The following is a 288,358-nucleotide window of genomic DNA, read 5'->3' on the forward strand; positions in this document are numbered from 1 at the left end:
CTACATGAGTTGGACTGCAATATTTCAAGAAGAAAGATCATCAAAACCACCACCTGGACAGTGAGGGATGGAAAACAAATGGCAGTGTCTTGCCAGTGACACATGTATCACTGTTTTTAAATAAGCAGGGAAACATCTATTGTCATAACTCCATCTAATAATTGTGAATTGCTGATTTGTTTAAAGTATATATTTTATTCAAGTGTATTACGCTGAATATTTCTATATGATAACCTGGCCTGAAGAGATAAATTGACAATGCTGATTGAACAATAAATATTTTTAAAATTAAGCTTTAATGATTAAAAACATGTACTGGCATACATACAATTTCTGTTCCTTGGTTTCATGTAATACAGTAACATTCAGCAATCTGGGGCATTAAACTTGCATTTCCTTAGAATATAAAGCAACATTAAAATACCAGAAGTTGTTTCTGATTTGCTTACAAAATATTTTTTCACAAACATTAGCAAATTCTGAAGATAACATTTATCTTAAGCTTTAAAATACTACATAGGGAAATGTTTGCCTCCCTTTTACTATTGTCTTCAAAAGGAAATTGAGGAATGAAAATGTATCACACTGTGAAGCATCAATACTGTATTTACAACTTAATACCAATAAACATGAGGCCACCAGAACATTTTAGAATTTGAAAACAATACACTCTAAGGTACTTGCTTCATAAATAAGCTTTTGTGTATTCACTTTAAAAAAAATTATTGTTCTAAAATGTAACACATGATATCTCTAACATTACTCCTGGAGAGTTTTTTGGTTAATTAAATAGGCACCAACTTTCCCAGTTGACTGCTAGTAAATAAGGCTCAAATAACATGATTTTGTTTTCAATTGATGTATGCCAAACATACCCATTGCTTTGTTTAAAACAAAATTTCAACCACGGTTTTGGCACTTTGGGCACTTATTTGGTTTTGACGCATAATTAGTAACTACAGAAGGTACACCTACTAACATTGTAAAGTAATGGCAGAAATATTTGAGCCTTGCATCATATCGTGTTAACTGACTCTTGTGTGTTTTAATCACTTGCTCACTACTTCGACATTCTGACCAAATTTCTTCCCTCTTCTCCCAAGGAGTTGGTTTCATGGTTCCATTGTGATAATCATCCTCTGAAACCTCACCCAAGGGATCATTTGTGAATTTCAATAGTAAATGCTGGCTACAGTTGTGTGGGGATGAAGGGCTGAAGGTGGAGGTGTAAATCATCACAACTATGATCCTGTCTCCATTTAACCAACACAGTAATGACATTTAACAGCAAAATTTATATTTGATCACTTTCCTTCAAGTGTTGCTGAGGCCACTCATAGTAAACCCATTGTTTCAGAAAAGATCAAAACACATTCAGTAAACTTACACCATAGTGCTAAATGTAGTGCTGGACAGTCAGCATTTTAGATCAGAATAAACATTTTAGATCAGAAGGAGATTTTGTCGAATAAACTGAGGCCCTTCAGGTGAATATGAAAGATCCTTTAGCACCATTTTGAAGGAGATTTTGTCGGATGTCCGGAACAACATATTAGCATATTAACAAGTTAACACTGCCAAAGTTAAGTTATTTGTTTATGTATCACTCTACTGTTTGTCAGACCTTGTCTTGTAAAATTGGTTGTTGCTTTTCTCTACCATACAACAATGACTTCTAAATTATTTCACTGGGTTTGTAAATTGTTTTGGAGTGTCCTAAGGTATTATACAAATGCAAATTGTTTTTAAAAGATTGGGTATGAAATAAAAATCAAAGCTTGGATTTTGCAGGCTGTATGCCTCAGATTCATGACAAGACCGTCAAACAGGGACAATTCTGATTACCGTATGCTAAAGACTCAATCAAATGGTCTTTAAAATATTAAAAAGACACACATTATGTAACAACTGAAAATAATGTAGTTGCCTTCTGAACTGATTTGAAATTTTCAAGCATTAGTTATTTCATTATCATTTGGTCGAAGATGCAATCTTGTTGCACTCAACATTTCAGAACATCTGCTAAGTGTCTGAAATTACATCTCATTATTGTATTGTGTATGACAGATTTCCAAGAGTTCCTATTAGTGCTTCAAACTATTTTGTTCGGAATTGAATTTTTACTTCCTAATTGTTAATTTAGGATTATACCATCTCTAATCCAAATTACACTTTATTTTAATATAACTACATCATATACTAGTTTTCTTTCAGAAACTGCTACAAATTTTTGCACTTTCAAGAAAGACTTTGAATTTAAAGCCCCTCTGTTTATAAATATAGCTCCATTGAATAATTTAAAAATTTGTCTAAAGGCTTGTATTTGCCGTCTCTGATTTGGGTACGGCAGGCTCAGACACAGTATCTGGTTGTCCATCTCTGCAGAAGAGCACAGCTGGGTTTCTACATGCCCACATTGCAACATCTCCATTTGCAGGGCTAGAGGAAGACATCCTGCTGCCAGACCCTTGTCGACTGACATACTGATCCCTAATTCTGTCCACCCTACTCCTGGCCTCGTGGCTCTGACTGGACAGGTATGCAGCTATGTTTCTAGTCCTGTAGCCATCTTCTCTATTTCTGCCCAAGAGAATGGAGATATTGGGGTTTCTGGTAGCGTAGATGAGTGGATTGAGAGCTCCATTGGCCCATGCTAGCAAAATGGCTATAGTGTCCATGATGGGGGTAAAATGGAAATTGCCTGTGGCAGTGATGATGCCCATGATACAATAGGGGCCCCAGCAACAGATGATGAAAACAATCATGATCAATACAGTTGTAGCTGTCCTCATCTCACTGTAGAAGCGCAGTAGGTGGGCATAAGTGGTGACTGGGCGGACCCGGATCTCTGACAACCTGACTGTCTTACAGATGTTGTAGTGGCAGAAACACATCAGAGAGAAGGGCAGAAGATAGCAGATGACAATGAGGGTGATGCTGTAACTGGTGCCCATCCGGGAGTTGCCAGAGTGGAAGATGTACATGCAGTGGTAGAACCCCTTCTTGTGGACAACCAGTGGACCATTGGCTTGTGTCATGAGATACCAGGGGAAAGAGAAAAGGACTGCAATCAACCAGACGGCAACTAGTAACTGGGTGGCCCTACGTCGCCCAATCTTCTCCTGGGGTTGCCTGACAATGGCATAGTAACGATCGAAGGAGATGAGCGTCATGGTGAGGGTAGAGATTATCCCAAAGCAGGAGTTGAAGAAGCCATTAGCAACGCAGAACCGGTCACCGAAGATCCAGACCCCTTCCTGGGTGAACAGCATGATGAAGGAGAAGGGTACGCAGAGCAGGGCAGTGAGGAGGTCAGACAGGGATAGAGACATGATAAAGGCATTGGTCACTGTCCTGAGCTGCCGGTGTTTGACGATCATCACTATTACAGCTGAATTGCCCAGACAGGAGAGCAGGAAGATGAGCAGGAGGATGAGAGCTTTGCAAGCCAAGGCCATGCCATGGAGCAGGGAGTTGGTGTCAGCCTGGACTCTGGCCCAATCTTGCGGAGTGGCCCTGGTTTGGTTGGCGATGGTGGTCACAGTGTTGGAAGTGTCTGTGCTGTTAGTCTCTGCGAGACTGTTGAACCGGGGAAGCTTGGTTGAAAGATCCATTGGGCAGAACGACACATCCGGGAAATGGACGCTTCATCACTGGCCCTGTCCTAACCGTGATACACAAAGGTCAATAGCAGAGCCGATGGCAGATGGACCGATGTAATTCGTACATCTGGTTCTAGCTCAGCTTGAAGAGACTCGAGCAGTGAAACCTTCTCGCCAATATCCATATCATGTGCAGAATTTCTGTGCATACCTTCCCACTAGTGTGTCAATACATCATTAAACAGTAGCTGTATACCTCTGGTACGAGAAAGAGTAATGCAATTTCATTAAGCACTATATGGTATTGGGGATAATACAAACAGCATTGGTTCAATTCCTGTTCTGACATAAGGTAGACTTGGGATCTATCTCCTCACCCAGCCTAAGTGGAAGCCAATGGAAAACCACCAGTGACAGAAACTGCCAAGAAAACAGTTCAGGATGAAGCATCAGCAGATCACGAGCCAAGGACCTGTCTTTGGGTAGAGCACACGTGAATGAATGAAGCATGATACAAAATAACAAAGCAACTTACATAAGTAGCTGGAGCTCCACGAACCTGCAATCTAATCCCCTGCCCAGAGACCAAAAACAAAGAGGAGTCACATGATGGAAGAATCACATGACCATGACCATGGCCATGACGCAGATAGCACCCACCTACAATGAAACTGCAAACTGCACCAGGATGCATTTGATGATACTTTGCTTTTCCTTCCCCCTCTGTCATGGATTTTGTGGTAACTGGGGAGACCTCGCTGTCGCCGTTAAGGCACTGAAATGTTTGACCATTGCGCACTTTGTACTGGGGAAAGAAGGCTGGTGTGAGTGTAAAGGTTTGATCCGTCTCCCCACGTACAGAGCAAGAGGGGGAGGGCTGCAGGCTGCACAGCTGGAATCACAGAAACACAGCCTTTGTATCAAACATCAAGCATGGATCCACGTTTTCCAGCTATAGGCAAGGCTGACTAGAAATGGCTCAGTAACAGTGTAAGCACCGAAACCCACTATTACATGGGTTGCTAACAATCTGCGATTCCTTCCCAGTGCTGTACTGCTTCTGATGTGACAGTTGCCAATGTACAGTCAACAGCCCGACTCTCTCCCGTCTGCTATCACTTACGTGTGCTCATAGCAAAAGACCTGGCCCCTTAGTTCATGAATGTGATGACCGTTATGGGAGAATTCAATGGCCTTCATGATGTAGAGTAACATTTGCTGATTCTCGGGTAAACTCTGAGCCAGTGTCTTAAAAAGAAAACAATGGTCGAGGTTCCTGCAAGGTAAGGGCGGGTTTCGATTTTACATATTAGTGGCCAAATAAAGTCCGGAAACGTTAATGATGAAAGGATGTGTCTCTTTGTTTAGTGAGACTGAGAGGAACACGTAAATTCCACAGTAGACGCACCTCAGTAGTTTAAAATCTCGTCCAAATGACAACAGACCTAAGTAACGGTTAGAGGAAATATAATAAACCTGTTCAAGGTTGTGGATTCCAAAACGAGTTACAACCTTCGAATTCTTCAGTAATACATTTTTATGGATGAAATACTGTATATTGGCCTTGTTTGTAATTAACCATTTACATTGTCATGAGGGGAAAGGGGGAGTGTGATCACAGATGTAATTTAGTGCTTGTAATAACTACATACAAGTGTTGATTATACGAACGAGGAGCTGGTGTGGATCATAACAGGGGGATCCTACTCCACCATTCAATAAAGTCATGTACTCTGCTACCACTTCACTGTCCCACCTCCTCCCATATTCCTTCATTAACTGAGAGGCTAAACATCTTTTTATTTCGGTCCTCAATATATTCAACTATGAAGCACTTACAACTTTCCAAACATTTGGTACATGTGGGGAATTTTTTTCTTAGTCCTGTATTTAGCATTTGAAGCTTATGGAGTACAGATCCAGAAAGGAGAAAATAATACAATCTTGGTATGAGAAATATAGGTATTTTCAGAAACAAATTCAAGAAGGCAAGAGAGTTGCAGTGATTGAATTCAATAGCTGGCACAGGTATGACGAGCTGACTACCCTTTTCTATGTGATACTTGGGTAGGTGTGCTAATGCTTGAGTCCCACTACTCTTGGAATCATCAAAAATGTGAATGATTTTATCAAATTAGTCAAATCCTCTAATACCTCTGTCTGATTAACTCAAGTGAATCTCAAGTTTCTGTAAATAACAAGAAATGACTATTTATTGCAAAGAAATCAGTGCTAACCACAGGCAAACAAAAGTACAAATTGTCAGCATATAACTTTACCAACTGAAACTCTAAGTTTAACCCCTACACTAACAAATATGACATTCATAGTCAACGAAAATAATCAGAAAACACAGTTCAGTAGCACCAGTCCATAGGATGCGATGAGAAGTCTCTTTTACTTCCCAAGCCCTTCAGATCTCCAAGTTTATTCTTCACATTCTTTCAGTTCATTACTGCAGACAAAGTGTAACTAACACACTAATTTTCAGTCAATGATTAGAGGCAACAGCTCACAGCAGCTAGTGGGGAAAAACATAGGTAGCAATCCTTCAGGTTTTGGTTACTTCACTGTAGTGGGAGAGACAGAGACCTGTCTGAGATGCACCCTGGAAGTTTCTCCACCAGTAACATTCTCTTATGACTCCTGGCCCCTACAACCAGTCCCATTTTGGACAATTAGCAATCTGTCTGTCTGAGTGAAGTTTACTCTGTATTCACCCACAAAGGCATCTTGGACATCTTCCACACTACTAGAACAAAGCAATAGTGGAACCGCAATTCATTATGTCAGTTCTTACAGCAACTGCTTCCATAGACCTTACAGCAAAATCCTTTTCCCAATTTATGCCACAATGCAAATAAAAGAAAATAAAAATACAATATTTACTATGAAGGAAAAGTCTGTTCTGATCTTCATTTTTGACATCTTGCACAGTCTTAGTTAACATACTGTCCTGATGTTTTGGTATGCTTGACTTTTCAATGTTTATTTGTATGTTGCCCTGCAATTATAAGAAGCAAATTAGTGAGTAACCTGTACAGGGATTTTTCAGGTTGTTGGGCAGCCCCAGAACTTAGACGGTCCATTGACTCTATCCTGGCTTTATATTAAAGTGTCATCTTCAATTTTGTCTGAAATATATTAATTTAGGTTTATGTATTTAATTTCAATGAAAAGTGAAATGTTTTACATAGATTGAGTTGGGTGAGAAAGAAAAATTAAATACAATTGTTAATCACAGATTTGTTTTCAGCATGGATGTACTGTTCTTAGTACCTGAATTGGTTCTTTGAATGAGCAACTCACATAGTGACACTTGGCTGCCTTCACCCTGTAATCCTGCTCATTCTTCCTTCTCTGTTAACTGTCTAATTCACTTTTGAAGCCTAAATTTAAATTATATCCACCACACACTGTGTATTCCAGACCAGAACCACTTGTTAGGTGAAAGATTTTCCTTGTATCACTTTTTCTTATTTTAATAATTACTTTAAGTCTTTATTTCTAATGGTGTTAGTCCTTTTTAATAAATTGTTCAATTAGGTTTTTAGTTTTAGAATAATGTAATTGTAATTACTGGCAACAAGTGGTTTATCAAAGGTGTGGAAACCATAAATGTTCTGTACTGTCCCAACAGAAGCAGGAAATCATAGTATTCCCTCTTGGTTGATTACAGTAATTTGCTTGCTAGATTTTAGGTAGGGCTTCTTAATTTCCTAAAATGGTGACTATCACAGAGCAAACATTACAGGTGAATATTATCTTTGTTTTAATTTCAGTAGTAGTGCAATGCTACTATTATTGACAATATTCTGAACAGTGGGCGAGGTGTGGATGGCAAGGTAGCAGAAGTAGATATTACTATTTTGAAAACAATCACAAATTCATGATATTGGGCACATGCTGATATTCTAAATAAGGATAGAAGGAGAAACTCAGCAGGTCTGGCAACATCTGTGTGAAGAGACAAACAGGACAGACATTTTGAATCCAATATGACCAACCTTCAGAACTGAGGTGCTAAAGTAGTGGTCTGTCAGTCTGTGCTCTGATACAATGTGCATTGTATCTCCTTTAAAGGAGCAAGTAATTCCTGAAATCAATGAGAATTTCTGCTTTTTTCCTCCCATGTCACTGATAGAAACCCAGTAATAAGTTATGACCTATTCAATAGTTTGTGATAGGATGTGAAGAGTAGAATTTGATAAACAACAGAATTTGTCTGATTTGTTTTGTAATGGTGGAGGGATGCTAAGTGATGATTAGATTTAAAAAAAAGTTTAAGTTGAGAAAAAGAAGTCGAAGCATTTTAATGTCTACCTCATCCGATGTGTATGTTTGAAATTTTAGTTTGTTTTCACTTTTTTCTTTTTAAATGAAACAATTTCATTTTGTTGCCGGGCTGAGTATTTGAGAAAGTCCCTTTAATGTCATTTGCTGCTTGGACTGTCTAATGATATTGCTCCATTCTGGAAATATCCCAGTGAAGGTCACTGTGATCTGCATGGTGATAAGGCTGAAATTCTAACCAAAGAAATTGTTTGATCTCTGTGACATTTTACTTCAAAGCCAAAAGTAAATGCTGTTGCTTTGCTGATGACTACCGATTCCAGGCAATGTATCTTAAGTTACTTCTGTAGGTGGCAGTGTAATGAGAATTTTCAATGCTGAACACATTTTTTGAAGTGACAAGAAAATGTTTGCAAATTCTGACTGTCATCACTTAATAATTGTTCAAGAAGCTTTTTACATCCATTTCTAAATTGCACACAAAATATTTCTTAAACTAATTAAATCTCAAAAAATTACTAAATCTATCAACTGTATTAGCCTTTCAGTGTTTAAACCAAGATTTGGAGTTAATATTTTTTCCGAAAGCTGTGACTTTAGACTTTGGAAAATGAACATTAAAGTGGAATACGATAGCGGAAGAATCAAGGGGGCAGAGGTAAACAAATCACAAAAAGTAGCAATGACAGTAATTAACAAGAATATCAAAGATTGGAGTTCAGTTCTACAGGATAGAATTGAGAAACAGAAGTTATGGTTAGACCACATTTGGTAGCACTGCAAGCAGTCTTGGTCTCCATATTGATACAAAAGGATTTAGAGATGCTGCAGAATGTGCAAAAAGGATTATCTCCAATGACGCCAAAACTGAGAGGTTATAACTATCAAAAAAAGCTGCTAATCATTTCTCTACAAAAGAGTAGCTTGAGGTTTTGCTGATAAAGAATATGGAAGGGTTTGGTGAAGAGAAAACATAGATAAAATATTTCCATTTATGGGGTAGAACAGAACTAGGAACTAGAAAAGTATACATAGTACACTAATGTACTAGTGAACCAGTAATGCTTTGTTGTTGTAATAGCTACACTGAACAAATCCTTTCTTAAAGTTACTTTGAAAGGTAAAAGGACGTTTTATTGAATGTTTTGCAAAATGTTACAATACAGAGACAAACAGTGGAACCAAATAGGCCTTTCAACCTCTGTATTCACAACATAGTAAAATTAAAACCTTCAAAGACTCTTAAAATTGGTCCCAATGACTCCTAAACAGACGTTCTGAATAACCAACCCTACACTCCACAAACAATCAATTAGAGACACCAAGTTTGTAGCTTAAACAAAAGATTTAGCAATTTATTAGCAATACAATTACTTTAGCAAAGCAAAATTAAACAAAAAAGTAATTTAATTGACGTCTATGATTTGACCTTTGTTGTCAGCCCCACTCTCATAAATGACAGATAAACACAATGAAGGGATAAGCAAAACAAAATAACAAAACTGGCCAAATTATTTAAGCAGTTTTATTTGCATTGTTCCATAGACATATATGATTTTCTCAAGCCATCGATTAGTACTGCTTCTAGTTCATATGATGTAGTCAGTGATATTATAACTTATTTTTTATTCCTTGAACTATCAGTGGAAGGTTAGGTAGGGAGCTTTCAACTCATCATGCTGTAATATCAATAGCCAAAAATCTCTTAGAAAACCTAATCTAAATGAAAAAAACCCAGATCAAAATTTCTGGCCTCTCCCTGTCAGACTAACTGTCTCACCATGAGTCCCAGTTACCATTCAATATCTGCCCTCTGTTTGACCATAAGGTCACTTCCAAACTTGCCGGAACCAATTCCCAGGTGCTGGCCTCTTTTGTGGACAAACACCTGTTTGTCTACACATAATGATCTGCGCCAGTGACAGTCTGTAAAACCTTTTGATTGAGAACTAACCTGTAATTAACTTCCAGGTCTGGGCTCACAAACAGTGTTTGCGCTTTCTCATTTTTTAAAATGCAATTTGCTGTCCACAGCCCAAAGGTTATTTTCAGCTCACAGTTCTTAGTTCATAGTTTGAAACCAAAATTGATAAAAGAATGAAATAAAAATAATGAAAAATCAGTGAGGGTGCTAACAAATATGATGTGACTCTGTGTGAAGTGAAGAACAATACTCTTTATTTAAAATTTTGTAAAGAGCAACAGCTGACAAAACCAGAGTCAATGTTAATAGAAGTTTGGCTGAAAAAAAATGAATTTCAATGCTGAATAATTTTCTATACCATTAATTGCCTAATGAAAACATTTATTGTTCATTTTGTTTTATGTATTTAAGGGATGAAGATGTCACTGACTAGACTAGCATTCATTGCTCACCCCTAACTTCCCAAAGGGCAATAAAGAATTCTGTGTTATCTTCTATTCTTGTTGCAAATGTGCAAAAGAAATGGAAATTGCAGTGACCAAAGCTAGGTAAGTAATTGTTTTCTGTATAAGCACTACATTAGTAGTGTAAGACCTTTCAACGGGCAGTTACATTAATCAGGTTGAAGACACCTCTAATCATAGTACTTTGCATGTGAAATGCATGCGGTATCCTGTGTGCATACAAATCCTGACAACAAGTCATGTTGACCACGTCATTTGGTCATTTCTGATTGATTCTATTAATTTCTTTAAAATAGAATCATTCATAGGTGACCTTAAAGATCTTTCCTCTAAGAAACAATTCGTATAGACAATCCTAGACTTCTTGACTGCACGTGGACATGGAACTGATTTCCTCTCTCCTTGAACTTTGTGTATTTTCCATGTGCTTTTATGTGCTATACCTCTTCACTTAGGTGATATTAGGTGTGGGGACAAGTTTTCAGTAATTCTGTATGTATGTATGCACTACTGTCTCACAGCACCAGGGACCTGGGTTTGATTCCAGCCTTGGGAGACTGTGTGGAGTTTGCACCTTCTGCGCGTGTCTGTGTGGGCTTCCTCCGGGTGCACTGATTTATGTATGTGGCATAATTTGTGTTTCAAATATTGTAATGAGGCCCCTGTGTCAAAGGTTCATGGACAAGCAATCCATGGCCTTCATTGTCAGAGTCCTCCATATATCCGTATATTGAGAACTTTTCTAAACCATTATCAACTTGAGATGAGAATGCTGATTGCTCACATTACTAAGAATCTGATCCCCAACAGGTTTATTGGAACTGTGGCCAATGGATCCAGCTATGGTCACTGTGGCCATGGTGCAACAAACGTACATAGAAATGGAGGAAAACCAAGTGTGCCAGCAAACTCAGGGTGAGCAGCAATCTGTCTGCTCAGGGTGGCTCAGAGGTTAGCACTACTGTCTCACAGCACCAGGGACCTGGGTTTGATTCCAGCCTTGGGAGACTGTGTGGAGTTTGCACCTTCTGCGCGTGTCTGTGTGGGCTTCCTCCGGGTGCACTGATTTCCACCCACAGTCCAAATATGTGCAGGCCATGGCTAAATTGCCCATGGTGTTCAAGGATGTGTCGGTTTAGTGCATTAATCAGGGGAAATGTAGAGTATAGGGTCAGGGAATGGATCTGGATGGGTTACTCTGGAGGGTCAGTGTAGACTTGTTGGGCCAAATGGCCTGTTTCCACATTGTAGGGATTCTATGACTATAACAATCACTGGTGGCTATGAACAGACTCCATTTGAAGAGGTTACAGCTGAAGGTCCTTTAGGGTGTGGAAGAGGGTACAGGAGACCCAGAGTCTTTTATCCTCTATGCCATTTCTTCATGTGTGAGCATGTCCCAGGACACTATCACCTAACTGTGTCATCTGCTGGAGTGATCTGAAGGAGTGGTTGTCATTCTATTCTAAACATCATCAAGCTGACAGCTGCATTAAGTTTTTCATCAAAGGGTTTTCCAACAAAGCTGACTTCTCCCATGTACTGAGGGCTCTAGACTGAATTGAGAGTACCATATCACAAGGTAGACTTCATTAAAGGGGTTCCATCCCATAATATACAAGTCGTTTGTGGAAGCCGCCATGATGCCTATATCCTTCAGAACTCATTCCTGCTTTGTTTCCAGGGCTGTATACCTTACAAGTATGGTTATTAGGAGATGAGGACTATCCTCTGCAAATGTGGCTGATGACTCCATTACATAACCCCTGACTGATGCTGAATGTAGGTACAATTCAACCCATTCTTCCAATAGGGCCCTTGTAGAGCATACAATAGGATTCCCAAAGATGAGGTTCCGATGCTTGGATCAGTCAAGGGGGGAGGGCCTTTTAGTACATCCTCGACAGAGAGTGCTGCAATAATCTCAGCCTGTGAGATAGAAAAGGGAGAAGGACAACCAAATATTGAATCACAAAACGGTTTGGATCTAATAAGTGTACGTCTATGGTCCCCTGAAACCATGTGCCAAAGGAGTAGGCAAAGAGGGAATTTCATGGATGCTGAACAGCTGGGAGAATAGCATCTATCTTCCAAAATGAAGACATTGAGCAGGAGGAACATTACCTTCAGTGAGATATAGCGCTACAGCACTAGGCACAAGAAGCCAGACAGGACTTAATTGACATTTAGCTCTAATGGATATGAGCTCGGTGCAGTGGTCACTCACTGACAGTAAATTTGAGATTGCGGAAAAGGCAATCCATCCTTGTTGGTTCTCAGAAGCAGATGCAACTTTGTTTTCTCTTTGCTTCTTCTGTTCAAGAAAAGTCAGGAGTTTAAACTGTTTTAAGTCTTTCCAGCATGTAATGCTCCTGTGTTGAACAATGACAAGATGTGACGTTCCACTGGGTAACACTCCTTTCAACATGGTTCTAAGTTGGTATAGAAGTATGGGTGTAATGTGTGGAGAGTGATTCTTGTGGCTGCAGTCACTATGATTGTCACTTAGACAGGTGATGATATAAAAGAGCAATACATTTATTAATGTGTATTTGTGAAATGTCATGCCTCCACCTAAATGCTGTTAAAAGCTCCTTTTTAAAATTATTTTCCTTGCACTCTGTACTGTGGAGGGAAGTTCCTAGGTGGAAGCATTTGACCTGGTGCACAACTGGGCTTTAAGTATGGAATTGATAGGTCCTAGCAATGATGAATACTTCCACTGCAGAGCTGCGGTGCATACATTAATAGGGTGAGCAGTGTAAAATTGCATGAGAAAATACGAGAGCTCATCCTCCATTAAACTCACCAAACATGATGCTTAGCCAAATTTGTAGTATCATTAATGAGCTCAATGTGTAGCAGTTACATTTACTGTATCCTTTGCCTCACAAACAATAGCATGCAATGTAGTGACCTCATATTCAGAGTTTGCACATCTAACTGCACATGAGAAAGAATTACATGGAGGCTAGCTTCCTTCAGCAGAAAGGGCTACAGACCTACTCCTATTAGACTCCAAACACTTGAGTGATTTGACTTTTGGTTGCCCATCTCTCCAAAGGTAGTCACCTTTTGCTACGTCATCAAGTAGCCATATTTTCTTGTGAACTAGTAAACTACCAAGCTGCAGTGGCCATTAGAGCTGAAACTGAACTCATCTTCACTCTGTTTAATGTACAGGTACACTCCTGTATGAACTGGTGTGCAGTTATTAGCAACTATAGCTTGCACTTAGATAGCAGTTTTAACATTGATAATGCCTTAGATATTTTACAGAAAAAAAAATGACATCTTGCCACATAAGGAGATATTTAGGAAAGGTAATGAAAAGCACGTTTAAACAAGTAGGTTTTCTTTTATGATGGAAGATACAGAATGTTGAAAGAAATTCCACAGCTTAGGGCCCAGGCTGCTCAAAACATGACTAATGATGGTCTCACGGTCAAAAGGAAGGTTGTGAAAAAGACCAGTATGCTTGCACTTTATTTAACAAAGATACTATAAAAAACGAATTAATTTCGTATGAAACGTGTAATCTTACTGGTCTATGCAGCACCGAGTTGACAATTTTACCTATAAATCACTTGATATTTGAACATTTAAGTATCAGAAGATTTATCCCATGTGAAATTGTGTTCAATTTGCATTGTTGTACCTTTGAATTCTAATGTTAATGGTTTCCTTGTTTATAGATATTCTACTAGCCCCCAATGGGACGTTAATAAAGCCACTCAATGTCCAACAAAGACATTTTGCAGGTTTCTATTGAGCAACTTTATGATTGAGCTTTTGATTTATTAAAAGCCTTTGAATAACATTACAACCGCTTTGACCATTTACTCCATTGAAATATATTTTCCTACTTGTCTCAGCATTTCAATCTTAAAATGAAGCTGAAGCTCAATACCCTGGACAATACAGGACAAGTTATATGGTTAATTTAATCTGGCTTTGTATTGTCCAGGCAGTTTCTGGGTTATGAATGGTTCTGTTCTTAAGTCCGTTCACAAATTAATTTGTATTCAAGTCTGAATACAACGTAGGACAATATAAAGTTGCTGCTTGTAAGTACAGGCAATGTTTATATGTTGGACGTTTATAAATTTGGGACCCTTATACAGCCAAATATTATAGCAACTTGTGGGCGGCGTGGTGGCTCAATGGTTAGCACTGCTGCCTCACAGCACCAGCGACCCGGGTTCAATTCCCGCCTCAGGTGACTGTGTGTGGAGTTTGCACATTTTCCCAGTGTCTGCGTGGGTTTCATCCGGGTGCTCTGGTTTCCTCCCACAATCCAAAAACGTGTAGGTTAGGTGAATTGGTCATGCTAAATTGCCCGTAGTGTTAGGTGAAGGGGTAAATGTAGGGAAATGGGTCTGGGTGGGTTGCGCTTCAGAGGGTCGGTGTGGACTTGTTGGGCGAAGGGCCTGTTTCCACACTGTAAGTAATCTAATCTAATCTGACCTTATTGCAAAGTAAAACCAAGTGCATCACAGTTGGACAATGTACTTTATTGTTCTCCAACATTTCTTAATTAAATAAAACTAAATTAAACATTATAAATAATTTTGGCAGATTTGTCAGTCTTAGACTTATCAAATTAAAATCATACAAAATGGAAATCTAATTTATCTAGTAGTAAAATATAATTATGCATACTGGGTTAACAATTATTAAATGTTAGTGATTTAATTGAAATGTCAGGTTATAGCAGTTAAATGTTTGTGATGATACTAGAAGGCAGTGATTTACAGCTCTATGTTTTCAATACATATTCTGAGGTTCAGATTAATAACTTCAATAGCAGCATGAGTATATTGTGATTTTAAGCCATTAGAGATATTTTGCAGACCAGCATGCTTGTCTGCTTACACTGTATAGTCTCAATTAACATTGCATAGAGTTTCATTGCATGATGCACTTAAATACAATTAATAGAATAAGCACCTTGTTCAGACTGAAATATCACTTTAGATTTACTCAGCATGAAATATTTCTAGTGTGAAATACATAATTAGTTCTAAACTCATTGTACATTTAACTCATGATTAACCAGTTACTAAACACATGACAAACTTAATTATACCAAAATAATTCAATGCCCTTGAGATATTAAGATTCAGATTAACAATGCTGAATTGCATTTGGGAAGAGCGGAGAGTTAAGAATTAACATTATCAAAATACCCCTTTGTTTTTCTTAGCGGAGCAGAAACCCATCTTTCAGATCGTCATCATCTTCCATGTAAAAACTTGCTGTTCCTGTATAATATGCTTGTCCTGCTACTTCCACTATAACAGCTTTGAAATCACCACATTTAGTTTCCTGTAGAGGGAAAAAAGACTTTTTATCAGTCTTTTTTATAATATTGCACATGGTTGGCACATAATATACAGAAGCTACCAAATAAATATAACTGGACAAATGTTGCTGAAGTCTGTGTTATATACAAAGCTTTTAATATCATGCAGACACTAATACAAAACTATCAAAAAAATCTTTGGTTTTGACCAGTTTTTAAATATTTCTTAATAGTTACTTGTCCTTATTAATTCAAAATTTTTTAAAAAGATTTTTTTAAAAGTGGTAGCTTTCTGTTTCTGAACTGAATATGCTGGTTATAATTCTTTAGATTTTTAAAATATATAATTTAAGTCCCCTGGACCTGATGGCATTTATCCTAGGATTCTCTGGGAAGCAAGGGAGGAGATTGCAGAGCCATTGGCCTTGATCTGTATGTCCTCGTTGTCTACAGGAATAGTGCCAGAAGACTGGAGGATAGCAAATGTGGTTCCCTTGTTCAAGAAGGGGAGTAGGGATAACCCTAGTAACTATAGGCCAGTGAGTCTCACTTCTGTTGTGGGCAAAGTCTTAGAGAGAATTGTAAGGGATAGAATTTATGAACATCTGGATAGGAATAATGTGATCAAGGATAGTCAGCATGGTTTTGTGAAGGGCAGGTCGTGCCTCACAAACCTTATTGAATTCTTTGAGAAGGTGACTAAGGAGGTGGATGAGGGTAAAGCGGTAGATGTGGTGTATATGGATTTTAGTAAGGCGTTTGATAAGGTTCCCCATGGTAGACTACTGCAAAAAATATGGAGGTATGGCATTGAGGGTGAGTTGGAGGTTTGGATTAGGAATTGGCTGGCTGGAAGAAGACAGAGGGTAGTAGTTGATGGTAAAGGTTCACTTTGGAGTGCAGTTACTAGCGGTGTTCCGCAAGGATCTGTTTTGGGACCATTGCTGTTTGTCATTTTTATAAATGACCTGGAGGAGGGGCTAGAAGGTTGGGTGAGCAAGTTTGCGGATGATACGAAAGTCGGTTGAGTTGTTGACAGTGAGGAAGGATGTGTCAGGTTACAGCAGGATATAGATAAGCTGCAGAGCTGGGCAGAAAGGTGGCAAATGGAGATCAATGTGAGTAAGTGTGAGGCGATTCACTTTGGTATGAGTAACAAAAAGATGGGGTACTGGGCTAATGGTCGGATACTTGGTAGTGTGGATGAGCAGAGGGATCTTGGTGTCCATGTACACAGATTTCTGAAAGTTGCCACCCAGGTATATAGTGTGGTAAAGAAGGCATATAGCATATTGGCTTTTATTGGTAGAGGAATTGAGTTCCGGAGTCCTGAGGTCATGTTGCAGTTGTATAAGACTCTGGTGCGGCCTAATCTGGAGTATTGTGTGCAGTTTTGGTCGCCATACTATAGGAAGGATGTGGAGGCACTGGAACGCGTGCGGTGGAGGTTTACCAGGATGTTGCCTGGTATGGGAGGAAGATCGTATGAGGAAAGGCTGAGGCACTTGGGGCTGTTTTCATTGGAGAAAAGAAGGTTTAGGGGTGACTTGATAGAGGTGTACAAGATGATTAGGGGTTTACATAGGGTTGACCATGAGAACCTTTTTCCACGTATGGAGTCAGCTATTAAGAGGGGGCATAGCTTTAAATTAAGGGGTGGTAGGTATAGGACAGATGTTAGGGGTAGATTCTTTACTCAGCGAGTCACGAGTTCATGGAATAACCTGCCAGTAGCAGTGGTGGACTCTCCCTCTTTATGGGCATTGGATAGGCATATGGAGGATAGTGGGCTAGTGTAGGTTAGGTGGGCTTGGATCGGTGCAACATTGAGGGCTGAAGGGCCTGTACTGCGCTGTATTTTTTCTATGTTTCAATATTCACAGGAGGTGGACTAAGAGAGAAAACAACATCTGATCCATTGTTCTACCATCCATCTCCAAACCCCTTTCCCCAGGACTTTTTTTTTTCTATTCATAAATGCTTTCTCTCAGTACTTTTTTTTATTTCCCCCATCACCTGTGTTACTTTTCAGCTTTATCCACCACAACTAAATGCCTTTATTTTCCAGTTAAATTACCACGTTAATGTGGAAAGTCCATAAAGGTCTGTGCAATAAACTAAAAGTGAGGGAAGGGAGAGAGGGGCAAAATCAAAAAGGAGTGTAAACACATTAAACCAATTTCAATGAAAGGGGGATATGGAAACAGTCAAATTTTGCTGCACCCCGAATTCAGTTCCCTGATCAATAAGAATCCACCTGCGAATCTGAGAATTAAGATTGACAGTTAAACTGGTTTCTGCATCTCCATGTCAATTATGGCACAAACAATCTCCAGCCTCTCTCGTGCCATATAAAACGTGTCTCTTAATTCTAATCTGTTTCTTGTAACCTAGTTCTGATAAGTGTAAGACAGAAAGCTTCAGGAAATGAACTTTCTAGCTTGTTCTAAGTCTTTTCTCTGTTATTTTAATGATGCAGACAGAACATTAGTGAAGTACACCATACACAACAAATTGATAAGGAAAGATAATTGCTTATTTTTAATCCAGATGCATTTCTGGGCTCTCTAGTAGTTATTAACTTAGACAGATACTCACCTTTAAGTGGAGGAGTAGACAGACCCAAGTTTTTAAAGTGCAGCTAAGTATAATGGTGACTAAATGCTGATTAAATTTGAAAGTTAGTTTTAAAAAAAACGGTTGAATTGTCTCTCAACTAATATTACATAACTTAATACTGATAACAATTCTTGGTAGTGAAATGGAAAACTTTTAACCTGTTTGCACACTGTACAGTGGAAATGGAACAATACTATCTTTGGGTGCCACATTGATGGAAACTGCATTCTGTTTGCTACTTAAGCTGGATCATTCTGTAATATTTGTAAACTTACTTTACTGTTGATATTCGGTACTATAAACTTTAAGGAATATTTAAAATAATTTCAAAAATCAGAAGGATTAATTGGAAGAAAAACTCGAGCAATTAAAAATGGAATTTCCAATAAACATTAATTTCTGAAGCCAAAGTTAATTTCTACAACTTGTGGTGAATACCATATTTCTGTAATTTCCATACATAGTAGGTATAGATTATTGGCTGTTGATATTGACAGAAAAGATAAATGCAGCTAAGCATTATGACTTGGGCCAAAATAACTAATTGGGTTTCAAAAAGCAACAATATTGATAATATGACAATTACCTCTACAGCCTTTGCTGTGAACAGCGAACTCGTTGGACCACTCTGAAATGTCCTCATTTGATTCAGGGGAATCAATCCTTTGTGGTACTGCAGTGCAATACGAGCAGTCACACCTGAGCCACATGGACTTCTGTCAACCTATAAGTTACACAAAAAATGTTTAAACTGTTCTTTATGCATGAATTGTATTTGACTGGGAATTGGTTAGCTCAGTTGATTGGACAGCTGGTTTAAAACAGTGATGCCAACAGCATGTGTTCAATTCCTGCACTGGCTGAGGTTACCATGAAGAATTCTTCTTCTCAATCTCTCCCCTTACCTGAGGTTTGGTGACTCTTGGGTTAAACCATCATTCTAATGAGAGCGCAGCCTTATGGTCCAGTAGAACTATGGCAACTTTTTATTTGATTTCAGCCATTAAACCGATTGATATTTCTCAGCCGAAACAATGAACAGGTTATTTTGAGTTTGTAAGTCTAAAAAGTATTCAATGTTGAGAGAAAGCATTGCAAAGATGGAGGTGGAAATTTCAATTATTGTCTAATTAGTACGCAGCTCTATTTTAATCATAGCTCTGTGTTTTCAAGAGTTGCTCCAGTGCACGTGAAAATGTTCCCTATAACGGATTCTCCTGGAGCTGTTCTTAGTGTGGTAAAGTCTGACATTTTCAAAATTATCAAATTTCAACTGAGCTTATCAATTCTATTTATACATAAAAATGAGAATATTTTGAAGAAGCTTAGACAGATACTTTCTTTTCCCTTTATTGCATGAAGAATGTCATGTTCAATTTGATTAATGAACTTGAATTGTAAATTGATATTCCTAAAAAGAAACAAGTTTGAGAATTTCAAAACTGAAATTCAAAGATTTTATACCACTTTATATTTTGCAATTGGGTTAAATGAAATGACTAGAGATCATAATGTTTATTTTGATAAATTTTACTCAGTTATTTTACCTACCTGAGCATCTGCAAAAACACAGATATTTGCTGTTGGCTCTTCAGAAAATGCATCTTTTCCATCAGTTAATATAGTCCCATATAGAAAAGCAAGGTCTTCACTGTCAGGGTGGTGGAACTTAACCTGTTACAAAAATAAAGCAGGATTTGATATTAACCTTTTGGAACAATTGTAAAACTTGTTTTGTGGTAGATACCAGCTGAAAGTCTATTTTAATAGTTAAGTATTTTCAAACGAAATTACTTCTCAGAATCTCAATTTGAACAGACAACCGTTAATCAAACTCCTATTTGGTATGAAAATAGTTAAACACTCAACGTGACAGTAGGAAATTGGATATTCTTCACAGAGGACAAGAGTGAATTCTGACCAAACCATTTGGTGGGTAATGCCCACAGTATAAAACTCTTTTACACGTTAGCTTACTAGATCAGAAGTAAACTAATCAAAGTCAAATACATGCCCTCTCTAATATTTTTAATAATAAAAAAAATCATAAGCTAGGTAACTTATTTTCCTAATTTTGAATTCTCCTCCACACACCCTGGAGACTGAGTAAGAATACAGCTCTTGAAAGGTGGAGAGACTTTTCCCCCCAGAACTGACCTGCCAAAGATATAATCTGTTAATAGTATTGCGTGGTGTATAAGGAGTGTTTCATTTGGTGGACTACTACATGCTATTGATGGACATATGTTCCAGTCAGTTGTGAAATGGAATGAACTTGTATAAAACTGCTGAATTTTGAAATTAATACATATCAGCAATAGACTCCACCTTCAATTTACAGGGTTTTGTTTGGAATTTTGTTTTGCTTGACTCTCAAAACCACCAAATATGTTCTAACTTGTGATTTGATACAGCACTTCCAGAGTTCTAGAGATGCTCACAGCAACATTCTAAACCTAACTGGAAATTAACCTATTTTTGGCAGGAAACAGAAGTGATGTTTGAACAACAGCTTGTAATGGCAACCAGTACCTAGTTCACACTTATTAGCCACAAAATGTATGTGATTATAAATGAAAGAGTACATCGGTCATAGAGTTAACTTGGATGCCAAATTGGAAGGGTGAAGGCTTGTCATAATTAACTTCCAGATGGTTTCCTTCATTAACATGAAAGACATCAATATTGATGCAGGAGCATCATAGAGAACTATACCTTTAGAGATAGCACAGGTTTGTCAGATAATAGCAAATTAATTTGCATGCAAACTCCTGACCATTAGTGCAATGGAACACAGACTAGTCAACTGACTAGGCCGAAATGGAGATCAGTGCAGAGAAGTATAGTTTCGGAAAAACTATTGTGGACTGATACTGACCTTGAGTTAATAATATCAACTTTATTTTTATATCTACCATAGCTTCAACCTTTATTAATTAATGAGACTGAAAAAATTAATCCTGATGCAAATAGCGTAACTCACTTCAAAATACGTAAGTACTGTCTTTAAGGCTTTATGGGATATTCAGGAAATATTTTAACCAAATCCTAGATTCAAAATCTGAGGTTATTATCCCAGGTTTGCAAGGTTGCCAGCTTGGGAAGTTATGCCAATTCCAAACCACGTGATGGATCTGCAACTGTCAGATCTTCTTGTTGAGCTTCCATCAACTTTCTGATCTGGGAAGGCTGAATATAAACAGCAGGTTTCAAACAAGGTTAGATCACATGGATTACAGGGAGAACTAGCCATATGGATACACAACTGGCTTGAAGGAAAAGACAGGGTTGTGGTGGAGGGTTACTTTTCAGACTGGAGGCCTGTCTGGTGTGGTGTGCCACAAGGATCGGTGCTGGATCCACTGCTTTTCATCATTATGTAAAATGATTTGGATGCGAACATAAGAGGTATAGTTAGTAAGTTTGCAGATGACACTAAAATTGGAGGTGTAGTTCTCAGTAAAGTTCTCAACTCTCTGTTGTATCAGAATACAATAGGATTTTAATCAGATGGGCCAATGTGCCAAGATGTGGCAGACAGAGTTTAATTTAAATAAATGTGAGGTGGTGTTTTGGAAAAGCAAATCTGAGCAGGACCTATACACTAAATGGTAAGGTCCTGGGAAGTGTTGCTAAACAGAGAGCACATGGAGTGCAGGTTCACAGTTCCTTGATAGTGGAGTCTCGGCTAGATAGGACAGTGAAGAAGGTACTTAGCATGACTTTCCTTTATTGGTCAGAGCATCAAGTATAGGAGTTGGAGGTCATGTTGTGGCTGTACAGGGCATTAGAGCCCCCATTTTTGAAAAGTTGTGTGCAATTCTGGTCTCCCTTCTATCAGAAGGATGTTGTGAAACTTGAAAGGGTTAGAAAAGATTTACAAAGATGTCACCATTGTTGAAAGATTTGAGCTATAGGGAGAGGCTGAACAGGTTGGGGTTGTTTTCCCTGGAAGCGTCAGAGGCTGAGGAGTGACCTTATAGAGATTTAGAAAATCATGAGAGGCATGGATAGGGTAAATAGACAAGGTCATTTCCCTGGGGTATGGGAGTCCAGAACTAGAGGGCATAAGTTTAGGCTGACAGTGGAAAGATTTTAAAGGGACCTAGCGGCAACTTTTTCATGCAAAGGTGTTGAGTGTATGGATTGAGCTGCCGGAGGAAGTGGTGGAGCTGGTACAATTACAACATTTAAAAGGTATCTGGATGAGTACATGAATGGGAAGGGTTTAAGAGGGATACGAGCCAAGTGCTGGAAAATGGGACTGGATTAATTTAGTATATTTGGTCGGCAAGGACGGGTTGGACTGAAGGGTCTGTTTCTGTGCTGTACATCTTTATGACTATGTTCATTAATATCAAAAGTTTTGGAGCTCAGTTAGGTTTGTAAGGTCTAATTTCAGTACAGTTATTGTCAGGAGTGCATAATGTTATGGTTTAATTTGTTCCACACAACTAGTTGACATAGGAGGGATCTGCACTTCCATATGGGGTGTTTACAACTTAAATTTGCAGAGTTTCTTAGCCACTGCAGAAAATAAGGGCACAGAAAGCATTTACAGTCAGAGTACAGAAAGGTGCAATACTGATTAGACAAAACAATATTTGGCTCCTTTACATACATGTGTTTTCACAGTATTAGTGACAGATACTGCTGCATTTACAAGATCCTGGGTCTTGGAGGTACAAACATCTAAACCAAAACGATCTGCGCTCACAAATGCATAAAAAGCACCTCCGTATGCAATATCCACTGCAATCTTCCCAAATCCTTGTACATCAACAGTAACATCTGAAAGAGAGGAGAGTAAACTGGTACTGTATGTTGTTTGTATGTGTAGGTACAATAGCTCCGAATTGTGCCATCCGTAAATGCAAGTAGTATAGCTAATGGCTTGGAGATATACAAAGAAAAAGGCCTTTTGTGTTGGTCAAGATGCAGCACCAAACGATTCTAATCCCGTTTTCTTGGCTCGTGGCAATGTCTAATGGCAAGTGCGCATCTAAAGACTTAAATGTTACGATGCGTTGAATATATTTCCAGGCACCTGCTGCTAAAAGCGCCAACTGGATGAACTTATCAAAATGTTGCACCTGTGGAGGGAGTGACCGTGTTTAAGGTGTTCTGTTCTGACAGTCATTGACCTGAAAGATTAAAACCTGTTCTTTCTCCAGCAGTTCTGCCGGATCAGCCCAGTGTGTTGTCTTTTTATTGACAGTCCAGAGTTCCACTGGTGCGTTTTGTTTAAACGTGAATCAATTCACTTTGATCTCGGTCAATGCAAACCCTGGTGCCTTGTGTAGCCACAGGCGATGGTGCTGAACCTCCAGCCCCGGCTCCTGTCTATCTCTCTCTCACCTGTAGCGAATACGAACGCGGGGACACTGTGGAAGCGGACCCTCCCGCTCTTGCCCTTGTCGTATTGCACGAAAGCCCGGACTAGGCCGCAAGGGCAGTGGATGTTGACCTGGGTTTCGGGGGAGCTGGGCTCTTTGATCAGGCCGTAGTCCAGGGCGAAGCGGCCGAGGGCCAGCACGGCGTGCCCGCACATGGTGCTGTAGCCCTGGTTGTGCATGAAGAGGACGCCGAGGTGAGCGTCCGGCCGCTCGGAGCCCACCAGCAGCGCGCCGTACATGTCCCTGTGGCCGCGGGGCTCGAACATCAGCCTCCGCCGCAGGCCGTCCAGCCGCTCCCGCACGTAGCGCCGCTTGCTGAGGATGTCGCCCGCCGGCACCGGGGGGAAGCCGCCGGTGATGATCCGGAGCGGCTCACCGCCCGTGTGCATATCCAGCACCGAGAGCACGGAGCCCGACCCCGGCGGCTGTCCCACTGGATCCATCCCAACCCGGGGAGGACAGGACAGGACAGGACAGGGGGGCGGGGTCACAGCTAGCCCCACCCCAACAGGAAGTCAGCTGTCGGTTAACCCCCAGCCGGAAGTGGACGGGTCACGGAGGCGGAAGTGTCGTCACATTGGGATGGAAGTGGCTGCTGTTGGAAATAAATATGGGTAAGGGACGTAGTCCTCCTCAATATTGTGTTTGTGTGGGGGTAAGGGACCTTGTTCTCCTCAGGTGTGTGTGTATATGTATGTATGTATGTGTGTATGTATATGTATGTATATATGTGTGTATATATATATGTGTGTGTGTGTGTGTGTGTGTGTGTGTGTGTGTTGGGTGGTTGGTGATAAGGGGTTTAGGTCCTCCACAATATTGCTCTTGGACCCTTCAGCAATGTATCAGAAAACACTAGGCTGTTTTGTCGCTCAATGTAAACCAGACTATTCTCTTTCCCCCCCCCCCCCAACACATTTTCTTTTACTCAAGGGCGTGACTGATAACCACCTAATCACTAAGAGCTTATAAAAATATTAATGTTACCCACTGGCTACTGGTCATACAAGGCCTTTAATGCATCTTTACCATGTATTTAGATATAGATACATCAATAAGTTGCTTTCTTTAAATCTTTAAACACGCCAAAGTAATTCTGTATCGTGTTGGTCTTAAAGTTAAGCTATTTCTGTGCCGTTGGGAGCAACAACAAATCACTGTATATCTCCTCCATGACTCAGTTTTCAAAACTCTGTTGGAACCTTGTCATAACTTTTGATTGTATGATTGCATGTGACTTTCTGTTAGCCTTGTTTAAAAGTCCTTAGTGGAATAATGACTTTTAAACAAAAAACATTCTATTTTCCTGTTATTTTTGCTTTTATTTAGATACTAGTGATTCTATGACAGTTGTGAACTGAAGATAACTGCATTTATATGAATTTCTCCCAAACATTGCTCACAAATAATTAGATTAGATTACTTACAGTGTGGAAACAGGCCCTTTGGCCCAACAAGTCCACACCGACCTGAAGCGCAACCCACCCAGACCCATTCCCCTACATTTACCTGACACTAAGAGCAATCTAGCATAGCCATTCACCTAACCTGCACATTTTTGGACTGTGGGAGGAAACTAGAGCACCCGGAGGAAACCCACGCAGAATGGGGAGAACATGCAAACTCCACAGTCAGTCATCTGAGGCGGGAATTGAACTTTGTGGATGTTCTGATTGGAAGCAAAGTGATTTAATTTATTAAGGCTGTTATATGAGTTCAAATTGTTGTAAACAGATTAACTGATTCAGGAGATAAATGATCAGCTAATACATGAGTAAATGATTTATGATGCCTTCTATTGTAATATTGGCTGTAAGAACTGGCAGTATTTCGGCGATTACTCAAAAGTCATCAAAATTAAATGTAGCTTGTTGAAAAAGGCTTTAGACTTTAAATAGAATTCCAACTGCTGTCACATTAAATCTAATTAGCCTATATCGATAATGGTTATTGAATAATTCTCCTTTGTAAGGACAACATAACAGAACAGGCTACTATTTTGTAATACTCATCAATGCATCACTGTCTGCTATTCTCATGTATACATTCATTTAAATTGTTTAAGTTAATAAAGTTAATGTTTCACTTTTGCCACCTCTATCAATCTGGCTTGGTATGTTTGAACAATGGCTCTTGTCCTCCTGAAACAGAGTTTGCAAAGTGGGAAGTACCACAGTGAGTTTGGGTGGATACATTGCGTTATGTACATTTTAGGCAGACATGCAATAATTGGTGATGAAAGGGATTATATTAGGCCATGTAGCAGAAATGTTAATCAGTCTAATTACTTTATCCTAGAATGATCTTGAAGCTTTCACAAATTGATCTTAACCTCTCTATGATTGGTAATACTTACTTGATATTCAGAATTGAATAGGCAGAATTGCGTCCAATCAAATGTTAGGAAGGGAGTAGTTATTACCTGAAGGTCTCATAATGTACACAGTTTTTGACACCTTGGATTTTGAAGTTGAACCAGACAGCTGGCATCCTTGCTATCCCTGAGCTGAGCATCCACATCCTCACTGCAAACATCACTGACTAGTCTTTCTTCGTAACATACCATGTCTTTGACCCTGCATCACTGCAACTACTACTGAAACTCTCATCCATCACTTTTTAACTTCTGCATTCACAATGCAAATATCTTATGGCTAGTCTCCTACCTTGCATTCTTGTTAAATTTGCCTTCTTTTCCTAACTACCAAGTTCTGTACACAAGTTACCGCACTCCTTACTCATTGGCTTCTGATCCTACAGCATCTGTTGTAAATCTCAACCATTTTCAAATCTTCGTTGTTCTTACTCTCTAAACCTCTGTAACCTTCTGCACCCCTTCAATCCTCTGCGGTCTGTTCTGACTTGTATCCCATTCTTAATTTTCTTCTGTTGCCTAGGGTCCAAGCATTGGCATTTTGGTGTAGCAGAGCATTGTGTGTGTATGTACACCAAATAGATTGCAGTAGTTCACAAACTTAACTTGCTACAGTTTTCTCAAGGGTAACTGGGAATGGGCAAAACGTCTGGCCTATCTAGCAGCTCTCAGTTTCTGAATGAATAAAATATTGTCTAAGTGAACTTTTTCACTGCTTTCCCTCACTTTAAGATGCTAATTAAATCTTACCTTTTTGATCACTTCTCTTAAATTCTCATTAGATAAATTAATCAGGAGGCATAGGCTACTTGGTCCCTTCTGTGCCTTTAATTAAGATCATGAATTATCTCATTGTGGCCTTAACACCACTTTTTTGCCGACCTCCCATAACCCTTGAATCCCTTTGATACAATTTCATTGCAACTCAGCCTTGAATGTATTCAGTATTGAGTCTCCAAAATAATTCCAAAGGCTAAAACTGAGAGGAGAAATGCATCCTCATTTTGTTTTAAACTAGAGACCCCTGATTTTTAAACTATGCTCCAAGTTTTAGATTTCCCACAGATAAAACATCCTCTCAGTATCTACTCTAACAATCACAAAAACAAACTTACAAATTTCAGTAAAATCACTCTGTCTTCTAAACTTCAACCTTTTCTTATAAGACACTCACTCCACCCCAGGATTCAGTATATTGAACCTTCTCTGAACTGCTAATTACAGTCATGAGCCTGTAAAACTTCCCGTATGTCTCAATTTAACAACTTGTTTGATCATCTTCCTTTGTAGCACTTTACCATTAAACGTGCGACATACATACAAGTTATTGCAGGTCTATCCATCTGAATAAGTGGCTAGAATTCAATCGCACACTTGACTTCATTCTTCTAAATGGAGATGATAATTTAATGGTTTTGGAGTGAGTCATTCATTTTGACTTGCCCAGACCAAACATAACCAGACATGTTGAAATCTTGAGTAAACCATTCTTTTGGGGACAAGGAAAAGACATCAGGCAAAGATGATGGGGAATGTAAATTCTCAGAATATAAATTCAGTGATTGGAAAACTCTGTGTAGATTGTAACCCATTCCAGTCGGATCATGGAATGTCACACCGGAGGGCTGTCAAGCAACTTCAGCTAAGGATAGAAGGGTTGTTGGACTCAATGCTACCTGTTTTCTCTCCACAGATTTTGCCAGACTTGCTAAGTTTCCCTAGCAATTTCTGGTTTGTTTGTTTAAGGGATTCCTGTGTTAAATTAACCTTAGTTTGACCAACTGAAGTGTGGAGGATAGGGTTTGAATCATTCAGGATTATAATGAATTGGCAGTCTCACCTGGAATCATAATGAATTTGGGAACCTTGCTTGTGGATTAGTGGTAACAATTATTAATATTGCTGCTCCTGTTCAACTTCTGATCAATGATGATCTATGTTAGAAGTCTCAATAAAGGTCAAGGAAAGGTGCTTGAGTACTTTGAAATGGCTATTGCCTGCAAAATGTTAGCTATCATTTCCAAGTCCAAGCCTGAATTTTCAGTAGGTCCTAAAGCAGACTGGCATGGGATGCTTCAAGAATTTAATTAAATTCAAAGTTTGGGAGAAGATTTGTAGCTCGGGTGCTCGTTGTTGTGGTTCTGTTTGCTGAGCTGGGAATTTGTGTTGCAGACGTTTTGTCCCCTGTCTTGGTGACATCCTCAGTGCTTGGGAGCCTCCTGTGAAGTGCTTCTGTGATCTTTCCTCCGGCATTTGTAGTGGTTTGAATCTGCCGCTTCTGGTTGTCAGTTCCAGCTGTTCACTGCAGTGGTCAGTATATTGGGTCCAGGTCGATGTGCTTATTGATTGAATCTGTGGATGAGTGCCATGCCTCTAGGAATTCCCTGGCTGTTCTCTGTTTGGCTTGTCCTATAATAGTAGTGTTGTCGCAGTCGAATTCATGTTGCTTGTCATCTGCGTGTGTGGCTACTAAGGATAGCTGGTCGTGTCGTTTCGTGGCTAGTTGGTGTTCATGGATGCGGATCATGGATGCTCTTGAGCAAAACCAATGTAGTGTACAAAATCCCATGCAAGGACTGCACAAAACACTACATAGGACAAACAGGAAGACAGCTAACGATCCGCATCCATGAACACCAGCTAGCCACGAAACGACACGACCAGCTATCCTTAGTAGCCACACATGCAGATGACAAGCAAAATGAATTCGACTGGGACAACACTACTATTATAGGACAAGCCAAACAGAGAACAGCCAGGAAATTCCTAGAGGCATGTCACTCATCCACAGATTCAATCAATAAGCACATCGACCTGGACCCAATATACTGACCACTGCAGCGAACAGCTGGAACTGACAACCGGAAGTAGCAGATTCAAATCACTACAAATGCAGGAGGAAAGATCACAGAAGCACTGAGGATGTCACCTAGACAGGGGACGAAACGTCTGCAACACAAATTCCCAGCTCGGCGAACAGAACCACAACAATTTAATTAAATATTCTGGAAACCTCAGCAAACAATTCCAATCCTGATCTTTGATGAAGTAATTGTAGTTGCTTGGGCCGCAAACACTTCCATTACAAATTTTTGGCAAGATTATCATGACTGTGATGAAAGTTCTCTGACTCACAACTACCTTTTATTGTACCTGATGTGAATTTACCATTGGAATTATTTTCCACTTGGTTTTGTTAGGGTTCCATATTCTTCAATGCTTTGATATCTAGTTAGTTTTAAATGGTTTATAGTAATTATCATTCAAATATTTACATTATAATTGCATTAAAATTAGTTTAATGCTTGGGAAACTTGTTAAGAATGTTATTAATTTCAGATGTTAATTTAATGTGCCCTGGATTATACTGTGGAAGGTCAACAATAGAAAACAGAAATGACAGCCATCCACAGTTTGGAGAATGTGGGGTAAGTGGTTTTGTACGTTTTTCATTTCTTGTGTAGAATAAAACTGACAATGATTAAAGGTGCAATTAGCTCTTGGAGATCACAGGTTTACGCAAGTGGTTAGATGATAGCTGTTATTCAAGCAATTTTTTAAAAATCCAGTATTTGTATATTCATTAATATTGAACAACTTTTGTGATTATGTTTAGTATGTGAAACATATACAGAGGAACCTTGATTATCTAAAGGATACAGGGAGTATTTCGTTTGGTTAATTGAATGCCAGATAAGTTTAGCCAAGTGTTGGGACCTTGCAATCTTGCCGGACAATCTGATATTTGGATAATCCACTGCCAGATAATCGCGGTTCCTCTGTATTGATCATACAGTCAGGTCTGTATTTAATTCTAAATGTGTCTGGGTCTTCTATTTACAAATTTGCTCATAGGACTCTAGAATGATGTGGCGATGCCAGTGTTGGACTGGGGTGGACAAGGATATAAGTCACATGATACTAGATTATAGTCCAATAGATTTATTTGAAATCACAAGCTTTCGGAGCACTGCTCTTTTGTCGGGTGAAGTCTATGAAGCAGCACGCTCCGAAAAGCTTGTCATTTCAAATAAACCTGCTGGAATATAACATGGTGTTGTGTGACCTCTGACTAGCTCTCTGGAGACAATGTTTTCTTAATTTTGCAATTAGCATTTGCAAGTTGGATTTATCAAAGTATAGAGCTAATGACTGCTATCTGTAAACTAAATTCAATATATGGTGCAGTGGCATTTGTTTTAATTATAGATAAAAAGACTGAATAATTATTCATTTATTCACTGTTTAATCTTGTGTACTTGAAGAGTTTATTTATATGTTCAAAGCAGACTTGTTGACTCCATAATTTGAATGAAAAATGATCATCCTGATGAGAGTCACTGAATAAACTGTCTTTGATTTGCTTCTGGATTCAAACTACAAGCATTAAGATGCTGTGATTTTAGTTGAAATAAATTTGTAGTTTGAATTCATAAAGAAATACAGGTTGTTTTTAGACATGCCACTCTCTTGATCTTATTTCCCAAATTGTTTTTTTTTTCTCCTTCAAATCATCTAGCAAGTCCTTCTTTTCTTGCATTTCAATGAAAACTAACTTAAATAGACTTCTTTGAATGTAATCTTGTGCAGAACTATTTTATACCTTCAGGTAGTCTACACTGGGTAAAAGCAGCTGTTGGGTTCGTATGATGTTGAATGTGTTTTGGACTTCTATTGGCCAAATTGTAAAAAAGCAAACTTCTGAAATTGACAAAACTCTCAAAAAGCTGGACCGTGACATGAGAACTAAAAGATAAGCACTTTAGAAGAATCTAGGAATGACGTAATTGGTAGAGCGAAGTCAAAATAGCTGAGTACCAAAGCTTTCTTTGTTTTGGCCAGGAACTGCTATTGAAATGTTTCCAAGCTGACTAGAGAGTTTCACAAAGGTAATTAGAAATCTTGACGATCTGACCTGACTAATGGGCTGAATGGTAAATAATATCTTTTGTAATTGGACAGTTCACATAATAGGTATTGCATTAAATTGGACAGTTCACATAATTGCATTAAATCAGTTCTTTTTGATATGTAAAGAAAAATTCCTTGAGTACAGATTATTGTGGTGTTGCATTGACTGGCAATAGAATACTTGAGGCATGCTCAGGAGTACTAATAATTCTGTTGCGCTTTGATATGATTACTTAGACGTTAGCACCATGCGTGAAATCTTACTTGTATTAAAGAAAATATATCATCAAATTATTTCAGAAATTGATTTTGAAGGGGTTAATGACTCAGAGTCACAGGGTTGTACAGCACGGAAACAGACTCTTTGGTCCAACTCATCCGTGCTGACCAAATATCCTAACCTAATCTAGTCCCATTTGCCAGCACTTGGCCCATATTCCTCTAAGCCCTTCCTATTCATATACCCATGCAGATGCCTTTTAAATGTTGTAATTGTACCAGTCTCCACCACTTCCTCTGGCAGCTCATTCCATGCATGCACCACCCTCTGTGTGAAAAAGTTGTCCCTTAGGTCCTTTTTTTTATATATCTTTCCCCTCTCACCCTAAACCTATGCCCTCTAGTTCTGGACTCCCCCACCCCAGGGAAAAAGACCTTGTCTATTTATCCTATCCATGCCCCTCATGATTTTCTAAACCTCTATAATTTCATCCCGCAGCCTCTGGTGCTCCAGGGAAAACAGTCCCAGCTTATTCAGCCTCTTCCTATAACTTAAATTCTCCAACCTTGGTAACATCCTTGTAAATCTTTTCTGAACCCTTTCAAGTTTCACAACATCCTTCCGATAGGAAGGAGATCAGAATTGCATGCAATATTCCAACAGTGGCCTAACCAATGTCCTGTACAGCTGCACCATGATCTCCCAACTCCTGTACTCAACACTGACTGGCACAGTGGCTCAGTGGTTAGCACTGCTGACTCACAGCACCAGGGTACCAGGTTCAATTCCAGCCTCAGGTGACTGTCTGTGTGGAGTTTGCATGTTCTCCCTGTGTCTGCATGGGTTTCCTCCGGGTGCTCCGGTTTCCTCCCACAGTCCAAAGATGTGCAGATCAGGTGAATTGGCCAAGCTAAATTGCCTCATAGTGTTAGGTCAGTTAGTCAAAGAGAAGTGGATCTGGGTGGGTTACTCTTCGGAGGGTCGGTGTGGACTAGTTGGGCCAAAGGGCCTGTATCCACACTGTAGGGAATCTAGTCTAATATCAAACACAGCCTTCACTATCTTATCTACCTGCAACTCTACTTTCAAGGAACTATGAACCTGCACTCCAAGGTCTCTTTGTTCAGCAACACTCCCCAGGACCTTACCAAAGTATAAGTCCTGCTCTGATATGCTTTTCCAAAATGTTTTTCCTTGCATTTATCTAAACTAAACTCCACCTACCACTCCTCAGCACATTGGCTCATCTGATCAAGATCTCATTGTACTCTGACGTAACTTTCTTCGCTGTCCATTACACCTCCAATTTGGGTGACACCTGCAAACTTACTAACTATACCCACTATGTTCACATCCAAATTATTTATATAAATGACGAAAAGCAGTGGACCCAGCACTGATCATTGTGGCCCATTACAGGACACAGGCCTCCAGTCTGAAAAGCAACCCTCCAACACCACCTTTGAGCCAGTTCTGTATCCAAATGGCTATTTCTCCCTGAATCCATGCGCTCTAACCTTGCTAACCAGTTTCCCACGAGAAACCTTGTCGAACACCTTACTGATCATGTCTGTTGCTCTCCCCTCATCAATCGTCTTTGTTACTTCAAAAGCTTCAATGAGGTTCACGAGACATGATTTCCCATGCACAAGGCATGCTGACTATTCCTAATCAGTCATGCCTTTCCAAATAAATGTAAATCCTGTCCCTTAGGATTCCTTCCAACAACACTGATGTCAGGTTCACTGGTCTATAGTTCTTTGGTTTTTCCTTACCACCTTTCTGAAATAGTGACACCACGTTAGCCAACCTCCAGTCTTCCGGTACCTCACCTGTGACTATCAATGTTACAAATATCTCATTAAGAGGCCCAGCAATACTCCAAATTCGAACAGTTAGGAGCTAGTTTTAATAGAAATGGTTTTGCAAATATATTTCCATGAGTTTATTCTGGAAAAATGCGACACACAAACATTTAATGTAACTTGGTAATGAGAAGATTCTTTTTCATTTATCTTAAAACAACTGCTCTGTAGGTATGCCCAAGAGGGGAAAGAACAGATGAACTGAGGATTTGTCGAAAATGTGAGGATTCACCGGAACTCTACGACTGGTTGTACTTAGGCTTCATGGCAATGCTGCCTCTGATTTTGCATTGGTTCTTTATCGAATGGTATTCAGGGAAGAAAAGGTTAGTGTTATTTCAGAACAATAAGTGTAAATGGTGGTGTTACTTGGTATTAACTTTTACATGTGGAAATGTCACAGTAGGTTAAATGTTGAGTTTTCTCTGGTAGGAAATGAATTAGTAGAAACTGAGGATGTGAAAGTCATCTTTGGTTGCTGCAAGAAGTCCACGTGAAATGCAACTGAATAATCTTAGTTCTGTTTATAGTTGAGAAAATACACATTTTCTTGAAGTCCTTCATCTTGCACACACCAGGATAATTTGCAAGAAACACCAATGTAAAGGGTAAACAACATTTTATACTCTGAGCATGCTAATCGATTAACAAGTGGATTTTAATGAGTAGAGGCATTGCCGTGCAGAATTATGTTACAAGATGACTGATAGTTAACTTTCAAGCTTTGTTTAAGTTTTAAATCATGCAGGTTAACTCTGGTTTAGGTCTTGCTCCGAGAAATGAACCACTTGTTTTTGTTGCAGCAGCAGCCATATGTGTACCCGTTCTTTCTGTCTACAAAGAACAAGGTCCTGTGTATTAAGATATGCATTTTCCAAAATGCACAAATGCACCCCATTACAAGCTGACTAACAATGTTAAATTAGTTGTCATCTTAGCATATTCATCAAATGCTGTCCAAATGTTGATTCATATATCACATTGGAGACTGTGATTTGAGTTCCTCAGTCACTGGCAGCTTTTAAAAAGAAAACTGATGGTATATGGATGTTGATGGCTGGCCAGCATTTATTGCCTGTCCCTACTTGCCCTTGAGAAGGTGGAGGTGAACTGTTTTTTTTCGAATTGCCGCAGTCCAGGTGCTGTAGGTTGACCCATAGTGCCCTTAAGGCCCATTGAGTCTGTTCTGCCATTCAATCGTGGTTAATCATGCAGTTCTCCTGTCTTCTCCCTGTAACCCTTGATTCCGCTACTAATCAAGAACCTATCCATCTCGATCTTAAATGCACTCAATTACTTGGCACTACTTCCTTCTGTGGCGAGGAGTTCCACAAAGTAACCACCCATTGGCTATAGAAATTCTTCTTCATCTCAGTTCTAAAGGGTTGTCCCTTTACTCTGAGACTGTGCTCTCGGGTCCTAGTCTTTTCAAGTAGAAACATATTCTTGACATCCACTCTATCCACGCTTCAGTGTTTTGTAAGATTCAATGAGATCCTCCCTCCTCCTTCTAAGCACCATTGAGTACAGACCCAAAGTACTCAACCTGTCCTCCTATGACAAGCCCTTCATGCCCATATTCATTTTTGTAAATGGGCGGCACAGTGGTTAGCACTGCTGCCTCACAGCGCCAGAGACCTGGGTTCAATTCCCATCTGTTCCTCTGTGTGGAGTTTGCACATTCTCCCTATGTCTGCGTGGGTTTCCTCCGGGCGCTCTGGTTTCCTCCCACAATCCAAAAATGTGCAGGTTAGGTGAATTGGCCATGCTAAATTGCCCGTAGTGTTCGGTGAAGGGGTAAATGTAAGGGAATGGGTCTAGGTGGGTTGTGCTTCGGCGGGTCGGTGTGGACTTGTTGGGCCGAAGGGCCTGTTTCTACACTGTAAGTAATCTAATCTAATCTAATCTAATCTGTAAGTAATCTAATCTAAACCTCCTCTGGACTTCCTCCAATGATGGCACATCTTCCTTAGATTGAGGGCCCAAAATTGCTCACAATCTCACCACCTGTTCTTCTGTCAATATTTCTGTCTCTGACTTGCTTCACTGCTCCAATGAAACTTTCTTTTCCCAGCCCTCCCTCTTTCTGGGCACAGACTCCAATTATTCCTCTGCACCTGGTTTTCAGCATAAGTACTACCACTTTCCAGTTCATTTAGTTCTAACGACAGGTCACTGGACTCAAAACATTAACTCCTTTTCTTTCCTGTCCACAGATGCTGCCTGACCTGCTAAGTTTCTCTTTGTTTCTTTAAGTTTCTGCTTTGTTTTTGTTTGTCAGTGGTTGATTGTTGGAATGGAAGTAGATTTACAGTAGAATTCTCAGATCAGTATTAGAACCCTTGCTGTTCATAGAGGTTGACAAAACAGAAAAAGGCCTTTTGGTTCATTTTAGGTGCTTGTCAAAAACAAACCACCTAACTATTTTAATCATGTTTTCCAGCAATAGCTGTCATATATAAATTACTTAGAACTTTGTGTACAGGGCACAATTTCAAAAGTTGGAAATATGAACTATAAAAAGGATAGAGTAATATTTGAGATGTATGTAAACAGATTGGTGGTACGGGCATTTGTCTCATTTTCCCTCTGATCCTTCTCTTGTTTTATGTTGGGTTGCTCCTATTGCATCTATTATTCCAAGATCTAGAACCACCTCAGTCACTGAAAATAGCTAATTTCTAATTGCTCATTTGCATTCCTTCATAAGTTTAAGTTTCTTCGGATTTTCCTGAATCTAATCAGAGCAGCCTCTAGTTTTGTTTTTTATTTGCATTTCGTTACACCTTGAAATAAAATCTGTTGTCATTATTTTAAAGATACAAAGTTCACCTTAATGAATCAGATTTTCTTTTTCCCTATAGTTCCAGCACACTTTTTCAGCATGTGACAGCATTATTGGAATGTACTGTTGCAGCTATTGTTACGTTATTGGTGAATGATCCAATTGGGCGACTGAAAATCCGATCCTGCCGAGTGAAGATGCTGTCAGACTGGTATACAATGCTTTATAATCCGAGTCCAGATTACATCAATACATTGCACTGTACACAGGAAGCTGTATTCCCTTTGTAAGTATATGATTTTTAATAAAGAGTAAAATTCATTTACTCACTTAATAGTTATGTTAATTTACAAATTGCCATACGTTTCAGACAAGTTAGAGCTCCATCTGTATCGATTTTAAAAACCATAGTGGACTGATAATCCATAAATTGTGTTGAATTGTATCCAGATAGTCGGCATGAACTGGGACTTCACTTGACCACTGACCTGTGAGAGCTGTTATGTCACAGTGTTAGTGTCCTATCTTTGAGCCAGGAGGGCTGGGTTCAAACCCATCTGTTCCAGATGTGTGTAGTGCTATTTCTGAACAAGTTGATTTAAAAATTTAATACTTTTGAGTACCCACCATGTAATCGTGCCATAACATAACCATACAGGTTGATTAAACAATGGCTCAGCTGGGAGTTGTGGGTCCCAGTGGAATTTTGATCGTAGTAGACTCTGAAAGAATTGCCCAGAAAATTGAAGATTCCACTTGCGATTTCATTTTGTTTTGTACTCAGCATAAGTATCCATTTTATTGGGAGGGATCTGATTAAATTAGTTAAGTAGTTATTCAGGCAAAATTGATGATTAAATAGATGGTGAAACTCCTGAGGAATTATTCAACTGACTTCATGTGTAGCTTGCATACCCCCAAATACAAATCTCCCAGATCACTTATGTCCTCCAGACTGTGCCCTGACATCCTATTACCCTCTCATCACTTCAGATCTGACACCACTCTTTGGATCCACACGCAACTTCCCCTCGCTCCAGACCCACCACCCTACTCCCGTAGACTGGGTAAGTGTCCCTTCCTACTCTTTAACCCAACTGGCCTCCCCTCAAACACAGTTCCTCTTGACCTGACAATCTCTGTGCCCTGCATCCCTGCTGGATTTGATTTCTCCCATCTATCCTGACCTTTCCTAAATACACCATCACTTGCCTTGCACAGGTGCACTACACATCCTACCATCAGGCAACCTGTCTTCCCCAGTGCCCTAACTTCACACTTAACATATGTATTTATGTATAATAGCAGTTGTCAAAATGGGTCTCTGTGATTCTGAATCTTTTAAGTTTCAGAATCCTGCAACTGTCTGCTAAGAAAGGGGCCATTGATTGTCTTCTCCCTAAAGTTCACTACAAGAAAACTGTCTGAATGGAAGTCCAGTTCTGCACTTCTGAAGGAGTCTTGATTGAAATTTCTTCTGTCAGAACTGTGGAGTTCTAATTTTGTTTTTTTTTACAAAAAGGGTACAGTGGCAATCTGTGCAAGATTGCTAAATCTCAGAAAATCCTGCCCTGTTTTTATATGTAAAAAGGGACATTAAGATTTTGTAGAAGATGGTAGTGCCTGTGTGTCAGAAAGTCCAGATTCAAGTCCTACCCCAGGATTGATGGATAATACTGGAATGCTGTCATAATACACTCAGGTTGACTGAAAAATAAACTATAAAACTAAATCACTTAGTAAAGTGGTTACCTGTTAAGCGAGCGACTGAGTTTCAGTACAGGTTGATCTTTGAACAGGTTGATGAAAAAACTATCCAGATGTAAAACATTCTGGCACTTAAATCACTGTGTCTTGTTCCCAGTTGAGAAGGAGCTATTTCACCAGACAATACGTTTGGTTTCCACACCTCCCTTGGTAGTTCTTTTTCACATTAAATAAAAAGGCATTCACAGTGATTGTGTCCCTACCTCTAGACAAGGCGCCTATGTTCAAGTCCTACCTGTTCCAGAGGTGTGTAATAATCTCTCTGAACAAGTTGATTAGAAAATATTTATGAAGAGATATTCTCCTTTAATGGGTAGCTCATTACTTGAAAAGTTAATTAATTCATTGTTTCAAAATATATTAAAATACTACTTATTAAATCTCTAGGGTGGCTGAGTTAGGAACTTGTAGTGTGAGCTCTATAAATAAATAAATGAGAATAAAAATAGTTTCTGTACTATGCTTCACCAACTAATTTCCTGAAATGGAACAGTAAGTAATGTTTTTTCCACTTCTTTTAACAAAGAAAAATGTACTGCTTATTTTTTGAGCATGTTATGTTTTTCACAAGCTGATCATTAAAAGTAGCGAGGGAGCACACTCCTTAAAATTGGAAACCAGTGTTTTGAAAAATGGGAATCTCAATTCACTTTTGTTCTCTTCTAATGTTTGTTTTTAATGGTCAGTCTTTTTTTTTTGTTTTGTTTTCAGATATACTATTATCTTCATATACTATGCCTTTTGTCTGGTTTTTATGATGTTGCTTCGTCCACTCCTGGTTAAAAAGATTGCCTGTGGTCTTGGAAAATCTGATCGATTTAAAAGCATTTATGCAGCCCTCTACTTTTTTCCAATTCTGACAGTACTTCAGGCAGTTGGTGGAGGCCTGCTTTGTAAGTACATTTTCGTGTCTAGATGTTACTTTCAGATTTAGCTACTTCTCTCACAAGGTTTTGCCACAACCTATTTGACCCCAGCAATTGTCCAAACCAGCATAATTTAATTTTTAAAACTTTTTAAGATATGTTTTGAGATTTACAGTATATAATTATCAGCATTAACATGTAAAGATTTGTTTGCTGTAATTAATTTTACTTTCTTTCATTACCAATTTCATATCACAAAAGACATTCTACATGTCTATAACCAGAGTGTATTATTCCTTCTCACCTTTGACTGTTGCTTGGTCTTCATTGTAAATAATTGTGCCATGATTTTCCTATGTTTGTTTTTCATATTATGTGACACCATGCCCTGGTTATACTTTATTTCCTATTTATCTAACTGCAACTAGCATTTGTCAAACATGGATCTAACCCTGGTGTCTTTATTTTTAGTGTCTATCTCTTGATTACATCATCTTTAATATGGGAATCAATGTCCAATTGTATGCTCGTTTGCTCACGTTTTCAGCACCTCATGTGATCCCTTGATTGTGTTGGTGCTGTCAATTATCTTGTCCATCTAAAGGTCCAGCTTCTCCAAACTCAACATCAGAAAGATTGAAGTCATTGTCAATAATCATTGAGATATCCAGTACGGTAACAGACCCTTCAGTCCAACTAGATATCCTATATAAATCTAGTTCCATTTGCCAGTGTTTGACTCACATCTCTTTAAACTCTTACTTTTCATATGCTCATCCCGGATCCTTTTCATGTGATCATACCAGCCTTCACCATTTCCTCCAACAACACTTTCATACATGCTACACTCTGTGTGAAACAGTTTCGCCTTAGGTTCCTTCTAAATCCTTCCCCTCTCACCCTAAACCTATGCCATCTAGTTTTAGACTCCTTCACCCCAGCAAAAGGTCCTTGCCCATTTACCCTATCCATGCCTCTCATGGTTTTATAAACCTCTATAAGATCACTCCACAGTCTCCAACGCTACAGGGAAAATAGCCCCAGTCTGTTCAGCCTTCTTATAGCTCAAACCCTCCAACCCTGGCAACATCCTTGTAATTTTTTTCTGAACCCTTTCAAGTTTCACAACTTCTTATGAGCGAGTTTTGAGAAGATTTGTAGCTCAGGTTGAGGTTCTGGACGTAAGTTTGTTGCTGAGCTGGAAGGTTCGGTTTCAGACGTTTCATCACCATACCAGGTAACACCATCAGTGAGCTTCCACACAAAGCACTGGTGGTATGGCCTACTTTTTATTTGTGTGTTTAGGTTCCCTTGGGGTGGTGATGCCATTCCCTGTTCTTTTAACACATTGAGTTGGATTCCACCCCCCCCCAAAGAAAATGAACAGGAAATGACATCACAAAATGGCATCGCCATAGGAAATGGCATCACCAACCCAGGGAAACCTAAACGCATATATAAAAAATGAGCCATACCACCAGTGCTTCATCCGGAGGTTCACTGATGATGTTACTTAGAATGGTGACAAAATGTCTGAAACTGAACCTTCCAGCTCAGAAAGCAAATCGACATCTACAACTTGCTATAGCAGGGTGACCAGAATTGCATGCAATACTCCAAATGTGGCCTAACCAATGTCCTGTACAGCTGCAGTATGACCTCCCAACTCCTATACTCAATGCATTGACCAATAAAGGCAAGTATACCAAATGCCGCCTTCACTATCCTAAATACATGTGCCTCGACTGTCAAGGAGCTATGAACCTGCACTCCAAGTTTCTTTGTTCAGCAACACTCCCTGGGACCTTACCATTAGGTATATAAGTCCTACTCTGATTTGCCTTTCCAAAATACAGCACCTCACGTTTCTCCAAATTAAACTCCATCTCCACTCCTCTGCCCTTTGGCGATCTGATCCAAATCCCGTTGTACTCTGAAGTAACTTTCTTCACTGTCCATTACATCTCCAATTTTAGTGTCATCTGCAAACTTAGTAACCATGCCTCCTATGTTCACATCCAATGTAAATGAAAAAAGGTGCTCTTTTGCCACTGATTCAATTATCTCTCCTTTGCCACTGACCAAACTGTTCAATATTGGCTTTGAGAATTTCCATTTCTGTTCCTATAGTACCTCTAGTGTGCAATTGCATGTGTTGGTGCACTCTGCAAAAGTCTCTTGAACTGAGCTAGAGGTCGAGACATCGAAGAATGCTTTAGGACTTAACTGGATAGTTACCGGGAAATATTAAGATAGGAAATTACCTCGTCTAATTCCTGGGTAATGAATAGTTGCTTAGTAGTACAGAACTGAAACATTTATAAAAAACTTTTGTCTTGCATTCATCAGAACTGGGATGCAAGAAAGCAAACTTAAAACTGAAACATTATTTATACAGTATGAGAAGAGGGCGCTGCTCGGTTGGAACATTGTTGGTATGGAGATGAAGTAGGGACTGTCATTCTTAGTTTCCTGAGACTTGGACTCTGTTTGGTCAAGATGTTGCCATAGGCCTAAAACAGGGATCAGGAGTCTCCATAACCCTTTCATCCAAGAAAAAGTTGCAATTCCGAGATCAGTGTCCTGTGAGAGAATATATGTAGTTTCTGGTATACATGAATGAACCATGCTGCGTACCTGACTGATGATCTTAAGTTGATTATTACTGTACTTCTTGGCACAGTCAGAATTATTAAGTAATTTTGTCCACAGAAAATTACATTTAATATTGGACATTTCCAAGCATGGCTGGTTGAGTAGTTGGCACACTGCTTCTGTGGTTGGTCAAAGAGACATGTAATTTGATATGTCATTGAGCCACTTGGCCTACACACCTTGAATCACGTACAGGATTAATTTATTGGTAATCTGAATAGGACACTAGCCATTTGCTCACCGTATAAATTTGATGTTACAATCGGACGTGCCAAAACTGTTCTGCGTGATAATGGATATTGTGATCAAATCATCACTCTCTGCATATTGCACAAACTTTTTAAAATACCTGATTGTCATTTGTCCCATGGTGGGATTTGAACACAAGTTCACAACATTATCCTGGGATTTTGAATTATTAGCTAATGACAGTATTTGAATACTATCTCCCTGTGAATTGAGCAACAGGTGAAGTAACCCATATTATATTTGCTCCCTGTAAACACAAGTAACGCTGTTGATTAACAGGATGCAGCCCTCAAGACAATAAGACGTTTTGCATGCCATCAGACATCAGTGATATGGCGTATGAGTTTCAGTGATGGTATGTTGCCAGATATTTTCCATAGCAAGACCATGATTAATCAGTGGCTACCTGCAGATCTGAAGTTTTTCAGCTAATAACAAGAACTATAGATTGTCAATCACTGTATCTCTATGTTATCCTCCTTCTCATGCTGTATAAATTAGTGTTCCACTTTCTAAATTTGGTTTCTTTTATGTAAATTGAGTGTCAACTTTGTGTCTCAATTTAGCAATGTTTCAGTCCTGGGTAACTCTAACCCACATCAAGTCTCCTACCTGCTTCCAAACCCACCTAACACACCCACACTTTAAACTTAAACTGTGGCACCCAGTACTGTAGAAAGATGGTGTGACCTGTTCACTCCCAATTCACAACCGCTGCAATGAGCTCTTCGATTAAAGACAAGAAATTGTGGAGTAATTGTTGGATGGGTATAAGTTCAAATGGAACATCCAATGTGATATTACTCCACGGAAGCTCCAAACTATTCTATTCTTTATCTTTCTCATAACTATATTTCTATAAGCTTTGTTCTTCAATTTGATTTTGTTTCTACCCTCTTCATTCACGTAACCCATAAAATTACATTTGTATCTCCTTATATTTGCTATGCACATTTATGATTTCTGGAATTTAGGTGAGACAATGATGACTTTTTCTACTTTCTTCATCTAGGCAGCTCTTGACCAAAGCTCCCAAAATAACTGCCCATCTCTCATTCTAGCTCCTCCAAACTAACCTCAGTGAAAGGAGCCATTTGCTGTAGCCATTTCTTGCTATAAGACAGATTTAATAGTGAGGAGATGGTGCTTACCTTATCCTGCCCCAATTCTCTTACATTCACAGAGTGCGTTGTGGACACTACCAATTTATATATAAAATCAGGTTACTCAGAGGTAGGTGTGCAGATATCACCCTGCCTTGGCACTTTCATCAGTCTGAATTACAATGTGTAAACACCTCAAGTTTCCATCATTTGGAAGAGCCAGTGTTGGACCGGGGTGAACAAAGTTAAAAATCACACAACACCAGATTATAGTCCAACAGGTTTACCGGGAATCACTAGCTTTCGAAGCACTGCTCCTTCATCAGATGGTTGTGGAATATAAGATTGTAAAACACAGAATTTATAGCAAAAGATTACATTGTGATGTAACTGAAAGCATATATTGAAAAAGACCTGGATTATTTGTTAAGTCTCTCATCTTTCAGAATGACCATGTTGGTTTCAGTTCTTTCGTATGTAAATCGCAAAACCTTTTTCAAAGTTACATTCTCAAGTGAACCTTAACAATTGGTGTCATGTCGGCCCAGAAAGTGCATTGAAGGTGTAAACTGCCCTGTGTGAGACTGTCTGGTGCAATATTCTGATTGATTCTAATCTAAAAAAAAGGGTTTACAGGATCTTACATGGATTCATGCAGTTTTTGAGCAAAGTAAAATGTAATTTTGCAAGTACAAATTCACCCCACAAACTTATATGTGTATGTGTGCATTTGTGTGTACGTGTGTAAAGGAGTATCAGTTTGTGAGAGGGTGAGTGTAGGGGTGTCTCGGGTGTAGCAGTCACCTGTAGTGTGAAATGAACTGAAGGTCCCAGCTGAGGCCATCCCCATGGGTACTGAACTTGGCTTTCAGCCTCCGCTTGGCCACTTTTCATTGTTGCCTGTTCCGAAGTCCACCTTGGAGGACGGTCACCTGAAGGTCAGAGGTCGAATATCCCGGACCGCTGAAGTGTTCTCCGATTTGGGAGGGAACACTCCTATCTGTTAATTGTTGTGCAGTGTCCATTCATCCGTTGCCGTAGCCTCTGCTTGATCTCGCCAATGTACTGTGCCTCAGTGCATCCTTGCCTGGGGCCTATGAGATAGACATTCGACCTTGGACCTTGAGTGTCCTCTTAAGGCGGACTTTGGGACAGGCAACACCAAAAAGTGGCCGAGCAGAGGCTGATAGCCAAGTTCGGTACCCATGGGGATGGCCTCAACTGGGACCTTGGGTTCACGTCACACTACAGGTGACCGCATTGCACTACATGCGTGTGCACTCCTGCAGACCCTCTCTCATACACTCCCACACTCACGCTCTCACAGACTGATACCCCTTTACACTCACACACATACACACACTCTATCTCAGACACTCTTAACACCCCCCCCCCCCCCCCCCCCCGTGCACATATACACATAAGTTTGGGTGGTGAATTTGTACTTGCAGAATTACATTTTATTTTGCTCAAAAACTGCATGAATCCATGTAAGATTCTGCAAATCCGTTTTTTAGTTTAGAATCAATCAGAACATTGCACCAGACAGACAGTCTCATACAGGGCAGTGCACACCTCCAATGCATTATCTGGGCCGACATGACACTTGAGAATGTAACTTTTAAAAACATTTTGCGATTTACATCTGAAAGGACTGAAACCAACATGGTCATTCTAAAAGATGAGAGACTTGACAAACAATCCAGGTCTTTTTCAACATATAATTTCAGTTACATCACAATGTAATCTTTTGCTATAAATTCTGTGTCTTACAATCTTATACCCCACAACCACCTGATGAAGGAGCAGCGCTCCGAAAGCTAATGATTCCAAATAAGCCTTTTGGTCTATAACCTGGTGTTGTGTGATTTTTTAACTCGAGTTTCCCAGAGATTTTGTAATAATCACATACCCACTATTCTTCACTGCTTATGCATAAATTGTGCTCTGCATATGCAGTTTATTATTGAAGGTGAGTTCATTCTGAGTATTTTATCCCAAAATAAATTTGACCATTTAATGCAGTTTGCTTGTTTTGCTCAAAAAATAGTTAAAAGGACAATACAATGCATAAGATTGACAAATGGTATTTCTTAATTTTTTAAAATTATAATTCATTCTAGTAGTGACACTGCTTGTAATTGGTTATAGTCCAGGTTGCAGATAATTCTGTAGTCATTATTACCTTCTAACTGGTTTGGGGAACAGTTCTGATTAAACATGAGAAAGAGATACCTCTGAAGGTCAGTTGATGTTTCTTCCTGCATTTAAATGATCTCATATGCTTCTAGAATTTATTTAATGAGTTGCCATTTACTCTCACAGGTGTACATTTAAAAAAAAAGTCAGTCTTTTAATTTATTCTGTTTATATTTGCAAAATAAATTTAATCAGCATTTTTATGTTAAGATATTGTGCTCAGAAACAATTAACTAATTTTTGGTCATTTGTTTTAGATTATGCTTTTCCATACATAATTCTTGTCTTGTCATTGGTAACTTTGGCAGTATACATGTCTGCCTCAGAAATACAGGTAAGTCAGAATACTCAAATAACAAAACTATGACAGAAACTTTATTAGAAATTCTGGAATACTGTAGATTTAAAGTTGTATAAACTGTCAATTTAGCATTTAAATATTTTTAACTAAGATATAAAAGAGACCTATGGGGCAACTTTTTCACGCAGAAGCTGCTGTGTGTGTGGAATGAGCTGTCAGAAGAAGTGGTGGCAGCTAGTACAATTGCAACATTTAAGAGGCATTTGGGTGGGTATATGAACAGGAAGAGTTTGGAGGCATATGGGCCGGGTGCTGGCAGGTGGGACTAGATTGGGTTGGCATGGATGGGTTGGATCGAAGTGTCTGTTTCCATGGTGTAAATCTTTATAACTGTGACTCTATGTGTAGTAGAAAACGGTACTGTGAATTAAAACTGAATATATGCTGCAAAAGTTTTATTGCAACGATTATTCAATTTGTGACAACTCAGTTTTAGGGAATTAGGTGAATGATAAATATGATCAGTTCCCTACTCTTGCTGAAATTCTGAATCGCGGTGGGCGCGTATGATGAAGGACTGTTCAAAGTATGGCACATTAAGTGTAATGTTGTTTTGTAACAGCAACAGGGGATAAATAAAAGTTTTAAAATAACAAAAAATGTATTTTTCATTTGCAGACACACAAGGATCTGATCACCAAAAAGAAGAGACTGGTTGTTCTGTTTAGTCATTGGATGTTGCATGCCTATGGAATAATCTCAATTTCAAGATTAGATAAACTGGATCAAGATCTACCTCTGCTGGCTTTAGTACCAACTCCAGCACTTTTCTATCTGTTAACTGCTAAATATACAGAACCTTCAAGGATATTGTCAGAAGGTGGCAATGGACATTGAAAAGGGGCACATGCTATAGAACAAGGGATGTTTGAAACAGATTCTAGCTGTTTGTGTAGGAATCAGTATGATTACAGTATAATTACTATTGCTTGTTCAGCTGTGATGTGCTGTCTGCTTTATTTATATTTTATGTACACAATCGATTCACATGCTTTGACAAAATAGTATTAAAATGCAGATAAGAAATTTTATTTCAATAAATTGGATCCGTCTCACATAACTGCAGTGGATTTCATAAAATGTAAATTTCAGTTTCTTTGTCATCCTGTGGGGCAGAATGTAAATGGTAAATCTTTTGCAATGATACAACTGTCCAAACCTCATCAACATTAATTTTCATTACTGTGTTTCTGAACTTTGGTTAATGCCAGTTTATTGGAAGACTTTATTTGATCTCCTTGAACAAAGTGCGATGGTGGGTCAATTGAAAGGGCCAGCCTAAATCACCAAATAATTGGTTCTTTCAGAAGCTGCCCATGTTTTTTTTTGAATATTAAAGGTTAGATTTAAGTTGCCACAATAATTATCAGTCTACATTTTTTTTCCCACTGTAACTTTCACCCATCCATTTTCTAATGGAGTTCCTCTATCTATACAGAGGAACCTCGGTTATCCGAAGGACACGGGTGGGGAGTATTTCATTCAGTTAATCGAATGCTGGATAACGTAGTTTAGACAAGCATTGGGACCTTGTGTTCTTGCCGGATACTCCAAAGTTCTGATAATCAAGGTTCTTCTGTATGTAGTTAGCTTTCTATCATGAAAGGTTTGGTATTAATATTTTCTTGAGGCAATTTTTCTTAAGTATAATTTGAAACATTGAGATTTTAAATACAAAAGCAGGAAGTATATCTTTCAGAAATCTCAATGATAAATGTTTTAAAACATAAAGATTTGGAGGGAATTACGAACAGAGACCTCTGAGACTGCCAGTTAAAAGTGACTAAGTATTTTTCATGAATTTCAAATTAAATGTTATTAACATGACTTAATGATATTTTCTTACCTATATAATGTTGTCATTGAGGTGATGTGATTTGTTTCATCATGCATCTTTCCTTTTCTTCTGTAATTCAAAGATAAAGTAAAATTTAAAATACGTTTAATCCAACTAAGAAAGTAATTTTAATCAAATATGGCCTACCAGTAGGAGGTGTGGCTCCCACAAAGGATTGCAGTTTACTTAAGTACTGTTTTAGCTGATCACTAACGTAGCCAACCGTTCGTATTCTGCTGTAGATTTTCTGCATCAGTTCCTTTATTGTGTCTAGTACACACTGTTCACATTCTTCAGATTCCTGCAAAAGTGGCATTTGTGAATTCTGTGATAAATACATGCATAAATACCAGTAAAAATCTTTGTTACTCACTACCTTTTGAACCCTAGAATCCAATGACCAGCTATTCAGAAGATTATCTAAAAACAAAGAAAAATAGTATTACTTTGGTAGCATGTGTAATTAAGGTACATTACTCCGAGTAGAACTAAGTATAGGTAGTCTTTCAAATAGGGACAGGATAGTGCATGCATACTGTTTGCACTTTGTGTCAACAATAATGATCAAATTATAGATGTATTTTGCTTGAAATTTGTCATTTTTTCCTCATATTTACATACAAAGTTTAAACATTTAAATTCTAGAACACTTATATGATTTATGAATGCAAATTGAAATTTTTCTGGAGACTCAAATCATTTTTCCCACTATAATAGAATTGTTTGCATCCAAGGTATCTGAGATGAGCCTAAGTTTGTACATATAGTAATTAATTTGTTGGTAGAAATATTTAGGAATAAAAACTGACTATAAAGTGTCACAATTAAGAGGCTTGATGTCAAATACTGGAACAGTAAACTTTGTGACACTCTGTTAACTTCTTTTCACAAAACATTTTTTCAGTTGATGCACCGTAGATAATTTGTAGTTCAATATCCTGTTGGTTCTTTGCTGCGATTTGCTTTTCTCTTCCTTCTTTGAGTGAGGCAGTGACTCTCACCAGTTGGAAGTTGCACTGTCAATGAAAGATAGGAAAGATTAATTGGAATATATCGTTATTAATATGCAGCTTCTTCATTGTAATCAGAGGTGTCTCTCATCCTGCAGATTTTTACAGCAAACTCGCTGAAAGTGATTAAGAATGGAAATCCAGACCTTATTGCTAAACTTTCTCAGCTAAAGGCACAGATAGTAATGCCTAACCACAACAGCAGTTTTTGCTGCCGCTGTTGGTTAAGGAAGAGCATGTGCAAATGTGAATATGCTTTATTTTACTGTTTCATGCAGGAATATTTCTTCCTTGAAGAAATTCTGCCATACAGATGCATGTAAAGTGTAAATACATACAACTAGTTTTAATAAAAAACACTGCATTGCTAAATAATACTTTACTCACCAGTTTCAGTTTGCAGTTTTCTATCTCAAGATGTTCAAGTCTTCTGTTTGTTTCATATATATCTGCCTCCATGAATTTTAGTCGCTCAGCAGTATTTTTAACTTGGTTATAGAGGCTGTTTCGCATTGCAGCTAACAAAGACTTCAGTTGTGGCTGATGAAAGAAACAAATGCAATAAATGTATTCTGCTATTGATATATTTGCTGTTCATTTTTTTTTCCAAAATCCACTTCACAAAATGTGAAGGTCCAAAAATTGCTTGATGTGTGAGTTGATCATGGAATGGTGCGGTTGGGACTTCCTGAGCATCAAATTCAACACTTACTTAAATTTAACTAATTATAGAAATAATCACCAGTGAAGAATGAAAATGGAATTAGGATGAGACAAAGAGAAATAAAGGAAAAGAAAAAGCCAGCAAACGTCTAGACATAATCTACAATGTGCAGGAGTGTACCTATTTAAATGTTGCTTTTCTTGGCCTCCAACATTGATTGGCATAGGCTACTCAAATCACAGGTGAAACTGGGCAGTGCAACATGAAATATATGGAAGGAGCTGAATTTGTCTGAACTGCATAAATCAAGTAATTTCATAAAACAGAAGTCTCATGGTATGATTTTTCTTTAGTTTTGATAAGGCTAGAGTACTGAACTGGAACAGATAGCATAGTCCCTGTTTATCATAAATTACTGTTTTGCTTTACATACTAATGATAGCTGGCACAAGAAACTTGCCATTATTTCTGAGCAAATTGTTGTTATAGCCTTTTTACTGAACTCACTATAATGAATAAATGATTGGCCATTAATTGTGAATTTTAAATAATATTCAATACCCATTCTGGTTGCTGTTCATTGCATGCTTCATATATTTTAAATTAGTTTCTTTTAGCTAGTTTTTAATATTCTTTTCTGTTATGTAACTTGCTCAGAGTTCTTTAACCTACTTATTTTGTAGTGAAAATTAAGACAAAAAACACTGTCAATGTACAGATTTGATGTTGCACAGTTTGTCCAATATTATTTAAAATGTGTACTGTTTAATATTAGGTGTTAGGATTTTCATGTGGGTTATTTGAGCTGCTCCTATAATTTTGGAAAATTATACTGCTTTTCTGACAATTCTACTAAAATTGCACTGAAGGTAGGTACAATTAACTAAACACCCTTAAGTTCTTACCCATTGAGATCTGTAAATTGTCTGCTAAATTACCAACCTTCATACCATCTAAAGGTCTTTGCATCTAACTGGAAGTTACATGAAGTAGAATACCCTTTGACAAACTTTCACTTTTACAACTATAACCCTTCTGAAAGCATGCAGCTTTTTCTTTGTGAGATTTCTCAGCCTCTGGTTTTCATGATTCGGAGATGCCGGTGTTGGACTGGGGGTGTACAAAGTTAAAAATCATACAACACCAGGTTATAGTCCAACAGGTTTCATTGGAAGCACTAGCTTTCGGAGCGACGCTCCTTCATCAGGTGATTGTGGACAGGGACAATCACCTGATGAAGGAGCGTCACTCCAAAAGCTAGTGTGCTTCCAATTACACCTGTTGGACTATAACCTGGTGTTGTGTGATTTTTAACTCTGGTTTTCATGGTAGCAACATTTATGCTTTCTCATCACTTTTTCTGGCAGCTAAAGTATTACAAAGTCTGCCAATGACATGGTAAATTCTTTGGTGCTGGTCATAAATCTGGGTGTGTGATGCACTATTGCCTGTTTTTCCAAGCAAACAGGAGATTAATCAAATGGAATATGCCAAAAGCATACACAGCTCAGTAGCCTGCAAATCCCTATTTGGGTACTTGTAACAAAATTGGGAGTGCTGCCCCATAGACTGGTCAAATAACAATTTGACACTGATGCAGAAGTATTTCTATCAGTCAATCAAAGAAAGTTGACATGCAAGAGAAATGAGCACTTGGGAAGATAAATGGCATATTAGCTTTTATTATCAAGAGATTGGCATTTAAAGATGGAGAAATGTGAGTTATTCCAATTAAATAGGATATTTATCAGGATATAGCTGGAGTATTGTGCGGTTTTCATTATTTTCTGTAGAAAGAATACAATGACTGCTCTCGAGTGGTTCCTGGGATGAAGGGAATAATCATGAGCTGAGATGGAGTAGATGTGACCTGTGTTGACTGGGAAGATACTGAGAAAATGTTTCTTCTGGCTGGGAGATCGTGCTCGGAATATGGATTGGCTGTTCAGCACTACAAGAAAAAATTCTTCAGTCAATAATTAGAGATGGTAGCTTGCTATTGCTACTGGGGAGGGTTTAATCGAGTGTGGCTGTGAGAATGGTATTCTAGGTGTTGGCACAGGAAAATCCAAAAAAAAGCTACCTGCAAGTTCAAGAACTCAGAGGAAAGAATTCAGACATCAAAGGAGTTGCTTGGTAATGAGTAGTATTTCTTCAGTGCAAGGAGCTTGGTGAATAGGGTAGATGAACTGAAGGCACCGACAGAATTGCAAGCACGTTATACCTGTTACTGACTTGTCACTTAAAGAAGGGTGGGAGGGAAGGCTTGTTTCTAGCTATGGGTTTTGTTTTGGACAGGATAGGAAGGCTGGTGTTTCCATTTGGAAAAGGGGTTTTGAAATATTGGTTAAATATTGCAGATCATGCATTAACTGTACAGAGGAACATGGCTCAATGGTTAGCACTGCTGCCTCAGGTTTCCCAGGTTTGATTCCAGCGTCGGGAGACTGTGTAGAGCTTGAACATTCTTCTTGTCAGTGTGGGTTTTCTCTGGGTGCTCTGGTTTCCTCCCACAGCTCAACGATGTGCATGTAAGATGCTTTGGCCATTCTAAATTGCCCATAGTGTCCAGGGATGTGCAGGCTAAGTGATTAGCTGAGGGAAATGCAGGGTTTCAGGGATGGGGGTGGGATGCTCTTCAAGAGATTGGCCTGGACTTGATGGCTTCCGCACTTTAGGGATTCTATGAAAAGTGGTCATCATTCCTGCTGGGTGTATACAGATGTCCAAACGTTCAAAGAAAAAAAATAAATGAACAGTATATACACAGGAATTCTTAAAATATATCAAGGAAAGCTCTTTTAGCTCGTACATAGCAAGACCAATGAAGCAAACAGCACGTGGTCTTTTTTTTAAGGGAATGACTGGATAGGTTGAAGGGATACCAGTGAGAAGGCATTTTAGTGTTAGTGACAATTAAGTTCGTTTTAGACTAGTTATGGAAAAGACTAAGATCAGGAATAAAAATTTTAAATTTGGGAAAGGACAATTTCATTAAGCTGAGGTGTGAATAGGCATAAATAGGCTTGAAAGAACTACTTGAAGGTAAACCGGCAGTCAAGCAATGAAGTTCAGTTAAGGAGGAGTTAAAGAGGATTCACAACAAGTGTTCTCAGTGTAAAATGGCCTCATAGGGAAATGATGGAACGTTCCATTGATGATGCTATGAAGTGGCATTTGCTCATCAATTGGCTGCTCACTATTTCTCAGTATGAGTTTCAGCAAATTTGCTTGGTGTCAAATACCATTACAGCGCTAATCCAAATATGGGCAGAAGAGATAAATTACAGATGTGAGATTACCATTGACAACAAGGAGATCTGTCACGTTGAAGCCAATAGGATTGGTAAGAAAACTTTACTGACTTCAGTCTAGCTAGCTCAAAAGATGATTAATATATTTCTCAAAGTCTGAGCATTTTAACCCCAGAATATCAATGTAGATATCTCGGGAGTGCCCTGGGTTCAACTATCCTCAGTTGCTTCATTTATAACCCTTCCTCCCACATACCTAGATACGATTGATGTTGATGCAACAGCTGTATTCACTTTCATTAGCAATGCTTCAAATAATTAACAGTAATGAAACTTAGTTTACTGTGACTTTATAATTCTCAGACTGCTGAATGATTTCATACAAAAGACTCTTATTTTAAATGATTATACAAGAAGGCATCCAACTAATATTGCAAAAACCTAAAGGTTTAAATTAACTGCACATTTTCAATGTTACTCATCTTGTATTTACAGTTGTAATATAAAAGTTACCTTAGATGAAAGAAGTTTTTTGGTTTCTGTCTTTAACTGAGCAATTGTACTATCAAGTTCATATTTCTCATTTTTTTGAGCTGTAAAAAGAAGTAGTCTGTGTTTAGTTGTAATATTTAATGGTTTGAATCAAATCCTTAATACGAGTACTGGTCAGATACCCACATTTAGTTTATGCTTTAACTTGACAAAAATACTATTTTCCATATTATATTTTCTCTACACAGAATGTATATATTACAATTGTTGGCATATGGATTTATGGAAGTACAAAATTATTTATGTATTGTGCTCTGGCTCTTGCAGTTTCTGAATGCTTCATATTTCTATGATGTTGAAGAAGAAGTTTTCATTGAAATAATTTGTTCACTTGGTGATTCCTCAAGAGGCTGTTATATTATAATCAGGTAATATGCACAAACAATATTTCAAAAGAAAATTAAAGAAAATAAAATCCTTTTCCAAATTCTGTACAAAGCATTATAGAAACTCTTTCTGCAGGATCTCCAACAAGTTCTTAACAAGCAATTCATTTTGTGAAACAACCCAATAACAGTGTGAACACAAGCCCTTTTAAGTTTATGTGTGACACGGTGGCTCAGTGGTTAGCACTGCTGCCTCACAGTGCCAGGGACCCAGGTACAATTACAGAATTGGATGACTGCATGGAGTCGTCACATTCTCTGTGTCCGCCTGGGTTTCTGCCCTCAGTGCAAAGAGATACAGGTGGATTGGCCATGCTAATTTATCAATAGTGCAGGTTAGGTGGATTGGCCATGGTAAATGCAGGATTACGGGGATTGGGTATGGAAATAATTGTGATGCTATTGGCCTCTTCCACACTGTAGGGATTCTGTGAAAGATCTTCGAGGTTTCCCTTCTCCACAAATTTTCTTTCAATACATCTGGGTAAGTCCATTATCATCCTTCATTCATATATTTGTGGAGCATATTTTATCCTATAAAGAACAATTTCAGGAGGAACAACTATCTATTCAACATTCAATGTGCAAACTATCTCCATTATACTATTAAATAGAAAATCCCATAAAATAGAATCTCATATCCACTTTTTCCACAAGAACCAGTCTTTCCACAGCTTGAATTCTTTTAACAACCCGTTTTAATTTCTTAGGTTCGCAGGTCCTATTATCACTTATGAAAGACATTCCGAAACCAGTTGCACTCAAATATCCATCTGAAAAATGAATTATGACACACTACTAAAAATGAGTTAACATTCTTTGGGACACTCAAGGATAGAAACATAAGTATGCATTTATGCACATCCAACTTTTTAAATGTTTTATTTGCTTTTAAAATGTCTTCAACTTCAGTGTGTTTTATCACAATTCATCTAAACTAGCATCTGATTTCGCCTGAGTGCATTACCAATTCAACTGACCAATCATGCTTTGTAACTGCTGGGTCTGTTCTTTAGACAACACATCTTCATTCTGCCATGACAACCCACAATTAACCCACATGCGAATAATACTCTCTAAATAAGATTGATGATCTATAATTGTTTCAGACCCAGTGTGCTTAATATCTAAATCAATATAGTTTAGAGGCCAGAAGTCAGACTTCACTTCTGAAGAAGTTATGCCAGACTTGAAATGTTAACTTTATTTCACTCTCCACAGATACTGCCAGGCTGTTGCTGAATTTCTCCAGTATTGTGTTTGTTTCTGATTTCCAGCATCTATGGTATTTTGCATTTATATTAGCTTGACTTCCAAACTGAAATTCCTTTTTCAATCTTATTAATATTATATTTCTCAAATTCTGTACCACTACCTCATAAGAAATCATCAATATGTCATCTTGATGATATCTTAATGTTTCCTCAGGTTCAAATTGAATACAGTCTATTTTCAGAAAAATAAACATCACACAATCACAAAGCGTTATTCAGACCACAGACATTTATTTATTCCCCATTGTTTCCCTTCTGCCTCTTTGTCATCTTAAAGACACTTTCTTTTGAAAGTTATAAAATATACAGAAACATTACTTTTATGATAAATGATGCACACTTCCAGGAATATATGTCCAAAAGAACTAAAAAGAGGTTTAGAAATTTGTCCATGATGGAGGGTTTGGTTTACTTTTAAGTTCTGTATCATCTAGTCACTCTGAGCCCTGAGAAACTTGCCTCACTTTAGCATTATTAGTGCTGTCATGACTTTTCCAGTATAAATAATCTAAGCGACAAAGTAGTCTGAACACAATCTGGATAAAATAAGTTCCAGATTCCTTCCAACCATCAGTTGCCTTTTGATTTGCTTCTCGTATTAATTTCATTGTCGAATTTGTTGGAAGCCAGTAAAGCTTCATGAGAACTTCTGACTCTAGTCCTAATCTTGAGACTGTCACTTTATGAAATAAGGTGAAGGATAAGGTTAAGATCCCACAAGTACATTGAGAGCAACTAGAGAGAGTAGGGCCCCTTAGAGTTCAAGAAGTTGCCCGTGTTGAACCTCAGGAGAAGGAAGAGATATTAAATTAATATTTTGTGTCAGCTTTTACTGTGGAGAAAGAAATAGAGGCTAGAGAATTCAGTGGGAATAAATACAGATGTTTTGCAAACAGTTCACATGACAGAAGAGGAAGTCCTGGAGGTCCTAGAAAATATAAAGGTGGATAAATCTCCAGAACCTGATCTAATGTATCCAAGGACTTTGCGAGAAGTTAAGGAGGATATTGCAGTACTCCTTGCAGAAATATTTGTATCACCTATAACTACAGGACAGGTGCCAGATGACTGAGTGGCTAATATTGTATCTTTGTTTAAGAAGGGATGTAAGGATAAGTCTGGAAACTATAGATCTGTAAATCTGACTTTGGTGGTGGGTAGGTTGTCGAAAGATAGGAAGTATGGGCATTTGGAGAGGCAAGGAATGACTACGGATAGTCAACATGGTTTTGTGTGAGGAAAAGCATGTTTCACAAACTTGATTAATCTTTCTGAGGAAGTAACCAAGAAGGTTGACGAGGGCAGAATGGTAGACATTGTTTATTTAAACTTTAGTAAAATCTTTGACAAGATTCCACATGGTAGACTAATTAGTAAAGTTAGCCTACATGGGATTCAGGGTGAGCTTGCCAAATGGATACTAAATTGGTTTAATGATGTTGGAGGATTGTTTTTCAGACTGGAGACCTGCGACTAGCGGTGTTCTACAAGGATCGGTGCTGGGTCCACTTTTGCTTGTCATTTATGAAACTGATTTACATGAGAATATGGAAGGCATGATGAGTAAGTTTGCAGATAACACCAAGATTGGTGGTATCGTGGACAATGAAGAAGGTTATCTGATATTACAAAGAGATCTTGATCAATTGGGTCAATGGGCTGAAGAGCGGCAAATGGAGTTTGATTTGGATAAATGTGAGGTATTACGTTTTGGTAAAATGAATAAAGGCAAGACTTAAAGAATTAAAAGTAGGGCCTTGATAAGTGTTGTAGAACAGAGAGATCTAAGGCCTCAGCTACATAATTCTTTGAAGTTTGCATCACATATAGATGAGGTGATTTAGAAGGCATTTAGCATGCTTGCCTTCATTGCACAGGCCTTTGAGTATAGGAATTGGGACATTATGTTGAGGTTGTACAGGATGTTGATGAGGCCTCCTCTGGAATACTGTGTCCAGTTCTGGTCTCCCTGTTATAGGAAAAATATTATCAAGTTGGAGAGGGTTCAGAAGAGATTTACTAGGCTGTTGCCAGGAATGGAGAGTTTGTGTTATAAGGCGAGACTGGATTGGCTGGAATTTTATTCACTGGAGCATTGGAGGTCGAGGGAGGTGACCATATGGAGGTGTTTAAAATAATGAGGGAGATAGAGAGGACTGCAGATGCTTGAGATTTAAAGCGTGGTGCTGGAAAAAGCATAGCAGGTCAGGCAGCATCTGAGGAGCAGAAGAGTTGATGTTTTAGGCATGTGGAGGGGGAAGGAGACTGAGAGATAATTAATGGGGTGTGGAGTTGGGACTGGGGCTGGGGGGGGAATGTAGGTGGAATGGCAATAGGTAGGAGGTGATTGTGATAGGTCAGAGAGGAGTGTGGAGTGGATAGGTGGGAAGGAAGATGGACAGGTAGGACACGTCAAGAGGGTGGTGCTGGTTTGGAGGGCTAGATCTGGTATGAGCTGGAGGGTGCGGAGATTTGGAAACTGGTGTAGTCAATGTTAACGCCGTGTGGTTGTAGGGCCCCGAGGTGGAAGATGAGGTGTTCTTACTTCAGTTGGCGGGTGGCTTTGATTTGGGAGTGGAGGAGGCTCAGGATTTGCATGTCCCTGGGGGAGTGGGAGGGGGAGTTGAAGTAGTTGGTCACAAGGCGGTGGGGTTGGTTGGCGCATGCAGACACAGATACTCTCTTAACTGCTCTGTGAGTTGGTGCTCGGTCTCCCTGATGTTCAAAGGTATACATAAGGTGAATGGCATGTGTCTTTTCCCTGGGGTGGGAGATTTCAAGGCATATTTTTAAGATGAAGGAAGAAAAGTTTAAAAAGACAAGGGGCAATTTTTTTTAACAGTGTTTCGCGTGTGGAAAGAACTTCCAGAGGGCATGGTGGAAGTGGGTACAGTTACATTTAAAAGACATTTAGGTATGTACATGAATAAGAAATGGTAAAGGAATCGTCCAGAGTTAGCCTTTACTTAGAATAGATTTATTCAGAGAGTGAAACATTATAGATAAACTTTTCCTGACTCCACTAAACTCATCTAGATTAGAGTGGTGCTGGAAAAGCAGAGCAGGTCAGGCAGCAACTGAGGAGCAGGAAAATTGACGTTTCAGCCAAAAGCCCTTCATCAGGAATAGAGGCAGGGTGCCTGCAGAGTAGAGAGATAAATGAGAGGGGGGTGGGGGTGGGGAGAAAGTAGCATAGAGTACAAAAGGTGAACTGGGGGTGGGGATTGGGGTGATAGGTCAGAGAGGAGGGTGGGGGAAGGCAGCAAAGAGTACAATGGCTGAATGGGGTTGGGGATGAAGATGATAGGTCAGAGAGGAGGGTGGAGTGGATAGGTGGAACGGAAGATAGGCAGGTAGGACAGGTCATGAGGGTGGTGCTGAGGTGGAAGGTTGGAGGTGGGGGAAGGGGAAATGAGGAAACTGGTGAAATCCACAATGATGCCATGGGGTTGAAGTGTTCCGAGGCAGAAGATGAGGCGCTTTTCCTCCATGCATCGGGTGGTGAGGGAGCGGCGGTGGAGGGATACCAGGGAGACCAGAACTGAACTCAGTATTCCAAAAGTGGCATGATCAATGTCCTGTACAGTTGCAACATGACATTCCCACTCGTATACTCAATGCACTGACCAGGCAAGCATGCCAAACACCTTCCTCACTACCCTGTCTACCTGTGACTCCAATTTCAGGGAACTATGAACCTTCATCCTAATGTATCTTTGTTTGGCAATACCCCCAGGACCTTACCATTAAGTGTATAAGACCTTTCCTGATTTGCCTTTCCAAAATGCAGCATCTCACATTTATCTAAATTAAACTCAATCAACCATGCTTTGGCCCGATCTGGTCAAGATCCCTTGTTCTCTTAGATAACCTTGTTCACTGTCCAATACATCACCGATTTCAGTGTCATATGTAAACTTACTAACCATACCACCGATGTTCACATCCAAATAATTTATATAAATTATATAAATGACCCAGCACCAATCCATGTGGCACACTGCTGGTCACAGGTCTCCAGTCTGAAAAACAATACTCCACCACACCCTCTGTCTCTTATGTTCAAACCAATTTTGAATCCAAATGGATTCCATGTGATTTAACCCCTTGTTAATCAGTTTACCATGAGGAACCTTGTCGACCACCTGCTGAAGTTCCACATAGACAACGTACACTGCTGCCTTCATCAATCCTCTTCATAATTTCTTCAGAAAATTAAATCCAGTTAGTGAGACACGATTTCTCATGCTGAAAGCCATGTTGGATTTCTCTAATCAGTCCTTGTCTTTCCAAATACTTGTTAATCCTGTCCCTCAGGATTCACTCAACAACTTGCCCACCATTTATGCTTACCGGTCTACAGTTCCCTGGCTTTTCCTTACCAACTTTCATAATGATATGGAGGTCCCGGTGTTGGACTGGGATGGACAAAGTTGAAAGTCACACAATACCAGGTTATAGTCCAGCTACATGATGAAGGAGCAGCACTCCAAAAGCTAGTACTTTCAAGTAAACCCTGTTTGACTATAACATAGTGTTGTGTGATCTTCAGCTTTCTTAAGTAATGGCACTACAACCTCTGCTCTTTTCACACCTTATCCATGGCTATTGATGGCACATATATCTCAGCAAGGGGCCCAGTTTCCCACAAAGTTCTGGTGTACACCAGACCAGGTCCCTTGTATTTATCCACATTCATGCATTTTAAGACATCCAGCACCACCACCTTCTCTAATATGGACACTTCTCAAGGAATCACTATTTATTTCTCCAAGTTCTCGAGCTTCCATATCCTACTTAATAATAAAAAACTGACTCAGAATTTTTGTTTACTATCTCACCCAGCTTCTGTAGTTCCACACGTAGACAGCCTAGTTGATCTTTAAGGAGCCCTGTTCTCTCCTTAGTTACTTTTGTCCTCAATATATCTATAGAATCTCTTTGGATTCTCCTTAAACCGATTTGTCTTGTTATTATATCACCATCCTTTCACTGCTGTTTGGTCAAACACCTGGAACTCCCTATCTAACGGCACTGTAGGTGTACCTAGATTAGATGGACAGTAGAGATTCAAGAAGTCAGCTCACCATTGCCTTTTCAGGGGTAAATAAGGATGTGCAACTAATGCTGCTCTTGCCAAGAATGCTCAGTCCCATGAAAGAATAAAAATAAACTATTAATGATAATAACAAATGCCATAAATACTTTACCTTCACATTCTTTATGTAGTTCATCACAAGCTGCTGTCTCATCAGCAAGCATGGATTCTAGCATCTGTTGGGTGGATATTTTTTCCTGAAGTTGCTCTTTCATCTCCTTTATGGTCCCATTCAAAATTTCAATTTCATTCTGTTGAAGTTAAATAGAAGTTTAAGGAACACTTGTTATGTTTGTGCTTAATACACATGTGAGTACACAAACAGATAAGTAGGAACATATTTAACTTAAATTTCAATTGATAATATTGATATTTTCAAATAAATTACCAACTGAATTTTTAAAACCACTTTGATTCAAATGTTCAACATGACACATTTATAGTGGGTGTATTTGGGTTCCAAATTACTGATCCTTTCAGTTTTCAAATGTATATAGTTACTTAAATCCTTATGATGATTTCTATAAGTAAATAGTTACCAGATAATTATTCTATAATAATAATCCCTTCTATTTGTTCAGAGAATTAGAGAAACTTATTTTAAAAATCAGATGGTAGTTATTTTCTGTCTGCCATGTCTTCCCTTGCGTTTTTCTCTGAATAGACATTCATATGTAGGGGTATGATTCCATAACTATATTGTTTTAATCAGATTAAGCAGATAAAATTAGAAGTAAAATATACAAGCTTAAACGTTAACATGATTTCATACGGGTTATCGCAAAAGCACCTGAGGATACAAAATTAAGCATCGTTAAGACAACATTTAAAGTTTACATCAACAAATAAAAAATGTTACTTTAATTTGAATTTAAGGCCATTTTATCTCTAAAATGTTACATTTTCCTAGAAGTAACAATTGCATTTCTATTAATAAGCTTTCATAAATGTGTTATGTATATATGATACCTGAATTTACTTACAAAGAAACTTTGGACAAGCATAAAAATATACTTACGTTATTTTTGTCACTGCAGAGTAGCATCCTAGTCTAATTCTGCAATTCTTCAGCATAAATTGCTTAGCAAGGCTATCTCACATGAACTTGACACTTATCTTTTATCAATTGCAGACAAACAGATTTTAAAAATTGTTCAAGTAATTTGTTACACACCTCTAGCTTAGCAAATGAAGTTACATTTATTTCACGTTTTCAAACATGCATACTTGAGTATCCTATGTACACTTCCAAAACATCTAAAAATTGCTAGCTATGTGAATGTATGTAAGCATAGACTGCAATTATCATTTAGAATATGTGGAATAATATTTCAGATATTTTGCAAGCAGCAGCCATCCATAAACAGAGCCTGAGAGATAGTAAGGAAAATATATTTTACCTGCAGTTGTTTGATTTCTGCTAACAAATGTTCTTCCTTGCTGCTGTACGCAGCTTTTTCTTCTGACAGTTGTCGTTTAAGAGCCACAATCATCTCAGCATGTTTATTAATCTCCTGTTGTAGTCTCTTAATCTGATGTTAAGAATAAAACACAGGTTTAAAAAAAATCTACTGGTTCCACAGTGGTCTTGCAAAGAAAAATACATGTTTATAAAGCACTATTGACCAGAAGCTGACCTGGAACAGCCATATCCTGTAAATACTGTGGCAAAAGTTTGGGATTCTATGGTGAGTAACTTACTACCTGGCTCCTCAAAACCTGTCCACGTCTAAAAGGCAAAAGTCATCAGTGTAGTGGAATTTTCTCCACTTGTCTGGCTGAACATAACTCCAAGAATACCCAAGGAACTCAGTACCATTGAGGATATGGAATTTGTTTAATTGACACATTCAATACCTGTAACATGCAGCTATTCACCACTGCTGCACCGTGGCAATAGTTTCTACCATTTACAAGATGTACTGGAGCAATTTAAGCTCCTCTGATAGCATCTTCTGGCCATGTGACTGCAAACTCCTGGAAGGACAAGGGCAGTAGATATATAGGAACATCACCAGCAAGTTCTCCTCCAAGTTACATACCATCCTGACTTCTTACCATTCCTTTACTGTCATTGGATCAAAATCCTGGAACTCTCTTCTACATCACATGGACTGCAGTGGTTCAAGAATACAGATCAGCACTATCTTCTCAAAGGCAATTAGAAATGGATATCAAATGCTTGTCTAGTCTGCAACTCCTAAACCACTCTATCCACTGCTTATTCTAGAGCAAAAGTTAATTTTTTATTTCTAAGATTTCTAAACAACATATTGAAACATTGTTGTTTAGGGTTACCGAGCATATATTGAGACCAAATATCAGGCCTAAGAGTCTTCAAACCAACAGAAATTTATAAAGACTCATTATATTTGTTGAATGCCTCTTGTTGTTTTCTTAATCCCCATTTCTCCTACTTTGCATCCAAAGGCCCGATGTTGAATTTGAAGGATAGTGGGAATACCCAAATGCTGTTCTTTAAAAGTCAACGGAAAGACACATTAGAACGTCTTTAAAAACAAGGCATTTCTCAGAAATCACATGGTTCTAGTCATGCTGGTCTGAACTCAGTTCAGGGAAATAAAAACATAACTGTTTTATGATTAAGTTTTAATAGCTGCTATGTTTGAACAATGTTTGCAGGCTTAGAGTTTTTGGTGTGTAGTATGAGTTGAGGAAAGAAGGTGTTCAGTTCAAGTTGCGACAAGATTAGGGTGAAAAGATTAGGGTGAAAACTGATTTCTTTCTACAAAAGAATTTCTTAAAACGCCCAACAGCGCATGATTACTGACATGACTACAAATGCTAGAACATCAGATTGATGGACTTTGGAACATACTTTTTTTTTATCATCAAGAATAACTATCTTGGCCAGAAATGTGTTTTTCCCTTTTTCCTAAAAGGTTTGTGGATCTTTTGGGGTATTTGGAGGCATAAACATTTATACTTCCATACTGAAAACTGTGTGTTAACCAAATGTGCATTTTTGTTTCAAGTAAGTGTATGGAATGAGCTGCCAGAGGAAGTGGTGGAGACTGGTACAATTGGGTATATGAATAGGAAGGGTTTGGAGGGATATAGGCCAGGTGCTGGCAGGTGGGACTAGATTGGGTTGGGATATCTCGTCAGCATGGACAGGTTGGACCGAAGGGTCTGTTTCCATGCTGTGCATCTCTATGACTCTAAATAGATATTTTTCTGTTTATCAATGAAACCTGGTTGATGGAACTTTTCATTCTAACAAAGAAAGTACAAAGACTTCAGTACAATATGTATATTGTATGTTGCAACTTGTGGTGCAGTGGGAATACAGTGACAATGCAGTTCCCAATTCAGTTACAACACTAACTAACCATTTCAATATGACTATACACTGACATATCCTTGACAAAGTGAAAAAGTGACTATGGTCTTTCTATAAAACGCAGAACAGATGCAATTTTGCTAATTACTGCCCCATCAATCTATATTTATGCAAGGTGTTATTGATGGTGTTATCATCAATAACTGCTCTCTTATCAATAACTGATATGCTTGTGTTCTACTAAGTCCACACAGCTCCAAAGCTCATTATAGCTTTGGTCCCAAAATTTTCTGAAGAATATTGCAAGTGACCACCTGGTAAAATTCAAGTCAATGGGGATAAAGGAATGAGAAATTTCCACTGGCTTTTGTCAAAGTACCTCGTATAAAGAAAGGCCAGTGACCTGAAAAATTAACACTGTTTCTCTCCACTGGTGCTGTCCAACTTGCTGAGTATTTCCAGCATTTTCAACTTAAATGTTGACTTTCAGCAAATGCAGTACTTTGTTCTTGATAAGAAAATTGGTTGTAGTTATTGGACGCATGCCGCTCCATGTCAGAATGCTAGAACTCAATACTAAACAGCATTATGGGAGTACTTTCACTGTATGAACTACAGCAGTTCAACTCAACTCCACCTTCTCAAACTGCAACAAATACCAGTAGTTTCAATATCTCATGAAAAAATAAAAGAAAAATAGCGACCCATACTTCTGGAAGCAATTCTTCACGTTTTTTCTTCAAGGTTTTCATACGCATACTCAAATGGGTTAGGTTATTCAATCTCAAGATATTGCTGTATGATCCTCAACGCATTATCCTGGGTTCAATAATCCTTAGCTGCCAACAACAACCATTCCTTCACATAAGGTTAGGAATGGGGATGCTCATCAGTTATGAATCCACGGTATTCAGTTCAGTTTAATTCACAGTTCTTCAGGTAATGGAGTGGTCCTTTCATGCATGCAACAAAATCTAAATAATATTCAAGTCAAATAAGTGGTAATAATATTGCACCACAAATGCCAGACAATGATTCATCTCCAATAAGAAAGTGCCAAAACTCTTTTTCTTGACATTAAACATCATCACCATCATCCAAATTCTAATGTAACAGCATTAGGGTTATTACTCATTAGAAACATAACTGTAATAGCTTCATGAATGTTGACGCTGGGATTGAGTATTCTGCAGCAGTTGACTCCTCTATGGACTCCTCAAAATCTTTTCATCACCCTCAATAAGACCAGGTCAGGTGGACAATGGAATTTCCTCCACTTGTCTGGCTGAGAGTAGCTCCACCATTACTTGCAATCTGTATCATGTACAAGATATATTGCAATAACTCACTAAAGCTTCTTCTAAACCTCCTAAAGCAATTATCTCTACTACATAGAAGTATAAAGATAGCAGACACTCCCATGCCCATTTCCAAGTGCCACACTTCATAAGTCAGAAATATATCACCATTCTGCATTGTTGTTCATTAGATTAGATACCCTACAGTGTGGAAGTAGGCCCTTCAGCCCAAGAGGTCCATATCAATCATCCGAAGCGTAACCCACCCAGACCCTTTCACCTACATTTACCCCTGACTAATGAACCTAACATTATGGGCAATTTAGCATGGCCAATTCACCTGACCTGCACATCTTTGGACTGTAGGAGGAAATTGGTGCACCCGGAGGAAACCCACGCAGACATGGAGAGAATGTGCAAACTCCACACAGATAGTTGCCCAAGGCTGGAATCAGGCCCGGGTCCCTGTCACTGTGAGGCAGCAGTGCGAACCACTGAGCCACTGTGCCACCCCATGTCAGAATGCTTGAACTCAATACTAAACAGCATTATGGGAGTACTTTCACCATATGAACTACAGCAGTTCAACTCAACTCCACCTTCTCAAACTGCAACAAATACCAGAAGTCTCTATATCTCATGAATAAATAAAAGAAAAATAGCGACCCATACTTCTGGAAGCAATTCTTCACGTTTCTTCTTCAAGGTTTTCATACGCATACTCAAATGGGTTAGGTAATCCTCGGTAGTTGCTTTGATGTGCATAATATCCTTTGATATCTGTTCCCTTTTATGTCGGAGGGCTTCTCTATTTGTTAAACATAAAAGATAAATGTAAACGATACTTCAATAAGACATCACATTATTGCATTTTCCTTAAATTAAATAATTAAACCTACATTATTCAATTATTCCTCTCAATGTGAATTTATATACAATTATGCAGATACATCCTAATTTTTTATCCCCAAGGCGAGGCCATGGGTTGGTTTTTACCTGGTGGTTCCATCTGCCAGTGCCAAAGGAATCTGCTGTGGGGCCACCTGCTGGAAGGCAAGGAGGTTGCAGAGGGAGGAGGAAACAGAACGCAAAGGGGTTGGGAGAAGGCTGTGGAGAGGGCAGGTAAGGGCGATTGCAGATTCTGAGGGAGGGAAGGGAAGCTGCAAGGGCTGGTGAAAGATACTGCAAAGACATGACAGGCAGACTGCAGAGGGGAAGCGAGGAAGATTGCAAGAGGTGAGAAAGGGAGGATGTAAGGAGTGGGAGAAGGAGGTAGCAACGGGGTTTGGAGGCAACTGGGGGTAGTGAGGAAAAGGACGGGCAACAAGGACAGATGGTGAAGGAGGAGACTGAAGATGAGAGAACATAGTTTTTAAATTGTCGACAAAGTAGCGTGTAGTTAATTGGGAGTAAGGAAGGTTTGAAATCACTAAGCAAATGAATTCTTTGAAAATGACCATGGAATCTCCAAAGAGATTGCAGCTATCTGATTAATATCATTTAACTTTATGCACACATAAAGTTGTGAAACACATTAGTTGTGATCTCAATAGTCTTTGGAAAGTACATTTAGGGGAAGGTGCATTATTTGTGTGTAAAGATTTGTTTCAGTTACTCTGGGGGAAAAAAAAGGTTTTATCATAGAGTCATAGAGATGTACACCATGGAAACAGACCCTTCGGTCCAACCTGTCCATGCCGACCAGATATCCCAACCCAATCTAGTCCCACCTGCCAGCACCCAGCCCATATCCTCCAAACCCTTCCTATTCATTAACCCAATGCCTCTTAAATGTTGCAATTGTACCAGTCCCCACCACATCCTCTGGCAGCTCATTCCATACATGTACCACCCTCGGTGTGAAAAGGTTGCCCCTTAGGTCTCTTTTATATCTTTCCCCTCTCACCCTAAACTTATGCCCTCTAGTTCTGGACTCCCCGATCCCAGGGAAAAGACTTTGCCTATTTATCCTATCCATGCTCCTCATAATTTTGTAAACCTCTGTAAGGTCACCCCTCAGCCTCCGATGCTTCAGGGAAAACAGCCCCAGCCTGTTCAGCCTCTCTCTGTAGCTCAAATCCACCAACCCTGGCAACATCCTTGTAAATCTTCACTGAACCCTTTCAAGTTTCACAACATCTTTCCGATAGGAAGGAGACCAGAATTGTATGCAATACTCCAACAGTGGCCTAACCAATGTCCTGTACAGCCGCAACATGACCTCCCAACTCCTATACTCAATACTCTGACCAATAAAGGAAAGCATATGAAACAACTTCTTCACTATCCTATCTACCTGCGACTCCACTTTCAAGGAGCTATGAACCTGCACTCCAAGGTATCTTTGTTCAGCAACACTCTCGAGGACCTTACCATTAAGTGTATAAGTCCTTCTGAGATTTGCTTTCCCAAAATGCAGCACCTCACATTTATCTGAATTAGACTCTATCTGCCACTTCTCAGTCCATTGGCCCATCTGGTCCAGATCCTGTTGTAATCTGAGGTAACCCTCTTCGCTGTCCACTACCTCCAATTTTGGTGTCATCTGCAAACTTACTAACTGTACCTCTTATGCTCGCATCCAAATCATTTATGTATATGACAAAAAGTAGAGGGCCCAGCACCGATCCTTGTGGCACTCCAATGGTCACAGGCCTCCACCACCACCCTCTGTCTTCTATCTTTGAGCCAGTTCTGTATCCAAATGGCTAGTTCTCCCTGTATTCCATGAGATCTAACCTTGCTCATCAGTCTCCCATGGGGAATCTTGCCGAACGCCTTACTGAAGTCCATATAGATCACATCTACTGCTCTGCCCTCATCAATATTCTTTGTTACTTCTTCAAAAAACTCAATCAAGTTTGTGAGACATGATTTCCCACACACAAAGCCATGTTGACTATCCCGAATCAGTCCTTGCCTTTCCAAATACATGTACATCCTGTCCCTGAGAATTCCCTCAAACAACTTGCCCACCACCAAGGTCAGCCTCACTGGTCTATAGTTCCCTGGCTTGTCCTTACCGCCCTTCTTAAACAGTGGCACCACGTTTGCCAACCTCCAGTCTTCCGGCACCTCACCTGTGACTATCGATGATACAAATATCTCAGCAAGAGGCCCAGCAATCACTTCTCTAGCTTCCCACAGAATTCTTGAGTACACCTGATCAGGTCCTGGGGATTTATCCACTTTTAACTGTTTCAAGACATCCAGCACTTCCTCCTCTGTAATCTGGACATTTTGCAAGATGTCACCATCTATATCTATATCTTCATCCTTACATCCTTACATCTATATCTTCCATATCCTTTTCCACAGTAAATACTGATGCAAAATATTCATTTAGTATCTCCCCCATTTTCTGTGGCTCCACACAAAGGCCGCATTGCTCTTCTTTGAGGGGCCCTATTCTCTCCCAAGTTACCGTTTTGTCCTTAACATATTTGTAAAAACCCTTTGGATTCTCCTTAATTCTATTTGCCAAAGCTATCTCATGTCCCCGTTTTGCCCTCCTGATTTCCCTCTTAAGTATACTCCTACCTTCTTTATACTCTAAGGATTCACTCGATCTATCCTGTCTATACCTGACATATGCTTCCTTCTTTTTCTTAACCAAACCCTCAACTTCTTTAGTCATCCAACATTCCCTACACCTACCAGCCTTCCCTTTCACCCTGACAGGAATATACTTTCTCTGGATTCTTGTTGTCTCATTTCTGAAGGCTTCCCATTTTCTAGCCGTCCCTTTACCTGTGAACATCTGCCTCCAATCAGCTTTCGAAAGTTCTCACCTAATACCATCAAAATTGGTCTTTCTCCAATTTAGAACTTCAACTTTTAGATCTGGTCGATCCTTTTCCATCATTATTTTAAAAAGAATAGAATTATGGTCGCTGGCCCCAAAGTGCTCCCCCACTGACACCTCAGTCACCTGCCCTGCCTTATTTCCCAAGTGTAGGTCATGTTTTGCACCTTCTCTAGTAGGTACATCCACATACTGAATCAGAAACTTGTCTTGTACACACTTAAGAAATTCCTCTCCACCTAAACCTTTAACATTATGGCAGTCCCAGTCGATGTTTGGAAAGTTAAAATCCCCTACCATAACTACCCTATTATTCTTACAGATAGCTGAGATCTCCTTACAAGTTTGTTTCTCAATTTCCCTCTGACTACTGGGGGTCTATAATACAATCCCAATAAGGTGATCATCCCTTTCTTATTTCTCAGTTCCATCCATATAACTTCCCTGGATATATTTCCGGGAATATCCTCCCTCAGCACAGTTGTAATGCTATCCCTTATCAAAAATACCACTCCCCCTCCTCTCTTGCCTCCCTTTCTATCCTTCCTATAGCATTTGTATCCTGGAACATTAAGCTGCCAGTCCTGTCCATCCCTGAGCCATGTTTCCATAATTGCTATGATACCCCAGTCCCATGTTCCTAACCATGCCCTGAGTTCATCTGCCTTCCCTGTTAGGCCCCTTGCATTGAAATAAATGCAGTTTAATTTATTAGTCCTACCTTGTCCCTGCCTGCCCTGACTGTTTGACTCACTTCTGTTCTCAGCTGTACCTGTCTCAGATCGATCTCTTTCCTCACTATCTCCCTGGGTCCCAACCTCTATCTCCCTGGGTGTCTGTGAGTCTGTGGTAGCTCTACCTGGTCTATAATTTTTCATTGAGGTTTCTCCTCACCACCCTCCACCTGCCCTGCTCATCTGTCTGTTTCCGCCTCCTCCTCCTCCAGCGACTCCAGTATTCTCAAGTGTAGGTGGAGTCTGAGATCCCTCCCTGCAGTGTCCTCCTGTCCTTTTTCAGCAGCTTGCCCTCCTTCTGACTGACCATTTCCTCAGTTGCTTTATCGAAGGGTGGTACCTTACTGTCCTTTTGGGAACCACCGTTTGCAGTGCTGCTTCTCGACATTCGAGGGTACATGGCCCCCATCTTGGGCAGGAGTTGTACAGTTGACCTGCAGCACATTTTGCAGCACTCGGTTTCCTTACATTTTGTAGTCAGGTGTCCCTCCTGTTTGCAATTTCTGCAGTCAGTGGCCATGTGTCCTAATCTCCTGCTGGTTCAGCATGCTCTGGGCTGCCTGAAGACCAGAAATAACCATGACTCTCTCCAATTGTGAAGGTGGAAGGTGAGTGAAGGATGTTCTCACTAGTGGCCACCTTCAGGGTCACCTTGACTCGGCACTTGCTGGTCCATATTCCAAAAGGATCTTAAACGTCGGTGCTACCTCCTTCCAGCTGAACATACCTTCCCAGAAAGGTGAGGACCTCAGCCATCAGAACATGGGAGTTGTACTTATAGATTGTAACAACACAGCTTCACTGTACTGGGAGGATTAACAGAGATGTCACAGACAGGATACAAAGGAGGCCCTCACCCCTGTTTACTTCCATCACCTTCAGGAGAAGATGTCTGCATTGCTTTACACTCCAGATGGTTATGTTGAATTATTTCCTGCTTGCAATAAATAATTTCTTTTTATTTCAAAAATATACTTTATTTATAAAGTTATTTGGATCTCTTTACAATTGGTCATGCCATTCTTGTGCACACATTACATTGCTTTACATACAGACATCGACATTTATTTTCCCTATATACAAGTCTGTACATTTACTATCCAGCTCTTCTGCTGAGGTGTGAGTGGAGCCCAAATGACTGAGTGGCCCCCCGTTCTTTGGCTGGCAGATGTTACACGGTGGTCTTTCAGCACTGCGCCTTGGTGGCAGCTTCCCCAAGCTTCAATGCGTTCCTCAATACGTAGTCCTGAACCTTGGAATGTGCCAGTCTGCAACACTCAGTCGGGGTCAACTCCTTCAGCTGGAAGATCAACAGGTTTCAGACTGCCCAAAGAGCGTCTTTCACCGAGTTGATGATCCTCCAGGCACAGTTGATGATCGTCTTGGTGTGCATCCCGGGGAACAGACCGAACAGCATGGAATCCCGCGTCACGGAGCTGCTCGGGACGAACCTCGACAAACACCACTGCATTCCTCTCCAGACTTCTTCTGCATAGGCACATTCCAGAAGGAGGTGTGTGACAGTCTCGCTCCCCCCTGCAGCCGCTTCGAGGGCAGCGTGCGATGCAGCAGAGAGTCCGGGCGTGCATAAAGGATCTCACGGGCAGAGCCCTTCTCACCACCAGCCAAGCCGTGTCTTGGTGCTTGTTGGAGAGTTCTGGCGATGAGGCATTCTGCCAAATGGCTTTGACAGTCTGCTCAGGGAACCTCTCAATTGGGTCCGCCCTCTCCTTTTCCTGAAGGATCTCAAGGGCACTACACGCTGACCACTTCCTGATGAACTTGTGGTCAAAGGTGTTTTTCTTCATAAACTTCTCCATGAAGGACAGGTGATAGGGAACAGTCCAACTACTCGGAGAGTTCTGCGGCAGCGAGGCCAGGCCCATCCTTCGCAACACCGGGGACAGGTAGAACCTCAGTACGTAATGACACTTGGTGCTTGCGTACCGGGGATCCACACACAGCTTGATGCAGCCACACACAAAGGTGGCCATCAGGGTGAGGGTGACATTGGGCGTGTTTTTTCCCCCGTTACCCAGATGTTTAAACATTGAGTCCCTTTGGACCTGGTCCATCTTTGATCTCCATATAAAATTGAAGATGATCCAGATGACTGCAGTGGCACAGGTTCTGGGAATAGGCCAGACCTGTGCCACATATAACAGCAATGACAGTGCCTCACACCTAATGATCAGGATTTTTCCCGTGATGGAGAGCAACCGTAGTCTTCATCTGCCCAGTTTCTGCCTCACTTTGCTGATACGCTCCTCCAAAGACTTGGTGCACGCCCCAGCCCCTCCAAACCAAATACCCAGCAACTTCAGGTGGTCAGTCCTGAGGGCAAAAGGCATCGAGGATTGGTCAGCCCAGTTCCTGAAGAGCATGGCCTCGCTCTTGCCTTGGTTTACCTTGGCTCCCGAGGCCCATTCGAACTGGTCACAGATGCACATGAGTCTGTACACGGATAGCGGATCCGAGCAGAAAACGGTGATGTCATCCATGTACAGAGAGGCCTTCACTTGTAGGCCCCCGCTGCCAGGAATAGTCGCCCCTCTAAGGCTCGCATCCTTCCTGATGGACTCGGCAAATGGCTCTATGCCGCACACAAACAAGGCAGGAGAGAGAGGGCAGCCCTGCCTGCCTCCAGATCTGACTGGGAAGCTATCTGATTCCCACCCATTGATTGAGACTGCACTGATAATGTTGGTGTAGAGCAGACTGATCCAATTGCAGATTCCCTCCCCAAAGCCCATTTTGGAGAGAACATCTCTCATTTACTTGTGTGATACCCTGTCAAAGACTTTCTCCTGGTCCAGGCTGATCAGGCAGGTGTCCAACCCTCTGTCCTGCACGTAAGCAATCGTATCCCTGAGGATTGTGAGACTCTCAGTGATCTTCCTGCCCGGTACAGCACAGGTTTGGTCAGGGTGGATCACCGACCCCAGAGCAGACCTGACCCGGTTGGCGATAACCTTTGACAAAATTTTGTAATCAGCATTTAAAAGTGAGATTGGTCTCCAATGTCTGAGTTCCTCCCTCTCCCCCTTCCGCTTGTAGATGAGGGTGATGATGCCTTTCCTTATGGATTCACTCATGGTACCTGCCCGAAGCATACTGACATACACCTCCAGCAGGTCCTGGTCAATCAAGTCCCACAGAGCAGAGGAATAAATAATATCTGCCACTTGGCGTCCATAGCAGTCTAGGCCAATTCTCTTCATGAAGGTCTGATCGACTGGCATACCTTCCTCCACTTTGTACACAGTCACCCTGACTGCATACCAACACCTGTCTGCATACTGACACCCTGTCTACATACTGACACCCTGTCTGCATACTGACACCCTGTCTACATACTGACACCCTGTCTACATACTGACACCCTGGCCTGGGGCTCAGGCACTTGCATTGGACCTGAAATGTTAACTCTGCTTTCTTTCTACAGATGCTGAGATCTCCCAGCAATTTCTGATTTTCTGATTTCTAGCATCTGCAGTTCTTTGGTTTATTTTGTTTAAGGTTTAGCAGAAGCTGACATGAAGATCCACCATCAGTGGCTCAGCTGAACGGATAATCCTCCAACATCCAAACATGATCCAGTGACGATCTTGAGATCCTTTAAAGACTTTCAACTCAGAAACTAGACTTGATCTGAGCCAAAAGCCGTAAGTGTAAGATATTTAATAAAAACAGTTAGTTAATTAAGGAAAACCAGCACGTGAATTCTGACTGACTGGGTGTGTATCTCTTGTCTGTTCTGTTGACTGAAGTTTTTCTTCTTTCTCTTTTCCTCTTGCTATGAGCCAGACTAATTAAGTTTCTGCTTACTAGCTCTTGCTAGCCACTACTTCAGCATTTGATCAATGGTGTTCCTGAGCTCTGACTGTCTTGACAATGCATGAACAGCAGATGAATAGTTAGATGTTTTGACGCCCATTTTTATTTGGTTTCCTAAGGCTGATGGTTAGAAGGCTAGTAACATTTTCTTTATCTCCTGATGTTCCCTGAAGTGTCAGTCACATTGAAAGGTCAGCACTTTTTTTTTTGTTCTTCAGGAAGATTTTTTTGTGGGGGTAGGTTTACATGTTTAACAAGTTTTCACATTAAGACCATTCCATATTTCCATTAACAAATCTCATCACTGTGCTGTACTTGCCCCTTATAAGAGATCACTGTCTAGTTAACTTAAAGTGTTTGATATAGGTAGCAAAATACTATTAGAAGACAGATTTTCAAAATACAATCATGAGAAATTGCTTCCAGAACTGAATTCCAATATAATGTTTACATATTTGGGCTACATATTTTAGAAAAAGTAAAGGTTTCTTCTTAAAATACTATGTTAAAAATCAAGCCAATTTAAATCATAAAACTGTGTGGAATCAAACCTAAAGCAGTTCCACTTTAAAGTACCTTTACATTTGTCCCTTAATCAAATCAGTCATAAAAGCAGTTCTTCTCCAGCATTTATTTATTTTTAAGGCCAAATGACCAGTTTAGCAGAAATGCAGCTAAAAGGCCTGTGTGTTGTGATACTGGTGACTTATTGAGCATAATTAAATAGACCATATTATCAATACTTTGCATGTTTGATCATTACATATAAATAAACTACGGCTAATTATTGAAAACTGAATTTAGTGTTAGAGCTGGAGTATTTATGTAAGCTGGACACACATTTAATTAAAGTTTAAGATACATGTGGGTGGAACGGTGCAGACCAGTCCAGACTCAGCAAAAAGAGTATTTTGGCCGACCAGATGACACAGGTATGCTCTCTTCCTGAGGTCGCCCAAATCATAGCTGTCTCTCTTCAGTCAATTTGATTCACTCTGCAATATCAAGAAATGACTGAAGGCACTAAATACAGCACAGGCTATGGACACTTGCAATATGACAGCTGTCGTATTCAGCATGTACCCCAGACCTAGCTGTGCCCCAAGGCAGATTGATAAAGGACAATTGACGTCTACTGGATAATAATGGAAAATTGTACAGAACCAGTTTTAATTCTTTCAATCTCCACTGCTGTTTTCTTTTTCTACACTACCTTTATCGTTAATTAGCTGCCCAATACTTGTTCTGACCCATCATTGTTCTTCTGCCTTCTTACTCTCCTGCTGTCAGCCCAGACTTGATTTCCCCTTAGATAAGCCCAGGGCTGTGCCTCTCTGTGTTTTCCAAGGGTCCACTGGCACACTTGTTACTGCATCCTTGCAATGGAGGCTGCTGCCCCATTCTCTTCACTTGCTGAACTTCCAGTACAATAACACTTATGTTATCTACTTTATACCTATTTTATCCTGACTTTCTCACTGTTTTTATTACCACAGTTCCCAGTGTTCCCAGTAGATGAACAATCACTGTCCTCATTTGTCTTATCCTCTCTTCTCCATCCATCTATTCTCAAGCAAATGTTCTTAAACTGACTAAAGAAGATTGCATTGATTGTAGCTTAACTTAGATGGCAATATCATGCCTCTTACTGAAACCTCCAATTTAAGTACTTTCTAATATCTACAGAGGAACCTTGATCATCTGGCATTTGATTATCTGAATATCAGAATATGCAACAAGATTGCAAGATCCCGACAGAACATAGAACATAGAAAAGTACAGCACAGAACAGACCCTTCGGCCCATGATGTTGTTCCAAGGATTATTCCTAATCTAAAATAAAATAACCTAATCTAAGCACCACTCAATTCACTGTTGTTCATTTGCTTGTCCAGCAGTCACTTAAATATCCCTAATGACTCTGTGTCCACCACCAGCGCTAACAATGCATTCCATGCATTCACAACTCTCTGCGTAAAGAACCTACCTCTGGCATCTCTTCTATACCTTCCTCCTAATATCTTAAAACTATAACCCCTCATGCTGCCCTGGGGAAAAGTCTCTGGCTATTGACTCTATCCATACCTCTCATTACCTTGTATACCTCAATCAGGTCATGCCTCTTCCTCCTTCTCTCCAGAGAGAAAAGTCTGAGCTTATTCAACCTCTCTTTGTAAGACAAGCCCTCCAGTCCAGGCAGCATCCTAGTAAACCTTCTTCGCACCCTCTCCAAAGCCTCCGTATCTTTCCTATAATATAGCAGCCAGAACTGGACACAATATTCCAAGTGTGGTTGCACCAGGGACTTGTACAGCTGCAGAAAAACCTCGCGGCTCTTAAACTCGATCCCCTGTTAATGAAAGCCAAAACACCATATGTTTTCTTAAAAACCCTATCAACTTGAGGGATCTTGGCATTTGAACACCAAGTTCCTCCACACTGCCAAGAATCCTGTCTTTAATCTTATATTCAGCTATCAAGTTCGACCTTCCAAAATGTATCAATTCGCATGTATCCAGGTTGAACTCCATCTGCCATTTCTCAGCCCAGCTCTGCATCCTGTCTATGTCACGCTGCAGCCTGCAGTAGCCCTCGATACAATTGACGGCACCTCCAACCTTTGTGTAATCGACAAATTTACTAACCCACCCCTCAACCTCCTCATCTAAGTCATTTATAAAAACTACAAAGGGCAGAGGCCTAAGGACAGAGCCCTGCGGGATATCACTCACCACTGACCTCAAGGCAGAATACCTTCCATCTACAACCACTCTCTGCCTTCTGTCAGCCAAACAATTTTGAATGCAGACAGCCTAATTTCCCTGTATCCCATAACTCCTGACTTTATCAATGAGCCTACCATGAGGAAGCTTGCAAATGCCTTGGTGAAGTCCATATAAACCACATCCACTGCTCGACCTTCGTCGACCTGTCTCATCACCTCCTCAAAGAACTCAATAAGATTTGTGAGGCATGACCTGCCTCTCACAAAGGAAAGCTGACTGCCTTTAATCATGCTATGCTTTTCCAAGTAGTCGTAAATCCTATCCCTTAGAATTCTTTCCAGAACCTTGCTGACTACAGACGGAAGACTGACTGGTCTGTAATTGCCAGGGATTTCCCTATTACCCTTCTTGAATAGAAGAACAACTTTCGCCTCCCTCCAATCCTCCGGTACAACTCCTGGAGAATGAGGAAACAAAAATCTTCGCCAATGGCTTAGCAACCTCCTTTCTCATTCCTGGAGCAGCCTCGGATAAATCTGGTCTGACCCCAGGGACTTATCAATCTTAATGTTTGCCAAAATTTCCAGCACATCAACTTCATCAATCTTAACCTATTCAAGCCGGTTTCCCAGCTCCTCAAAAAGATCCCTTTCCTCATTTAGAGCTTCCCCAATCTGCTCAGACTCCACGCACAAGTTCCCTACGCTATCCCTGATCGGCTCTACCTTCTTCCTCATCATTCTCTTAATCCTCACGTATGAGTAAAATGCCTTTGGGTTCTCCCTAATCCTTCCTCCCAAGCCTTTCTCATGCCCCTTCCTGGCTCTCTTCAGTCCATTTCTAAGCTCCCATCTAGTAAGCCTGTTATCCTCTAGGTCTGTGCTAATCCTTGCTTCCTCCACCTTACGCAAGATCCTTCCTCCTTTTGATGAGAAGCTCCTCTGTTCTCATCATCCAAGGCTCCTTAATCTTAACCCTTCTTGCCAGTCTCAGAGGAACACATTTGTGCATCATTTGCAATAACTGCTCCTTAAACATGTCTGTTGGGCCCCTTCTGTGGAACAATTGCTCCCAATCTGTACTTCCCAACTTCTGTCTGATAGTATCATAATTTCCTTTTCCCCAATTAAATATCTTCCCTTGGTAACTGCTCCTTTCCCTCTCCAAGGCTATGGTAAATTTGTGTTCACAGTCACAAAGTGTTCTCCCACCGCGAGATCTGACACCTGTCCTGGCTCATTGACGAGCACCAAATCCAAAATGGCCTCTCCCCTCATTGGTCTGTCTACACACTGAGTAAGGAAACGCTCCTCAACACACCTGACAAAGATGGCTCCATCCAAACCATCTGCACTAAGGAGGTTCCAGTCAATATTTGGAAAGTTGAAGTCACCCATAACAACAACCCTGCTACATCTGCATTTTTCCAAGATCTGCCGGCCTATGAGTTCTTCGATCTCCTTACTGCTATTAGGGAGTCTGTAGAAAACCCCCAATGAGGAGGTTGCTCTCTTACTGTTCCTAACTTCTGCCCATACTGACTCGGTAGACAAACCTTCCTCAACGACCTTCATATCTATAGCTGTGATACGCTCTCTCAATTAGCAATGCTACACCCCCTCCTCTCTTTCCACCCTCCCTGTTCTTTTTAAACATTCTAAACCCTGGAACATCTAGCAACCATTCCTGTCCCCTGTGAAACCACGTCTCCGTTATGGCCACAACATCATAGTCCCAAGTACAGATCCATGCTCTAAGTTCATCACTCTTATTTCTGACACTCCTTGCCTTAAAGCAGACACACTTTAACTGTTCCCTTTGTTTCATCATTTGAAAAACCTTCCCGATAGATTTACTACATCCTGTCACTGCCCCATCTACAATTACCCCCCTTTTCAGATACGTAGCTCTGGTTGCCACTCCCTTGCCAAACTCGTTTGGATGCTTGGCTAATCTATGTTATCCAGCATTCTAATATCCGGAATTCGATGATCCGAACGAAATACTCCCCGCTCATGTCCTTTGGATAATCAGTGTTCCTCTGTACATCAACCCATGGCAGTCTGGATGGAGTAGTTCCTTGCCACAGATTTCACATCTTGGGTTTTTCCCATTTCCAGGATTTTTCGGATAAGAAATATCACAAAGGGCATTTTCGTTTCTCTCTTCCCTTCCTCCAACAGGAGAAGGTCTACTGCTGATGGGGTTGAGATATTGTCTTGGTATAGAAGTGAAACCTGATACCTCTCCTTATCCAGCCAAAGTTAATGTGCAGTTAGTTTGGTGACTCACAGTGCTTCTAAATCTTACCGTAGTTGTTCTTCTTTATCAAACTTGTGCATGTATTTTTGGAACTCTCCATTCAGAAACTCCATAGTATCCCTAAACCAAAATAAAATTTTAAATACTTTATTAAACATTCACTATAATTATTAGAAAAAGTATTTCATGTCAAATTACTTCCAATACATTATCAAAATGGTTAATGATTTAAATGTTCCATCTAGTTTGGACTGTAAGTACAAGGAATGCAAATTAATCAAAAGGAAAATTTCATCTTTGGGGTTTTTGATAAGTGGAGGACTTGAGACTGTTACCTGGTAGCTGATACAAAAGACCAAGCAAATCAAATGTTGATATAGTTGCCAGATGGATTAATTGTGAATGTTTCTCTCAGCGTCAAGAAGACTAATAGACTCAGCCCAACAATGGTCAGTTTATGCAGTTGCAAAGGAGCATACTAACTTTGTTTGATTGACATCTTTCCTGATTGTTCATCGAATAGGTTTTTCAATGCCTGTGTGTTTATTTGGCCAAGATTAAAGAGGGGTAATGTGACTTACAGTGCCTGTGTTTGATTGACAGCTTTATGAAAAGATTGGAAACAGTGGAAATTCAGATGGTCAGATAAAAATATAAATCTGCACAAGAGATTTGGCTCAAATTTGGAAGGTGACAAGGTAATTAGAAGACAGACAGTACAGGCCCTTCCACATCCATGAAGCTCCATCAAGTACAGGCCCAGCATCCTCAATCCCTCCTCATATGACATGCCCTTCATCCCGAGATAATTCTTGAATGTTTCAGTGAATATGGAGTCTTGAACAAGCTACTTATTTTGGTCATTCATAGGCTGGCCAGTATTTATTACCATCCTTGTCTTGAGAAGATATATTCTTGTCTTGGTAAGCTATATTCCTGAACTGTTGCAGCCCATTTGGAGGTATCCCCACATGCGGCTAGGCAGGGAGTTCCAGGTCTTTGACCCACCAACAACTGAACAACAGCTCCAACAAACTGAACTCCATATTTCCATGTCAGGATTGTAAGTGGTTTTAAGACTTCTCTAATTGATTGTCCATCACCATTCAATAGTACTACACTGGGGGCAGGGGGTGGAAGGGGAAGGGGGAGGGGGAAGGAGGAAGTGAGGGTTGGTCTCTATTTCAGAACAAGGAGCAAGAAACATTTGCCCATTCCCTCTTTCTACTCAAAGGATCAGCAAGGTCTCTCTGGTCACTTGGGATAATGTACATTTCAAAAGTGAACATTTAAGAAAATTACATTTTTGGTCTGGGTTAGACTTAGCAATTTTGCAGAACTGCAGATTTAAACAGAACTTCAATGTATATTACTGGTGCAGAACAACACATTTAATTCATGTAAATACAGAATATTTAGTAACATTTTATCCCATGGTTATTTAGTACATGTTAAAATATCTTACTTGTGCTTCTCTTGAAGAGACATTATCTTTTCTTCAAGTTCTTGGTTTTGCTTTCTTATCTGTGACAAATGTTCTTCATTCACAGAAAGCATATCTTTTACTGCATCTAACCTGGAATGTTAAACACATTGACATACAAAAGCTTGGTGAAAATTATTGGGTATTGCTAAAAAAGAATGCATACTGTCAGAACTTATTGTCTGATACTCAACAGGATTATTCACAAGACACACCAACATAAAACGAGAACATTTATACTGTGGATATAGGTTTGCTCGCTGAATTGGAAGGTTCGTTTTCAGATGCTTCATCATCACACTAGGTAACATAATCAGTGAGCCTCCAGATGAAGCACTGGTGGTATGGCCCGCTTTTTATTTATGTTTTCGGTTTCCTTGGGTTGTAAACACATAAATAGAAAGCGGCCTATACCACCAGTGCTTCATGTGGAGGCTCACTGATGACGTTATCTAGTACGGTGATTAAGCATCTGAAAACAAACCTTCCAGCTCAGCGAGCAAACCTAAATCCAGAACCTCAACCTGAGCTACAAATCTTCTCAAAATTCGCTAACATTTATACTGTTTGATTGGTTTTGATTGGCTGTGAAGTAGATTCTGACATTGTTATGGAAAATGCACCATTTTGATGATAACTGACAGTTAACTGCTACACTCTGTTTGAATTTTGAACAAATCAGGTCAAAGCAAGCCCTGAGAAATTAACTGATGTATTTCTTGAGTTGAAATAGGCCCATTGTACATATATGTTCTTTCTGTCTGTCAATTAATATATTTAGCTTTCAGTACATTCAAGTATTTGCTATTTTCTGTGAAGGTTCTTGTCTGCATTACTAAGGAAGGTCTACTAGTTCACATAGCATGTAATCTATTTTGAAAGAAAGATCTGTATTTTTACAATGATTTTCATATTCACCGAATATCTCAAAACAGTGAACATAGTGAAACACGTTTTGAAGTGTCATTTTGTAATGTCAAAAATGTGATACTTGTAATTTATGTTGATTGTGAAAGCTTACAGTATGTAATAATGACTAGATAATGTAGCTTTGTGATGCTCATTGAGTGATAAATATTGGCCAGGACACACAGGATAATTCCATTGCTCTGCTGCAATACGGTAAAGTCTCCACAGTCCTACCGGACTATAGGCTGGTCTCTTGATAGAGAGAGAGATGACTGCTGATGATTTAACCTGAGGATCATCATGCCTCAGGTGAAGGAGAAGTTGAGATGGAGTGTCCTTCATGGTAACTCGGCTGGCGTTGGATTTGAACCCATACTGTTGATATCACTCTGCATTGCAAAGCAGCTTCTAGCCAACTGAGTTAACTGACATCCATTCAGAGTAGTGCACTCAACCTTATATATCTAGCTGAACAGGCAGGAAGGTCTTGATTTAATACCGCTCACAAAAGGGAACACTTTATTCCTTCTTCATTGACCTGAAGTGTCAACCATGGTTTTTGGTGTTCAAGTCCTAGAGTGAGACTTGAACCCAGAAATCATGCACAGGGTAAGAGTGCACTCAACTGAGGCACAATTGACACTTCTTTTTTCTTGTAGCAAACACTTTTTAAATAAAATTTAAGATTGTGTCAAGGATTATGGTACTATATAAACTTACCTTTGACTCATATTCTGAAAATTTACTTTTATTTCTAACTCATATTCTTTTGCTTTCTTCAATGCTTCATGGCGTGAATCGCTTGTGTGTACAAGTCCCTCATTCAATAATTGAGCATCCGATGCAGACTTCTTTGTCTGTTGAAAATATCATACTGTTAGGAAGGATAACAAAGGTGCATCACTAAAACAAAAAGACTGACAAAATTATGCATTGTTTTAAAGTAAGATTTTCTGTTTAAATATCTTATACTGTAAAATATAGCAAATGTCAGGATACAATCTCGTTAAAAGCCCAATTACAAGAATAATAACTTCTTACTTCCTTGAGATTATAAATGGCTGCTTAGGATTCAAATAAATAGCAAAAATATGAGATAGATTTCATTTTTTCCAAAAATGCTAAATTTGGTGTTGTACCATAAATTGGTACAGTTCCATTTTATTCCATGAGGATAATATTTTGCAATTCATGTGTTCGTGAATTAATCAAATGAGTAACTGAATCATATCAATAAGGAAGATCTCAAATCCAAATGCACTGAACGTGGATCACTGCAAACAGTTTCAGTGTCCAACATTAAATGGTCAGGTTGAGAACATGAGCAGATTCCAAACCACCACACTAACCACTACATCTGCTGAGTGCTCATTGTCAAGAAAATCATTTGAACTCCGATCTAGCATATGAGTACCAGATAATTAGAAAAATATTTGAGAAGAGCTAGTAGCTATCAAACTGTATTCCAACTTTTAGCGTCATAGAGATGTACAGCATGAAAACAGATCCTTTGGTCCAACTCGTCCATGCCGACCAGATATCCCAACCCAATCTAGTCCCACCTGCCAGCACCCAGCCCATATCCCTCCAAACCCTTCCTATTCATATACCCATCCAGATGCCTTTTAAATGTTACAATTGTACCAGCCTCCACCACTTCCTCTGGCAGCTCATTCCATACACGTACCACCCTCTGTTTGAAAAAGTTGCCCTTTAGGTCTCTTTTATATCTTTCCCCTCTTACTTAAACCTATGTCCTCTAGTTCTCCCCGACCCAGGGAAAATACTTTGTCTATTTATCCTATCCATGCGCCTCATAATTTTGTAAACCTCTATAAGGTCACCCCTCAGCCTCCGACGGTCCAGGGAAAACAGCCCCAGCCTGTTCAGCCTCTCCCCTGTTGCCAACCCTGGCAACATCCTTGTAAATCTTTTCTGAACCCTTTCAAGTTTCACAACATCTTTCCGATAGGCAAGATACCAGAATTGCATGCAATATTCCAACAGTGGCCGAACCAATGTCCTGCACAGTCGCAACTTGACCCCCCAACCTCTGTACTCAATATTTTGACCAATAAAGGAAAGCATACCGAACACCTTCTTCACTATCCTATCTACCTGCGACTCCACTTTCAAGGAGCTATGAACCTGCACTCAAAGGTGTCTTTGTTCAGCAACACTTCAGAGGACCTTACCATTAAGTGTATAAGTTCTGCTAAGATTTGCTTTCCCAAAATGTAGCACCTCGCATTTATCTGAATTAAACTCCATCTGCCACCTCTCAGCCCATTGGCCCATCTGGTCCAGATCCTGTTGTAATCTGAGATAACCCTCTTCGCTGTCCACTGCACTCTGTGTGACTGAGAGAAATAGGGTCTGTCAGGGTTGGGGAAATTATAGATATTAGGTATAAGGGTTTGGCAGCAGAAGTGGGGGGGGGGGTGTGGTGGTGGTGGCTGGGGAAGGTGGGATGGGATGGGCAGATCTGGCAGTATGGGAATTTGGAGTTTGGTTCAAGGGTGGGGAGGATATAAGGCAGTGGTAAAACAGTGGTAATGGGGGCTGGATCCATGGGGGAGTGAGGTATGAGAAGGCACATTGGCTCCACAGTGGGATAGGGGGTACAGGTGGGGCAACGGTGTCAGGTCCAGGTGGGAGTGTCAGTATGTGTCTGGGGGATGTAGGTAGCAAGGAGGAGATATAGTTGGGGCTCTGTGATGCAAGTCTGGGGTCAGTTGAATAGTTGCGGAGGGTTTAATATTGTGTTTAATAGTATGAATTTTCCTGAATTTTTTGAATTTGATCCAAAATTTCCAAATTTAGCGAGTTTTGAGAAGATTTGTAGCTCAGGTTGAGGTTCTGGATGTAGTTTTGCTCACTGACCTGGAAGGTATATATACAGACAACAAGCAAACCTAATGTCATCTACAAAATACATTGCAAGAACTGTAACAAACATAACACTGGACAAACAGGCACAAAACTAGCCACCAGGATACATGAACATCAACCAGCCACAAAATGACATGACACACTCTCACTAGTATCCTCATGTACGGATGAGGAAGAACACCACTTCGACTGGGACAACACATCCATCCTAGGACAAGCCAAACAGAGATACACATGAGAATTCCTAGAAGCATGACATTTCAACTGGAACTCTATCATCAAACGCATTGACTTGGATCCCATTTACCACCCCCTGAAAAAAAGAACAGGAAATGACATCAGCATTAGAAATAACATCACCACAGGAAATGACTTCATCAACCCAAGGAAACTCAAGCATATAAATAGAAAGTGGCCTACACCACCAGTACTTCATTTGGAGGCTCACTGAAGTTGTTACCTAGTATGGTGACAAAACCTCTGAAAGCGAACTTTCCAGCTCAGCGAGCAAACCTACACCCATTTCCAAATTTTCTGATTTAAATGTACACTTTGGATGGGTTCCAGAAGAGTTGCCTACAGAATCTTCAATTTCCTGGGTAATTCCATCAGGGGTTTGTTATGGTGGGGATTGCACAGGGACCCATGCTCAATTCTTATCTGCGCTGAAGCAATGACTGATTGGCAGTGGAAAATCTTGGCCATTGTTTTTTGAAGAGGGAGATGGATAATTCAAGATTGAGTGACATCAATGGTCTTTTGCATTTAGGAAATTTTGATTGACACCAGTCCTCTTGGTTGTGCTGCAATATTAGGAATCTACACATTCCACGGCAGGAGGGTGTGAGAGTGAGAGAGTGTGTGTTCTAAAACAAGGAAGTATCTAAGTCCACTTATTCAACCATCAAATTAAAGAGCAGCTGTTGCAGACAACAAAATCACATCATTGCTAAAAGGAAAAGGACTACAAGAAAATAACTTGCCACTAAGTAGTTTGGTCTTGTTATCTGGTGTCAAACTTCTTGGGCATTGTTGAAGCTGCACTCATCCAAGCAAGTGTGGATTATTACATCACACACTTGACTTGAGCCTTGTAGATGGAATGGTTTTGGGAGCTGGGTCAGTGGTGTTGGGGTTGGAGAGGGGTTGTTTATTTCTTGCAGAATTCTCAGTCTCTGACATTTTCTCCAAAGCCAGAATTTATATGACTCATCCAGTTAAATTTGCAGTCAATGGAAATCCCAGAGTTCTGATGATGGAGATTCCGTGGTGGTAATGCTGTTGAATATCAAGAGGAGGATTCCCTCTTGTTCAAGATGGTAATTGTGATGTGAATGCCAAGGACCACTTACCAGCCCAAGTCTCAGTGTTGTCCAGATCCTGCTGTATGTGCACAGAGTGCTTCAATATTTGAGAATTGCAAATGATACTGAGCATGCCCACTTACTGACATTACGATTTAAGTGGGGTGAGGTGAGGATTAGGGAAATGAGGAGGGCAGAATGAAGTAAGTCATTGATGAAGAAGCTGAAGATAGCGGATTTAGAACATTGTCTTGAGGGAATCATGCAGCGGTAGCTAAGGGTTCAGATGATTGGTCTACAACAACCATGAACATCCTCCTCTATGTTAGTATGACTCCAACCAATTGATGAGTTTTGGCCTTGTTCACATTGACTTCAATTTTGCTAGGTTACCTTAGTGTTCTCCTCAGTTCTAATACTGCCTGAATATGAAGGGCAATCATTATTGCCTCATACTTTTCTATATCTGAACATATGAGCACATTGTACGGGGTACGAGATTTGTGCAAGGCATTGATCATTTGACTGAATATATAGGTCTAAATTTGCATACAAATTTTGCATTATTCAAGCATTTAATTTGAATTTTATTTCTTCTAAAATTTATTTGCATTCTTGGCTTTTTCATGATCTTTCAACTTTAATTTCCAGTGTGTTCATTTACTTAAATTACTGAAGCTGTTTTTTTCACATTTATAGAGCATTCAAGGTAAATTTCAGATGCAGTGTTGCCATATTAACTCAAATTGGCAGCAATTGGAAGTTACAAAATCAGAAATTTCTGGAAAATCTCAGCACATCTGTGAAGAGAAGGCAAGAATTAATGTTTCAGTTCCAGTGAACATCCTTCAGACTTTGAAGCAATTGGAAGTTTCTGGATCTAAAGGATGTATCAAATTTTTGTATCTGAGAATGAGAACTTGCATTTCTTTCTGGCATGCTGTATACAGAGGCCTTGAATCAATCTCAATGCTTCCATGCGAGATTTTTGGGAAATTTTCAACCTCATACTTATGCTGAGGACTTCTTGGGAAGAAGCTTCTCTTGGAAGCATACTTCTATAAGCCGATATCATGGAGGAGAAGGAAAATCAAGAAGAATAATGTGGTAGGTCGTGCATGATAATAGGAACCTGACCAAATATCACATCCCTCAAAACATATTTGACCCACATATATAAAATGTGTTTTGGATTGTTTAAGTTGTTTTAGATGCTGAAATAAATAGATACATCAGTTTCAGTTCATGTTTTATTATTTTTGAACATTTCTGGTTCTTCCTTTTTTAATCACTCTTTCGTGTTTCAGTTTGAAAGTAGCCAAATACATTTTGTATTGGAATTCTATTGAGAAAAGGGAACTGTATTCTATCTACTCAAGCTACATTTACCACACACCTCAGAATTCAAAGATTAGTAAATCAAGCAGAAATTAACAATAAACTGATTTCTTAACCAAATGTAAGTAAAAAGAAAATGAGAATGTCTGTAACGTACAACAGGTCTAGAAGAGAAAGCAAGTGAACATTTTGGATAGAGTTGAATAGATCTGACAAAGAGTACAGAGATTTTTCCTCCTGAGAAATAGCAGGGAAGGTGGCAGGAAGGACAGATATTTGGGTGGGTTGGTGCTGGTTACTTACTCATCCTCTTCATGTTACCTCAGAAACAAAGTTCTGGACAGGAAGGACCATGCTAGACTTTCCCATTGTGTTGCAAATTAAGGGACTTACACGGTCAATTAACAACCACTTAAGAGCTTCAGCCTGCCTGGGCTACATTTACTTCAATAGGGACCACATGTAAACCAAAATGGACAGATTACATTCCCTACAGTGTGGAAACAGGCCCTTCGGCCCAACAAGCCTGCACTGACCCTCCGAAGAGTAACCCACCCAGACCCATTTCCATCTAACTAATGCACCTAACACTGTGGGCAATTTAGTATGGCCGATCCATCTGACCTGCACATCTTTGGACAGCTTTCGATAGCTATCGGTTAGGTGGAGGAGAGGAGGTTCCCTTGATCAGTATTAATTTGTGCAAGGTTAAGGGACTCAGTCTTGGACAAGTGGGGTGGTCTCAGGGTCAAAACCACCATTTCTCCCCCCATTCTGTGAAACCCCAATCCCAAGAAAAAAAACTATCTTTTGAGACTCTGTTCCCTGGGGCATTAGCTGGTGGTGTCTTTGCACAGCCATGCCCTCTGAGTGCTGGAAAAGGCAGACTCTAATTTACCAGCAACTTCAAGTAGTCAGGATTTCCAGTAAAAAGACCAGCATCACTCATCACTTAGCTGCCTAATTCAGAAGCTTTCTGAATAAGGTCAGTTGCACTTTTCTCTCCCCCAAACCTTCCTGTAAATTGGAAAGTTCAGCCTGGGTCTCCAGATAATATTTTAAATTGTTTATTGTTTCAACAATTCTGGTCTCCTTCCTATCGGAAAGACGTGAAACTTGAAAGGGTTCAGAAAAGATTTACAAGGACGTTGTCAGGGTTGGAGGATTTGAGCTATAGGGAGAGGCTGATTAGGCTAGGGCTGTTTTCCATGGAGCATCGGAGACTGAGGGGTGACCTTATAGAGGTCGATAAAATCATGAGGGCTTGGTTAGGATAAACAGACAAAGTTTTTTCTCCCTTGGGGTGGGACATAGGTTTAGAGTGAGAGGGGATAGATATAAAAGAGACCTAAGGGGCAATGTTTTTCATACAGAGGGTGGTACGTGTATGGAATGAGCTGCCAGAGGAAGTGGTGGAGCTATTACGATTGCAATATTTAAAAGGCATCTGGATGGGTATATGAATAGGAAGGGTTTGGAGGGATATGGGCCGGGTGCTGGCAGGTAGGAGTAAATTGGGTTGGGATATCTGGTCAGCATGGACAAGTTGGACTGAAGGGTCTGTTTCCGTGCTGTACATCTCTATGACTATGAATAAATACTGATGAAACTATATATTGCCAAGCACTAACAGTTGTTTCTTCAGAATTTTGTTTTAATCTCAGAAGTATACAATAATATTGACACTATCAAAATACACTGTAATCTCTCCAGTTCTAACTTCTACTGTTTGGAGACACCAGATGTCTGGAAATATTTCAAGCAGATCAAAGCATCAGTTTAGGATAATACTGAGGCTGAAGTGTGGAAGATACTATACTTGGATAAGTCAAACAATTTTTATTATTACATATTGAAAAAACACAAATTTCAGATGAATATTTCTGGTGTTTTCCTGATCTCATATTTATGGTTATGCATTCTCATATTATTGCTAAAACATAAAATCTGAAATTCAGAAATAAATTGATCCTAAACATTCTTACTTGGAGGATTTCAGTCAATTATTCTAATTAATTAAAATATCCAACCTGTAAGATCCGTGTGTGCAGAATTTCAACTTCTTTTCTTATATTTTCAGTTAGGTTAGTTAGTTCCCTGGTAATGTTCTGCCTATTGAAATCAAAATACATACGCCAGTTACCTCAAATTATTCAGGTAACAATAAAGTTATGAGCATTTACAAAATGAGGACAAGTAAACTATTCCACATAATGATTTAATTATATAGAACTTAAAGTGAACTTAAATGAAAATAGCCATGTCTTAAGTAGCAAATCTTATAACCTGTTATAAGAATTAAGAAAGAATAACATTAGATGATGAATCATTGCTCTCTAATTTATTATTCTAATTTATTTGGCATTAAAGCTCTCTTCGCTAAATTGGATTGAAACAAGACATGTAGATTCTGATTCAAACAAAATCTTTCATAACAAAAAAAACTGTTCTGAATTAGCAATGGAAGTTCTAGGAATCCCTCCTTTATAATTTCAGATGTGTCTTTGGAATAAAATTTCAACATTTGAATTTCTCCCCACACCTTGTAATTGAAGCAAATATTACCACGTTTCCTTCTTACCTCCTCCTCCTCCCATCCACCAATTGTTGCCTTTCCACCCTCAGCTCTCAATTCTAATCTCCAGGAATGCACCTTCTCAATTCTGTTGTGGAGTCCCTCAGCAATTTGTTTTAGCTAACAATCCCTTTTGTGGGGCTATGCACATGTTGCAAGTTAAAGGGACAGCTTATGTGAAAACCTTTGCAGTAATGTGGCTTGGAAAGAACATTATTCTTTACCCCTAATCTCCTCTCTCCACCCCCTTATCCTTAATTCTCCTCACTCTCATGTGCTCTCATCCCTCATCCTCCCTTCCTCATCCTTCTGTTTGTCCCTAATCCATTTCACTCTATCCCCAGCAACAAAAAAAACTTTCAGCAATGACTATATCTGTGCAAGTATCAATATCATTTTCATAATGAACTTTCCAGTAATACTTCATGTAATGGGTTAGTTTTATTACTTCTGAGCAATTAGCTGTTCAGCTAGTTCCACATCTTCATTGTACTTTGTTTGAATATTGTCTTCTTGCTTTTTCAAATGTTTAATCTGCGTTTTCAGTTGTTCATTCTTCTGCAAAGATTGGGAGAACATACATTTCACCTCAGTGAGTTAAATTAGAATTTACCATCCTATCAAGTACGACTGAAATTCAGATATGAAATTAACCAGATCCTAATGAATCTGGTTAAATTCTCAAAAAAGCTTAAACTACAGTCTTCAGTCCATCTTTCAGTTTGCTGTTCTTCACTTCTGCATTTCGACCACATTGGATTCTTCCCAACATCTGCTCTATCACTGGGACCAGAGCCATTAATTACCTTGACCTTGCTCAATATTCTTTCAACTTCCCTCATCTTCAAAATCTTTGATACAGCACACTGCTCCAAGTTCACGCTCAATAATATCTTTCTTCACTCTTACATATGAAGATATTTTCTAACTAGAGACATTTTATATACATACATTGTATTTTAATACTAATATTACATAAGTATTTATTCTTCCTGAAATAAAACACACATGCCTGAAAACTGTTGTCACCTATTAAGCAAAAAAGTGATATTTGTAATAAATTGTAATGTGTCTGGCTCAATTGTAAAATATTAGCATATAGACAGTAGTGGATGGTTAGGATTAATTAACAAGATGAATTTTCATTTCTGCAGATACGCTATGAATGAACATTCATGAAAGCACACTGATGTCCACAGCTCCCTTAGCTACCCTTCCTCACATCCAACTTCTTGTCAACTTTCCAAGTCTCTCCACCTTCACTGCAACCACTTTTACTTTGAAACCTCCAGTTCAGTACTTAGGATATGCTTTTCTTCTCTGTTAAAAGAGCATTCAGCTGAACCATGGCAAGACTATGTCTGTCTCAATTCCCCTAAGATATCCCCTTACCTTTAGTTTGCACTCACCAACCTCTAGAACATCTCCGACCATTTCTGCCACCTCCAGCATGAAGCTAACACACATTCTCCTCCTTTCTGCTTTCAGCATTCCAAAGGGGTGGTTCTTTCTAAAACACCAAGTTTCAGTCCTCAGTCACTGCTTACACATGATTTGCATCTTGAGCCAAAAGGTGACAAATTGATAATCCATCTCAGTTCCTTCCCCAGATGTCAGTCTTTAGCAAATTTGATTTATTCCACATAACATTAAGAAAGGACTTAATGAACTAAATACAGCAAAGGTGATGCGTCCTGACAACAACGCAGTAGCATCAAAGGGTTGTGCTCCAGAACCTCTTGCTGACAACGTGTAAGGTTGTCCTTTCAGTCAATTACTTCCCCATCAGATTGTGGCATCAAGGTGAGGTAGCAAAATTTAAGTTAATGGGTGTGAGAAACGAAGCTCACTGTTCAATAATTTCAGTCTGAGTCAAATTCTGAAGCAGTCTTTATTCATACGTTCTTGCAAGTCGGGTGACTATAAAGTAGGCACCTCGATCAGGAGGTTACATTACAATTATACAGTTCAGTTGAGTCTCTTGGTACTCCCTTTTACTTCATATCTGCTAGTTGTATTGCTCTGTGTAGCTGCTAATCTAATCGGCTTACCACATCTGTCTGTGGCCTGTTGTTGGCGTGCAACCCTCCCATATCCCCCCCTCCCCCCCGATAGCTGGGTCTTATTACTTTTGCTGACACAACACTGGGTCTTATTTGATTATCTTGTTCATACTAACTCCCTATGTGCGTGACAACTGCAACTGTCATGTCAATACATCTGTTTCTACCAGTCGACTACCTCCCTTTTCAGTTAGTTATTTCTTGGTATATACCCTCATGATGCTGCCTTGCGATTTTTGCAGAAGCAAGATATAGCTACTTGTAACTGTTTGTGTGCAAGCATATCTAGCTTAACATACACCCCCCCATGACTCAGCCTTATGATTTTTGCAGAAACAACAACCTTCGCAAGGGCCTCTCATAATCCCTTTTGTTTTTAATAAATGCATTCTGCATTTCTCTCATATGTCGCCCCAAATTTGCAAGCATCATCCCTGAGACTTCATCCATCTTGGCCTCAAGGTCACCCATCCCTTCATTGTTCAAGAGGTAGAGTTCCTGTGCCTGATTACCTTTTGGGGGCATCTGTTTTGCCAAGGCTGTCTCAATCAGCTGTTTGGTTAGTCCCCGTACACAAGGTATGATACAATAGCCAATTGCTACCAGTACCCCTGCTACCACTATCAGGGAGGTGAGGATGGAGACTACCACTCCCTTCCATTTCCAAAACCATGATTCTAGCCATCCTGTGAGTGATGTGTCCACCCCTGAATTTTCAGCCAGTTCTTCTGCCCAGGTGGTCAATCCTCACAAGGCACGAGTGATTGACCCATCAGGTGCTGTATTATTTGGAATAAAAGTACAACAGCTCCCTCCTAACATCACGCATACACCCCCTTTTTCAGCTATCATCATATCTAAGGCCATTCTATTTTCCCAGGCCATTCTACTGTTGCATAAAGCTGTTCTGTTATGCCTTTCACTGCATCCCTAGTGTAATTGATGAATCTTTGCTGATTATAGAAAATATAGCTTATCCAGTCCACATTCTTGTTGCCGTTATCCTCCAGAATAGAGCTGATTCAAAACTTGCTGCAATCTGGTTGCGAGCCTTGTACTCATCCGGCACCCCTCTCGGAACTCCTGAAGAGTCTCGGTAAATCCTATCATCAAAACAGGTGTCTAATAATGATTTTTTACTCCTCCACCTTTTTGTTGCTATCTTCTCCTTTTCAAATGCCAAGGTGAATGGAATTGCCAATTGTACAATTGCACATATCCCTCTCCAATCCGGAGGTAGGGTGGGTCTCAATATTTTGCCTCCACAGTACCACCACAGATCCTCTCGGGGAACCTTCAGTGCTGAGTAGTTCCCTCCCTTGTCTGTTTCGGTGACATTCTCAATCTCTGTACATAATTTCAGTTCCCCCAAGTTTCTGGACCAATTTGTACCTCGTCTACGTACACACGACGTGTGATTTCCAACTGCAGCTGAAAACGTAGGGGGGGCTTTTAAGTCTTTCTTCTCCAAGGGAGGGAACATCAGAGATAGCGAGGTGCAGTTCCTATCATTCCATGCAGTCTTATCCTGATACAGGGCTATCATACATTTCATACCCTTCCTGTCTCGCTTCGACCCGAGCGGAAAGAGAACCACCTGGGCCACTGGCCTCCCAGAGGCACATGCATAGCAATTGCTCTTATTCAGGCTTTTTACAGTATACTTTGCTCATTCAACCCAAACATTTGCATCCCTGTACCCAGTTTCTACTTCGATGGTCTGTTTCAAGTCCTTCACCTCTATAATTTTTACTACTTTAAAGTCATCGGGAGGGGTGAAAGGTTGCATCTTATCATCCAGTTGTTCTGCCCATTTTCCCCTTCCTACGCTAATTCGGAAACAACAGTCCGAGTAATCATTACCATTTGTTTTCATTTCTATTCCAAATGTTTCATTAAATTGTACCTAATAGTGCTCCTCCCTAGAATTGCTTCATGCCATGTGGTTTTCTTTATCATTAGGTATATTGGGTTACACTTTTTATCGGGACAATCGAGAGCTGGTTGGAAGGTGGCCCGGTGTACTGTGACGAGACCATTATACCAAGTACCATCCCCAAGGTCATCCCTGTAGGACTTAAGATGTATCTCTGAGCTGTGGTACTGTCTCTGATTATCTACATCCCCACAATTTACTAAGCTGCATGCATTGGTTTCTATTACTTATGGATTGTCAGACTCAGGGACCGTTAATAACAAGAATGAAGATGGTGTTTGACAAAATCCCAATACTGAGAGAGCTAATATCATAATCCTAAGCATTCCCAGCATTCTACAGTAGTATTGAAGCACCGAGAGACTTTACATGTAATCTATAAAAAAACACTTCCAGCGCTCATGTCGCCAAGCTATAATCAGTCACTCAATGTCTTTTTAGCCTGAGTTTCAGTGGTTCTTGCATTGATTCGGCTGTCCAGACTTCTTCCTCAACCGGGGATTCCACTGGTCCCATAATCCTGGTGTAGTGAGTCCAGCCTTTCTCCGCTGTTCTTATCGTCGTTTTGGTAGTCAAAAGAGCCTGGTACGGTCCCTTTCAATCTGGTTGCAATTTAGTTTCTGTCCATGACTTAATTAGGACCCAATCTCCCGGCAGGCTGGGATGAATGGTGAATTCAAGGGGCGGAGTCTGTGCCAATAAACCCTGTTTCCTGAGGAAAGACAAAGAGGAGGACAAGCCCAGTATATACTTCTTTAAGAACAAATCTCTAGTCTCTGGGATTCGCAGTTCCCCTTTTGTTCCCAAGTAGGGCAGGCCAAACAATATCTTATAAGGGGACAGCCCCAAATCTTTCCTTGGGGCTGTCCGCACTTGCAAGAGGGCTATAGGTAAACACTTAGTCCAAGGGAGTCTGGTTTCTCTTATTAATTTAGATAATTGCCTCTTGAGTGTCTGGTTCATTCTCTCAACCTTTCCTGATGAGGTTGGGTGCCAAGGGGTGTGGAACTCCCAGGAGATCCCTAACCCCTTCATCGTTCCCTGGACTACCCTGGAAGTGAAGTGAGTTCCCTGATCCGAATCTATACACTTCATTATCCCATATCTGGGAACAATATGTTCAAGTATTATCTTGGATACCCCACTTACGGTGACAGTGGCCAAAGGATGCGCCTCCACCCATCCAGATAAATTATCAACTATTACCAACATATATCTCAGTCTTCCCACTGGGGAAATTTGGTATAATCTACCTAGATGCTATCAAATGGTCTCAAACCAGGCTCTCTCCCTCCTGGGACTTGTTTCCTTCGCATCTTCTTGTTTACCTTCCTGCATGTTATACATCCCTCACATATCTATTCGGCTATCGTATATATCCCTTTGCATCCATATTTCCTTAAGACTAAATCGCACATTGCTTGCACTCCCCAATGACTCCCCTGATGTAGGACAGCTATACTCTCTCGCATCCTCAATTTATTCAATATCTCCCTCCCATCGGGTAACATCCAGCGTCCATCCGCTGTTTTTTGGGCCTCGAAGTCTTTTAGTTCCTCCTCCTCCTTTGCAGTAAACAACGGGGTACCCTGAGGATCCGGAATTACAGGTATTAGGGAGTATATTGCTGCTCCTTGTGGATTCAGGACTGCTTCTTTAGCTACCTCATCGGCCAGTCTATTTCCTCTTACTTCTGGATCATTCCCCTTTTGATGTCCATTTATATAAACTATCGTTATTTCCCTCGGGAGTAACAGGGATTCTAGTACTTGTTCTATCAATTCTTCATGTGCTAGTTCTTGTCCTCAACTATTTATTAGTCCTCTTTCTTCCAAATTTTTCCGAAGGTGTGCACCACACCAAATGCATATCTGGAGTCTGTTTACACCGTTCCTTCCTTGTCTTCTAAGGCTCTGAGAGCTCTTTCTAGGGCATAGAGTTCACAAGTTTGGGCTGACCAGCCGTTAGGTAGTCTCCCGGCCTCGATAACACTTCCCTCCATCCCATCTATTACAGCATATCCAATATGTTTCTTGCCCTCAATCATCCAGGAGGACCCGTCGATAAACAACCGAGCTCCTGCATAGAACGGGATGTCCCTCAGGTCCACCTGAACTTTCATCTGATATTCAATAATATCAAGGCAGTCATGTTCTGGATTATCAGAGGCCTGCCCCTCTCCCCTCCACAGGAATGTGGCCGGATTTAAGCAACTATCTGTGATTAACATGAGGTCATCCTTCTCTATTAAAATTGCCTCATATTTCAGGATCCTAGAGTCTGTGAGCCATTGTTCTGCTTTCTGATTTAATATGGTCCGTACCTGGTGTGGAGTGCTGACTATTAGGGCTCCCCCAAAGGTAAGTTTCAGACTTTCTTCTACCAATAAGGCTGTTGCTGCCACTGGCTGCACACACTCTGGCCACCCCCTTGAGACCGGATCTAGCAATTTAGACAAATAGGCAACCGGTTGTTTCATTCCTCCCCATCGCTGGGTTAGGACCCTTAGAGCCACCCCCCTATCCACTGTGGCAAACAAGTGGAAGGGCTTGTCTGGGGAGGGTAATGCAAGGACAGGCTCTTCTTTAGTTCTTCAACCAATTCCCTCTCTTCATCTGTCCAATTCAATAATTCAGGTTCTTCCTCCAATAGTTTCAGATATAATTTCTTTGTTTTCTGTGCATATGGGTCTATCCATAATCTACAGTACCCTGTTAATCCCAAGAATTTTTGCAACTCCCTTTTGGTCTTGGGCAGTGGCATTTCCACGATTCCTTTTATTCTTTCTGGGCTTATTTTTCTTTTTCCTTTACTGATTAGATGTTCCAAATACTGAACTTCCTTTTCTACATCCTGCAATTTCTTCTTGGAGACCCTCAATCCTTGTTGTCCCAGAAAGTTTAGTAATTTGTTTGTGGACTCTACTGCTTTGTCTCTCTTCTTGCCTGTTACCAGAGGATCATCTACATATTGTAACTGAGTAGTCCCTTCGGGACTACTAAATTCCTCCAAGACTTGTTCCAACACCTGACCAAAGAGATTCGGGGATTCAGTGAATCCTTGTGGGAGTACTGTCCACCTATACTGTTGTTTTTGTCCTGTCTTTGGATCCTCCCACTCAAAGGCAAACATATTCCTACATCCTTCTGCCAGTGGACATGCCCAGAAGGCATCTTTTAGATCCACTACACTGAACCATTTATGGTCACGGGGAATCTTACTCAATAGTGTATAGGGGTTAGGGACCACAGGGTGGTGAACTTGTACTATTTGGTTCAACACCTTCAGGTCTTGTACCAGACAGTAAGTACCGTCCGATTTCTGTACTGGAGTAATAGGGGTATTATAAATTGATCTCTCTTTAAATTGATCTCCAAAGGAGGTATTTGTAATCCTCTGCGATTCCCTTCCCGAGCCCATACCGTGGGTTCTATTTCTCTCTCCTCTTCCTTGGTCAGGACGGCCATTTGTATCACTAATATCTGGTCCCATACTCCAAGTTCCAGTCCCAAGAGTATGATTAAATCCCTCCCCAATAAATTATTTCCAATATCAGGGATATATAACAGTTCGCCTTCGACTATCTCTTCTCCACTTTCAATCATCATAGTTTTAAAACTGGGACTGTTTTGCTTCGAAATTCCCACTCCCCTGGGCTTGAAATTTAGAGATGACCTCGCTGCCCCCGTATCGACTAAGAAAACTACATCCTTTAAGTTTATCAAGGGTTCCTGGTGGGTCTCTGGGGGCAGGAGCCCCTGACACCCCTATTCTTCATCAAAGTTCATAAGCGGTATTGCCCTCTCTTCCCTTTTCAGATCGAGACATTCCTGCTTAAAGTGACCTGTCTTTCCACAGTAGTAACATCCTGCCTGTGGGGGTTTCCACCTTAATCCCTGCCCCTGTCGACTGGATTTCCTTACAGGTCCTCCTCGTCCTCTTCCCCTACCTCTATTTTCAACATGCTGCCAGCCACCACTCCGGTTGCTTACTATCAGTCCCACTCTTTTCTTAACTACTTCATAAACCGTGGCTACCATCATTTTTGCCTTCTGTTTTAGCTTCTTATCCTCTCTTCTCACAAACACTTTCTGAGCTTCCTGCAACAACTCATCTAGGGGCTTTTCACTCCACCCCTCTATCATTTGAATCTTTTTCTGAATGTCTAGCCATGATTTTGTTACGAAATGTACCCTCGGTAGCCCTTCTGCTACTGATCCTTCTGGGTCTATTCCAGAATACTTTCTCATACAACCTCTTAATCTTTGGAGAAAGGCCAAGGAGGCCTCATCCCTTCCCTGGCACACTTCAAACGCCTTTGTCAGATTTTGTGACTTTGGTGCCGCTTCTCTGATTCCCTTTAATATTAAGTCTTTAAACTCTTTCATTTCCTGTCAATGATCTTCATTTTGATTATCCCACCCAGGGTCCCTAAGGGGAAACTTAGCTTCACCTTCTCCAGCCTGCCTGTCCCCGACTGGATGCTCCATGTCCCATATCTTAATTGCGGCTCCTCTAATGAACTCTCTTTCCTCTCCAGTAAATAAAATGTTTAATATACTCATTAGTTCCACCCAAGTGTATAAACTAGGACCCAGAAATTGGTCGGTTTGTTCGGACAATCCCACCAGGTCTTCTATGAGGACCTTTATTTCCTTCTTAAAGGTCCGCATCTCCCCACTCGTTAGGGGTGCACTTATAAACTTGATTTCCTTATCCCCTGTTGGGACTTCACAGAGAGGATACATAGTGTAACTTCCTTGTGGGTCTTTGTCCAACTTTTCCTTCTGTATTTCCTTTTGTTTGCAGGTAATCATCCCTGTCATTCTGGCCCTGGCCCTGGTCCTGACTCTGGCTCTGGCTCTGGCCCTGCTGCCGATTCCCCTGTCCCTGCTCATCCCGAGTCCCCTTCTGCCTTATTTACAGGTTCATTATATGGGGCGGCAGATTATCTAATACCTCCCATGGAGGCGGCACCGTGGGAGAGTCTTTCTTCTCTGTTTTAACTAAATGAATATCTGTTCCTGAACCCCTCTTCCAACATGAAGCATAATCTGATTCCTCCTGACTGAGGGGCTGTTTACTGTTAACATATAAGTTCAAATATTGACAAACCCAATCCTCGTCTGACCCATACGTTGGCCAAAAGATGGCGGGAGGGAGAATGGGCTCCTTAGTCCATACAAAACAACAATATTTAATCATCTTCTTCCTATCCTTTTCCCTTGTACAAGTATTATGTTTCCAATTCCTCAACATCCTCCCTAATGGAATTTCTGGAGATATGTTGACAGGGACCCTGCCTCCATTCCTATTTCCTTTTTCTCTGGAGGCTTTTTCCTTATCCTCGGCACAGCCCATATGGAGTTCCTTTGTTAGTCCCTTATTAACTCCTAGAACTCAATCCCAGCCACCAAGGCAATACTTAAAAGGCAATTTTCTTACCTTGGTCCATGCACGGAGTTGCCTAGCTCAAGGTCTCCCTATGCCTACAGTGATACCACCTAACTCTTTCCTGGTTCAGAATGACTCCCTGAGGATTCTGGTCAGTCTACCGGGAGGGGCACCCACCGTTGAGAAACACAGGACCATTCCAAAAGGGAATGGGATGCATCTTCCCAGTCGTCGATGGTGCCTACTCCACCGGTGATGACAGGATCTCGGACACGAGCCCCCAGTTGTGAGAAACAAAGCTCACTGTTCAATAATTTCAGTCCGAGTCAAATTCTGAAGCAGTCTTGATTCATACATTCTTGCAAGCTGGGTGACCATAAAGTAGGCACCTCGATCAGGAGGTTACATTACAATTAAACAGTTCAGTTGAGTCTCTTGGTACTCCCTTTTACTTCATATCTGATAGTTGTATTGCTCTGTGCAGCTGCTAATCTAATCGGCTTACCACATCTGTCTGTGGCCTGTTGTTAGCGTGCAACCTCACCCCCCCCCCCCCTCCCCCGATAGCTGGGTCTTATAACTTTTGCTGACACAACACTGGGTCTTATTTGGTTATCTTGTTCATACTAACTCTCTATGTGCGTGACAACTGCAACTGTCATGTCAATACATCTGCTTCTACCAATCGACCACCTCCCTTTTTCCCCGGAAACTCTTTCTTTACCCTCGGCACAGCCCATATTGAGTTACTTCATTAGTCCCTTATTAACTACTAGGACTCAATCCCAGCCACCAAGGCAGTATTTAAAGTCAATTTTCTTACCTTGGTCCGTGCATGGAGTTGGCTGGCTCAGTGTCTCCCTGTACCTACTGTTCAAGTATTATTCTTTCCTGGTTCAGAATGGCTCCCTGGGGATTCTGGTCAGTCTACCTCCCTTTTTGGTTAGTTATTTCTTGGTATATATCTTTATGATATCGCCTTGCGATTTTTGTAGAAGCAAGATACAGCTACTTGTAACTGTTTGTGTGCAAGCATATCTAGCTTAACATACACCCCCCACATGACTCAGCCTTATGATTTTTGCAGAAACAACAACCTTCGCAAGGGCCTCTCACAATGGGAATTCAGAGAAAACAGGAAGACTTCAGAAATATAAAAAGTGAGATATTTGATTGAGAAAATTGAGGTGTGACATTAAAGACAATCAGGTTGATGTTTGACCAGTGAGTACTTGTTATTAATTGGATCTGAAATAAGGGTAGATAAAACATAAACTAAGAAGAATGTAAACACAAGCAAAACTAAATACATTAATTAAAATATAAAATAGTTAATTAACACACAATAAGGATGGCTGGGCAGGCAATGTGTTGTGGCTGCAATATGTGTAAGTTGATGGACACTTGTGTGATCCAAAGCAGACGACTCTGTAATAACAGTCTGTGAGTCACGAAAGGTCAACTCAGTGTCACTGAGCCAGATATCAAGCTTTAGGCACTGAAATGCCTCAGGGAGGGGCAGGTTACCTTGATTCGTTTTGCAGGACACAGTCCTACTCCTGAAGTGAGGATTATTTGATTTAGTCTGTGTTCAAGGATGGGAAGGTCTGATTGTGACTGAGCATAAAACAGTGGAGGAGCGTCAACCTCTTCCATAGTCCAACAGGTTCAAATTTTTGGATGAGTGCAGAGGCTACAAAGGTAAATGGGTAAAATGATCATGACACTGTAATACTGGAAGTCATTCAAATGCAATGAGCAGTTAGAAATGTAGAATTGACTGCATTTGAGTCCAACAGGCTGTGTTGCTTGCCTGGTGCCAGAGTTCAGGATATCTACTTAGGCTGAAGAGGAACGTAAGTGAGAGGGGAAGGATTCGGTTGTGATCATGTAGATACCAAAGGCAATAATTAGGACTAGGTAAGAAGTTTGGCATCAGAAGCATGAGCAGTTAGGGCTAAATTAAAAAGTATAATTACAAAGGTAAGAATTTCTCTTAAAACCACATGTTCTTTCAACTATTACACACTGCAATGTTTGCTGCTAAAGTCACCTTTGCTCACCATGTCACCTGCCATGTATTTGCTCATTAATTCGGCCTGTCCAAATGACACTGCAATGTCTCTGCATCGTCCTCATGGCTCACCCTTCTACTCAGCTTTGTGTCAATTGCAAGTTTTGAGATATTACATTTCGTTCCATCATCTAAATTATTAACATATATCATGAATAGTACTGATCCCTGCAGTATCTCATTAGTCATTGCCTGCCATTCAGTAAAAAATCTATTTATTCCTACTTGCTATTTCCTGTCTGTTAACCAATTTTCTATTCATCTCAATACACTACCCCCAATCCCATGTAGTTATTAATCCACTCAATAGCTAGAGTGTAAAAAGGATCAAAACTTAATCTGATACTTTTTTAAGTACTTTGCACGAAAAGATACTATACATGCATTGGAGTTACAACAGAAAAATAGTCCGACTCAGTATCTACTCTTCTTACATTAAACACGGAGACATGTTGTGTTGGAGTACACTGTTAAAAACATTAACATATTGAAAAATATGCAACACAGAGCAGACACATAACTACAAGTGCCTGAAACAGAGGAGAAATGATTCTATTCAAATATCAGCATTTTGTCTATTTTATTTGTATATTTGTTTGATGCAAGAACAGCTTTTTCCAGCTGTTACCAGACTGCTGAACGGACCGCTCTGATTTCATAGCTCCATGTGACAACAGTAAATCAAATCAATCATTTACAGTTTGTGATATTATCACTTTAAAATATCCCTGCTACAATCACTTTATTGACTTTGGATAATCTGTATCAAAACATCAGAGAAATAGTTAGATCAGAGATAGTCAGTGGAGGTCAGCTGCACTTCGATTCAGTTTTCACGCATGACTCCCAAGTTCCAGTCTCCTGTTATGGAGTTCTCCTCCAATTCCTAATCTGAATTTTGTCACTTACTGTTCCAATGAATTGGAGGAGCTGGTGTTGGACTGGGGTGGACTAAGTTAAAAATCTCATGACCACCTGATGAAGAAACAGTGCTTCGAAAGCTAGTGCCTCCAAATAAACCTGTTGGACTATAACCTGGTGTTGTGTGATTTCAAATTTTGCTCCAATGAAGTTCAACATGAGCCTGAGAAATAACACCTCATCTTTCATAGGGCACTTCACAGCCTTTCAGATACAACATGGAGTTCACCAAACTTTAGACCATTACCTCTGCCCACTCACCTTTAGTTTTATTTTTATGGGAAAGCTGCCAGCATTTTCTGCTAAGATTTCAGATTAAGGTTTTTAGTGTCTACAATGCTTTGCTTCTTTATTGATGGTTTTTCAAGTGTAACTGTAAATCTTACCATTTCCTGGCTTGTCAGGTTATTATGTAATTTCTGTAATTGCACATTCAACTCATCAAGATTTATTTTCTTCTCAACATTTGCTGCATTCTGATTCTCAATCAGAAGTTGAGCATCTGTAAGCTAAAATAATAAAAGAAAATCCAAGCTTTATATTTAGAACAATCATGCTAAGTTTAAGCATTTGTTGAAAACTAAATTCAAGTAACATCTAAACTCAAGCAAACAAAAATCTCTCCTCTGGAGATGTTGACCCACACAGATAGCCTTGAATTTCCTCTGCAAAGGGAATCAGGCATTTCGATGGCAACCTGCCTCCATTCCAAGATCTGTTCTGTTGGCCATGTTCACCAATTTTCCTACAAATCTCAGTAAAATTGGCGGAAATTAGTGCATGCAATTGGGACCAAGAAATGAAGTAAATTCAGACCATATGCTGAATTTTTATCTCCTGATGCTGAATAAACCCCTGATAGAGGAATGAAATTGGAGGTGTGAAGGGTTGCATTTTAAAATTGCAGTTCGACTTCTCGATATCTTTCATTTTTGTTTGGACCACGATCTGCCACAATTCCTGACATATGTTTAAAGTGGCATTGGATTCACAATTTAAAGCCCTGCTTGGAGCTCAAATTTCCACTCCCAGAGAGTAGGTTCCTGAAGCCTGTAGGAACATCATCAAGTAAGTCAGTCTATGAATCTATGTGTGTACAGTGTGTACAGACCCAATTAACCATTAGCTAGTGTGTGAAATGTTCTTGAAACTGAGCATTAAACAGACATAGTTTGAAAATCTTCTCTGGGAAAAGAAAATAATGTTCATCTTACAATCTAACAAAGTACCATTCACATACAGCCTTTTATTTTATCAATGACAAAAGCTTTAATTCTTTTAACATTTAATATTGGGCAAATAAACAAATAGGCATGGAGAAAACATAAAAATAATCTTACTACAATCTTATGACCCCTCTATTTAAAAAGAGAGGTATAAAGAAAATTGGGAATTTTACATCAGTCAGCCTGACATTAGTATTGGGAAAATGTTAGAGTCCATTGTAAAAGATTTAATAGCAGAGCACTTGGAAAATATGCCAGGATTGGACAGAGTCAGTGTAGATTTATGAAAGGGAAATCAAGCTTGATAAATCTGCTGGAATTCTTTGAGAATATAACTAGCAGAGTTGATGAGGGGAAGCCAATGGATGTGGTTTACTTGAACTTTGAGAACGCTTTTGACAAAGTTCTACGTCACAGCATGTAAAATTAGAAGGTGGGGTCAGTGCACGGAGATGGAGAAAAAAATGATTAGCAGACAACAAATAAAAAATAGGAATAAATGGGTCCTTTTATAAATAGCAGGCAGTGACCAGTGGGACACTGCAGGGATTAGTATTAGCTAAGACCCCAGCTACTCACAATATACATCTTAATGATTTAGATGAGAGAACTAAATGTAATGTCAAAACATTTGCAGATGACTCAAAGCTGGATGGGAGGCCGAGCTGTAAGGAGGCTGCAAAGAGGCTTCAACGTGATTTTGACAAGCTGAGTGATGGGCAGAGGCATGGCAGGTGCAGCATAATGTGGATAAATGTGAGGTTATCCACTTTGATAACAAAAATAGGAAGCCAATTATCTGAATGACTATAACTTGTAGAGGGGAAAGTGCAATGAGACCTGGGTGACCTCGTTCACCTTTAGATAAAGATAAACATGTGGTACATAAGGTGGGAAAGAAGACAAATGGTATGTTAGCCTTCGTAGCGAGAGGATTTGAATGCAGGAGCAGGGATGTCTTACTGCAATTATACTTGTTGAGATAACATCTGGAATATTGTGCGCAGTTCTGGTTTCCTTCTCTGAATAAGAAATTTATTGCCAAAAGAGTAGTCCAGCAAAGATTAATCACACTGATTCCTGAGAAAGTAGGAATATATTCATTGGAATTCAAGAGAATGATGGATGTGGGGAGGGTGGGGGATGGGATCTCATAGAAAGCTACAAAATTCTAACGGGATTGAGCACGATAGTAGCAGGAAGGATGTAGCTGATGGTGGGGTTAAGTACTGAAATGAGGAGAAATTTCTTCACCCTGAGAGTGGTGAGCTTGTGAAATTTGCCACCGTAGAAAGCGGTTGAGACCAAAGCATTAAATGATTTCAAGCTGATGTTAGATTTAGCACTTGGGGCTGAAGGGATCAAAGGATATAGCGAAATATGGGAATACGCTATTGAGTTGGATGATCAGTCATGATCCTGATGAATTGTGGAGCAGACTTGAGGGGCTGAATGGCCTGATTGCTGCTCCTATTTTCTATATTAAACTGTCAATCAAATAAAGCTAGCACTCCTCTTCACAAATGTGCAAACATACTCTTTTTTGGGTTGAGTACATTAGCCATCTTGTAGCTCAGTCAAGCGTCCATAATCAGGTCATCTCAACATCCAGATGCCTGGCCATTTGTTTAACATACCTTGTAGTAATTTGGCAGATGGACTCATTTTGAATGTGATGCTGATTTCCAACAATAGTTAACAGACAGGCCATAGCAGGAACCTATTTACAGTAAATGGAGTTTCTAAGTGTGTGCTTGAAACTCATATAATCTTTTAGATGTGCATGCAGGTGGGGACACACTGAGTACAAATACAAAGAAAATTAGAGGTGGCTGACATATAAAATGCTCAGAAACCTATTTCATTAAAAACCACAATTTCTGCATTTAAATTTCTTGTTCAATACATTTTGTAATTTTCATTTTTATTTAGAATATAATAAGAAATTACCTTTGCAGTCAGGATTTCCCTTTCTGCTTCAAACTTTCTCTGTTTTTCATCTATATCACGTTTCAAATTTGAGATATCTTTCCTTACAATAATAATTTTCTGTTGAACATCTCGTATATTGTCATATGTTTCATTCAATGCAATTTGGTCGCTGGTTCGCTTGTTCATCACAGTATTTAATAAGCCAACAACATCAGCATGTTGTACTCCTGCCTTTTGTCGTACAGTACTGAGAAAAGGAATGACAAGAGAAAATAGCAATGATAGATGAAAAAAAAAGGTTAATCCTAATGTAGTCAATGGCACAGAAATAATTACTTTGTAATGTTGTTGCTAGACTTTGACCTGTGTATTCTGATGGCCAGAGAGTCATTGGAGCAGGGCAGACTACAATTGCCTCTCAGGTTCCTGTGAATCCCAGACACTGCGACTCCATGAGAATTGGCTATTGGAGGTTTTAAAGCACAATCCCCCTCCATCTCAACCTTCCAAACATCTCCTTAACATCGTAGAATTCAGGAGTGTTTGGCTTCCATTAATGGTTACCCAGGATAAACTGAAGAATCAAGATCCTAGTTTAACTGCTGGATAATTATTAAGTTGTTCCCCGCAACATACCCCAAGTGGCCTCATATTTCCAACTATACCTGCCCTGATCCCTTCTACCCCAGGACCACTAACCACCCAATTGCCTCTATCCCTACTGACTAGAACCCAGCAACTCAACAAAATTCAATCTCACATTTTTTCCAGGATACAACAGCTCGAACCCTACCTTTGGCCTCAGTCCCAGACACCACCCCTGCAACACACCTCTCTTCACCACTGGCTCTGATCTCTTCCACCCTTGGTTTGCCTCTTGGTTTGACACCCCACCACCAACAACCCTGTTTCCCCCAGTGTCCACTCCCTTTGTTCATTAACCCCAAATCAATTATCCACCTGCCACAAGAGGAGTGTCCAGAAGAATCGTAGAATCCTTAAGTATAGATAGAAACCACTCAGCCCATCGAGTCCACACCGACCCTCTGAACAGCATCCCATCCAACCCAACCCCTCACCCTATCCCCGTAACCCCATATTTACATCCAACCTTGTCTGCACATCCCTTGGACATTGAGGTGTTTAGCATTTATAATCCACTTAACCTGCGCATCTTTGGACAGTGAGAGGTGTCTGAGCACCTAGTAGAAACCCACACAGACACGGGGAGAATGTGTAAACTCCATACAGACAGTCGCCCAAGGCTGGAATTGAACCCGGGTCCGTGATACTGTGGGCAGCACAGTGGTTAGCACTGCTGTCTCAAGAGAGCGGAAGTAGTGTTGTTCACCAGTGCTCCAAACTGCTCTGGCTGAAAGCAACTTGAATGCCCTTCATCTGAACCATGCTTTTCATTTCCATTATACCAAATGTACATGAATTTATCAAGACTCCTATCTTTAATATAATTTGATTGCCTTCCTTCAGTCCTCCCTTGTCTACAACCATCAACACTTACACTGTAAATACAGGAAATAAGTTACTCAACTTAATTTCATGCAGAAATATTATTCAACAGGATTTTAAAAACATCACCCAGAATATTCATATCATGTCCTTGATTATTTAAGTGCGATTGTACAATATATATTCCTAATAGCTGTTGTTATGGTGAATGCTAAGCTTCCAAAGAGACCACTTTAAATAGCACTGGTTGGTGATCTCCACTACCTCTGGGCACTGAGGGAAGATAGTGCTATGTTAATGTGGATTGTGTGGCATTGTGAAAGGCCTTAGCAAAACAGATTGCAAGGAAGCACACATACTTCCACCTTGGGTGAATACAGTAGGTAGCTCACCCTGAAGCCAAGGTCATACTTCAAGATTCTGAGCACATCTCTTCTGCTGCTCCAAAACAGAATATTGCAGTGATATGATGTGATGTTTTGGAAGCCCTAGCCAACATTGGACTTTGAATCAAATAAACAGCAGTTTGAGCTTCTATGCCATTAGTGTGAGCTGCTATGTTAGCTATCAGAGGTTATATCATTGTCATTATCATGTTCATAGAGGTGACAACTTGTTTCTTGCTGGGAAGAATGGTTTCTGAGCACTGTGCAAAACTGCAGCAAACATTGAAGCTGAACCTTTTCATGCTGAGGCATCATTTCTTGCAGAGGAAATCCAGTGCACCTCCATGTGTTTTCTGTTTATTCAGCAGCTTTCCATGGTAATGTGGGAGCTTGACATCTACATTGAATTCTTTCTTGCAAAGTTACTTACTGCAACCTGAGCTGGGACACTTTTATTCTTTTTTTTTGAAAAGGTCCCCTGTCCAGGTTCCTGTACAATTTTACCAAGTAATTCACCATTTGGACTCCTCCTTTCACTTGTTCTCTAAAGTGTAAATGGTTCCCATCTATTAAGCTGGTGCTTGTTACAGTTTGCCATGCATATTGTGTCAGATGAGAAGAAAGAAAGAAGGGAAAAAGAGAACAAAGTATTAAAATTCTGTGTAATGTATGGTCTATGTTGTCAATTGCCATGGCTATGATGTGACCCCTGTCCATTTTCTTCAGGGTACACAGGTGGAGCCTGTGAGGATTGGCCCCTGACAACCAGAGCCATTTTTATTTGTGTTGGATATGACTTCCACCAATGAAGAGATTTTGTTAGGGTTCCCTGATGCTGTACTCAGTCAAATGTTACCTTGATTTTAAGACCTGTTATTCTCTCCTCACCTTGAGTTCAGCTCTTAGTACATCTTTATAAACAAAGGTTGCAACATAGCCAGGAGCTTTGTGGTTCTTACAGAACTTGAACTGAGCATCAGTGAGCAGGTTATTGTTGTTAAGTGGTATTTGATAGCACTGCCCATTCCATCAACTTATTTAAATTTGCAGTGTTCAGCACCAAGGGGAGATAGGGTAGGGGAAAGTGAATGTATACTGGGATTCCAGCAGGTACTGCAAGTGACTGGAAAGGTGACTGGAAATGGCATAACAGGACAGAACACAGGTTCCTGGTTGAAGTACTGAGGGCTTTGATTCTAGAAGTGAGGGAAATGCCCTCTTTCTCTAGTGAGCCAGGATGTCTCTCCAGATCATATCTAAGCAGACAGACAGCTGTTGCAGTCAAACCAAGCAGATTAACTCCGAATACCTGGATGCAGCAGCACAGCTTTACTGACCTCAAACAACTGTGAAATCATCTCCACCTGAGACAATGGAACCACTGGCTGTAGGTGTTGCTTAATTTACTACTCCACTTCACTTAACTAAGAACAACTGCCACCAATAATGACTCATACTTCCTATTGATAATTTCACTTTACTCTCAAACACAAGCACTACTGCAAGCGTCACATTCACTACTCACAGCGTGCACATATTTACTGCTATTTATGCATGGCAGGCACATCATCCAAACATTCACTGACATATTTCCATCTCTCTCTCTCTCCTGCAGGATAAACTCAGAAGCAACAACATCTAACCAACAGGGGACAAGTTCCGCATCTTTAATCCATGAAGGAAAGGGCGTTCATTGTCATTGCAGCAGCTTTGACAGAGGCTGACATTATGCTCACACCCAACCCTTCCCATGGCAACTTCCCTCTTCTCCACATTCTAATTTAAAAACTATGCATTATGGAAGCATATTTTTCTCTCCACCCATCAACACGATTTCCTTCTCTAAAAGGACATGAGTGAGTTAGATGGGTTTTTACGACGATTGATGACTGTCTCAGTAGGGGCCCATGAAACTTTGAGGAAAAAATACATTTTTTACTTGAACCACCCAAAGTGCTGAATATGTTGTTCAATGCTGCACAATGCATGTTGCTGAAAGACATATTATGAACATGTGCTTACCACAGGGAGGCATTTTCTTTTTCCAGCCTGTTGTATTCCTTCTCTAATGATTCAATTTGTTGTGTCAAAGTCTCAATTTTGGCCTGCAGTTCTTTCAAGTGTGTTGCTTTTGACTCACGGGCAGCACGAATAGCGGCTAAGCAAAAAAGAAACAGCTTTACTCTTTAAGAAAAAGGACACATTTTAGAGAAGCTTCAATCAGTTCTGTATTTGAGAAGTTCATTTTTTTAAAGCTCCTCTCAACCCATAGGACATCAAAAACAAATTAGCAAAAAGAAATGCCCGACATTGAGGATATCTTTTAAAAAAAAACTTTGGACAATGCTAAAATGGCTCTGGAATCTCAAATTACCTCAGAAAATGGTGAAGAACTGCCTTTGTCCTAGTTCTGATGATGCTAATAACAATTCCACCATCCAAAAACTATATTTCAACATATATTTACCAGCACAAGTGTAAGGGATAACAAGCAAATAACAGTTGAATTGGACATGTCATTAATAAAGTTAAAAGTTTACCATTTGGAATGTTGTCAAATTTGTTTTGAAAAGTCAATTTAAAACAAAACAACTGCTAAAGACTAAAACAACTGCTAAAGCATCTCTTATGATCCAAAAGTTATGGATTTAAATACGTTGCAAAATTAACAATTATATCTCAATTTTACAGAGATATTTCGCACTGAGATCACCAGACAAAACTAGAGGTACTTTCTGATCTCAACAGTCATAAAGAAAGCAAATGGAGTTTAAAGAAGAATTAAGTCTACCCTTAACTGAAAAAAACGTATGATAATAATATTCATAAGAACGAAACTGTTTTAACGCCAATCCACAGAAATTAAGAAGAGCATATTTCTTACATGGTCCTATAAACCGTAAGACTTCCTGAAACATTCATTTCTAGAATGCCATTTCTGTCTGCTGCATGGAGCCTGTTGTTGACGGCTGACATCCAAAACTGAACAAACAAAGTGGTCAAAATATTTTTGTATATTCCAACCTCAGCAGTCTCTGAATAAATATATTTCAAACATGCTAGACCAAGGTCCTTTCACACCTGATCTTTCTTTGAAGATGCTCCCAGTACTTCAACAGGATAGTAACTACATGACGTAATTACATTATACAAATAATCCAAAGTGATGTTAACTTGGTTATTGGTTTTCTCATCGTCGGGAACAATATCTACCTGGTCAAGCTTAAAACAGACTTTTTTTAGAATTCTGGTATGGCCTAACATGAAATCAATAGCCACCATCAGAAAGATGGTAGCTGAAATGAAGACTATCATTTAGCCTTGCTTGACCTCAGTCTGGAATTTGAAGGGGTCTGAGAGATGCATGATTGTGATGACATTTCCTGGACATCAAATCATGTGAGACACTATTCACCACGTCTTGCAATTTACTGAGTTAAACACTTTGATCAGGTTGTGTAGCAATTGTAATGAGATCAGCCTGCTGGACCTCATAGGATATGAATTCCTTGGTTGGGGCGGTTAATCTGATCCAATCAGGAAGCCTTGACTGACAAAAATAAACAGGAGTGTCAGAGGTTCTGTTCGCTCTGAGGGCTGGCTCACAGGAAGCTGGATCAGTGTCAAGGACATTCCATGTGTAAATAAAGGGTAGCTTGGTGAAAGGATGTTGGCCTCTGTGGAGTTATTTCAAATTTCTGAATGCAATGAAGAGTTTCTGGTTCTCAAGAAAGGTCATTGGACTTGACTGTCTGTCTGTCTCTCTCTATAAATCATGAAAGATCTACAGTGTCTTCTGCGTTTTCTAGTTTTATTTCAAATTTCCAGCATCTGCAATATTTTGCTTTTATTAGAATCTCTCCTGCTGTTACTCTTGATATTTCTTTTGGATTTGTCTGGCAATGAAGATCATGCCAGAGGTTTTTCTGGAAGGTTAAAAAGCCACAATTTGCCTCTGGCAGGAGTTCTTCAGTCATTGGAAGCTGGTGATTCAAGAGAATGTCTGTCAGTGTCCCTGAGTGACACTGGACATGAGAGAGATTAAACTTGATAGTTTCCTCAACATAAAAACAGGAGGAGGCCATTCAGCCCAACTGGCCTGCTATACCATTCAATACGATTGTAGCTGATTCAACATTTCAATCTTTTTACACACCATACCCACAATCCTGTATGCCATTAGTAGTTAGAAATCCTCAACAAGAAAAAAAAATCATCGACAGCCCTTTGTGGTAGAGATTTCCAAAGATTCACAATTCTCTTCATAATAAAGTTCTCATCTCAGGCCTAGGTGACAGGACCTTTACTTTTAAATTGTGACCCCCCCCCCGCCCCACCACCCCGCCACCCCCCCCCCCCCCCCCCCCAGCTCTAGACTCCCCAACCAGGGGAAAGATCTTACCTTCATCTATCCTATCTACCCATTTAATGATATTATAAGTTTCAACATGATCACCCCAGTATCTAATAACAATCTGCAAACATAAATGCCAAATGGGATTGGTTCAGTTTTGGCTTGGAAATAATTAAGTTTGCATTAAGATTCAATTTTAATGAGTTCCCATGACTTGGATAACTCTTCTAGTTATCTTCAGGTTTCCAAAAGTTTGAAATAATCACACTTTACATTTGAAAAAGTTAGAGTTCTTTATTTAATGTTAACATGCTAGGATGCTAGATGGCAGTCCTGTCTCCAATGCAGCCCCATGTTGACCCCTGGAATTCATTCTTTTGGTTCCTGGCTGATTAGTTGGTCATTACGGACAACAAAAGATGGCTCTTATTTTAAAACACATTTTCATTGTTGGGTCCTGTATGTGTACAATGTGTTCTTTCAAAAGCTCAAATAGTGATTTAACATTTTAAGCGCTGACCTGCACTTGCTGTGCTTCAGTAAGTTGTCTCACTAATTCCCAGTCACTTGCAGGATATGTTTTGTTTGTATTTTGTAGCATCATTTATGAATTTGGATTTAGAGGTAAATGAGTTGTTGGTTTTTGTTTTGTGAATGTGATTTATCTGTCTTAACAGATCAGAAAGTTACATTTGAACAATGATTACAGACATAATTTTTAGGAAAACACGTGAACTAAGCTAAATGACTAAATAAACAACTTGGAGAGTTAAATGAGGCAATGCTTACAAAGTTTAACTTCCCCTTGTTATGATCTCAGCTGATGTTGCTACTGGGTAAAAACAATGACTGCAGCACAATGGGCGGCACGGTGGCACAGTGGATAGCACTGCTGCCTCACAGCGCCAGAGACCCGGGTTCAATTCCCGCCTCAGGCGACTGACTGTGTGGAGTTTGCATGTTCTCCCCGTGTCTGCGTGGGTTTCCTCCGGGTGCTCCGGTTTCCTCCCACAGTGCAGGTCAGGTGGATTGGTCCATGCTAAATTGCCCTTAGTGTTAGGTAAGAGGTAGATGTAGGGGTATGGGGGGTTGTGCTTCGGCGGGGCGGTGTGGACTTGTTGGGCCGAAGGGCCTGTTTCCACACTGTAAGTAATCTAATTTAGATGCTGAAAACCAAATACTGGATTAGTGGTGCTGCCTGAACTGCTGTGCTCTTCCAGCACCACTAATCCAGTATGATGTTGCTACTGGACAAGTCAGACCCCAGACTCAGATCTGACTTGATAGATTTTTAAAAAATTACAGTTTGTTCCAATATAACATAATGATTGGGTGGTGCCGAGGTGTACAAAAATCACACAACACCAGGTGATAGTCCAACAGGTATTTTTGGAAGCACTTGCTTTCGGAGCGCTGCTCCTTCATCAGGTGGTTGTGGAGTCTAAGATCTTAAGAAACAGAACTTATAGCAAAAGTTTACAGTGGTGATGTAACCGCAATTACATATTGAAAAAGACCTTGATTGTTTGTTAAATCTCTCAGCTTTTAGAATAAATATGTTGGTTTCAGTTCTTTCATATGTAAATCCCAGAACTTTTGTAAAGTTACATTCTCAAATGAATTTTGACAATAGGTGCCACATCGGCCCAGACAATGCACTGAAGGTGTGAGGTGCCCTGTGTGACGCTGTCTGTGTCCCAATGTTCAGACTGATTGTCATCTAAAAAAGGGACTTATGTGGATTCATGCTGCTTTTGAACAAAATAAAAAGTAATTCTGCAAGTACTAAATTCACTCCACAAATGTATGTGTGTGTGCATGTGTCTATGCATGAGTGTAGAGGGGTATACGTCTGTGAGAGGGTACGTGTGTGGGTGTGTATGTGTGACTGTATGACAGAGAGTTTATGTATGAGAGAGGGTCTGCGTGTGTGTGCGTGTGTGTGTCTGCGTGTGTGTGTGTGTGTGTGCACGCGCGCATGCGTGTTCGGGTCACCTGTAGTGTGACAAGACCCAAGGTCCCGGTTGAGGCCATCCCCATGAGTAACAACCTTGGCTATCAGCCTCTGCTTGGCCACTTTGCGTTGTTGCCTGTCCCAAAGTCCGCCTTGGAGGACGGTCACCCGAAAGTCTGAGGTCGAATGTCCCGGACCACTGAAGTGTTCTCTGGCTGGGAGGGAACACTCCTGTCTGTTAATTGTTGTGTAGTGTCCATTCATCCGTTGCCGTAGCCTCTGCTTAGTCTCGCCAATGTACCATACCTCAGTGCATCCTTGCCTGCAGTGTTATGAGATATATAATGTTGGCTGAGTCACATGAGTACCTGCCACGTACATGGTGGGAGGTGTCCCCACGTGTAAGGTTGGTATCCATGTCCACACTCTGACACGTTGTGCAGCATCTACCATGACAAGGTTGTATGGTGTTGTCCTGAAAGCCAGGCAGTTTGCTATGAACAATGATCTGTTTGAGGTTTGGTGGTTGTTTAAAGGCGAGCAGTGGAGGTGTGGGCAAGGTCTTGGTGAGGTGCTCATCCTCACTGATAATGTGTTGCAGGCTGCGAAGAACATGGTGTAGTTTTTCAGCTCCTGGAAAACACTGGACAATGAAGGGTACCCTGTTGGTTAGAGCTTGTGTCTGTCTCCTGAGGAGGTCATTATGGTTTCTTGCTGTGGCCTGTCGGTACTGGCAGTCAATGATTTGACATTGTATCCTGTTCTTATGAGGGCACCCTTGAGTATTTCCAAGTGCTCAACACGCTCCTCCTCATCTGAACAGATCCTGTGTAAGCATAGGGCTTGTCTGTAGGGAATGGTTGTTTTAATGCATTTAGGGTGGAAGCTGGAGAAGTGTAGCATTGTGAGAATATCCATGGGTATGCGGTAGAGTGAGGTGCTGAGGTGCCCATCCTTGATGGAGATGCACATGACCAAGTATAAGACAGGTAGTAAAGAGTAGTTTATGGTGAGTTTGATGGTGGGATGAAATTTGTTGATATCACTGTGTAGCTGTTTCAGTGACTCCTCTCCATGGGTCCAGAGGAACTGGTGCATAGTGTTGGTTGGACATCCTGCGAAGAGAAGAAGTCTTGTTCGAATTGTGCATGAAAATGTTGGCATATTGGGGTGCAAATTTGGTCCCCTTAGATGTTCCGTGTGTCTGGATAAAGAACTGGTTGTCAAAGGTGAAAATGTTGTGGTTGAGGATAAAGCGGATGAGTTGTAGGATGGTGTTTGGAGATTGGCAGTTGTTGGTGTTGAGTATTGAGGCTATTGCCGCGATGCCATCATTGTGAGGGATGCTGGTGTAGAGTGCAGAAATGTCCATTGTGACAAGGAGTGTTCCTGGTTCTACTGGTCCATGGGTGCTGAGTTTCTGTAAGAAATCCGTAGTGTCATGACAGAAGCTGGGGGTCCCCTGTTCAATGGGTTTCAAGGTGCCTTTGACAGAGCCAGAGAGGTTCCCACACAGGGTCCCATTGCCTGATACAATGGGACATCCTGGTGTATTGGCTTTGTGTATTTTTGGAAGGCAGTAGAAGTCACCTATGTGAGAAGTACGTGGGATGAAGGCGCATAAGGAACCCTGAAGGATTGGATCAGAAGTCTTGATCAATGTGTTTAGTTCACAGGTATGTTCTTTGGTCAGGTCAGCCGGTAGTTGCCTGTAGTACTTCTGGCTGTTCAGTTGTCGGTACACTTCCTTGCAGTAAACTGTTCTATTCTGAATGATGATGGCTCCTCCTTTTGCTACTAGTTTGATGATAATGTTGCGATTGATTTTGAGAGCATGGATGACGTTGCGTTGTGAATGGGTGATGTTTTGCTCTACTTTGTGGGTGCAGCTGATGAATCCAGCACTTATATATTTCCTGACAGTTTGAGCATACATGTCAAGCCCAGGGCAGTGGCCCTCCGGTGGGGTGTAAGTTGACTCTTCTTTGGTCACCCCTTTACGAATCCCTGTGATGACTGTTCCGGTTCCTCGGTGGGCTCAATGGGATCACTGCTGGCATCTTGAAAGAATTCCGTGAGTCTCATTTGTCTGATGAATTCCTCCATGTCTGCTGCAAGACCCATGGGGTCCATTTTGGTGATGGGGCAGAAATTGAGACTCCTGCTAAGAACTTCAATCTCTTCCTGTTGAAAGGAATGGATGGACAAGTTGACGATCGACTTCCCCTGTGGTGCCAGGACGGGCTTGGCTACTGCTGGTGGTGGTGCCAAGTTTCTCTAATTTCTTGTTCTTGTTTTGCATGTACGTGGTGTGCTTTTGTTGCCCTGCCTGTTTGGCAAAGTTTTGTAACTGTACTGCTGTATCCTGAGTGCGGGATGAGAGTGTGGACTCCATCTTAATTTCAAGGTTGTGGCGCCTGCTGTAGAGTTGGTGCACAAGATGATTGAGGAGCTTGCGAGAGGTGCAGTGGCAAAGTCTCTCTCTCACACACACACACACAGACACAAACACAGACACTCCTACAGACAGAGAGACAGACACACACACATCTCCCCAAAGACACACACACACACACACATACTCCTACAGATCCATACAATGACGCAGACCCTCTCTCATACACAAGAGCTCTCTCTCTCATATGCTCATACATACATACTCACACACGCCTTTCACAGACTTATACTCTTTTACACTCACACTCACACACATACACTCACTCTCAGACATCATACCCCCCTGCACACACACACACACACACACACATATAGGTTTGTGGGGTGAATGTGTACTTGCAGTATTATATTTTGTTTTGCTCAAAAATTGCGCGAATATATTCTGTAAATCCCTTTTTTAGATTAGAATCAGTCTGAACATTGAGGCACAGACAGCTTCACACAGGGCACCTCACACCTTCAATACATTATCTGGGCCGACATGGCACCTATTGTTCAAGTTCACTTGAGAATGTAACTTTAAAAAAGTTCTGGGATTTACATATGAAAGAACTGAAACCAACATGGTCATTCTAAAAGATGAGAGATTTACCAAACAATCCAGGTCTTTTTCAATATATAATTTCAGTTACATCACATGAAAACTTTTGCTATAAATTCTGTCTTACGATCTTATACTCCACAACCACCTGATTAAGGAACAGCGTTCCAAAAGCTAGTGCTTCCAAATAAACCTGTTCAACTATAACCTGGTGTTGTGTGATTTTTAATCTGATATAACATGATAATTCAATTCCTGCGTGATCCCGCGTTAAAAAAAATTGCTAACAGCACCATTTAAACCAATGGGACCGGAATTGCGTTATAGCCAATACAGGTTTGGAAGGTTTGTATTCTACAAATAATGGTCTAAATTATTCAATTGCATTGAAGAAAAGTGCATCATAGTAGAACCGACTGTAGTTAACGTAGTAGTCTTACACTGATACATAATTGCATAATGCCACAGATTTAGTTTTTTGCATTAAAACAGAAGTTTATTATATAAAAGAAATTGAGATAAAGTGCAACTAACAATGTTGTTTTCATATAACACATCTTTAAAGATCTCAAAACACACAGCAGAGTAAAATCCCATCTATCCCAACACCATCACTTTACACTGTTTAAATACAAGAGGGAATTCCTTTCTCTATCATATCTATAGGTTTAACTTAACTGTTTATTTCAATTCCCTGTCTTGGCAGTTTGATAGCCTTTTTCTTGAACTCAGTTGTATAAGTACATTTTCTCAGCCAAATAATCTCTTTTAGGTTCTAACCAAATCCCTTATACTTTTGTAACCGATTTCCTAAATATTCTCAATAACTCTCTGGTGGAAACTGCATTTATGTCTAATCCTAGCCATGCCTTCTGTGAACCAAAATAAAGCTTTACAATCTGTGTCTTTTGAAAACAAAAATAAATCTTAATTCTTTCAAATTATGAGCAAGCTAATGCCTTTCAATGCTGCTCTCTCTCTCATGGTGAAACTCAAACTTATATTATCATTTCAGGAAGACTTCCAGTCAGCTGTTCTCTAATACATACTGTTTTAAAATTATGACTCCAGAAAATCTGACAAGTTAATTGTTGAACTCCTTAATACCCAGACAAAACCCACAGGCTACTGACTTAAAATCCAAATTCTATATATACTTCACACATCACATAATACATATGACACTGAACTATCTACGAACTCAAGATCCCAATCAAACTTTAGTTGAGAAGAAGTTTCATACAGAAGGAAAGAATTGTTTGAGGCAGTCCAGGTTTCCAGAGCTGGAAAGAGACTTAAAAACGACTTTAACAGTTTACACAGTCAGGGCTTTTTTAAAGTTCAGTTAGCGAAGATACGTTACTGAACTAAATGCTGGTTGTGCACCTCAGGGAGAGACAGTGACAGAAATAATCAAATCTGGTGAATGTGTATAAGGTCACCAAAAGGACGTGTTACTAAGCTCTTCGTTATGGTAACACTAGACAAGTCAGATCTCAGAATGAAGCCTAACTTGATGGATTATAAATCTTTTACTTTCACAATTTGGTTCTCATGATAGTCACTTATAACAAGCAAACACAACTTTATCACACATGAACAAAAACTCTACTGTTTATAAGTCAATTTAGAAAGATCCTTATCATGATCAGCAAAAAAAAAGAAAAAATCCTCACAATACCCTTTACAGACACTCAATCTCAGCAAAATATCACTTCGATGTGAAATCTTTAATTACTTACTTACAGAGTAGAAGCACAGAAGGAAACCAAAGGAAGTAAACCCTGGATCCCAAGCCACCAAAGGTCTGAAGGTCATGAATTGGCCTGTCCAATCATATGAAGATCCACTGAGAAAAGCATGTTTCTAAGTAGGCATCATTCTTGAAATGAGGGACAGCCGACATTAACCATGTTAACTTATTGTTCAAAATGGTTAAAGCAATCATTGGCAATCAGATGTATCTACAATGATGAAGTTGTAAATGTTACAGAAACACAGAAACCCACCCCCCCAGCAGGAATAGGGTATTCTGTTCTACGAGCTTGCTCCACTATTTAATATGACCATAGCTCATCATCCAACTCAGTATCCCGTTCCTATTTTCTCCCCATATTCTTTGATCTCGTTAGCCCTAAGAACTACATTTAACTGCTTCTTGAAAACATAAAAGGTTCTGGCATCCACTCCTTTTGGTAACACAGAGTCCCACAGACTATCCACTCTCTGGGAGAGGGGATTTCTCTGCATCTCAGTGCTGAATGGTCTACCCTGTATTCTTAGACTGTGATCCGTGGTTTTGGACTCTCCGGTCATCTTTCCTGCATTAACCCTGTCTCGTCCTGTTCGAATTCTATATTTCTATGAGAACCACCCTACCCCCCTCATTCTAGACTCCATTAAATATAGCCCTAACTGATTCAGTCTCTTTTCATATGCCAATCCTTCCATCCCAGGAATAAGTCTGGTAAACCTTCATTGCACTCCCTCCATAGCTGGAATGTCCTTCCTCACATATGGAAACTAAAGCTGCACACAATATTCCAGATGCAGTCATAGAGTCATAGAGATGTACAGCATGGAAACAGACCCTTCGGTCCAACCCGTCCATGCCGACCAGATATCCCAACACAATCTAGTCCCACCTGCCAGTACCTGGTCCATATCCTTCCAAACCCTTCCTAGTCATATACCCATCCAAATGCCTCTTAAGTGTTGCAATTGTACCAGCCTCCACCACATCCTCTGGCAGCTCATTCCATACACGTACCACCCTCTGTGTGAAAAGGTTGCCCTTTAGGTCTCTTTTATATCTTTCCCCTCTCACCCTAAACCTATGCCCTCTAGTTCTGGACTACCCGACCCCAGGGAAAAGACTTTGCTTATTTACCCTATCCATGTCCCTCATAATTTTGTAAACTGCTATAAGGTCACCCCTCAGCCTCCGACGCTCCAGGGAAAACAGCCCCAGCCTGTTCAGCCTCTCCCTGTAGCTCAGATCCTCCAACCCTGGCAACATCCTTGTAAATCTTTTCTGAACCCTTTCAAGTTTCACATCTTTCTGATAGGAAGGAGACCAGAATTGCACGCAATATTCCAACAGTGGCCTAACTAATGTCCTGTACAGCCGCAACATGACTTCCCAACTCCTGTACTCAATACTCTGACCAATAAAGGAAAGCATATCAAATGCCTTCTTCACTATCCTATCTACCTGCGACTCCACTTTCAAGGAGCTATGAACCTGCACTCCAAGGTCTCTTTGTTCATCAACACTCCCTAGGACCTTACCATTACGTGTATAAGTCCTGCTAAGATTTGCTTTCCCAAAATGCAGCACCTTGCATTTACCTGAATTAAACTCCATCTGCCACTTCTCAGCCCATTGGCCCATCTGGTCAAGATCCTGTTGTAATCGGAGGTAACCCTCTTCGCTGTCCACTACACCTCCAATTTTGGTGTCATCTGCAAACTTACTAATTGTACCTCTTATGCTTGCACCCAAATCATTTATGTAAATGACAAAAAGTAGAGGGCTCAGCACCGATCCTTGTGGCACGTCATGGTCACGGGCCTCCAGTCTGAAAAACAACCCTCCACCACCACCCACTGTCTTCTACCTTTGAGCCAGTTCTGTATCCAACTGGCTAGTTCTCCCTGTATTCCAAGAGATCTAACCTTGCTAATCAGTCTCCCATGGGGAATCTTGTCGAATGCCTTACTGGAGTCCATATAGATCACATCTACTGCTTTGGCCTCATCAATCGTCTTTGTTACTTCATCAAAAAACTCAATCAAGTTTGTGAGACAGGATTTCCCACACACAAAGCCATGTTGACTATCCCGAATCAGTCCTTGCCTTTCCAAATTCATGTACATCCTGTTGCTCAGGAATCCCTCCAACAACTTGCCCACCACCGAGGTCTCACCAAGGTCTTGTAGAGGGGCAGCAAGACATCCCTGCACTTGTGCTCAAATCCTCATGTTATGATGGCCAACATACCATTTTCCTTTTTTACCCACTGCTACTCCGCTTGCTTACTTTCAGCGACATTTGTACAAGGACACCGAGGTATCAATACACCTTCCCCAATCTACTGTCAGTCAGATAATAATCTGCCTTTTTGCTTTTGCTACCAAAGTGGATAATCCTATATTTATCCATACTATATTGCATCCGATATGATTTGCCCACTCTCTCAGCTTTTCCAAGAGGAGGGAAGGCAGCACAGGTGCCAGGACTGACTGACTGGACTCTCTTCAAGATATATCTTTCTTTTCCCCCTTATTACTCAAAATGGTGCCATATCATCGTGACAAATGAAAGATTTTCATTGTATTCTATTGTATTCTATGTCAAATAGATGTGACAATAAAATAAAATAAAATCATACTGAAGCATTTCCACATTCTCCTCACAGTTCACCCTCCTACCTAGCTTTGAAATGATAATTTGAAAATTATTGTTTCAAAGATGAGATATTGGCCAAACAAATTCCGTCTGCTTTCACGAAATGACAAAAGAGATTGGTCATTTCCCTTGAACTTAATTCTTAACTTTGGATGGTGTTTTAAATTAAAAAAAAGATTATGCAAGAATGATTACAACAAACTCAAAAATTTAACTAACTATATTTCAAATTTCCACCGCTCCCTTCCCTTCAGATAGGCTATTCTGAACTCCTCTCTGGATCCTTTATGCAGTTCTATTTCAAAGAAAAGGATGTCAACCAAAATCTATTACAGCTCACTGGCTTTCATAATTATCTTGATCACATGTACAAATAGAAAATATTGGGCCATTTGGGCCTTCGAGCCGGTTCCACCATTCATTATGGTCATGGCTGATCATCCAACTCATAGCCTCTTCCTCTTTGACTCGACCATATCATTTGATCCCTTTAACCCCAAGTGCTATATCCAATTTGTTCTTGAAATCATATAATGTTTAGGTCTTGACTACTTTCTATGGTAACAAATAAATTTCAAAGGTTCACCCCTCTCTGGGTGAAGAAATTGCACCTTGTCTCTCACACACACACACACACAGTTAAATACTGAAACAAAAATATAAATTGCTGGGAAATCTCAGCAGCTCTGGGCAGAATCTGGGGAGAAAGGAGAGTAAATGTATTTGTTTCTGATTTACAGCATCCACGTTCTTTCAATGTTTACATAGTTAAATTCTGTCGCCTGTAAAAATTACACTCTATTTCTCTAACTTCTTGATTGGCATTACATCTATTCTACAGAGACAGCCTTCCACATAAGTACTTACAAGAATTGCACTTCATTCAACATGTATTGCATTCAATGGATCATCATTCACCAGCTCCACTAAGATGTCAACTCCAAACGTATCAATTAATTTCTTTGTAGAATTCCAGAAAAAACATTCCCTTTGTAGGATCCTAGTCCACTCTTCTATCACTCTTATACGTTCTCTCCAAAAGAAGGATTCTTGTATGGAAGTACAAGAGATACAATACCAGCTCATTCACCTCTGCCTTTTCCACCATCCTGGACCCTACACATTCCTTCGAATTGAAACAGAGATCACTCCATGTAATCTACTAATTTATTTATTATTCACAGGAAAGCATTCTCGATGTGAGGACACACCACAGTTCAGTTAACAACCATGACTCTGACTTTTCAGCCCACTACCATTTCCACTTGCCTTGCATTATTACTCAAGTCACTGAAATTATATGTTTAAAATCTCTGTAAAAGATCAATAACTTTTTGAGAGAGAGATATTTCCCAGCCACCAAAGGAAACTACCAAAAGAGAAGACTTTTAAGACATTTTAAGACATTTACCAAACAAATAAACTAAAATGAGCATAGATTAAACTATTAAGTTGGACAGGGTTCAGTAAAGACTTGCCAGGATGTTACTGGGAATGGAGGGTTTGAATTATAACGAGAGGCTGAGTAGGCTGGGGCCTTTTTCACTGAACCATAGGAGGTTGAGGGATGACCATATAGAGGTTTATAAAACCATGAGGAATATAGATAAGGTGAATGGCAGGTGTCTTTTCTCCAGGGTGGGGGATTTCAAGACTAGGGGCATTTTTTAAAAAAAAGTGAGAGGATAAAGATTTGAGAATGACAACTTTTTTTTACATAGAATGGTTTGTGGAATGAACTTTCAGAGGAGTGATGAATTTGGATACAGTTACAATGTTTAAGAGACATTTAGATAAATACATGAATAAGAAATGTTTGGAGGAATATCGTCAAGGGGAGGCAGGTGGGACTAGTTTAGTTTGAGATTATGGTTGGCATGGACTGGTTGGACCGAAGAGTCTGTTTCTATGCTTTATAACTCTATTTCTTCCAGCCTCCTGCTTGTCTACTTTGGATTCCAGCATTTGCATTTTGTTTTTGTCTCTAACTCTATTTCTTAGCCGGTAACTAATGCATTTGGCAAAGAAAAGGGAACTTTGCTTTAAACAATGCAGTCAAGTTACATCTTATATCAACCTTCACAATGCTCAGCACTTTTTGTAGATAAATTGCATTAGGAGATCAGTCCCTTGTTTCCCTGGAAAATATGTTGAAAGTTGCAATGTCCTTCAAAAGACATTCCACTCAGTCTAAGTGATCTATTTCTAGTTATTTTTTTACCTAAAACAAAACAAAGAACTGTGGATGCTGGAGATCTGAAACAAAGCAAAAATTGCTGGAGAAACTCAGTAGGTCTGGCAGCATCTGTATGGAGAAAGCAGAGTTTATGTTTTGAATCTAGTCACTCTTTATCAGACTCGATGCATCAACTCTGAAGGAAGGGCCCGATGTTAGAATCACTACAGTATATTACTGCCCATTAACTCTGAATCTTTTTCAAACATATGCTGCCGATCTGCTGAATAATCCCAGCACTTGTTACCTACATGTCAGAATTGCAGCGTTTCAGTATCAAGTTGAATACCATGGGTTTTATTATTTGAATTGAGATGCAGCTCCACTTCCACCAGTAGCTTTTGCACTTGCAAATTCTATGAATTATTACCACATTACTTCCTGAAACATTCTTGTTATGACAAATGTCATAACTAACATATAATGTATCAAAGCAGCATCATCTCATCTTACCTGTCATTTGTTGCATTAATTCATTAGGAAGATTATTCAATTTGTGACGAAGGTTACTGGCTTCAATCGTTTCCACTTCAAGTACTTCAAGAATATTCCTTCTAATTTCTTCCTAAAAAAATGTCATTGTACAGCATTATTTAATGTGGCATAGTGGCTCAGTGGTTAACACTGCTGCCTCACAGCACCAAGGACCTGGGCTCGATTCCAGCCTCGCGTGACTGTCTGCGCGGAGTTTGCACATTCTCCCCGTGTCTGTGTGGATTTCCTCCGGATGCTCTGGTTTCCTCCCACAATCCAAAGATGCACAGGTTAGGTGAACTGGCCATGCCAAATTGCCCATAGTGTTCAGAGATGTGTAGGTTAGGTGCATTAGTCATGGGTAAATGTAGGGTAGCGGAATGGGTCTGGGTAGATTACTCTTTGGAAGGTCGGTGTGGACTTATTGTCTGAAGGGTCTGTTTCTACACTGTAAGGATTCTAATTCTAACTTCACATGGAAAAGTAGTATATTTTATTTGGTTTAAAACATGAAAAATTTAAACTGTAACTTTAAACCCTACACAGCGTAGGGTTAAATATTATGCAGAGTTTAAAGTTACAGTACGCATCATTTTTCATGTTTTAAACCAAATAAAATATACTACTTTTCCATGTGGAGTTAGCTTTCTGTCCTGGATGGTATGCCCCACACAGTGTATTAAACATGCTTCCACCAAGACAATGTCAATATGAGCTTAGATGATATGAGCTTGCATCTCAGGTGCAGAGCTTTTATGCACAGAGATTTGGAATTTAGGAATGGAGGCCATGTACCTCACAGGATCAGGTATGGAATTCTAAAACAGATGTCACCTAAATTTAGGACCTATACTTGAGCATCAGTCACCTGTTATGCCATTCCTGATGAAGGGCTCTGGCCCGAAACATCGATTCTCCTGCTGCTCAGATACTGCCTGACCTACTGTGCTCTTCCAGCAACACACTCTTGACCCTGAGCTCCAGCATCTGCAGACCTCACTTTCTCCTATCTGTTATGCCAGGTCCAGCATAAAAGCTTTGCTCCATACTAACACAAAAATAATATACTGCTGTCACTATGGAATTGCACTTGAGAGATTGCCAGCATAGTGGCTCAGTAGTTAGCACTGCTGCACAGGAATCCAGGTTCGATTCCAGCCTCAGGCAACTGTGAGAGTGGAGTTTGCATATTCCCCGTGTCTGTGTGGGTTTCCTTCAGGTGCTCCAGTTTCCTCCCACAGTCCAAAATTGTGTGGGTTAGGTAGATTGGCCATGCAAAATTGCCAATAGTGTCCAGGGATGTGCAGGTAAGTTAGATTAGCCATGGGAAAATGTAGGGGGTTACAGGGTGAAAGGTTGGGTCTGGGTGCGATTCTGTTTGAAGTGGACTTGATAGGTCAAATGGGCTACTTCCACACAGTAGGGATTCTATGATTCTATTATATTTGTGAGGTTATAAAAATCAGTTCCAAAATACAGAGCTTTGTGCATCAGAAATTAATATTATGTTGGTGAATAGGCTCTGTAGGATTTTCTGCCTATCAATTTTAATTGACGGAAATTCCATTGAGATGCAGTGACCTAGACATGTAAACTTTTATGATACAGAATACACAATTGACTGTCACAGTTCCTACACTGCAACTAAAACTACAAACGTAATTTGGGAAAATGCCGTAAACCATCATGTCATCCGTGATATACTCATTTCATATCATACCCATCACTTGCAGTTCCACACGTAGACAGCCTTGTTGATCCTTAAGGGGCCTTATTATCTCCCTAGTTACCCTTTTGCTCTTAATGCATTTGTAGAATCTCTTTGGATTCTCCTTAACTCTATTTGCTGCAGCTGTCTTATGTTCCCCCTTTGCCCTCCTGATTTCCCTTGTAAATATACTCCTAGTGCTTTTATACTCCTCGAGGATTCTCTCAATCCCAGCTGTCTCTACCTCATATATGCTTCCTCCTTTTCCTTGACTAGAGCCTCAATTTCTCTAGTTATCCAGCATTCCCTACACCTACCAGCCTTGCCCTTCACATTAACATGAACATACTGCCTCTGGACTCTCATTATCTTAGTTTTGAAGGCCTCCCACTTTCTAACCATCCGGTTAGCAGTGAATAGCTTCTCCCAACCAACTTTTGAAAGTTCTTGCCTAATAAAACCTTACTCCAATTTAGATCTTTAACTTTTAGATCAGGTCTACCTTTTCCATAACTATTTTAAAAACTCATTGAATTATCACTAACCCCAAAATGGTCCCCCACTGACACCTTAATTACTCACCCTGCCTTATTTCCCAAGAAAAAGTCAAGTTTTGCTCCTTGACTAGTAGGTACATCCACAAGCTCAATAAGAAAATTTTCTGGTATACACTTAAATTCCCGTCTATCCTAGCCCTTAACACTATGGCAGTCTCAATCTATGTTTAGAAAATTAAAATCCACTACCATTATAACCCTATCATTCTTACAGATATCTGAGATATCCTTACAAATTTGCTTTTCAATTTCTGCTGATTATTGGGGTTGCCTATAGTACAATCCTAACAGGGTGATCATCCCTTTCTTATTTCTCAGTTACACCCAAATAAGTTCACTGGATGCATTCCTAGGAATATCCTCCCTAAATACAGCCATAATGTTACCCTTAATCAAAAACACCACTCCCCCCTCTCTCTTGCCCACCCTTTCTATTCTTCCTATTGCATCTATGCCCTGGAACATTAAGCTTCCAGCTCTGCCCTTCCCTGAGCCACGTTTCTGTAATAGCTATGATATCCCAGTCCCGTGTTCACACCATGCCCTGCATTCATCTGCCTTACCCGTCAGGTCTCTTGCATTGAAGTAAATGCAGCTTAATTTATCAGACCTACCTTACTCTTGCCTGCCTTGACTATTTGACTCGATCCTCTTGTCAATCTTAGATTTATCACTTTGGGTCCCCTCCCTTACTAGTTTAAGGGTAGCACTAGCAAATCTCCCCATAAGGATATTCAACCCTTTCTGGTTCAGGTGCAACCAGTCCTTCTGACACAGATCACTTCTACCCTGGAAGCGATTCCAATGATCCAAAAGTGCACATCCTGCTCCCTGCACCAGCTCCTCAACCACACATTCATCTGCTCTATCCTCCTATTCTTAATCTCACCAGGAGTAATCTAAATATGAATACCCTTGAGAACCTACTTTTTAACCTCCTGCCTAATTTCTGATGTTTTCTCTTCAGAACCTCATCCCTCTCTCTTCCTATGTCATTGGTTCCAACATGGACAACAACCTCCTGCTGATAACTCTGCCCTTTGAGAATATTCTGCACCATCTCGGAGACATCCTTGACCCTGGCACCAGGGAGTCAAGACATTATTCTGATGTCTCACTGTCAGTCGCAAAAACACCTGTATGTGCCCCCGACCAGAGAGTCCCCTATCACTATTGATCGCTTGAAAGCTGACATACCTAACATTATTGTAGAGCCAGTCTTGGTACCAGTAACCTAGCTGTCAGTAATACATGAGGAACAATCCACAACCCCTGACATTTTCCAAACAGCATCGCCACAGAAGACTCCTGCGTAGCCTGCCTACCTTTCCTGGTGGTAATCCATCTACCTGACCATGTCTGCGGTTTTTCTACCTTCCAAAACTGCCACCCATCACAGCCTGTAAATGGTTCCTGTAAATTTGTCATTGCCTCCATCTTCATTTCCAATTGGTCCATTCACTGTGGAGAAGGATATGGAAGCTAGAGAACTTGGAGAAATAAATAGTGATATCTCAAAGTGCCCATATTACAGATGAGGTGGTGCTGGAAATCTTAAAACACATAAGGAAGGATAACTCCCTGGGACCTGATCAGGTGTAACTTAGAACTTTGTGGGAAGCTCGGGAAGTAATTGCTGAGATGGACCTCTTGCTAAGATATCTGCATCATCAATAGTCACAGGTGAGGTGGTGGAAGACTGGACAGTAGCTAATATGGTGCCATTATTCAACAAAGGCAGTGAGGTAAAGCCAGGTAACTATAGATCAGTGAGCCTGAAGTCAGTGATGAGTAATTGATGTTAGGAGGGATTCTGAGGGGCAGGACTTACATGTATTTGGAAAGAACTGATTAGGAATAGTCAACATGCCTTTCTTCATGGGATATCATACCTCACTAACTTGATTGAGTTTTTTGAAGAAGTGACAAAGAAGATTGATCAAGGCGTTTGACAAAGTTCTGCGTGGTAGATTTGTTAGCAAGGTTAGAATACATAGAATCAAGGGAGAGCTAATCATTTGGATACAAAATTGGCATGAAGGTAGAAGACAGAGGGTGGTGGTAGAGGGTTGTGACCAGAAGTGTTGGGTCCACTGCTTTTTGTCATTTATATAAATGATCTGGATGTGAATATAGGAGATATAGTTAATAAGTTTGCAGGTGACACCAAAATTGGTGATGTAGTGGACAGTGAAGAAGGTTACCTCAGAGTATAATGGGATTTTTGATCAGATGGCTAATGTCAGAAGTCACATGACACCAGGTATAGTCCAACAGGTTTATTTGAGATCACAAGCTTTCGGAGCGCTGCTCCTGCCTTGGATGAAGTCAGACTTCACTTGGCAAAGGAGTAGCTCTCTGAAAGGTTGTGATTTCAAATAAACCTGTTGGACTATAACCTGGTGTTGTGTGACTTCTGACTTTGTTCACCCCCTGGCACCTCCATAAGATGGCCAACGGGTTGAAGAATGGCAAATGGATTTTAATTGAGATAAATGTGAGATGTTGCCTTTTGGTAAGGCAAGTCAGGCAGGACTTACACAGTTATTGGTAGGATCTTGGGGATTGTTGCTGAACAAAGAGATCTTGGGGTGCAGCTTCAGACTTGAAGATGGAGTCGCAGGTAGGCAAGGTAGTGAAGGAGGTGTGGTTGGCTTTATTGGTCAGAGCATTGAGTATAGGAGTGGGGATGTCAAGTTATGGCTGTACAGGACATTGGTTAGTCCACTTTTGGAATACTGCATTCAATTCTGATCTCCCTGCTATAGAAAAGATGTTTTTACACTTGAAAGGATGCAGGTAAGGATATTGCCAGGGTTGGAGGGTTTGAGCTATAGGGACAGGCTGATTAGGCTGGGGCTTTTTTCTCTGGATCGTCAGAGGCTGAAGGCTGACCTTATAGAGATTCAAAAAATCATGAATCATGAGGGGCATGGATAGGGTTATTGGCTAAGGTCTTTCTCCCAGGGTGGGGTGGGTGTAGATTTAAGGTGAGAGGGGAAAGATTTAAAAGGGACCTAAGGGGAGACTTTTTCATACAGGGTGGTGCATGAATGGAATGTTCTACCAGAGGAAGTGGTGGAGGCTGGCACAATTACAATGTTCAAAACACATCTGGATGAGTACCAGAATGGGAAGGGCTTGAGAGATATGGGCCAGGTGCTGGCAAATTGGACCAGATCAGTTTAGGATATCTGTTTGGCATGGATGACTTGAACCGAGGGGACTGTTTCTGTGCTGTACATCTCTATGACTCTATCCAGTGATCATGAAAGCTGCCACATAAATCTAATTTCTTTTTTGATTAAGGTGCTGAAATAGACTGTGTGAACTTTGAACTAAGAAAAGGAAGTGCTGATTCCCTTGTCATATCAAAATGTTAACATTGTTTTTCTCAGCACAGATGAGGAGTTTCTTTAGCATTTTCTGTTTATATTTCTGATCACAAGTACCTACAGTATGTTATTTTTAATATAGAGTTAAATCATTTCTCTTCCAGATATGGTAAAAACAATTACTGCAGATGCTGAAAATCAAATACTGGATTAGTGGTGCTGGAAGAGCACAGCAGTTCAGGCAGCATCCAACGAGCAGCGAAATCAACGTTTCGGGCAAAAGCCTGAAATTTACCTGGACTATCTCTGACACCTCGCTCCCCTTCCTGGACCTCTCCATCTCCATTAGTGACGACCGACTTGACACAGACATTTTTTACAAACCCACTGACTCCCACAGCTACCTGGATTACACCTCGTCCCACCCTATCTCTTGCAAAAATGCCATCCCGTATTCCCAATTTCTCCGCCTCCGCCGTATCTGCTCCCAGGAGGACCAGTTCCACCATAGGACACACCAGATGGCCTCCTTCTTTAGAGACCGCAATTTCCCTTCCCACGTGGTTAAAGATGCCCTCCAACGCATCTCGTCCACATCCCGCACCTCCGCCCTCAGACCCCACCCCTCCAACCGTAACAAGGACAGAACGCCCCTGGTGCTCACCTTCCACCCTACAAACCTTCGCATCAACCAAATCATCCACCGACATTTCCGCCACCTCCAAAAAGACCCCACCACCAGGGATATATTTCCCTCCCCACCCCTTTCCGCCTTCCGCAAAGACCGTTCCCTCCGTGACTACCTGGTCAGGTCCACACCCCCCTACGACCCACCCTCCCATTCTGGCACTTTCCCCTGCCACCGCAGGAACTGTAAAACCTGTGCCCACACCTCCTCCCTCACCTCTATCCAAGGCCCTAAAGGAGCCTTCCACATCCATCAAAGTTTCACCTGCACATCCACCAATATCATTTATTGTATCCGTTGCTCCCGATGCGGTCTCCTCTACATTGGGGAGACTGGGCGCCTCCTAGCAGAGCACTTTAGGGAACATCTCCGAGACACCCGCACCAATCAACCAAACCGCCCCGTGGCCCAACATTTCAACTCCCCCTCCACTCTGCCGAGGACATGGAGGTCCTGGGCCTCCTTCACCGCCGCTCCCTCACCACCAGACGCCTGGAGGAAGAACGCCTCATCTTCCGCCTCGGTACACTTCAACCCCAGGGCATCAATGTGGACTTCAACAGCTTCCTCATCTCCCCTTCCCACACCTCATCCTAGTTTCAAGCTTCCAGCTCAGTTACTGTCTCCTTGACTTGTCCGACCTGCCTATCTTCTTTTCCACCTATCCACTCCACCCTGTCCTCCTTGACCTATCACCTTCATCTCCTCCCCCACTTACCCATTGTACTCTATGCTACTCTCTCCCCACCCCCACCCTCCTCTAGCTTATCTCTCCACGCTTCAGGCTCACTGCCTTTATTCTCTTCCAGATATGCCCACCTTGAAGAGGTTCTGCTTCTCTCTGGTAGAGTTTCAGACAGCATTTCAACTTTACTTTCATCACCCTGTCGGCCATCACTGTTCCCAAGACAGTCATTGGCCTCATGTCCTCTGGAATAATCTCAATCCCCCAATCTTGGATAGGCTGCTCCTACTTCCTTACCAAAATCCACTAACAGGACAGAGCAGACAGACCTTTATTTCACACCAGTTGAACTTATTTCTTTCTATCTTGACTAATGTTTTTTCTCTCCTCATGCACTGTCTTCCCACTTTCATTCTGATGCTTTTCATTAGGTCCACAATCTCCACGTCCCTGGCCAGAGTTCCCTTACCATTCAACATGAATGTGCAATGCGCCTACATGTTCATTTCCAACAGGATGGTCAGAACACACTCAGTTCCTACCCTGCTTTGCCAGAATGAGCTTATTCTCACTTTTAAAAATTCTACGTTTAACCACCATAATCAAAGGTGTGGCTATAGTTATTCACGTGAGTCCTCATTATGCCTGTATCTTTGTGGAGTATGTGGACGATCCTTGTCATCTCTCACAGCTCTTTCTCTGATAAATCAATGACATCATTGGAACTGCTTATTGCTGTTGTTCAGAATTGGAAAAAGTAATCCATTTTGCCTTCAATTTCTATCCTTTTCTCATCTTTACATGGTCCATCACTGACATTTCTGATTTCATACCTGGGGATACACTATCCTGCAAATATCCACCAAAACCTACTGTCTCCATAGTTACCTTGACTACACTTTCTTACATTCTAGTTCTGGTAAAGACTCTGTGAGAAACAAAGCTCACACACTTCAATAATTGCAGTCCAAGACAAAATCTGAATCAGCAGTGTCCTTTATTTTACACTTGCAAGAGGGTGAGATGTCCAGTGCCTATAAGGCAGAGGACATACACACACCAAATTCAATTCATACACAATATTTATATAATTTGGTTTCTTTTGTTTTACATTGCTCCTCCCCTGCTTACATCTTCCACTTCCCTAAGACCGGCCCCCATTACCCTTTTTTATCTCTTGCCTTATCCGGCCTTGTCTGTGACAAAATGCTTATTTCTGGCCTCACAAGGCTGTTTGACCTCATCCTGCTGTAGGTCATTGTTGGGCATATTCTTTCTTCATCATTATCTACCCCCTCCATCTGTGCCTTTCCCGAGGCCGTTCTGATCCCTATGACACTTTTAATTGGGGTTTGTTCCTCTGTCTCTGTAAAAGTGGGAAACAGATGTTTATACCTACTGTTTGTACAGGCGTATCTAGCTTAACTTCATCCCCTCACAACATCTTATCTATTTGCCCGCAATGTCTACCATTGTTTTGTAGTCACATTTCATTCTGGCATACAATTTTAGCTAATACAAAAACAATTATGTATTTCCTCCACATCGTTTCCATTCTTGTTGACTCAGCTCTTGGCTAAAACAATTACACACTGGTGTGATCACTCATTCCAAGAGCATCCCTAACTATGAGATCATTAATTATTCCTGTTCCTTTACACAGTACCAGATCGAGGGTTGCTTTCTCCTGCGTCGGTTCCATTGCATATTGTTCAAGAAGACTATCACGGGTACTCTCAAAGAACTCCTCCTCAAAGGGACTGTGACTGAGCTGGTTTGACCAAGCTACATGTGGATTAATATCCCGAATAATAAAAGCGACCCACTTTTACAGGCATTGCTTATTTATTTGTTTATTGCATTGCATTCACCATTGTGATGTTATTATTTGTTGGCCTTTAGACTGAAATAATCAGTGACTTTTTCTTCTTAGAATTGCAGGAGTAACATTAATTTACCTATATCCCATAACTCCATTCTGCTCGTTTCTCCATCTCAATTCTTACATGGCCTCCTTTTCATCAGCAAAGGATTTCCCTCACTGTGTTTCAAAGAGCGCACAACCGTTTCTGATGCATTCACTGCATTTCTACCCTCATCCCTTCCCCTCCTTTCTAGACAAGGGTAGCGTTCCCTTCATCTTTGCTTTTCTCTCACTAGTCTTCATATTCAAAGGATTATCTTCTACCGTTATTACCACCTCCAACAAGATACCACCACCAAACACATCTTCGCCTCCCCTTCATTGTCAGCATTTTGGGACTGTTATCTCTGTGATGTCTTGGTCTATTTATCTGTCACTCCTAACACTTTCTCACCCACCATGGCACCTTCCTCTGCAATCGCAGAGGGCACTAACACTTGCCCTTTTATATCTTCCCTCCTCACCATCCAAGCTCCTCAACATACGTTCCAGATGATGCAGTGGTTTACTTATAGTTCTTCCAAGTCTACAGGATTCACTGCATATAATGTAGACTCCTATATGTTGGTAAGACCAAATGCAGACTGGGTGACCATTTTGTAGAACTCCTACCCTCTGACGAAGAATAACCCTGACCTTCCAGTTGCTTGCCATTGCAATGCATTACCTCATGCTAATATTTCTGCAGTACTTCAGTGATGTCCAAAGTAAGATGGAGGAACAGCTTATCATTTTTGCTTTCAGATTTTAACAACCTTCAGGACTCAACATTGAATTCAACAACTTCAGTGTATGAACACTGTTCTCTGATGTCACTGCCACAGCCAGTACCATCTCAGTGTCTTTGTGAATATATACACTGTGGAATCAGAGTGGCATTCATGAAAACTCTGTACAACATCATAGAACAGATAATTTCTACTTTCCCACTTCAACATGATTTAGGAGGAAATTACTAACCCATTTTGAAAAATACTGGATGCCATTGATATAAAGTTTTAAATAATGGTGTATTTATGGAAAATATAATCAAATTGAGGTGTCAGCTGTTTGACAAGTGTTATATCAACGCTCAAGTGAGAGTATTTTTGTGGTTTCCAAATGTTTGAATGTGTCTGGTTAGCAGATATGGTGGATTATGAATTTCAGGAATACTAGTATTCAAGTGAATTTCAAATATTTAAGATGGACTTTTTGATAAAGGTATCATTAGATTGCACCTTTACTCCCCCAAAACATAATTTTAACAATACAGCATGCTGAAAACAGGATAAAGGTAATAGAAAGAAGTGCTTGTATACCCTTTACGAAATTGTCATTCCAGATTTCTCAAGGAAGGTTATCATCTGAATTAAGACTAAAATAAAATTTGGGAGAAGATTTGTAGCTCGGATGCTCGTTGTTGTTGTAGTTCTGTTCGCCGAGCTGGGAATTTGTGTTGCATATTTGCTCGGCGAACAGAACCACAACAACACTAAAATAAAATGTCAACTCTAATTTGTGGAATTGGTTTGTCTTTACTTACATCCAAAATAATATATTCACTGAGCAGGATTATTTTCTTGCCACTTAACTCTTAGCCACAGAAAAATTCTTATTTACTTACTTTTATTCATTGGAGGTAATGGCGTTCAGCAGCTCGTTCAGTGTTTACTGCCCATTCCTAAATGCCCTGGAGAAGGTGTGGTGAGCTGTCTATTTGAACCACTTGAATCTATTTGTGAGAACACCAACAGTACTGGTAGGGAGTGAGTTATAATAGGGGGAAGATCATTGACGAAGCAGCTGAAGATGGTTCGGCCTAGGACATTACCCTGAGAGTTTAAGGGCTCATATGGCGTAGTGATAGTATCCCTACTGCTGAGTCAGCAGGCCCCAGTTAAAGCCCCATCTATTCCAGAGCTATGTCATAATATCTCCAAACGGGTGATTTAGAAAATAGTTTAAGATAAATACTGAGAATGTAAAGACTCTTGTGGTGTAATGGTAGTGTTTCCTGTGGCCGAAGAAATTTCTCCTCATCTCAATTCTAAATGGTTGTCCAATCACTCTGAACCCAGGAGGCTTGGCTTCAAGATACCTTTGCTTCAGAGGAGTGTTGAATAGAAAATATGTACCCTGAGAACTTAAGGTCTCTTGTAGTGCAATGGTAGTGTCCCTACCCATGAGTCAAGAGACCCAGATTCAAGTCCCACCTGATCCAGAGGTGTGGCATAACATATCTGAACAGGTTGATTAATAAATATCCATGCTGAGAACTCCTGCCATCATCTCCTGGAGAAGACAGACCTCCAACAACTGCAGCCTTTAAAATTATGACTCCAACCAAGGGAATGTTTTCCCCAGGTTGTCATCAACACCTGTTTTGCTGGGACACTTGATACCAAACTCAGTCAACTACTGTCTTGATGTCAAGGGAAAAATCACTCTTACTTCACCTCTGGAACTCAGCTCTTTTGTCCATGTTTGAATCACGGCTGTGTTGAAGTAAACAGCTAGATGGATCTGATGTAACCCAAACCAAACATCAGTGAGCGAAATTATTGTTAATCAATTGCTGCTTACTGGTTCCAGAGCTGAGTTCCAGAGGTGAAGTAAGAGTGATAATGCCCTATCACTTTTACTGATAAGTAATAAACTGATCGGGCATTAATCGGCTGGGTTGGATTTGTCCTGCTTTTTTGTGTTTAAGATGTCCTGGGGAATTTTTCACATTTTTGGGTATCTGCCATTGTTAAGTCTGTACTGGATCAGCTTGGCTAGGGATGTAGCAAGTGCTGGAACACGTCAGGGCTGTTGCAGCATCCAGTGCTTCCACCTCTTTCTTGATATCAAATGGCATGAATAGAATTTGCTGAAGATTGTCATCAGTGGTGTTGGTGATTCCTGATGAAGGGCTTTTGCCTGAACCGTCGATTTTCCTGCTCCTCGGATGCTGCCTGACCTGCTGTGCTTTTCCAGCACCACACTAATCTAGATGTCCACAGGAAGCCGAGATGCATCATCCATCTTGCATTTCCTATTGAAGACTGTTATGAATGCTTCAGCCATAACTTTTGTAATGATGTGCTGGGCTCCCCTATTGTTGAGGATGGGGATGTTTGTGGAGCTTCCTCCTTTAGTGAGTTGTTTAATTGTCCACCACCGTATTTGACTGAATGTAGAGTTTACACCTAATCCATTGGTTGTGGAACTGCTTAACACTGCCAACCGCTTGCTTTTCACCAGATTGATTTTTTTAAAATATCCCTGGGCCTGGTGCTGCTCCTTCATTAAGTCAGAGTTCACCCCTTTGTCTGGTGGTAATGGTAGCGTGGAGTTGCCATAAGATTGCAGATTGTGTTGGAGTAAAATTCTGTTGCTGCTGGAGACCCTTAGTGCCCAGTTTTAAACTGCTATTTCTGTACAAAATCTCTCAATTCACACAATGATAGCACCACACAAATTGTAGGGTATCCTCAATGGGTCAAGAGTATGGTGCTGGAAAAGCACAGCAAGACAGGCAGCATTGGAGGAGCAGGAAGATCAACATTTCGGGCAAAAGCCCTTCATCATTCCCTTCAAACGATTTTCCTGCTCTTCGGATGCTGCCTGACGTTCTGTGCTCTCGACTCTAATCTCTAGCAGCTGCAGTCCTTACTTTTGCCTATCCTCAATATGTGTTGACTAGATTATCTTTGTTCTCCATATTTCTCTCAGTTGTAAAAATATTTGTGAAAAAAATCAGGCTAACCCAATAAACTTATTTGCATTAGTTTTCAACCGTCACCGTATTTTAAAAGTGCAGACTCAGCTAAACAGTTAATAACTTTTGTCTTCACAATACTGAAATGGTGAACCTGAACTGAACTTGCAAAAAAGCAAACTTGAAGATAAATTGAAATATTCAATATGGTTTGATTTAATAGAAAATCCAGAGAACACCTTACCAGCTGACTGACTCCTTTCGTAATTTGTGTGAAATTTCGAATAGTTTCACGATTGAAACAAAATTTTTCACTTTTCAGTCGCTTTTCTGAAAAGAAAAATAAACTACATCGAGTGAACCAGTTTGTACATTTTCAGTGTAATAAGTGGTATCAATGATGAGCCAAGGTAGAATTTCTACATTAACAGGGTACAGCTCTTTGTGCCTGCAATAATTTTAATGATGTTGGGGATTGGGAGATTTAGGATTAATATAGGAGAGAGGGTGGACGGGACCTTGAATGGGGGGCGCTGGGAGGGGGTGATAGACGGAATTGAGGGGCTGACAGGGAGGGTTTAGGGGTAATAGAGGAAGGGAGGGGGAAAAGAGAGGGTGTAGAGTGGGGGATGGCGTTGGTGTGGGTGGAGAGGGGGAGTTGTGTGTCTCCTGACAGACCCCTACCACCCGCAGCGAGATCTGGTCCCTGCCTTACAGACAGAGCCTGGGATAGGGGAGCAACAGTGCCGGCCTCACTCACCCAGTTCCTGCAGACGCTCCATAGCCACTCGCACTGTCGGCAGCTGCTGCTTCTGAGACCGCTTCATGGTGAGAGGCTGCTCCTGCTCCTGCTCCGGCACCGAGTCCCAATCACAGCCACACACTGTCCAGCAACTACTGTAAACATCTCCATGGCAACCGCAAACCATCCACAAACTTCCGGGACAGCGACTCCAATTCCCAGAACCTGCAAACAGACCACACACACACCCCAGACCCTGTAAACTGACCACACCCCAGACTCTGTAAACTGACCACACACTACCCCAGACCCTGTAAACTGACCACACCCCAGACTCTGTAAACTGACCACACCCCAGACCCCAGAAACTGACCACACACACATCCCAGACCCTGCAAACTGATCACACACTCACACCCCAGACCCTGCAAACAGACCACACACCCACACCCCAGACCCTGCAAACTGACCACACACTACCCCAGACCCTGTAAACTGACCACACCCCAGACTCTGTAAACTGACCACACCCCAGACCCCAGAAACTGACCACACACACACCCCAGACCCTGCAAACTGATCACACACTCACACCCCAGACCCTGCAAACTGATCACACATCACCCCAGGCTCTGCAAACTGACCACACACACCCCAGACCCTACAAACTGATCACACACTCACACCCCAGACCCTACAAACTGACCACATACACCCCAGACCCTGCAAACTGAACACACATCACCCCAAGACTCTGCAAACTGACCACACAAACCATCCCCCAGACTCTGCAAACTGACCACAGACACACTCCAGACCTTACAAACTGACCACACACACAAATCCCAGACCCTGCAAACTGAACACACACTCCAGACCCTGCAAATTGACCACACACACACATACCCCAGTCCCTGCAAACTGACCTCACATCCCCCAGACCCTGCAAATTGACGACAGACACACAGTACAGACCCTGCAAACTAACCACAGACACAACCCCCAGACCCTGCAAACTGACCACACACACACACCCAGACTCTGCAAACTGACCACAGACAGGCGCCAGACCCTGCAAACTGACCACAGACATAGGATATGGAAGATATAGACTGTAGGGAAATAGATGGTGACTTCTTGCAAAATGTTCATATTACAGAGGAGGAGGAGGATGTTTTGAAATGGGTAAAGGTGGATAAATCCCCAGGACCTGATCAGGTGTACCCGAGAACTCTGTGGGAAGCTAGAGAAGTGATTGCTGGGCCTCTTGCTGAGATATTTGTATTATCAATTGTCACAGGTGAGGTGCCGGAAGACTGAAGGTTGGCTAACGTGGTGCCACTATTTAAGACATGTGGTAAAGACAAGCCAGGGAACTATAGACCAGTGAGCCTGACTTCGGTGGTGGGCATGTTGTTGGAAGGAGTCCTGAGGGACAGGATGTACGTGTATTTGGAAAGGCAAGGACTGATTAGGGATAGTCAACATGGCTTTATACATGGGAAATTATGTCTCACAAACTTGATTGAGTTTTTTGAGGAAGTAACAAAGAGGATTGATGAGGGCAGAGCGGTACATGTGATCTATATGGACTTCAGTAAGGTGTTCGACAAGGTTCCCCATGGGAGACTGATTAGCAAGATTAGATCTCATGGAATACAAGGAGAACTAGCCATTTGGATACAGAACTGGCTCAAAGGTAGAAGACAGAGGGTGGTGGTGGAGGGTTGTTTTTCAGACTGGAGGCCTGTGACCAGTGGAGTGCCACAAGGATCGGTGCTGGGTCCTCATCTTTTTGTCATTTACATAAATGATTTGGATGCGAGCATAAGATGTATAGTTAGTAAGTTTGCAGATGACACCAAAATTGGAGATGTAGTGGACAGCGAAGAGGGTTACCTCAGATTACAACAGGATCTTGACCAGATGGGCCAATGGGCTGAGAAGTGGCAGATGGAATTTAATTCAGATAAATGCGAGGTTCTGTATTTTGGGAAAGCAAATTTTAGCAGGGCTTATACACTTAATGGTAAGGTCTTGGGGAGTGTTGCTGAACAAAGAGACCTTGGGAGTGCAGGTTCATAGCTCCTTGAAAGTGGAGTTGCAGGTAAATAGGATAGTGAAGAAGGTGTTTGGTATGCTTTCCTTTATTGGTCAGAATATTGAGTACAGGAGTTAGGTCATGTTTTGGCTGTACAGGACTTTGTTTAGGTCCCTATTGGAATATTGCGTGCAATTCTGGTCTCCTCTTGAAAGGGTTGAGAAAGATTTACAAGGATGTTGCCAGGGTTGGAGGATTTGAGCTATAGGGAGAGGCTAAACAGGCTGGGGCTGTTTTCCCTGGAGCGTCGGAGGCTGAGGGGTGACCTTATAGAGGTTTACAAAATTATGAGGGGCATAGATAGGGTAAATAGGCAAAGTCTTTTCCCTGGGGTCGGGGAGTTCAGAACTAGAGGGCATAGGTTTAGGATGAGAGGGGAAAGATATAAAAGTGACCTAAGTGGCAACTTTTTCACGCAGAGAGTGGTACGTGTATGGAATGAGCTGCCAGAGGAAGTGGTGGAGGCTGGTACAATTGCAACATTTAAAAGGCATTTTGATGTGTATATGAATAGGAGGGTTTGGAGGGATATGGGCTGTGCGCTGGCAGGTGGGATTAGACTGGTTGGGATATCTGGTATGCATGGACAGGTTGGACCAAAGGGTCTGTTTCCATGCTGTACATCTCTATGAATCTATACACCCCAGACCCTGCAAACTGACCACAGACACATCCCCAGACCCTGCAACCTGATGACAGACACACACCCCCAGACCCTGCAAACTGACCACAGACACCCCCTACCCCCAGACCGTGCAAACTGACCACACACACATCCCCGGAGCCTGTAAATGGACCACACACACTCCCCAGACCTGCAAACTGACCAAACCCACCCCCAGACACTGCAAACTGACCACATGCCCACACCCCTGACCCTGTAAACTAACCACTCACACTCCTAGACCTTACTGACCACACCTCCCCGCTCCAGATTCTGCAAACTGACCACACACACCACCCAGATCCTGCAAACGGTCCCTACATATGCTCCTTCCCCAACCCCCCCACCCCGACCGACCGACCCTGCAAACTGACCATAAACATACACACACCCAACCCCAGATCCTACAAACTGATCACACACACACACACTCCTCCGACCTTGCACATCCACAACTGTCACTTATTGTATCCGTTGCTCCCGATGTGGTCTCCCTTATGTTGGGGAGACCGGACGCCTTCTTGCAGAGCGCTTTAGAGAACATCTCTGGGACACCCGCACCAATTAACCCCACCACCCCATGGCCGAACATTTCAACTCCCCTCCCACTCTGCCGAGGACATGCAGGTCCTGGGCCTCCTCAACCACCACTCCCTCACCACCGAACGCCTGGAGGAAGAATGCCTCATCTTTCACCTTGGCTCACTTCAACCCTAGGGCATCAATGTGGACTTCACCAGTTTCCTCATTTCCCCTCCATCCACTTTACCCCAGTTCCAACCTTCTAGCTCAGCACCATCCTGATGACCTGGCCTACCTGCCAATCTCCCCTCCCACCTATCCACTCCACCCTCTTCTCTGACCTATTACCTTCATCCCCACCCCCATCCACCCATTGTACTCTTTGCTACCTTCTCCCCAGCCCCACACCCCCTCCTCTCCCATTTATCTCTCCATCCTGGAGGCTCTCTGCCTCATTCCTGATGAAGGGCTTTTACCTGAAATGTTGATTTTCCTGCTCCTCGGATGCTGCCTGACCTGCTGTGCTTTTCCAGCACCACTCTAATCTTGACTATACACAGCCCAGACCCTGAAAACTGACTACACACACACCCCCAGACTCTGACCATTGACCATACACCCAGAACCTGCAAACTGACCATACAACCCCCCCCCCGACCCTGCAAACTGACCACACACACACACAGGCACACTACCCAGAGCCTGCAAATGGACCCCCCACACACCCGACCTTGCAAACTGATCACACACATCCCCCCAACCCTGCAAACTGACCACAAAAGCTCCCAGACCCTACAAACTGACCACACAAACCCCCAGACCCTGCAAACTCACCACACACAGTCCCGACTCTGCAAACTGACCATGTCTCCATACCCTGCAAACTGATCTCTCTCTCACACACACACAGTCCAGACTCTGCAAACTGACCACAGACATCCCCAAACCCTGCAAAGTGACCGCACACCATCCAGACCCTGCAAATGGACACTACACACACCCCCCAGACCTTCTAAACTGATCACAAACACCCCAGACCCAGCAAACTGACCACACACACACACACACACACACACACACACACCTCCAACCTACAAACTGACTACACCCCCCCAGACCCTGAATACTGACTATACACCCCCCCTTGACCCTACAAACTGACTACACCCCCCAGACCCTGAACACTGACAATACACCCCCAGACCCTACAAACTGACCCCTGCAAACCCCTGCAAACCCCTGCAAACAGACCACACACATCCCCCCCAAACCTGCAAACTGATATTGCACCCCCCCTGAACCTGCAAACTGACCACACACACTCCCCCGAACCTGCAAACTGACCGCACACACCCCCAGCCCCTGCAAACTGAATACACACTCTCAACTTTGCAAACTGATCACACACACACACCTGATCCTGCAAACTGACCCCACACACATCCCCCGATCCTGCAAACTGACCACAAAAGCTCCCAGACCCTACAAACCGACCACACAAATTCCCCAGACCCTGCAGACTAACCACACACACAGTGTAGATGTATAGACCCTGCAAACTGATCACATAGCCATTGGACCCCACAAACTGACCACATCATCCAGACCCTGCAAACTCACTACATTCCATGGACCCTGCAAGCTGACCACATACTTCCAGATCCTGCAAACTGACCATACATCCCATTATTCATCCTATCCAGTCTCTAAATAATATTGTTGGTTCCAGTGAACTCGCCTCCTGTTTGTCTAATCTTCAATAGCTATAGACCATCCTATTCAAACTTCCTTGATAAGAAAAGCCATCAATCACAGGAATGGGTTAAGTGAACCTTCTCTAAATTGCTTGAAATGCAATTTTATTCTTTTTTTTAATTCTTTTTTTGAACAGTACTTTTTTAGCAACAGTACTCCAAATGTCATCTCACCAAGGCACTGTACAGCTGCAGTATAACTTACCATCTTCATTCTCTAAAGTATGCGTTTTACGTATTGTTGTAGGCTTTGTTTGTCTTTCCAGGTTAGGAACTATTAACATTGACATCAAAAGCTGAACATGTCAACTTTTAAAGAGAGATTCAAACAACTCAGTTTACCAAAATCTAATGGAGATGACGTGGATAATAGTTGCAGTCACTCTGATATTTACCCCTGTCTTTTTGCAGTAATGGTTAGTTTTCATAATTACAAGACTTGTAGCAGAAACCATCAGACAGTTGAAAGCAATGCAGAAAACAACTTGAAGAGAAATGCATCGGGTCATTTAACTCTTGTACTACTCAATTCTTCACCATAATTTAACAGGTCCCTAATCTTATAGCAGTCATTGTTCTATTCCAGAAAGCTGATGGTGAAGGTCAGGACTACTAACAATCTCCACTTTTATATTTATGGAGCTATAGATTATTTAAGACACTAATTTAATTCCTTATCATTTGTTCACTTAGGCCCTCCCTAGACACTCAGAGCATTGCCTTTATCTTGCTTATTCATGCAGTGACATAACCAGCCAGATTGCCAAGTTGATCCTCAGTCAAAGAGGCAGACATCTTGCTATATTGTTATTGTTCTAGGTCAAACTCACTCCTTCACTATGTGCCTGTAGCTAATGTTCCAAGCACACTGCATGTGTGGCAAGCAAGCAGCCACTTCTCCAAGTCTTTAGGTAGTGGTCCTCACTGAAATCCATGGAAGCACTCATCAGTCAGGGGATTTTGGCACAGCAAGAAAAGGGAATCCTTCAATTCCACTTTGGGACATGGCTGCTCTTAGACTGTGGTTGGGAGTATTCTTGATCAGAGATCACAAGAAGACCTGTGGCTGCTTAGGGGCCAGACTGGGGTTTGGGCAAACAGAGTCAGGAGAGGTATAATTATCGGTCAGGGATCTGGGCACTACTCATCCTGGGCTGTCTGGTTAGGTAGCTCAAGGGCCACAGTCTGTCTATTCGGTCTGTCCAGATCAACTAAGTAGAAAAGGGATTTGGAGATGGAGGGGTAGGTCAGTTGTAAGAGGCAGCCACCCTTAGACAACAGCTGCTCCCATTGCTTTAATATGATGATTTGGAGATGCCAGTGTTGGACTGAGGTGTACAAAGTTGAAAATCACACAACACAGGTTACAGTCCAACAGGTTTATTCGGAAGCACTAGCTTTCAGAGTGCTGCTTCTTCATCATGGGATTGACAACCACCTTTTACTCTAGTGATGGAGAGGGATAAGTGTGTACTACAGGGCAAGAGTTATAGCTGGGGGCAGGGAAATTATGATGCGGTGAGGCATGACTTAGGATGTGTGGATTGGACAAGTAGATTCCAAGGCAAGAGCGTAATTGATATGTGGAACTTGTTCAAGGAGCAACTATTGAGTGTCCTTGATAAGTATGTACCTATCAGGCAGGGAGGAAAGGGTCGTGTGAGGGAGCCGTGGTTAATAAGGAATTGGAATCCCTTGTTAAATGGAAGAGGGCGGCCTTTGTAAAGATGAGGCGTGAAGGTTCAATAGGGGCGATTGAGAGTTATAAGGTAGCCCAGAAGGACCTGAAGAGAGAGCGAAGAGCAGCAAGGAGGGGACATGAAAGGTCCTTAGTTGGTAGGTTTAGGGAAAACCCTAAGGCTTTCCATAGGTATGTTAGGAATAAAAGAATGACTAGGGTAGGAATAGGTCCAATCAAGGATAGCAATGGGAAGTTGCGTGTGGAGGCTGAAGAGATTGGGGAGGCACTGAATGAATACTTTTCGTCAGTATTCACTCAGGAACAGGACATTGTTGTCGATATGAATACTGAGGCATGAATAAGTAGAATGGATGGCTTTGAGATATGTAGAGAAGAGGTGTTGGAAATTCTGGCAAGGGTGAAAATAGATAAGTCCCCTGGGCCTGATGGCATTTATCCTAGGATTCTCTGGGAAGCAAGGGAGGAGATTGCAGAGCCATTGGCCTTGATTTTTGTGTCCTCTTTGTCTACAGGAGTAGTGCCGGAGGACTGGAGGCTAGCAAACGTGGTTCCCTTGTTCAAGAAGGGGAGTAGGGATAATCCTAGTAACTATAGGCCAGTGAGTCTCACTTCTGTTGTGGGCAAAGTCTTAGAGAGAATTGTAAGGGATAGGATTTATGCACATCTGGATAAGAATAATGTGATCAAGGATAGTCAGCATGGTTTTGTGAAGGGCAGGTCGTGCCTCACAAACCTTATTGAATTCTTTGAGAAGGTGACTAAGGAGGTAGATGAGGGGAAAGCGGTAGATGTGGTATATATGGATTTTAGTAAGGCGTTTGATAAGGTCCCCCATGGTAGGCTACTGCAGAAAATACAGAGATATGGCATTGAGGGTGAGTTGGAGGTTTGGATTAGGAATTGGCTGGCTGGAAGAAGACAGAGGGTAGTAGTTGATGGCAAAGGTTCATCTTGGAGTGCCGTCACTAGCGGTGTTCCGCAAGGATCTGTTTTGGGACCATTGCTGTTTGTCATTTTTACAAATGACCTGGAGGAAGGGTTAGAAGGTTGGGTGAGCAAGTTTGCGGATGATACGAAAGTCGGAGGAGTTGTAGACAGTGAGGAAGGATGTGGCAGGTTACAGCGGGATATAGAGAAGCTGCAGAGCTGGGCAGAAAGGTGGCAAATGGAGTTCAATGTAGGTAAGTGTGAGGTGATTCACTTTGGTAAGAGTAACAAAAAGATGGGGTACTGGGCTAATGGTCAGATACTTGGTAGTGTGGAAGAGCAGAGGGATCTTGGTGTCCATGTACACAGATCTCTGAAAGTTGCCACCCAGGTAAATAGTGCAGTGAAGAAGGCATATGGCGTACTGGCTTTTATTGGTAGAGGAATTGAGTTCCGGAGTCCTGAGGTCATGCTGCAGTAGTATAAGACTCTGGTGCGGCCGCATCTGGAATATTGTGTGCAGTTTTGATCGCCATACTATAGGAAGGATGTGGAGGCACTGGAACGGGTGCAGAGGAAGTTTACCAGGATGTTGCCTGGTATGGTAGGAAGATCCTATGAGGAAAGGCTGAGGCACTTGGGGTTGTTTTCATTGGAGAAAAGAAGGTTTAGGGGTGACTTGATAGAGGTGTACAAGATGATTAGGGGGTTAGATAGGGTTGACAGTGAGAACCTTTTTCCACGTATGGAGTCAGCTATTACAAGGGGGCATAGCTTTAAATTAAGGAGGGGTAGATATAGGACTGATGTTAGGGGTAGGTTCTTCACTCAGCGAGTCGTAAGTTCATGGAATGCCCTGCCAGTAGCAGTGGTGGACTCTCCCTCTTTATGGGTATTTAAGCGGGCATTGGATAGGTATATGGAGGATAGTGGGTTAGTGTAGGTTAGGTGGGCTTTGATCGGCGCAACATCGAGGGCTGAAGGGCCTGTACTGCGCTGTATTCTTCTATGTTCTATGTTCTATGTTCTAATGAAAGAGCAACACTCTGAAAGCTAGTGCTTCTGAATAAACCTGTTGGACTACAACCTGAATTGTGTGAATTTTAACCTTAAATATGATGATGGCTTTGTTGTTGTTCTTTGCACCACCTAGTGGTGACATTCATAGCATGCTCTCTCTTTTTAAAAGTCTTATTTGAACAAATTAGAGCAAAACAGCAAATTATCATCACTGGTACTTATGAAAATATAGTGAGATGTATAAGTCACCACAATTTGGCACCATCTTAATTACAGAAAATATAAAAAGAAATAATTGAGACAAAGTTAGGACAGAGTTCATCTTTTGTTCCCTCCATGACTCCGGGGTTTATGGAATGGCTACGGGACACCATCGCCGAAGCAGTTCCCTGAGGCCACCAGAGCAATGGCTTCCAGACCAGACCCACCACACTGCCCACCTCTAAAGCTGACAGTGAAGCTGCTCCATCATCCTCACAGCAAGGAGGGACAGACCAGACACACCAAGTTGCCAACACTGAAACCATTGCCACTTCAGTTGCTGCCCGAAGTTGTCACATTGCTGCCATAGTCATGAGGAATCAACTGAACCACCAGGCCACCACTGCTGTAGCCACTGCTGTGCTGAAAAGCTCAGGTCTTTCCATTTTGAATCAAAGCTCAGACATCTAAGAGGAGGGATCAGCCTTGTCACTTTCTGTGCATTTGTTGAATACTTCAAATGTATAGTATCAATCAGAAATTAACATTGTGCACTGTTTGATCATAGCAGTATACCCTTTGATCATAATTTACTTAATTATAAGTAACTGGCTCATTGGTTTACAGAGCAGTATGATTCCAACAGGGTGAGTTCAATTCCCATCACCAGTTTGAGGTTACCATGTAGTGTTCTCCTTCTCAACCTCTTCCCTTGGCTGAGGAATGGTGGCCCTCAAGTTAAACCACAACCAGTCACCTCCCTCTAATGAGAGCAGCCCATATGGTCTGGTAAGACTATGGCGACACAACAGCAACATAATTATAATTAATTTAATTAAATTATAATTTACTTAATTAACTATAATACTACTTATTTGACTACATATTTCATGGCTCCGGGGTTTATTAATTTTGCTGATGGCTACTCTACATTCATTTTATATATCACACATTAAGTTGACTAAGGTACCTGGATCATTTATATATCATATTAAATTGAATAAGGTACCTGGATCATTTCAATTCAGTCTTTAACTATGTCAACGTTATTCAGAGTACACTCACAGTCCATTTATTCCCCATATGCAATGAAGAGGAATTGGTGATTAATTTATATAGATTTATCTGATGCATCTCAGAGCATTGCAACACAGATTGGCCTAAGTACAGGAGTATGAAAAAGATACTAGCTTTTCATCTGGACCTAGGAATGATAAACAACATGGGACATATTAAAAGTGAACCTCTATTAATAAATATATCACCTCAAATTCCAGAGTGAATTATGTGGGTTCAGGCTACAGTGCAGTTGGTGTACTTTGTGAACTGAGCAAAGCCTGCAGTGACAGACCTCATCTAAAACTCTGTGGGACTTTGCTCAATCAATAAGTTACTAAATCCTTACCAGAATATTGAATTATAAGGACACAATCATAGCTCATGAGTTGCCTGCTTAATGCATGTTACAATTCTAACAAATTCAGTAACCAAGATATTAACACATCTTTTGTTTTACAGATAGTGACACACCTACTTTGTATTTCTTGTACATTCGATTTATATTTCCAACTTCTGGTACCTTATTTTCATTTATCCTTATTTACATTTTGACAGAGCAAGAAGAATATATCTGAAATACAGCACCATATGGCTTTCTTTACATTTACAGCATCATTTAGGTTTCTTTACAATTACAAGTTGGAAACCAATATTATAACATTTTCACAATATTACCCCTTTCAAAACTTGTTTCTACATTATTTCTAAAATGGAAAATATATAAATTAATGCTTTTTTAAAAACTAAATTATGGGTTATAATAATTATTATTGTCACTTAAGAAGGAAGCAAGTTTCTTGCAATCAAATTACTTTGAATTGAAGCAATTTGTACTTGTACTGTAGTATTACTCATTAAAATTATGTTAATATAGTTTTATTTCTGTAAAGTACTGAGACATTTTGCTTTGGTAGGGAAGTACCACTAGATGGGCTAATAAGTTTATCTCTTTGCAAATTTCCGAAAGTTTTTTACTTGAGAAATCATTAGCCTTTAAAATATGAGGTGGTTAGGATCAATTAGTTATTATTCAAATTGTGGCACTGATTATCTAATGTAAGCTTCCTTTGCCGGTTTGAACCTGAATTGAAAAGCTTGAAATTAATTTGGGCATGTTCAACAGATCCATACCTTGAACCTCACATAATATCGTTGAAAGAATTCTTGACCTAGTGTCTTTGACTAGAACATTTTCCAGCTTCAAATTTACAAATGTTATAATTGGACTTAAAGATGCTTACGTTATTGTTAAGGAGGTGATCCTAAAGAACAGGAATAAAATGCAGTTAAAATATTTGAGACTAACCCTAATATTAAATAATGGCTACTGAGCCTCGTTATTGCTCTGAACCTTTTTCTTAAAAAAACTTTTGTTCACTAAATTCAGTCCATTTAGAGCAGACCAAAAATTAGAATTTAAAATTTCACGAGTGGAAAATAAGATATCACTTTGGTAATAATTTCCTGATTTACCTGGTCTACGAATCACTTAGCGATTCGTTCCTAGTATTCCATTACATCCAATAAAGAGGAAATGAGCTACAATTTAGGTTTAATGTGTGCTGTGTCTGGATATCAAAATCTGCATCAGACTTATAGAATTTTTTATATTAAATCTTAAAAATCAATACCCAAATTATGATAGATGTTCACTTAAAATCATTCAACATAGAGATAAAATATAAAGAAACAAAATAGATATGTCCTTCCTCCATTTCAACAATCAAACTCCTCCCCCCCATCAGACATTCTAGTTGACTTGAAAAGTAAATATTACTTCTGTTTTTATCTGAACGCATAATAATGTGTAAAGTTACTTGGGACTTTGTATGGTTGGTAAAGAATGATTGTAAGATCATGATAATGTGTCAAACAAGATGGGGGTGGGGGGTGGGGTGGAGGATTTGTGGTTAAAGGGGCTAGAAATATTTATATCACCATGGCGGTGTGAGAAAGCTGGACGGAATGTTTTGTGAATAAAAGTATAACTGAGCAGAGAACAAAGCTGACTGTTTTTCATCAATTTTCCCTTCACTTTAATTCTGACCAGTGAGCTACAATAATATTGAGAATACAAATTGCTCTGTGCTGCTGCCTAATAGCATTTGAAAAATGAGTGCAATGCAAAGCAAACATGGATACACATTCTGTGCCTGAAATAGCATAAGGCTTAAATTTTCACTAGCTTTCCTAACAAAGTAGTATTGTGATGTGTAATACCCTTGATATTACTCCCATTCATCTAGGCATTTTGCTATTATTGATTTACATATAGATTACTTGTAAATCTAATTTATAGACTCAGAACATAAAAGTGAGTATAAACAAAGAGAAATTAGCACATACAATTGTGACTTGAGGGATGTACCAACTCATTTTCTCACTGTTATAATTAAGCATTCAGCCATAATTATCTTCTATAGCCATGAAACACACCATATTTCAAGTGACTTATGATGGTTACAACAAATGCGAAAATACAGAATACATCTTAGAGAGAATAAAAATAAACTGAAAAGCAATATCATGGTGAAATACTAGCGAAATAATGAAATCTGCTATGCCTAAAATTCTTGGCTTAATTTCAGACCTGTTTTGAACCATTGTAATTGGAGGAAATGCCGGTTCCTTAGCTTGAAACTTGAGCCATTATAATGAGCTGAGATATGTTTGGACACAGGGGTCAATAAATCAATCCAAAGAACATGAAAATTCAGGTTTGCCAAATTGTATGCATAAGATACAGATGATCTGATTTGCCATCACAATCTACTGAAGATGCATTATTGGGCTTTTTAACTTGCAGCAGGATATTGCCTCATCAGCTACTTGTGTTGCCCCAGTAACATGAGAACCAGATGTGGGCCACATAGTACTGAATACATTTATTACAGTTCTTGGTATCAATGTATATTATAATCACAGGCACTTTAATAAGGAACCCAAACATTGTGGGACTGCAGTAGAGTGGGAACTCAGCCAAGTGAAACAAAAGCCAAGAGGTTTACTGACTGATATTAGAAATTTGCTTCAAAGTAGAAATTCAGTGCAAAGGAGAACAGAAGTGCATTAACTAGGGTTTACTGCAAGAAATAAACTCTCCAGAACATGAGGTAAATGGGAGACGATAAAAGTTGTGCAGCATAAGGCTGACCTGTAGTGAGACCAATGGCGGACAAATGTCACGAAGCAGTGTGACATGAGTCCAGGGAATGAAGCTAATCGGTGAGTAGGATTGATGAATATTCCTAATCTTTATAAGTAAAAGCAAAGTCTTAAGTTCGTGTTTAATTTTAGTGTTTTCTATTTTCTCTTTTAATAACTGCTTAAATATTAGGTTGATATAAATATAATTTTATATTTAAGCTTATAAAGGCAATGTATCAGCATATTCAAGTCTAAAGAACAGGGAATCATGAGTAATTAACCCTATAGTTAATCAATTATGATAGTTTCACAAGATGGGTGATGTGTTATCACTGCAACATATGGAACCTGCTGGACTCCAGTATGATCCAGAACAAACACATCCGTAGTAAATGTTTTCTAGCTCAAAGAACTTCAGATCTGAGTTGAGGAAATCGAGTCTGAACTGCAAATATTGTGCCACATCAAGGAAGGATAAGGTTACCTGGACCCTTTGCTCCAGAAGGAGGTCACACCCATCAGATTAGGTAATTCAAAATGAGTGTATGATCAGAGGCAGGACAGTGTGATTACTGGTGAGACACATACGGGAATATGGCGAGTTGCAATTGAGGAGCCTCAGCCCCTGCAATTGTCGATTAGTTACAAGGATCTTGTAGGCTATGTAGATGAGAAGGAGAACAACAGAGAGGATGAGAAAACTGACCATATCTCCTTGGTAAAGAGAACCATTCAATTGTGAGGGAAGAAAATATTAATGTAGTTCTGTGAGGAACCGTACAATTAGAAGGATAGATCCTGTTTTCTCTCTGTTTAGCTGTGAGTGCGATTCTTGAAGGCTACGTTGCCATCCCAGTCCTAGAGTTCAGTTCATCTCCTTGAGGATGAAGAACCTGGGGGGAGGGGGCGGGAGAGCGAGCGAGAGAGAGGGAGAGAAAGAGAGAGATTCAGAAGTTGTCATGAGATTCGCCTGAACTGTGCTGCGACCAGTGTCCTGGCAAAAAAAGTAACTTGGGCCAGAAAAAGAGCTTTACAATAATTAAATGGAAGGTTTGGGAGAGGGGAACTGTGGGCTTACAATGCAGAAGGATATGGCAGCATTATTGGCCAGCTATTTGGATAATAATTCCCAGTATGGAATAGGAAGGGGCAGCATATAAGAACATAGGAAACTATCAGTAAGTAGTGTCAAAAGGGAAAATGTGATAAAAAGACAAAATTAATACCCCTTTATATCATTGTGTGAAGAACTTGGAACAAAATAGATGAATTATCCGCACAAATGCAGATTAACGATAATAAAGCCATTATAGACACATGGATATGAGGAGATCAAAGCTGGAAACTAAATGCTTGGGCACATATGACCTTTTGTAAGAACAGGCAGCAAGGACAGGATAGTGGGGTAACATTATTGGAATGGGATGGAACAAGACAATAGCAAAATGATGTGGAATCCATACCAGTAGAGGTAAGAAATAAAAAGGGAAAGAGGGCATTGGTAGAAGTCATCCATAGAATGTCTAATAGTTGCTATCTGGTGGGACAGAGAATGAACCAGGAGATAATGAGGACATGTTACAATACAGTACATCAATCATACATGACTTCAGTCTTTGTATGGATTAGGACAGTTAGTTTGGCAGATGAAGCCATGAAGAAGGGTTCAAAGAGTATAATTGGGACAGTTTTCTAATTCAATATTTGGTGGATCCAACCAGGGATCAGGCTATTTTGGATCTGGTGGTGTGAGATGGGTTTAATAAATGATATCAGCGTAAAAGATCCCCTTAGAAACAGTGACTATATCAGGGTGGAATTTAGCTTTCAGTTTGAGCGGACATGACTTGGGTTGGAAATAACTGTGCCAAGCTTAAATAACAGTAATATCAAAAGAATGAGTGGGAAAGGGGTTTAGCATCAAAGACAGTTAAGGATCAACAGCAAATGTTTAAGAAAATAGTTCATGGCTCACAACAAAGATGTATCTCAATGATTAAGAAGGACTCTAGGAAGATGATAAGACAGCCATGGTTCACCAGGGAAGTTAAGGATAGATCACATTGAAACAAAAAGTATACACTGTGGCAAAGGTTAGTGGTAAGCAGAGATTAGACAAAATTTTAAACAAAAATATACAACCACAAAAGAAATAGAGATAGAAAATAAACAAGGAGGGTAACCTTGCAGATAGTATCAAGATGGACAGCAAGAGATGCTTTAAATTTATTTAAAAAAAGAGATGTCATGGTGTACGTACGTTCCTTAAACAATGAGGCTGGGGAAAAAATAATGGGTAACCAAGAAATGGCGAAGTGTTGAATAAATACTTTGCATCAGTCTTCACAGTAGAATACATGAAAAGCATTTCAAAATGCCCAAAATGTTGAAGGGGTACGTGTAGAAGAGGATGCAAATACAGTAACTATCACTGCAGACAAAGTGCTAGGGAACTAATGGGGCTACAGCAACATGGAGCACTACCACCTGCAAGTATCCCTCCAAAGCACTCACTATCCAGACCTGGTAATATACTGTTGTGGGTCTAAATCTCGGAACTTCCTCTTTAACAATATTGTGGGGACACTTACACCAAATGAACTTCAGCAGTTCAAGAGGGCAGATTGTCTCCACCTTCTCGAGAGTAACTAGGGGCAGATAATAAATGCTGCTCACAGCATTAACCTTTTCAAACCTATATACTTGTGTACAATAAATGCCTACTGCCATATGGATCCATGGATGACAGTAGCCCTAATTATATAATTAAAAGAGCATTAATCAAGAACAAGACCAGCCACTGAATGTGGCTCGGTATTCACTAATTTTGGATTGACAATGGTGTTTGCTTAATTATACAGCACTTGAGTTTCCCAGCATGTACCTCGATAGTAATTGAGGTAAGAGAGGTAAATTATTCTTCTCCGCTCTGGCAAGAAACTCTAAAGCAAGATGGTGGTGACTGCACTAAAATTAAAAAAAAGAGTACTGGAAGGCAGAACTGGTAACATTTTAGAGAGAGTGAAAGATAACCAGAATTAATGTTTCACGTCTGTGGCTAGAGATTACAGACCTGAAACATTAATTCCATTTTTCTTCACAGGTTTTGCTGGACCTGCTCAGTGTTTGCAGTGTTGTCTTTTATGTTTCAAACCTACAACATCTAACATTTTGCTAATGATTTTGTGAGAAGTATGTTTGCTTCACCCATGAGTAGGCAAATTAGCACAGAATAGAGATACAAGTTAGCACCTTCCTGGCTTATATATATCATATCAATCAATTGATAAACATGTTCATGATGTGGTATCAATATCAATAATCAATATCGATATATCAATATCAGTAGATGTACCTGCTTAACAAGAATGATTAAATTTGAATATGGACAAACTAATCTCTGATAGCTAGCATGATTTTTATAGCACTAGGGGAGGATTCAGATTCTAATTCAGGTTTTATAGTGTAAAATATTTATTGATTGCATCAACACTTCTGCTCCTGACTTGTTCTGGTAGTCTTGGGAGATTTGCAGTCAATTGTTAGGATTGAAATCGAAATTGAGTCTTCAATTTTGACATTATGAATATCTAACCTTTTAAATTGCAAAAACAAATTCAAAGCCAATTTCTGAAGAGAATCAGATTTCTGGACCTAATAAGAGTAACAGCCAATCATGCAATAGCTTATTTCAAAGAGTGCTCCATTTGATAGACCCCTGAAATAGATGCAGTTTTCATCCAACTTCTCATCATTTCTGATTGTTAACTTGTGATAGTTGGTCATGGATATAAGCCAAAAAGAAGGAACAGAAGTTTTTGCAGATCAAAGCTGTTTAGCAGATTTTATGATTTGTGTTTGTCAAAAAAAAAGCTCCTGATGATTTTAGTTCTTTCAATTATTCATGAATTTTGGTTGGAGATGACATCTTAACAATGGTTGAAGAAAATAGGACTAAAAGGATGAGGAAAATATTCTTGGGAAAATTAGGAAATTGTAGTTACTTAATTGCTTGTGTGCTTATGACAGTAAATACAAGAGTGTAGTGCTGATGCAATTGCCAACTAATCAGTTCATTTTTTCCACTTTGTAATAGCACCCATGACTATCTTGAATTATCCTAATTATGAATTGTGATATGACAACAAACATTGAATCATCAGAAACATCTCCTATGAGTATCTACAAAAACATGTACACTCTGTTGAGCCCAAGCCCATTGCTGGTATCGGAGGTTGCCTTTGACTTACTGTACAGGGAACCCTTGGCTAAAGGCCAACTCCTATTACTTGACTGAGGACTGCTGACAACTAGGACAAGGTAACTGGTTTTGTGTCTTTGCTAAATCATGCAACAATATGGCATTACTGTGAGCCTGATATCTCTGGCTGGGGTGGGGGGAAGGCACAAAAAGCCAATATTGGGATGCTCTGAGCATTCAGGTAGGCTCAGATTAAGTGAGCATGAGGAGAGCAAGTGAGATGCAACCTGGTTTAGTCCATGAACTGGATGTGGGCCAATGAGCACATAATGACTTTGGTTCTACCATACAATGATAATTGCCGTGTTCCCTGAGGGAAAGCATTGAAGTGTAGATGTGTACTATAATTTGTTTAGAGATGTGCAGAGAGTAGTTAAAGGCTGGCACATACTGGGTGTCAATGTCCATGATTGTGGGTCACGGGGACAGTGCCTGTAGAGCACTCCCTGAGATGGGGGTCCTTTGGACCAAGCAGTGAGTTGAAGTCACCAGGTACTCACGCAGATGTCCAAGGAGAGAAATATTCAAGTTTTTTTTTGTACTGGCTGGCATTGTGGAAAACTGCATATTATTGATGTGAAATCTGCAATGATTAAGGTCACTATGAAGCTGGAGATTTCTTTATAAAAGGCAGCTTGCTGCTCCATAACAAGAATCTCACCTTGATGCCTGGAACTTACTTAAAAGATGCAAAACATTGTTCCCAAAGTTGAGATAATCATTGCTGGATATCTTGCTCAATTGTGCCACACTTCTTGCTGTATCCCATGTCATTCAGGCCATTGCATGATTCCGCATATAATCCTGCATAAATTTAGTCATATATAACTTGGGATGTGTTGTCTGTTATGCTATGGGATTTGACAATTGCATCAACATTGAATGATGTGCACTTACACAGCATTCTGTCTCTGAGTGTATGTATTTGTACAAAAATCTTGAACCATGTTGCTGTGGTTCAAGTTAGAATAATTGACTGCATATTTATTGGTCATATTCTTGTGCTATTTTCTTCCTTCTTTCCAATAATACATTATGTACATGTAGTTGGGTAGTATGTCAAATGGTTAATGTATCAACAGTGTTGCACTAAGTAATAACTTTGATTTATCTTTGGGTTTCTCCATGTACTTGGATATTTTGCATATTTTAACATAATGTCTTCTTGTCAAAATAGTTTGCATATGTCACAAAATATTTTAGTAGATGGGATGAGACAATATACACCTCACACAAGATTTGGATGCCTTACTGACTTTGTTAATGGGTTGGAATAGTTCTTGTAGAGTAAGTACCTGCAGATTCTGCTGGCCTGCTATGATTACTTCAACTTGCATAATTTTTCTTCATCTGAAAAGGTGGTCATCTTTGGATTTGTTCAAAAGATATTTTCAGAAAGTATAGGTATAGAAGATAGGTATAGAAGAATTGGTTACATCAGCCTTTTGGTTAAGTGAAATTCAGTGAAATAGCATTCTACACATTGGTGAATATTTAATGTGGCTTTTGGAGGTATGACATGAACTCAAGCTTGCAAATCTTGAAACTAACTTGGAGTTTAATTTGATCTTTTAGGATGTAGAAGATTTTATCAATTTCCTTACAGTCATAGTAAATATGCCAGAGGACTCTATGCTTTGCAATCCTTTGTTTCCCCAAATGATGCAAAGTTTGACAAATTGTCTTTACTTGATGACTGCATCGACACCACCTCATGTTCCCACAAGAAGGTTGAACAGTTCATCAACTTCACCAACACATTCCGCCCCGACCTTAAATTCACCTGGATCATCTCTGACACCTCCTCCCCTTCCTGGACCTCTCCATCTCAGTCAATGGTGACCGACTCAACACTGACATTTTCTACAAACTCACTGACTCCCACAGCTACCTGGATTACATCTCCTCCCACTCTGCCTCTTGCAAAAATGCTATCCCTCATTCCCAATTCCTCCGCCTCTGCCGCATCTGCTCCCAGAAGGGCCAGTTCCACCACAGAACACATCAGATGGCCTCCTTCTTTAAAGACTGTAATTTCCCCTCCCATGTGGTTGATGATGCCCTCCAGTGCATCTCATCCACATCCCACACCTCAGACCTTGAACCCACTCCTCCAACCACAACAAGGACAGAACCCCCGCCCCGATCCTCACCTTCCACCCCATCAATCTCCATATACATCGCATCATCCTCTGCCATTTCTGCCACCCATAAACGGATCCCACCACCAGAGATATATTTTCCTCCCCATCCCTATCCGCTTTCCATAAAGATCGTTCGCTCAGCGACTACCTCATCAGGTCCACGTCCCCTAACAACCCACCCTCCCCTCCTGGCATCTTCCCCTGCCACCACAGGAATTGCAAAACCTGCACCCTCACCTCCCCCCTCACCTCCGTCCAAGGTCCAAAAGGAGCCTTCCACATCCGTCAAAGTTTCACCTGCACTTCCACACATATTATTTACTGTATCCGTTGCTCCCAATGTGGTCTCCTCTACATTGGGGAGATAGGATGCCTACTCCCAGAGCACTTCAGAAAACATCTCCATGGCCCCATGGCCAAACACTTCAACTCCCCCTCCCACTTTGTCGAGGACATACAGATCCTGGGCCCCCTCCATCACCACTCCCTTACCACCTGATGCCTGGAGGAAGAATACCTCATCTGCCACCTTGGGTCCCTCCAACCCCTGGCATCAATGTAGATTTCACCAGTTTCCTCATTTCCCCTCCCCCATCTTACTTCAGTTCCAACCTTCCAGCTCAGCACCATCCTCATGATCTGTCCCATCTGTCCGTCATCCTTCCCAACTATCCGCTCCACCCTACTCTCTGACCTATCATGTTTACTTCTACCTCAATCTACCTATTCCACCTTCCTCCCAGCTATACCCTCTCCCATTTATCTCTCCACTCCTGAGGCTCCCAGCCTCAATCCTGATGAAAGGCTTTTGCCCAAAATGTAAATATTCCTGCTCCTTGGATGCTGCTTGACCTGCTGTGCTTTTCGAGCACCACACTCTTGACTCTGTCTTTCTTGATCAGTTGATCTATGAAGTGAAGATTCCTTCTTTCATTGAATAGTTGAAATTCTGACAGAAGGTCATTCCTAGAATGCCAGTCCATATAAAAATGCTTGACTTTCATCTTTACTGTTCTGCTTTCTGCTATTTAAAAATGTGAGAGTAAAAATAAATATTGCAGCTTCATTTTTTTGGCATTGGTTTTTCCAATGTTGTTTCTAGTTATAACATTAAAAGTAACTTATATCTGCCAAAAATGTGGGAATGTCATGCATACCTTTTTTTGATTTTCATATTTTCTGTGAATCAAGTTGATGGAATCATCTGATGTCTGGATACAGGTCAGGGTTTCTTTTAAAGAAGTGTTTTACATGTGTTTTGCTATAGGATCATTTTCTTAGGTTGAAACGGCCCCTTACCATTCATAAACCAATGGTTTTTTATACTGTGGCTTCTTTTATTCGTTCCTTTGTTACGTTTGCTGCATTTCAGTACAATTACAGACTTCAGTCTTGATGAACTTTAGCTCTGAACTCAGATATGTGATCGGTGAATATTAAGAAAAGAATCTTTCATAATTTGCACTGTTGAAATCTTTTAATCTTTCAATTCCACCATGCTGTCAACAGCTAGTGTCTCGCTTGCATGCGCAATCTTCTAGTAACTATTTAATATCATTGCTGCCAATATGATATAATTGTGGTTTTCTACATGTTATCCCACAGAACATATACCACAGAGACTCATATTGAGATACATATCTGGAAGTTTATTAACAAGGAGTGGCTAGAAATTGTGCACAAGATCATGGGAAAGTGGCTGGAGATTGTGCCTGTACTGGATCGACTACCTAGTGCCAATGTGCCGAATTGCTTCCTATGCGCCATAGCCATTGTGATACTGTGAACAATTAATTATGTACATTAAATTATGTCTCAGATGTACCTCTATGGTTTGAGTTATATGTTTAGATTGTGGTATATATTATAATGATGATGCCAAGGCATGTATGGCTATGAGCTAAATGTTGGAAAATGGGATGAATGGTTAGTTCCTTGTTCTTGACTGACACAGACTCAATGGGCTGAAGGGCATTTTTATGTGCTGTAGATCTTTAAGACACTACATATATTGTTGACAGACTGACTAGCTAGCTGAATGCTTTGTAACAGACTGACTCTGCAAAGCGTGAGGTGGAGATCTCTTAGACTGTACCATCATATATTGGTACCTTAAAGACATTATGCCATTTTGAGATCTGTATACACTATACTATGTACAGTAGAACTCTTATTGGGTCCAAGACTTTTTAAGCAGATTTTTTAACCAGGATTCAAAAAGTGCTACACTGGAAATTGACCTTTCAAATACACTGATTCTTCAAATTTTAACAACACCACAAATTTGGATTGATTCATACTCTGCAGTGCACCAAAGGTACCCTCATAGAGCCCAGCAACTGATTTTTTGAGGATATAGTTGTATTTGTGTTTGAAATGTAAAAGTAGATGATGTAGATGCTGTAGGTTATTGAATTCAATCTAATCCATCTGGTCATTTACAGAAGCAAATAATAGGTTAGAATGAAATAATAAGAAAATCCTTAAATCAGTGTAGTTGGCAGTATGATATTAATCTGTGTGAGAGCGAATCAGGAGAAAGAACAAATGATTCCACCTGTCTCAGTCTGCTACTCCTTCTTTTGCCTTTCTAAGCAAAATCTCCAAGGTGCTCTCTCCTCAGCAGGAATCAAAAGAACAAAAGTGAGGACTGCAGTTGCTGGAGATTAGAGTCGAGAGTGTGGTGCTGGAAACGCATAGCAGGTCAGGCAGCTTCCAGGAAGCAGGAGGATCGACATTTCTTCATTCCTGATGAAAGACTTTTGCCTGAAACGTCGATTCTCCTGCTCCTTGGTTGCTGCCTGACCTGCTGTGCTTTTCCAACGCCACACTCTTGACAGTAATCAAGAGATTTAACTCTTACTTCAGACAGTCTCATTGATGACCATTATGTTGTTGAGTCCATATTAAATTTTGTGAGTGATTGTATGCAGAATTGCACAGTTCCTAACAAGTCAAAATGCATTTTAGTCCAAGTTAGGTCAAGAGGAAATTTTAGTGAGTTAACATAAGAGAGATGATCAACTTCTTGCAATGTATTCAATGAATAGAAGGGCCAGTTTAGACCTATTTGACAGAGTGAAAACACAACTTAATTAATCTTTGGCAGAACTAGGGGGAATTGTCTTGAGAGCAAAACTTGGTTCTACCAGGATCTATTTGGTTCCTGCATTTTCCTATCTGCAATTTCTGCTGAGGGCTGGGAATGTAATCAGGAACTTCCACCTGAACATTTCTGACCTTGTTGCATTTTAACAGTTTGCCTCTAGTTTGTTGCAGGTTGAACAGATGCATCTGTGCAGCGTAGATGACCCACCCAAAGGGCCCTCTTTTGGCATAGTAGTAGTGTTCCTTCTCTTAGACCAGGAGGCCTAGGTTCAAGTCTCACCTGCTCCAGAGATGAGTAATCCTATCTCTGAAAAGGTTGATTAGAAAAAAATAGACAGACGGTCCGCCAAATGCAATGGCTCCATCCATAGGTTTTGGGACTGGAGTTGTGTCTTGGGTCGAGTGTTGATAAGATTTTGTTCTGCCATATTTGAACAAACTAAGCAGAGGTCTGCCCCACCCCATAATTCCATGTTCTTAGCTTTTTTAAAAAATGTACAAGTTACATGTGCATAATGATGAAGGAAGAATGAACTTTCAAGGCTTTCAGGAAGTGGATTGCAATTTTAATTCCTGCTACAAGATAACAATATAGGAATATACCATTCCAACATATCCTGTGTGATGATGCTGCTCCTTTAACAAGGTTAAGTTCTCCTTCTTAGTAGGAGGTCATAAAGAAACAGACTCCGAAATGACTGGGGTTGATTTATTTGAGAAAGCGTTCAAGTTTTAAAAAAACACTTGTACAATGAAAGGGGAGTAGCCAGTTCTCCCAAATCAGCTTTTCTTTGGTTTGGTTTGGTTTTAGCAGTTTGGCTGTTCACTGAAAGCACTCAGTTCAGATTCAGGCTGCTGATCCGAGAAACAGTTACGTGGAAGAGGATGTTCCATGCCGCTATCTCTCTCTCTCTCTCCAGTAAGATCCTATGTTAGATTTTTCCTTTTGTGCCAAGGGGTGTTTATGGGGATTGCTGCAGGAATTTAGAACAGCATAGTTAAATTTGGATAATCTGTTGGGTTTTTGGATTGGTTGAATTATTCAATATTCTGTTCTCTTTTGTGTGTGTTTCATTTGGTAACCTTATAAATAAATTCTGCTTGTTTAAAACTAAGTGGTTTGACCAGCTGCATCACTCCTGGAATATCCACTTCACACCTGCTTAAAATAATTAGTGAAGTTAGGTTCAGGCGACTTTCTTGAAATGTTTTTTTGGGATCTGGCCTAGTCCACAACAACTGCAATTAAATCTTCCAAGTTTTCCAGGAAGAAGACCGAGCATTTTAAATACTTTAGCCAGAAATAATATTCAAAATCCTCAGGCAGCTTTTGCAACTTCAGTAGATCATTTTGAGTTCCACTAATGCTTTATTTTGGGAAATGCAGTGATATTCTGCTTAAGAAAACATCTGAGGAAATTCCTACTACAAACATCTTTTAACAGTTTTCAGTACAGCCCTTTTGAATAAATATTTGTTCAACCAAGTTAATCAAATTCTTGTTCGTGAATAAGACTCTCCTCTTTCTAGAGAATTGTTGCCAGATTTGAAAGATAACCATGATACTCCTTGAAGGACTGCAGTCAGTGTATTGTTCCTAAGCACAGTTAAATTCTCTCTACATTATTGTATGAAATAGAACATAGAACATTACAGTGCAGTACAGGTACTTTGGCCCTGGATGTTACACCAGCCTGTGGAACCAATCTGAAGCCCATCTATCCTACACTATTCCATTTTCATCCATATGTTTATCCAATGACCATGTAAATGTCCTTAAATTTGGCGAGTCTACTACTGTTGTGGGCAGTGCGTTCCACGTCCCCACTACTCTGAGTGAAGAAACTACCTCTGACGTCTGTCCTATCTCTATCACCCCATAATTTAAAGCCATGTCCTTTCGTGCTAGCCAGTAACATACAAGGAAAAAGTCTCTCCCTGTCCACCGTATCTAACCTTTTGATTATCTTATATGTCTCAATTAAGTCACCTCTCAACCTTTTTCTCTCTAACAAAAACAGCCTCAAATCCCTTAGCCTTTCCTCGTAAGATCTTCCCTCCATACCAGGCAACATCCTAGTAAATCTCCTCTGAACCCTTTCCAAAGCTTTCACATCCTTCCTATAATGCAGTGACCAGAACTGTATGCAATACTCCAAGTTCAGCTGAACCAGACTTTTGTACAGCTGCAGCATGACCTCATGGCTCCGAAATTCAATCCCTCTACCAATAAGAGTGAACACAATGTATCAACATGGGTGGCAAATTTCAGGGATCGATGTACTATGTCATGTTTCTAATCACAGTTTTTGATGTGTTATGAAGATGTGGGTGAACTATATTTTTTAAGAAGAGTTAAAAGCTAGCAGTGACAGCACCAACGATTCTCAAGAAGACACAATGTAACATGTGCTCCAGCTACTGGAATAGCGGGTTGCCTGGAAATGACAAAAAAAGGTTCGAATTAGGCCAATCAATTTAAATTATACCCCAAAAAATACCAAATTCCAATCCAGTTTGAATTGAGTATATTGTCAATCTGGAAAGCCAAAGTCACACTCCGAGGCTTTGGGGTATAAGACTGGGGAAAACGGAACAGTTGGGAGGAGAACTGCCCAGCCCCAGCGGGTAAAAGACTGCTTGAAAAATAGCTCTCTCAAAAGTACCTTTTCCGATCAGTAACCTGAGAAGCAGAATCCTTAAGAAGAAGAAAAGAGGGCACAAGAATATCCAAATAGAAGAACCAAAAGCTGCCTGGTTTTGAGATAAGAAGTGTTGTTTTGCAAATCTTAATTAGGAGCTTTATTGAACGAGTATTATAGAAGGGAAGATAAAAGATATGCTAGAGTAAGGACTTGTACATAGTTGTTAGTTAATTATTCTCTGTTATACTTTAAGAAATAAAATTGTTAATTTTTACTTTAAATAGTTCTTGACCTCTCGAATCTTTACAGATTACTGCACGGGAAAAATCTTTTCTGTGTTGCTGGTTTTAAATTAAGCAGTAACGTTTACCACCGTGTCATAGGGGTGTTAATGAAGCATTTCTGCCAGGTGTTATGAAGCATTACAAAACTTTGTTTAATCTTTTTTCAGGAGATCTATATGGTGCACATTTAAATTGTATGGACATAAAGCTTGCTGGAGCATGACACTTCAGCACAGGCAGTATCAGGAAGACTTTCTCCTAAATCCTTCAGCTTGATTATACTTGTGCCATAATTAGCTCGAACATAAAATTGATAATGACATACTAAGAGTAACAGGGTATCTGGGAGTTTATTGAACTGTCAGCCTCCAAGATGATTTGAATATTGTAAAAAAAAAGTGCAATAACAGGGAGGAAGGGTCAATTACCAAAATTATGAACACTGGAAATCTGAAATAAAAATGGGAAGTGTTATTGGGAACACTGGGAAAACTTTAGAATACAACAGCTGTCTGCATTCTCCCTCCCAGTTCTGATGAATGGCCATCAATCTGAAAAGTCACATTTTCTTCCCTTTCCTCACCAGCTACCTGAACCACTGAGTTAGAGACAAAAAGAAACTGCAGATATTGGAATCCAAGAGTAGACAAGCAGGAGGCTATAAGAACACAGTGTGCCAGGCACTATCAGGAGGTGGAGAATGCTGCCTGGTTTGCTATGAACCACTGATACCAGCCAGATGTGTTGCATGTGAACAGAAGGAGGATGGAGTTCCTTGCAGCGCACTTTCCTCCTGTTGTTGGGGAAGGTTTAAAACTAACTCTGCAGGGGAATGGGAATCAGGAGAGAACTTTCGAAAGTTACATCAGGGTACGTGAAATGTTGAGAGAAGCAGATTGCATGATGATAGAAAATAGTATGTTTAATTGGTGGAGTCAGAGTAAGGGAGAAAGTAATAAAATGTAAACCAGAATTACAGCGCATTTATGTGAATGCATGGAATACAGTTATAACTGACACCTAACTGAAAGCAGGGAAAATCCAGTGTTAAGTATGCTTGGTTACAAGGCTTTCAGAAAATATGGCAAATAAGAAAAAGGTGGGATTGCATTTTTAGTTAATGAGAGTTTTGCAGTAGTGAAGAAAAGGAGATTTTCAACCATATTTGGTCAAATCTAAGGAATGCAAAAGGGTGCCATAATTTGGCTAAGTTTAACATATAGGCAATGAACTAATGGGAACTTTATGGGCAAATACATCTGCAGGGAAACTTTGGAGATGAAAACATCATGGGTTTGTTATAATGAGGGACGTTTGTTACCCATATATTAACTGGGATTGTGGCAGTGTGAGGGACAGCAAGGGATGAGTGTTCCTAGATCGTTCTCATGAGAATGTATTGCAGCAGTGTGTATTCAGCGCAACAAGAAAGGATGTACTGCCAGACCTGGTTCTTGGGAAGAGGGAGGCAAGTGACAGTGGGAGAACATTATGTCACAAGGCTAAGGATGATGGAGGCAAATGTTGTTTTAAATCCTGAGCAACAGTAATCAACTGTGGAGAATGGACTTCAATTGGGCAAGAACAGAGCCGGGCTGGGTAGGCTGGAAACAAAGATTGGTGGGAAATACAGTAGCTGAATGTTGAGATAGCTTTAAAGGGCAGAAAGTTTGGTTATAGTTAACATACATTCCTTCAAAAAGGGAAGGGTGGGATGAACAAACTCAGGGCTGCCTGGATGGTGGAGGCGATAAGAAAAAAAGTGTGCTTATGAAGAATATCAGGAAGTAAATACAGTTGTGAACCAACCTGAATACAAAAGGTTCAGAACGAAGGTGAAAAACATATACAAGAATTATAGAATCCCTACGGTGCAAAAAGAGCCCATTGAGCTCATTGGTCCAGACCAAAGAGCATCCAAACCCGACCCATCCCATCCCCATAACCCCTCATTTTCCATGATAAATCCACCTAACCTACACATCCCTGGACACTATGGGCAATGGCCGGTGACAGGAAACCTAAGCACCCGGAAGAAACTCATGCAGACACAATGAGCAATCTCCACACAGACCTGGGTGCTTGGCACTGTAAGGCAGCAGTGCTAACTACTGAGCCACTGGGCCACTTGAGAAGAAAAGAGTAATTATGAAAAAAAGGTTTGCAGCTAACAAAAAGAAATCCCAAACTCCTCTCTTAACATATCAATTGTTAAAGAGTGATAAAAGGATGAGTAAGGGAGATTTGCAATGACAAAGGGGGCGTTGCACTTACATACAAGAGGCATCGTTCAGTTATTAAACACAGTTTCACCCTCTGTCTTTATAACAACTGCTGTCCAGGCCATGGTTACAGAGGAGTAGATTTGGGCACTAGAAGGAATTAAATGTTGAAAGAGCAAGCATCGGATAAACTATTGGCACTTAAAGTTGATAAAGTATTCAAAGCAAATGACTTGCATTCAAAGGTATTGAAGGAACTGAGAGTAAAACTCACAGAGGTACTGACAATCCTTTGATGTTTCCCTGATGCAGGAGTGTCGGAGGATTTGAAGATGCAAACATTACACCATTGTTTACAAACAGATTGTACAGATTGGTCCGTAGTTGCTGTTTCATTTAAAGTATTGTATATAGTTCTGGGCACTACACTATCAGAAGGATGTGAATGCACTGGAGACAGTGCAGAAAAAGTTTACAAACTGTTTCCAGGCTGATACATTGCAGTTATGAAGAATTATTGGAGGAGTTGGGGCTGTTTTCATTATAGAGAAGGCTAAGAAGAGACTTTATAGAAGTTGTTTTCAAAACTGAGAGGATCTGGGCAGAGTGATTTGGGAGAAAATAAATGGAAAATCAGACAGCACCGTTTTAAAGTAATTTGCAAAAGAAGCAAATGTCAAAAAGATTATTTTAATATATTATAGGAAAAAGAATAACCAAAGAGAGAATAGGACCAGTGCAGCATGGTGGGTCAGTGGTTAGTACTGCTGCCTCACAGCTCTGGGGACCTGGGTTTGATTCCTGCTTCAGGTGACTGTCTGTGTGGAGTTTGCACATTCTTGTGTATCAGCGTGGGTTTCCCTGGGTGCTTCAGTTTCCTCCCACAATTCAAAGCTGTGCAGGTTAGGTGAACTGGCCATGCTAATTTGCCCACAGTGTTCAGGGATGTGTAGATTAGGTGCATTAATCAGGGGTAAATACAGGATAATTGGGGTGGACGGGGGAATGGGCCGCGGTGTGGACTTGTTGGGCTAAAGGGCCTGTTTCCACACTGTCGGGATTCTATGATTCTATGAAGTGGGATTTTAAATTCAGTGGGTAGTCTTGGCACAGCATGCCCTATCTAGAAACGAGATGGAGGCAAATTCAAGATATGAATGTAAGAGGCCATCCGACAATTATTGATCAGAAACGATGGCCAATCTTCTGGGGGAAAAGCAGGATATTGGCACTACGTTCAAATGCTCAGAGAACCATCGCTGACAGCTGGATGACCTCTTTCTGAACTGTAATTCTGAGATTGTGTACATATTCAGCATTATCTGACAGAGCTAAATCAGGTACAGACACAAATGAAAGAACAGGAAAGGAAGGCTGTTTAAGGAGATAGAGGGAAAAGAAAGACCAGAACAAAAGTGAACAAAATATTTTAAAAGATCATCCCAAAAACGTGTCATGAGGCAATGAAACGACTGCTTCATTCATTCCCTTACTTGGTCAAAAAGGTTCATTGGCATTAACAATATAACAACATTAATGCAAAGTGTATTTACACTGTTGAGTGCAAACTTAACTCTCTGCGGTAAATCTAATTTGAGTTTAATGAGCAAATCCAACAAATAACAGTAGTTGAAGGTGAGATGCATTTGACATGAGGTATGCCAGCAGCATAAGAGTGTAGGTTGACAAGAAATTTATGAAGAATTGTATTCATAATGTATCTGTTCTTTGCATGAACTTGTCCTTGCATACATGATACACAGTGCACTGTGGCTTTTCAAGCGAGACTTAGACAATTGATTTTTGCAGATAGTTTGTCATCTTCATGTGAATGCAATTCAGAGGAAAAAAAAATTATTTCAAGTTGATTTGTCAATAGTGTAGCTTTTAAACTGTTACAGCAGGGTTTCTTTTTACTACACATTTTGTCACACTAATTTCAACATCAAACCTTGAAGAAATTTTAATGACTTTAAAAGCTTCTCATTTTACTTAACTTCGGTGTTGAAAACATTTGATTGCAGGAAGATGACATCCTCTCTGTAAAATAAATCGTAAAATTGCAGTTTCAGTTGATTACTTCTGTTTAAATCAATTCCACTCTCTAAAGTAAAGTTGACAAAGAGGTATTCTTGGTGCAAATTGATCTGCTTTTCATTTCCAGCACTTACTGTTGTTGGCGCAGGAGATAGCTAATGCATTTAAAATCAAACTTATCTTTGAACTAAAGGTGTACAAGATGCATTGGGCTGAGGGAGTCAGAAAATTATATTACCATTCCTGTATTTACTAGATCTGCTGTACTGCATGTAAAACATAATGATGAACTGGTAACATCTTCATGAAGATATTAACATTGGAAATACTAATATTATGATTGCATATATGCAAATTTATGCTAAACTTAGTTAACAATTTCATGTTACCCATACTTCAGATAGGTATTCATAATGTAAAATAAAGACCTCCAAGACACTGTCCTTTAAGTTATACAATTAAAATTTCTGATCTGTGACAGGCATTTCTACATGGGAGAACTTTGTAGTTCAAATACAGACATATGAAAATAACATGCAGGAAAATACCATTTGATTCTTTGAGCCAGTCCCATTCAGCCATGCTGGAATGAAGAAGTAAAAACAAAGTACTGGAACAACAGCAGCAGAAACATTTTTCTTTCAACAGCATAAAATCTATTCAATTTCTACCTCTCTTCAGTTCTGATGCACTGTTGAATGGTCAGAACTGAATTCTGTCTCCTCATTGATGCTGCCTACACTGCTGAATTTTCCAACTTGCCAGCACTTTCTGCTTTTATTTCAAATTTCCAACATCTGCAGCATTTTTAATTTAATGAAGCATTATAGACTCCCAATGCTTCTAATCACCAACAGCAATAATGCGATGGTTGTAAAGCTAGAGGCAAGAATCAGGAGCATATGGTCTTAAACAAGCACAATTTGAGCACTTACCCTCCCAACAGCTTGCCAGCCTCCTACATTCCTGGGGCAGGAGGCCTCAAAAATTTGTTGTAAAAACCAGTGACCTTCTTAAATGAAATATCAGAGGGTGGGAGGAATAAGGTCTTGGACGTTTGGTGATATTGGGCAAAATGGAACCAGAGGCAGATAGAAATAGCCTTCCGATAAGTGAAGAAGATGTCGTGATTGTAACATGATCAGCCAGGTGGACCTCAGAATGGAAATTCCCTGATTTGATCAGATAAACAGCCCTAATCAGGGACGCCTGGCTGACAGATATAAACAGGAGTGTCAAAGGTTCTGGCCACTCAGAGGTGGCTTTGAGATAGCTGGACAAGTGTCAAGTTGTTTACACATGTAAATAAAGGATGCCTCGGTGAGAGGATACCAACCTCAGTGGAGTTATTTCAGAAGATCAGGGGAGATACAACATATTTTCTTGTGGCAATGAGAACACTTTCCTTTCCACTTCACTGAATGATGCAGTATTAAAACATTTTGAGGATTAAATGCATAATCCTGTGCATGTCCATTCACCTGTTTATGATTTCCCACAAGATAGAAAATGGATCTAAAGACAAAAGCATTTATATTAACATTGATCTTTAGCTGGAAATACATTTTAGGATGATTGTGTAACGAAACTCTACATGGGCAAATTTAGGAATTTTCAGCATCAGCACATTTCCAGTAAGATTTCCCTACTCTTACATTCCAATCCCCTTGAAATAAAGGCAACATCCCATTTGGCTTCCTGATTACTTGCTGCATCTGTGTGCGAGCTATGAATTTCATACAGAAGTACCCCCAAGTCACTTTGTGTTGGAGCTTTCTGTAGTTTCTCTCCATTTGAATAACACAGTTCTTTTGTTTTCTCTTCCAAAGTGAACAATTTCATATTTTTTCACAATACACTACTTGCCAACAATTTACCCATTCAACTTATCAATATCTCTCTAAACTGTTTGTATCTCACTGGCAACTTATCTCTGACTATAGGAGCTGAGATAGAGTGAGTGGGAGATACTGGAGACAGGATGGTGTCACTTATGCTAGCAGAGCGGAGAAGAAAATTGGGAAATTGATTTCCTCCAATTGTGCATGTATCCCTTCAGAGACTGAGATAATCCAAGCTGGCATGGTCTGGCATCGTGATTTCTCTGGCAAAGGCACTTGGAAGGGTGGGGGATGGGGTAGTGGTGATAGGTGATGGGGATGAAGAGGACTTCTTACCTGGACATGACCCCTTCCATCAAGACTTCCAGGAGAGCATTGATTTCCCTCTGTCTGCCATGTGCAGGGGAAATGTCAGTTACCACGCAGAACAACTCTGGACTGACAGTACATGCCTAGTACACAACAGGACTTTAAAACTAATGAAAGTGGAAGCAACTCTGATAGTTTCCAGGATATCCGCTGAGTGGGTAAGTTGTTCTGGGAATTGCAGTTTGAAGATGCGCCAAACAAATCTATAACCTGGTGGCTAATACTGCTTGGGCTTGAAAGGGAAAGGGGGATACCACCTTTACTACCACATTTAGCATAGTGACAATGCCAGGAGCAGAGAGCTGCCGACCATCCAATGGCGGTGGAAGTCCCACCTCAAGGTAGTTAAATGTCCCGATTGATATTATATCAAAATAGAATGGAGGGCTTTTGCCCAAAACGTCGGTTTTCCTGCTCCTCGGATGCTGACTGACCTGCTATGCTTTTCAAGCACCACTCTAATCACTCTGGTTTCCAGCATCTGCAGTCCTCACTTTCGCCTATTATGTCAAAATGGAACCACAAGACCGAGAGCAGATGCTACAGACTCTGCGCACTGGCCATAAAATCTAGCCCTAGGTGAATTATGCATAATTGCAGATCATGGGACTAATGGAATTCTAGTGTTATCAGGGAGACCAAGAAATGGTTTATACCTGACTTAGAGATTAAAATCCCTACATTGCTGCATCATAAACTTTTCATAAAAAATGGGTTCAGTTTAAATTGACTTTAAACAATTAAGGCTCATTTTAAATCATGCATTAAGTCAGTATTCACATTCCAGTATATCTTTCAATGCTTTTGCTAATTGCCATCTTATCATTTAAGTGAACTGTACATTGTCTATTAATCTTAGCGATATCCTTGACTGATTTGTGAAATTATCACACCATTCATCATTGCTGACCTTGTACTGAAAATAATTATTTCTTCCCTATTCAAAGTAAAGGTGTTCTTCATTAAAGGTGGTCAAAATAAAGAAGAAAATTAAGAGAATTTATTCCTTTTACTACTAAGAACATAGACATAGTAACTTTCTCAGTATAGGAAGAAACCATTAGAGTTCATCTGGCAAGTACTATTATTTAGTCCTGTGTTGTATCCCATAATATCTTTCCTGTAAAAAACAACAGATACTCATGCAGCCTCTCAAATTTGCTGAGGATCAAAACTGTTTCCTTTCCAGTTGAATCCATAAGCAGGTATTCCCATCCTCTGCAGGAAGGAGCAAACTGCCCGATCTTTTCAACTTCCCTCTAAACTGTCTTCTCAAATTTGTATGATCATTATAAGGATAACCATTTCACTTCTATCCTTTCTAAGATATAGGAGCCATTTTACCCATTAAGTAGTGGAGCAGATGCAATCTTGACTGATATGTTTCTCAATCCTATTCTCTTACTTGCTCCATAACCCTTGGCTCTCTTACTAATCAAGAGCCTATCTATTTCTGAATTAAACACACTTAATGACTTAGCCTCTACAGCCTTCTGCAGCAATGATTTCCAAGCTTCAAAATTCCCTGGCTAAAGAAATTCCTCCTCATTCCAGTTCTAAAAGGTGAGCCCTTCACCCAGAGACTGTGCCATCGGGATAAGTCTCTCCTATTAGTAGACACATCTTCTCCAAGTCCACACTATCCAGACCTCTCAGTATTCTGTAAGTCTCAATCAGATCCCCGCTTCTCCCCCCCCCCCCCCCCACCCCCCCCACCCCCCATCCTTCTAAACTCCATCAAATATAATCTTGGTACATTAATAACATCACTTCTGAGCCTTCTACTCCCTTACGTACACGTTTTTCAGCTTTGTGATTTCATCACTTAACACCGAATCACTTAATATCAAATTAGTTGCTTTTCACTATATTCATGCCAAAACATGTCTGTGTTTCTAATAATACAATGACCAGAATTGGAACAGTATCTTCTTGGGTCTGAACAAACTGGATGCCATTATTCTGTTTCATTTTTTAGTTTGTTGCCTTATGATGAACAAGTTTTGGTATTTTATGTGAACCAAAATTTTACAGAAAAAAGGAAAAGAAAAATTCAACCTTGGCTTGTTATCATTCAATTTCCTGAGAAAAGTGCAAAACATAGGGGTGGCTCAGTGGTTAGCAGTGTTGCCTCACAGCACCAGGGACCCAGGTTCAATTCCCGCCCCGGGCAACTGTCTGTGTGGAGTTTGCACGTTCTCCCCGTGTCTGCGTGGGTTTTCTCTGTGTGCTCCCGTTTCCTCCCACAGTCTAAAGATGTGCAAGTTAGGTGAATTGGCTATGCTAAATTGCCCGTAGCATTAGGTGTATTAGTCAGGGGTAAATGTAGGGGAATGGGTTGCTCTTTGGAGGGTTGGTGTGGACTTGTTGGGCTGAAGGGCCTGTTTCCACACTGTAGGGAATCTATCTAGCATTAGGGCAGACTTCAGGGGAATTTTTATGATCCCTGAAGATGACCAAGAAAGTTCCAGATGACTGCAGTGAACCAGGGTATTTATTATTGCCGATCCCACACATCTATCCTCACACTACTCTCAGACTGAACAGAACAAGAAAATAGATGGGAATACACTGTTGCCCAACTTATTTCTCCCTCTCTTCCACTGCTTTTGTGTCCCATGCCATTCAGACACTACCATTCCCTATTTATCACTTTTGCAACGTCATACCATTCAGCGGTAAGTTTGCTGTGTGCTATTTGACCTTGGACATAGCCCAGGGAGATAGTCTGTCTGGTTCATTTGGTCCCACTGACTGTACTTGGAGACGTGACTGCACAAGTGATTGTGAGTATCACTTAGAAAGAAGGAAGCAGTAAGTACTTGTCCTGAGCTGCATGAACAAACCTTTTTTTTTGTGACTAGGTGAAGAGCTGGTTTGGAAAGTTACATTAACCCAAGTAAGTTGTGGTAGTAACGAAAGGCAAATTCATGGGGATGATTTCTTCTCACCTGCTAGTGAGATATCTGCTACATGGAGGGGAAGAAATTAAATCTTTGAAGATTTTCTTAATTGCAAGAATCTGTTTGTTGGCCTTACATCCAATTAAGTTGATGTGCCCACACCATCATAGGGAATGTAGTTTCCTACTCGTTGTCCTGCCCTGTGACATTTCACGAGTAATACCTGTTAGGTGACAAAGCCTCTATCCATACTAACATGTTACTCCCTATACCTGGAGTTCTTATTTTGTGTAGCAAGCTTTTATGTGGCACATTATCACACGCCTATCAGAAATCTAAGTGCATTACATTTACATGATTCCCCTTTCACTACTTTGCTTGTTTCTCCCTCAAAAGAAATCTAAATAAATTAGATTTGATTTTCCTTTCATAAAACGATGTTGCCTCTGCCTCATTGTATTGTAATTTCCAGATGTTCTGCTAATATCTCACAAGTAATAGCTTGTAATAGTTTGTAGCATTTTCTGTATGACAGATGTTAGATGTGCAGTTTCCTCTTTACTGTATCCCGATTTTCATGAGCAGAGTTATTACATGAATGACTGTCCAAAAATTGGGGACCTTTGCAGAACCATTAGTCTCTAGACTTTCGAAAATCACTTGATAAATGATGTAAGAACATTTCCAAGAGATTAAAAATATCATAGGAAACTGAAATTGAAGACAATTACGTGTTGTGCCTATGAGTCAATCCCTCTGACAAAGTAAGTTATAAATCATGAATTAAGCTTAAAGGTTAATGAAAATAAATTAAATCTGGGAGATTAATTTCTTCTGGCAGTAGGATTTTTGTTCCTAAATTACTTTCTTCTTTCCTGAGCCTTCCTTGAAACTTTTTTAAATTTTCATTTTTTTTTGCGTTTCAGCACCTGTAGACTTTAATGGGGGTAATTTTCAACTTGCTGTCCATGTGCATGTCTGACATTTTGGACAGCTCAGACTTCATAGAAACTGCAATTTTCAGTTTTGTGAATGGTAAAGAAAATGAAATCTTGTTCCGTACTATTTTTTAAAAATTAGATTACTTACAGTGTGGAAACAGGCCCTTCGGCCCAACAAGTCCACACCGACCCGCTGAAGCGCAACCCACCCAGACCCATTCCCCTACATTTACCCCTGCCCCTAACGTTACAGGCAATTTAGCATGGTCAATTCACCTAACCTCCACATTTTTTGGACTGTGGGAGGAAACCGGAGCACCCGGAGGAAACCCACGCAGACACGGGGAGAATGTGCAAACTTTTATTTCACAAAAGGCAGAAGTACCAGTTTAGTCCTGGTAGTGGCACTGCTGATCCATTATATAATAATTTGGAGCAAAATTGCTGCAAACCAGTGGAAAAGGATGAATTTCTGTTCTTTGTGCTTCATGTGTGCTGGACTGTGGTGGAGGGGCGGGGTGGGGTTTTGGGGAGGGTGGGGTGGGGGGGCGCGTGTGGGGAAGGGGGATTCATGGAGTCCCAAGAGTGTTGATTGAGGGATTCATTTGAAAAAGAGTACACGCATGTGGCTGAATACTTCGCATATCATTTTCTTGCATCTCCGCTTGTCTGAAGGTTATTCATTGAAGTGGTTGTGCCAAACCCTGGAGATTGAAAGATCGAATAAGGAACTGCAGACCATCTTCTCTTGTATATCTCTTCAAACAAGTTAGTGTTTCCCTCAGTGGGATCAGCTCAGAAAAGGTTCTGTTACTTTTGGTTTCAATGGCACATATTCTGTGAAATCACAATTCTGGTTATTTTAGATATTTCTGTGTAACCTGATGGAAACACAAATATTGGTCCCATAAATTACCTCATTAAAATCTGTGCATGCAGCTTGTAACAATGTTGTCTAGCATCAGAAATAATAGAAGATTCTCCATGTGATAAGTTATTTTTAAAATTAATACAATTCAGAAAAGATTTGGCTTGGAAATATGGTAGCCAACAGCGGGGACCATTATCTACAAGTAAAATGAACCAGCATTATCCAGCTATTAGACATGCATGGTTAAATGCAGATATCTGGAAGTTTCCTGCAATATAGCCTGCTCCTCTAGAAGTAGTGCAGTAAAGACTTTTAGCCAATGGTCTGTATTGAATACATGACACTGGATTTTATAGCTGTGAATTAGGCAGTCAACGCTCCCTGCACAGCAACTCCTGACTATTAATTACGTAAACTACAACATGGGATATCCAACCCTACTCTAGACTTCAAAATTACAGTCAGTTAATGGCTGCTGATATCAGGAGTTTGCTTGCCTTTTTGCAACAATAATAAACAATACCAAATTCATTGCAATTTTGTCAGCCATTTATTTCTTTTTGTTGGCACAAGGGTGAAACACTGAGAATCATTCCACCAGGTTTAAGGAAGCAGCATGAGCACAGATGAAGAGATCTGCAAGTGGGACCATGGCTGCATGGAGCAGCAGGATTTGCTGTGAAGATGGCAGCATCTGGATATTTAATTACAGTTCATTTGGTCACTGTTTCTGGGCTGCTATCAACCATCTCCATGCCAATTAGGTCTGTGGCAAGAAAGCCAGTGAATGACATTGCCAATGGAGGCCCAAATGGGCAATTATAAGAGTTACAATTCAACTACCACTGACATTCACGCAGCAGCAGACGGTTGGCTTACCATGCAGAAATCACAACAAACAAACCTGGTTGTTTTTGAGTGCAACAATCCTGACAGACAGAAAGGATCAGCCACTTTGAGCAACCTCCTTGTCCTTACTGCTGATGCCCTCCCCTAGAATCCTCTCCACATTTCTGCCTTCCCTCGCCTGTGCCTGAGATCCCCCCTCAGGAATGTAACCTTGGGTGGGTAAAGCATCAGCAGCAGCCGACACCTCCCCAGGGATAATTTTGAGTTGCTGACCTCTAGCAGCATTTAGAAGGTAGGATGTCTGCTTCAGGGGCCCTTTATCTCAGCTCACCACTGATCTGTCAACTGCTTGAGTCACAAGGTACAGAAGGATTTCTTGAACTGAAACAACTAAGGATTGAACAGCATGATTTATATTCAGCAAGTTATTTTGGCATCTTATATTTAAAACTACAGAACAATCTTCCCACTTTGACTTTTAACACAATCGGATCAAACACCATTAAAGTAGACATTAGACTGTCCTTTAACCAGATATTCAATGCTGCAAAATCCAATATATGATTCTTGGCCCCTTGAGGGTTTACTTCTGATGTTTTCCGTATCCAGTCTGGAAATGTTTAACCTCAGGATAGTTTTTCATGGAGTGTGTTTTCCTGGAGGTTTCTTTATCTAGTTCTAGCTAAGCAAATCTTCCCAGCTCATTTTGACTTCTTAGAGATTTAATCCATACACGATCTACAATCCATATTCCTGTTTGGATAATCACTGTATCTTTCTGCCCTTGAGTTACTTTATGCCAAACAACATCATGCAGCCTGTGAGTCTGAGTTTCTGGAATGTCTTAGAAACCCTTCTCCTCTCAAAGTCCGTCTCCATGACAACACCAGTCTAGTATCCAGGTTAGCATTTTGATCATTTATCTTTGTGACCCCAACTCTCATTATCTCGGAAGCAAATGGACAATTTAAACCATTACACGTGTTACAATTAGTTGAGAAGGGGTGAACTGGCTCCACTCAGTCAATTGCAACAAAGGTTTAAGTTCTCTTCAGCAGGAGGCTAAACTTCTCTCCAAATAAAATTATAATTAACTTTTTTTGTACTGTAGCAGTAAGGAACCAATCACAATTTTTCTTGAATTCCAGAGCAGCTTTATTAACTGCTGACTCTGGGAAAGATAATGAAGGTGCAATGTCAATCATATAGCTTTTGTACAGACACTTGGGCCTTCTTACACACACACACACACACACACACACACAAATACACAAAGGTTAAGATGGGATTGTGCTACAAAAATAATGCAAAATATGTTGGGTGGCCTTGAGGTGTAAGGTTTTAACCCAAAACCGTCATTGAAATCCTTGAAAGTTGCTACCCAGGTCAATAGGGTTACTAAGAAGGCATACAGTGTGTTAACTTTTACTGGTAGAGGGATTGAGTTTCGGAACCATGAGATCATGCTGCAGCTGTACAAAACTCTGATGCAGCCACATTTGGAGTAGTGTGTACAGTTCTGGTCACTGCATTATAGGAAGGATGTGGAAACTTTGGAAAGGGTTCAGAGGAGATTTACTAGGATGTTGCCTGGTATGGAGGGAAGGTCTTATGAGGAAAGGCTGAGGGACCTGAGGCTGTTTTTGTTAGAGAGAAGGTTGAGAGGTGATTTAATTGAGACATATAAGATAATCAGAGGGTTAGATCGGATGAACAGTGAGACCCTTTTTCCTCAGATGGTGATGACTAGCACGAGGGGACATAGCTTTAAATTGAGGGGTGATAGATGTAGGACCCAGGTCAGAGGTAGTTTCCTTACTCAGAAAGTTGTAAGGGTGTGAAACACACTGCCTGTAACAGTAATAGACTGGCCAACTTTAAGGGCATTTAAATGGTCATTGGATAGGCGTATGGACAAGCATAAAATAGTGTAGGTTAGGTGGGCTTCAGATTGGTTCCACAGGTCAGCACGACATAGAGGACCAAAGGGCCTGTACTGTGCTGTAATGTTGTATGTTCTATTGGTTAGGTTTTTGGACTGTCAGCAGTAGTGAACATTGCATATTCAATTTCTTGGATTCCTGATGTTTCTGCCTAGTCAGTGCTTTATCTCTAGGGGAACAGAAAGAAGACACTTCTATGCTCAGTGCTCAGTTCTGTCATCAAAAATTCATCTTCTCTGTGTTGCCAACAAAAAAGAAACCCTTGAAATAATTTGTCTTTATATCCCTTGTCTGAGGAAGCTATGTTTTCACTGTCTATAATCAAGGTTTTATATGCAACAAGGTTTTATATTCCCTATTTTAAAATTCTCAAAATGCGAGGAGAGTAGCACTTTAGCAAAGATACCATTTTCTTTGGTAAAGTGTAAATTTCAGTTATATTGTTCAATACACATTGGTTTGATAACCATGGCCAAAATGTAGGAGAGCGGACCTATTTTAAGCCAGTATTTTTGGTCCTTTTTTGAAACTATTTGAGTCCATGAAAATAAGAACACAAGAATGAGGACCAGGAGTAGGCAATTCACTCCCTTAACCTTGCATGTCCCCCCCCCATCTATGGGACATGGGTGCTACTGGCTAGGCCAGCATTTATTGCCTGACCCTATTTGAACAGAAGGCAGTTAAAGGTCAACCTCATTCCAAGCGTCTGGAATCACATGAAGGCCAGACCAGGCAAAGATGGAAGATTTCCATCCTAATGGACATTAGTGAACCAGATACATTTTTACAATAATTGACTGTGGCTACATAGTCGCCATTATTTTTAATGCAGAATTTTTATCAAATTCAAATTCATCTGCTATGGTGGAATTGGAACCCAGAACATGAACCAGGGTCTGAAGGTTACTAATCCAATGATAATAGCATGACACCACAACCACCACCCTTGTGCTCTGCAATTTATTATGATCATGGATGATCTAATCTCAGCCTTAACTTTCCTGCCTGCTCTCCATAACACTTTAACCTGTTACTTATATAAAAATCTACCTACCTCCTCCTTAAATTTAATCAGTGTTTTAGATTAGATTAGATTACTTACAGTGTGGAAACAGGCCCTTCGGCCCAACAAGTCCACACCGCCGAAGCGTAACCCACCCATACCCCTACATCTACATCTACATTTACCCCTTACCTAACACTATGGGCAATTTAGCATGGCCAATTCACCTGGCCTGCACATCTTTGGACTGTGGGAGGAAACCGGAGCACCCGGAGGAAACCCACGCAGACACGGGGAGAACGTGCAAACTCCACACAGTCGCCTGAGGCGGGAATTGAACCCGGGTCTCAGGCGCTGTGAGGCAGCAGTGCTAACCACTGTGCCACCGTGCATTAGGATGGTGAATTCCACAGATTTATGACTTTCTGGGAGAAGTAATTTTTTCTTATGTTTGTACATCTGCCAATTCTTAATCTAAAACTGTGACCTCTTGTTCTACACTGCCTCAAGGAGAATCACGTATATCTACTTTGTCAATCCCTCTTAGCATCTTATATACCTCAATCACATCTTCTCTCATTCTTCTAAACTCTAGTGTGTATAGGCCTAAATGGCTGAATCTCTCCTTATAAGATAAGCCTTTCATCTCTGGAATTAATAAAGTGAACCTCTTCTGAACTCCTTCCAATGCAATTGCACTCTTACTAGAGGAAGGGGACTAAAACATTACACTGTAGTCCAGATGTGGTCTCACCAATGCTCTGTACAGTTGCAACAATTCCCTATTTTAAATACTCTCTTTATTTACCAGAAAGTGTTAGAATTCTAATACCCCTCATTAGCCCATCTATTCAATTGGATGATAGAGTTAAAAAGTCAATGGTCAATAGTTTGACATAAAAAATTTGACAACTGTTTACAATCCAACATCCTAACAGCTTGCTGAGAGTTTACAGACTCACCATGGTCAACAGAGATGCTACTGCATTGTCTCCAATTGTGAATGCTATGCTTTCGGGTGGAGCAATTCCTGGTCTCTTTTTAATATTTAATTGTCATGTCACCTCGGCCTATTGTGAGGCAGACTTCAGAACAGGTCACAGAACTTCCTTCGTACTTCCCCCTAATTTAAAGACACAGGGCTGAGTTTTATTGTCAGAAGGCAGGGCATGGATTCAGTGTTGCAGTAACTACGCCACCTCCTGTTAGAAAGTTGCAAGATGACTTGAATAAGGCTGCTCCAGGAGGTCTTAAAAAGCAGGGACTGAGGCTGGCACCTTTCAATGGAAAGAAGTCATGCTCTCAATTCAATTTGATTGGTCCTAGCTGGGCCCAAATTCATTGTAGGTAGTGCTGGAACTGCCAACCTTTGCACAAGGAAGATTATGACAATTGGACTGAGGTAAGTTCTGAGTGACAGTTTGGGACAGGAGGAATTGTGAGTAAGTGAGTTTAACATGTAACAAGGATACAGTATACTTGATTGTGTTATGCTGAAAGGACAGGGGGAGACTGGTTGGATCTCAAAATTAGTCTCCAATTATTTATAACTTTCATCTTAAATAAACCAGCTTGTTATTTTACACTGGTCTCATCTGACTAAAATACTTGCGATTCCCTGGTGTTCTATTTTTAAGTCTGTTCAAGTGCTTGTTGCCTATTTTGTTTATGCACCTCATTAAAGTCCAAGTAAAAAGAATGAATAAGCACAATACATCAATAAGTGTGTCAGGGCAGCTATTTTTAACTTCTGTAATGGGAGATAAAGGGAAACCTTATAGTGACAGGCACTATCATAAATGTCCTCAGTTGAGTCCAAGCAGATCTGACTTTGTCTGTTTCAAAGGCCATCAGCTGCCGTGTTAGACTCATGAATATATTGAATAGCTGTAAAGGCTTTAGAACAGTGTTATGATGTTCGTACATCTGACATGATGTGAGTTTTTAAAAATGGTCCACTGTTTAAACAGAGGAAAAAAAACCAGGCTGCTGATGTAGTTGTGCAGTGCATTGTAAAGGCCTATCTGTATTGAATATAATTTTGGTACCCTCATTTAAGGAAGAATAGAAATGCATTGGTAGAAGTTCAGAGAAGTTTCATTCAATTAATTCCTGATGTGGGGATGAAGAAAGGTTGGACAGACGAGACATGCATCCATTGGAGTTTAGGAGAATGATGTTATCTTAAAGATAGTAAGGAGACTTGACAGTGGGTGTTGAAAGCATACCTTCTCTTGTGGGAGGGTCTAGAACTAGGGCACTCAAGTTAAAGATAAGGGGTTGTCTACTTTAAGATGGATACTGGATTAGTGGTGCTGGAAGAGCACAGCAGTTCAGGCAGCATCCAACGAGCAGCGAAATCAATGTTTCGGGCAAAAGCCCTTCATCAGGAATAAAAGACTTTAAGATGGAGATGAGAGATCTTAACACAGGACTGTGAATTTTTAGAACTATCACCGATAGAGAATGATAAAGGTAGAGTCACTGAGAACTGAGTTCTGAAGAAGGGTCACTGAACTCAAAATGTTAACTTTGTTTTCTCCTGTAGATGTTGCCAGACCTGAGTTTTCCAACAATTTGTTTTGATTTGTTATTAAAGGAGGAGTTCTCTTTGTAGGGCTATGATTAGAATGTTTTAAGGCAGAGATACATAGAATCCAACAAGGAGGTCAATTGTTCTCTGGGGAAATCAGGATTCATTTATATTTTCCCAGAGACGTTTTGGAGAGTGCTTGCAGAATGACCAAAAACTACAATTATCTCAGCAAGGAGTTCTATGTTTACAGTTTGATTAAGACTATTAAAAGGAGGGGAAAAACTGAAAGAATTGCGGATGCTGGAAATCAGAAATGAAACAGAAATTATTGGAAAAGCTCAGTAGGTCTGGCAATGTCTGTGTAGAGAAAGCAGAGTTAATGTTTCATGTCCAGTGATCCTTCTTCAGAATTCAAAACTGAGAACTGAGTTCTGAAGAAGGGTCACTGAACCCAACGTGTTAACTTTATTTTCTCCCTGTAGATGTTGCCAGACCTGAGTTTTTCCAACAATTTGATTTGTTATTAAAGGAGGAGTTCTCTTTGTAGGGCTATGAATAGAATGTTTTTTTCCCCTAAAAAGAGGTTAAGCATTTGAGGAGACTCAATAGGATTGCATGGATTTTCATGAAGGTTTTTTTTTAAATAAGTGTAGTGAAGGTTGTATTACATATTGAAGTTTATTTGGTTTCTCCACAATTTGGTGCCAGAGGTTTGCCCATATGGGTACCAAGTGACTAGGCTTGGAGGACCTAAGGGTCAAGGGTGGGTTGGCAAGGACAAGAGGGCCTAAAATGTTAAATAATTGGGATGAAGTTCCATGGAACTGAAATGGGACTTTTATCCTGTCTGCCTCAGCACAGCTGCTCTTATGTGGCTTCTGGGAATAACAGGGCTACCCTTGAAGAATGAAAACTGGGCCTGATGGATACTTTCTACTGAAGCAGGTGTGCAAAACCGGTACTGTCATAACCCAGGATATCTACCTCAGTAGCAAACATTCAGCCAAGAATGTCGAACGATTTGTGTAAATATTTAAACAATAATTAAATATTATAATGCAGTGCCTGTTAACATTTTGTCAACACATTTCAGAAATTTAAATAAGCCTTAATTTTCTTTGCATAAAACTATTTTTGCTGAATCCTTTGTTCGAACAATATATCAGGCATATCCTCAAGAGTGCTTGTGAATTATGAATTTGCATAAACTCCATGTAGCCCTTTTAATTATGGAGTGCTAAAATTTAAAATGACCAACAATAGTGTTATGTTCTAAACAAGATTAGAAAGTTAGTCTATTACAACTATTGCTGAGAATTACTTAGGGAAGAATTTGTAAAATCTCTCTAAATTACACAAAGATTTAAAGTGAAAAAGGATAAAAGTTACATATAAGGATGAAAATTCGATCAGTCTGTAATATTTGCAGCCTGACTTGCCAGAAAATTCTCTTTCTGAAGTAGAAGTTGAAAGCTTGTAGTCGGATTCAGCAGGTGTGGTGGCCTCTGTAATCAAATAGATGAAGGCTGCTCAAAGCAGGCTTTAGAAGTGTATGAAAACTCCTTTATGTCACTTTTTCAGTGTTGTAGATTGTGGCTGCTGGCAGGCTATTTCAATACAGCAGTTCTGGGAGTCCCTGTTGGGAAGCAGTAACTTTCACAGTGGTGCTGTACATACAATCATCCTCAAAATAGCTATTTCCAGTCAGCTTTGTCACAAAATGGCTGCAAATGTTAATTTTGGCAAATTATTGTCCCACCAAGCAATGGCAATTCGGCTGGAATTCCTCTCATCTCCAGTTTACTGCAACAGTTTCCAAACTTCTTAAGAGTACAACAGATAGTTCTGGAATCCTCAACTGATTTAATCACCTTTTGTGAATGTCTTTTAAGGTAACATAAGCTGATCATCTGTCTGTTTTTGAGGATGGCTGATGCCATAAGAGAATTTACGTGTCTTTCAACTACCATTTTGTAAACTCATTGTGTCTAGTTTAAAGTTAGCTTAGCTTTTTAATTGCAAAGCTTTTCTGACTCTATTTTAACAAATACCTTTTACAGATTTTGCAAAACTTGGAAATGCTCTGCCCATTTTAGAGCCTTGATGAAGGCTCCAACTCTCTTTGATCATGTGTGATCACTCACCTTTATGTGGCTGTGCCCCTTTTGAGTTTTGAATTCAGCTCTTTCAGTTTAATTGACAGCAAACTCCACTTTCAGTGATTCTCTCATTGTTACATTTTTAGGGCAAAATTGTGCAGATAAGAAATTTAAGTAAGCTGGTTCTATCAAATCTGTTGCAGTCAATTTCCAACTCTGCTAGCATATAGTGTTTTTCAGTATGCAGTGATCGCATGAACATGCTCCCAAGAATTTGCAAATTTGTCTTTATATTTTACAATATACACATAGTAAGAGAATAGGGTATCAGGATGAAATATTTGAAACTGAATGTGAAATAGGTACGTGAAATGGATCAATACCAAATTCCAACGGATACAATCAGATCTTTCTTGACTTTTTAACTGCTGACATAGTATTGGTAAATCTTTTTTCAAATTCTGGCTGATAGCTGTTGAGAGCAAAAGGCTGTACTCATAAATTAATTTAAAAAAACACAAGGCATTATTAACCTGAGCAGAAATAATCATTATAAATCAAAGATTAAAAATAAAGGAAAACTAAATATCTAGATTGCAAAATAAAAGTGTTATTATAAGTCACTTGTATTACAAAGTTCTGACTTCTATCAGATCAAAAATCTTGAAAATGACAATGTTTTAAGAATTACCTATTTGCACAGTCATCTCTTAGATCTTCCAGAATTCCTCCTGTACTGCATGTTTCCCTACAGCCTTATTATCTTATAATATTAAATTATACACTTGAAAATCGCCAAACAAAATCTTCCATATGCCTATTTCTTTCTCGTTATTTATCATCTAGATTCCTCCCCTTGGCAACAACATCCAAAAACATTGATGTTCATGTGCAGACAGCTGACACCCAGCTCTACCTCTTCACCACCTCTTTTACCCTTTCCACTATCTCAAAACTGTCAGTCTGCTTGCTTGACATATACAATACTGAATATACATAGAGTTTCTCCAACAAAATGGAAGTCTGAGGTATTCATTTCCAGCTCCCCAGAAACTCTGCTCCCTAGCCACTGACTCCATGCCTCTTCTGAGGTTACATCTTCATGTCATGTTCGACACTAGATCGGCTGTTGACCACATATCCTTCCCTTCACTAACACTATGTACTTCCACCTCATGTATATGTCCTGACTCTGCCACTGCTCCATGCCATCTGCTGCTGTATCATTCATCCATGCCTTTGTTATCAATATACTCCCTTATTCTAATGTTCTCCTGGTCTGCATTTTACCCTCCACAAGTGTGATCATCCGAATGAGAATTTGCTGTTGTATTCAAACTTGCAACACTTGTGCACTTTTCATCTCTGTCCTCATTGAGTTACACTTGCCCTTGCCTGAGCAATGCCTTGACTTTAAAATTCAGTCTTGATTTCAGATCCCTCCCTGTTTCTGGAGGGATCTGAAAGCTGACTGGAAATAGCTATTTTGAGGATGATTGTATGTACAGCACCACTGTGAAAGTTACTGCTTCCCAACAGGGACTCCCAGAACTGCTGTATTGAAATAGCCTGCCAGCAGCCACAATCTACAACACTGAAAAACCTCTCTCAGACTTCTGAGAAATCTGTTCTCATCTAATTCTGGCCTTTTGAACATTTCCAATTTTAATCACTCCAGAATTAGCTGCTGTATCTTCCTAAATCTCTCATCTCTCTATATTCCTCACCATCTTTCAGACATCATTTAAAACATATCTCCTTGCTCAAAAGCTTGGCTCAGCTGCATTTCTTATATGACTCAGTTTAAGTTTTGTTGGGTTAGTGTCTTGTGAAAGGCATTGAAAAATTCACAAAGTTAAAGATGCTACATGAATGCAAGTTATTGTTTATTGGAAGGAAGCCATGAGAAGAGGTTAATGACATTGTGCTGAGATTCATGCATCATCAGTCCTTTACTGTCACGGAGTCAAAACTCTGGAACTCCTTCACTAACAGCAGTGGGTCTACCTACACCACATTGACTGCAGCAGTTCTCAACAGCAAATAGGGAGGCAAAGATTTTATCGCTGGATTGTTAATCCTGAGACCCAGATAATGAAGTCACAGGCGCAAATACTGCCATGGCAGATGATGGCATTTAGATTCAATAAATAACTAGAATTAGGAGTCTACTGATGACTATAAATCCATTGTTGGTTATTGGGAAAAACCCATCTGGTTCACTAATATCCTTTAGGGAAGGAAACTGCTATCTTTACTTGGTCTGGTCTGATAGGACTCCAGACCGACAGCAATGTGCTCAACACGTAATAGCCTTCTAGACAATTAGGGATGGGCAATAAATGCTGGCTGAGCCAGCAACAACCTTATACCATGAAACGAATAAAAGTTAAGCATGGATGCTGGACCATTCATCCCATGAATGAGTACAAAAAAAAATTCTATGATTTAAGGCCTCATGTTCAGATATTTGACTCTGTGGAATAATTTAACCAGTTACTGGTCTCTGAAGTGTAACAGCATTTTTAAGTCTCCTGCATCTTTTTGTTGAGTAAAGGCAATGAGTGAGCTTGTTGCTATAGAGATAGTGATAAGCTACAGCACAATGTTCTTCAGTTACTTTGATTTCCTGATCTGTATTACATTAGGAATAGCATGAAATTACTATTATAAAAAAATCCATTGTTCTCGTCTTCAGTGCAGATCTTGACACCTGCTACATGTTTTTTGCCTGGAACTTTGCATTGACGTTCAAGGTTAACTACTCTGTATCAAATTATGAAATATTTCTTATTGGGTACTTTGTTTCCAATTTAATATAATTCCATTAATGTTGTTTGTTGATTCTAACCATTTATTTTTACCTCCTGTGAAGAACTGCATTAGCGTACTTAGACAATGTGCATTTTCATTTGACATTTAGATGTCTAGATTGCTGTTATATAAGGGTGTTGGGGGATATCAAACCCAAGGCAGGAATATAGAGTTAGCATACTTAAAAGCCATGGTCCAATTGAATGGCAGAACAAGTTTGAAAGGGTGAGAAGGTAAATGGTTATCTCCTGTTGCCAGGTTCCTATTATACAAATCCAAAAGCAATGGACAGCAGGACATTACAATCAGCTCAATTGTTATCTTGCTCATGATGGTTAGTTCCAGCATCCTTTTTTTCAAAAAAATGACAAAAATCATCATATTCAAAGCTTTGCTCTCTTATCTGAACTCACAAGTCCTGTTCAGTTACCACCATGTATTTGCTGATTTACGTTGACTCCCAATATAGAAAAAAGTCCTTCTTTTTAAAGACCCATCCATGACCTCAGCACGACCCACTTCAGTAATCTCCTCCATCCTTCCAGGTAATGTCTCCTTTAATTTGGGTCCTTTTGCATTTCTTATTTTAACCAATATACCATTGGTTGATGTGGTTTCTTGGGCTGAAATACTATGAGTATTCCCTTATGTGTTGGCTCATAGACCAAGTGCCATAAAGATCTTGTTGATCTTCAAGACAGATTTCTTGATGTCTAACTATTTGGCTTGATATAATAACACAGGTTCTGTATAAATTTGTAATCTGTGCTTACTGATGTTACTGGATGTTGGATATACATAGCTGACAGGCTGAAGATACTACATTGACTACTAAGAAAGTGATTGAAAGTGAGGCATGAACCTTTTATACTGAAATGCCACATGTCATGACTCAAAAGTGCACTGACAGTCTGGTCTGGAATGCATATAATTCCACAACATTTTCTATTTTCCCTTTAAAGAATGGGAACTCTTTCCTAATAATATATATAAGAACACACATATGTACATTATATCGATGCATATAGATAAAACTTTGGTGGGAAAACAACTTGACCCAATTTGTCATAACCTGGCTGTCTCGCTTTACTCTGGTGTGTTATCTGTCATTGCAGATGGATGTGTATCATTTGTCACTTATTTCTTCACAGTGAACATTGCTTGCTACAATGTCATATGACCAAGGCTGGTCACAATGATGTAGTACATTTCCACTAAGCCATATGTTTTTATGAAAATCTGGAACAGTAATATTTCATCTTGGTTCATCTTGAGGTATCTGTCTGCATGCTCGTGGATCATGCTTCTGTACCATTTTCTCCATTGTATCATATAATGTTGTGCAAATGGGGTTGGGTGGCGAGAGTGTGGGAGGGGAAAAAACTGAGGATCTGTCTTCCAAAACACAAGGACAGCCAATGTGGGTGAACAATTGCCTTGAAGAGTAGCATGACAATTCAACATAGTAATCTGAATGTCTTGGCCAGTCACTTTACATTTGACCTACATGGATGTTATCTTATGAACAATGCACTTTGCACATGAGACTGTTTGACTAAAGGTAATGTTATGGACCAGACTGAGCCCTTTTAAAATATATTAAGAAGATGGCCCAGACCCCAACTTTTTCTTATTTTTAAGGCAAGCATAAAGCTTTGTGTTCTAGATGCAACTTGATTGGTCAAACTACCAAAGTAGCAAAACACACTTTATTCTTACATTACAGTTAAAATACAGACAAGAATAAAAAAAACTTAACTGCAACTTTATTAATTACTTAACAAGAATATATATATGTTAATTATCCACTGATTAGCTGTCCAAGATAGTAACATCGTATAAACACACCCTTGGCAGAGGCAAATTCAGTACCACAGCTTTTAGCTATAACAGAGAGAGAAACAAAAGCTTCCATTTCCAGCTTTGAGAGCCCAGCAATAGCTGAAAGAGAAACTGAAATCCTGGTTCGATGGAAGCTTGACCTACCCCTTCCTGCTGCTTCTATTGCTCCAACCTTTTTAAATAAACAAGGCCTCGCAAATTGTTTACTTTATTGGCTTTGAACAGCTCAACACCTCTGTCTCAACCTCTTTTTGTATAAAAAAAAGGACAAACTATACCTCTTAAAGCCATGGAGGGTTGAGACATTCTGACTTACTGAAAGGTCTATTTGCTGATTTTATTTATTGTTGATGAAATAATCCCAAGGAGGCAGGTATCCCATCACCAAGTCACATTTTATTTGCATGTGCATTGTATGTGGACTTTGACCTGCTTGCTCAGAGCTAGTCCCTAGAATGAAGAGAATCTTACATGCCTGTGTCCATCTGTCAGCCAGGGCTCTCTGATTGGGGTTGCTAACCTAGGCCAATCAAGAATCGCATACTCAGTGAGATCCACCTGATTCCAATCACTACCTGTACCCATGCAGGGCCATTTCTGTGGTTTTGACACCAAACTTCATTCCCTGAAATAAACTGCCTCTCTTGCTTAGAGGAGGCATGTGGCCAGCATTGGCATTCCTGATGCCATTTCACCCTCTCCCCCCAGGTCTGGGGATATCAGGTTTAACCTGGTGTGGAATGTTCGCCCCATTAACAACTTTGCTGCAGCTATCCTTGTAGTTGCATGTGGGTTGGTCCTATAGTCAAACAGAAACCAGGAACATTTCATATTGAGTGAAACTGTCGGCTGTTTCTTTAAACCTGCCTTCAACATCTGGACTATTCATGCCATCACACCATTGGACATTGGATGTTATGGAGCTGTCCAAAGAGCTGAATGCCATTTGTCTTAATCTAGTCAAAAATCCTGACACAGATTCCTCTGGTTCTCAAGCTGCCAAGTAAAACTGAGAACATCTCAGAATTAGAAAGGGCAGGGGTCGTAATATCGCTTAACTAAATCTGTCAACTCTTGAAAGGTTTTTGTATCTGGTGCCTCATGGAAAGTTAATAACCAAAACTTTAAGCTGTCAGTAGGATTACTTGTTGCTTTTCATCTGCTCCAATGTCATTTGCCTGGAAAATATAACACATTCTTTCCTCATACTGGGCCCAGTCTTCGACGGCAGGATTGAACGAGCCAAGCTTCCCAAATAAAGGCATATTGCCAAAAATGCTTACCTCAGCTCAAAGATGACTGTTGCAAGTGAATTTTCTTCAGGAGCATGCTGTTTTCCATTGTTACTACTGAAATAACTCCAAGAAGTCAAGTATCCCATCATCAAGCCTCCTTTTATTTACATGGGTGCACCATATGTGGACTCTGACTGGCTTGCTCAGTGCAGGTAGAATGGGGAGACACTCTGAATCCCAGGTTAACAGCCCCAATCAAGGATCTCATAGTCAATAAGATCCACATGGCCCGTGTTCCAATCACAACAGTTGATGAGCATGATAATGAGACAAGTAGTCAGTGCTGTTCTCTGCAAACATTGATTTTATTGAAAGTCAATTGGATGGAAGTTTCATGTGAGAATATAAGAACATAAGAGATAGGAATAGACCATTCAGTCCCTCAGGTCTGCTGTACCATTTAACAAGATCAAGGTTGATCTACGCTAGAGCTCAACTCCTCCTTTGTGCCAACTTATCAGAACCCTCTACATCCCGTCTAAATACTTTCATTAATCTAGCCTTCCAGTCAGTTAAGAAGTTTGTAGTAATAGTGATTGAAGAGGTGAAATGAGAAATGTGAAGGTGTGAGGACATTAGAATTTGAAAATATGTCTTCATCTTGTGCAAAGCAGTTAGATTGAATTAGAGAAATTGTAGATACTACTACTTAGAATGTAATGTGAATATTTAGCAGTGAAAATGTTAATTGGAAGTTAAAAATCTGGCAGTGCCCAGTATGGGAGAATGGAAACTGATTTATGGTGACAGACTACACTTCCCCACAAAAAGTTTTTTCAATTCTTTAAGCATTGTTGATCATTTCGGGTAGCAAAATAATTGAAATCCATTGCCTCAGAATTCAGATAATAATATCTTGCTCAATGTAAGAAATATCCAAGAGTGTGAGGCTCCTGCCTTTATAAAAACATCATTAGAATGAGCTTCTGCTTCCATGTTGTCATGGTATGATGCCTAAAGGGAAAGGCTGACACACCAAGATGCACCTGAATGCATGAATGTGGATTGCATCGGATGAGATGCTATCAATTTCCCCTTTAATATTTTGAAATTTGTTCCAGTTTAACTGTTATGTATGATATGTGACTTTAGATTATTCCAAGGAACTATTTACAATATAATAATACAGGCCCTCTAGGTATTTAAGTATAGGGTTTAACTATTATTTTAATAGATTCAGCTGAATTAAGTTGACTAACCTAGCATATTTAAATTATTGAAAAGTCTAGATTTGAATAAGATTGAAAAGTATAAATCTTTGTGTTCAGCTAATATGAACATAATAACTTACTGATTTTCCTCTGCATAGATGGCCTTGAAATATTTTTGAACAACCAGAATTACTGCGGGAATAGAACGAATAGATTATGAGCAGCAATTATGTAACTGTTCTCAGTGCAAAATGAAAGGTTGAGATTGCTGTTTATACACTTCTAAAGGGACCAGATATGTCACTTTATATAGAACAGTAGAACCAGGGGGGATCAATTCAAGATAGGTTCCCGAGGGAGCTACTGGAAGCAGTTTGCATTGACTAGTTCAAATGCAAATTAAATACATTTCTTTCAGGAAATAAGATTTTGGTGTACTGTAGATGAATATTTAAAGCATAGCTTGCATTATCTGTAGGACGTGACCTTGGACCTTTGAATCCAAAGCTCTTCACTACTAGAGGTTTCATTGTTTCCTATCAGGATCTGTTGCAGAATAATTTATAGTAATTGATCACTATGATTGTGTAACTCGCAGACTGTGGGAGGCTGATACTATATTGGCTGACAATTTCCATTTTCTGATATACTCAATTCATAATATAATTGAAATTGTCATGAATCAACTAGTTATTAGAACATGCATGTACGTTGGGTTAGTGTTTTCAGTGAGGTTGAAAATTGTGATGGTAGAGATAGTTAATTCTGAATGTAATTTCATAGAGGGCAATATTAAAGTTGAAAAGTCTAAATGCAGACATTAAATATTCCAATATACTAGTTGTTAAATCTTTGCAACAATAACAGAATTTTTACTGCTTGGATTTTAAACCTAATCTTTGAGCAATAAATTTTGCTGCTGCTAAGGCACATTAACCATTACTTTCAAATCTGAATGCCATTGGCAAGAAAATCTTTTCAAATCTAATAAAATTGTGATTGCATTGATTTCAATTAGGAGCTACATTGTGATAATTATCTCCTAAATATTTTTGGCCACGGTAATGGTGAATCCATGCATTAATACAAAAATATATTTTTCCATTCCTTCATGAAATGTAAGCTTTGCTGCCTGGGTCATCATTTGTTGTCCGTTCTAAGTTGCCCTTGAGAGGAAGGTGGTGAGCTGCCTTCTTGAATCACTTCAGTCCATTTGGTTTAGGCATTTCCATTAGGGTCTAGACCCATGTCGTAAGGGATGGAATTCCAGGATTTTGGCTCAGTGACACCGAAGGAAATTAGATTAGATTAGATTAGATTACATTACAGTGTGGAAACAGGCCCTTCGGCCCAACAAGTCCACACCGCCCCGCCGAAGCGCAACCCACCCATACCCCTACATTTACCCCTTACCTAACACTACGGGCAATTTAGCATGGCCAATTCACCTGACCTGCACATCTTTGGACTGTGGGAGGAAACCGGAGCACCCGGAGGAAACCCACGCAGACACGGGGAGAACGTGCAAACTCCACACAGTCAGTTGCCTGAGGCGGGAATTGAACCCGGGTCTCTGGTGCTGTGAGGCAGCAGTGCTAACCACTGTGCCACCGTGCCATGTTATATTCTTTCGAGTCAGGAAGGTGAGTGGCTTGGAGAGGAACTTGCAGGTGGTGGTGTTCCCACATATATCTGCTGCCCTTGTCCTCTGAGTGACTGATAGAGTTCCATCAACAACAACCATCTTTCTTTGTGCAGATTATAAATTCAACCAGTGATGAGTTTTTTTCCGATTCTTCTCAACTCCAATTTTACAAGGGCTCTTTGATTCCACACTTGATCAAATGTAACAACGATGTCAAGGGAAATCACTCTCACCTCACCACTACAACTCAGCTCTTTTGTCCTTGGCTGCACCAAGACTGTAATTATGTCAGGGCTGAATGGCTCTGATAGAACCCAAATTGAGCCTCATTAAGCAGGTTATTGCTTAGCCAGTGTTTCTTGATTGCACTGTTAATGACATTTTCCATCATTTTATGGATATTGGAGAGTAGAGATTGAGTGGTTTATAGCCAGCTTGGATATGTTATGATTTTTACTTGGGCAATTTTCCACATTGCTTGGTTGATGTTAGTGTTGTGGTAATACTGGGAAAGTTTTTAGCTAGGACCATAGTAAGTTTTGGAGGACAATTCTTCAGTACTATTATTAGAATGCTGTTAGGTCGCATTGCCTTTGCAATATCAAGGGAATTGATCTATTTCCTGACTTGGAATAAATCGACTTGGCTAAAGAATGACATCTGTGGTGCATGGGACCTCTAGATATGTTTTAGGTGAGGCATGAAGTGCAGCTAGACAGCCTCCTGCTAGACAAGGTACTTGCTTAATTCAAGCACTTAAGTGCATGAAATAACGAACTGTAGTGAGGGAGGAGGTCTGTTTAAAAGCACAAAATATGGTCTAAGAGAGAGTTTGAAACACCCAGGAGCGAGAGCTGAGAGCGTTAATTAATAACTTGTGATTGAGGGTTTTAAAGTTTCCTTTTCTCCCTGATGAGAGATGTGGGGGTGTGCAGTAGTTTAGACTGGTGAGATGTAAGTGCCAAATTCAATTTCTAACCTAATTAGCTAAATTATTTTATATAGCTACAAATAATCATTTTAACTTGATGTCCAAATTAAACAAAATGAAAGCGAGATGCAGAGCAGGTAAAGTGCTATAATTATAGCATCTAGGTGTTATCATCCCAGCTGATGTTATTACGAGAAATGTCAAATCCCAGTTAGGAAATTAGCTTCATAGACCATATTTTGATTGGTTTTAGTTTGAATGAAGTGGTCTCTTGCTGATTGATAAGCACAACATAATGCAGATTTTGCTTGTACAATAAACCAGAAGTTTATTAAGAAACAAAATGAAGATAAGAGAATAAATCAAACTCTCTATTTACAACTCAAATCAAATTGTAATCTCATTAATCCCAAAGACACTCCCTTAAAAATAACAAAAACATGCCTCATTTTTATAATCGCTCCTCAAACTTAACCCTTGAAGCCCAGGTATCATTTTTATAAATCTAGATTGGGCTTCCTAGGCTTCCCAGCTATGAAGAGAAGTTGAGTAGATTAGGATTATTTTCATTAGAAAGATGAAGGTTGAGGGGGAACCTGATTGAGGTCTACAAAATAATGAGAGGTATAGACAGGGTGGATAGCAAGAAGCTTTTTCCCAGAGTCGGGGACGCAATTACTAGTTGCCACAAGTTCAAAGTGAGAGGGGAAAAGTTTAAGGGAGATATATGTGGAGGATGGTGGGTGCCTTGAATGTTTTGCCAGTGGAGGTGGGAGAGGCAGGCACAATAACATCCATTTAAGATGTATCTAGACAGATACATGAATGGACAGGGAGCAGAGGGATACAAGTCCTTACATAATAGGTGACAGGTTTAGATAGATGATCTGGATCAGCACAAACTTGGAGGGCTGAAGGGCCTATTCCTGTGCTGTGCTGTGATTTTCTTTGTTCTTTGTTCCTCCAGGGCCAATAAATCCTGCATAAGGTATGGCATCCAAATCTATACCAGTCCTCCAGATCTAAAGGCCAGCATTCCATCAGTTTTCTTCATTTTCTTCTGTCCCTGTTCTTGACATTTTAAAGATCTGTGCACCTGACCACTAAGTCTGTTTGGATATCCACTCTATTTAATTTAACACCATGTAGAAAGTACCCAGATCTACCTTTCCTTGATTAAAAATGGATAACTTCACACTTGCACATTTATTTGATCTATCAATATCCTTTTGTAATTTTGTGCTATCATCTACACTGTATATAATGCTGTCTAACTTTGTGTAATGAGCAAATATCGATATGTGACTTTCTATGCCATTATGCAAGTCATTAATAAACAATGTGAATGTTTGAGGCCCTAACACAGACCTTCGTGGGACACATCTGGTCACATCTTGCCAATTTCAGTACCTACCCATTATCCCTAATTTCTGACGTCTGTCACTTGGCCAAGTTTGCATCCATATCAGTTATTTGCCAACAATTCTGTGGTCTTCTACCATGATTAACAGTCTCCTACGTAAGACTTTTTCAAAGGCCTTGTGGAAGTCCATATAAAAATGTCCATAGGCATTTTCATCCCCTACATTAGTCACCTCTTTCAATACATTCATTGTAGTTTCTCATGCATGACCTACCTATCATAAATACATGCTGGCTGTCCCTGGTTAACTGAACATTTTTGGGGTGTTCGGTTAGCCCCATCCTTGACTGTAGACTCCAATAATCACCCCACCACGATGTGGGCTAACTGGGATTTAATACTCTGATTTTCTTCCTTCACCTTTCTTTGGACTTCAAGTTTTAGACTTGATCACATATTATGATAATTCACTGGTGTTTTCTAAATTAGACCTATATGGATAATAAAAGATTGTCATAGAGATATGGATTATGATCATTTCTCTGACCAAATAGGGCTTTGGCTTTCATCATTACCAGGGAGGAGTAAAATTAGAAATGAAGTATTTTTGGAACTCAGTGTAAGAGACCTGGACACCAGAGATTTTAATATAATTTGTGGACTGAATTTACAAAATAAAAGTCTTATTGGAGGTCTATGAGGTGCGATAAATTTAATATGATGGACAATCAGTCCATTGAAGAATATATTATGGAGTTTGTGAGGTTATGAAAGATGGACAAAATGAAAGGGGTCTAGATGCAGGTACATGTATAAGGATGGAATTACGGGAAGATACTTTGTGGGAGGGTGATACCTTTTAACAGATTTCCAAATCCAGGGAAAATGCCAGATTGGAGTATTGTTGACAAGTGAATCCCAGAAATCCATGGCGAATAATATATAGATATTACCAGTGCAACACTAAATATCATGGAATTGTCCAAGGATAATGAGACAAGTATTTGATACAACTCATGGAAGAGGTGTTCTGAAGGTTAATATGATAATGACAATCTTCAAGAAAATATTGTTAGTGTCTAAAGACTTAAGTTGGCTTGTGAATATGTAGTTGCTGATCATTCAACTGTGTCATACATGATCATGGCTGCATCACAACAATGTGTTGATGTTGATTAGTTATTTGGAAACTTGAGGCAATGCAGACAAAAATAGGATCAAAGCATAAAAAAGCTGTACCTGCTTTCAATTTGAATATGATTATTCATTACCAACTTTAAAGAGAGTAGCTCTCCCTAGTGAAATAAAAAGACCTGCATGATTTCCAAAATACTAATGTTACCCAGAATGATATTCCATCATTACTGGGTAAATCTTTGAAAAAAGCGAAAATGTGTTTGGACATGAAGAGTGATGAAACATTAGTATTTGTTAAAACTGTAAGCTTTCAATTTGTGGGATCTAGACATTATTGTATTCCATTGAAGAAACCCAGAGTTTCTCATCAAGAGGATCTTCAAGTACTATTGACCTCCGGATAGGAGTCTGGCTAATAATAAAATGATTAAATGCAAATTTTATAAATAATTTGTTCATACCCTCACAAAATGAAGTTGCTGATAAAAATATGAATCCTTGTAGAACTGATCATATCAATGTGATATCTGTATTAAATATTGTAAGACAATACCTCACCTGGTTGTAAGTGTGTTTTTAGTCAGGGAATTTAATGAAAGTGTAGCCATGGTACTGAAGATAAGAGATAAAGATTGGAAGTCTATCAATTAAATTTTGTAGATACTGAGATCAAGATTAGCATATATAAAATGACAAATGTTAAGGACAAATGGACTATATTAGACAAAGTCTTTGGAAAAGTGAATCAGAGTAGACTATCTGTCACTAAAAATCATTAATTAATGAAAGAGCTGAATTTGTGAATTATGAATTTTGGAATGTGTGTGAGTACATAACTTTTATACTAATACATTCTGCTGCAGAACATCTTATCAGCAGTGGCTTATGTCAAAGAAACCATGCAATTATTGCTGAGACGTTGCACCAGATATTGGCAGAGCAACCAAACTACTTTACAAGCAACACATTCAAAAAATTCCACGGCTTCTAAAATATTCTCTTGAGGTTCGTTGTTATTATATTGACCTTCAGAATCATCTATTTTACTTGTTTCAAAAACTTGACTCGTTATGCTTGGAGAATTCCCTTATAATATTTGAAAGTCTTTTGATGCTTAAGTTAATATATCAGTATCATTTTGAGAATCAAAATGAACTCTATAGTTACAATGGTATGAGTGGAAAAACTTAAAAAAAGTATCTAACTTACCTTCAAGAGAAAAACTGTTGTTAAAAATATCAAATCTAGAGCTTTAAAATATCAAGAGCAGTAGATCAAGCACTGCCCTTCACCAAGCATGTAGTGAGACAACAACTGCAAAACAATAGTTCGTCGAACACATAGGTGAATGGTCGATATTTCATTGCTCATACAACTGCAAACTCCTGCATTTGACTCTTTATATTATGGAAATAAATAACGTGCCATTGAAAAATAGATCTAACAAGCTTAGCGCAATATTTTATCTTTTGTATGCCTATTTCAACATGTCAATGGATGTCTGGGCTTTCAGCCAAGCCATAAGAAGGAATTCATTCTAAGGGAGTCTGAGCAGCTAGTGACTAATTTAAAAATAAAAGCATTTCTGCATCATCAACAAATTGTCATTGGATAAGGCGTATCAGTTGATGAACGTTTGGTGTACTACGACTAATAGCGGGCAAAATAGGATTTGGAGAACCTTTATGTGAATGGTGTAGTTAATTAGTTTAGTTATTGGAACTAATATCCTGGGTAATTGTATAACTTGAGCTGTTGAAGGCTTTTCCTGTTGCTGAATGAAAGTGATTGACTCAAGGCATTTAAATGGTACCCTGTATGTGATATTTCCACATTGAACAATGATAAGATGCTGGGATTCAGTGGATGTTAGCAAAAAGTGCAGCAGTGATTTAGACATGTTTGAAGGATGTACTGTGGCTAAGGACAGCTAATTAATGTGTTTTAGTGCTTAAATAGTGATAGCTGCAGGAGTTTGCAGTTGTATGAGCAATGAAATGTCGACCATTCACCTATGTGTTCGACGGACTATTGTTTTGCAGTTGTTGTCTCACTACATGCATGGTGAAGGGCAGTGCTTGATCTACTGCATGGCTGGGCTTAAAAGATAGCATCAGCATCAGGAGTCCCTGGATATCCCAACATTGAGTGGGAGAATCAGACAAGCTAGGTGTCATATAGAGGAGTTGTATATAGTTGATAATGCAAGACTGGGGCAATACTGCGGGCAAACCTACTTTGCTTCACGGAGCCCCTTTGTTTTTCTCAGTCTTCAGAATTTAATACAAATTTACATATATACTGTTTTCTTTCTTTATAGCTTAAGAATATGTCTAAATAATTTGTAACCTTCAAGGTGACATTCATACCAATTCAGTACTATCATTATTCATGTAATTTACTTGAATGCAAATCTTTTAGTATTATCTTAGTAATCGATCAAATGATTTTTCTGCACAGGAAATCCAATTACTTTCAAATACATAAAATCTATGGATCTGAAGCATATAATTTTCCATGGTTCAACAAAAAAAAATGGACAAACCTGGCTTATAATGGACTTTTGTTGTTATATTGGACTGTAGTTGCTTCATCAGTGTATCATCAATCAAACAACAAAGTGATTCGATGAATCACTTCTAGCTGTTCTAGTCTTGAATATAGAACCATTTCTTCTATTCTGTTGTTACAGTATTGAACACAACACACTATTTCCTTTGTAGAGCACAAGGCACTTTGTAGTTGTCTTAATACTTGTGATGTATGTTTGTGTTCATCCTCATCAAAAGGGTAATACTGGAAAGTGATGGTAATTTGTGCTTTACAACAAATTCCAAGGCAATCTTTGAGTTATAAACAGTGCAATCTCTCCACATTGCTTGAGCAATATCCTATGAAGGACAGTTCTGCTTCAGTAATATTTCATTCACAAAATGTCCAGTCTCATGGTTTATGCAAGACAAATGATAAATTTGATAGACACTTTGCTTAGACATCATGATCCTTAATGGCCGTTTCTAATTCTTAAACCTTACTTGATTGTGAAATGATATTTGCATTGGTAATGTTCTGAATTAGATTTTAATTATTATTTGTTAAGACACTGCATAAGACTCATTGATATAATTAAAACACGTGGGACTGTTATTTCAAATATTGACAATGTATTCAGATGGTTCTGAGGTATTCTAGGTGGGGTGTTGAACTGCAAATCCAGTTTAGACTGTGCTTAGTATAAGATGGATAGTAGTAAAGAAATTGAAGTGTTAGGAATATCGACCCAGAGGCAACTACCTGAAAGATGTTAAGGGATTGATTACAACTTAAAGTGTTGCAACTGTTCGGGATAGATGCAGCATTTTGTTAGTTATCATTTGTTCAACTGCCCTTTAACAGTGACCAGTGATTTGAGAGTAAGCAAGGGCTGATTTAGATTCCAAGTGTTACTTAAATGGATACTCTCAATCTCATATTCAGCCATTGCTGGACTTAAGTATTCCTGAGAATCTTTGAGACACTTATTCAAAATCTCATGAAAGCCTGAGCAATAACAATTTCAGATATTCTCAGAGGATCTCACCTAAAGCGAGTAGGTGCTGAGCTACTCCACATTATTAATGAATTTTATTGGCGTCACAAAGTCAAAGGACATGCTTGATCATTGGCATCTTACTAGGGATGGGCCTTGGTCTTTGCAAGAAAAGTAGAAAGAGGACATAAATCCAGACAGATCAGTTCCAGAGCACTTAGGTGAGATAAAACTGCAAACATTTTGCAGGGGTCTAGGATATTCTGCCACGTCCGGGTTTCATCCACTAAGTCTTACAATAGTACACTTGAGAACCTGTGTAACTTTCCCCTCGGTCATTGTGAAACCTGCAGTTACATGCCAGCCAGGGAACTCCATACCTTCAGTGGGAGTAGGCTTGAGAAACCCACATTGATAGTTCCATGAAAATTGTATCTAATTAACACATTGAGCACTAGAGCTTCGAAGTGTCTGTCTAGTACTTCCAGTCAAGTTCAAATTATGGTAATCAATAATTAGAATCAAAACTGCTACTATATCCAGACTTTCAAATCAATGCATCTCATTAATAGAAGAACTATTTAACACTTGATCCTCATGATATGGGGGGGTGGGTGGCAAAACAAGTAGGATGTAATAGAGTCATACAGTAGGGAAACAGACCCTTTGGTCCAACTCATCCATGCCAACCAAGTCTCCCAAAATAAACTAGACCCACTTGCTTGCATTTGGCCCATGTCCCTCTAAATCTTTCTTAGTCATTTACCCGACCACGTTTTTTAAATGTGGTGACTATACCTGCATATATCACTTCCTCTATTCATTCCATACACAAACCACTCTCTGTGAGGAAAAGTTGTCCCTCCAGACTGTTTTAAATGTTTCTCCTCTCACCTCAAAAATATGTCCCCTAGTTTTGAACTCCCCCACCTGAGGGACAAGCCATTTGCTATTCACCTCCCATGATTTTATAAGGTCACTCCTCCACCTCCTACACTCCAGTGAAAAATACGTCCCAGACTAAACAACCTCTCCTGATAACTCAAACCCTCCAGTCCTAACAACATCCAGGTATATCTTTCCTGAACCCTCTCCAATTTAATAAAATCCTTCTTATAGCAGGCTGACCAGAACTGTACACAGTACTCCAAAAGTAGCCTCACCAACATCCTGTACAGCCTCAACATGATGTTTCAACCCTTATACTCAATGGTTGGATTAATGAAGGCAAGTGTGCCAAACACCACCTTAACCACACTACTTGTAATACAAATTTCAAAGAACTATGTATCTGAACCCCTTGGTCTCTCTGTTTGACAAAACTACCCAGGGAGAAAGTAAAGACTGCACATGCTGGAGATCAGAGTCGACAAGGAATCCTGATGAAGGGCTTATGGCCAAAACATCGAATTTCCTGCTCCTCAGACACTGCCAGGCCTACTGTGCTTTTCCAGCGCCACACTTCAATACTACCCAGGGCCCTACTATTGACTGCATAAGTCCTGCCCTTGTTCATTTTTCCAAAGTGTAATACCTCCCATTTATCCAATTTAAACTCCATCTGCCATTCCTCAGCCCATCTGCTCAATTGATCAAGATCCCTTTGTAATAGTTCAGATTTTTGCATGGATGAATGTTTCAATTGTTCACATTCATTATTAATGACTTGGATAATGGCATAGAAAGTCATATATCCAAATTTGCTCATCATACATAGTTAGACAGCATTATTGACAGTATCGATGATAGCACAAAATTACAAAGGGATATTGGTAGACTAAGTGAATGGTAAAAATTTGACAAATAGAGTTGAGTTAAATGAAGTATGGAGCTATCCATTTTGGATAGATCAAGGTACTTTATTGATAGTATGAACTTAAATACCATGGATGTCCAAAGAAACTGACAGGGGGTTGGGGGTGATCGGGTGCATAGATCTTGAAAATGTCTTGGCCTTTCTATCTGGAGGACTGCAATACAAGGATACAGAGATAGACCATATTTGGAGTACTGTGCTTAGACCTGGGCGTCATATTTTAGAAACATACATTGACCTTGGAGGGTGAACATTGTAAGATACCTGGAATTAAGTTACCTGGATTAAGTTATGAGGAGAGATTATACAAATTGGGCCTGTTTTTTATCACTCTTTGAGGGGGTCAAGGAGTGATCTGATCAAATTTTTCAAGTTCTTAACAGGAAAAGACAAGGTTGGTCAAGATAAACAATTTCCACTGGTTGGACATTATAGAACTAGGGGACATTCTCTGAGAATTAGGGCCCAGTCTTTCAGGAGAAATGTTAAGAAGCACTTCTACACACAAAGGGCAGTAGAAGTTTGGAACCTGCTTCCAGAAATTGAAGTGGATGTTGAATCAGTAATTATTTTAAAATCTGGGATAGATCATTTTTTGTGAAAGATAGGTAATAAGGGATATATTGAATTAGGCTACAGATCAACCATGGTCTCATTGCATGTTGGAACAGGTTTGATGGGCTGAATAACCTCCAACACCATGATCCTATTTACACTGTGATATGTTGAAGCTTCAAAGCTAGAACTATTTCTAGTCTCCCTCCCTTGAAAGATGTAGATATATTTATGATCTGATCTCAGTATAAAGGATACAACATCAATATTCTCAGGTTATAAGCACATAAACTGGGAAATAAAGTGTGAAATTTAAAGATAAGACTTAAAAATAAGGTAATAAAACTCCTTATTGTAGCAATAAGTTGCAACATTTGTTACTTGCATATTTGACTTTGATGAGATGTTTTATAGCTGAATGTCAGACCACAGAACATTTATTTGAAATAATTTACTTGAAATATTTTTAGAGATTTGGTAATTAATTTAGATTAGATTAGATTAGATTACTTACAGTGTGGAAACAGGCCCTTCGGCCCAACAAGTCCACACCGCCCCGCCGAAGCGTAACCCACCCATACCCCTACATCTACATTTACCCCTTACCTAACACTATGGGCAATTTAGCATGGCCAATTCACCTGTGGGAGGAAACCGGAGCACCCGGAGGAAACCCACGCAGACACGGGGAGAACGTGCAAACTCCACACAGTCAGTCGCCTGAGGCGGGAATTGAACCCGGGTCTCAGGCGCTGTGAGGCAGCAGTGCTAACCACTGTGCCACCGTGCCGCCCACATTTTTACTTTCTAACTTGATGCCCTAACATGCTTGCAAACATTTTTCTAATCTTCCCTATTTCACTCCCCAAGTGATTAGAATTTAATTACTATCTTGAAAACAATTACTTTATCTGGCAATTTCAATCCCATTCATATAAAACACAAGTATCTAAATTCACGTAGTTGGTATTATATTAAGAAATGTTCATGAATGAATTCTCTACATGAAGACTGCAGTGATTCAAGAAGGCAGCTCACCACCACCACCTTCACAAAGGCATCGAGGGATAGACAATAAATGTTGGTCTAACCAATGCTGCCCACATCCCATGAATGAATAAAATAAATGGCTGAGACTAAGACAATACCTGGGGAAACCCAGTAATGGTGACCATGGACTGAGATGACTGACATCTAAGAATTGCAAGTAGCTTCCTTTTGTGCTAGGTATGACGTCAACTGTGGACGTTTTATTTGCTGATTTCCGTTGACTCCAGTTTTGTTTGGGTACCTTGAAGCCATGCTCAGTCAAATGCTGTCTTGAATGCCAAGAGCAGTCACTCTTACTTCACATCTGGAGAATAGCTCATCTGTCCATGTATAGACCAAAACTGCAATGAGATCTAGGGCTGACTGACCTTCGTAGAGCCGAGTCTAAACATCAGTGAGCAGGCTGTTGCTGAACATTGTCAACCATCCAAACATGACTTTGATCATTGGAGAGATGATTATAACTATCAACTCTGTCGAAGAACCACCAAAGCTGCCAATGGCCTTCCAAAAAAAAGGGGGCACAGAGGAAAAAACACAGTTCTAGGCAGTTCATCAAATCCATTGATATAAGATCTGTGTTCATAACCGATTTCCCATTCTACCAATTTCACAATGGGATACCTATCAAGTGAGCATTTTGATAGTCAGTTCCAAATGTTGACAAAATGGATATCGATGGTCAGTTCCAAATACTGAAGCAAAATATTTAATTACATAAGGAATGAGCCCTTAAGTGAAATTTTTGTTTTCGTGAGGAATTAGTTGAAGGCGTTTTGATATTTTGGATTTTTCCGCATTAATGAAAACCTCTTTATTAGTGTCATTATCAAAACACAGATAGCTTTATGTTTTGTCAGCATGCCATCTAAATTATGATGTGTTGGCACAGAAAGAAGGAAGACAAAAGTATGGAGGGGTTTGGAATTATGAGGGGCTTTTGAGTTAGCGGTGGAGTTCTATAAGGTCAAGGGGATGATTGGGAGCTTAGGTAGGTTGATGGTATATAGGAAATGGATAGATAGCTTAGTGTAGCATGGGGATACAATGGTCATGGGTGATACGTTTAAGAGCATTCATTGGTATACTACTATAAGAATCATGACAATGTTTGGAAGGGAAGATATGGGGCACATGAGGTTTGGTATAGGGCATTAGCTGGCACAGATAGGACAAAAAAAGTAGAGATATTAAAAGGATGAGATCAAGAGAGATGTGATATATTTAAATCTTTAAAACTTCAGATACAGTGCCAGATTACCCAAGTAGGGTTTCTGTCCAGTCTGCCCCAGGTTCCAGCAGCCACCCATGTTCTTCTGAGTTGCCCAAGCTTACTCCGAATACACGTTGCATCTGGGGATCAAAAAATAGGAAGTGTGTGTCACTATTGTTTGAACCTTTGTATTCGCTGACTGATGATTTCTCTCACTTTCGCACACCTGAGCAGAGACTGAAAATTAGTGCCTAAAAGGTTTAAGATAGACTGTGTTATGAGTTGAATATTGTTACAAAGAAGGACATGGAATCATAGAATTCCTACAGTGTGGAAGCAGGCCATTTGGTTCAACAAATCCACATCGACCCTCTGAAAAGCACTCCAGCCAGGCCCACCTCCCTATCCTATCCCTGTAACCCTGCATTTCCCCATGTTAATCTGCTTAGCCTGCACATTGTGGGCAATTTTGCATGGCCATTGCACCTAAACTGAGCATACAAGTATAAGCATTTAGGCCTTTCTATTCAATGATGCTTCAAACCTATCACAGTTTGAATTTCTTCATTATTTTTCTTTATGGAAAGAATATTGGAAGTGATTTACATTGAAAAGTTGGGTATGAAAGTATGAATTCACCAAGAAATTTCAACAGCTGCCAAAATATATGTTTTAAAGTCAGGCAAGACAGTTTAGGGATTACAGTTTATTACAACAAAGATTGAGTGTTTTGTTTCCAGTTCATTTAAAAAGGATTTTAAACAGTTTGTCATGTTGCCTTTGTGGCCAACAAAGATGACATTCATTGTTGTGACGCCAGGCCTGCTAATTTGGCCATGGTCTCAAATGCCTGAAGATGAATGGAGTTTTGGGAAAGGGGGAATTCTGGTTGATAGGACTGCTGAGCAACTTTGCTCTGATTTTAGACACCAGAATAAACTAAATATTAAGGAAAGCTTGGCTGGGGCTGTGGAATTTTTAAATGAGATTACACACGTTCATTGAGAATGCTCATTGTGAAGCAGAACGCAGGTACAGGTTAGATGCTGGCTATGAAAAAAGAAGAGATCAAAAATCAGCAGACAGCTCATGAAAAAACTAGATTTATTGTATTCCCCTCTTATTCTGTATTTTCAGTTCAGCTAGACTGTTCATATCTGGTCTCAACCTCAATAAGTGTTTAGATTTTCTTTAAAAGATTGTTGTAGCACGTATGAAGAATGGTACAAAAGACACAAGCACCTAGTCAGGTGACAACGATGTCTACAGAAGGCTTGTCTACAGAAGTTACATTATTGGACTGTTTAGTATTGGGCAATATAGATACAATGTTGGACCTAAAATTACTTTGATGAAGATCAGCAGTGCTGGTTTACAGGGCAAACTCAAATGTGCACAATATCTGTGCAGAACTCTTCAATATGGAGCAATTCAAATTCCAATTAGGAAAAGTAAATGGGGCAATTTAATTCATTCCTTCATACGGCATGTTTGTCATTGCAAGGCTAGAATTTATTGCCTATCCCTAATTAACCTAACTACAGCTACCAAATTCAGACTAGTAGTTCCATTCTAAATGTATATTTAAAAGTCTGGGTGGCTAATTATCCCCAGTAATCTACAGCAAGCCATTGAACTCAAATTATCAACCAGCAATGATAATTGCTGATGTGATAACAATCCAAAGAGTTTACTAGAACAGCCAAATGTTCTCCCTCCATCATTTTGCAGTATAATCAATATCCTATTTAGCAGCAGTTAAACACCTTTCAAAATACATAAGACTCACCGACGTAGATTATGAAGGGAATTGAAATGAACAAGGAGTACAAAAGATTAGATTCCTTACAGTGTGGAAACAGGACCTTTAGCCCAACAAGTCCACACTGACCCTCCAAAGAGTAACCCACCCAGACCCATTTCCCTCTGACTAATGAATCTAACCTATGGGCAATTTAGCATGGCCAATTCACCTGACCTGTACATCTTTGGACTGCAGGAGGAAACCTGCACAGACACAGGGAGATTTGCAAACTCCACACAGTCAGTCACCCAAGGCTGGAATCAAACCTGGGCCCCAAGTGCTGTGAGGCAGCAGTGCTAACTACTGAGCCACAGTGCAACCCCATAGCTTCCTTAAAAAATCTTATCTGACTAAGAAAAAAAACTGTTCTTTGATGCTCTTCTAGGTTTGTAATATCCTATTTAATTGTTGTAATCATATCTAATAGGGGCAGGGTAAAATGTAAGAAATGTACAAACTGTTTAACATGGCAATACACATGAAAGAGAAAATTACTGACAACTAAAATCTATTCTTTTACATACAATGATATCTTTCAGAGCATATTGTCATTGATAAAATCATTGGATTTAAAAAAAACTATGTAGCAATTTCCTGCTATCCCTGTAGATGAATTATATGCGGTATTCTTGCGTAGTTGATTGCTACTCCATTTAACAATATTGTTGAAATGAAAGTCAAATTGAACAATGGAAAGAATTATTACAACAAGGATTGTTCACAGAAATGTATAAGATCTTTTTTCTGGCCAAGAAACACTTAGCTTTTGTATTTGCTCATAAGATCATTCATTTTAGTTTCTGGGTAATCTGGACTGCTGTAAGCATGTATTATTTCACTTTCTCTCACTAGTTTGTTTTTTTTTCCTATTTACTCATTTGGCAGTTTAAATACTTCTGTCATATTACAGACAATGCAATGGTGTGATATTATAAACTTCAGAACTTTAATGACTGTTCATGGGCTGAAGGAAACAACAAAGATAATTGTTATACATGGAAAAAAGCAGCAATACCTCTATGTGGAATAAGCTATTAAAGGCAAGGACAAACCTATACAGGAATTGAGAGCAATTCGCCACTTCTGGAAAAAGGAGTCAAAGCTACATGGCCAAAAATGTTTTGACATCTGCTTGATAACTGGCTGCTTTACTGCTACAAGGACAAAGAATTGACTTGCCAAAGAATTGAAGGAGTTAACTACAGGAAAGCTGTGTCTTCAAACAGACAGTCAATGCCAAATGTAACAAAGAGCAAATAAACTACTTCTGATAGAAGCCTACAGACTTGCAATAATTTGAATGAATGAATTTAAAGAATCATCAGTAATATCACATCATATACATGAAGGATGAAAATCTGCATAAAATCTAATTCCTGAATAACTCGGTATTTGATTGTTTCAGTACATTATTTTTAATATGATGAACAAACATTAGTAATTAGCTATTTTCCACTATGTTGGTTCATAATCAAGCTGAATCGCTACACCATGAACTATTTTAAAAATGTACCATTTCATTACATGGTACAGATGTAAACCAATATTCAATAAATGAATCACAGAATAGTGGTTAGTAAATAAATCACAACAGGAATAAACATGTACAAAACAAAAATAGAGTAATTAACATGCACTATAATTATATTTCATTCTGCATTTTTAAGATTATCATGTCTTAACAGAACTACAACCAGATGTGAAATAATATGAACCCACGCACTGTGTGCAAATTACTTCTCCAATTCTAGATGCCATTCCACCAAGAGTGTCCCTTGGATGTATTTAATATACCTTGATTCTGTGACTTTCTGCTGAACCTCAATATATAACCTGTGTATCTTTCTCAAAATCCCTTTTTTTCCTCCCTTTGTGAAATGTTCATCAATTTGGGATTATTAATGACTTATTTTCAAAAATAGGTTGCATAAATGATGAAAGTACGAAACAGAATAAAATAAATTTAAAACTAGCAATACAAAATTCCAATCTCCTGGAATAACTCAACCAGAAGGTCAGTACAAAATCCTAGGTAATGCCGTATAGAACCATTTTTAGCCATTTATGCTGTTTCTTCAGGACGTCAGCTGATCCAACGTTAAAGCACCACCAGTGATATCCAGGCATGGTCCAAATACCCATGTAATGCTGTCATTTTACTGTTAAGCCAGGTCTGTGTAAAAATCAGTGAATCATTCACTATCCCATGCTATTCCTATAAATTGAGTTAACAATCATAATATTTAAGTGGTTTTCTCATTATAATACAGCACTATTGGCTTTATATTAAATCAATATGAATGACAGACACACTTCCATTTTATATGCTATGTTCCAGATAAGTCATAAATAATAAATCTTACAGAATGAAAATGTTCATGTAAAATATTAAATATCTTATTCATATGTTAATATGAGAAAGAATTTGCACATACATTACTGCATAATTACCAATTTATGTTAGCCTGATGCCATCACAGAATAAATATACTTTTGTCCTTGAACTGCCCTGAGGTGCACTGTTCCTTTAGTAGCTATTCAGGAGATGATACCAGCCATAAACAACTCTCAACACATCTCACTGATATCTTTTTGTGTCTTATTTTGCCAGTGTGATGAGTTTATTTACTGAGCTGTTGACTGAGTGATGTCTCTTGGGGAAATGTTACTGGAATTTATGGAGGGCACACAGATATCTCCTACCAGCAGATCTATAGATTTGTCTCTATGGGTTTAAGATACAGAAAATTCCACTTATTTTTCTCTTTTTATGATTAGCCACTGCACACTGCACCAATTTTCTCTAAGAGTCAATCCTTTTTTAACAGATTACCATTATTACACTGATAACGTTTTTTTTATTGTCAAATCCCATGTCCTGTCGTTTTGTGGTATGAAATGCTTCTGCACGAATCATTTATGGATGTTTCACCATTTAACTGCAAATATGAACCATAATCAAAATCACCATAAAATAGTGGCATTTGAGTAAATTAACCTTTTTTTTATATAAAACAAAAAATGTCTTTAATGTTTGCCTAATGAAAACACGGAAGCAAGCTCCTGCTGTTGTTATTTCACAACATCATTTAGGTTAGAAAGTATGGCGGTTGGAAGAATACATTGTAATTAAACTACTTTATAGTAAAAATGGAATTTATTCATGGTGATCAAAGAATTTTAAGATTACACCATCTAACAATTGAATAGCTTATTGTGTAATGATCAGGTGAGGAGAGGTGATTCGGCTCCCCATTTTTCTTGTTCCCTCTGTTGGTCAGAACAAAATTTGATATTTCTTTACATTTGGCTAAGAACTAAATATTGTACAAGCCAAAATTTATGAGGCCAATAACAATGATTTCTTGAGTGAATTAAATTGTAACTTTATTACCTATTAACCTTGGACAGAATAATGCAATGCAACCAGAAATACACAAAGACAGGCATAAAGTTGAAAAAATGTCGAGCACAAAAGGAATATCAAGAATTAGGAGAGTTTAAAAATAGTCCTTCAAGTCTGTGAGGCATTCAGCTTTAATCTGAGACCAATTTAACTGGTGTCCTGTATTCTCAACAGTGGCAAAAGTTACAGATAACTTTGAATTCCTGGGAATGAAATAGTTCACCAACTTGCTGTATTACCATCTGGTGTTTCTTGAGAGGCTGACAGAAACAATAAGTGAGAGGAAGAGACAGCAAGCATTCAAACGCTGCTGTTACAAATCCACCTTTCTTCTCTCAATTTCTAATCAAACACTGCTGTGAGTTGAAATACAGCTCCTTCGTGTATACCCAAATCTGGCCTTTTTTTCACCAAGATGGATGATCAGTAAGCAACTTCCATTCTAATATGTGAAACTTCCAGGGAGATGCAAATCAAGCAGGAGAACTAGATCTGAAGGAGACAGATATCAGTCATTTTGATGACATATTAAATTCAGTTCAGACTGGGTCTTGTTCACTGATGATTTCATGAAAAGGCATGAATCATATAAACACTACCTCTAGTAGGAGCAAAGAGCACATATGTGTAAAGAGGTCAAGTCAAAATTATGCAATGCTTTTCATTGAGCTATTTCTAACACTTAGACATAATATAAAGGAGATTTTGCTGAAGCAGCTTGCATAAATAGAACATAGAACATTACAGCGCAGTACAGGCCCTTCGGCCCTTGATGTTGTGCCAACCTATGAAACCAATCAGAAGCCCATCTAACCTATACTATTTCATTTTCATCTATATGTCTATCCAATGACCATTTAAATGCCCTTAAACTTGGTGAGTCTACTACAGTTGCAGGCAGTATATCCCATGCCCCTACTACTCTCTAAGTAAAGAAACTACCTCTGACCTTTGTCCTATATCTATCATCCCTCAATTTATAGCTATGTCCCCTTGTGCTCGCCATCACCATCCAAGGAAAAAGGCTCTCACTGTCCACCCTATCTAACCCCCTGATAATCTTATTTATATGTCTCAATAAAGTCACCTCTCAACCTTCTTCTCTCTCATGAAAACAACCTTAAATGCCTCAGCCTTTCATCATAAGACCTTCCCTCCATACCAGGCAACATCCTAGTAAATCTCCTCTGAATCCTTTCCAATGCTTCCACATCCTTCCTATAATGCGGTAACCAGAACTGTATGTAATACTCGAAGTGTGGTCGCACCAGAGTTTGTACAGCTGCAACATGGCTCCGAAACTCAATCCCTCTACCAAGAAAAGCTAACTGTATGCCTTCTTAACAACCCTATCAACCTGGGTGGCAACTTTCAGGGATATATGTACATGAACACCGGAATCTCTCTGCTTATCTACACTACCAAGAATCTTATCATTAGCCCAGTACTCTTTATTCCTGTTACTCCTTCCAAAGTGAATCATCTCACACTTTTCCATTTGCTACCTCTTAGTCCAGCTCTACAGCTTATCTATGTCCCTCTGTAACCTGAAACATCCTTCAGCAATAACCACAACTCCACCAATCTCATATGCAAATTTACTAACCCATCCTTCTACACCCTCATCCAGGTTATTTATAAAAATGATAAACAGCAGAGGAGCCAAAACAGATCTGAGGTATCCCACTAGTAACTGAACTCCAGGATGAACCTTTCCCATCAACCACCACCCTCTGTCTTCTTTCAGCTAGCCAATTTCTGATCCAAACCACTAAATGTCTTATTTGCACCTCCTTAGGTCTAAAAATGAATGAAATCCATCAATTTACATTCCATTCCTGGTCATCACAGTTCATTGATTCTTGAAGCTCCAACCCATGAAATAAATTCTCTCCATTGAGTTTAAGTTTTGATTAAACTATTGATTAAATTTTGTTTCAAATTAAGATATTTCCAATCTCCACTTATCTACCTAAATTGTAACTCAGGTTTGTTCTTGTTACTAATAATAATGGTTTTCCCCAACTGTGGTGTGGAGCCAATTCACAGTATATAAAAATGCAAAAAGCCACCAGTGTCATCTGGATAGGTATAGGTGGTCACCTTTGTTATCTTGAACTTTGTCAGCCACTTTCCATTCATAGTCACAATTGACATTCATTATGGCCATCTTCAGTCATTTTTTTAAAGCTATTTTTTCAATGCACATACCCCATATTAAAATTAAATGATGGGAATTGATCATCAATTTTTTTTACTATTATCATAAAAACTTATTTTCAATAAATGTAACTTGATATGCTTAAGATTAATGATCCATTTAATCATTTATCATTTTTTTCATATTACAATTCATCTTAGTAAAATAATGCCCACCAAAGGTTCTGTTTAAATCCATATAAAATGATTGCAGCACAAAGACATTTTGGTGTATTCTTCCCTTCTCTGTTAATATTCCTATTCTTGGTGCTGTCGTGGAAACTAAATTGACTCGACTCAAATGTTAGCAAGAGCAAAGAAAAAGTTTATTTTTGGACTCTGCAGTGTCGACCCAATACATTGGCAAGACATTTCATGTAAGGGGCACCTGATGGCTTTCACATATTCCCTTTATACTATACTATGCTTCTCCTTATCAACATCTCAAGGTCAGGAGCCTGAAGCACTCAAGTTCCTTTCCACATATGGAGTTGTTTTTCTCATTCCTTGACTGTTGATATGATAATTTATTGTCCTTGTAATCCCTTATTGCCAGTTCACCTTTACATTTTTTCTGTCTGTCTGCAATGCTTTGCAAAGTCAGGCCCTTACTTCTTTGTTTCAACCATGCTTTTATAGATTTCACAATAAATGTTAATTTTCCATTACAGTGCTCAGTCATATCTGATTTTGTTGAATCTTATTTTGATATCCAATTGTCTACTAATTATATAGATGATGATACTCAATTATGATATAAGTATTGTATAGAGGCAGGTTTCAAGTCTATTTAGATCCAAATGTGGCATCAGGAACCCAAACAAAACTAGAGCTATTAGGAATCGGGGAGAGCTCTCTGCTGATTGGAGTTATGCCTAGCACAAAGGGAGATGGTTGAGGTTGTTGGATATTGCTGCAGGAGTTCTTCAAGGTAGCTATTTTCTAAGGATCTGCTCAGGCATGTTATTATGCATTTTGAGAACAGGAGGACTTGAACTATTAAATTAGAGGTAGGGAGACTACCACAGTGCCACATGAACCCTGTTTCTCAGGCAAGTATCCTATGTTCAGCCATCTTCAGCTACTTCAATAACCTTCCATTCATCTTAAAGGTCAGAAGTGGAAATGTTCACAATGATGATTACACAATGTTCATCACTATTTGTAAATCCCCAGATACTGACACAGTCCATGTTCAAACACAACAAGGTTTGAGAGAACAAGTAGCAAATAAATTTATGCCACACAAATGCCTGAAATGATGATCTCCAACAAGAGAGAGTCCAAACATCACCCTTTGATATTCAATGGGATGAACATTGCTGAATTCCCCACTCTCAATATCCTAGATTTTAAGATTGATCAGAAACTGAACTGGACTTACCATATAACTACTGTGGCTAACAAAGCAGGTCAAAGGCTAGGAAATCTGTAGCAATAACTCAAACCCTGACACCCCAAAACCTTTTTACCATCTAAAGGGCAACAGACAGAAGTTAGAAATGATATCCATCAGCACAACGTCACTTTCGGAAGAGATCCGTATTTCTATGTATGTACGATCAATCATACCAAACAGTCATAAAACAAAATAAGCACATGGAAATGCAATTGTATTTGACCTTGATGTTTCAGGACCAAAGTGAGATAATATAGCAATCAGCTATCTTGACTGGTACACCAGTAACTTGACTTATGGACTCACATATGACAGATTGCTGACACTGATCTCCTATCCATTGTATATTCAAAAAGTGAAGTCAATAAACAGAGTTTTGGCAACTGTCAATTTCATGTCTTCACATAAATCTATGTAAACTGCTGACTATGCTCAAGCAGTCCAGCAAGAATCATAGGAATACTTGGTAATGCATAACTTAAATATGGTTGAAAGGAGAGAAATGTTTAATGAAGGTTTGCGCTCATCAAAACCATTACAAGAATGCCAAAATTCAACTTACGGGCTGAGGAGTGGCAGATGGAGTTCAATTTAGTTAATTGCAAGGTGCTGCATTTTGGGAAAGCAAATCAGAGCAGGACTTATACACTTAATGGTAAGGTCCTAGGAGTGTTGCTGAACAAAGAGACCTTGGACTGCAGGTTCATAGTTGCATGAAAATAGAGTCACAGGTAGATAGGATAATGAAGAAGGCATTTGGTATGCTTTCCTTTACTGGTCAGAGCATTGAGTACAGGAGTTGGGAGGTCATGTTACAGCTGTACAAGACATTGGTTAGGCCACTTTTGGAATATTGCATGCAATTCTGTTCTTCTTCCTAACAGAAGGATGTTGTGCAACTTGAAATGATTCAGAAAAGATTTACAAGAATGTTTCCAAGGTTGGAGGATTTGAGCTACAGGGAGAGGGATCACCCTCTGAACAAATGTAATTAACAGCAACTCACAGGGAAAGAAAAGCCTTGAAGCCTTGAAGTGTCCTATCATATAACATGTAACTAATGATCTTATTGCATACAGAAACAAGCAGTGGTAAATATGTTTGATTTGTTACAACCAAACCATGAGTGAGGTCTCCCAATTCAATATGGATCCCGCCAAGGTACCAAATTGTTAACCTTCTGGGTGAGGAGGGATGAACTGGCTGCTCATTCTTATTCAACCACTCCCTCAATTGGCTGCAACAAGCTTAATTTAGAAAGGATCCCTTCCCTTGTGGATACCTTTCTCCCAGACACAAATGAACTTATGCTTTAAAAAGTGCCAATTTAACCAGTTTTATTTGAATCAACAAAATGAGTGAACTTATTCATTGCTCCATGCAAGACAAAAGAAATATTAATGCAACAGACATGCATACAGATTAGAAATAAGAAATGAATCCAAAAAGATAAAAGTTTGAAAAAAATGTTCTCAGTCTCAGAATTGTCCCTGAAAGTCGACATTTGAATGTTGAGTTCATTGCAGTAGATGTTACTGGTAGCAGCGATGTTGGTAATTCAACAGCTTTGATCCTAAGTTTTTCAGATTTTTTGAGATTCTGTAATTCTGATTTAAAAAAAAACATGATCGTTCATGATCAATCATGGCAAACATTGGTGAGAAATAATCCTTTTTTAGCCCTGGTTTGTTTTTTCCAGTTTGCAGTACTGGATGAGACAAGAGTCTTCTTTACCTGCAATACAGGAGATGACTGGGGGATAATTTGTTTGCCATGACTTTCACCATGCATTAATGCTTGATCCTAGGCTGGTGCACATGAAAATTTTCTGAACCATGAGCACACACTCCAGGAAAATTGAAACTTGCCATCAGGGGATGGCTTGCTGATGACCGGGGAATTGTCAGTCCTTCAGCATCTTTGTAACCACAAGAGATCACAGTCTCATCTGTTGTGACTTACCTCTTCTCCCCTCTTGAAGGGCCATTGCTTGAAGTTTTCTTCATATCTGTGGGTGTGACAATCAATGAATCTCTCCAGACAGTCACTTAATTTACATCCTGAGCTATTTTTGGCTGTATCAAGCCACTTTTAAAGAACACATTTTGGGAATTACAAATTAAAAATGACCACAATACTTTGGGGTTCTGGTCTATGGTCATGACATTTTAGACAATTTTTAATAGTAGGATTCGATACATATTCTGAACAGGAAATGTGGTACTGTTATTATTTTCATTGGACAATGATAGTTCTTTGGAATAAATGTAGGCAGTTTTGCCTGACGATAGACAAAGATTTTCTTCCTTTCAGTGGAGCCATTGCACATAAGCACAATGCTTCTTAATGTTAGATTGGCTTATGATTGATCAATTCTTCGAAAAGTTTCCATCGCCAGACCATGGCAACATGACGCCTGAAGGAAGACCACCTCATCTTCCGCCTAGGAACCCTCCAACCACAAGGGATGAATGCAGATTTCTGCAGTTTCCTCATTTCCCCTCCCCCCACCTTATCTCAGTCCCAACCCTCGAACTCAGCACCGCCTTCTTGACCTGCAATCTTCTTCCCGACCTCTCCGCCCCCACCCCCTCTCCGGCCTATCACCCTCACCTTAACCTCCTTCCACCTATCGCATTCCCAACGCCCCTCCCCCAAGTCCCTCCTCCCTACCTTTTACTTTAGCCTGCTTGGCACACCCTCCTCGTTCCTGAAGAAGGACTTATGCCCGAAACGTCGATTCTCCTGCTCCTTGGATGCTGCCTGACCTGCTGCGCTTTTCCAGCAACACATTTATCAGCTCTGATCTCCAGCATCTGCAGTCCTCACTTTCTCCCTCTTCGAAAAGTATGCTTTATAACTTGATAACTGTAGGCAACAGAAAACTAGGTGCTATTTTCTACAACAACTTATAGTCTTGAGAAAAATAACTGTTACACTTAACACAATAAAAGATAAATCTTTTTTTAAATTTGAAAGCCTGATAGAAAGATCAGAACAATGTCACATGGAAGTAAAAAAAAGACTTAAATACAATGTTACCTAAAGAAGATCTTAATGATAAATAGACTTTAATACTTGGCAGGGTAAAAACAATGACTGCAGATGCTGGAAACCAGATTCTGGATTAGTGGTGCTGGAAGAGTGCAGCAGTTCAGACAGCATCCGAGGAGCAGTAAAATTGACGTTTTGGGCAAAAGCCTTTCATCAGGAATAAAGGCAGAGAGCCTGAAGGGTGGAGAGATAAGTGCCCCACTTTTGCCCAAAACGTTGATTTTACTGCTCCTCGGATGCTGCCTGAACTGCTGTGCTCTTCCAGCACCACTAATCCAGAATTTAATACTTGGCAGACTAACTGTTACATAATATATTTGATTTTCTTTTCCACTGATTTCAATGTGTGAAATTTAACATGTTGGCAGAATTATACTGTGTTGCAAGAACACAGGTGAGAGCTTCAGTAAATTACAAACGTCCAAGGTCCGATCGCAATGTTCAGAGATTAATTTGGTTTTAAAGTGTAATTGCATTCCTGGTGCCATCTTGCTGGCCACCCTAGTCTCATTCAGGAATAGGCCCTTGAAAAGGTCAGTTTTAATAAATAATTGAATTAAACAAATTCCTTTTTGTTTTCTTTTTGATCAATATTCTCCTTCAGGGCTTATAATGACACCTTTAGCCCTGTCCTGCCCTGGACTTCTCCCTTCTTCACTCCTGACTTCAGAAGATTGATCCGTGAACTTCTGACAAATAGTAGAATAGGCCAGTGTTAGACAAGAGGAGCACTATAGCGACATGGCACACGTCGATGAGGTGAGTTTGAGATGATAACAGGGGAAAACTCCTTGGCTTTCAGAAAGAAACCCTCCATGAAACATGATGAAATTGACACTTAGCCAGTGTTTAGTAAGATTCAGCATTATATGTGAGGGACACATACCATGGACAACTAAGGATAAGCATGGTATCAAGTTAAAAGAAATGCAACAAAGATTAGTAGTAGGCTAAGATATTGGGAACAAACAAAGGTTGACAAAAAATTTAGATAGGAAAATTGGAATATGAGAGAAAACTCGAAGTAAGTATTATATCAGATGCAGGTCTAAAACAATTACTTAATTATTCTAAACCAATTTTTCAGCACACGGTCCATAGTCCTGACCTCTAAATACCAACTTAAATATTATGATGGTTTCTGCCCCTGCCAGCCTTAAAGGCAGTGAGTTCAAGATACTCTGTGGGTGAAAATAAGTAGCTAAAATACTTCCAGATGATGAATGCTCCTGGATGGAGTCTTAGCCTGGGCAGCACATCACCAGTCCAGCTTAACAGGTGAGGGGAGACAGTAACAGTTGAATCTACTCAAACTGGGAGAACTGTGGGAGGTTACGTGATGCTGATGATATGTTTTTGAAGCTAACATTTTGGTGGATGCTGGAGTTACTGTGTGAGATGTATAAGAAACTTGCTGAACTGTTAGAGGCTTTGTGAACCCATGTGTAAGTGATAACGCTGTCCATCCAGGCCATGAGTACAGCTATGTCTCTGATGCATCTGTGAAAGGATCCTCTATAGAGAGATCGGGTATCCTCAAAGGAAACCATTGATGTCTAGCAGCTCTCTCAGGGTGTAATGTATATAATCTGTGGGTAATTAACTCTTTCATACACTCTATGTGATAACGGCTGGATGAGAGATGATAGGGGAAATGCACTTGGACTCACTGCAGGTGTCGAAAGCTCTCAGGTGAGCAGATAGAAGCATGTTTGTTTTGTAAGGGTGGAGGAAGTGGTTGTCTTTTGGGGGTTCCTCTAAGGGCAGTTTTGCTGTGAATAGTGGTCCTTGACCCCTCTGAAGACATCAACATTTGAAGAAGCTGAGGAGACAGAAATGCTTTGTGCCATGAGGCCAATAATATGTAGCAGTCTGTAGTATTTGCCACATCACTAAATTGTGATACTATGTAAGAGTTCTTTGAGGTAGTTCACTGTCATTCTCCATTGTCTTTGTTTTGTCTTGCATCGATCTAGACAGCAGGCCATATGAGAAATGGCATTTTGCAATAGAGTTGGATTAATTAAAGATGACGTAAGGAAGGCACCCTTGAGTAGCAATCAAACATGATTGGATTCAGTTTGAGGGAGAGAGGATCCAGAAATTGTTTTTAAAAAAATCTGAAATAAAGGCAATTATAAGTACATCTGGCTAAAGTGAATGGACAAATTAGCAATCTGATAGGTGAATAGAAATGTAATGGCAAACATTTAAGTGGATATTTCAGGCTATGCAGAACAGCGAGTAAGTAAAATTCCAAGGGACAGACCAGCAACTGTGGATAATTAGAAATGTTAAAGGTAGTGTAAGACTAAAAGGAAAGGCATATGATTGTGCAAAGACAGGTGGTAAGGCATGAAGGAAAGCTTACCAGAAATGTAAAGCACAACCACTAAGATTTCCTATAAATACTTAATGAAGGAAAGAAAAAAATAAGTGGGTCCTACATAACATGAGACTGGAGAAATAATAATGGGGAAAAAAGGCAAATGATTTGAACAGGCATTTTGTGTCAGTGTTCACTACAGAGGAAACCAGTAACAACCCAGAAGCAGCAATGAATCAAGAAATGGACGTGAGGAAATCAGGGAAATCACAGCCACAAGAAGTGGAGCTGAGTAAATTGTTGGAGCTGTGGTTGACAAGTACTTGGGACCTTGTCGACTTCATCACATGGTTTTGAAAGAAGTGACTAGTGAGATAATGGATGCACTGGTTTTAGTTTTCACATCACATTTCATTCCAGGACATTCTCATGAGATTGATGGACAGTGAATATAACTCCTTTATTCAAAGACTGAGACAAAAAGTTGGAAGCTGCAAAGCAGTAATCTTAACATGTGTCAGAGAAAGAAATGTGTGAAGCTATTATTAAATAGATTATAACAGGACACTTGAATAAGTTTAAGGTAATCAAACAGTCAGCATGGTTTAGTGAAAGAGAAATATTATGCTTGCTCAATCTATTGAAGTTCTTTTAGAAGAAAGAAAACATGCTGTAGATGAAGGGGAACTGCTTGATGTACTGTACTTAGACTTCAGGAGGAATTTGGTAAGATGCCATATCAAACGTTGCTGGGGTAAACAAAATCTCATGGCATGGGGTAATATATTGACAAGGATAAAAAATAATTGGCTAACAAGAAGTAGAGAGTAGACAGAAATAGATTTTTTTTCAGTTTGGCAAAATAAAATGAGTGATGTGTCAAAGGGATCAATGTTGAGGTCTCAACTGTTAATAATTGATATACAAGACTTGGATGAAGGGATGAAAGATATAGTTGCTAAATTTGCTGATGACACAATGATAGGTAGGAAAATTAGTTGTGAAAAGCACGCAGGTTTTCATTGAGCACCTCTACGCCTGCTGCAGGAACATCATTTCTCTCTTCTATTCCACCACTTGAACTAATCCTTTATAATAATCACTTTTTTACTTTTCTCTTATTTGTTTATAGGAGGTGGGTGTCATTTGCTAAGCCTGCACTTAATGCCCATTGCTAACTGTCCAGAAGAAGGTGGCGGTGAGCTGCAGGATCGCCTCCCTCTGGAATTCAGGTCTTTTGTTCATCTTTAAATCAAGGCTGTAATGAGGTCAGGAGCTGAATGGCACTAGTGGAACTTGAACTGAGTGTTAGTGAGCAGGTTATTCTTTTTCAAGTGCTGTTTAACAGCACTGTCAAATCCCTCCCATCACTTTACTGAATATGAAGTGTAGACTGAAAGCTCAGTCATTTGCTAGGTTGGCTTTGTCCTGCTTTTTGTGGACAGAACATGCCTGGGCAACTTTCCATATTGTCGAGTGGATGCCAGTATTGCAGCTGTATTGGAAGAGCTTTACTTTGGGCTTAGCTAATTCTGAATTTCAAGTCTACAGTACTATTGTTGGTCTCTTGTCAGCTAGCCTTAGCAGCATCAGTGTTTTCACCTGTTTCTTGATATCACGTGGAGTGAATTGAATTGACTGAAGACAGATATTTTTAACACCTGGCAATCTCAACATGTCTGATTGAGGATAGTTGCAATTGCGTTTGTCCTGATCTGCTGGTGTCCTGAGACAATATGGATAGAGATGTTTGTGCATCCTCCACTTCCTGATAGTTGGTGGTGGGGGATTAAATAGCTATTACTGAGATCTGATCCATTGGTAGGGGGATCACTTAGCCTTGCATATTGCATGCTACTTCCACTGTTTGTTACAAAATTGACACCTCATTTAAAGTATGCCTGGTGCTGTTCCTGGCATAACCTCCAGCACCCTTCATTGTTATTCATTTATCTCCTGGCTTGATGGTAATGGTAGAGTCAGGGATACAACAAGCCATGAGGTTACAGATTGTGGTTGTACACAATTCTATGGCTGATGGCCAACAGCACAACTTGGATGCCAGTTTTGAATTACCATATCTGTTTGAAGTCTGTCCCGTCTAGCATAGTGGTGGGGTCACATAACTGGGATGGTGTACTCAATGTGAAGATAGGATTCCATCTCCACAAGGACTGTGCCATGGTCACTTCTGCTGATAGTAGCATGGATGGATGCATCTGTGATGGTAGTTTCATCAAGAATAACCAGATGAGGGCATGTTGTGGAGGAGCCAGTGTTGGCCTGGGGTGGACAAAGTTAAGAATCACACACCAGGTTATAGTCCCAATACGTTTATTTGGAAGCACTATCTTTCAGAGTACTTTTCCTTCCTCAGGTAGATGAGGTCAACTAGAGTTTTTCCTCTTGTTGGTACCCTCACCATCTTCTGTAAACCCAATCTAACATCAATATTGTTTAGTACTTGGCCGCTTTATTTAGTAGTGAGCTACTGAGCCACTCTTCGTGAAGGACTTTGAAATCCCATAGCCAGAATACTCTGATTTGGGGCAAGTGGGGGCAGTAGGTCATAATCAGCTAGATGTTTCAGTGCCCATGTTTGACTTGATGCCATAAAATTTCATAGAATCTGGATTCAATGTCAAGTACTCCTGCAGCATCTCTTTCCCCTGTCTATGCTACTATGCTGCCATCTCTTCTGAGTCTGGAACAGAAATTACATAGTATAGAGATCATGTTGTCTGGGATATTGTTTATATGGAATAGTTCTATGAGTATGACTGTCTTGCTATTGCTTGTTTATTCCGTGTGACTGCTTTCCCAATTTGGCACAAGTTGTAAGGAAGATGTTGCAGCATCAACAGAGCTGTGTTGTCGTTGATGCTTCTAGTGCCAACATTGATGCCAGGTGGTCCTTTGACTTCAGTCTTTAGTCATTGTAGTGGTGGTTTGATAGAACTAAGGGGGTTGGCCAAGCCTTCGTCAGAGGGCAGTTAAGAGTCATTGTTGTGTGCCCGGAGTCACACGTAGGCCAGATCAGGTAAGGACAGCAGATTTCCCTCCCTTACTGTCATGAATGAATCAGGTTTGTTTTTTGCAACAATACAATGCTTACGTGAATTTGAACCTTGGATATTAGCCTTCATTTCTGGATTACTAGTCCAGTGACATATCAATTACATTACTTCCTCCTCTGCTTCATTGAAATACCTGGCAATCTTCCCTCTTGCCGGCTGCTGCTTATTCTGTGCTTTGCTTTGTAATTAATTTCTTAGCAGTGACTTCTGCATATTGATTGTGACTCCACTTTAAGGGAGTAAGCTGCCTTTAAGATCTGCAGGTTACTGAAACACAGATAGCCACGCACACTGCGAGGTGACCTTTCGAACACAGACCATTCAGCAGCATGTTCCATGTTTGGCAATGCAGCTGCATTCAATGAAATGAGGCAGCATGAAGTTTGTAAAATGTCTGCCTAATAGAGACTGATACTCAATAATTGCTCTGTGTGTGATCAAAAGTGATCATTCCAAATTGTCTGCCAGATGGCTTAGCTGCATTATTGTGAATTGTTTAACATTTGACACTGTACATTTTGCATTACACACTTGTGGAAGTGTATGAAATACAGAAATTTTATTTTAGTAGTGTGCATCCAAAAATTAAAACATGCTTAATCAATTGATGTAAATATGAAATGGTTTCAGAGAAAGAAAAATAGATAAATGCATTTCTGACTACAGTACTGGATTTAAGACAGTTCAAACATAGATCCCTCTGAACTGACTAATAATTCTTACTCTAGGTGGAGCTGTCGTCATACTTTTTGAACATTAACATTTTCCACCAGTTCTCTTCCAGAGGAAAGAATGCACACAAAACATTTATTTAAAGTTTAAATAGTCAACACAATATTCAAATAATATGCTTTCTTTCTAATATCTGTCATATGCTAAATATTTTACAAGATTTTTTTAGCACATTTGGTGGCATATTAAAGAAGGAAAATTGATATTTTCATTGGAAACATCTTTTCTTTGTGTAGGGAAGGAAGAAATCCACAAGCATTACTCTTTATCAGAATGCTATCTGCCAGTGATAAATGTTCTCAACACAATTTTAGTTCTTCTGTTAAACATTTAGAAACAAAAAGAACTTCCAAAAGCTTTCATTCTGGAATGTGATTCTTGGGATGGGCTGAAATAGATTTGAAACTGTTGGTCAGTTTGTTGAGCTGGTTGATTTTCTTGCACATGTTTGGTTTCTCTCCTGGTTGACATCTTCAGTGCTGTGTAGCCTCTGGATGAAGCGCTGTTGAAGCGGTCTGCCCCAACTTTATACGGTTCTGCCTGTTGTGATGGGTGGTTCTACTTCTGGTTTTGTGCTGTTGTGATCTGCAGATAGAGTCTGTTTCAATGCATTTGTTAATGAAACCTTTGGATGAAAACCAGGTCTTCAGGAATTCCCAAGCTTGTCTTTATTTAGTTTGTCCCAGTATCATAATTGTCCCAGCTGGATTGGTGTCCTTCATTGTCAGTGTGTATTGATATGAGGAAGAACTGGTCATGTTGTTTTGTTGCAAGCAGATGCTCAACTATTCTGGTGGTGAGCTTCCTGCTCGTTTGTCCTATGTAATGCTTCTCATTGTTGCTGCAAGGTATTATGTATGACATTTGTGCTGCATGTTGTGGGTATGGGGTCTTTTGTCCTGCATAATAGCTGGTGAAGTGTAATTGTTGGTTTGTGTGCTGTCATTCCCAGAGGATGTCACAGTCTCATTGTTAGTTCTGAGATGTTTCTAATGTAGGATAGGTTGGTCAGTGTGTTGGGGGAACTGTATCTTCTTGGTGTTGTTTGTATGCCAGGCATTGGTGGATGAAGCTGATGAGGTAATGATTATTGGCAAAGACTTTGTGTAGGTGTTCCTGTTCTTTTTTTGTGGAGTTCTGGGTTGTTACAGTGGGTTATTGAGGGAGTTAGAAAGCCACCAAAGAATAAGTTCCATTTTTATTTCTTTATCATCACATATTGGGAACTCAAGGGTTAAACATTCCACAGCTAAAAGGACTCACTGCAATATCGATTGCATGCCTGTCCTCTTACAGAATGAGACGGCACATCACAGCAGGGGAGGGGGCTGGCTGAATCACAGAACAGAATTCTCTGGAGCCAAACATGTGGATTTCACTTGCAGCCTCAGGCAAAGGTGTTTGTCCTCCCTGGACAAGCCTGATAGCCTTGGCCATAACCTTATTAACTACCTCCTGTTCCCATTATCATGCTTCCCCTGCCTATTAACACGGGCATGTGAATCCAACAATGAGAACAAAGCAAAGTCCTTCTGCCTAAATCTCCATCCATCAACACATGGTTATGAAGAATATGATAAGCAGTCCCTGTAAACCATTCGTTAGTTATCACAGGAAATTGGCAATCACCGGGCATTGTAAAATTGTGATTACCGGTCTTAAAGAATGTAACAGCAATCAAACATGTGACTTGTTGACCTCTGTATTAATCCTATAAAATATCCTGCCTTCATGTGTACAGCAGAGGTTCGTAGAGAGGTGCCACCACATGTAGGCTACACGACTCTTTTGGTGTCACTGAGAATCTCTCACCGGCTGTCTGATAATAAAGCCTCTACTGTTGTACTGAAACTTGTGTTGTCTGAATTTGTGGAAAAAATACTTCAACATTTGGTGCCATGACTTGGACCGCAACAGAGGAACATCTCAATGGGCTGGATATGTGACATGAAAGTCTGAATTGAACAGAACAGAGTGGTAAGGGTGCCCTGGAGTATTGTGTTCAGCCAGATAATCTGTCCCTCGCCCAGTGGAACTGGTACTTTGAAGAGGTCAAATGAACACCTGGACCCAACTTGTAAGGTAGGAAAGTTTAGTCAGATTGATCTGAATCGCTGTGGGGTGATGTTGGCTACTCTGTATTGTCCCTGTAGGAAAAAGGTCAGGACTGGGGACCCCGGTCAGGGAAGTATTCATCACTACCTGATGGATTCAGTTTAGGGAGCTGCCTCTTTTGGCTATGGCTGTTGGAAATTAATATATAATAAGGGAAGAGGGTAGGCTCAGTACATTTCTCACCCTGCAGTATTGATCTGGCCAGTGGAAGTTGTTTAAAGCAGAGCAAGGAATCATAAGGTAAAGTGGGACAGTCCCTCTATGTAGTTGGGAAGGGGGACAATCTGTGAGAAAATACCTGATCAGGAAAATGGTTATAGGGTTCTAGACCCCTCTAAGAGATTGGTCACTTTGGTAAATTTTTATATCAGTCCCCTCAAATTAAAGAGACAGTGTTCTGAGAGCTCTTTTAGGAGGCCCTTCCATCACCCTGTCATCCTATTCCCCTCAGTACCCCAAAAGTACCGTCAATGCTGAGCAATCTGACCCACTGGTGGACCAGGTAGCTGCTTTGGTCCCTTCTGGCCTCACAGTGGGAGGCTGTTACAATTCTCAAAACTGGGCTACATGTTACTCGTGTCAGTACTCAACGGGGTCCTAGTGTCTGGGCAGAAAGTGATGGTGATTTGTGAAGCTTATCTGCTCATTTCTTAACAGAAAAATCTAATCCTAACATTGAGGAAAATCATCTCCTACTTTAATATTTGTTCATTAAGTAGAGGAATTGGAGTGATCTTTATATAATTTAATTTAAAAATTGAAAAACAGATGGATCTAGATATACCAAACCAACAATATTGCTTTCAGAAAATGATACTGACTGACTTAAATTTTTGTTTTAGACTTGTTTATCTCCGCTTAATTTTAAGACTACTGTATCTCCCCTGTGAGTATGGAGTGCCATTCTATGTCAATGGCCCTTCCTCACTGAGAATTGAAGTGTCAGTTGAACATTATCTTGCAAAACATCATGTAACAAAGGTTACGATACTGTTGTAAATATCTATGTCTTTGGGTTAGTCATTATTTGTAGATACAAAGCATCTTGACAAGACTTTTATTAATGCTGCTGCAGTCATTTCACAGTCTAGGACATTATAAATGAGCAATGACTGATCAGAACTGCTTGAAAAGAAAAACAAATTGGGGATTTAAATTGAAAGACTAGAACCAGGTAATTATAATGGAGTTCAGAGTTGGAAACTGAGCACATTCTACATTATAGCATTGGATTTTGATTAAATGAATTTCCAGTTTATATTGAAGACTTTTAACAAAACTCCTACTCAATAGGAAAAACCTTCAAATTTGGTCAGCTAAGTGGAATCTGCAAGTAATTGAACAATCCTGATACAGTTTCATATATACAACACAAAGTAGATTTGAATCATTTCTGTAACTTTGAAACCTGTTTGTTCATTCTTATTACTTCACAGTGTGATATCTAGTCGTTTGTTCAGTTTCCATCTCTCATTAAATATACTTATTACTCAATATTTTAAAACAATTTGTACTATCCTGTACTGCATTATCACAGTTAATTGATTAATTAATTGGCAAGGCTTTATACCTTTCCACATTGTCAATGATCTGTGTCATTGCCTCATGGTTACTTTAAAGCATGGAAACATGTAGGTAGCATAACAAGTGAGGAACCGTTAAGGGAAAGTGAGACCTTGTGCTCCTCATGCAAAGCACTGGCACTGAAACAAGAGATTGAATAACTTTCTTTGCAGTAGCTACTTCTATTTTTACTCGATAAGCTTGCCTAGGAGTGGGACAAATCTAATTGATGGGATTCTTCACACTACTATTTCCGGACAGTATGGAGGCAAGACTTCTCTTAGATGTTGAAATTAGATGTATTAAAGACATGTTTATAAAAAAGGGGAACAGAAGAAACAGCATAAAGGAGTTAACGCTGAGAAAGATAAATAAGAGGGTTAAAGTAGCAAAGCTGTAGGGGGAACCTAAGTATTTCTCAGGATCTCAAGCTTAGGTCTGGCATATCAATCCTTTTTGAAGGTGGAGGGAATGATACTGAGGTAGAGGAGGAATTGGATTTTTACCCAAGTGCGCTGGTGCATCCATTGAGCCACCCATGACTCCTTCCCCACCGCTGTACCTTTACACTGGAGTTCACCATCTCCATTTCACCCACAAAACTATTCTCCCTATAAGACAGCTACTAAACCCCAAGGCAGATGAAGAATTTGAGCCACCAATTATCAGGGTCTTTATCCCCTGGAAACCCCAAGAGATGGTCATGATGATGAATCAAGCTCCTGATTGTAAAGATAAACCTGCCCAATTTACCCAATACATCTGGCGCACAATTCAAATGTACAATGCAACACCCCGGGATTCGTTTGCCCTCTGTTGTATGATCTTGTCACCAGAAGAAGTTACTAAGTGGCAGGAACAAATGGGTGAGGATGACGGAAAGGGACCAGTCCATACTTATGATGATTTAAACGACAGATTCAAAGAGGACACCTCGAGTGTTGTGGACATGGTATGCACATATAACATAGATTAGTCTGGGAGCACAAGGGCACAGATGAGGAGAGCCCTTATTTATTACTGGGATGGCCAGAGCGACTCCAAGTCGTGCTCTAAAGGTCACACAAAAACTGAGTTTGTTCAGCTGCCCACGGTCACAATGCACCTTCAGCCAGTACTGATGAATTTCATTGGGAGCAGAATACCACAGAACTTCCACTTGAACATGCGGACTTCACTTTTTATGGCAGCTGCTATGTTTCACCTACAGGAGAGTGATGCTCCAGATACGCGATTGCCACAGATTCTGAAATAATTGAGCATGCAACATTTGAGCCTCCACTGTCAGCACAGAAAGCTGAATTGTTTGCCCTCACTCGAGCTTGCATTTTGGTGGAAGGGAAATCGGCTAATATTTATATGGACTCTTGTTATGCTTTCGGCCTTGGCCATGACTACGGCACCTCATGGGAGCATAGGGGATTTTTAATCTCCACAGGGCAACCCATTAGTAACACTGTTTTTGTGCATAATCGTTTGCAGGCCTCACAGTTACCATCCAGCCAAGCAGTGATCAAATGTTCAGCTCACACTGGTGCTGCTGACAGAATCTCCAAGTGCAATGTGAAAGTAGATGTCGCCGCCAAGCAGGCAGCCTTGCACCCCACTTTCCTGGTCCCATTGGGCTCACAGCAACACCTCATTACACAGAGTATGAGGATGGGTATGCCAGTCCTGGGTGAGATATGCAACTTACAGGGGGACAACGCTACAGAAGAACACAGACTGTGGGTCACAGATGGGGTGCTCCCTTCTTGTTCTTACCAAACTGTGGATGACCCCTGCGGGACAGATCTGAGTGCCGTCTTTGCTTTTACCAATATTGATGGATTAAATACGTAACTGTACACAGCTAGGCAAGATGGGAATGGTTAGTACTTTGTTACAAACCTGGTGGCACCCTGATTCCCAGAAAATGGCTGAGAAATGAGCTAAAGCATGCTTGATCTGCAAAAAGACAAATGCTGGAAAAGGGATGCCTTGCGGTTTTGGGACGACTCCCTTGCCTGGTGGGCCTTTCAATTGTCTACAAATAGATTTCATAGAACTACCCAGGGTACAATATTATAAGTATTGTTTGGTAATAGTAGGTGTCTTCAGCAGATGAACTGAGGTAGTCCTGACCAGGGACAACATGGCTGCAACAATGGTAAAAATACTGTTGAGAGAAATAATTCCACGCTATGGACTCCCAGACACAATAAGCTCAGACAATGGGCCACACTTCATGGCCAAAAATAACCAGGGGATCTGCAGGAACTAGTGATAAAACAACAATTTTACTGCACTCACCACCCAAACACAGCTGGAGCAGTGGAATGAGCAAATGGCACCTTAAAAAAATACGTTGGCAAGGCTAAAGCAGGAAACCAGCCTAAACTGGTTGAAGGTCCTCCCCTTGGCTCTGTTCCACATGAGGGTTACCCCTTCAAGCAAGACAGGTCTGTCTCCAGGTGAGGTGGTTTACGGGAAGCCCATGAGGATCCCATGAGGAACTGGGATAGTCCTCCCCTAGAGACTGGATATGAACACTCTGGGAGAGGACGTGGGAGTGTACCTGCAGGGGCTAGCCAAATCTCTCTGAAATTTGCATTCGCAGATACGCCAAGAAAGTGACGATCTGCCTGAAGGGGACTACCCTGCTGCCGAGCTAGGGGATTTCATCCTGATAAAAGACTAGGAACAAAAGAGGCTGGGACCAAGATGGAAAGGACCATTTCAGGTGCTGCTGACCACCCCCATGGCTGCGAAGGTACAGGGGCAGCCCCGGTGGATGCACAGAACTGACTGCAAAGGAATCAGTGTGGGTAACCGGCACCAATTGAAAACAAAGCTGTTTTTCATACTTAACTTTGGGGAATGTGGCCTTGGGAACAGAGGGATTTCAAACTGACACACCTACGCATACCTTTTTGCACCTGGCCTACCAGACAGCCCGTGTAATGGGGCGAGACACCTGCTGCTGGGTATGTGCCCACATGCCACCCCACTCAGGTTGGGGAAATGTGGAATCCCTTTGTGGCCCATACCTTTTTGCTGGCACAAGGTGGCTGAATGGCTACTGCGTCGAATCCTTTCTGGTGATCTTGTTAACAGCGATGACTCACAGGAATGGCGGTTGGCAGGGTATAACCTGACCTTATTCAGGGACTGGTATCAACCTAATTACAACAAATTGCATAGACCTCTCCCTCCCGCCTCTTATCATTCTCAACAACACCATCGACTATACCATTTGTTTCAGGCAGGAAGGGAAACCCTCCAAAGGTACTTACGTGGAGATGAGTAAGTGCTGTTTTGCTATCCCTTTGGTTGAACTTATTCAGAATTTAACAGAACATAGCTACTTTGTATTGATTGGTCTGCTGTCCCAAATAGAACCTCAGGCTGCCACTGGAATAAGCCAGGTTGTGGGGGAGGTGGGGGGGGGGGGGGGTGTGCAGTTTCCACCCGAACAGCTTACAGTGGCACACATCTTATTTGCAGGTTGAACACCTACCCCTGGCTTCCCTCCAATTGGAGGGGATCGCATTACCTGGGGTATTCTGTACCCCGCATTCGCACTTTGGACAACTTATCCTCACCCCTGAGACCCAGAAGGTCCCTCAGCAGGTTTCTCATTTGGGCAGGAATGTTCTCTTCTCCAAAGGGAATATATTTCCATGCCCAAGAACTTAGCCAGTTCAGGACCATATGGGAAAGGATTGCCAATGATATGGCTAGTGCCCTCACTGAAATTAACACAGAGCTACTTGCAGTTAGGACTGTGGGGCTCTCCAGAATCGTTTGGCCCTGGGCTTCCTACAAGGAGAGTGGTACCTGTGCTGTTGTTGGGGAGTAGTGCTGCACCACATTCCTGATGAGTTCACTATTATCGCCGACCTCTCGAAACACATCACACTGGAAATCCAGACTCTCCAAACTTTTGACGATGGTTTTAGCAATGGCACAGAGGGATGGCCACTAGGGGCATTCTTGGAGAACTGGGAGGCCTGCTGCTACATACCAGACTTACCATACTAACTATAATCACCTGCATTGTAGTGTTCCGGTGCTTATGGCCATTGTTGTCAGAGTGTTTACGTTATAGCCTCTGAGGGGACCTGGTTGACCATTGAATGATCAATAGGAGGGAATGAGGAAGATAGAAAGCCATAAAAGAATAAGTTCCATTTTTAATTCTCTATCATGACATATTGGGAACTCAAGAGTTAACCATTCCACGGCTAAAAGGACTCACTGCAATATCGATTGCATGCCTGTCCTCTTACAGAATGAGACAGGACATTACAGCGGGGGACTGGCTGAGTCACAGAGAACAGAATCCTCTGGAGCCAAACATGTGGATTTCACTTGCAGCCTCAGGCAAAGGTGTTTGTCCTCCCTGGACAAGCCTGATAGCCTTGGCCATAACCTTATTAACTACCTCCTGTTCCCATTATCATGCTTCCCCTGCCTATTAACATGGGCATGTGAATCCAACAATGAGAACAAAGCAAAGTCCTTCTGCCTAAATCTCTATCCATCAACACACGGCTATGAAGAATATGATAAGCAGTCCCTGTAAACCATTCGCTAGTTATCACAGGAAATCAGCGATCACCGGGCATTGTAAAATTGTAATTATCGGTCTTAAACAATGTAATGGCAGTCACCCATGTGACTTGTTGACCTCCGTATTATTCCTATAAAATATCCTGCCTTCATGTATAGAGCAGAGGTTCATTGAGAAGTGCCACCACATGTAGGCTACACGATTCCTTTGGGGTCACTGAGAATCTCTCACTGGCTGTCTGATAATAAAGCCTCTATTGTTGTATTGAAACTGGTGTCGTCTGGATTTGTGGAAAAAGTACTTCAACATTATGGCTCGTTTGAACAGGGTCTTGACACAGCTCTGTTTATGAGCGTTGGGGTGGTTACTGTGTAACCGTGGACTTGAGAATATGATCTCAAATAAATTCAAACCATAGACCATTACTTTTCTTACTTACTGTGAATTCTATAGTAAAAGAAAACAAGTGGGAGAGTAATGAATAATCCAGAAGGGATTTACATTAAAATATACTTTTCCCACAAGGTTATAATAATGTGCACCCATTTACTGTAATGCTGAAATTCCCTTTGTTCATGTCTTAAATAACATCCCTGTCTGTCAGTCATTTCATTACGTTATTTTTCTTCTTTCTTTTCCATCTTTTTGTACACTTTTTAACATTGTTAACGATTACTTCATCTTTCAATATCTCACTCCCTTTGGACAGCTAAGAGAGGTTGCCTCTCCTGGCTCCACTCTGATCGATGCCAGAGGATCATCTGTTACTGAGTTGCCAGGGTAGATTTTGAGGAACTTTTTTTCTGCTCTGGGAATCACAAGCAAGAATATAAGTGACCTGGACTTTGTGGTGGTAATTATGATGACATTGTCAGGGTTTGCCATTTGGACTTTACTGAAACTGACACTGACTTTGAGGGTCCGTACATGGACACATTAATGTGAAAATTGAGAAATTATTGTCAGTAGATGTGCTACTGAGGCCCTTTCCATCTGCAGTCACTAATCACTCAATGAACTGAGTAAAATGTACATTTCTTACGCTGTGAGTCTTGTAGTAAAGATCCTTGAAAAGGTTATACATTGTTAAATGATATGTAACTAGATTTTTTTAATGATGTACTGAATACATAACACCTACACTGATGTTAAAAGGCTAATTTTTAGTTCATGAAGTGTCAAATTTCTCAGTTATGATAAAAGTTCAATACAATTCTAAAACACTGTTTAAAATTCATTATTCTCTTAGGTTTTATCTTTATCCGACTATAATCTATTATTTCACTTTCTGAAAATTTAATTTACAAGGGATTCAGTGCTTTTAATTACATGGCTTGCTGTCAGTGAGAATACTTCAATGTGATTGGCCATTTACTTGTTGTTCACATCACTCTGCTGGGTACCTGGAGATCCCTTTTACTTGCCACAAAATGAAAAATTGTCATCAGGAAAGCAATAAGCATACTATCGAGAACTAATTAATTCTGGGCAGTTTCTATCAAGGTTAATGACACACGTCAATACTCTGACTGCACACTCCAACTCTGTCTAATCAGAGTTAGGCTACTCGGGTATGAAAGCAGTCTGTACTATCTCATACATTTAAAATTTCGTCCTAATAGGCTAAATGGTTTTCATTCCAGGCTTTATTAGAAGAAGTTGAAAGTCTTACAAAAACTTACAAAGTTTCCTACAATTGAGTCCTATTGCCTTAGATTGGAAAAATGTCCATTATTTAAGAAAGGTGAGAGGGATACCAGAATATTATAAAATAGTTAGTCTAACAACTATTGATGGAAAATTATCCTTTGTAGTTGATCTTTACTAGTAGAGTGACTGAAATTCTTCAGTGATGAGAAAGAACTAACAAGGATTTGACCAATTGAGCTGACTGCCACGTTCCCCCCGTCTCATCTGCAGCTGCAGAATGTGAGGGGTTTAAAGGTCATGCCTCAGCTACACACAGGGATACTGTGAAGAGTTTTGTGTGCCAAAATGAGTAAGAATATGGAGGGAATACTTACCAAAGAGAAACCTGGACTCAAAGGGTTACGTTACAAGGTATCCTTATACAAAGGGTTACGTTACAAGGTATCCTCATAATTTTGCATTGCCTGGAATTTAGAAGGCTACAAGTTGTTTTGACTAAAGCTTTTGCGGTATTGTAGCTTAATAGAATTTTTCATTAGGATGGAGAGCGATGTAATTGATTTTGAGATGAGGGGCTTCAATTGAAATAGAGAAAACTACTATGGTATGAAGTGCGAGCTAGCTATAACTAAATGAGGAAGTTTTGTGATTTACATATGGAAGAAGTGAAACTAACATGGTCATTCTAACAGATGAGAGCCTTAACAAACAATGTATAATTTCAGTTACATCACACTGCAAACTTTGGCTATAATTTCTGTGTCTTACAATCATGTACTCCACAACCACTTGATGAAGGAACAGAGCTCCGAAAGCTAGTGCTTCCAATTAAACCTGTTGGACTATAACCTGTGTGATTTTTAACTAAATGAGGAACATTGCCAAAATGGATGATGGTGGATAGACAATGGCCAGCAATTAAAGGCTGCATGGGAGATGAAATCTCAGGAAAAGGGGATATAAATTAGTCAAAAAAGCAGCAGACCTGAGGATTGGAAGCAACTTAATTTATCCCAACAGATAAATAGATCTTTGTCCTCCTTTATTGAAATCCAAAGTGTGAGAGTAAATTTGCTGGGAATGTAGGCACTTTTATAATCAGCTTCTATAAGTATTTAAAAAGAAACAGTTAGTGAAAACTAATGAAGCTCGCTTCCAATCAGAAACAGAACTTGGAAGGAATAAAGATGTAGCTGAGTATCTAATATCCAAAATATGTATATTTGATTCTACTTTCACAAATAGGTGCACAAATGAGAGGGAGGAACTGAAGGAAATCAGTGCTATTTGAAAAGGGTACCAGTAAAATTGATGGGATTAAAAACTGATGAATCCCCAGCATCTGATAATCTATATCCTAGAGTAATCAAGGAAGTAGCCATAAAAATAATGGATGGGTTGGTGGTCCTCATTCAAGATTTGATAAACTCTGAAACAGACTCCATGGATTAGAGATTAGCTCATGTAACCTCACTATTTAGAAAAAGGAGGTCAAGAGAAATCAGGAAATTAAGGGCCAGTTCGCCTGACGTCGGCAGCAGGGAAAATGCTAGGGTCCATGATAAAAGAGTTAATAGCAGAGCAGTTAATAGCACTTGAAAACAGTGACAGGATTAGACAAAGTTAACTTGGATTTGAAAAGGGGAATCATGCTTGACACACTTATTGGAAATCTTTGAGGATGTTATTAGTAGAATTGATAAGGGGGGGGATGACAGTGGATTTAGTATTACTTGGACTTTCAGAAGGCTTTTAATAAGGTTCAACATAACAGATTAGCATGTAATATTAAAGCGCATGGATAAATGCATGGCAGATGAAGTGTAAAGTGGATAAATGAGAGGCTGTCAAGAGTGTTGTGCTGGAAAAGCACAGCAGATCAGGCAGCATCCGAGGAGCAGGAAAATCGACATTTTGGGCACGAGCCCTTTATCAGGAAGTGCTGAAGCTCTTCCCTGCTGTGCTTTTCCAGCACCACACTCTTGAGTCTGATCTCCAGCATCTGCAGTCCTCACTTTCACCAGAGAGACAGAGACATCAGTCACTGAAAGGAAGCATGCTTGTGTAGCAGACAGTGAAGAAAGTAAATGGCACTTTGGCTTTCACAGCACGAGGATTTGTGTACAGGTGCAGAGGTGTCTTGCAGTAATTGTGCAGAGCCTAGGTGAGATTTTGTACCTGAAGTATTGTGTGCAAGTAAATGCAGAAAAGTGGTTGAGGCCACTTCAAGAAGGAGTTATATGTTATTCTTAGGGCTAAAGGTATCAAAGAGTATGGGGAGAAGCATGAACAGATTGCTGAATTGGAAAGTCAATCGTGATCACGTTGAATGGTGGAACAGGCTCAAAAGGCTGTATGGCCTACTCCAGCTCTTATTTGAAAACCAATAGAGTAAACATAAATATATTCCTCTGCTAGATGCGAACTCTAGAACATTAAAAAGGCCTGGCTCTATTTTGTCTCGGAAACACATCAGTACACAAAGGGCTATAGTTTGAAACTTGCTTCAATAAATAACAATTGATTCTAGATTGTTGATTTTAAGTTGGAGATAAGCTAACAAAAATTCAACAAAGGTATTCAGGCATTTGAGGTCAAGATGGGCATAGGGAATTAGATGACAGGTAAGCTATGATCCTATTGAATAGTAGAGCGTGCCAGAGACGCTAAATGACTTGCCAGTTCCTAATTTCCTGTCTTCCTAGCTCTTGATGACAAACATTTCACTGTTTGTCATGACCATGTGTCCACCACATGGTCAGTGAATTTTAGATTAATTTAATTTAGTTACTTTAGTTTGTAATGATTCAAGTTGAAGCAAACTAGCCATCAAGCTTTTATTTAGCAAGTAAGATTTGTTTATCACTGATTGTTATTGAAGGTTCCTTAACAATAACAAGAAATTACACATAACAAAACTAAAATAAGTACAGGTAAGACAAAAGTATACTTGTAAGACAAAAACCTCAATTAATCTCTCTTATAACATGGGACCAATTTCTTTCCAGAAATGCCTGCAGATCTGCACTCCTTCTACCATTAGTAGTTAATATCGACGATAAGGCAAGATGAGGTTGAGGGACCTTGACCTCACTCCAGGTGGCCCCCATTCTCAGTGAGACAACATAGTGTCAACAGGCTCTCAATGGTGGAGGACCCACATACATGCCCCTCCAGATGTCTCCTCTCAGGACACTCCAGATATGCCAGACCCTTACACCTTCATTCTACCTGTGATCCCTAACCCTGTCGACATTGCAGCTGAGGAGGGTAAGCCTGCATCTGCATCGAAGTAACAATGCTTCCATGGTCATCCACCCAAACCTTCAGGTCAACAGGATTCCTTATTGATCAGGCTCCCTGCAATCTATCTGTGGATGCTGGGACTGCAGTTAGACAGCCTGAGATGAAGGATTATAAAACAAAATTGCCGGCACTTGGCTGGCACTTTATTATAAATACACTTTCACAACTGTAAATATATATGCACTTTCTACTATCATATATCTGATCGATTGTCATTTTAGATGTGGAATCTGGTTATGTGACTACCATGTCAGAATTAAGCAGTCTCTTCAAATACCTCAAAGAAGTTACACTGGTGAGGCATTGTTCATGTCTGCAAAGCATCCTAGATAGCAGCAGATAATTGATGTCTTTTAACCTTTACAGTCATAAGTGCAATCAAGAATTAATGGTAGTGTTTGTTTTTGATAAGATTACTGAGGCCAAAATTAACATGACGCTCCTTAAATGGGTCCTTGGGGAGGGTGTGTGTGTGCGTTTTCACTTCTCTAGTGCCATGCTTAGACTCAACTACTATTCAAACCTGGCTTTACAGTGCAGTAATATACACCCCGCCCATGGACCAAGGGAAAATTAAAACTTATTCCATCAGCTGTGAATGTGCTGGAGGCCAGTTTTCTATCTTGTTGTGCAGTTGATGTTTGTTCAAAAATTGCACGCTTCCAGGTCAGGCTGCTGAGAGTGATCTCTGGTGTCTGTTGGGTCGTCAAAATTCACCCTTCACATTTGTCATGTACCCTTTTGTGTTGCTGTCTCTGTCAACCCAATCAGTTTTCAGGATCTCGATACCCCAACCCAAACCCACACTTTAATAGTCAATATCCATAATTTGCTTCCTTGGCCCTTGGCTTACCTCATTGCCTTGCTGCTTATTGCTATCCATTGTTGGGCCATTGAAACTCAGGCTGTGAAGACTTGTGAAAACCCCTCTCCTGCAGTTCCTCGTACCTTCGCATGCTATGTGCAAGATTCAGATTATTGTGACCACTGCAATCATGTAGTTCTGTGGCTTGTTTCTCTACTATCTTGAATACCTTGATCCTCTCTGTCTTTGTGATATCCTCTAACTCTATGACCCTCCATGAGCTCTGCATTTATCTCATACTGACCTGATATGAATTTCCAATTTTCATCACTTCACCTGTGCCTGGGTCTAAGTTCCACAATTCCCTTTCCAAGCATGTCCATCTGTAGAATGGCAACAGAGATGCTGCTGGAGGGAGGGATTCAGATACCTGGATAATTGGGGCTCATTCTGCGGTTGGTGGTACCTCTACAAATGGGATGGTCTCCACCAATGCTCTTCGGGAGGATTTAAACTAATTCAGCAGGGGGCTGAGAACCAGAATTGTAGCTTCAGTGTTCAGGAAGTTGAGATTAGTGAGGTCATGAATAAAGTTTCAAGGTAGCAGGAGTGTACCGGCAGGTAGGAAGATGGTTTGAATTGTGTCTACTTCAACGCCAGGAGCATCTGGAATAAGGTGGGTGAACTTGCAGCATGGGTTGGTAACTGAGACTTCGATGTTATGGTCATTTCAGAGACATGGATAGAGCAGGAATGTTGTTGCAGGTTCTAGGGGTTAGGTGTTTCAGTAAGAAAAGGGAAGATGTAAAAGAGGGGAAAGTGTGGCATTGTTAGTCAAGGATAGTATTATGGTGACAGAAAGAACATTTGATGAGGACTTGTCTACTGAGGTAGTATAGGCTGAGGTTAGAAACAGGAATGGAGAGGTCACCCTGTTGGGAGTTTTCTATAGGCCTCTGAAAAGTTCCAGAGATGTAGAGGAAAGGATTGCAAAGATGATTCTAGATAGGAGCAAAAGTAACATGGTAGTTATTATGGGGGACTGTAACTTTCCTAATATTGTCTAGAAACGCTATAGTTCGACTACCTTAGAAAAGTCAGTTTTTGTCCAATGTGTGCAGGGGGAATTTCCTGGCACAGTATGCAGATAGGCCAACAAGAGGTGAGGTCACATTAGGTTTGGTATTGGGTAATGAACTAGACAAGGGGTTAGATTTGGAGGTAGGTGAACGCTTTGGTGAGAGTGACAAAAATTCAGTTAAGTTTACTTTAGTGATGGAAAGGGATAGGTATACACTGCAAAGCAAGAGCTAGAGCTGGGAGAAAGGCAATTATAATGTGATTAGACAAGGTTTAGGTTTTATAGCATGGGAAAGGAAACTGCAGTGGATGGGCACAATTGAAATGGGGAGCTTATTCAAGGACCAGCTACTGTGTGGCCTTAATAAGCATGTACCAGTCAGGCAGGGAAGAAGTGGTCAAGTGCAGGAGCCATGATTTACTAAGGCAGTTGAATCTCTTGTTAAGAGGAAGAAGGAGGTTTATGTAAAAATGAGACATGAAGGCTCAGTTAGGATGCTTGAGTGTGACAAGTTAGCCAGAAAGGACCTAAAGAGAGAGCTAAGAAAAGCCAGAGGGGACATGAGAAGTCTTTAGATTAGATTAGATTAGATTTCCTACAGTGTGGAAACAGGCCTTTCAGCCCAACAAGTCCACACTGACTCTCTGAAGAATAACCCACCCAGAACCATTTCCCTCTAACTAATGCACCTAACACTACGGGCAATTTAGCATGGCCAATTCACCTGACCTGCACATCTTTGGATTATGTGGGGAAACCAGAGCACCCGGAGGAAACCCACACAGACATGGCAAGTAGGATCAAGGATAGGTCTAAAGCTTTCTGTAGGTATGTCAGGAATATCAGGAATGACTAGGGTAAGATTAGGGCCTGTCAAGGACACTGGTGTGAAGTTGTGTGTGGAGTCTGAAGAAATAGGAGAGGTACTAAATGGATATTTTGGGTCAGTATTCACACTGAAAAAGACAATGTTGTTGAGGAGATCCATGCTATCACCTTCACCATCTCCAATGTGAATGCTCATTTTGACAGGATGATTTCTTCCAGGTCAACAATCCCAGTTATTTGCAGTTTCAAATTCTCCATTCCCATGGCCATTTTTGATTATGTACCAGATTTAGGAATGTACTTCGCTGACTGCTTGAACTGGTCATCTGTCTGTTTCTCCTGGAAGCACAAGACATTGTGATAAAGCACCATGGGCCTTGGTGGCCAATAGCACCTGCCTCGCTTCAGTAGAAGTTGCATACTTTGGAGCTGACAGTTTCTCAAGAGCATTTTAGCTCTGAATCATTCTGAGAGTGAGTAAAAAGCTCTGAGCCTTTCCATGTTGAGGAGCAGTGTGTGCCCTGAGGCTCCTCAGGTGGTGTTTCTGCTGACGAATGAAAACCCAGGGGTTTGTCTGGGATTGTGTTTAGCTTCCCACAGATTATCAGGTTATAAAATTGGATCTTGATCTGGGTCCAGCTTCTTCTCACCACACTCCTGCTATTGATATATCAATATACCACATCAGTTGTATGACATTATAATCTTTTGCTATAAACTCTGTGTCCTAGGATCCCACTCGACTAGCTACCTGATGAAGAAACAGCGCTATGAAATCTTGTACTCCTAAATAAGCCTGTTGGACTATAACCTGGTGTTGTGTGTCTTAACTTTGTCCACCCCAGTCCAACACCAGCAACTCCACATCATGGCTATTGATACTGGCAGTAATGTCCATCCATGCCCGTTTGGATAGTGTGGATGACTTCTCCTGTTAACCTCTGAGAACAAGACCTCCTTTACCTCTAGATGATTTTGAGATCACTGTGTCAAAGAAGAAGGGCTGTATTGGCCCCAGGGCTTTTGAGACATCATGGAAGAAAGTAATCTAGCCCAAAGTTCAACTGAGCGCTCACAAGAATGGCTCCTGACATGAGTTCAAATTGGGCCAATACATCAGCTGGCCCACCTCCATTCTGACTCTGCAGCCACTGATTGGACGGCGGCCATCTCTGTAACAATTCAAGGGTCTCCCCAGAAAAATTGTGACTTAATTCTGTTTCACAGCAGAATACTTTCAACACCTGGAAACAGACTCAATTTTCATTTCCCCCATCCAACATGAAATTCCAATCAATGATATCAAATTACAGCAAGGAATGAACTGAAATAGCATAGAAGAAGATAAAAGTTGCATTTGATAGTCTCATCTTTTAACTGCATATTATTTGAACATAACAAGTATGAAGAGCCCATGACAGGGGACACATCAGAAACCATTAACTGGGCCCATGGCTCATATATGGCCTACTGCCTTCTGATCAGGGGTCGAGACAGAGACAGTACCACAGCCAGTGATTTCTGTCTCTGTACCTGATGGTGGATGTCAAGGGGGTTCACATGTTGTTCCGATAAACAGGAACAGATGGAAACTACTGTTGAGCGAAAAGATAATATATAATGCATATCTCTGTAAATATTTGTTCACTAAAATAAAGTGTTAAATATTGGCTCCAGTTCTCTCTACTAGACCTTCTTGAGTGTTATGCCAAGAGTAGTTTGATTACTCTTTGCAGTGCAGTTTCTGTTGTCTTACATGTTAATATTGTAATAATTTCACACAAAGTAGGATGTCACAAACCTCAAGTCCCTGACCCGATTAGAACTATATTTAAAGGTTGGTAACCAACTTCCATTTTCAAAAATCTGAAAGAATACTAGCAAAGAATGAGCAAAATTTCCAGCAGCGAAGACTACCACTATCTTTCCATCCCCAACAGGATTTCACTCTGTCCACTGCCTCCCCCCGCACCCCCCCTCCTCAAAAGTGAGGCATAGGGAGGGAGAGTCAAGGCCTGAATCCCCATCAGAGTGTTCTGCTGTCTGCCACTGCCCAGAACTGAGTATGACAGCTGCTTCTAGTCTTCAATAAGTCACAGTAATAATCACAAGGTTTGGAAATGAAGGTTGTCTCTCGTTTTGGAACATTATTCCATGCTCAAGTCATATGCTTGCTTAATGGGAGATTTAATGCAGCCTTTTTTGCCTTTTAACCTCCGTAACTATTAGTCCTGCCATTTTTGTGCTTGAACATCCCATTGTACATTATTGAGATTCACCTCTTTGAACCAAGAGTTGCAGACATTTAATACACAGGTGATGCTCTTTACACACATCAAGTCTACACCAGTCAACAAAAATAGGACTACACTAATTCTATTTTCCAGCTCTTAGTCTGTAGCCCTGGCCCAAATGACAACGCAAGTGAATATCTAAGTACTGGTACTAATATACCAATGGTACAAAAGTTTTTAACTCCACCATCCATTCAGAGTGGGTCCCAGACTTACACCTCCATCTGAATGAAAAGAATTCCCTTCAATTTTCCCTGCAAATATATTTTTTAACATGCCAAATGTCTACTCCTATATGCAAACCACTCTCTATCCTGTCTTCTCCAGACATGAGCAGCATCCACATAGCCTCTGCCTTCAAGAGAGCAGCCTCTCTAATGTCCAATATCATCCACTTTTCCACCTCTGAGGAAGAAGCCATAAACCCTTCAGAGGATGCACCAGCAAGGCTTTCACCTCCACCCTCCACCAGCTCAAATCCTGACACCTCGGAGGATACGTTAACTGGTTCAAATAAAGGAGAGCACATCACTGCCACAAGTCCACAGCTGCTGAAGGAAGACATGACCCAAGTCACTGGCAGCCACACAGCTCCAGGCAGGTGAGGATTCCATGGTGTTGACCATTAATCGTTTCATCAAAATATATACACTAACACAGGAGCAGCAGCAAGACACTTGCAAAACTACCTCGAAGATTGGAAGAGTCCACCTATACCATCTCTATCATGGAGCCTTCAGCATGTGTATGTCTGACTGGCTCCCTGTACAGGTAGGCAATTTCCATGGAGAGTACACTCAGTACACCCAGTACACTCGATATCTACCAGAAAAGCACATTGACTTGCCCTCTATATTTCGAGCCCTTGGTGTTCAGTACAAATGGCAAGGCAATTGACGAGAAGAGATTTCAACCTCATTCCAGGTACCCCTTTTGTTTTTAGAGACACAAGATGGTGCCAGTAGACACCCAGCAGGAGGAGGGGACACATCAAGCTCCCAGAAACCTCCTTCAGTTCACTCTGGAGGTATTCAGCCACACCGGCTCCTCTCTGCCTGCAATCCCTAATTGTGTGGGAGCTAAACTCAAGGACATTCTCTTCATGTCTGTGGTCCTACAGTCACAGATGGCACCCGGGTTGCATACCCAAAACTGCAAGGTCACTGTCGGGCAAAGTCCCTCTACCCCAGTTGCAGAGTTGGCATTGCACTAGGCAGATAGCAAAGGAAAGGTAAAAGAAAGCCTTGTGAGGTCACACAGGTGGCACAGGCAAAAATTCATTATAAATGTTTCATTATACTCTTAAAAATATGTTTGGTTTCATCACCAGCTCTGTGAGCAACTGACCTTGTACCTACAGATGCAAAAATGAAGGTAGAGTGATGAGACATCCATTCTTTGTGGTTAGTGACAGACAATGTTCTCAACCTGTCTGAACAATGACTACCCTTTCCATAGCACACATTATCGCATGAAGCTTTGTTTGATTAACTGTGGGAACATCAGATATTGTAAAAGCTTCTATTAGCTTGTATCCATTAACATTTATTAATTAACAGGAAAAAAAATCAAAAATCAAAAGATCATTTGCAGTTGAGACTAAACAGGGGGTGGTTGCCTTTACAGCAGCACAACATGAAAGGTTGTTTCTCAAAACTCAGTTGGATTGAATAAGTTTGAAATAGAAATTCTGTCTGGAGCCAACACTGCTGTGGTGTGGGGTGCTGAATGTGCAGTTCCTTCTGAAGAAAATTCTAATCATTGCTAAGCTGAGTTTTTGATGTATCTTCAACATCTATAACATAATCCTATTGTATCCTTCAGTTGTCCTAAGCAAAGCAACCAAGGATTAAGTGGTATCCACTCTATGCTACAACATGACCTGCACGGGAACCTAATGGCCGGGGGGTGGGGGGGGGTCACTTGCTTGTCCCAGTGGCCAACGATGTTGCATTGCAGACTTGGTATTCTGACCACAACCTCTAAACAGAGTATAATGTCACTGTCCTGCTCTACCCTATATGTCATTCCATGAAAGATAAGTGACTTCATAAACTTTGATTGTGTCATGGGGGCATCTTTGGTTGGAAACACCATCCTCTGGAGGTTGATATAAGTACAGAGAATGCTTAAGAAACTCAGCAGATCTGGCAGCATCTACAGAGTGAAAATCAGAATTAACATTTCAAGTCTAATTTGACTTTTCTGGAGGTTACTAACGGTCCGATGCTTCTAGATTTCCAGATGCATGCATTCCTCATCCATTTTTGCGCATATCCTCAGTTCAATGGATGTAGGGTCAACAATGTGTGTATACTTGGAATCAGTGGGAAGAGCTCCAATGAGCCATGTGGACAATATCAGAAACAATGCAGATCCTCAGCAATGCAATCATTCACAGCACACTCAAATGACATTTGAATAGCATCCTCAAAACCTTGGGACATGGAGGTCTCTGACAAGGAGGACAATGGAGTGTCTAGATATGGACTTTGCACATCATTGGCCTGTATCAGGTATATCTGATCTAGCCTTATCATTCACATAGATGATTGTACGTGTAGTAACATTAACGCAAACTTCTCCCCATCCCCCGACAACTAAATTACACAAAACAGGTAGTATTGCAAATAGAGCAATGAGTGGATATGTTACAGTCCAAGGTGTACAGTGAACAGCTCCTAGAACCTGTAAAGATTATTAAATCTCAGATTATGTTATTAAAATTTTCGCACTTTTACATTTAAGGTGAAGCTTTAGAACTTTCTTGACATGGGCCTCTGAGCCATGACTAGGATTAGTAATGTTCAATGGTATGGTTAAGATTGCTCCCAACCAGGATTTTAGTCTAGACGATTGGTCAATGCATGAGGTTCCGCAGAATTATGCTGTAGTAGAAGTCTTTAGCCTACACTGTGTAAGAATCTGATGAATGCAATTAACTGTTGAAGGCCCTCATATTGCTCACAAGTCATATAATTGATACATTGTGGAAGCAGGTCATTTGATCCACACTGACCCTCTGAAGAGCATTCCAGACTCACCCATCCCTGTCCTGTCACCCATTACTCAACTATTACCTTAACCCTGTAACCCTGCATTTCCCCCCATGGCCAATCCACCTAACCTGTACATCCCTAAACACAATGGTCAATTTAGCATGGCCAATCCACTAACCTGCACATCTTTGGGTTGTGGGAGGGAACTGAAAGCCCTCGAGCAAACCCATGTAGACACAGGGAGAACATACAAACTCCACACAGACAGTTCCCCAAGGGTGGAATTGAACCTTGATTCTTGGTGCTGTGAGGCAGCTGTGCTTACCACTGAGACACCATGCTGCCTTTCACAGAGCCCATTTTTTCACAGAAAAGAGAACACTTCTTCTGTCCACTTCAGGTGGTTTAGATAATGCTGTGAACAAACCTTCCAAGGCTTTGATGGTCTTGAGATGCATTAGTAGTGTCACTACCTCTGAGCCAGAATGCTCAGGTTCACATCTCACTTATCCAAGGTTGTGTCATAACATGTCTAAACAGGTTAATTAAAAATAATCAAAGGGAATAGAGAATAAATGATGTTTTTGCTAGTAACATTATATAAATTAAAAAAGATGCCTAAGGCTGGCTATCGCCTATTCCCCTGACCAGCTTGGAAAAGACACTCCACCTGAGAAGTGGCCAGATCCATGACTGATTTCTGTGCAGCTTACCGATTGACTTATTGCTAATCAAAGTTCCGATGAAGTTCTGGACTTAAAATGTTAACTTTCTTTTTCCACAGATGTTACTAGAACTGTTGAGTTTTTCCAGCACTTCATGACTTTGTTACAAAACTCACAGTTGTTTATACAGTTGCTGAGAGGACAGATATATCTATTAGTAAGTTTAGGAACTCGACCAAACATTCATAATGAAATTTAATTGTACAGCTTTATCAACAAGCCCTCTAGAGTTCAATAGAAGTACAGTCTTTGAAGCTTACTAAACAGTAAACTAGCCATTTTTTAAGCATTGGAGTGATGGACTTTTAATCACAGGACACAACCAGCTTCTAAGTTTTCTTTAAAAACGCTAGCTTGTCTGGATTTTAAAACAACATAACAATCAAAGCACAGAGTCAAGATAACACATTAGTATTAATATTAGCAGACGGAGGGTGGTGGTGATAACATGGTGGTATTATTGCTCGACTATCAATCCAGAGACCAGGTAATGCTCTGGGGACCAAGGTTTAAATCTTGCCATGACAGATGGTGGAACTTGTATTCAATGAAAATACCAACATAAGAGCCTAATGATGACCATGAAACCATTGTTGATGGCCAGGAAAAAAAAAAAATCTGTTTCACTAATTCCCTTTAGTGAAAGTAATCTGCTTTCCTTAACTGGTCTGGCCTACATTTGCTTGGTGTTAGGACAGTGATGTCTAAGCCTACACCTCTAATTATAAAGCCCAACATCCTAAATACCCAATTAACTACTTTTCTCCAACTACCCTGCCATGGTCAATGATTTGCTCCCCTCAGATCCTTCTGTTCCCACACCCTTTTAGAACTGTATCTTTTACTTTAGATTACTTTCCCAAACTACCCTGCAAAATGACATCAATACGTACCTTTAAGCATCAAGTGCCATCTCCCACCAGTTTATCTTCCCCTAATATCTACAACAATATCTTTCACAAGTCTCAATAATTTTAAGTTTGGTGTCATTTGCAAATTATGTAATTATGTCCTTCACACCAAAGTTTGGTCATTAATATACACTGGGAAGAGTAGCAGCCCGAAAAAGCAATGCCTCGGGAACTCCAGTACAGTATTTATCTTTATTCTGTCTGTTTTCTGTCACTCAGCCAAAACTGTACCCATGCTGCTACTGTCCTTTTTACGCAATGGGCAACATGGTTGCAGCTTTGGTAATAATGCAAAGGCTGAAAGCCATTGACAGTGAAACATGAGAAAAGCCCTCAAGTGATCCATCTGCAAAAGATGAAATTCATTTAAGAACTCATAAAAAGTGAGAGTGTTTCTAATCAGCGAAATATTTGGATGTTTATCATTTCTGTACTTCCACTAAAGTGACAGCATCTAGAAGAAAATGTTTCATTTCATAATAGAGTATTTGATAAAGACTTTTGGTTTGAAGACTGAGAATGCAATAAGGTGCTTGGTCATTTATGCTGAACACTGGAATTTGCCATTGTTTTAGTGTATGCTTTAACAGTAATCTGAAACAGAAATTAATTTTGTTATTGGTTTCAAATGTTCTTCCTGCCAAAATCAAAAGAACTTTTAATTGCTCTGAATATAGTTAGAATGGATTGGCCACATCAGGCAATTAATATTTAATGACAGACTGTGTTGAAAAATGCAGTAGTGTTTGTTACATTGTACCGAATACTTACACTGACTGAATTTTAGCTGTCCAGAGTAATATCTTGTAGTTAATGGAAAATGGAGATAAGCAAGCCCAGAGAAATGAATGATTCCCATTGCATAATTCCTGAGGATATGGACAAGTCTGCCAAATTGTGCAGGAAGTATTAGACAAGAATGAACATTTCAACATGGATTTATAATTCAAAGTTTAATTCTCTTCAAGAACAATAGGTGACTGACATTTGTCATGTGATAGGATATAGGCAGATAGTTTTGATGAACTAAAGTTTATGCAAAGTGCTTAGGGTGGAGAGTTGCTTTTTGCTAAAAGGAGCTCTCACAACAGACTAATTATCCCCTCCTCACTGCACAAAATCAAACCCAGGATAACCTGTTTCCGAGGTGATTCCTCAGCATATAGGTCTTAAAAAATATCGTGTATACACATCAAGAATTCATCCAAGAGAGTATTATTGCTAATGTGATTTGTTCAGTCTCTACGTAGATTAAAGTCAATCGTGATTACAATGATTTGGAGATGCTGGTGTTGGACTGGGGTGTACAAAGTTAAAAATCACAACACCAGGTGATAGTCCAACAGGTTTAATTGGAAGCACACTAGCTTTCGGAGCGACGCTCCTTTATCAGGTGATGAAGGAGCGTCACTCTGAAAGCTAGTGTGCTTCCAATTAAACCTGTTGGACTATCACCTGGTGTGTGATTTTTAACCATGATTACAATAACACTCTTGTTGCACACACCTCTATTTTTCTGTTTAGTGCCCTCACCTACTTTATCACTAATGTTATGAGGGCTATAGAGAATGCCACATTTATTTATTTTTCCACCCAGTCTGATAACGTGTGCAGATTTTCTGCAGCATTTGTCATGACTGCATCCCTACCTCCGTTTCTTTATAAACCAGTTCTGCTTAATACTTGACAACCCTCGAATGTTCTGTTCTCAGCCTTGCTCGTTCTAAAGCCATGTCTCTGTAATTGCAATCATATTGGTCCCATTTACAAGATTTTTCCTGTTAATTAATCTACTTAATTCCTTATTCTGAGTGCATTCAGATATCGTTCCTGCAACCTTTTTTTGGTGACATTTTTATACATCTTTTTGTACTACGACCCTATTTCTGCTATCCCTCATTTCCTCTGCCTTCCACTTTTGAATCTTTCATCTCCATTCTTTTTCCTTCACACTTGCCTCCCTACTTAGGTTTTTGTCTATGTCAAACCTTCCCTCACCGTACTCACCAATGCCACTGTGAGGATATTGGTCCTTCTGGATGCAACCTATTAGCTTGAACAGATCCCACCTTTCCCAGAATCAGTCACAATGTTTCAAGAATCTCAATCCTTCCATTCTGTGCTATCCCTCCAGACACACATTCAAACAGTCTATACTTCTATTACCAATCTCACTAGCTTAAGGCACTCAGACTAATCCTGAGATTCCTACCTTTGAAGTCTTGTTTTTTTTTTAAGATTTATCTAACTCCCTACATTCAGCTTGCAGGACCTCTCCTCCTAACTATGTCATTAGTACTGATATGAGTCATGACCATTGGGTGCTCACCCTCCCACTTCAGATTGTCCTGCAGCCGCTCAGTGATATCCTTGAACTTGGCTGGTATGCTGGTGTCATGTTTGCAGCTACAGAAACGCCTGTTCATTCTGCTTATAATAGAATTCTCTATCAGCATTGTTCTCCTGCTCCACTTTTCTCCATCCTCCACCCAATGCAGCTGAGTGACTCCTGATGCCATGGATTTACTCCCACTGTATTCTCCTCAGAAACACCTCTTTCTCCTTCTCCTTCTCCCTGAACTCCCCTCTCATCAATCTCGCACACAGCACCAAGGCATTCTGTGACAAAGAGCGTATTTACTGGTCTTCCATGTGTGTGTCAGGGGTCTGAATTTGTCTGATTAGACCTCATTCAAGCCTCTCTGAGACTTTTGACTTAAAACGATAGATTCAGGAAAAATAACGGCAACTTTAAGTAAAACCAGGCAGCCTGAGGGTTTCAGCCTCAGATAGGCTGAGGATGGATTGGAGATTGACAATGTTAGAGGTAGAATTACGTGGCCAAAAGAATATAGGAATAGGACCAGGCTTTCTATTCCTTTAGCCTGTTTCAGTATCTTGTTAGAACAAGGCTAATCTATATTTCATCTTAGTTTTCCTGCCTCTATTCCAAATCCATTGATGCTCTTACCTAACAAATATCAGTCTTTGTGTTGAAGGATTCATTAAGTTGAAAGATCAACTTAGAATCAATTAAAAACTATGTTAAGAACAGTTTAAAGATAAAATAATGATGAGGGAGTAAATGATCATTGGTGGACTCTGAAGACAATGGATATTACATACAAATATAGAAACTAGGAGCAGGTTAGGCTATTTACATTTCAAGTCTGCTCTGTCATTCAATATGATCATGGCTGGTCCTCAATCTCAATGTCATATTTCCATTCACTCCCCATATCCTTTGATGCCTTTAAAATCTAAAAGTTTATCTAGCACTTTCTTGCATATATTCGGTGACTTGGTTTCCACAGCCTTCCATGGTAGAGAATCCTACAGAGTCACTGCCTCTTGAATGAAGATGTTTTCACCCAACTTGGTCTTAAATGTTTACTCTCTACCTTTAGACCATGACCCCTGGTTCCAGAATCCTTTAACCAGGAAAAAACATCCTCCCTGCATCTAGACTGTCCAGCCTTGTTAGAATTTTCTACATTTCAAGCAGATCCCCTCACATCCTTCTGAAGTCCACACAACATAAACTCACGCAAATGAATCTCTCTTCATAGGTCAGGCCCTCCAGCATCTGCAGTCCTTACTTGCCACTATTTCCAGTGTCAGCCTAGTGAACCTCTGCTGCACTGCCTCCATGGCAAGTTTATCCTTTCTTAAGTAGGGAGACCAAAACTGCATCTAATACTCCAGGTGTGGTGTCACCAGGCTCTGTATAATTGTAGTTATGACATCCTTCCTTCTGATCTCAAAGTCTCTTGCAACAAAGATCAACCTACCTTTTGTCTTCCTAACTGCTTGCTTCACCTGCCTGTCCACCTTCATTGACTCGTATCCAACAATATCCAAATCCCTTTATACATGTCCACGTTTCTCAATATACCATGATTTAAATAATACTCTTGCCTTTCGACTTTTTATACCAAAGTGTATAATTTCATATTTAGCCATATTTCATGCATTAGCCATGTGTTTGTCCATTTGTCATTTTTTAAAAATCATCAGGAAGCCTCCTTGCATCCTTCTCACAACTTTCAACCCTGCCCAGTTTTGTACATCTACAAACTTGAGAATATTGCATTTGGTTCTGTCATCTGGATCACCTGTAATAAATATCTGGGGTCAAGCACTAGTCCTTATTGTACACCACTAGCCACAGCTTTCCACCTGGAAAAAAGACCAGTTTATTCTCATTTTTGTTACCTTTTTGTCAACCAATTCGTAATCTATACATACCAGTTTATTCTCCCATCCTGCATTCCTTAATTTTTCTAACTAACTTCTTATGTGGTACCTTATCAAAAACCTTCTGATAATCCAAACCCACTACAACCACTGATACTGCCTTATCCATTCTACCACTTATATCTTCCAAAAACTCCAGTATATTTATCATTCTTGAATATATTCAGTGACTTGGTCTCCATAGCCTTCCGTGGTAGAGAATTCTAGAGTCACTACCTTTTGAGTGAAGACGTTTTTCCTCATCTTATTTTGAAATGGTCTACTCCCTAACCTGAGACAATGACCCTGGTTTTAGAATTCGCAAAACCAGAAAAAAAAATCCTCCCTGCATCGAGACTGTCCATTTTTACATTTCATTCAGCTCATAAAGGCATATTAGTTTTGTCCAATTCCTTTAATGCTTTCCAAATTCACTGTTATTGCATCTTTTCTAATAAACTCCAGCCCATGTTCTTTGAGGATTTGGCATAAAGAATGGAAGATTTGTGATGTGGCAACGGTTTGCAAGGATAAAGAGATTAAGAAAGGTTTTCTTGAGGATGGGCAGATAATATTATTAAAATTGGTGAGACAATATCTCAGCAGACGGCATTATTTCCAAAATCAGCCAACATGGAGCAAAGAGGAAATCTGAATGATCCAAAGTTTAGCAAAGTAGTGTTTGAGGTATCATGACATGTGCTTCATGCTTGGGGATAACGATGGAAATATGGGAGCCAATCCAGATGGCAGAGGGAAAACAATTCAAGGTTAGACTAGGCTGGAATTGGTAACAAATTTGAAATGCAGAAAATGAGGTCAATGTGGAAGCACACGATACAACTGTTATGGATGAGGCCAGATCATTCAAAACACTCTTAAGCAGGCAGCCCAGACCGTAACTTGGCTATAAGGAAAATTATCCAGAGTAAGTTAGCAAGGTTAACTACCAGGGTTTAAAATAGACAAAAATTTATTCACAAAATTACAGAATGAAACACAAAGAACAGAGTATAGAATACCATCAGAACTCAGTCTATTTGACCTGTTTCAAAAAATACATGCAACAGCCCCAATAAAAAAAAACCCTTAGACGCAGCAAAAACGAAACAAAGGCTTACAGGGCAAAGTTAGAAGGGCAGAAGGAGAGACAGCCTAGCTGCCTGTTTCCACACAGCCCACTGCTGAACGGACCCAAACAAGACTTCAGCTTTCAGGACTGACCACGCCTCTTTCATTATACAGGTTACTTCTAAAACATGAAAGCTGTGGCCTATATTCTCATCTGTTTACATATAAACAAAAAAGGCTTCCCAATATCCTTTTCATCTCTACACCAAATCAGTCAATTTGGAGCTTGGACTGTTTTACGACCTCTCTGAGAAAACCAAGGACACAGTATCCTTGAGAAAAGGAACAGGTTTTAGAAAAAAGGACCAGCTTTGTGACACCTTCCCCCTTTTAAAAAAAATGAACCATCAATATCCAAAGATGGCTTCATTTGTGAAACCACTCAAAAGAAATTGGTTAGCACTCTAAAACACACATACAACTTCACTGGATGTACAAATGCAAACATGCACAACCACATTCGAGCCTCGACAACGCATCGGCAATCAGGTTTTCCCGACCTGCCACATGCACAATTGTCAAATGGAATGGCTGCAACAACAAGCTCCATCTAAACAGTCTGGCATTTTTGTCCTTAAATTTCTCCACAAATGTCAATGGGTTATGATCAGTGTATACAATTATCTCAGATGCGTTGCTGGTAATATAGACACTGAAATGTTGTAATGTCAACACCAATCTCAAAGTCTCTTTCTCAACCATTGAATATTTCTGTTGATGAACATTCAACTTCCTGGAAAAATAGCCTATGGGTCTTTCTATCTCCTCAACATCCTCCTCCAGGAGCACCGCCCCAATACCCTCAACACCAACATCGTTAGCCACCTTGAAAGGCTTTATGTAATCTGGTGCGGTTAATACTGGGGCAGTGGTTAAGACAGTTTGAGGCTGTCAAATGCCTTTTGACAGTCCGCTGCCCACTGAAACTTCTTACCCTTTTTTTTAACAATTCGGAGAGTGGACTGGCCACACTGCTAAATCTTGGCACAAACTTTCAGTAAAATCCACTCAACCCCAGGAACCGTAGTACTGCTCTTTTCACAATGACGTGGGCAATTCCCTAATTACTTTTGTTTTTGCATCCCATGGGACTATATGTGTGTGTCCAATAACATAGCAAGGAAGGTGACTTGGGCTTTGGCAAATTCACTTCTAGCTAGTTGACCTCCAAGCCTGTTTTTGAAGTCAATTGAGTAAGTCCAATAAATGCTGTAAATATCCCATGAGGGACTAAAAATCATCAGGTCATCAACATACACCACACAGTTGGTTAATCCAACAATGGACCTTATTAGTTAGTCTCTGAAAATATGGTTGGATCATTTTTCATACCAAGTGGCATGATTTTGAATTGATTCAGTCCATTAGGTGTTACAAAAGCTGAAAACTGCCTTTGTTCTTTCTGACAAAGGTGCCTGCCAGAAGCCTCTGAGCAAGTCCAACTTAGAAATGTAAGTTGCTTTCCCAACCTTTTCGACATGGTTATCCAACCACAGAATTGGATATGCATCAGTCTTTGTAATGGCATTGACATTGTATTAGTCCATACATAACCGTTGGGTACCATCTGGTTTTGACACCATGACTTTGGGTGAGCTCCAGTCACTGTAACTCACTTTGATTGTACCATCTTAGAGCATGCGCTCTATTTCTGTCTGAATCTGTGCCAACTTTAAAGAGGTACGCCCATAAGGATATTGCTTAATCGGAACAGCATCACCACTATTGGCCATGTTAAATTGTCCATAGTGTGTAGATTCAGTGCATTAGTCAGGGGTAGGGGAATAGGTCTGGGTGGTTTGCTCTTTGGGGTGGCATGGTGGCTCAATGGCTAGCACTGCTGCCTCACAGCACCAGGGTCCCAGGTTCAATTCCAGTCTTGGGCGACTGTCTGTGTGGAGTTTGCACATTCTCGCCGTGTCTGTGTGGATTTCCTCTGGGTGCTCTGGTTTCCTCCCACAATCCAAAGATGTGCGGGTTAGGTGAATTGGCCATGCTAAATTGCCCATCATGTTAGGTGCATTAGTCAGAGGGAATTGGGTCTGGGTGGGTTACTCTTCGGAGGGTTGGTGTGGACTGGTTGGGCCGAAGGGCCTGTTTCCACACTGTAGGGAGTCTAATCTAATCTATATCTACATCATACACAATTAGGTTAGTATATCCCAGTTTATTTCTGCATATCTCCCCATGTGATAGCAATAACTCTTTCAGGTTATTTCAATTTTCTTGTGGAAAGTAACTCAATAATTTATCACAATTTCTGACTTCCTCATTGTCCAATTTGATTTGAGAAATGTCCAATTCAGAATCCTCTGAACTGGTTATTTTTTCTGTGCTGAAATCATTAACACCTTCTCCTCTTGCTTTTCTTCCCTGACAAAATACCTTTTGTGCATATTCACATGACACACTCTGTAAGATTTATTTCTGTCTAAAGTCTCTATCAAGTAGATCACCTCACTTGCTTTGATAAGGTCCACTAAACCTTGCTTTTAAACGTTCACCTATTACTAGAGGTAACACTAATACCTTATCTCCAATGGCAAAATTGTGAATTTTTTATCCCTTATCTGTTTCCTGTTTCATTGCATACTGTGATACTTTTAAATGCTGGCTCAAACAACTCCCCAGCTCTATTTAGTCACTCTCTAAAATTTGACACTCTCGCCTCACTTTACACAATTGAGCACTTTTTGTCTCACCATGGATTTCTAATACCAGTACCTTTTCTGGCAATTGTCCTCAGGAGTACACATCTCTCCTCATCCTTCAGCATCACACACTGAGAGGATCCCGTGTCCTTTAATATTGTAACCTCTTTATCTGCTACTTCTGGTCTATGTGAATAAACTTTTACCTTTGCAGGTATATTTTTTAAGCAGATCTGGCACTTTTTCCTTAATCAACCTCTGATGCAGCTTTCTAGCTTCCACTGGACTTTCTGTTACCATGGCAACAAAACTTCCAGGCATGTCCTGTTTTGCGACATGTGGCTTTCTCCTAGCCCAGCAACACTTCGATTTCATGTGGCCCACATTATTACAATGAAAACACTGGAGCTTTTTACCTTTTTTGTCCCCTTCAAGGGATTCCTTTTTACCCTGTGATAGGTTGTCCTTATGATCTTCACTGAGATCGACCTTTCCCTTTCCACGTGAACATTTATCCTTGCCCAAGTTTCTATCCCTCATGGACTGAAATGGATTCAGGAAGCTAAACTGTGTTTTATGAACCAGCTCATAGTCATCAGCCACTTCAGCTGCTAATCTTGCCATTTTAACTCTCTATTCTTCCACATGAGTTTATGTTGCTTCAGGCAGTGAATCTTTTTAACTCCTCTGAAATAATTATCTCTCTAAGGTTGTCATAGGATTGCTCTATTTTTAATGCTCTTATCCATCTGTCGAAATTACTCTGTTTGATCCTTTCAGTTTCAATATAGGTTAGACCAGGGTCCCTCCTTAGATTCCCAAAATGTCTCATACAAGCTCAGATGAACTAAAGATGACTTTTTTCACCTCTTCGTACTTCCCAGATCGTGATGCAAAGACCTCACTAGCCCTACCTACAAATTTTATTTGGATCAACAAATACCACATGGTCACTGACCACTGCATTTGCTTACCACCTTTTCAAATGAGGTGAAAAAGGCTTCCACATCCTTATCATCAAATCTAGACAATGCTTGAACATATTTAAACAGTTTCTCACTAGGCTTCTGACTACCAGGGGCTTGCTCATCCTCACTCTCTTCAAAGAACAAAGAAAATTCACAGTCCAGGAACAGCCCTCCAAGCCTGAGCCGATCCAAATCCACTGTCTAAACCTATCGACCAATTCCTAAGGATCTGTTTCCCTCTGCTTCCCACCTACTCATGCATCTTCCATGAGTCTAATCTCAACATTCATCATGTCCCACTCCTCAGTGAACACTGATAGAAAGTAATCATTGAGAATCACACAAGTTTTCTCAGGTTCGACACACAACCTTCCTTCCTTATCCTTTAGTAAACCAACCCTTTCTTTGGTTACCCTCTTGCTCCTTATATATGAATAAAAGGCTTTGTGATTCTCCTTAATTCTGCTCGCTAAAGTTATTATTGACCCCTTTTGGCCCACTTGATTCCTCGTTTAAGATTGGTCCTACCCTCCCGATATTCCCCCAAGGACCGTTCTGTTCTCAGCTGCCTGGACCTTATGTACGCTTCCCTTTTCCTCTTGGTTAGTCTCAGGATTTCTCCTGTCATCCACGGTTCACGAATCTTGCCTTTCCTATCCCTTGTTTTCAAAGGGACATGCCTATCTTGCATTATCTTCAACCTATTTTTGAATGTGGACTTCCCTTCAAATAGCTGCGCCAAATTCACAATTCCCAGTTTCTGTCGAATTTTAATATAATTGGCCTTGGCCCAGTTTAGTCCTTCTCCCTGAGATCCATTCTCAACTTAGTCTACGAGTACTCTAAAACTGACAGAATTGTGGTCACTATTCCCAAAGAAATCCCCCACTGCAACCTCTACCACCTGGCCTGGCTCATTCACCAACAGCATGTCCAATATGGCCCCTTCCCTCGTCAGACTATTGACATATCCCTCTAGAAAACTTTCCTGGACGCATCTTACAAATTCTGCCCCATCCAAGCCTCTGACAATAAGTGTATCCTAGTCAATGTTGGGAAAATTAAAATCTTCCATCACCACCACCTTGTTGCCTCTACATCTTTCCATAATCTGTTTACCTATTTGTTTTTTACCTCATGCTCACTGCTGGGAGGCCTGTAGTGCAGCCCCAACAATGTAACTGCACCCTTCTTATTTCTCAGCTCTACCCTTAATGCCTCACTGCTCAAGCCCTCCATAGTTTCTTCCTTTAGCACAGGCATGATATCATCCCTGACCAATAATGCAACTGCTCCCCTCCTTTTACTTCCCTCCCTGTCCTGTCTGAAGCATCTATACCTTGGAACATTTAGTGGCCAATCATGTCCTTCCTTCAAACAAGTCTCTGTGATCACAATAAAGCCATACACCCAGGCAACAATCCAAGCCCTAAGTTCATCTGCCTTACCCACTTTATTCCTTGCATTAAAGTATCTGTACTTCAGGCCACCAGTTCTTTTGCATTCATCTGCTCTCTGCCTAATCTTCTTCTTGGAAATGCTAACTTCATGATCCTTGCAGTCTCTAGTTTCCACCTCACTGTCTACTTGTCTTCTCTTCTGGTTCCCAGCCTCTTTCCACATTAGTTTAAAACTTCCCCAACAGCAGTGCAAAAACTCCCCCAAGGACATCAGTTTCAGTCTAGTTCAAGTGTAGACCATCCAATTTGAAATAGTCCCACCTTCCTCAGAACCAGCCCCAATGTTCCACAAATCTGAACCCCTCCCTCCTACAGCATCCTTAAAACCATGTGTTCATCCTGCCTATTTTTTCATTTCTACCCTGGCTAGCATCTGGCACCAGTAGCAATCCCGAAATCACTACCTTTGAGGTCCTCCTCTTTAACTTCTCTCTTAGCTCCCTGAATTCTGCTTTCAGGACCTCATATCATTTTTTACTTATATCATTGGTACCTATATACACCAAGACAACTGGATGTTAGCGCCCCCCACCCCTTCCAGAATGCTCTGCAGCTGATCAATGACGTCTGTGACTGGAGCACCTGGGAGGCAACATACCATCCACCAGTCTCATTTTCAGCCACAGAACCGCCTATCTACTCCCCTTACAATAGAATCCCCTATGACTATGGCCCTACGAGTCTTTCCCACCCTTCTGAACAGCAGAGCCCACCACGGTGCCATGATCCCGGCAACTGCTACCCTCCCCTGGTGAGCTGTAAGGATTACAGTGGATTATATCTGCCATAAATGCTGTTGGTTGCGAATCTTATCAGATCGAATGGATCGGTTGGAGAGATAGTTGGAAGCGATGAGGAATTTGCAACAGCAACAGTATGTGATGGATGGCAGTTATAGGAAGCTGGGGGGGGCGGGGGTCGGGGCGGGATGTTTCAGATACAGTCATATAGATGGTTAACTCCAGGAAAGGTAAGAGAGGTAGGCACCTAGTGCAGGAGTCTTTTGTGGATATACCTATTTCAAACAGGTATACTGTTTTAGAAGATGTAGGAGGGGATGGATTCTCAGGGGAACGTAGCATGAACAGCCAAGTTTCTGGTATTGAGACTAGCTCTAATGCAACGAGGGGTACGTCAGTTTCCAAGAGATCAATTGTGTTAGGGGATTCTCTAGTCCGAGGTATAGACAGATGTGTCCGTGGCCAGCAGTGAAAAATCAGAATGGTGTGTTGCTTCCCTGGTGCCAGGATCAAGGATGTCTCAGAGAGGGTGCAGAATATTCTCACGGGGGAGAGAGGCCAGCAAGAGGTCATTGTCCACATTGGAGCCAACAACATAGGAAGGGAAAATGTTGAGAGTCTGAAGGGAGATTACAAAGAGTTAGGTAGGAATTAAAAAGGAGGTCCTCGAGAGTAGTAATATCTGGATTACTCCCAGTGCCAAGAGCGAGTGAGGGCAGGAAAAGGAGGATAGAGCAGATGAATGCATGGCTGAGGAGCTGGAGTATGGGAGAAGGATTCACATTTTTGAATCATTGGAATCTCTTTTGGGGTAGAAGTGACCTGTACAAGAAGGATGGATTGCACCTAAATTGGGGACTAATATACTGACAGGGAAAGTTGCTAGAGCTGCTTGGGAGGATTTAAACGAGTAAGTTGTGGGGGGGTTGGGACCCAGGGAGATACTGAGGAAAGAGATCAATCTGAGGCTAATACAGTTGAGAACAGAAGTGAGTCAAACAGTCAGGGCAGGCAGGGACAAGGTAGGACGAATAAATTAATCTGCATTTATATCAATGCAAGGGCCTAACAGGGAAGACAGATGAACTCAGGGCATGGTTAGGAACATGGGATTGGGATATCATAGCAATGACAGAAACATGGCTCAGGAATGGGCAGGACTGGCAGCTTAATGTTCCAGGATACAAATGCTACAGGAAGGATAGAAAAGGAGGCAAGAGAGGAGAGGGGAGTGGCATTTTTGATAAGGGATAGTATTACAGCTGTGCTGAGGGAAGATATTTCTGGATATAATTCCAGGGAGGTTATTTGGGTGGAACTGAGAAATAAAAAAGGGATGATCACCTTATTGGGATTGTATTATAGACCCTCTAATAGTCAGAGAGAAATTGAGAAACAAACTTGTAAGGAGATCTCAGCTATTTATAAGAATAATAGGGTAGTTATGGTAGGGGATTTTAACTTTCCAAACATCGACTGGGACTGTCATAGTGTTAAAGGTTTAGATGGAGAGGAATTTCTCAAGTGTGTACAAGACAATTTTCTGATTCAGTATGTGGATGTACCTACTAGAGAAGGTCCAAAACTTGACCTACTCTTGGGAAATAAGGCAGTGCAGGTGACTGAGGTGTCAGTGGGAGAGCACTTTGGGGCCAGCGATCATAATTCTATTCGTTTTAAAATAGTGATAGAAAAGGATAGACCAGATCTAAAAGTTGAAGTTCTAAATTGGAGAAAGACCAATTTTGACGGTTTTAGACAAGAACTTTCGAAAGCTGATTGGGGGCAGATATTCACAGGCAAAGGGATGGTTGCAAAATGGGAAGCCTTCAGAAATGAGGTAACGAGAATCCAGCGAAAGTATATTCCTGTCAGGGTGAAAGGAAAGGCTAGCAGGTATAGGGAATGCTGGATGACTAAAGAAATTGAAGGAAGCATATGTAAGGTATAGACAGGATAGATCGAGTGAATCCTTAGAAGAGTATAAAAGCAGTAGGAGTCTACCTAAGAGGGAAATCAGGAGGGCAAAAAGGGGACATAAGATAGCTCTGGCAAATAGAATTAAGGAGAATCCAAAGGGTTTGTAAAAATACATTAAGGACAAAAGGGTAACTAGGGAGAAAATAGGGCCCCTCAAAGATCAGCAAGGATATTTAACAGATGGGCCAATGGGCTGAGAAGTGGCAGATGGAGTTTAATTCCGATAAATGCGAGGTGCTGCATTTTGGGAAAGCAATACCCTTAATGGTAAGGTCCTAGGGAGTATTGCTGAACAAAGAGACCTTGGAGTGCAGGTTCACAGCTCCTTGAAAGTGGAGTCGTAGGTAGATAGGATAGTGAAGAAGGCGTTTGTATGCTTTCCTTTATTGGTCAGAGTATTGAGTACAGAAGTTGGGAGGTCATGTTGCAGCTGTACAGGACATTGGTTAGACTACTGTTGGAATATTGCATGCAATTCTGGTCTCCTTCCTATCAGAAAGATTTTGTGAAACTTGAAAGGGTTCAGAAAAGATTTACAAGAATGTTGCCAGGGTTGGGGGATCTGAGCCATTGGAAGAGGCTGACAGGCTGGGACTGTTTTCCCTGGAGCGTTGGAGGCTGAGGGATGACTTTATAGAGGTTTACAAAATTATGAGGGGCATCGATAGGATAAATAAACAAAGTTTTTTTCCCTGGGGTCGGGGAGTCCAGAACTAGAGAGCATAGGTTTAGGGTGACAGGGGAAAGATATAAAAGAGACCGAAGGGGCAACTTTTTCACACAGAGGGTGGTACGTGTATGGAATGAGCTGTCAGAAGTAGTGGTGGAGGCTGGTACAACTGCAACATTTAAGAGGCATTTGGATGGGTATATGAATAGGAAGGGTTTTTAGGGATATGGGCCGGGTGCTGGCAGGTGGGACTAGATTGAGTTGGGATATCTGGCCGGCATGGACGGGTTGGACCAAAAGGTGCTATACATCTCTATGACTCTATAACTCAAGCTGCTACATTTGCAATTTAATTCTTGCCATGTTATTTCCAGCAAGTTTAAGTGCTGAGCTACTGCTGTAATTATCTCTCCTTTCCTCACAGAAAGAGACAGCTCCAACCCCAGCTTGTCTGCTAACTCCTGCAGCTTGGTCTTATTCACTTTTTGTAAAACTACTAAGTTCACCTCATCCACTTCCAGAAAGCTCTTGACAACTGAAATAGCCATTGCTATCCTAAGCTTTATCTACCCAACTAAAGGAACATCTGAAATAGCGCCTACCACTCACTCTTTAGATCCCAGACGAGCCCCCAATCTGTTATGGATGAGGCCAGATCACTCAAAACATTCTTAAGCAGGTAGCTCAGACTACAACTTTGCCATTTGGTTCGGTAAGTGTACAGGGAAAATTACCCGGAGTAAGTTAGCTCGGTTGACTACCAGGTTTTAAAACAGACAAAAATGTATTCACGAAATTGCAGAATGAATCACAATCTAAAATACCCACAGAACCCAGTCTATCCAAACTAGACTTAATTATGCTGTTTCAAAATATATGTGCAACAGTCCCAGTAAACAAACCCCTTCAACACAGCAAAAATGAAACAAAGGCTACAGGACAAAATTAGAAGGGCAAAAGGAGAGACAGATTCACAGCCTGTTTCCACACAGCCCACTGCTGAAAAGACTTGGGTGGCATGGTGGCTCAGTGATTAGCACTGCAGTCTCACTACACCAGAGACCCAGGTTCAATCCCAGCCTAGGGCAAATGTCTGTCTGGTGTTTGCACCATCTCCCTGTGTCAGTGTGGGTTTCCTCCCACAATCCAAAACTGTACAGGTCAGGTAAGTTGGCCATCCTACATTGCCCATGCTATTAGGTGCCGTAGTCAGTGAGAAATGGGTCTGGGTGGGTTATTCTTCAGAGGATCAGTGTAGACTTGGGCCAAATGGCCTGTTTTCACACTGTAGATCTTCTAAAAACAAGACTTCAGCTTTTAGGACTGACCACTCCCCTTTCATTATACAGGTTACTTCTAAAACATGGAAGTAGTGGCGTAATGTCTGATCTGTTTACATATGAACAAAAAGGCCTCCCAACGCCCTTTTTCATTTCTATACCAACCCAGTTGATTCAGAGCCTGGACTGTTTTACTACCCCTCTGAAAAAAACCAGGGACACAGTAGCCTTCAGGAAGGGAACAGCATTTCGGAAAAAAAGACCAGTTTTGTGACACAACCAAAGAAGTCTACCTTTAGATAACAATCTCTGAACTCCTCAAACATATCAGAAATGAAGTAGAAGGAACTGGAATAGTCATTTAAGAAAGTAGTTGCTTAGGTAGTCTGGGAATGCTTTGTCATTCAGAATGAACAGCACACAGAAAAGCTAATGTCTTCCAGCCAGGTTTGGCAATGAATGACAGAACAATTGTGCACCGACTATGCACACATTAAATATTAGAGAGCAAATGTTTGAGGAGAGAGGGGAAAGATTTAAAAGGGACCGAAAGGGCAACCTTTTCATGCAGAGGGTAGTGCTTATATGGAATGAACTGCCAGATGAAGTGGTGGAAGCTAGTACAATATAACATTTAAAAGGGATCTGGATGGGTATTTGAATAGGTAGGATTTAGAGGGATATGAGCCAAATATTGGCAAATGGGACAAATTAACTTAGGATATATGGTAAGCAGGGACGGGTTTGACTGAAGGGTCTGTTTTTGTGCTTACATCTCGATGACTCCATGACTCTCTAAGAGCCACATTGGTAGAATGTCAGGGATGAGAGGCAGTAAAGATTTGGCTTAGCTGGAGAACAAGCAGAAGTAAATCTCAAGAGAAAGTTGTGCATGGATTCAAAGTGATTTATTAGAAAGTTTCTAATAATTCTGTAAATAATTTTGAATACTGGTGACATGATAGTATAAAAACATTTGCAGGTGTTTGAATCTAGGTCATAAGGCAGGATAATTTATTTCTCCATCGTGTATAAGAGACCCACACAAAGAGTTTCAAATGGATTGAATTTTAGCACAAATGTTGCTGATATTTTAGGCTTTTTTTTTGCTGTTGGACTCAGGAGAGACTTGAGCCCAACTGGTAAGTGAAATGCAATAATCGTGACTGATCGTCTGACTTAACACTAAAATGCACAACTAGTCTCTCTAGGAAAGAAAAGAAGAAGGGTAATGTTTTAAACATGAAATGAGAAAATGCTGGAAATATTCTGGGTATCTAGCAGTAGTTGTGGAGAGAGAAAATGAGTTAATGGGGTATATTCTGCTCTCCGTCTCATTCTGCAGTTCAATCGTTGGTTGGTACATCATTGAGTATATAACTGGCTACTCAGAGTGACAATATGCTGGGAGCAGTCTTCACAAATAAGAATCAGATTGCTGCCTCTCAGACAGAGGATGTCCAGCCCTTGACAGCAGCCAACCAATATGATGGACCAGAAGATAATTAGTAATTTCTTCAACATTCGCACATTGTTGTAGATGCTTCTGGGACATACCGACATGAGAAATAGGAACAGGAATAGGCCATTTGGTCCTTCGAGCCTAATCGGCCATTCAACAAGATTTTGGCTGATCTGTCCCACACTTCAACTCCACTTATCCATCAGCACCCTAATATTTCAAAAATCTATCGATCTCCTCTAAATATTTTCAGTGATCTCGCCTTACTCTCTGGGCTACTCGCTGGGATGTAGAATTCCAGACATTCACAATATTCTGGGAGTAAAGATACCTTTGTGTCTCAGTTTTAAATGAGTGTCACCTTCTTCTGTAACTATGTCTTCCAGTCTGAGATTCCCCCATAAGTAGAAGCATCTTCTCAACATCCACCCTGGCAAACCCCTTCAGAAACTTTTATGTTTCAATGAGATCATCCCTCATTCTTCTCAATTCTAATGAATAAAGGCTTAACTAGTTCAGACGTTCTTGATCAGTCAAGTCCATCCTCTCAGGAATCAACTGAGTAAATCTCTTTTGAACTGTTTTCAACCAGTGTAACCTTTCTTGAAATATGGGGAGCAAAGCTATACACATTGCTTCACATCAAGAGTGTGGTGTTGGAAAAGCATAGCAGGTCAGACAGTATCCGAGGAGCAGGAGAATCAAACTTTTGGGCATAAGCCCTTCATCAGGAATGCTTCATGTGCAGCCTCACTGACAACACCCCAGCAACCTCCAAGCTTCTCACTTCTGTAACTGGATTATCAACTTCCTGATCCATAGACCGCAATCAACAAGAATAGGCGACAACACCTCCTTCAGGATAATCGTCAACACCGGTACCCCACAAGGCTATGCACTCAGCCCCCGACTATAGACTATATACACTCACAACTGTGTTGCCAAGTTCCATCCCAAGCATATTTACAAGTTTGCTGATGATACTACCATTGTAGGTCAGATCTCAGACAAGGACAAGACAATACAGCAAAGACTTTGAGTGCTTCGCGACATGGTGTAAAGCCAACAATCTCTCTATCAATGTCAGCAAAATGAAGGAGCTGGTCATTGATTTCAGGAAGGAGAGTGGAGGGCACACCCCTGTCTGCATCAATGGTGCTGAGATGGAGTGGTCAAGAGCATCATTACCTGGGAGTAATGATCACCAACAATCTGTCCTGGTCCCCTCACGTCAACACAATGGCCAAGAAAATACATCAGTGTTTCTACTTCCTCAGGAGGCTAAGAAAATTTTGCATTACCACAAAAACAAATAGTTGCACATAGAAAGCATCCTATCTGGATGCGTCACAGCATGGCATGGTAACTGCTCTTCTCAAGCCCACAAGAAACAAGAGTCATGAATGCAGCCCAAACTAGCCTTAGTTGTTTGATTTTTAACTTAGTCCACCACAGTCCAATACCAGCACCACCACATCATCACCTCTTCCACCAGGCAGAAGGTATAAAAGTTTGAATACACAAATGAATAGATTTGAGAGCTGCTTCTTCCCTGCTGTTATCAGACTTTTGAACGCACCTCTCAAATGTTAATGTTGATCTCTCTCTACACCTTCTCTATAGCTGTAACGCTGCATTCTGTATGCTGTTCTGCTACCCTGATGCATTTTGTGTGGTATGGTCTGCCTGTACAGCCCAGAAAACAATACTGGTACATGTGACAACAATAAATCAACAAATAAAAGCCCCACACAGTTGGAACAAGACTTCCCAATTTTTAAACTCCAACCACCTCACAATAACAATCCTTCTGTCTTGTACTTGTTGGGTCATCAACCTTCTTTCTACATTGTCGTGTATTCTTCCAGATGACTGTATTGACCTGGGTGGCAATATCAGACTTGACTGGCGTGATCAGGTATCATGACCTCATTTGTTTGTCCTAGAGGACAAAGACATCTTGCCTCAGCACAATCTGATTGGCTAAGCTGCAGGACTGCATGAAAAGCAAGATACTAACTGTCTTTTATCTGCCATGCCCAAGGCAAGTGTCAGAATGATGCAGGGCAGTTTAGGATTAATAGCACTCCTCTGCAATCACAATGGGCTGTTAATGATTGAGTTGGGGCATTCTGGGAAATGCTGGTAGTTGTGAACTGTTGTGAGTATGTTGAGTAGTGGAATGGGGCTAGAAGTAGACAGGAAAGGTGGCATGGGTAGGGGATCCAGGTTGTAAGTAGTTAATGAGACAAGTTTGACAAGATGTATTGAGAGAACTCAAAATGTGAAACTCTGCATTAAACGTGACAAGACTGATAGCCATATAAAGTAGGATTTGGCCCTATATTTGTAGCAAATTTATTTTCATAATCAACTATTGCCCACTTTATGAGCTTTTGAGTTATCCACTGCTGGTTCTGAAAATATTCTCAATCTTCTGGCCTACCACTAGTTTGCACTGTTTGTTATGCCTTCATTTTTGCTTGGATACTCTCCTCAACCACCTGTGTTAACCACAGATAGTTCATCTTTCTCACCAAGCCTTCTTTTTGACCAGAATAGATTTTTGCTGGTTGTTATGAAATATCTGCTCTAATGTCTACCATCACTCATCCACTGACTTTCCCTTTAACCTATTTTTCCAGACTGTTTTTCACAACTCAGTTCTCTGTACTTGCCCTTATTTAACTTGAAGACATTAGTCTACGACACAAATTGCCTTTCCTCAACCTGAATGTGTAATGTTACCAGGTTATGATCACTACTCTCTGTAGGATCCTTAACCATGAGCTCTCTTACAGAATCTAACTGATTGCACATGACTAAGTCTAATAATAGCCTGTTCCTGGGTAGGTTTTATAACATATTGGTCCGACCAAAAACAATCTTAGGTGCATTCTACAAATTAGTCTTCCATATTACCCTTGGAGAAAGAGAGGGCTACAGCTGCTGAGGATCAGAGTCGAGTGGTGCTGGAAAAGCATAGCAGGTCAGGCAGCATATGAGGAGCAGGAGAATTGATGTTTTGGGCATAAGCCCTTCATCAGGAATTCATGATAAAGGGCTTATGTACGAAACATCAAATCTCCTGCTCCTCGGATACGACCTGACCTGTTGTGCTTTGTCAGCACCACATTCCTGACTTACATATTACCCTTGCAAATCTGACTTGTGCAATAAATATGCAGACTGAAATCCTCATCACAATTGCATTGGCCTTCTTCCACTCCTTATTATTTCCAAACTTACATTTTGTCCTACAGTGAAACAACTCTTCAGAGGACAATAAATAACTCCTCCCCATAATTTCTTTCCCTTGTTATTTATTATTACCACATCACCATACCTATACCTCTAATCACCACTGCAATGTTACTATCCTTCATTAGCAAAACTAGCCCACCTTTTTTTCATTTTGCCTCTTCTTCGGGAACACCAAACACTGTTGAATATCGAGTTCCTAGTCTTGATAACTCTGCAACTATTGCGTTCATGTATTTCTATTTGTAATAACAACTCATCTTTCTTTTACAAATGCTGCGTGTATTCAGATAAAGGGCCCTATGCTTTGACTGCAAGGAGTCCCAAGAGGAGGATGACAGTTTCTGGATTTGAAGACAGGTTTGGGACTTTGACAGTGGAAGAATTGGAGACCCTAGTGATTGGAAGGTGTGGGGTAGTGGGTCAGATTTTAGAGGCTTTCATCAAGAAATCACAAAATGGCCACACTCTGTTGGGGTGGCTCTTCCTCTGTTTGTCACATAGTCAGATGTCACACAACACCAGGTTATTTGAAAACACAAGTTTTTGGAGCACTGCTCTTTCCTCAGGTAAAGTTCACCTCGTGTCACGTGACCTCTGACTTTGGCGCCTCCAAATCATGTTTGTCACATGCTATTCACTCCTCAAAGGGAGGTGCCCTGTCTTTCTCCCTGTCTTTTAGCCTGAGCTGTTAAGGTTGCAGACAAACCACAATCCTTCTCCCTTTCCCCATCCAGTATATTCTTGCAGCAGAAGCTGACTGCAATCCTAACATGGTCTATTTTTGGGAATTTAAAAGCCTCAATCTGTTTAAGGGCTGGTAGACTAGCTGACACCTTACTCACTTCTCAATTATAACAAGGGATCCAGGGTGAGCAGGATGGTGGCGGGCTGGCCATTATTTCTGTAGCGTCAAATAGGGGCAGAAAATTCTCTGTAATATTTCAGATCTGTGGCCTTCCATCAGAACTGAGAAAAGTTAGAAGCATTTTGAACAAATAAAAGCAAGGGAGCATAGGAGGAGGAAGAAGAGGACACCTATGATAGAGGTGGCAAAAAGTGGAAGGCCAAAAGGAATCTTCAAGAAACAGAAAACAGAGAATTGAAAGAGGAAGAATAATTGGCAAGATCCTGAATAGTTGTCACATGAAAGTAGAGTAAAGGAAATAAGATAGAGTTCTGTGAAAGATCGAAGACCTGCTGGAGAGCCAGAGAGAACATCCAATACTGTGAGAAAGGCACATGAAATGAAATGCAACACATGCATTTAACTGGAATGCGGGTGGACCCTCCACAGAATTAGAGACCACAGAGGCAGATGTCCCAGCTCCTACAAGGATATCAGAGGCCAACCGTTCTATTGAACAGCGGCAGAGCTACGGGAAGTTGGTGGTGGCTGGTACTGGTATGATGTCCATCATGGATCCCAAGCCACAAGTAAGAGATGGCAGGAGTGAGGTAATGGTGTGTGGTTAAAAGGAAGATGGAGCTGTGGGTTTGACAGCAATGGCAGGCCTATCTCTCAACAGAGTCTCCCTTCATGGTGTCAGATCCGTTGACTGAGCATCGAGTGCTGACGGCTCCTGATATGGTCAGTGCTTGGCAAGCCCTCCCACACCCACCCATTGCTGAGTTAATACCAACAGCTGGAGGGCAAGGCCTGTCAGTGGGCATTAAATACTTTAAATAGGAAGGGAAAAGGGAGTGGGACAGATGGCTTGAAAGTGAAGTACAAATGACCTCTTCTAATATGTAATTTGCTGTGAGATTGTAAAATTCAGTTAAACCAATACTGTCTTGAAACGGTTAAAAGTGGATAAATCCCCAGGACCTGATCAGGTGTACCCGAGAACTCTGTGGGAAGCAAGAGAAGTGATATTTGTATCATTGATAGTCACAGGTGAGGTGCTGGAAGACTGGAGGTTGGCAAACATGGTGCCACTGTTTAAGAAGGGTGGTAAAGACAAGCCAGGGAACTATAGACCGGTGAGCCTGACCTCAGTGGTGGGCAAGTTGTTGGAGGGAATCCTGAGGGACAGGATGTACATGTATTTGGAAAGGCAAGGACTTATTAGGGATAGTCAACATGGCTTTGTGCTGGGGAAATCATGTCTCACAAACTTGATTGAGTTTTTTGAAGAAGTAACAAAGAAGATTGATGAGGGCAGAGCAGATAGATGTGATCTACATGGACTTCAGCAAGGCGTTCGACAAGGTTCCCCATGGGAGACTGATTAGCAAGGTTAGATCTCATGGAATATAGGGAGAACTAGCCATTTGGATACAGAACTGGCTCAAAGTTAGAAGACAGAGGGTGGTGGTGGAAGGTTGTTTTTCAGACTGGAGGCCTGTGACCAATGGAGTGCCACAAGGATCGGTGCTGGGTCCTCTACTTTATATCATTTACATAAATGATTTGGATGCGAGCATAAGAGGTACAGTTAGTAAGTTTGCAGATGACACCAAAATTGGAGGTGTAGTTGACAGCAAAGAGGGTTACCTCAGATTACAACAGGATCTTGACCAGATGGGCCAATGGGCTGAGTTTAATTCAGATAAATGCGAGGTGCTGTATTTTGGGAAAGCAAATCTTAGCAGGACTTATACACTTAACGGTAAGGTCCTCGAGAGTGTTGCTGAACAAAGAGACCTTGGAGTGCAGGTTCATAGCTCCTTGAAAGTGGAGTCACAGGTGGATAGGATAGTGAAGGCGGCATTTGGTATGCTTTCTTTTATTGGTCAGAGTATTGAGTACAGGAGTTGGGAGGTCATGTTGCAGCTGTACAGGACATTAGTTAGGCCACTGTTGGAATATTGTGTGCAATTCTGGTCTCCTTCCTATCGGAAAGATGTTGTGAAACTTGAAAGGGTTCAGAAAAGATTTACAAGGATGTTGCCAGGGTTGGAGGATCTGAGCTACAGGGAGAGGCTGAAGGCTGGGGCTGTTTTCCCTGGAGTGTCAGAGGCTGAGGGGTGACCTTATAGAGGTTTACAAAATTATGAGGGGCATGAATAGGATAAATAGACAAAGTCTTTTCTCTGGGGCCGAGTCCAGAACTAGAGGGCATAGGTTTAAGGTGAGAGGGGAAAGATATAAAAGAGACCTAAGGGGCAACTTTTTCACACAGAGGGTGGTACGTGTATGGAATGAGCTGCCAGAGGATGTGGTGGAGGCTGGTAAAATTGTAACATTTAAGAGGCATTTGGATGGGTATATGAATAGGAAGGGTTTGGAGGGATATGGGCCGGGTACTGGCAGGTGGGACTAGATTGGGCTGGGATATCTGGTCGGCATGGACGGATTGGACCGAAGGGTCTCTTTCCATGCTGTACATCTCTATGACTCTATGCTGCTAATGCTGGCAAAAATGCATTGCGTTTCTGTAACAGTGTTTGGCATCTGCACAAATGGGAGAAAATGGAACTTTTACTAACAGAATTTAGGGAAACCGTTACAGTGTTTCACTCTTTCTATAGGTCCGATGTAGCTAAACATTTGCTGAACTGCAGGCTGTTCAATTTCATTCTTCTGCAGTTAAATATATAGCCTCTTTGAGCCTAGAGGTTTCTTCAGCTGGTACTATAAACAGAATGGTCCCTTAATTAATTGATTAATAGATATCTGTTAATTGATTGAATAGGGACATTTAAAACATTAAACGAAAGAAAAACAAAGAACTGTGGATACTGAAAATCGTTATTGCTTGTAATAATCAGTCAAAGCACAGCAAATGTCACATTGTAGTAACATCTTCCAACAGATTCCTTCCTCCAAGCCGAGCGTTAGCACATAACTACTGAGTTTATAGTCACACTGCAGCTCACTGCAGAGGTTCATAATTTATTATTTGCTAGCTCTACACATACTAAAGTTCATAAAACTGCAATCAGTGCTCTGCAAGATGTATTCAAAATCAAACCTATCAACCGTCAGCTTTTCAATCCATGTGACAGCTTGTCAGTGTCTCAAAGAAAAATTGGTCTCTTCATTGGGATTGGAAGTTATCAATTTTAACCTCTCAGAAGCACACCATTTATCCTAAAGCTTTCAACTGAAGGATTTTGGAACTGGCACCTTCAAATGTCTTTAGATAGTTAGAGTGGGTCAGCAAAACAGTGGAATTGTTCAGGTACATTATCCAATTGAAACTGTGCAGGACAGGTTACAGTATCACAGGGCTTAAATCCGAAGGCTTGGACTAAATAATTCCGATACAGGAAATCAAATTTACCCTAAAAACTGGCAAAATTAGTTCCTATTAAATAATTAACTCTGGAATGAAAAGCTGATATTAACTAGAGCTAATCATGAAACTACCAGATTTTTATAAAAACTCATCTAGTTCACAGATTTCCTTCAAGAGAAGAAAGACTTTATCTGTTCTGGCCTATATGTGGCTTCAGATCAGCAACAACAAGGCTGACTTTTAACTGCCCCCTGCAAAAGCCTAGCTAAACGCTTAGTTGATCAAATTGCTAAGAAAACGTCAAACAAGATTAAAGCTGAATGAATCAGCTAGCATTCAACCAGGGAGGGGACACTACAAGGGCACATTCAGCCAAATTGACACTGCAAAACCATCTACATTTGGACCTAGAGACTTGTGTCATAATTGTTCTACAGCTTAGTCAAGCAACAGACTGATCTTATTAAGAAAACAAAACATCATAGCTCCTGGATATCTGAAATAAAACAGAAAATGCAGGAGGAAAAGTTTCATGTTGATGATTCTAAGCCTATGAAGCAGCAATGTCAACTCTGTTTCTCTCTAAAGATGCTACTTATACTGATAAGCATTTCCATTATATGCGTTGACATTGTCATGCTCACTGAATTATAACTTTCAGCTAAGGTCCCAAGTTCCTCCAACATCCTCCCTGTCTCACAGAACAACAGGCAGATTTGAGAGTCCTCAACAATGATGCTGGATCTCATGAAGTCACATGGTATCATGCCAAACAAGATAAAGTAAACTTTTAGCTATTTACCGCCTGCAACCCTCCCAGAGCTGTTGAATTAGTACTCTTTGAGGTTGCAACAAAAGACTTCTATTTATGCAGATGACATCCACTTTATTTCTTAAAACATCTTGCAATAAAGTACATATTCAGGTGCTGCAGTGCGGGAAATTTGGTAGCCAACTCGTACACAGCTATCTGCCATTAATGGCAAGTGATTGGGTACCGTAAGGATCTGTACTAAGACCCCAGTTATTCACAACATATGTTAATGATTTAGATGATGGAACTAAATGTAATATCTCACAAATTTGCAAATGACACAAAATTGAATGGGAGATTAACTGTGAGGAATATGTCGAGATGTTGCAGTGCGATTTGGACAGGCTGAGTGAGTGGGCAAATACAGGGCAGATGCAGTATAATATGGATGAACATGATGTTATCCACTTTGGTAGCAAAAATAGGAAGGCAGAAAATTATTTAAATGGCAAGAAATTGAGAGATGGGAATTTTCAATTCCTGGGTATCCTCATGCACCAGTCGCAGAAAGGAAGCACATAGGTATGGCAGGCAGTAAAGAAAGCAAACTACACATCGGTTTTCAGAGAGGGAGGATTTCAGTACAAGAACAAGAATGTCTTATGAAATTTTGCAGGGCATTATCTCGGCCATATCTGGAATATTGTGCAGTTTAGGTCTCCTTATCTGAGGAAGGATGTTCTTGCTATAGTGGGAGTGCAGTGAAAGTTTGTCAAATTGATTCCAGGGCTGGCCTACAAAGAGAGATTGAGTCTGTTAGGATTGTAATCACTGAAGCTTAGAAGCATGAGGGGGTCACTCAAAGAAACCGATAACATTTTAATAGGTCAAGACAGATTAGATGCAAGAAGGATGTTCCAAACGGTGGGACAGTCTAGAACTAGGGGCCCTAGTTTAATGATAAGGGGTAAACTAAGATGAGGAGAGTTATTTTCACCTAGAGAGTGGTGAGCCTGTGGAATTCATTATCACAGAAAATGGTTGAGGCCAAAACATGATGTGTTTTCAAGAAGGAGATAGATATAGCTCTTGTGGTTAAAGGGATTAAGAGATATGTTGGAAGAGTGGAATGAAGGTATTGAGCTCAATGATCAGCCATGGTCAGATTGAATGGCAGAGCAGGCGCAGGGATAGAATGGCATATTTTTGTTGATATCTTCTATATTCCTATATTTCCCCTTCAGAAACACACACTTAATTTGTCTAACCCCATTGATTTTGTTTTCTAAATGTCCTTTTTATTATATCTTATGTGATAAATGTTAGCATTTTGCTTCTACTTATGCTGAGTTAACTGGTCTATAATTCCTAGTTATCTCCCTTCCCAGCGCTTTTTAAAAGTAGTAATGTTACATTTGCCAGCTTCTAATCTGCCAGAACTCTTTCAGAATTTAGAGAATTTTGGAGATGCCAACTGGTTGTAAAGATCACATATTCTCATTTCCTTTTTTTCAGATTGTGACATAAAGAAAGATACTGCTTTAAACCAAGAAGACTATTTAAGGAGATGGTTGAAGCTTTAAAAATCATGTTTACTGGATAACATTGTCAGTTGCAGATAGTTCTGCCTTTTCCTGGAACCATTAGAGCAAAGGCAGACACAATGGAGCAAAGGTATTATGACCCAAAGGAGAATTGCTTAGTGACAACATTTTAGTTGCTCCCGACCAGGCTTGTGAGGGAACAGTGAAGTAAATAAAACACCCATTGTGCATGGAGGAATCATCAAATAATCTATTTCTCTCTCTCTCTTTCTCATGTTTAGAGATGTACCAGAAAGCCTCCAGTAACAACCAGATAACTTCCTCTTACATTTGTAAAGTGTTGCCTCTGCAAAATTCCTGTTGAAGGAATAATTAAAAACCTTAAGAGATATTGAAAGGATGAATTCTCAACCGGTGAATGAAAAACTGAGTATTAGTTTAAAAACAACCATGTATCATCAATAAAGAATCAAAGGGAAGCAAAAGAATACAACTCAACCTTAGTGCTATTGAACTGTTTCCCGGATTTTGTTTATCTTCTTCCAAACTTAATATGTGAAGGGGATGGATTATTTAATAAGGCATAGAGTTTCAATTATATTCCTTTGTCATATTCCCTTTTTTGTTATTAATTAAAGACAATTGTTTCACAATAAAGGTATTTCTTGTTAATTATATGAATCCGATGTGTATATTTTTGTAACCTGATTTAGATAATTAGATAAAATTGGGCAAGTTGGTGTTTTAATCAATTTTTTTCATTGGTTGAGACTTGGGAACAGTGGGGCTTGAATTAAAGATGTGCCGTCTCCAGTGGATCATGGCACGTTGCATACATTAGTTCCACGGTGACCTCCTTCAGTGCCTGCAGGTATAATTTATCAAGCATTGAGGATTTATTTAGTGTTTCTGTTTACCAGTAGTAATCTCTTTTAATTCCTCCTTCTCAGTGGGCTCTTGCCTCTTCATATTGAATAACAGTACAGGCTTACCATCTGTATGTTTTACTACTGCACCTATTTCTTATGACTTTATGCTCATCTAAACTTAATTTAATCTGTGCTATTTGCCTGAATTATTCATAAGGTGAGTACATTCCACTCTCTGAGCAAAGAGCTCCCAGATGCAGTCTTTAAAACTAAAAATCTTATTGAAGGGCATTTTGCCAATGGTAGGGAAAACATCTTTACACTTCTTACACACACCCACCACCACTCCCCTGAGTTGACTGAAATAGGCCCAGCAGCATGGACTCGAGTAGGCCCAGAACTGTGGACTTGAGTAGGTTCAGCAGCATGGACTGCAGTAGGCCCAGCAATGCAGTAGGCCCAGCAGTCTGGACTTGAGCAGGCCCAGCAGCACAAACTTGAGTCGGCCCAGAAGCGTGGACTCGAGTACACCCAACAACGTGGACTTGAGCAGGCCCAGCAGCATGGACTGCAGTCGACATGGCAGTGCAGACTTCAGTAAGCCTAGCAGCATAGACTCAAGTACGCCCAGCAGCATGGATCTGAGTAAACCTAGCGCTGTGAACTCGTGATAGCGGCATCAGAGGCAGGTTTAGATTCCTGGCAGCTTCTGCATCAAGACAGACCTAGCGCTGACTCATAGCTGCTGCGGTAGAGGAGATTTTGGGCCCAGAGGCATCTGAATCCAGCACAGATTCATGGAGGTGGTGGTGGAGGCACGTTTGGGCACAGTGGGAGACCTGGAGGCATTAGCAGCTGCTGCAGCAGCGAGGAGGGCCCAAAGCAGAGTTATGGTGGCAAAACAATCGAGTTTGTGCCATTGCAGTAATGACAGTATTGGTGGCATCTGCATTGGCGAGGTCCACTGAGGGCTCATAAAGGTGAGAGTGTTGATGGAAGCAAGAGAAGCTTGTGCCTGGCCACCAGGCCCATGGCCCATGGTGGAGCAGTTAACAAGATGGACAGTAAAATTGAACACATTCCTTAATTTTATTTTTCAGCCTTTATGTTCTATGTTTTGGTTTATTTTGCATTGTTTTAAAGATGGTGCTGGAGAGTGATGACACTATACAACACTTTTCACTGTATTTTGTAACAAAATACACACGATAATAAACAAGTTAAATTAAATCAGTGAACATCTTTTGAGTTGCCAGCCCGCTGCCAGTAATGGAAGCACCAGGCATTCACCTACCTGGCTCCAAAACGCACAGTAAAATTCAGACTTTTATAATCAATTAATGCATAACAAAAACTCTGTGAAGGAACGTTGCAAGGATAAATGTGGTGAACATACTCCACTATGCATAATATATTTCCACTGAATAAAACATTTTCTCATTGTTAAAATTCCCCTCTTCAGAAGGCAGTGGACATGAATAAAATTATCTGCTCAGCGTGCACTTTCTAATGAATCTGCACCTGCAGTTCTTTGTTTTTTGCACCTTCTGATGTCTGACTGATTATGACGCATAGCTCAAATTTTAGACAATAAAGGAAGAGATAAGGGACTGTCAAACTCAAAACTTCTAGAGGATGAGTCATTGAATTGCAAGACCTTTGATTCACCAGGCAAAAGATCCGTCAAAAAGACAGCTAATGCTGGGAGAAACTGAATGATGAAATAGACAGTCCATTTCAATCTGTGTGAAAGATCCTGTCATATAAAAAAATGCAAGGGCACCACAAGTTCATAATCACCCAAGGAGATTTAGAACTAAAACTGGCAGTGCCAACTAAGCAAAAAAAAACTCCAGAGGAGACTGAAATGGAGCTGAAATAATACCTCTACTACATAAGATGAACTCACTTATTGATGCAATTACAACATCTGATAATAATACATAACAAAATAAAATTCCGACACAAATGCCTTCTATATTAAAAATTGTTCCTATTTTACGCCTATTTAGCTATCCTGTTACCACTGCCTAAAACTACATGACTGTGAAGCTATTGATGTTGTACTAAGCTTTGCAATTAATCATACAGACACTGTGAAAGAAATGAACATTAAAATATATACACTAGATGCAAACGATGTAATATGGTACTGACTGCTACCAAGCAATTTGAAGCAAGAGCCGCAATAAAAATCTCTGCTGAATCTCAATAGATTTTTATAGGAAGGAGGATCTTGAAAGGAGCCTTCCTTGATGAAACTGAAGCTGCATGTGTTCTTGAAAAATTAAGGTATATTAGTCCCCAGTACCGAGGGAGGCAAGTAGAGGGATTGTTGGGGCCTTGACAGAGATCTTTGTATCATCTGTAGCCACAGATGAGATCTCAGAAGACTGGAGAATAGCCAATGTTGTTCCATTGTTTAAGACAGTTAACACGGATAATCCAGGAAATTATAGTCTGTTACACCTTACATCAGTGGTAGAGAAATTATTGGACCTGTTTCTTAAGGAAAGGTTTATTCGCATTTGGAAAAGAATTGACTTATAGGGATAACCCAGCATGGCTTTGTGCAGATGAGATCCTGTCTCACAAACTTGATTGCATTTTTTGAGGAACTGATAAAGATTATTGATGAGGATATGGCAGTTAATGTTGTTTATATGGACTTCACTAAACATTTGACAGGGTCCTTTATGGCAGGCTGGTCCAGAAGATTGTTACCATGGTGAGTTGGTAAATTGTATACAAAATTAGCTTGGTTATAGTTGTGGAGGGATGTTTTTCTAGAGGTCTGTGACTAGTGGTATTCCACAAGAATTAGGGTTGGGACCTCTACTATTTGCAATGTATGTAAATGATTTGGATGAAAATGTCTGATTAGTAATTTTGCAGATGCTGCACAAATTTGTGGAGTTGTGAATATTGAGCAATGTTGTCAAGGGATAAAACAAAATATAAACCAATTGGAGAATTGGACCGACAATTGACAGATCATGTTTAATCTGGAGAAATGCGAGATGTTTTTGATCAAACATCAGAGACTGAGAGGTCACCTAATGGAAGAATATAAAATTATGAAAAGCATGGATAGTTGGAGCCTTTTTCTCAGTTTGGAAATGTCAAATATTATGGGACATAGGTTAGTGAGAGAGGGGGAGTGTTTAAAGGAGATGTGCGAGGCAAGTTTTTTTCCATAGAGGGTGGTATATGCCTGAATTGTGCCCCAAAGTTAGATGGTAGAAGGTGATATGATAACAACATTTAAGAAGTACTTAGACAGAACTTGAACAGGCAGAGAATTGAGAGATATGGACCATGTACAGGCAGATGAGAGTAGTTTAGAATGACATTGTGGCTGGCACAGACATGGTGAACTGAAGGGCCTGTTGTCAGTGCTATACTGCTATGTGTGTGTCACATTTTGTAAATTGGGCAAACATTCATGTGTTCTGGCTTGAGGCCTCAGGACAGCAAAGTTGTATCCCTTAATGGTCTAGTCAATGAAATGAATGGATAGAAAATACTGGACTTGTATTGCTCTATGCTGCGAGCCTCTAGTGAGTTAGCCTCAGCACTAGGCTCACTTAAACATAAATCTATTATTGTGTATTACAGAGTGCAGTGATTGCTGTTCTGCTGCAAAAGGCTGGATTTTTTTGAATGAAACTTCTAAAGCTCCACTTATGAACAATTTCTTATTGAAACAAAAATATCACATAACTGGCTCAACAAGTAACTTCCTTACACTGAAGGGCACAAACTTCTCATATTTGCTTAACAACACATTTACAAAACCTACCGAAGAAGCTAGTAACCTCCTTCTTCCTTTCCCAAAATCCATTATTTTATTCATTATCACGTAATGTGTTGCTCTATTTCCCACAGTGATATTCACTCAAGATGTAAGTGGTTTATCCATTGATTATCCCCTGCCACGCTCATCCCCTTCCCTTCTGAAACCTTGGATGGAATTGTCCGTGGGTTTAAAGGTTTTTTCTAATGAAATGAAACATACCAGCCTCACAGTTATAAACCATGCGTAGCATTAACAAGTGCAGATGAAGTGCAACTTCTGCCCCTCAGTGAAAGGAAAGCCCCCCACTTGGCTGGCAGCCCAGATAAGGCCCTGAAAGAGCCTGAACTTGAGCAAGTTGGGAGAATTAGGTGGGGAACGTACATATGGAGATTGAAACCAGGTGAATCTTGTTGACGAAGAGATCCTTGATTGGGGTTGTGCTACAAGGTATCCCAATGGAAGTGGACACCTTTACCTGTCTACTGAGTTTGGGGAACACAACTTGAGTGTAGGCAATCACAGAGCCTCGTACAGGGGCAGAAGGACCCCATATCAGCAGCCCACAACAAAGCCGAGCCTCAGCCAAGTGGCTAAATCTGTTCTTCAGGATCTGAGCCAACAAGCCATTGTAGTTGATACTGATATATGGGCCACTCATAACAGCCATTAAGCCTGTCAGAAACCATGGGGCAGCCGTCACCCCCATCTAATTTTGAGGATATCTCATCCTCCAGGAAGAATGCAGCCTTGATACCATTACTGCTGGAAGAAGAGCAGGAAAATCTCTTGAGATGTTCTGTACTCAAGAGGAGGGCTATGATCCAGTACATGCCCCCTGTGTCAGAAACTAAGTCAGAAGAATCAGATGTGGGGCTAAAACATCACAGGAAAGGCTACAATAGAAGCTCAGACTTGAAAGGGACATCGTGATTGGAACCAGGTGGATCACATTGACTATGAGATCCTTGATTGAGATCATTAAACTTGGCCAATCAAGGAACCCTGGCTGACCAAAATAAGCAGGAGATCTAAATAAGCACTACCGCACTTAGGCGGTAGTGTGGGGGTTTAATATAGAAAAAAAAAACAAGCAGGAGATATAAATAAGCACTACCGCCTAAGTGCACTTAGGCGGTAGTGTGGGGGTTTAATAAAAAAATAAATAAAAAGATAAGTCCCCTTCACTGTTTTGATCAAAAAAAAGAAAAAAAAATAAACAGAAGATCGAAATAAGCACTACCGCACTTAGGCGGTAGTGTGGGGGTTTAATAAAAATAAATAAATAAAAAGATGAGTCCCCTTCACTGTTTTGATCAAAAAAAAATAAACAGGAGATATTACGTTAGAGCCCGGGTGTCCTTGGAGAAGGAGCATGCGGTGTGTCCACTGACACTCCTGGAGTTGTGACTGGCCACTGGAGTGTTTCCTTCCCTGCTGGAGGGATTGGACCATTCCTGTGACTGTGCGAGGACTGTTCCTGTTCCTGTTGCTGCTTGGGGCCTGCCTCCCTGCTGGTGCCTGGGGCTTGCCTTGGGGTCCCTCCCCAGGACTTCCACCACCACCACTACCACTGCTGCTGTGGCCTGAGGAGAGGCCTGCCTCTACTGCTGCTGCCCGAGGCCTGCCTCTGCCTTTGCTGCCTGGGACTCGCCTTGGGGCCCCTCCCCAGGACCTCCACCACCACCACCACCGCTGCTGCTGTTGCCTGAGGCCCACCTCCACCACTGCTGCCTTGGGCTCGGTTTTGGGGCTGCCTGGGACTTTCCTTGGGGACCCTCCCCAACAGGCCTGCCCCCCACTGCTGTGACTGGAGGAACTGCCTGGGACTTGCCGGAGGCCTGCCTCTACATCTGCTGCCTGGGACTCAATTTTGGGGCTGCCTGGGACTTGCCTTGGGGACCCTCCCCAACAGGTCTGCCCCCCACCGCTGCGACCGAGGGCCTACCTGGGACTCGCCTGAGGCCTGCCTCCACCTCTGTTGACACCTGAGGCAGGTCTCCACCGTCGCTGCTTGAGGCTCTCCCTGCGACCTCCACCACTGCTGCTACCAGAGGACCGACTCCACCACCGGCAGCAGAGGATGGCGAGCCCGAAGGTTGCGGGGCCCAGCCGCACCTACGCCGGGGTAGCCGCTGCCTTAGGCTCGGCTGGCCCAGCCCCGGCTGCAAACCACACCCCCTTCAGGCACCTGACCAAACGCCTGGGGGTCAAGGCCTATCCCCACCCCAATATGAGCATCGAGGCCTGCAGCAAGGCCATGGCTAGTGTGGTCGGCCCACTGGCCATCGTCGCTGCGGCCCGGATGTACGGGAAGGCCATATTTTTCCTGAACACCGAGCAGGCGGTCCACCTGGCCGTGGAGAGGGGGCTCGCTGTGGGTGGGACACATTTGCCCGTCGACCCTCTGGAGGTCACGGCCCAGAGGGTCGTGATCTCCAACGTCCCGCCCTTTATTGCCAGCGAGCTCCTTCTCCCCCACCTCACCACCTTGGGGGAGATCCGGTCAGGGATCCAGCCGCTCCTGCTCGGTCTCAAGGACCCCGCCCTCCGTCACATCTACTCCTTCCGACGCCAGGTGTTCATTTGCCTGGCCCGGGAGGAGGTCACCGAGGGCTCCTTTACCCTCCTCCACGAGGGCGCGGCCTACCGCGCCTTCTGGACGGCGGACGGCGTGCGGTGCCACCTGTGCCGCGAGGTGGGGCACATTAGAAGAAACTGCCCCACCCAGAAGGCCGCCCAGCCCTCGCCAACGGCTGACGGTGGTGCCGCCGCACCCACTCCCCCTCCCCCTCCCCCAAAGTCAACACCACAGGCCCCGGCACCGGAGCCTGAGCCGGAGGCTTCCGATCCTCCAGCCTCCGGCAGGGAGGGGGGTGAGCGTCCAGCCGGCCGGAAGGCGCTCAGGAAGGCGCGACGCGTCAGGCCCGCCCACGGGGAGACCACCCTATCCCCATCCCCGACACCCAGCCCACGACCTGCCCCGCCCCGGCACGACAATGCCCTTGCGGCCGTGCCAGCGTCGCCCCGGCGCGGGAACCCTGACCCCCAAACCCCCGGACCCGTACCCGACCCTGACCCCACGTCTACCCCCCGCCCCGATGGAGAAACCCCTGGGGCTGCGACGCCTGCCCCAGGCCCTGCAACACCTGGCCCCGGGGACCCCGAGCCCGAGCCCGAGCCCTGCCCCGCCAAGCCACACCCTGGCACTAACCTGGGGGGGACCACTGCTGCCCAATCTCCTGCAGCCACCGTGTCTCCAGGCCCCGGAGAGGGAACTGGGCCCCTGCCCCGCCCGCCGTCACCTGATAAACCAGGGGCGGGGCAGGAAGTGACACGGCTGACCCTCCCCACCCTGGCCACGCCCCCTGCCTTCCCCCAGCCAATCGTATTCCGGGAAAGGCTGGGGGGAGGGGCTTCAGGCCCCATGACCACCAAGGCGGGCGGGGAGGGGAAGGCCCATAAATCCCCCCCTGTCTCTCTGGGGAAGAGGGGCTGGCCCTTGGAGGGGAGAGACAGGCCTGCAGCGCGCCGGCGGCGCTGCCCCTCTCCAGGGGACGGGCCCACGGGACCCACCAACGATCCCGCACCGCGGCCTGACCTGCCCAACAACGACAACGAGGGCCGCGGTGCGGGCGTCGACAAAGGACCCTTTACTGGGTCGCCGAGCGGCGGAGGGGAGGTAGGTGTTATCCCCGCTCCTCCCTCCCAGACTGTTTTTCCGGGAGCCTTGGCCCTGGGGGACGATCTTTTCCTGGGGGATGACCTTTTCCCCGAGGAGCCAGGCGTCCCGGTGTCGGGAGGAGAGCGGGGCCCCGAGCCTCCGCCGCCCGACGACCCGAACTCGGGGCGTTCCGGGACGGGGTGCGCCGAGGAAGGTACCGCCGGTGACCCTGGGGGTGGGGTCGCCGGGGGTTCGAGGCCGGTTGGCGGCGCCGGACCAGCCCCCATCCTCTCGGTGGGGGAGGGGTCGGCGACCGAGGGCGACCTCCCGGAGGGGGGTTCGGGATCGGTGGCGGACACCGGGGACGACGCGGACTCCGTCTGCAGTGACGTTTTTGAGTCCCAGGTGCCCCCCGCCGATCTCCCCCTCATCCCCCTCGAGGAACTCCGGGAATTTGTCGAGGAAACTCGAGGTCGCCGGGATAGAGCCCAACTGGCGCTCGACCGCTGGAGCTCTTTTGAGAAAGTTTATTGGTCGGCCCACGCTGCTCGCCAGGCGCCTGGGCTCGACGTCAACGAGCGAAAGCGAGTCAGGAACTTCCTGGGGGCACTCCTGGTGAGGGCGAGGGACTCCTGTGCCCCTCCCTCGTCCTCCCAGTAATTGTACTTGGTTTTTAACTGTACTGGTGGTGGTAGCACAACGCTTCCGACATGGAGACTACTATAGCCAGCCTCAACATCAACGGCAGCAGGGAGTCACAGCGCAGATTCCAGACCCTCTCGGTCCTTCGGGACGGGAGGTATGCGGTGTGCTTCCTGCAAGAAACCCACACTACCCCGGGAGACGAAGCCACCTGGCTCCTGGAGTGGCGAGGGGGGGTCTACATGAGTCACCTCACCCGCAGATCTGGCGGGGTGGCTATCCTGTTGGCCCCGCATTTTCAGCCCGAGATCTTGGGGGTCAGGGAGCCGGTGCCAGGCCGTTTGCTTCACCTGACGGTTCGGCTGGGGGGCGCGGTGCTTCACTTGGTGAACGTATACGCTCCCCTGGCCGGGCCGAGGCAAGCGAGCTTCTTCGAAGAACTGTCCGCTCATCTGGCTTCCATCGACGAGAACCAGTGCGTCGTCCTCGGGGGAGATTTTAACTGCGTCCTCGAGGGCAGGGACCACGGCGGTACCCGCACTGGCTGCGCGTCGGGGAAGAGGTTGGGGGACTTGGTCAAGTCCTTCGACCTGGTGGACGTCTGGCGGACTCTCCATCCCGACTCCATCGCCTTCACCTTCGTGAGGCCTGGGGTCGGAGCGTCCAGAATCGACCGCCTGTACGTTTCGCGGGCGTACGCCTCCTGTTTTCCGAAGGCCTCCACGCGGCAGGTGTCGTGCACGGACCATCACCTGGTGTGGGCGGAACTCCTTCCGTTCGGCGCCAGGCTCGGCTCCGCGTACTGGCACTTTAACAACCTGCTGCTGGAGGACGAGCGGTTCCGGGACTCGTTTCGTCGTTTCTGGGCCGGCTGGAGAAGGAAGCGGGGAAGCTTCCCCTCCCTGAGGCTATGGTGGGACGTGGGCAAGGCTCACGTCCGCGTCTTCTGTCAGGAGTACGCGAGGGGGTCGACCAAGAGGCGGAAATCCAGGATCGCGGAGTTGGAGAGGGAGATGCTCGACCTGGAGTCACGCCTCGGTCAGCCCGACGCGGACCCGGCCCTGCGCGGGGTGTACGAAGAGAAGAAGGCCGCGCTCCGGGACCTGCAGCTCGTCGGGGCTCGGGGCGCGTACGTGAGGTCGCGGATCCAGCTCCTGCAGGACCTGGACCGCGGCTCCCCCTTCTTCTACTCGCTGGAAAAAAGGCGCGGCACCCGTCAGCAGCTCCTTGTGCTGCTGGCCGACGACGGGTCCCTCGTCTCGGATCCGGAGGGCGTCAGGGCCCACGTCCGAAACTATTACACGGCTCTGTTCTCTCCGGATCCGTCCAGCGAGGACGCTCGCAGAGTTCTGTGGGAGAACCTGCCGCAGCTCGGCCCGGAGGACGCCGGAAGGCTCGACGCTCCCGTCACTTTAGAGGAGCTGACCGGCGCCCTCGACCGGCTCTCGAGGGGCAAAACCCCGGGGCTGGACGGGCTGACTGTGGAGTTCTTCAGGGCGTTCTGGGACGTCCTGGGGAACGACTACGCACAGGTCCTGGGGGAGTGTCTAAATGCCGGACAGCTGCCCCTTTCTTGGCGCAGGGCGGTCATCGTCCTGCTGCCGAAGAAGGGGGACCTTCGTTCTTTGAAGAACTGGCGTCCGGTCTCCCTCCTCAGCACGGACTACAAAATCTTCGCCAGGGTGTTGTCTTCTCGCCTGGCTTCCGTGCTGGCCCACATGATTCACCCGGACCAGTCCTACACGGTCCCGGGCCGGAGGATACACGACAACGTCCACCTGGTCCGGGACCTGATCCATTTCTGTCGACGGTCTGGTCTGCCGAGCGCCTTCCTGTCTCTCGACCAGGAGAAGGCGTTCGACAGGGTCGATCACGAGTACCTGCTCGGGACTCTGCGGGCGTTCGGGTTCGGGACGCGGTTCGTCGCCCGGATCCGACTTTTGTACGCCGCCGCAGAGTGTCTGGTTAAAGTTAACGGGTCCCTGACGGCGCCCCTTCGCTTCGGGAGAGGAGTGCGTCAAGGCTGCCCCCTGTCCGGCCAGCTGTATTCCCTGTGCGTGGAGCCTTTCCTGCGCCTCTTGCGGAGGAGGTTGTCAGGGCTGGTTCTGCGCGGCGCGGGCACGGGGGTGGTCCTCTCGGCCTACGCCGACGACGTGCTCCTCACTTTCACCGACCCGGCTGACCTGGGGAGGATGCGCGAGTGCCAGGCCGTGTACTCGGCGGCGTCTTCCGCCAGGATCAACTGGGCCAAGTGTTCCGGACTACTGGTCGGCCCGTGGCGGGTGGACTCTCTGCCGGAGGAGTTACGGGGGTTCAGCTGGAGTACCACCCATCTCCTCTACCTGGGGGTCTACCTCAGCCCGGCTGAGGAATCCTGGCCGGCCAACTGGCAGGAGCTGGAGGCCAAAGTCTCGGCTCGCCTAGGCCGCTGGACAGGACTGCTCCGAGTGCTATCTTACAGGAGTCGAGTGCTGGTCATAAACCAGCTGGTGGCCGCCATGCTGTGGTACCGGCTGGTCACTTTGGTCCCTCCTCCTGGCTTTGTCGCTGACATCCAGAGAACGTTGGTCGACTTCTTCTGGGACAAAAAGATGCACTGGGTCGCCGCGCAGGTTCTGAGTCTCCCTATCGAGGAGGGCGGTCAGTCGCTGGTGTGCGTCCGCACCCAGGTCGCGACGTTCCGCCTTCAGACCTTGCGGCGATACCTTTACGTCGAGCCTCCTCCTAGGTGGTGCGCCCTGGCGACGTATTTTTTCCGCCAGGTGCGTAACCTCAACTACGACACGCAGCTCCTGTTCGTCGACCGTGACGGTTTGGAGGTCGCCCTCAAGGTGCTGCCTGTCTTTTACCAGGACCTGATCACTGTCTGGAACATGGTCGAATCGCGTCGCGCCTACCCTCCGGCTGGAGTAGCGGCTGTCGTCAGGGAGCCGTTGCTCAGGAATCCGCACCTCCGTACTCGCGGGTTCGAGTGGCTGTCGGAGGGGAGGGCCGTGGCGGCGAGGGCGACCAGGGTCGGGGACGTGCTGGGTGCCGGGGGCCTGGGCTGGACGCTGCCGCAGGACATAGCTAGCAGGGCAGCGGTAGACGTCCGGTACGTGGCCACCGCCATCCGACGCCTTAAAACGGCGGTGCTCGGACCCGACGTAGTGCACCAGTTGGAGGACGCTCAGGTGTGCGGTGGGATCCCGTCCGCGCTCACCCCAGCCCGGACGGAATTTCACATTGGCCCCAAGGTCCCGTACTTCCCGCGGGAGCCTGTGCCCCACAACCTGAGCCGCCTCCGGAATTTTAATTTTGTCCCTTTCAGGGATATAAAAAGGAAGGCCCTGTATCGACTGCTGCTGCACACCGTCCACCTCTTCTCCCTCATCCACCGTCCGGACACGCCTTGGCGTGCCCATTTGCCACCGGGCGGTGGGGATCCCCAGTGGAGGGCTCTCTACGCGGGAGTCCTCCCCCTTTCTCTCGGGGATCTGGGGTGGAGGGTGCTGCACGCAGCAGTCCCCTGCAACCGCAGATTGCGGTGGTTCACGGACTCCCAGCCCAACTGCTTGTTCTGTGGCGCTGTGGAGTCCGTGGACCATGTATATATTGGGTGTGGGCGTTTGCACTCCCTTTTTGATTTTCTCCAAAACCTTCTCCTCTGTTTCTGGCTGCACTTCACTCCCACACTCCTGATCTTCGGGCACCCGGTACGGAGGAGGGAGGGCAGGTCCGAGGACCTCCTCGTGGGTCTGCTCCTGGGCCTGGCCAAACTGGCCATCAACAGGTCCAGGCAGCGGGCCGTGGAGGGGGTCGTTAGGGCCGACTGCCTGCCCCTCTTCCGGGGTTACGTTAGAGCCCGGGTGTCCTTGGAGAAGGAGCACGCGGTGTCCACCGACACCCTGGAGTCGTTCAGGGAGAGGTGGGCGCCGCAGGGAGTGGAGTGCATCATTTCTCCCTCCAACTCTATTTTGATTTAGTCCCTACCCTCCCCTTCACTGTTTTGCTCACACAGCATTGCCCTGTGGTTTGAAGGGCAGTGCTTGTCACTGGCCACTCGGGTGTTTTTTTTTTTTTTCCCAAAAAAAAGAAAAAATAAAAAGATAAGTCCCCTTCACTGTTTTGATCAAAAAAAAGAAAAAAAATAAACAGAAGATCGAAATAAGCACTACCGCACTTAGGCGGTAGTGTGGGGGTTTAATAAAAAAAAATAAATAAAAAGATGAGTCCCCTTCACTGTTTTGATCAAAAAAAAATAAACAGGAGATATTACGTTAGAGCCCGGGTGTCCTTGGAGAAGGAGCATGCGGTGTGTCCACTGACACTCCTGGAGTTGTGACTGGCCACTGGAGTGTTTCCTTCCCTGCTGGAGGGATTGGACCATTTCTGTGTCTGTGCGAGGACTGTTCCTGTTCCTGTTGCTGCTTGGGGCCTGCCTCCCTGCTGCTGCCTGGGGCTTGCCTTGGGGCCCCTCCCCAGGACTTCCACCACCACTACCACTGCTGCTGTGGCCTGAGGAGAGGCCTGCCTCTACTGCTGCTGCTGCCCGGGGCCTGCCTCCGCCTTTGCTGCCTGGGACTCGCCTTGGGGCCCCTCCCCAGGACCTCCACCACCACCACCACTGCTGCTGCTGTGGCCTGAGGAGAGGCCTGCCTCTACTGTTGCTGCTGCCCGGGGCCTGCCTCCGCCTTTGCTGCCTGGGACTCGCCTTGGGGCCCCTCCCCAGGACCTCCACCACCTCCACTGCTGCTGCTGTGGCCTGAGGAGAGGCCTGCCTCTACTGCTACTGCCCGGGGCCTGCCTCCGCCTTTGCTGCCTGGGACTCGCCTTGGGGCCCCTCCCCAGGACCTCCACCACCACCGCTGCTGCTGTTGCCAGAGGCCTGCCTTCCACCACTGCTGCCTGGGACTCTATTTTGGGGGCTGCCTGGGACTTGCCTTGGGGTTCCTCCCCAACAGGCCTGGCCCCCCCCCCCCACCACTGCTGTGACTGGAGGGACTGCCCAGGACCTGCCGGAGGCCCGCCTTCCACCGCTGCTGCTGCCCGAGGCCTGCCTCCACATCCGCTGCCCGGGACTCAATTTTGGGGGCTGCCTGGGACTTGCCTTTGGGGCCTTCCCCAACAGGTCTGCCCCCCACCACTACGACCGAAGGCCCACCTGGGACTCGCCTGAGGCCTGTTGCCACCTGAGGCAGGTCTCCGCCGTCGCTGCCTGGGACCCCCCCAGCAACCTCCACCACCCGGCGGCAGAGGATGGCGAGCCCGAAGGTCGCGGGGCCCAGCCGCACCTACGCCGGGGTAGCCGCTGCCTTAGGCTCGGCTGGCCCAGCCCCGGCTGCAAACCACACCCCCTTCAGGCACCTGACCAAACGCCTGGGGGTCAAGGCCTATCCCCACCCCAATATGACCATCGAGGCCTGCAGCAAGGCTATGGCTAGTGTGGTCGGCCCACTGGCCATAGTCGCTGCGGCCCGGATGTACGGGAAGGCCGTGTTTTTCCTAAAGACCGAGCAGGCGGTCCACCTGGCCGTGGAGAGGGGGCTCGCTGTGGGCGGGACACATTTGCCCGTCGACCCTCTGGAGGTCACGGCCCAGAGGGTCGTGATCTCCAACGTCCCGCCCTTTATTGCCAGCGAGCTCCTTCTCCCCCACCTCACCACCTTGGGGGAGATCCGGTCAGGGATCCAGCCGCTCCTGCTCGGTCTGAAGGACCCCGCCCTCCGTCACGTCTACTCCTTCCGTCGCCAGGTGTTTATTTGCCTGGCCCGGGAGGAGGTCACGGAGGGCTCGTTTACCCTCCTCCACGAGGGCGCGGCCTACCGCGCCTTCTGGACGGCGGACGGCGTGCGGTGCCACCTGTGCCGCGAGGTGGGGCACATTAGAAGAAACTGCCCCACCCAGAAGGCCGCCCAGCCCTCGCCAACGGCTGACGGTGGTGCCGCCGCACCCACTCCCCCTCCCCCAAAGTCAACACCACAGGCCCCGGCACCGGAGCCTGAGCCGGAGGCTTCCGATCCTCCAGCCTCCGGCAGGGAGGGGGGTGAGCGTCCAGCCGGCCGGAAGGCGCTCAGAAAGGCACGACGCGTCAGGCCCGCCCACGGGGAGACCACCCTATCCCCATCCCCGACACCCAGCCCACGACCTGCCCCGCCCCGGCACGACGATGCCCCTGCGGCCGTGCCAGCGTCGCCCCGGCGCGGGAACCCTGACCCCCAAACCCCCGGACCCGTACCCGACCCTGACCCCACGTCTACCCCCCGCCCCGATGGAGAAACCCCTGGGGCTGCGACGCCCGCCCCGGGCGCTGCAACACCTGGCCCGGGGGACCCTGAGCCCGAGCCCGAGCCCGAGCCCGAGCCCTGCCCCGCCCAGCCACACCCTGGCACTAACCTGGGGGGGACCACTGCTGCCCAATCTCCTGCAGCCACCGTGTCTCCGGGCCCCGGAGAGGGAACTGGGCCCCTGCCCCGCCCGCCGTCACCTGATAAACCAGGGGCGGGGCAGGAAGTGACACGGCTGACCCTCCCCACCCTGGCCACGCCCCCTGCCTTCCCCCAGCCAATCGTATTCCGGGAAAGGCTGGGGGGAGGGGCTTCAGGCCCCATGACCGCCAAGGCGGGCGGGGAGGGAAAGGCCCATAAATCCCCCCCTGTCTCTCTGGGGAAGAGGGGCTGGCCCTTGGAGGGGAGAGACAGTCCTGCAGCGCGCCGGCGGCGCTGCCCCTCTCCGGGGGACGGACCCACCAACGATCCCGCACCGCGGCCTGACCTGCCCGACAACGACGACGAGGGCCGCGGTGCGGGCGTCGACAAAGGACCCTTTACTGGGTCGCCGAGCGGCGGAGGGGAGGTAGGTGTTATCCCCGCTCCTCCCTCCCAGACTGTTTTTCCGGGAGCCTTGGCCCTGGGGGACGATCTTTTCCTGGGGGATGACCTTTTCCCCGAGGAGCCAGGCGTCCCGGTGTCGGGAGGAGAGCGGGGCCCCGAGCCTCCGCCGCCCGACGACCCGAACTCGGGGCGTTCCGGGACGGGGTGCGCCGAGGAAGGTACCGCCGGTGACCCTGGGGGTGGGGTCGCCGGGGGTTCGAGGCCTGTTGGCGGCGCCGGACCAGCCCCCATCCTCTCGGTGGGGGAGGGGTCGGCGACCGAGGGCGACCTCCCGGAGGAGGGTTCGGGATCGGTGGCGGACACCGGGGACGACGCGGACTCCGTCTGCAGTGACGTTTTTGAGTCCCAGGTGCCCCCCGCCGATCTCCCCCTCATCCCCCTCGAGGAACTCCGGGAATTTGTCGAGGAAACTCGAGGTCGCCGGGATAGAGCCCAACTGGCGCTCGACCGCTGGAGCTCTTTTGAGAAAGTTTATTGGTCGGCCCACGCTGCTCGCCAGGCGCCTGGGCTCGACGTCAACGAGCGAAAGCGAGTCAGGAACTTCCTGGGGGCACTCCTGGTGAGGGCGAGGGACTCCTGTGCCCCTCCCTCGTCCTCCCAGTAATTGTATTTGTTTTTAACTGTACTGGTGGTGGTAGCACAATGCTTCCGACATGGAGACTACTATAGCCAGCCTCAACATCAACGGCAGCAGGGAGTCACAGCGCAGATTCCAGACCCTCTCGGTCCTTCGGGACGGGAGGTATGCGGTGTGCTTCCTGCAAGAAACCCACACTACCCCGGGAGACGAAGCCACCTGGCTCCTGGAGTGGCGAGGGGGGGTCTACATGAGTCACCTCACCCGCAGATCTGGCGGGGTGGCTATCCTGTTGGCCCCGCATTTTCAGCCCGAGATCTTGGGGGTCAGGGAGCCGGTGCCAGGCCGTTTGCTTCACCTGACGGTTCGGCTGGGGGGCGCGGTGCTTCACTTGGTGAACGTATACGCTCCCCTGGCCGGGCCGAGGCAAGCGAGCTTCTTCGAAGAACTGTCCGCTCATCTGGCTTCCGTCGACGAGAACCAGTGCGTCGTCCTCGGGGGAGATTTTAACTGCGTCCTCGAGGGCAGGGACCACGGCGGTACCCGCACTGGCTGCGCGTCGGGGAAGAGGTTGGGGGACTTGGTCAAGTCCTTCGACCTGGTGGACGTCTGGCGGACTCTCCATCCCGACTCCATCGCCTTCACCTTCGTGAGGCCTGGGGTCGGAGCGTCCAGAATCGACCGCCTGTACGTTTCGCGGGCGTACGCCTCCTGTTTTCCGAAGGCCTCCACGCGGCAGGTGTCGTGCACGGACCATCACCTGGTGTGGGCGGAACTCCTTCCGTTCGGCGCCAGGCTCGGCTCCGCGTACTGGCACTTTAACAACCTGCTGCTGGAGGACGAGCGGTTCCGGGACTCGTTTCGTCGTTTCTGGGCCGGCTGGAGAAGGAAGCGGGGAAGCTTCCCCTCCCTGAGGCTATGGTGGGACGTGGGCAAGGCTCACGTCCGCGTCTTCTGTCAGGAGTACGCGAGGGGGTCGACCAAGAGGCGGAAATCCAGGATCGCGGAGTTGGAGAGGGAGATGCTCGACCTGGAGTCACGCCTCGGTCAGCCCGACGCGGACCCGGCCCTGCGCGGGGTGTACGAAGAGAAGAAGGCCGCGCTCCGGGACCTGCAGCTCGTCGGGGCTCGGGGCGCGTACGTGAGGTCGCGGATCCAGCTCCTGCAGGACCTGGACCGCGGCTCCCCCTTCTTCTACTCGCTGGAAAAAAGGCGCGGCACCCGTCAGCAGCTCCTTGTGCTGCTGGCCGACGACGGGTCCCTCGTCTCGGATCCGGAGGGCGTCAGGGCCCACGTCCGAAACTATTACACGGCTCTGTTCTCTCCGGATCCGTCCAGCGAGGACGCTCGCAGAGTTCTGTGGGAGGACCTGCCGCAGCTCAGCCCGGAGGACGCCGGAAGGCTCGACGCTCCCGTCACCTTAGAGGAGCTGACCGGCGCCCTCGACCGGCTCTCGAGGGGCAAAACCCCGGGGCTGGACGGGCTGACTGTGGAGTTCTTCAGGGCGTTCTGGGACGTCCTGGGGAACGACTACGCACAGGTCCTGGGGGAGTGTCTAAATGCCGGACAGCTGCCCCTTTCTTGGCGCAGGGCGGTCATCGTCCTGCTGCCGAAGAAGGGGGACCTTCGTTCTTTGAAGAACTGGCGTCCGGTCTCCCTCCTCAGCACGGATTACAAAATCTTCGCCAGGGTGTTGTCTTCTCGCCTGGCTTCCGTGCTGGCCCACATGATTCACCCGGACCAGTCCTACACGGTCCCGGGCCGGAGGATACACGACAACGTCCACCTGGTCCGGGACCTGATCCATTTCTGTCGACGGGCTGGTCTGCCGAGCGCCTTCCTGTCTCTCGACCAGGAGAAGGCGTTCGACAGGGTCGATCACGAGTACCTGCTCGGGACTCTGCGGGCGTTCGGGTTCGGGACGCGGTTCGTCGCCCGGATCCGACTTTTGTACGCCGCCGCAGAGTGTCTGGTTAAAGTTAACGGGTCCCTGACGGCGCCCCTTCGCTTCGGGAGAGGAGTGCGTCAAGGCTGCCCCCTGTCCGGCCAGCTGTATTCCCTGTGCGTGGAGCCTTTCCTGCGCCTCTTGCGGAGGAGGTTGTCGGGGCTGGTTCTGCGCGGCGCGGGCACGGGGGTGGTCCTCTCGGCCTACGCCGACGACGTGCTCCTCACTTTCACCGACCCGGCTGACCTGGGGAGGATGCGCGAGTGCCAGGCCGTGTACTCTGCGGCGTCTTCCGCCAGGATCAACTGGGCCAAGTGTTCCGGACTACTGGTCGGCCCGTGGCGGGTGGACTCTCTGCCGGAGGAGTTACGGGGGTTCAGCTGGAGTACCACCCATCTCCTCTACCTGGGGGTCTACCTCAGCCCGGCTGAGGACTCCTGGCCGGCCAACTGGCAGGAGCTGGAGGCCAAAGTCTCGGCTCGCCTAGGCCGCTGGACAGGACTGCTCCGAGTGCTATCTTACAGGAGTCGAGTGCTGGTCATAAACCAGCTGGTGGCCGCCATGCTGTGGTACCGGCTGGTCACTTTGGTCCCTCCTCCTGGCTTTGTCGCTGACATCCAGAGAACGTTGGTCGACTTCTTCTGGGACAAAAAGATGCACTGGGTCGCCGCGCAGGTTCTGAGTCTCCCTATCGAGGAGGGCGGTCAGTCGCTGGTGTGCGTCCGCACCCAGGTCGCGACGTTCCGCCTTCAGACCTTGCGGCGATACCTTTACGTCGAGCCTCCTCCTAGGTGGTGCGCCCTGGCGACGTATTTTTTCCGCCAGGTGCGTAACCTCAACTACGACACGCAGCTCCTGTTCGTCGACCGTGACGGTTTGGAGGTCGCCCTCAAGGTGCTGCCTGTCTTTTACCAGGACCTGATCACTGTCTGGAACATGGTCGAATCGCGTCGCGCCTACCCTCCGGCTGGAGTAGCGGCTGTCGTCAGGGAGCCGTTGCTCAGGAATCCGCACCTCCGTACTCGCGGGTTCGAGTGGCTGTCGGAGGGGAGGGCCGTGGCGGCGAGGGCGACCAGGGTCGGGGACGTGCTGGGTGCCGGGGGCCTGGGCTGGACGCTGCCACAGGACATAGCGAGCAGGGCAGCGGTAGACGTCCGGTACGTGGCCACCGCCATCCGACGCCTTAAAACGGCGGTGCTCGGACCCGACGTAGTGCACCAGTTGGAGGACGCTCAGGTGTGCGGTGGGATCCCGTCCGCGCTCACCCCAGCCCGGACGGAATTTCACATTGGCCCCAAGGTCCCGTACTTCCCGCGGGAGCCTGTGCCCCACAACCTGAGCCGCCTCCGGAATTTTAATTTTGTCCCTTTCAGGGAATTAAAAAGGAAGGCCCTGTATCGACTGCTGCTGCACACCGTCCACCTCTTCTCCCTCATCCACCGTCCGGACACGCCTTGGCGTGCCCATTTGCCACCGGGCGGTGGGGATCCCCAGTGGAGGGCTCTCTACGCGGGAGTCCTCCCCCTTTCTCTCGGGGATCTGGGGTGGAGGGTGCTGCACGCAGCAGTCCCCTGCAACCGCAGATTGCGGTGGTTCACGGACTCCCAGCCCAACTGCTTGTTCTGTGGCGCTGTGGAGTCCGTGGACCATGTATATATTGGGTGTGGGCGTCTGCACTCCCTTTTTGATTTTCTCCAAAACCTTCTCCTCTGTTTCTGGCTGCACTTCAGTCCCACGCTCCTGATCTTCGGGCACCCGGTACGGAGGAGGGAGGGCAGGTCCGAGGACCTCCTCGTGGGTCTGCTCCTGGGCCTGGCCAAACTGGCCATCAACAGGTCCAGGCAGCGGGCCGTGGAGGGGGTCGTTAGGGCCGACTGCCTGCCCCTCTTCCGGGGTTACGTTAGAGCCCGGGTGTCCTTGGAGAAGGAGCACGCGGTGTCCACCGACACCCTGGAGTCGTTCAGGGAGAGGTGGGCGCCGCAGGGAGTGGAGTGCATCATTTCTCCCTCCAACTCTATTTTGATTTAGTCCCTACCCTCCCCTTCACTGTTTTGATCACACAGCATTGCCCTGTGGTTTGAAGGGCAGTGCTTGTCACTGGCCACTCGGGTGTTTTTCCTATCTTCCTGGTGGTGGAAATTGAATAAAGATTTGTGCACTTTGTGTCTTTTCACTGTGTCTCACACCTGCACACACACACACCATGGGTGCTGGGGAATAAAAATAAGCACTACCGCACTTAGGCGGTAGTGTGGGGGTTAAAAAAAAATAGAAACAGGGCATAAGAAAAAAAAAGATGTAAAGGGCCGTGCTTTTCACTGGCCACTTGGGTGTTTTTTTTTCATATCTTCCTGGTGGTGGCAATTGAATAAAGATTCGTGCACCTTGTGTCTTTGACTGTGTCTCGCTCCTACACACACACACACACCATGGGTGCTAGGGAAAAAATAAGCACTACCGCACTTAGGCGGTAGGGTGGGGGTTAGAGAATTTTAAAAAAAAAATAACCAGGACGTTTGCCCTCCAACTCTATTTTGATTTCGTCCGTACTCTCCCCTTCACTGTTTTGAAAAAAAAAGAGAAAAAAAAAATAAACAGCAGATCTTACGTTAGAGCCCGGGTGTCCTTGGAGAAGGAGCACACGGTGTCCACCAACACCAAAAAAAGAAAAAAAAAAGAAGAAAAAAAAATAA

The 288,358-nt window shown here is 41.6% G+C and overlaps 4 protein-coding genes across 7 annotated transcripts; 1 reads left to right on the plus strand and 3 right to left on the minus strand.

Moving 5' to 3' along the window:
• Positions 1 to 277: 277 nt before the first annotated feature.
• On the minus strand, positions 278 to 4,207 carry gpr135 (G protein-coupled receptor 135). The gene has a single exon (XM_072568848.1). It carries the CDS (start codon positions 3,612 to 3,614, stop codon positions 2,310 to 2,312), a length of 1,305 nt encoding a protein of 434 aa, XP_072424949.1. The 5' UTR covers positions 3,615 to 4,207; the 3' UTR covers positions 278 to 2,309.
• A 108-nt stretch (positions 4,208 to 4,315) lies between these two features.
• Positions 4,316 to 48,387, plus strand: jkamp (jnk1/mapk8 associated membrane protein). 4 transcript variants are annotated; one of them, XM_072568852.1, is made up of 8 exons: positions 4,316 to 4,885; positions 10,231 to 10,367; positions 29,317 to 29,405; positions 33,145 to 33,299; positions 35,838 to 36,044; positions 38,237 to 38,418; positions 44,855 to 44,931; positions 45,577 to 48,387. In XM_072568852.1, exons 3-8 carry the CDS (start codon positions 29,328 to 29,330, stop codon positions 45,793 to 45,795), a joined length of 918 nt encoding a protein of 305 aa, XP_072424953.1. In that variant the 5' UTR covers positions 4,316 to 4,885; positions 10,231 to 10,367; positions 29,317 to 29,327; the 3' UTR covers positions 45,796 to 48,387. The 4 variants fall into 4 exon arrangements, with proteins under 4 accessions (XP_072424953.1, XP_072424952.1, XP_072424954.1 ...); XM_072568851.1 differs by lacking the exons at positions 4,316 to 4,885; positions 10,231 to 10,367 and adding an exon at positions 24,133 to 24,217; XM_072568853.1 differs by lacking the exons at positions 4,316 to 4,885; positions 10,231 to 10,367 and adding an exon at positions 24,241 to 24,258.
• Positions 14,801 to 24,093, minus strand: l3hypdh (trans-L-3-hydroxyproline dehydratase). The gene is made up of 5 exons (XM_072568849.1): positions 23,566 to 24,093; positions 22,829 to 22,998; positions 19,759 to 19,881; positions 18,794 to 18,931; positions 14,801 to 15,611 (listed from the first exon to the last, which is right to left on the minus strand). Exons 1-5 carry the CDS (start codon positions 24,044 to 24,046, stop codon positions 15,486 to 15,488), a joined length of 1,038 nt encoding a protein of 345 aa, XP_072424950.1. The 5' UTR covers positions 24,047 to 24,093; the 3' UTR covers positions 14,801 to 15,485.
• Positions 46,001 to 139,987, minus strand: ccdc175 (coiled-coil domain containing 175). The gene is made up of 21 exons (XM_072568847.1): positions 139,897 to 139,987; positions 134,669 to 134,875; positions 134,153 to 134,238; positions 121,306 to 121,417; positions 106,922 to 107,057; positions 103,065 to 103,293; positions 100,275 to 100,397; positions 87,949 to 88,058; positions 86,956 to 87,037; positions 80,112 to 80,248; positions 78,465 to 78,575; positions 77,048 to 77,119; positions 64,308 to 64,443; positions 60,434 to 60,565; positions 59,146 to 59,284; positions 52,237 to 52,316; positions 48,193 to 48,345; positions 47,709 to 47,811; positions 46,943 to 47,215; positions 46,805 to 46,864; positions 46,001 to 46,063 (listed from the first exon to the last, which is right to left on the minus strand). The coding sequence occupies exons 1-20, from the start codon at positions 139,979 to 139,981 to the stop codon at positions 46,818 to 46,820; spliced, it is 2,553 nt and encodes an 850-aa protein (XP_072424948.1). The 5' UTR covers positions 139,982 to 139,987; the 3' UTR covers positions 46,001 to 46,063; positions 46,805 to 46,817.
• Positions 139,988 to 288,358: the final 148,371 nt, after the last annotated feature.

Source organism: Chiloscyllium punctatum, chromosome 4, assembly GCF_047496795.1.
Source record: "Chiloscyllium punctatum isolate Juve2018m chromosome 4, sChiPun1.3, whole genome shotgun sequence".
Lineage (NCBI taxonomy): Eukaryota > Metazoa > Chordata > Chondrichthyes > Orectolobiformes > Hemiscylliidae > Chiloscyllium > Chiloscyllium punctatum.

Bases quoted from the DNA above. Each gene is read 5' to 3' on its own strand.
- gpr135 (XM_072568848.1), bottom strand. From the start codon at position 3,614: ATGGATCTTTCAACCAAGCTTCCCCGGTTCAACAGTCTCGCAGAGACT.
- l3hypdh (XM_072568849.1), bottom strand. From the start codon at position 24,046: ATGGATCCAGTGGGACAGCCGCCGGGGTCGGGCTCCGTGCTCTCGGTG. The intron at 19,882-22,828 runs GTATGTAAAGGA...TTTTTGTAACAG, and splicing joins CTAATACTGTGAAAACACAT to GTTAAGTTCCACCACCCTGA. The intron at 18,932-19,758 runs GTAGGTAAAATA...TGTAACTTATAG, and splicing joins GTGTTTTTGCAGATGCTCAG to GTTGACAGAAGTCCATGTGG.
- jkamp (XM_072568850.1), top strand. From the start codon at position 29,301: ATGTTATTAATTTCAGATGTTAATTTAATGTGCCCTGGATTATACTGT. The intron at 33,300-35,837 runs GTTAGTGTTATT...TTTTCCCTATAG, and splicing joins TGGTATTCAGGGAAGAAAAG to TTCCAGCACACTTTTTCAGC. The intron at 36,045-38,236 runs GTAAGTATATGA...TTTTGTTTTCAG, and splicing joins CAGGAAGCTGTATTCCCTTT to ATATACTATTATCTTCATAT.
- ccdc175 (XM_072568847.1), bottom strand. From the start codon at position 139,981: ATGTCAATGTTAATAGTTCCTAACCTGGAAAGACAAACAAAGCCTACA. The intron at 103,294-106,921 runs GTAAGCACATGT...TCCTTTTCTCAG, and splicing joins AAAGAAAATGCCTCCCTGTG to TACTGTACGACAAAAGGCAG. The intron at 88,059-100,274 runs GTAAGATTTACA...CAATCTTTGCAG, and splicing joins ACCTGACAAGCCAGGAAATG to AAGAATGAACAACTGAAAAC.